The sequence below is a fragment of the Bubalus bubalis genome, chromosome 2, assembly GCF_019923935.1.
Source record: "Bubalus bubalis isolate 160015118507 breed Murrah chromosome 2, NDDB_SH_1, whole genome shotgun sequence".
Lineage (NCBI taxonomy): Eukaryota > Metazoa > Chordata > Mammalia > Artiodactyla > Bovidae > Bubalus > Bubalus bubalis.
The window spans coordinates 31838557-32077405 of NC_059158.1; the positions used below are offsets into that span (position 1 = coordinate 31838557).

General features: G+C 41.6%; 5 protein-coding genes and 1 non-coding gene across 21 annotated transcripts; 2 read left to right on the forward strand and 4 right to left on the reverse strand.

The window, feature by feature from the left end:
- Positions 1–29241: 29241 nt before the first annotated feature.
- On the reverse strand, positions 29242–44441 carry ANKRD66 (ankyrin repeat domain 66). Its single transcript, XM_025268865.3, has 4 exons — positions 44050–44441; positions 40408–40585; positions 38439–38667; positions 29242–31134 (listed from the first exon to the last, which is right to left on the reverse strand). Exons 2-4 carry the CDS (start codon positions 40568–40570, stop codon positions 30933–30935), a joined length of 594 nt encoding a protein of 197 aa, XP_025124650.3. The 5' UTR covers positions 40571–40585; positions 44050–44441; the 3' UTR covers positions 29242–30932.
- Positions 44442–52443: 8002 nt separating this feature from the next.
- On the forward strand, positions 52444–88875 carry PLA2G7 (phospholipase A2 group VII). Of its 9 annotated transcripts, none has more exons than XM_044929312.2 (14): positions 52444–52758; positions 53766–53979; positions 68709–68851; positions 73711–73788; positions 74571–74692; positions 75136–75280; positions 77270–77363; positions 79993–80061; positions 80752–80878; positions 81893–82006; positions 83295–83386; positions 84733–84903; positions 85263–85303; positions 87792–87929. In XM_044929312.2, the coding sequence occupies exons 3-13, from the start codon at positions 68743–68745 to the stop codon at positions 85276–85278; spliced, it is 1137 nt and encodes a 378-aa protein (XP_044785247.2). In that variant the 5' UTR covers positions 52444–52758; positions 53766–53979; positions 68709–68742; the 3' UTR covers positions 85279–85303; positions 87792–87929. The 9 variants fall into 9 exon arrangements, with proteins under 9 accessions (XP_044785247.2, XP_044785210.2, XP_044785214.2 ...); XM_044929275.2 differs by lacking the exon at positions 85263–85303 and adding an exon at positions 88617–88875 and having other exon boundaries at positions 52450–52758; positions 87792–87940; XM_044929279.2 differs by lacking the exon at positions 85263–85303 and adding an exon at positions 88617–88875 and having other exon boundaries at positions 52450–52758; positions 53766–53907; positions 87792–87940.
- Positions 88876–91844: 2969 nt separating this feature from the next.
- TDRD6 (tudor domain containing 6) lies at positions 91845–103386 on the reverse strand. Its single transcript, XM_006076144.4, has 4 exons — positions 97209–103386; positions 96029–96153; positions 94925–95014; positions 91845–92409 (listed from the first exon to the last, which is right to left on the reverse strand). Exons 1-4 carry the CDS (start codon positions 103243–103245, stop codon positions 92380–92382), a joined length of 6282 nt encoding a protein of 2093 aa, XP_006076206.4. The 5' UTR covers positions 103246–103386; the 3' UTR covers positions 91845–92379.
- Positions 103387–111740: 8354 nt separating this feature from the next.
- On the reverse strand, positions 111741–135154 carry SLC25A27 (solute carrier family 25 member 27). 6 transcript variants are annotated; one of them, XM_025268947.3, is made up of 9 exons: positions 134819–135152; positions 132107–132854; positions 130239–130323; positions 129496–129618; positions 126808–126920; positions 123133–123217; positions 119440–119532; positions 118697–118799; positions 111741–113458 (listed from the first exon to the last, which is right to left on the reverse strand). In XM_025268947.3, exons 2-9 carry the CDS (start codon positions 132348–132350, stop codon positions 113387–113389), a joined length of 918 nt encoding a protein of 305 aa, XP_025124732.1. In that variant the 5' UTR covers positions 132351–132854; positions 134819–135152; the 3' UTR covers positions 111741–113386. The 6 variants fall into 6 exon arrangements, 5 of the variants coding, with proteins under 5 accessions (XP_025124732.1, XP_044785268.1, XP_025124724.1 ...); XM_044929333.2 differs by having other exon boundaries at positions 111741–113306; positions 132107–132298; positions 134819–135151; XM_025268939.3 differs by having other exon boundaries at positions 132107–132298; positions 134819–135151.
- Positions 135155–135244: 90 nt separating this feature from the next.
- LOC102405714 (24-hydroxycholesterol 7-alpha-hydroxylase) lies at positions 135245–237241 on the forward strand. Of its 3 annotated transcripts, none has more exons than XM_044929320.2 (12): positions 135245–135713; positions 144706–144841; positions 147178–147352; positions 150431–150580; positions 151495–151588; positions 157778–157885; positions 165732–165822; positions 186161–186294; positions 194191–194286; positions 195142–195230; positions 212304–212391; positions 237071–237229. In XM_044929320.2, the coding sequence occupies exons 1-12, from the start codon at positions 135537–135539 to the stop codon at positions 237185–237187; spliced, it is 1455 nt and encodes a 484-aa protein (XP_044785255.2). In that variant the 5' UTR covers positions 135245–135536; the 3' UTR covers positions 237188–237229. The 3 variants fall into 3 exon arrangements, with proteins under 3 accessions (XP_044785255.2, XP_006076209.3, XP_044785259.2); XM_006076147.4 differs by lacking the exon at positions 237071–237229 and adding an exon at positions 218344–219549 and having other exon boundaries at positions 135250–135713; XM_044929324.2 differs by lacking the exon at positions 135245–135713 and adding an exon at positions 143446–143914 and having other exon boundaries at positions 237071–237241.
- Positions 172021–172126, reverse strand: LOC112583035. The gene has a single exon (XR_003107399.3). It is a non-coding gene; the product is annotated as a U6 spliceosomal RNA (small nuclear RNA).
- Positions 237242–238849: the final 1608 nt, after the last annotated feature.

A 238849-nucleotide genomic window follows, 5' to 3' on the forward strand; every position in this document is an offset into this window, starting at 1 on the left:
TATACAGCCTTGAGGTACTCCAAGGTGGAGATGGAGATGGTGATAGCAGTTAAAACAGAAGCAACAGCAGCAGCAACTGACAAGCATTGACATGTATCAATACATAGTTTTTACTGTGGCCTGGGCCACTATTCATTTAATCTTCAGAATAATTCTATGAAGTAGACACTATCTATCCCCATTTTATAGACTGAGAAACTGTATACATATACAATGGGATGTTACTCAGCCATAAATAGAATTAAATAATGCCATTTGCAGAAACAAGGATGAACCCAGAGAGAGTCATATTAGGTACAGTAAGACAGACAAAGACAAATATCACATGAGATCGCTTATATGGGGAAACTAAAACAATAAAGATACAAGTGAGCTTATTTACAAGACAGAAATAGACTCCCAGACATAGAAAGCAAACTTAATGGTTACCAAAGGGAAAAGGGAAGGAGGGATAAATTAGCAGTTTGGGATTAACAGATACACACTGCTCTCCACATTCAAGTGGGCTTTCCATAGGCTTTCATCGTGATTTCAGCTTTTCCTCCTCTATAGGAGCTAAAGAAGATATTGTCACCCACGTTTTACAGTGTGAGGAAGACAGACAAGAAGCTTACTTCATTTTTTCCCAATTCTCTTCCTATTTATTGAATCCTCATACAGTACTTGAAATTGAAGCACACTCAGCTGAGAGCTCTAAGATTGCCCACTGATTTTAGGAAAAGTCTCTAACTCCTGCTGATTACAAGGGTTATCACTCTCCAAGAGGTCAAGTTGGACCATGACATCTGGCAGGAGAGACTAAATACATGAGAATTGTTGATTAAAGGGAAGATACAAAGAGGGGGAGAAATAAACTGGGAGATTGGGGTTGACAGATACACACTATTATATATAAAATAAATAGCTATTAAGGACCTACTGAACAGCACAGGGAACTCTATTCACTACTCTGGAATGACCTACAGGCAAAAGGAACCTAAAAAAGAGTGAATATATGTATAACTGATTCACTTTGCTTTACAGCTGAAAGGAATAAAACATTGTAAATCAACTATACTCTAATAAATAATTTTTAAAAAATAAAGGGAGGGTACAATTGGGATGGGCTTTTCTCTGAAAGGAACTATGACTCTAAAGAGGAAGAGGTCTACCTATTTTCTACTGTCAAAGGACAAAGCTAAAACAATGTAATGAATTTGATGTTCTTTTAGGGGAAACAATTCATGGGCCGGGGGAGTAGAGGGTCTCACAGGCCTCCCGCGGGATTTGGGGCAAGCGTTTCATAGAGCATTTGAAGACGTGATCAGAAAACAAGGCATAAGTGGCTGGGGTTGCAGATCTGACCTAATTTAGAAAGATCAAGAAGCAAGGAAACCAGTATTGACCCCAGAGTCGGCTTGGCATTTGGGGACTGACCCGAATAGATTTTCTGTTTATCATCGAGCAGAGCATTCACGAGAAAATGAAAGCTTATTTGGCTGATGTGTCGCCCTGGGCAGCAGTGGGTCCGTCCTGAGCCTAGAAATGTATTTCAACACTACTGTCCCTGAAGTCAGGAGATAAAGAAACAGGCTAAAATTTCAGAAAAGACACTTAATTGTTGGAGGCAAAGCCCTTCCTGATCATCTGAGGATTCCTGGATCCTGCTATGTTTCAAGGAGGCAGACAGCATTAGCCACAGAGAATAATTCCAGAGCCGCCAGCTGGAGGGGAAGGCAAGTGTGAACAGATGAAATTCTTCAGAAAGAGATGATGATGGGGAAGGAATGGGTGGGGACTTGCTTGGGGATTTTTCTTTGTCCTGGGAAATCATTCAGTTTTGAGGTCATCTAATGGAAGCAAGATGGTGGTAAGTCGGACGTTTCACTTGATCCAGAGAACAAGAGTCTCAGCCCTCTTAGAAAACAAAGGAGAACTGCCATCTCATTTCCCTTTGAAAACCACAACATTGTTTTTGGTACAGTGAATTCTATGCAAGTGGCCAGCAGGTCCATTCAGACCAATTACATTATCTGCCACTTGAACCGGAATCTGAGTTAGCACCAGGGGAAGGTAAGGGGAAGGTGTCTATGGGAGCATTATGGGAGGTTTCAGGGATAATTGGTCAAAGTCAATCAGGAGGTTTCCTAAATTAGCAACAGGTCTGTTTATGTTCCTAGGTTGAATCAAAATTTTCAAAATAAGTTGATCTCATTATCAGTGGGGAAGATGGCAGTGGCAGCCACTTTTCAAAGCAATGTTCACTAATGAGAACAGCTTTGCACAGACAGGCAAGCAGGAACATCAGTCACTGATGCCCTGTGAATAGATGGGCTAAATCAGGGGTTCCCAACCTCTGGGGCCACAGACTGGTTCGGAACTGGGCTGCAGAGCAGGAGGTGAGCAAAGGGCAAGCGAGCTAAGCTTCAACCTATATTTACAGCCACTCCTCATCTTGTTTTCCCATAACCCTCAGATGAGACTGTCTAGTTGCAGGAAAACAAGCTCAGGGCTCCCACTGAGTCTGCATTATGGTGAGTTGTGTAATTATCTCATTAGATACCACAATGTAATAATAATAGAAACAGAGTGCACAAAAAATGTAATGCACTCAAATCATCCCCAAACCATCCCCTCCCTAGTCTGGAAAAACTGTCTTCCGTGAAATGGGTCCCTGGTGCCAGAAACATTAGGGACTGCTGGGCTACGTGATGGCATACCAGGAAAGGAAGAAAACTAGCTACCCCTTCATTTTCCAGTTGAATTTCTGGGAAGAACAGTTTGTAACCCCCTACAAATTTTCCTACCTTGAACAGCATTTCTTGTTATTCAAATAATAGCAATGATTATGATAACAACCAGATGACGTTTTAGACAGTTATTACCTGGCAGGCATGGTGACAACAAACTGTGGAAAATTCTTAGAGAGATGTGAATACCAGACCACCTGACCTGCCTCTTGAGAAACCTGTATGCAGGTCAGGAAGCAGCAGTTAAAACTGGACATGGAACGACAGACGGGTTCCAATTAGGGAAAGGAGTACGTCAAGGCTGTATATTGTCACCCTACTTATTTAACTTATATGCAGAGTACGTCATGAGAAACGCTGGACTGGATGAAGCACAAGCTGGAATCAAGATTTCTGGGAGAATATCCATAACTTCAGATATGCAGATGACACCACCCTTATGGCAGAAAGTGAAGAAGAACTAAAGAGCCTCTTGATCAAAGTGAAAGAGGAGAGTGAAAAAGTTGGCTTAAAGCTCAACATTCAGAAAACTAAGATCATGGTTTCCAGTCCCATCACTTCATGGCAAATAGATGGGGAAACAGTGGAAACAGTGTCAGACTTTATTTTGGGGGGCTCCAAAATCACTGTGTATAGTGACTGTGGCCATGAAATTAAAAGATGCTTACTACTTGGAAGGAAAGTCATGACCAACCTAGACTGCATCTTAAAAAGCAGAGATATTACTTTGCCAACAAAGCTTTGTCTAGCCAAAGCTCTGGTTTTTCTAGTAGTCATGTATGGATGTGAGAGTTGAACTATAAAGAAAGCTGAGCACTGAAGAACTGATGCTTTTGAGATGTGGTGTTGGAGAAGACTCTTGAGAGTCCCTTGGACTGCAAGGAGATCCAACCAGTCCATCCTAAAGGAAATCAGTCCTGAACATTCATTGGAAGGACTGATGCTGAAGCTGAAATTCCAATACTTTGGCCACCTGATGTGAAGAACTGACTCATTTGAAAAGACGCTGATGCTGAGAAAGATTAAAGACAGGAGGAGAAGGGGATGGCAGAGAATGAAACGGTTGGATGGCATCACCGACTCAGTGGACGTGAGTTTGAGTAAACTCTGGGAGTTGGTGATGGACAGGGAAGCCTGGCACACTGCAGTCCATGGGGTCGCAAAGAGTTGGACATGACTGAGCCACTGAACTGAACTGACTGAGGCATGGTGTAAAATGCTTTCCATAGGCTATTTCATTTCATTCTTGCAATAGACCCATATGGTAAGAATTGTTGCCCTCATTTATAAAAGATTGAGCTCAGAAAGGTTATATATAGTACCCAGAACCTGAAAAACATCAAAAGAGAGAAATCGGCTTAATGATGTGTTTCCCTTTCTAGAGCAGTCTCCATTCTCAGTTGCTTAGTTACCAGCGGATTGTGTTCATTCATTCATTTGTTCATCTGTGCATTCAGCCATAGAGTTATTTTCGGGTGCATCCTCTGTGCTTGGCATTGTGTTAGGCACTGAGGACAGAGTTATGAACCAGACAGGCACTGTCCTTGCCTTCATAGAGCTTAGACAGAGGTGAACATCATGGGGAGGAAAACATTTACCACCATTTCACTAGATCCCCAAATAAAGATGGATCAACAGGTAAGTAGATAAACAAATGGTGATGTATTCACGGATCACAAGAAGATACTGTCACAAGGGATGCTACTGCACAATTGAAAAGGGTTATGTTACACTGCTATATTTAAAATGAATAAACAACAAAGACCTAGTGTATAGCATAGGGATCTCTGCTCAATGTTTTGTGGCAGCCTGAATGGGAGGAGAGTTTGGGGGAGAATGGATACCCATGTACTTATGACCAAGTCCCTTTGCTGTCCACCTGAGACTATCAGCATTGTCAGTTGGCTATACGCCAGTATAAAATTTTTAAAAATAAATAAAATAAAAATTAACTAATTAAAAATAAAAATGATTGTACTGCCAGTACACACAGAAACATGAATAAACCTCCAAAGCATTATGCTAATAGAAAGAAGACAGATAAGAACCATATGTTGTGGAATTCACTTATATAAAATACTGCAAAAGGCAAAACTATAGTCAGAATCCAAATCAACAGTTGCCAGGGACCAGAGACTGGAGGGCAAAAGAAAAGGTTTGGGCTAAAAGAAATGTTCTATATCTTGATTTTGTTGGTGGCTATGCAACTGTGTACATTTGTCAACACTCAAAGAATTATTTGCTAAAACTGGTGAGTTTAATGGCAGGCAAGTTACATCTCAGTAAAGCTGACTTAAAACAATCAGAAACATGGGGTCCACTTCCCACCCCTTTCACTAACATAGTAGGTGACATTGGGTGAAATACCAAATCTATGTTTTCATTTATTCTTTTGTAACATGAGACTCCTGAGACCTGTTCTGCCTCTTCTGTTACTAAAGTGAATGTGTTAGTCACTCAATCGTGTCCAACTCTTTGCAACCCCATGGACTGTAGCCTGCCAGGCTCCTCTGTCCATGGAATTCTCCAGGCAAGAATACTGGAGTGGATTGCATGCCTTCCTCGAGGGGCTCTCCATTCCAGGGATCGAACCTGAGTCTTCTGCATTGCAGGCAGATTTTTTACCATCTGAGGCACCAGGGAAGCCCCTTCTATTACTAAGTAAGAGAATTTCAAATGTGCAGGATAAAAGCTTTACAGGGTATTGAATGTCGTGTGAATATGGAGCTTCATTGTTATTTTTCCCCTCACTGAGGACTATTCAATTCTAGATGCTCAGAGATCTAGAGTGAATTTAATTTGGTAGGCTTCGTAACATTTGGGGTCTTGATCTTCTGATAAGAGGGGCAGCCCCAGAGGGTGTGACAGGGCTTCAGAGTCCCAGGTCAGTATGTTCCAGAGAAGACCCAGCCATCTGTTTTGGATTTGGACCATCAGGCGACTGAGCCAAAGTGACATCTTCTGAAGGTCTTTGCTGATGGCCACACATCGCTACATCATGAACAAATCATGTCCTCTGCCCAGCTGGATAAGAGACACATTCCGAGGGTAGATCCGTGGAGCCTGGTCACAGAACAAAGCAAGGAATAGATGGTTGGCTGTGTGTTCAGAAAAGCTCCTTGATCCTCATCCAGGGATTTATCTCTTTCGTGTGAACTGTTTTTCTGAAGAAGCAGAAACTCTTTCCAACTCTGAATACAATTCTCACACCACCAATTTTTATTTTATTTAGTTTACAGTTTCATAAATCACCAGTATTTACATGATTCACACTGAGAAGGAATATGAGTAGCACAGAAAATCCAGCTTGGCATATGACCCACCCAGCTGGTATTTGATCCAGTTACCAAAATTCTCTTGGTCCCATGCTGGATGCTGAGGGGAAAACAGGAATAATATTGCATGTTCCTTGTTCTCAAGGGCTTTAAATGTAACTTTTTTGAGAGTTCATCTTCCTCATTTAGTGGGTAAAGAAAACAAAAACAGTTAAAACATGTTAAGATGTTCATTTTGAAACATTTAATAAACTATTAAAAAATATGAAAAAGAAAAAATCACCACCAATCATACTCTCGACATATAGTCTGTTTCTTCAAGTTTCTTATTATTTATACATGCATATTTATAATAATATAAAATTTTATCCACTTAAATGTTGGCCACCAGAGCTCTCAGGGAGTCATGGACACCTATTTTGGCTATATTATCCTTCTGTAGAATGTTCATTTGTGCTCAATCCTTCCCCAATAGATATTCACCAACGCAGAGTTTTGCCAAAAACACAGTGGATACTTAGATGCTTCAGCTTTTTAAAGTGTTAGCCACTCAGTTATGTCCAGCTCTTTGTGACCTCATGGACTGTAGCCCACCAGGCTCCTCTGTCCATGGAATTCTCCAGGCAAGAATACTGAAGTGGGTAGCCATTCCCTTCTCCAGGGGATCTTCCTGACCCAGGGATTGAACCCATGTCTCCTTAATTGCAGGCAAATTCTTCACCATCTGAGCCACCAGGGGAGCCTCGAGCTTTTTAAAGGATCATGTCTATTAAGTTTTCCTGTATTCATCATTACTACTTATTCAATACAAAAAGTTGGAAGACACGATACAAAAACACTAACTTCAATCCCACCACCAAAAATAACCACTGCTAGCAGAGAAGGCAATGGCACCCCACTTCAGTACTCTTGCCTGGAAAATCCCATGGAGAGAGGAGCCTGGTGGGCTGCAGTCCATGGGGTCGCTAAGAGTCGGACACGACTGAGCGACTTCATTTTCACTTTTCACTTTCATGCATTGGAGAAGGAAATGGCAACCCACTCCAGTGTTCTTGCCTGGAGAACCCCAGGGACGGGGGAGCCTGGTGGGCTGCCATCTATGGGGTCACACAGAGTCGGACACGACTGAAGTGACTTAGCAGCAGCAGCATCTTGGTATATGTTCCAGATTTTCCGCCATGCTTGTTTTTCTTTATAAGAATGTTAGTTACATGAGGTTTATAGACTGGGCTATAAATGTTTCCTCATGTCAGTAGCTATTCCTCAGCACCATACTTCTCAGTGGCTCCATGAAATTCCATTGAATGGATGGGCCGGATGTAACTAGCCAATCCTGTGCTATGTGAGGAGGTTATTTTCAGTTGATTCCTCTTATCACAGGCTCTGCTGTAGTAAATATCCCTGCACTTGCAATTGTACACACTTTCAGTTTATTGCCCTAGAACAAATTCCAATAAGTAGAATTGCTGAGTCAAAATGTACCGAGTCAGTTCATGTTTTTAAAGGAATATAATGAAAAAGACCTCCAATTTTTCCAAGCTCTGAAACCATGTCACAGAAAGATGAAGGTGGTTTGAACTCCTTTAGCCAAAGACCCTGAGAATGCAGGAGTTAACTCTTTAAGAGGGAAGGGAAGTAATTGTACTATCGTTTGGAGACTTACAAAAGGTAACACAAAAGTGAGGAATATTAAGATCAACAATATGGACAAAGCAATGTCCATTCTTATTCTTTGTTGAATGCTGTGATACATGTACAAATAGATTTACCAAGACAGAGAATATGTTTCCAGTAGTAGGCCTTTCCCATGGGACAATGGCTATGCGCACAATAGACGTGACAGTATCTTAGGGGGCAAAGAAAGTCACCTGTGTTACCTGTATGCTGCAACCAGAACAGACGGTTTTTAGCATCATTAAATCACTTAGTTTTCACTCAAGCCCTCTGATGTATGTTAGTGACCTAACGGGCCTGGCTCCCTGTCAAATTCACATGTTGAAGCTCTAACTTCCAGCCTGGCAGTATTTGAGGATGGAGTCTCTAAAGAAGTCATTAAGGTTAATGACTTAGGGGTAGCGGGAGGGCCCTGATCTTATTAAAAGAGCACCACGGAGCTCACTTTCTCCTCTCCATATGCATGCATTAAGAAAAGGCCAGATGAGGAGATAGCAAGAAGGCAGTCATCTACAAGCCAGGAAGAGAGGACTCATCAGAACCCAAATTTGCCTAACCATGATCTTAGACTTTCTAGCCTCAATGACTGTGAGCAAATGAATTTCTGTTCTTTAAGCCACCTAGTCTGTGGTATTTTGCTATAGCAGCCCAAGCAGGCTAGTACCCCATGAAGACTATCATCATCACCTATGCTATAGATGAGAAAACTTTGAGAAAAATTAATAATGTGTACAAGGTCACACAGTAAGCAGTAACCACCTTTTAAATTCATCTCTCTCTGAGGCCCGTGTTCCATCTGCTTTATCCCTTTGATTCTCTAGTAGGAAAAACTGATGACCGTCCTCCAAGTGTGACTTGAGACACTCAATTCAGTCATTTTAGAATCACGAAAGTGTGCATAGTCGTCTGTCTCCTCCTCTAAAAAGCCAGAGGGAGCGGAAGGTGGCAGGGAGACTCAAGAGGGAGGGGCCATATGTATAACTGTGGCTGATTCACATTTTGATGTATGGCAGAAATTAACACAATATTATAAAGCAATTATCCTCCAATTAAAAATTTTTTAAATAAAACAAACCAAAAAGAACCCAGTGTCCTCTCTCCCAGAGGAGAACCCAAAGTCTCCTCTCTATTTTGTCCCCTTCTTGTAAAAGTCTGAAATCCTAAGAATAATATTTTTAAGCCAAGGAATCTGACATGCAGCCCCCTCTCCAAAGGTATAACCCACATGTAACTTGAGAACTTGTGTCCAATTATCTAAACTCAATAAGAAGACCAACTGTGCTTGACCAGTTTACCCACAAATGCAATTATATGGGCAAACAAATGGTAAACAGGAGGCTTGACTCAATAAGCGGTCATCATTGACGCTAAATGTAATTATTACATCATTGAGAGCTACTTAATTCTTGTAAGGATGTCTTAAAATTCTTTTGAAATTACAGGCATAATGAAAGTTTACTAACAAAAATAATACAAAGAACAAAGTCTGCATTATGTTCTCAGCTTTTTCTTTTTTGATCCTCATTAACACTTGCAAGCCAGGCATGGACTTTCTCAAATGCCTTTGTTGTCAATTAAATATCCATGTGGATGTACACACTCACAAAATATTTCAGACTGTGTGTCCTGATCCTAAAAAAACATGTAGACAACTCACCTACTAACTTTTGCAGCCATCTTTAATCAAAGAAGCCCCCATCAGGACTTCCCTGGTGGTCCAGTTGTTAAGACTCCACACTTCCACTGCAGGGGGAGTGGGTTGCACCCCTGGTCCAGAAACTAGCATCTTGCATGCTGTGCAGCCAGAAAGTTTTAAAAAAGAAGAAGAAGCCTCTACCTCAGTTACCATCCACCTAACTACTCCAAAACAGAAACTCAGGAACTATCCTTGCCTCTTCCCCCTTGTAGCAATCAATTTCAGTAAGTTCTGTGGATTCAGCTTCATAACCAACTCTCAAAACCATCTGCTTCACACTCTTCCTAATAATCCCCACTCCATCACAGGTCAGCATCACCCATCCCTTCGAAACTGGATCAGCTTTCTAAGTAGATCCCCCTCCTCCCACCAATTAATTCACTCAGTCTATGGTGAAAATCTTCAAGAATGTTTAAAGAATGCAGAACAGTAAGACATTACTAGAAGTTATTTTTTTTTAACTTGCCATTCTACAAGTATGCATTCCTCTTGACATATATCTCTATGTGATCTTTTATATTAATGCTGTTTTCATAAAGGGTCTTAAATTCTTAGCACAACCTCAGATTTGTGATGCTTTATGATTTGAGGGCAAGTTGCTAACTTTTTGGAGCTTTGATTTTCTTATCTGTAATATGATGTCACACATTCATGATTAACATCTCAAATTCTAAGGTTCTGTGATGTCTTGACCGGAATGGATGAATTTAACTCAGATGACCATTATATCTACTACTGTGGGCAGGAATCCCTTAGAAGAAATGGAGTAGCCATCATGGTCAACAAAAGAGTCCAAAATGCAGTACTTGGATGCAATCTCAAAAACGACAGAATGATCTCTGTTTGTTTCCAAGGCAAACCATTCAGTATCACGGTAATCCAAGCCTATGCCCCAACCAATAACGCTGAAGAAGATGAAGTTGAACGGTTCTATGAAGACCTACAAGACCTTTTAGAGCTAACACCCAAAAAAGATGTCATTTTCATTATAGGGGACTGGAATGCAGAAGTAGGAAGTCAAAAAACACCCGGGGTAACAGGCAAATTTGGCCTTGGAGTACGGAATGAAGCAGGGCAAAGGCTAACAGAGTTTTGGAAGAGAACGCACTGGTCATAGCAAACACCCTCTTCCAACAACACAAGAGAAGACTCTACACATGGACATCACCAGATGGTCAACACTGAAATCAGATTGATTATATTTTTTGCAGCCAAAGATGGAGAAGCTCTATACAGTCAGCAAAAACAAGACCGGGAGCTGACTGTGGCTTGGATCATGAACTCCTTATTGCCAAATTCAGACATAAATAGAAAAAAGTGGGTAAAACCACTAGACCATTCAGGTATGACCTAAATCAAATCCCTTATGACTGTACAGTGGAAGTGAGAAATAGATTTAAGGGACTAGATCTGATAGAGTGCCTGATGAACTATGGGCAGAGGTTCGTGACATTGAGGAGACAGGAATCAAGACCATCCTCATGGAAAAGAAATGCAAAAAAGAAAAATGGCTGCCTGAGGAGGCCTTACAAATAGCTGTGAAAAAAAGCAAAGCAGAAAAGGAAAGATAAAAGCATCTGAATGCAGAGTTCCAAAGACTAGCAAGGAGAGATAAGAAAGTCTTCCTCAGTGATCAGTGCAAAGAAATAGAGGAAAACAACAGAATGGGAAAGACTAGAGATCTCTTCAAGAAAATTAGAGATACCAAGGGAACATGTCATGCAAAGATGGGCCCGATAAAGAACAGAAATGGTATGGACCTAACAGAAGCAGAAAATATTAAGAAGAGGTGGCAAGAATACACAGAAAAAAATGTACAAAAAAGAGCTTCATGACCAAGATAATCACAATGGTGTGATCACTCACCTAGAGCCAGACATCTTGGAATGCGAAGTCAAGTAGGCCTTAGAAAGCATCACTAGGAACAAAGCTAGTGGAGGTGATGGAATTCCAGTTGAGCTATTTCAAATCTGAAAAATGCTGCTTTTAAAGTGCTGCACTCAATGTGTCAGCACATTTGGAAAACTCAGCAGGGGCCACAGGACTGGAAAAGGTCAGTTTTCATTCCAATCCCAAAGAAAGGCAATGCAAAGAATGCTCACACTACCACACAATTGCACTCATCTCACACGCTAGTAAAGTAATGCTCAAAATTCTCCAAGCCAGGCTTCAGCAGTACGTGAACCATGAACTTCCAGATGTTCAAGCTGGTTTTAGAAAAGTCAGAGGAACCAGAGATCAAATTACCAACATCCACTGGATCACAGACAAAGCAAGAGAGTTCCAGAAAAACATCTATTTCTGCTTTATTGACTATGCCAAAGTCTTTGACTGTGTGGATCACAACAAACTGTGGAAAATTCTGAAAGAGATGGGAATACCAGACCACCTGACCTGCCTCCTGAGAAACCTGTATGCAGGTCAAGAAGCAACAGTTACAACCGGACATGGAACAACAGACTGGTTCCAAATAGGAAAAGGAGTACGTCAAGGCTGTATACTGTCCCCCTGCTTATTTAACTTATATGCAGAGTACATCATGAGAAATGCTGGGCTGGAGGAAGCACAAGCTGGAATCAAGATTGCCAGGAGAAATATCAATAACCTCAGCTATGCAGATGACACCACCCTTATGGCAGAAAGTGAAGAGGAACTAAAAAGCCTCTTGATGAAAGTGAAAGAGGAGAGTTAAAAAGCTGGCTTAAAGCTCAACATTCAGAACACTAAGATCATGGTCTCCAGTCCCATCACTTCATGGCAAATAGATTGGGAAACAGTGGAAACAGTGTCAGACTTTATTTTGGGGGGCTCCAAGATCACGGCAGATGGTGATTGCAGCCATGAAATTAAAAGATGCTTACTCCTTGGAAGGAAAGTTATGACCAAGCTAGATAACATATTGAAAAGCAGAGATATTACTTTGCTAACAAAGGTCTGTCTAGTCAAGGCTATGGTTTTTCCAGTGTCATGTATGGATGTGAGAGTTGGACTATAAAGAAAGTTGCGCGCCGAAGAATTGATGCTTTTGAACTGTGGTGTTGGAGAAGATTCTTGAGAGTCCCTTGGACTGCAAGAAGATCCAACCAGTCCTTCCTAAAGAGATCAGTCCTGGGTGTTCATTGGAAGGACTGATGCTGATGCTGAAACTCCATTACTTTGGCCACCTGATGTGAAGAACTGACTCATTGGAAAAGACCCTGATGCTGGGAAAGATTGAAGAGGGCAGGAGAAGGGGACGACAGAGGATGAGATGGTTGGATGTCAATGGACATGAGTTTGAGTAAGCTCCAGGAGTTGGTGATGGACAGGGAGGCCTGGCATGTTGCATTCCATGGGGTTGCAGAGTAGGACATGGCTGAGCAACTGAATGGAATTGGTATGGAAATAACTTGAAAAAGTACTGAAATATAGGCTACTGCTTTTAGACAGGAGTTTATTGCTGAATAATCAGAACTCAGCATGTGTGTAGATTATCTTAAATATAATTAGAAATTCAAAGAATTGGACACAACTGACGAACTAACACTTTCACTTCTTGCAATGGGAAAAAAGATCAAATGAAATCATAGAAGATCCAGTTTTTCTTCTTGAAATGTATTTATTTGGAATTTTCATAAAATGGAAGAAAGGTGCTCACATAAGTAGCATGTTCACAGTCAACAGCATCATCTGTTTTATTCTTTTTATGGTTATTATCAAAATAAAGCCATTGAGCCAAGCACTCTCCTTATAAAAGTTATCTGAGGCAAAATTCTTTACAAAAGCAGCAAAATATTTTGGAGAATGATGAAGCAGTTTTGAAGGAAGACTCTTGCAACTGTTTAGAGAAATTGATTCAAAGATGCTCATTTATGGGGTTTAGGTAAATTGTAATGGGATTTGGTGATGGAGAGTGGTAATTATGAAGTGGGTAGGGGAAAATTGATAGGGAAAAGGCTGGGGAAAAGAAAGGAGTAGAGGACTTAGTGGAGGGGGCTGGGCAGAGAATGGAGAAATTAATAGTCAAAGGGACCCTGTGGACAGGCAAACATTAGGACCTCAGGTGTCAGGACCTCAGACACCAGAGAGAAGCTGCCAAGGAAACCAGACATCCAAAGGACTTAAAATGTCTCATCAAAGACAAAGCAGACACCCAGGAGGCTGATCAGGGCATTACGAGATGTGAGAGATGACATTTAAAGGGGCTTTAAAAAAAATAATTTTATTTATTTACTTATTTTTTGCTGTTCTGGTCTTCATTGCTGTGTGGCTTTTCCTCTAGTTGCCGCTAGTGGGAGCTACTCTCTAGCTGTAGCGTGCTGGCTTCTCATTGCGGTGGCTTCTCCTGTTATGGGGCACGGGCTCTAGGGCACCGATTTCAGTAGTTGCAGCTCCAGAGCTCAGTAGTTGCGGCTCCAGATCCCAGAGCCCAGGCTCAGTAGTTGTGGCACACAGCCTTAGTTGCTCCTTGGCAGGTGGGATCTTCCTGCATAAGGGATCCAACCCCTGTCTCCTGCATTGGCAGGCGGATTCTTTACTGCTGAGCCACCAGGGAAGCCCACAAGGACTTCTTATATGAGGTTATAGAAGTAGTAGAAAAAACATGGAATTCTTCTATATGGGTTTGAGTGGCTTTGAAAACATGCATTAACATCCCTGAGGCTGAGTTTCTTCAATTAAAAAATGAGGCTAATGATACCTGCCTCTCAGTATTGTTGTAAGAATTCAATAAAGTCATACAGAGAAACCCACATGTGGTAAATACTGCAAAAGCGTCATTAGGGTCCTCCTTCCTCCCCTTCATCGTTATCATGATCATCGTTGTTTTTCTTCTAAGGCTTAAAGACGGAAGTCTTGAAGTAGATGTACCTAGTTAAGGCTTGTATGCCTTCCCGTGCATGAAAACCAGATCAAAACAAACTCTGATAAGGTACAACTCTATGGCTAAGAAATTCCACTCCTAGGTGTTTACCAAAAGAAATGAAACTACATGTAAATAAAATGTTCATTGCAGTTTTATCTTTTTGCAATAAGAACATTTAACATAAGGTCTATCCTTTCCACAAAATTTTAAGTACCCAAAGCAGTACTGTTAACCAAGTGTAATGTTATACAGTTAGATCTCTAGCACTTAATCATCTTGCATAAATGAAATTTAATTTCCACCAAATAGCAACTTCTCATCTCCCAGATCCTGACAACTGCCAATCCACTTTCCACTTTTATGAGTCTGGCTATTTAATATACCACTTCATGTGAGTCGAATCATGCAGGGTTTGTCCTTCCTTGACTAATTTGTTTCACACCAGGTAATATCCTTAGTTTTCATCATGTCGTTGTATATTACAGTATTTCCTTCCTTTCTAAGGCTGGTTAATATTCCACTGTGTGTATCCACTACATTTTCTTTATCTGTTCAACTGTTCCCATATCTTTGTTTATTATGAATAAAACTTCTCTGCAGTTTTAACCATGATGACCTCAAACTGGAAGCATCACAAACGTCCGCCAAGTGGTGAATTACTTTAAAAACTTGTGCTATATTTATCTAGGGTACAAACTATGGATGCAATCAGTAACATACATGCATCTCAAACACACTGTATTGAGTGAAAGAAGCCAGACACTAAGGAATGAACAGTAACTATTTTCTTAGATAAAGTTTAAGAATAGGTCAAAGTAATTCAAGGCAAGCATAAATCATAACAGAGGTTAGGCGGGGAAGGAGATGGTAGAGATTGATTGGAAAGGGGTCTAAGGGGACTATCTTGGGCTCTAGGAATATTCTAATCCTGTTTGGAGTGGACATTTCACAGGTATACACTTTAAACTGCTCCTGTAAGCTTTGTGCATCTGATGTCTGTAAATTTACTTCAATAGGCTTCCCAGGTGGCACAGTTGTAAAGATCCTCCTGCCAATGCAAGAGACACAAGAGACACGAGTTCAGTCCCTGGTTGGAAGATCCCCTGGAGGAGGAAATGGCAACTCACTCCAGGATTCTTGCCTGGAAAATTTCACGGACAGAGGAGCCTGGCAGGCTACAGCCATGGGGTCACAAAGAGCAGGACATGAATGAACACACACACAATATTTTCGTACTTTGGGGGAAAAAGACAAAACAAATCAAAACAAACAAGACCAATATTTGACTGGCCCCAAAAAGCTCACAAAACAAAGCAGGACTACCAAGATATAATGGAGGTCACACACGTAGAGAAAACTTTTCTGGCAAAGAGACAGAAGCAGATAGTGATGAATAAAGCAAGAGCAACTTTCCAGAAGGGCAGGCACATGCATAGCCGTTCAGAAAATAATCAGCTGACGGGGGCCATATAGCAGAGGCTTCCCTCTGTGAGAGCTGAATTGTCAGCAGGCATAATTGAGGTCTCTGAAAGGGTTGATGGCACTCATCCTGAGAATGCGTGTATTTTTCTATGGAAGTGTCTATTAATTTGTCTATTCACCCAATAACTGGGCCCTGTGCTGGGCTGGATGGCATCACCGACTTGATGGATGTGAGTTTGAGTGAACTCTGGGAGTTGGTGATGGACAGAGAGGCCTGGAGTGCGCAATTCATGGGGTCGCAAAGAGTCAGACACAATTGAGCAACTGAACTGAACTGCTGGCCCTCCAAAGTAGGTCCATAATCTGGCTGCTTCTCATGGCCTTTGCAGCATCCATTGTTGCCAAAGCCACCATCCTCTGTAGTCTGATTATGACAACAAGCTCAGTGATGGTGTGTCCCAGCTTCCACCCTGCCCCCTCTGCAGTCTGTTCTCAGCACAGTAGCCAGATACATGTGGCTTACACTCACCAGTGGCTTTCCATGATCCTTTAAACAGAATGCCTGAGTCTCAGCTTGATCCCAAGGTTTCATGAACCAGGTGCTGTCCACCTCTCAAACCACAGCTCCTTCCCTGGGACTCCTCCCCTCCCTGAGCCCTCCTCCTGCTCCCTGTCTATGCTCCAGCCATAGTGGTTCATTACTGTAGCTTCGACATTCTGAGCTTGCCCCAAGCACAGAGTTTTATATTTGCCATTCCCTCCACTCAAAACTCACTTTCACTTTTCCACTCAAAATGATCCTTCTCTGCAGCTTTATTCTGAGTCCTTCTGTGAGGGTGCTTGGGGAGGAAGTTGACATTTAAGTCCCCTTCTTGAGTAAAGCAGGTTGCCCTCCCTAATGTGGGTTGCTGCTGCTGCTGCTGCTGCTGCTGATGCTAAGTTGCTTCAGTCGTGTCCAACTTTGTGTGACCCCATAGACGGTAGCCTACCAGGCTCCCCCATCCCTGGGATTCTCCAGCCAAGAACACTGGAGTGGGTTGCCATTTCCTTCTCTAATGCATGAAAGTGAAAAGTGAAAGTGAAGTCGCTCAGTTGTGTCCGACCCTCAGCGACCCCATGGACTGCAGCCAGGCTCCTCCGTCCATGGGATTTTCCAGGCAAGAGTACTGGAGTGGGGTGCCATTGCCTTCTCCGCTAATGTGGGTTGATTGCATCCAATCAGTGGAAGGCCTGAATAGAACAAGAGGCTGATGCTCTTCCAGGTAAGAGAGGATTCTCATGTCTTGGGACAGAGAGAGAGAGAGAGAGAGAAAGAGAGAAAGAGAGAGAGAAATCTAGAGGCTCAGTTTCTGTGAGTTTTATTTTCGTAAGTACTTAATTTTTCCCACAGCACCTATCACCAGCTGATATGCTGTATGATTCTGAGTTTATTTGTTTATTGCCAACCCCCCTTGTGTAAGTTCATGACAGCAGGAACGTCATTTTATTCTCTGCTGTATTTCTACTGCCCAGCACACAGTAGGTGCTCAGTAAATGCCTAAACAATTGTTCTATTCCAAAGGCTATCCAAGAATACACAAAAGGCTTTCTCTCATAATACCAGACATCTAGAGTGGTGGTCCTCCCACTTCCGTCATTCATGAGAATCCACGGGGGCCTTTTATAGATCTGATTTTGTGCTTTTAAAATACAATTTTGAGAAGTGGTCTGTAAGCTTCACCAGACAACCAAAGGGGTCCAGGGTATGAAACGATCAAGAACTTACCCTGCTCAAGGAAAATGGCTTGAAGGCAGGAATGAGGCCTTCCTCCTCGGTCACAGAGCTTAACACAGTGCGGAAGCTCAGCACGCGTTTTCTGAGCAGAGGGAGGCTGGGGGGCCCCTCAGCGAGCCCCCCAGCTCACAGTGGCTGAGCATAGCCTTCGTGCCTGGTCCTGTGTGAGATACTGCACATGCCTCTGTCCACTGAATTATCACAGGGATAGTCTTTCTAAGACAGTCCACTAGTCTCCTCAGCTCACAGATAAGAAGTTTAGAGACGCAAAGTATCCAAAGTTAAACTCCTCACAGATACATCTGGCAGGGAATCCAAGTTTTCATTCCCTGGGCTACACTGCCCCCAGCGGCTCCTCTCCCCTGGGCTACCCCAGCACTTCCCCAGGTGGTCTTCATACCTGTTTCTGGCCCTGCTCCAATCTGTTTGCACGGCCACTATGTCACTCCCCTCCCCCACCGGGAAGTCCCTCCTAGGCTGCTTGACGCCATCTAAGTGCCGTCCTAACGCCAACTCTGAGTTGCCTCATTTTACCCTCCTGGGACCCCCACCCATCCCCACCCCATGGCTACCCTTTTCACAGCCCATCTTCATCTGTTATTGTTTTGGGTTGTTTAACTTTTTGCCTTCCTAGCTGGACAGGATCTAGTCTGTTTCACTCATTTAAGACAAGCAGCACGTGCAGTGCCTGGGCCATGATTGTCAGTAAGTGATGGATCCAATTTGTGAGTCGTAAAGATATGGCTATCTACTGTGACACATCCATCTATTTGTTATGAAATGCCTAGAAAAGATAAATCTATAGAGAAACGGAATCATGTTTGCTGGGAGGGGGAGTGGGGAGTACAGCCTATGAAGCAGAAAGGATCTCTTTGGTGTAATGAAAATGGTCTATGAGGTTATAAAATTCTTAAAATCATTGAATTTTACACTTACAATGAGAACACTTTTGACATGTTATTATCCATGTCAAACACATGTATAATATTGAGGTATCATGTACATAATACCTCAATAAAACTGTTAAAAAAAAAACAAACTAATGCCTGTCAGCCCTTTGCAAGTCAGTTCCAGAGATTTCTCTGATGGCGGGAAAGATACTCCCAAGTGGTATGTAGCTTAACATTTTTGTAAAAGCAATAATATTCAGACATCAAAGTTCACTGTTTCATAGGGAACCTTAACTTCCCAGTGGAAGATATTTCATTACTTTGGATTCTTCAGGGTCTGTGATCAAGTTTCATGGCAACCAATAAAGAATTTCAGAGTCATGTGGTCATGCGAATTAAATTTTTAGACAGAAATCTTTGTGGCTTAGTTTGGCTGAAAACTAGAATGATGTACAGAAATGGGATGATGATGTAGCAATCAGAAGCTGTTATCTCCAATTTCTGAGCCCTTGGGGCAATATTGCTAAACAGTCCTTTGGTTCCTAGTGGGAAGAAGGTCACTCCTTTCTCTTCTACAGATTTAGCAAGAGTTTGAAGTTTTCTAGGCTAACATGGAGGGACATAGGTGAAAACGGGCGGGCCTGGGACCCCAGTCATATTCTAGGAGGGAGCTGCTTCTTTGCCCTGTTCTGGTTGAATGAGAGGCGGCAAGATATAGCCTGCAGGGGGCTGAAGCTGGACCTAATGGACCTATGAAGTTGCTATACACCATGCTCTGGTTCTCAAACAAAAACCATGGCACTTCTCAGGCCAAAGGTCCTTGGAAAGTTCAAGGCCAGCTGCCCCAAAGCCCCTTGATCTTACGGAATTTAAGACTGCTGGAGTGTGGCAGAGAGAAAGTTCCACTGCTCCAACCCTGGCTTGCCTCTTGCTGAGTTATTGCTCTCCTGCACTAGAAAGATTGGTGTAACTGATGGCCATATAGTTTGTCTGCTGCATTTTACAAGATGGAAGGAAGCTTCAGGAGGAAGAGTGATCCAATGGACAGAAGATGTACTGGAACACAGAAGACCTGAATTCAAAGGCCAGTGTTATAACTAATCACCTGTATGTCACTGGGAAAATCACTTCTCTCTGAGCATCCGATTGTCCATCTGTAAAACGGAGGAGTCTGAGTTAAACGAATTTGAAGGTCCTTTTGACTCTAATACTAAGAATATTGATAACTCTAATTTCCTAACCTTGGTGTCCGGAATATTCACATTTATTCCTACGAGGCAGGCACAGTTTTCACTGCTTATAAACAAGGAAACTAAGGATAAGGCAGGCTAACCGAATGGTTCAAGTTCAAGTGAAAATGTTAATCACCCACTTGAACTTGTGTCTGACTCTGCAACCCCGTGGGCTATAGCCTGCCAAGCTCCTGTGTCCAAGAGATACTCCAAGCAAGAATACTGGAATGGGTTGCCATTTCCTTCTCCAGAGAATCTTCCCAACCCAGGGATCGCACCCAAGTCTCCTGCATTGCAGACAGATTCTTTACCATCTGAGCCATTCAGAGTGCTTAGAAATGGAATTGCTTGAACTTACCCAGATCGTCTACACTGGGTCCTGAACTCCAGTTACACAGCAAAGTGTGAGAGGATGTTCTTCGTTCCCTGGCTTGGGAGCACCATAAACATTTTCAAAGGCCACTCACTGCTATAGAAAAGCTTTAGATTTTTTTCCTCCAACAGTATGAAACTTTTAACAGTTATAACTTTTAACATACACAAAATTAAAAGAACTTTACAGAGACTCTGTCATAACTATTTGTTACTAGCTCTGTTTGCTTTGACACCTATCCAGCCATCTAGCCATCCCTCTGTTCCCCTATCAATCCATCTTATTTTTGGTAGAATCCTTTGTTTTTAATTAACTTTGAGAAAGGTTGCTCCCATTGGGTTTTCTCAGTTCTTTCTCCCTGGTCACATATCATTTAATCATTTCAAGAGCCAATGGAACCAAAATTGTAGAAAACAATGTCTACTCTCTACACCATCTTCCTCTTTCTTACTTCTTTAAAAAAACTTTTTTTGGCCCTGTGGCACTCAGTATTTAATCCCCAACCAGGGATTGAACCTCCACTCCCGATGCAGTGGAAGTGTGGAATCTTAACTACTGGACCATCAGAGAATTCCCATTTTCTTATTTCCACACAACATGCTAGTCTTCAGGCAAAGACAAAAAGATTTCTCTTTTTAAACATTCAGTACTAGAACTCCCATGACAATGTGACCCTGAGCTCCTTTATCCTGCCTTAGTGTGAGTTGCTCAGTCATGTTCTACTCTTTGCAACCCCGTGGACTGTAGCCCACCAGGCTCCTCTGTCAATGGGATTCTCCAGGCAAGAATACTGGAGTGGGTTACCATTGCCTTCTCCAGGGGATCTTCCCAACCCAGGGATCAAAGCCAGGTCTCCTTCATCCTGCCTTACAGATGAAGAAACAGGCTCATAAAAGTTAACAGCTGTCTGACTGTCACTTAGCTGGGGAGCGCTGGAGCTCAAGCCTCTGTAGGGCTAAAGCTTTGACTCTTAGCCCTATGCCCTCATGCCTTTTGACATGGCAATTTCCCCATCATAGGCATTATGCTTTATCTTGAACCAATCTTTGTTAATTTCCGTTAGGGATTTTCTCCATAGGCAATTAACATCTTTTATAGCCAAACAAAACAAAACAAAAACAACTGAGGGTTTATTCACTCTGTTATGACTAGAAATTCAGATACTGTATCTTAGAATAGTAAATTACATGGCCCTTCTCTCATAAAGCTTAACATTTACAGTTTGTGTGTGTGAGTGTGTGTGTGTCCTCCTGTGGATTCTGTAATAGTTGTTGCTTTTAAAAACCAATGCCTTTGAACTCAGTTCACAAGCTTGACTGTTTCTTTTTAATTTCTTTTCCTTTTGCTTGTCCTGCTCTTGAAATAGAAGAGGTTTCATCAGGGTGCACCAGGGTAAGTGTTGGCACTGGTGTGACGTGGGATTGTTCAGATTACTCAGCATGGCTCTCAAGAGCCAAGCTTATCATCCTCAACCTATCAGCTTGGCTCAAGAAGAAGAAGAAAAAGTCGCTCAGTCATGTCCGACTCTTTACAACACTATGAACTGTAGTCTGCCAGGCTCCTTTGTCCATGGGATTCTCCAGGCAAGAATACTGGAGTGGGTTGCCGTGTCCTCTTCCAGGGGATCTTCCTGATCTAGGGAGCGAATCTGGGTCTCCTGAATTGCAGGCAGATTCTTTACCATCTGAGCCAAATTCCCTGGCCAACCCGCTTGAGTGATATTATCCTCTGTGAAATAAACAGGTCATAGAAGAACAAATATGGCACAATTCCATTTATATGAGGTATACAATATAGTCAATCTGCAGATGTGTAGGGAATCTACCAGAGGCAGCAGGAACCAGGGCCCAGTGTGCAGAGGTCCCGTAGTACCATAGACACGTGGCCAGGCTGTGGAGCTGGTTAAGTCCAAGTTCCAGTTCTATCCTTTGCCAGTTGTATGGCCCAGGAAAGTCACCTAACTTCCCTCGACCGCTATGTCCTCTCTTATAACATCTGCCTCACAGAATTATTGACTGGGACACAGTAACATGCCCAGCACACTTGGTAAATATTACCAGGTGTTAGGGAAATTAAATGGAAGTAGTCTTGTTCGGGCTTCAGAGAAAAGAAAGCAGGGCAGGCCTCTGATCTTGTTTCCAACCTCCCTGGACACTGCCCTGACTACGTGCCTGCTGTGAGCGCAAGCCCAGGGCACCATAGATAAAATAGGAGGCAGATCTTGGAATTGTTGAGCCCCTGGAGGGGGTCTGACCAACCGAGCCCCAGGCTTAGCAACATTCCAAGATTTGCAAGAAAAAACAAACAACATTGTAAAAAAAAAAAAGATTAACATAAAACCAGAGCTACAGTTTGCTCCAGTCGTCGACCCACTCCAGTGCTCTTGCCTGGAAAATCCCATGGATGGAGGAGCCTGGGAGGCTGCAGTCCATGGGGTCGCAAAGAGTTGGACACGACGGAGTGACTTCACGTAAAAGCATTGTCAATGACTGAACAGCAAAGGTGTTTGCCATCTGCCTCTAGGAGACTGAACCCAGTGCTGCCATAGCTGTTGACCTTCAACACCCTCTGAGGGAGTTCAGGGTGGAGTGAGGCACTCTGTGCTCCAGGGAATCTGGTGGGACCTGTCTTTAGACAGTTGGATGTTTTTAGGAATAGATTTTATGATCTCAATGCTTGCATCTCCTCATATTTCAGTCAGTTCAGTCGCTCAGTCATGTCCGATTCTTTGCGACCCCATGAATCGCAGCACACCAGGCCTCCCTGTCCATCACCAACTCCCGGAGTTCACTCAGACTCACGTCCATCAAGTCAGTGATGTCATCCAGCCATCTCATCCTCTGTCATCCCCTTCTCCTCCTGCCCCCAATCCCTCCCAGCATCAGAGTCTTTTCCAATGAGTCAACTCTTTGCATGAGGTGGCCAAAGTACTGGAGTTTCAGCTTTAGCATCATTCCTTCCAAAGAAATCCCAGGGCTGATCTCCTTCAGAATGGACTGGTTGGATCTCCTTGCAGTCCAAGGGACTCTCAAGAGTCTTCTCCAACACCACAGTTCAAAAGCATCAATTCTTCGGCGCTCAGCCTTCTTCACAGTCCAACTCTCACATCCATACATGACCACAGGAAAAACCATAGCCTTGACTAGACAGACCTTTGTTGGCAAAGTAATGTCTCTGCTTTTGAATATGCTATCTAGGTTGGTCATAACTTTCCTTCCAAGGAGTAAGCGTCTTTTAATTTCATGGCTGCAGTCACCATCTGCAGTGATTTTGGAGCCCCAAAAAATAAAGTCTGACACTGTTTCCACTGTTTCCCCATCTATTTCCCATGAAGTGATGGGACCAGATGCCATGATCTTCGTTTTCTGAATGTTGAGCTTTAAGCCAACTTTTTCACTCTCCACTTTCACTTTCATCAAGAGGCTCTTTAGTTCTTCTTCACTTCCTGCCATAAAGGTGGTGTCATCTGCATAGCTGAGGTTATTGATATTTCTCCCAGCGATCTTGATTCCAGCTTGTGTTTCTTCCAGCCCAGTATTTCTCATGATGTACTCTGCATATAAGTTAAATAAGCAGGGTGACAATATACAGCCTTGACTTTTCCTACTCCTTTTCCTATTTGGAACCAGTCTGTTGTTCCATGTCCAGTTCTAACTGTTGTTTCCTGACATGCATACAAATTTCCTCATATTTAGAGAAGCACTAAATCCTTTCATGGTGACAACAGATCCTCTTGACTAACAAAAACCTTTTGTAAAATGAGTGCTCCCTGGCATTGAACTCCCCCTTCACCAAAACCTTTATATATTGACTTTCCCCCACTGCCGCTTTGGAGCAGTCTCTCAGAACTATCGGAGATGCTGCCTCCTGGGCTGTGGTCCTCATTTTGCCCCAAATAAAACTTAAGTCACAACTCTCAAGTTGTACATCTTTTTTAAGTCTACACTCCCTAACTGATGATGGTATTAGTTTGCAGCCTGGGATTATTAGTGAGAACACCCACATGGCAATTTTGAAGTCTCACCTGTGGAGTGATTATGCTGCCTGGGACCTATTCCCACTGGGGACTCCAGACTGCTGTTACAGGGGATTTCCTAGTGCTGTTTGACTTGACCCCGGATGCTGTCAGCCCAGTTAGGAGATGTATATGGGTTATGATTGTATATTGAAAGTAAATTAGAAAATTCTCTATTAACTATTGAAAGTGTTTATTTGAGTTTAACTAGTGGTTTCTTTGGGCTTCCCTGGTGGCTCAGATGGTAAAGCGTCTGCCTGCCATGTGGGAGACTTGGGTTCGATCCCTGGGTCGGGAAGATCCCCTGGAGAAGGATATGGCAACCCACTCCAGTACTCTTGCCTGGAAAATTCCATGGACAGAGGAGCTTCGTAGGCTACTGTCCTTATTAATGAATCCTTTGAACCTGAAACCAAAGTTAAAACTTTTGGCAAAACACCAGGCAGTGAGCAGCCCAGCTTGACAGGCAATGGCAGTCTCGAAGGAAAAGAATTCAGATGTGAGATGAGATTATACACTTCAGTTCTGGAGTGGGTTGCCCTTCCCTCCTCCAGGGGATCTTTCTGACCCAGGGATTGAAACCAGGTCTCCTGCTTTGCAGGCGGATTCTTTATCATCTGAGCCACCAGGGAAGCCTGTGTGAGATATGGGATTTGGTTAACATTTTTTGGTAGGGTGTTTTTGTCTTCACCCATGAAGTTTCTCTTTTCAGGGCTTTTAAGTGAACACTGCCTGCCAACAGAGTATACAGGACAGAAACAGAAAAAGTGTTGGCCTGAATTCATAAGGTCAAAGATGAAAGTCAGAATGCTGGTAAGAAAAAACCTTAATAATGTTTTTGGCTGAACTCAAGCTGTTTGGGACTCTTTCTCAAGCAATGCCAAATAATTCATGCTGTAAAAAATAAATTCCACAAACTCCTTTGATATCATAAATACCAAACAATAGCATTTTCAGGAAGACACACCCTGAGTGCTCTGTTCCATGGTACAGTTCTTAGAATCTGTTTATAAATAATGGCTTTTTAAAATAAGATAGAAAAATTTTCCATGGCCAAGAAAAGATGTCCAGGTAATTTAAAGACCCTTAAATGTGGAAAGCATTGTACCAAGTGCTTAACATGAGTTATCTCATTTAATTCTCCCCACAACGCTATGGTATAGACATTCTGTCCTCCCCAAGTTACAATGAAGAAAACTATAGATGTTAAGCAACCTGCCTGAGGTTTCAGCTTGCAAGGTTAGAGTTCCTTCCAGTCCAGGCAGGCTTTCAAGATTTTATGAGCCATCAGCCAGATGGCCTCGAGGCAGAAGGCAGATGGGCACCCCCAGGGTAAAGCATGGGGGTTTCATTCCCTGTGGACTGAAACTCCAAGACAAGATAACAGGACAATAAAGAGAGGAGGCTGGGCCCTGCTCAGACCACATATTTCTTTTCTTGAAGTTAGGAGACCTCCACTACCACACAGGCACAGAAAGGCTCGTTGGAGGGAGGAATTATGTCAAGAGATATTCTACCCAGACACCTTTTCGGTAGAATCCATCTTGGCTAAGGGATGCGTGTGCACACATGGGAAGACCCTGAGATAAACCAAATATGGACTGTGAACCCAGGCAAATGAAAATAGCTGACCAAAGGAAATCTGGAAGAAATGCCACATAAAAGTAATTCAAACTGCCACAAGGGTGCGACTCAGCGACTCTCTCTCTCTCTCACTGAGTCTGCCCACGTGTCTATCCACACATATTGTATTTTCTCCCCTAAAAATTATTTTACTTGTTTTACTACTTTCCGTCTTTGTGGGAATTCTTTTCTGCAAAGCCTAAGGTCCAGGGCCCTTGTCACTGACCACTGATCTAGTGGCTAGGATCTGGTGCTTTCAACCGCTCTGACCCAACCCGATCTCTGACTGGGAACCCAAGCCATTGCAAGCGAGGCCACCGAGATCAGCCTAGGGCCAGTCACTCAGCCTCTCAGAATTTTAGTTTGTGATGTCAACTGGGGATGATGATACCTGCCTTGCAGGTGTGTCATGCAGAGTAGATATAATACATGTAAAGCACTTAGTACAGAATCTGAAAGGCAAAAAAAAAAAAAAAAAGGAATCTGCATGGCAATAGCTTCTTCATTGATGCTTTTGAACTGTGGTGTTGGAGAAGACTCTTGAGAGTCCCTTGGACTGCAAGGAGATCCAACCAGTCCATTCTGAAGGAGATCAGCCCTGGGATTTCTTTGGAAGGAATGATGCTAAAGCTGAAACTCCAGTACTTTGGCCACCTCATGCAAAGAGTTGACTCATTGGAAAAGACTCTGATGCTGGGAGGGATTGGGGGCAGGAGGAGAGGGGGACGACAGAGGATGAGATGGCTGGATGGCATAACTGACTCGATGGACGTGAGTCTGAGTGAACTCCGGGAGCTGGTGATGGACAGGGAGGCCTGGTGTGCTGCGATTCATGGGGTCGCAAAGAGTTGGACACGACTGAGCGACTGAACTGAACTGAACTGACAAGGAAGCTATTTTGGTGTCCTCTTTCTGTTGTTCTTATAAAGTACACAAACTCGAGTAGGACCAGAAATATATTCCTTCTCCTAATGCCTCGATGAGGATAACAATGAAAGGAGGACTCAGTAAGGACACTGGGAGGCCATGGGTTATGGACCCAGTGAAGGACCCAAAGAACACACACCACAGTTTGGTCCAACCAATGGAAGAAGGGCTATTATCTGTGCCATGAAACTAGGCAGGGGGTATTTATGCACTGAACAATGGAGAGCCTCACTCAATCCATAAAAGGCATTCTTCCTGGATCTCTTTGGGGTTCTCAGGGAAAAACTGAGCTCACCCCTATAAGTAATACAATTAGCCATTACATGTACCAGGTAGAGTGCCAGTGCCAGCATCTTACACATCGTCTCATCTGCACAGCAACCCCAGGATGTAAGGATTATTTCGCCTGCTTCCTAGGGGAGGTTACAAACCTAAGCCTGCTTGACTCATATGCCCATGATCTTAAAATACTGTGCTTATGAAGAAAGATTGGTTGTGAGGGAGAAAACAATCAAGTCAATGTACTGTAAGCAAAAGAGGAAATCTCATTATGAAAGTGGTATTTCACAGATTTCCTGAGTAAGAAGCCAGAACTGGAAACTAGAAAGGTTGTGAGCGTGCTCACTCACTGTCTTGCTGTCTGTCTCTGTCCATCTTTTCTTTCTTTTTGTAGAACACTCCTCTACCCTTCCTCAGCCCCATCATAGTATTAGCCACTTCACTCTTCTGAGGTTATATGTTATTTGTCCACGTTCTCATGAAGACTTCACATTCCCAGGGGAAGACTCTTTATTAAAAATTCTTTTTCTTTCTTTCTTCTTTTTTTTGTTAAAGAAGTGAATACATCACTGATAGTTAAGTATTTAGGATGCATTCCTTTAAAAAAAATTTATTTATTTTCGCTGTACCAAGTTTTCGTTGCAGCTGTTGGATCTTTGATCTTTGTTGTGGTATGCAGGATGTTTAGTTGGGCCTGTGGGATCTAGCTTCCTGACGGAAATCGAACCTGAGCCCCCTGCATTGGGAGCATAGAGTCTCAGCTACTGAAAGACAGGGAAGTCCCCTTTTTCTTATTTTATTACCCAGGTGGAATGTGAAAGCTGAAGAGGGGGCCACAGAAATTTCTGAGTCCGGCCTAGTCTTAAGTAGGAATCTATAAAACCCCTGGAGAGTGCTTACCCAACTGTTTAGACACTTCAGGGGGGCCAATTTTACTGTAGGAGTCCTGGCTCTTAAAATGTGCATGCTCAGTTGCTCAGTTGTGTCCAACTCTTTGCCACCCCATGGACAGTAGCCTGCAGATTCTTCTGTCCATAGAATTTACCAGGCAAGAACACTGGAGTGGGTTGCCATTTCCTTCTCCAAGGGATCTTCCTGACCCAGGGATTGAACCACACAGGTCTTGTCTCCTGCATTGCAGGCAGATACTTTACCACTGTGCACCTGGGAGGCACGGGTCTTAAAATACCTTCCCTTTCACTATTCCTGTCTCTATTAATTCTCCTCCACGGAACCCACCTGGGCTGAGGGAGCAGGCCTGGTAGATGGCCCTAGCCCTTACTGTTGCAGGAAAGGGGACCCTTTGCAGGGCCTGAAACTGGGCTCTTGTCTAACACTCAGAAATGAATTGTCCGAGGAGACACATGTGCTGACAAAGCAAAAGATTTTATTGGGAAAGGACCCCTGGGGGAGAGCAGTAGGGTAAGGGAACCCAGGAGAACAGCCCTGCCACATGGCTTGCAGTCTCGGGTTTTATGGTGACAGGATTTGTTTCCAGGTTGTCTTTAGCCAATCACTCTGACTCAAAGTCCTTCCTGGTGGTGCACGCCTTGTTCAGCCAAGATGGATGCCAGAGAGAAGAATTCTGGGAGGTGGTCGGACATGCAGTGTCTCCATTTGACCTTTCCCAAACTCTTCCAGTTGGTGGAGGCTTATTAGTTCCGTATCCCTTACCAAAACATCCTGTCGTAAAACAACTCATGCAAATGGTTACTATGGTGCCTGGCCAGGGTGGGTGGTTTCAATCAGTGTGCTTCCCCTAACATTACCTCCCAGCTTCTTGTCCACAAGCTCCCATCATTAATATTCCTCTGAAAATGAACACCCAGACCAGAGCCAGACTGAATCTGCCACCCTCCAGGTCTGACCTCTGGGCAAGATTTCCATGCCATTTGGTCAGCGCAGCACCTGGTGGCCACTGCCCAGAAGGACAAATTGCCCTAGAGGAAGAGCCATTAGAGAGTCACTCAGGGGCCATAGGCAATGATGAGGGGAGAGGGTGGACATGAAGACCACCCTGCTCCTGAGGATGCTTAGGGAGTAAGGACCCCAGGAAGGTCCTGGCTGGGATAGGAAGGCCAGAACCCGCAGCTTCCTCCCCTCTGGGCCCAGCCTGGTGTCACAGGTCCTGAGTGGGGTCTTTCTGAGAGTGTGACCAGGGCCAAGGGTAGGGGGAAAGTTATGACGAGGGGGCTGTTGAGAAGACTGAGGTTTCTAAATCAGCAGGGGGCTCAGGGAGGGCAATGAGTGCCCAGTGAGGGAGGGGGCTTAGCAGTGGGGGGGGGGGGTCCATCAGTGAGGGGCCCTATGAAAAGATGGGGTTCAATTTAAGTGATGAGGGGGAAAACTATAGGACTTTCTTTTTGTCAACTTTGGGGTCTCAGTGTTGCAGCCTGGGCCCTTTTCCACCCACTTCCACCCCTCACCCCTCTCCCTCCCTCCCTTCCCTCCTTCTCCCTTCTCCCTTGGACAGAGTCTAAGGCAAGTATGTTGTTCATTAACATAGCTTAAGATAAACATTTCCATAAGATTTGAGAAAAGTTAAATTCAGGTGGAACCAGGTGTCCTCATGGCAACAGAGAATCTTAAAAGAAACCTCTTTTTTAATTTGTATAGAGAAGTGGAAAAAATAGAACGTTAGTAATTTGCTTCCTCCTGCTGCTTAAGAGAGAGATAAAAAATGTCTGACACTTGCAGCCTATATCCTCCATTTGGAGACTCCTGTCCTTCCTGCCGGTTACCCTCTCAAAACCAGCAAGCCCAGGGTATCCCCATTCACAATCCCAGAAGAAGATGCATTGGTCCAGCTGGAGCTGCTGCTTGTTGAGGACCAATACAAGGATGGCAAGCAGGAACCACATCTATAAACTGCAGGGATAAGAGAAAGAAAATTGATGCTCCAGAGGGATGAACACTAGACAGGGTGTCCTCCACAGCTACACTGCTTTCCTGTAAGATGCTCAAGCATTCATTTATTTTAGAAAATTCAACCTATATTTGTATAAGCATTGAGGAGCATGTAATTAACACAATGTCAGGTGCCTCAAGATATTGATTTAGGCAGAAAAATTAATCAACTTAGAATGCGGGGTAGTCAATTCAAGGGCACCAGATCAGCTACATAGTGGAGACTCTAAATATTGTCTGTTTCCACTATAGTACTGGTTCATAAGGAAAAAAAATCAAGCCACCTATGCAATTTTAAACACTCTACTAGCCACATTTTTAAAAAACTGAAAGGAGAAAGGCAAAATTCATGTTAGTAATATGTTTTATTTAATCCCAATATTCAAAATATTATATTTCAACCTGCAATTAATATTATTGATGAGCTATTTTACATTTTTTATTCTAAGTCTTAAAATTACCATCTGTACTTCACATTTATAGCATATCTCAATTTGAATGCAGCATTTTCATTGGAAATACCTGATCTATATTTAGATATCCTAAAATATACAGTTGATCAAGTAAAGTTATAGTTACAAGTTCCATGATTTTACGCCAGCTCTCATTATTAAGCAGAACAAAATTAATTTAAGGTTTTTAATTTTTCACTGAGCCAATCTTATAGCCAAATTGTTTCTCCTGTGTAGAAGGGATCTTTGCCCTGCTAGACTGTGGGCTTGTACGCCACCTACACACACACACACACACACACACACAAATATCTGGAAATTCAAAGCTACATCTCTTCACTTCTTTTCTTGGTCTATATGACAACAAGTAATTTTTTTTTTTTTCATAGATTAACTGACCTGAGAATGTTGGAGATTTCTGAGATTTTGTTGTTGCTTTTTTTTTTCCCCATTGAAACAACTAAGTTTCCTTAGCAGAAGTTTTCTTTGCCCCTGAAACTCTGTAATTGCATATAGAGGCTCAGGAGACCTGACAGTGCAAATCACTGATGACAAAATGCAAGCAGCTGATGTTTGTCTTCTCTTGGTAGCTCTTGGAGACAATAGGTACTGGCATGGAGGAACAGCCCATGTATAGCGTGCCCAGGCCAGACTTGAGGATTGAATGACAGATCAGGAGCTACCAGTCAAAGCCATGTGGGTAATTCAGGATCTAGGAGTAAAATCATGCCAGGACAACACATACCTTACAACATCTAGTCCGGCACCACGGAAAGTGTCCCGCCAGGTAACACACCTACAGTCCCTGGGAGGCGGGCCTCTCATGCTCCCCTCTCCTTGGTATTGCTGAGCCTGCTGGGGCCTCCGGTTTTCTTACTCTTTTTTGTATTAGTGTTTTTATTCCAGGAAGGAAGAGACAGCTCCAGCTCCCTCTTCTTGGCGTCCCAGTCTTCATCTCGCTGATCGAGTTGCAGCCCCATCCGCCTGGCGACCTGGCGATATTCCCGGCACTGGGGTTCAGCCCTAGGAGAGGGAAGCCAGCTCTCAATCCCAACCCCTGCATCAGACAGCGTGTCCAGCCTGTGGAGGGGCCTCTCCTCTGCCCTCTGCATGTGGCCTGGGCACCTAGGCCATCCACTCAAGGAGAAATGAGGTCAAGTTCGAGCATTTCCTAGTGTACACTTAGAGAGGTCTCAGACACTAAAGAAACTATCAATACTTTGAGGTGGAGAAGACTGGGGTGCGTGGGTCAAATGTTCATAGAATCAAAGACAACCACTTAGCTTGAAGGCCCTGCTCATTTTTTAAATGCTCACATCAATAGAGGTCAAGGAAGACGGCCCTGTTTGTACGTACGCAGGAAGGCTTCTTGAGGGTCGGAAAGGGAGGGTACCCCATCCCATAGTAAATGTGGACATGCACTCACAGGTCTGTATGATGGGATCCATCTAGAAAAAAGTTGCTCGTGCTTCTTGGGAAGGGTTCATGGACCATCAGGGTAAAAAAAGAAACAAGATAATTGGCCAAAGGTAAACAAAGACCCGGAAGGACTAGCCTATGTAAGTGATTTACATCACCTCCATACTGCGCTCAGCCTTGCTCAGAGCGCCTCACTGCTCTCGGGGTGTGTATCTCCGCCTAGGGTCTGACTTACTGCTCTCCTCATTAGAGAGGATCCCCATACCGTTTCTCTCTGAGTGTGTATCTCTGCCCTGCTTCTGAGTTAGATAAACTAACTGTTTTCCTGTGTGCTCTCCCATACATTGTGAAAGTGAAAGTCACTCGGTGGTGTCCAACTCTTTGTGACCCCATGGACTATACAATCCATGGAGTTCTCCAGGCCAGAATACTGGAGTGGGTAGCCATTCCCTTCTCCATGGATCTTCCCAACCCAGGGATCAAACCCAGGTCTCCCGCTTTGCAGGCGGATTCTTTACCAGCTGAGTCACCAGGGAAGCCCCCCATACACTGTGCTGTGTCTCTCTAGTAGTAAACTTCATACCTTTTTGTACAGCTTTTGCCTCCTTGAAACATTCTTGTTTTCAAACAGGGGCAAGAGCCCAGGGCCACTTTCCTTCTAGCCTCTAGCCCCTGGTGAGTAGTGGCTAGGGCTCTTGGTTTTTATCCAGGTTACCCAGGTTTAATTCCTGGGCAGGGAACTAAGATTTCGCTTCAGGACAGCTCACTGCTCTCCCTCTGAGATCAGAAGACTGTTTTCCTTCATTTATCTATTTTATTTAAAGATTTTTTTTTAATGTGGACCAGGACCATTTTTAAAGTCTTTATTGAATTTGCTATTGTCCATGGGGTCACTAAGAGTGACTCACGACTGAAGCTACTTAGCATACATGCACAGTATTGCTCCTGTTTTAGGTTTTGGTTTGGTTTTGTGGCTGTGAGGCATGTGGGGTCTTAGCTTGAATCGCCTGCAATGGAAGGTGAAGTTTTAACCACTGGACCACCAGAGAAGTCCTATCATTTATTTTTTAATGGCATATTTCACTGATTATAAAAGCTGTGTCTGTTCATTGTAGAAAATTTTAAAGTACAGAAACATGTAGAGAAGAAAATAAAAATTACAGTCACACATATGTTGTATGTATAGATAGATTTATGTAAAGCATAGTTAGATGATATTATATAAATGAGAGATATATATGTATATATAAATCATAGAATAGGTTATAGAAAAATAGATGAACCGATCATCAGACATGCACAGGCAATGGGAAGCATACAAAAAATACTGTTTTGTATATGAGACCAAAGGTGAGCATGTGACTTCTTTAAGGACACTGGTGAAAGCCGGTTTACAGAGATAGTATTTGAGTCAGAATGAGGACAAATGCAATTTGAGAGGATAGATGATCGTATAGCCAGAGCAAACAGTATTTTAAGTGCAAAGCATGATGAAATGCACCATTCATTCAGTGGATAGCAAACCAGCTTGTCCCCCAGCCCCTGTGCCCCCAATAAGATGGAAGTGACCTCTCCATATTCAGACCACACAGTGTCCCTCCTCCAGCCTGCTCTTTTGACCTCTGTCACTGTCTATCTTGCGTTAGTGTTATTTATATAAACAAGTTATCTCTTCTCTGAGACAAAGAGCTTCTTATTGCCCAGCACTGTATTTGCTGCATCGTTACATCCTTTTTAGTATTTAGTTCGATGCCATGCATGTGAAAGTGAAAGTGTTAGTCCCCCAGTCGTGTCCGACTCTTTGAAACCCTATGGATCGTAGCTCGCCAGGCTCCTCTGTCTATGGGATTCTTCAGGCAAGAATACTGGAATGGGTTGCCATTTCCTTCTCTAGGGGATTTTTCCGACCCAGCGATAGAACCTGCGTCTGCTACACTGCAGGCAGATTCCTAACTGTCTAAACCACCAGGGACCCGCTGCCATGCATATAGTTGGGCTCAAAAATAATTGTTTTCTTAAATTTTACTGAAGTAGAGTTGATTTACAATGTATTAATTTCTCCTGAAAGAAATATTTGTTGAATGAGAGATTTAGAACATAAGAGAAGCTGAATCAAGGACTTCTCTGGTGGTCCGGTTTGAGACTAGCCCTTCTGCTGTGGGGGACATGGATTCCATCCTTGATAGGGGAACCAAATCCTGCCTGCTGTGTGGCCAGAAAAAAAAAATATTGAATAAAAACAAAAATACAACATATCAACTTAAAATAACTATATGGGGAAACTAACACTTTTAAAAAGAAGTGAAAAACTGAATTGAAAGTTGATTGTTCCACTAGGATACCTAGAATATTCTGAAAACCGTCAAATCCTGTCTAAGCTTCTTTTGATATTCTTTTATATTTTTTTCTCTTCATCATCCTAGCCCATGACCTCACCTACTTGCAAAATGAATCATTAAAAAATTCCTTATGTGATCTCCTTGCCTGTAGGGTAAGTACGTTCAGTCCAAGCTGCACAGCATCAATGCCACCTCTTCCCCTATAGGAGTAACTTAGCTAGAGCCTCTGTTTCATCTTGCCAGTCCTCTGATGAGTTCACATCCACTTGCTTGCTCACCCATCCAGCCTTATTCTCCATTCCTCTCCACTGTGAAGGCTCTATTCTGCCAGGGCCACTCATCCCTTCTTTGTCTTTCCACTTCCTCACATCCACACACAACCTACGCGCATTTCCAACTTGGTACCTTCACTCCAAATCAGGAATCTTTCTCCCTCCTCCATTAAGCAAGTTTTAGCTAGCTTTTAGGATCCAGATTAATTTCTCCTTAGCCAGAATTCCTTCCCCTAAGCCCCAGCTGTCACAAGTGAAGTTCCTCATAGGAGATGATAAGTAGAAATGACTTACACGTGATGTGCTTGATTGACCTTTGTTGTATTTGTCTGCTCAGCGCTGCCTGCCCACTTTTCCTGGTAATAGCACACACTCCCCATTATATGGAAGAATCGCTCCTCCTCCACTTCAGTTACGCTGCGATCGGGTATCCTAGTCATTCACCCACCGGTTACTACAGAGGGGCTGAGATTATTCAGAGAAATTCAGTAGAGGAGAACCAAGGACAGGCCCCTGAGGAATTCCAGCACCTAAAAGGCATGCAAGAATAGGAACTTAGAAAAATCATGAGAAGAAATGGCCCTCGAGTAGGAGAACCAGAAGAGAGCAGCAGCAGATAAAACAAGGAAGAGCAACCAAATACCAGATTAAGTGGAGGTAAGATGTGCACTGAAAAGACGCCATTAATCTAGCAGCGAGATCTCCGTGAATGAGAGCTGATTCAGTACGATAGGGGAATAAGTCAGAAGAGTGGGTGAAGAAGTAGAGACAATTGCATAGATGACCTTTCAAGTAGCTTAGAAATGTAGGGAAGAAGAAAGGCATAGCTGACACTGGAAAGACCTCTAACTCTTCGTGTGTTTGTTTAATAAAAGCTATCTGAGCATGTTCAGAAGACAAAGAGAAAGGAAGAGGAGGAATAGAGAAAACTTAAAAACACAAAAGATGCAACAAAGAACAAGGAAATGATGATCTTGTAGGAGACATAAAGGTTTGGATAAAGGATCTATATGGAGGGATAACACTTGCCACAGAAGGATGGATGGGAAAGCAAGAAGAAACAGATATTTATAATAAGTTGGTTTGAGAGGTTTGAAAATGTATACCCATGACTTTAACATTCTCTATGAAGCTGAAGGCATACATTCTGAAGGACAGGCTGAGATGTGATAGGGACTTGCAATTGTCAACACTGGAGAAGGACAGGAAGCGATGGCCAGAGGAACTAAGGGTTCATCTGGAGACAGAAGTCTTAGAACTTCTGGTGGTACTGGTTGACTTATTTGTGGTCTTTTCCCTAGCAGAACAAGAACAGGTGTGGAGAAGACAGAGACCAACCCAAGGCTAGGAATTCTGGGTTATATACTACAGAAGGACCAAGGGGTGGGAAGTTAAAAATAATGGAAAGAGAGTGAAAGAAGCAGTGTATCATGGCACAGCAAACAAAAGGAAAGGGCGTTTTGCTCACCATCCAATTCTACAAATATCAGCCTGCTGCAGTCACTGACGCACAGTGCACTCTGTGCTTCAGACAGAAGAGATTGAGGTGATAAGGTACTTCGTTTAGTACTCTGTGCTTCTGCCAGGAAATGAAAGATGATAACAGGATGCTCTGTGCTTTGGATAAGCAGGTTCTTTAGTTAGATGTGTCTCAGGAAGAATTGTAATGAATCCAAAGATTCTTGTATCTTCCCGTACATAGAAAAGCACTATAATCATCAAACCTGTTCTTTGTGATGCGCAGTAATCTTTTACCAAGATGTATCCTTGACTGCACGTATTCCTTTAACCAAAAAAATCATATATAGACTAGCCTTGCCCCTACCTCTTGAGATCAATTTCTCAGAGCTACTGAAAGGCTATCTCCTGAGCTAAAGTCCTCAGTAGGACCTCAAATAAAACTGAACTCACAGGTCTTATGTTGTGCTTTTTTTCTTTTAGCCCACAGTGTCCAGCTGGCAGACAGAAGGAAGATAGTGAAGTCTTCAGGGAGGTGAGAGGATGGAAGGGAAAGAATTTGAATAAGATGAGGTCTGGGACTCAAATACCTGCATGAGGATTCAAAAACTGGGAAAATGAAGACAGGGAGTCATGGTCACAGGGTGGTATGTTACAGTCTTAGAGAGTCCAGGAAACAATGCCGCTGATTTTGAGGTCTAGGACAGATGGAGATTATTGAATGCAGGCGATGACAGCAGGATCAGGGAGAAGAGAGAATCTTAAAGTTAGGACTCAGGGTTCTGCCTCTATTTCCCAAATCACCTTAATGATTATTTTGAATATTTTTAAGGTGGGACACCACTTTTCATGATAAGCAAAGATTTTACTGGTTTAACTTTCAGAAGATAACTGTATTTCTGAGAAGGGCATTTCACTATCACCCTTGTTCCCCAATGAATCTACGGTTAGATTTACTCTTGATTTCATTTTGGTTTTCAAGCAACGTTGTCCTCACTCTGCTGCTTTACTGTCTCAACTATGAATTACTTATTAACCTAACCAGATTATGTTGTTGCTGTTGTTTAGTTGCTAAGTCGTGTCTCACTCTTTGTGACCCCATGAACTGTACCCTGCCAGGCTCTTCTGTCCATGGGATTTCCCAGGCAAGAACACTGGAGTGGCTTGCTATTTCCTTCTCCAGGAGATCTTCCCAGCCCAGGGATCGAACCCACATCTCCTGCATTGCAGGTGGATTCTTGACTACTGAGCCACCAGAGAAGCAGCCAGATTATACGTTCTTCAACTTTACCAACATCCCTATCAAAGCTATAACCTTCATGTACATGAAAGTGAAGTTGCTCAGTCATGTCCGACTCTTCGCAGCCCCATGGGCTGTAGTCCGCCAGGCTCCTCTGTCCATGGGGATTCTCCAGACAAGAATACTGGAGTGGGTTGCCATTCCCATCTCCAGGGAATTGAACCCGGGTTTCCTGCATTGCAGGCAGACTCTTTACCCTCTGAGCCACCAAGGAAACCCGATCATGTACGTAATTGATACTTAATTCTATTTGAATGATTGGCTGAGAGAAAAAAATTAATGGGTGCTGGAAAAGTTCTTAACTTTCGTGAGTGCGTAAGTAGCAGAGTCACAGATAAGTAGGCATTTTAAAAAGTAGAAGGACCCTTATGGATGACAGCAGCCTAATTCACCTGCTTCATTTTAAATATGAGGAAACTGAGGGCCAGGAAGGAGACAGTTTGTCTAAGGTGACACAGCTGGTTTGAAGACTTTTCAAGAATCTGAAGGGGGTCCAAGAATCTTGTACTATCTCTGGTTTTCAAATTTGTGTCCCACGTCTCTTATCTCAGATAGTTTATGTATAGTTTAAGATAACAATTATAATTATTATATATTATTAAAATTATTGTAATAATCATGTAAAGTTATAATAATTACAATGTTGCATAATTTTAAAACAATAGATTTTTCCAGAAAAAATATAATTTTTTAATTAATTAACTGTCTGACATGCCTCTCTAATTTTTATTTTCTGTAAGGTAACAATAACTTTTTAAAAAATGGAAGTATAGTTGATTTACAAAGTTGTGTTAATACCTGGTATACAGCAAGGTGATTCTGTTTTACATATACATATATGAATATATATATTCTTTTTTCAGATATTTTTCTCTTCTAGGTTATTACAGGATATTACAAGATATATTGAATATTGTTTCCTGTGCCATATAATAGGACCTTGTTGTTTATCTAGTTTATATATAGTAATGTCTGCTAATCTCAAACAATAGATTTTGATATTATATTTAATTGTAATCTAAATATTCTAATTTCTACCCCAAACTAGTCATTTCAATGAAATATTAATAAAAACTCAAACAACTATTGGTTGGATTGTGTCACTTCATTTTCATCAACCTGAGACCACTGAATTGGTAAAGACCTTGGTCACTGGTTCCTGTTTCTCTGCCCTTTTAAACTGGGAATACAGTCCATGGCGAAGAAGGCAATGGCACCCCACTCCAGTACTCTTGCCTGGAAAATCCCATGGACGAAGGAGCCTGGTAGGCTGCAATCCATGGGGTCGCTAAGAGTCGGACACGACTGAGCGACTTCATTTTCACTTTTCAGTTTCATGCATTGGAGAAGGAAATGGCAACCCACTCCAGTGTTCTTGCCTGGAGAATCCCAGGGATGGTGGAACCTGATGGGCTGCCATCTATGGGGTCGCACAGAGTCGGACACGACTGAAGCGACTTAGCAGCAGCAGCACAGTCTGTGGGGTCACAAAGAGTCAGACACGACTGAGCATGGAGCACAGTACCAAAGGAAACTTACTTCTCCAGGAACGCCACACAGGCTTTCTGCCCATAGATCTGCGCGAGCCTCTTTGGTGTGTCTCCAAAGAAGTCGGGGGCGTCGATGGCGGCATGCAAAGCATGGAGGGCTTTGAGCACGTTCAGGTGGCCTGATTCAGCTGCGAAATGAGCAGGGGTCCAGCCCACATCAGTTACCAGGCACGGCCGGGCTCCGTGTTCTATCAGGAGCTGTAGCACCTCCATGTGTCCTTAGATGAAGCCAGAAGAAACAGGAGGTTAAGGTGAAAGTGTCTCTGCCAGGCTGAGGCCAGAGCTAGCCTAGGTGGCACAGAAGAGGGGGAGACATTTGCCCTTGAAGCCCCTCCAGTTTCTTAGCATCACCCCTTCCTCTGTTCTCCCTTTTCTTACCAGGGACTCAGGGCCCCACCCTAACCCCTTTGTTCCTGCTCTGGGTCTGAGCCCTCAAAGGATCCCCTTTGCTCCTTTCAGGATGCTCCCCTCTCTTGTCCATTCTTACAGATGCCACCCAGGAATTTGCTTTTTCTCCTAAGTTACTCTATCCACTCCCCAACGCCCCATCTGAGCTGGCACTCATAAGTTTCCCTCTGCTTTCAGCAGTACCAATGCTGATTGCAAAACCAAATATTTTGCAACAACATGGATGGACCTTGAGGGGCATGATCCTAAATGAAATAAGTCAGACAGAGGAAGACAAATATCATATGATCACACTATAGGCAGAAGCTAAAAACAAAAAACTGAGCTCATAGGTACAGAGAACAGAGCGCTGGGGTGTGGGTGGGTGTGAGATGGGTGAAGGTGGTCAAAAGGTACAAACTTCCGGTTATAAATGTCAATAGGATTTAATATATACCATGGTGACTATCATCAATAATACTCCATTGCATACTTGAAAGTTGCCAAGAGGGTAGATCTTAAAAGTTATCACAAGGAAAAAAATACATATGGTGACAGAAGTTAACCAAACTTATCGTGATATTTGACAATTTATACAAAAATGGAATCATTATGTTAGACACTAAAACTGATATAATAATGTATGTTAATTACATCTCAATAAAAAATACTTTAACTCCCAATTACGTGAAAACTAGCACAGATTAAGAGCTCATGCTTTCTAGTCATATGGACGTGGGTTTATACCTGAGAATAAATACTGCTTGCCGACCATAACAACCCAGGTGAGAAACAAACGGCTGAGGTTTAGTTTCCTTATTTGTATAAAATATCACTTATCTCACTGAGCTCTTGAGGAGTACAAATGAAATCACAGACAAAAAGTACATAGCACAGAGACCAGCATTCAGCAAATGTTCCACTGACAGGTGCTTTACTGTAACTCCCATCACTGTGCTTAAATTTCTGCAAAATTCTCCCAACTGATTTCTTTGGCTTGCTTCCTGGAAGCCCAGTCTCCATACAGGAGTCAAAACAAAATTTTAAAAAGCAAAGTTGACTATCACACTTTCCTAACATTCTTTAATGGTATTCTATGGCTGAAGGTCTTCACAGGCCCCTTGGCGGAGTTTCTGCCATGATCCTTCTCCATTTCTATAACCGAGACTAGTTTAGCATGCCCCCAGCCATAAACAAGACAAAGTTCCTGTCCTATGAGCAGGAAAGATGCTCCATTTCTGCTAGAGGTTAAGAGGGCAGAGGGCTAGTATTAATTAGGAGTCCTTACATGCTAGGCAATGCACACTCACTATCTTCCTGAATTTTCACTGCAAAACAGCATTACTGCTCTCATTATACTGATAAATAGACTAAGACTCAGAGATGTTAAATAACTTGCCTAAGGTGCTACAGCTAGTTTAAGTGGTGGTGCCAGGACTGAAATGGTTGTCATTCATGTGTCTGATTTCCAAGAAATGTTCTTTCTACTACCCCACAACGACTGCCTACTGGGAACCTCATGAACAGTGGTCTTGAAAGGAGGGACCTATATATAGGCATTGCCCTCTCACCCTTGATCGCAGCCCAGTGAAGTGGGGTTCGGTCATTCCAGTCCACGTCCTTGTAGTTTGGGTCACAGAGACCTTTCTTCAAAATCTTTTTCACTGAATTGTAGTCCCCTGCAGCCACAGCTTGGTGGAGCTTTGTCATGTCGGACAGTTTGGTCAACTCCATGATCAAGAAAAGTAACTGTGGGAAAAACATGCCACTTAGGAAAGTCTCTACAAGACTTGATTTCTAGTGAGTGATTCCATAGGGTTCCCACTGTTTACTTTCTGTTTTACTTCATACATTTGCATCCAGGGTTACTTCATGTGTGTGCCCTACTGAGGGTGTATTTGGATCTTAGCTACTATGTGGTTAGTGCCTGCCAATGCCCCATCCAAAAACTTTCAACAGTTCCTTTCTACCTATAGGATTATAGGCTAAACTCAAGGGCTGACATTTGCTAATTGGCCTCAAACCACTTCCCAGTACTACTTCCCACTCCTACTCTGAAGTGATAGCAGTTTGACCCTGAGTTAGTTGTGTAACTCTACCTCATCTTTCTCATCTGAAGAGGGAGTGTTATTAGCCAGAGTCTTGTGAGGATACAAGGGCAATTCATGTGAACAGTTTATACTGGATACAGACCAGGTAATTAACTATTGTTAATTCAAGAGATGGTGTGTGTGCCGGATTGCTCAGTTGTGTCTGACTCTTTGCAGCCCTTTGGACAAGAGCCCACCAGTCTTCTCCATCTCAGGGATTTTTCAGCAAGAATTCTGGAGTGGGTAGCCATTTCCTCCTCCAGGGGATCTTCCTGACCCAGGGATCAAACACGCATCTCCTGTATCTCCTGCACTGCAGGCAGATTCTTTACCTCTAGCCACCAGGAAGGTAAACAAACAACTAAAATGGCTAAATTGTTTACAACATTAAGAGATAAACCCACAGTTCTCAAATTACAGTCTGTAGACAGGACTCAGGGAACTTTTCTGGAGATCCATGGGGTCAAAATTCTTTTTTATTATAATATTAAAATGTCATTGGTCTTGTTCACTGTGCTGATGTTTGGCCTGATGATTCAAAAGTAATGATGTAGAAAACTGCTGATGCCTTAGCGTGAAGCAAAGCTGTGTCATCAAATTGAACTAGCAGTCAAGGTTTTCTTCACATGGTACACACAGAGTGTAAAAAACAAAAAACTAACAAACAAAAACAACTAAGTTTTGGAAAGAAATTAAGGCAGTAAAAATTATTTATATCAGGACTTCCTTGGTGGTCCAGTGGTTAAGAATCTGCCTGCCAATGCAGGGGCAGGGGTTCCATCCCTGGTCCAGGAAGATCTCACAGGGTGAATAAGCCTGCAAACTACAACTAGAGAAAAGCCCACATACTACAATGTGCTGCCACTAAGACCCAACACAGCCAAAAGTAAATAAATTTAAAAAAAAGAATAGATACTTGGGTGTCAGCCCATAGTGGTTCTAAATCTCTGAGCATGCAGGACAAAGATACATCTTTTGCAGGAAGTGCATATGCTGAGTAACCAAAGATGACACAGGTTATGTTTTATCTTTTTGGCTTGCATGTTTTAGTAGAAAACCTTGACACTGGAGCATTTGCTCAATGATAAAATGAAATGGCAAACGGAAATACTAGAGGATTTCCAACTTGCAGATGTCACAAAAAGTCACACCATTGTATCTGGGAGCCTCTTTGCCCTTCTCACAAACCTTTAAGCAGGTTTATGCAAAAATCAGCCCCATTTGGTTTGCAACTGATTTCATCCCAAGGATATTCCACAACTTCTCATGGGACAGTTGCAATTCAAGTGTAAGTTTTCAGTGGAATATAAGCAGAAGATTTAAAAAAATAAATGTACAGAGCCAATAAGCACACGAAAAGATGCTCAATATCATTAGTTACTGTGTGTGTGCATGCTAAGTCACTTCAGTCATGTTCAACTCTTTGCTATCCTATGGAATGTAGCCCACAAGATTCCTCTATCCATGGGATTCTCCAGGCAAGAATACTGGAGTGGCTTGCCATGCCCTCCTCCTGGGGATATTCCAACCCAGGGACTGAACCTGTGTCTCAGGCAAGTCCTGCATTGCAGGTGGATTCTTTACTGCTGAGCTAATGGGGAAGCCCCACTAGTCATTAGGTAAATGCAAATCAAAACCACAATGAGACACCACTTCACAGCCATTAGGATAACAAATAATTTAAAAGACAAATAATAACAAGTGTGAGGATGTGGAGAAACTGGGATCGTCATACCCTGTGATGGGAATATAAAATGATGCAGTCACTTTGGAAAGCAGTTGGTAATTCTTCAAAAGATTAAAATGAAACATGGAGTTCTCATATGACCAGAACTCCACTTCTAGGAGTAAACCTAAAAGAAATGAAACCATATGACCACACAAACACTTGTACACAAATGTTTATAGCAGTATTATTCAATACAGAATACTTCAAAAATATGTCTAACAGATGAATATGGGAAAACATGGGAAAATATGTCTAACAGATGAATGCAGAAATAAAATATGGGATACTCATATTTTATTGGAATAGTACTTGACAATTTAAAAATGAGGACTTGATACATGCTATAATTTGCATGAACCTTGAAAACATGCTAAGAGAAAGAAGCTAGTCACAAAAGACCACATGCTGTAAGATTCCATGTGTGTCAAATGTCCAGAGTAGGCAAATCTATAGAGATGGAATGTAGATTATTGGTGACCTAGGACTAGGATGATTTTGGGGTGGAAAGTGAGCTAAGGAGCACAGGATTTCTTTCTGGGGTGATGAAATGCCTTAACATTAGGTAGTGGAGGGTGATACTTTCACAACTTTGAATATATTAAAAACCACTGAACTGTGTACTTGAAAGAGATGAATTTTATGGTGGTGGTGGTGGTGGTTTAATCGCTAAGTCCGACTCTTGAAACCGCATGGACTGTAGCTTGTCCGGCTCCTCTGTCCATGGGATTCTCCAGGAAAGAATACTGGAGTGGGTTGCCATTCCCTTCTCCAGGGGATCTTCCCGACCCAGGAAACCTGAGTCTCCTGCATTGCAGGCAGACTTTTATGGTGTGTGAATTATATCTCAAAAAAGCTGTTTAAAAATCAATGATACTATGAATTAGTGCCTTTCTTACAAAAAGCCAAAAATGTATTTGTAGAAAACAGAAACAATTCACTAAGCTTACCATAACTGAAAATTTAACAAAATTTCCAGCACTAGAATCCTTGTAAATTTGATTGTGCACTTGAATTTCCATCTTTCTCATGACAGGTGTCTCAATGTCAAAAAGTTGTCAGTAAATATAAGTTCTAATAAATATGAATGATCTAAAATAATTTTCAGTACTTTGGCCACCAAAAGAGTTTGACTCATTGGAAAAGACTCTGATGCTGGGAGGGATTGAGGGCAGGAGGAAAAGGGGACGACAGAGGATGAGCTGGCTGGATGGCATCACCGACTCGATGGACGTGAGTCTGAGTGAACTCCGGGAGTTGGTGATGGACAGGGAGGCCTGGCGTGCTGCGATCCACGGGGTCGCAAAGAGTCGGACACGACTGAGCGACTGAACTGAACTGAACTGAAAATAATTTCAGTAAAGATCTGAAGACAGAAGCAATATAAAAATACTCACTGTCTTGTTTGCAATCTGCAGTGCTCAGGCTTGGCAGGAAGTCCTAGCTGCTTGTCTTGTTGTGTTCATACCATGGAAACTGACTCCGCCTGCTTCATTAAAGCCCGCCAATCAAGGTCAGCCTCACTAGGGCCCCCCCTATGGTGGGCGGAGACTGTCCCTCTACCGGCACAGATGCTCTTCAGCCATTCCTGTTTGCTTCTGTAGTTCAACTGAGGTCTTTAACAGGCTGTTTGGAACTCTATTTGATTAGAAACCATGAAAATTAAAAAACAAACAAAAAGATCACCAGTTCTCAAGATACCATGGAGGAGGTAAGCTGCTGGTAGCCAGCTGGAGTAATGAAAGCAATGTGTGCCCCTCATATTCAGCACACTACTACTGTGCTTTTTAAAAAAATAGTATTTACTTAAATTTAATTATTATTTATTTGGCTGCCCTGGGTCTTAGTTGTGGTATGTGGGATCTAGTTCCTTGACCAAGGATTGAACCCAGGCCCCCTGCATTGTACCACCAGGGAAGTCCTTGCTATTGGTTTGTTTGTTTGTTTAATTGTCGGATAATTGCTTTACAATTTTGTGCTGGTTTCTGCCATACAACAATGTGAATCAGCTGTAAGTATACATATATCCCCTCTCTCTTGAGCCACTCTTATCCCACCCTTCTAGGCCATCACAGAGCACCACACTGAATTCACAGAGTTCCCTGTGGTATACAGCTGCTGCTATTGTGTTTTAATTCATCTCTTACCAATTCTCCCACCCCAGTTAAGCTCAACATACAGAATAGGTGCACAGTAACTTCAAGTTTGAGCTGGCCAGTTTGCCACTCTCTTGCATATATACTGCTTACGGGTGACCCCCAGTTCAGAATGCTGTGATTTGATCCTTTTCTACCTCCCTCCAATTTGAAAGAAGATAATAACAAACCTATATAAGTTTTTTTCTTAGTGCTTTAGGGTATATTTACAAGTTTAATCATGTGGAGCAGGTACAATTATGATTCCTACTTTACAGAAGAGCAAACTAAGGCACACAGTAATCAAGTAACTCTCCTAAGGTTATAAACCCAGTCGTTGGACAACTCAGCAGTTTGGCTGCAGTCGCCATGTTCTTATCTATTCTGCCAATGAATATTCAGGACTGATTTCCTTTAGGATTGACTGATTTGATCTCCTTGCTGTCCAAGGGACTCTCCAACACTGCATTTCAAAAGCATCAAAGTCACTTGCCAAGATAAATCAAAGTCACATGCAAAAGCAATTAAGTTTAAGCTTTCTCCACCTGGGAAACAATGCAGTTCCAGTCTCAAATCAATATTGTGAAAGAGACAACACAATGAGGCAGATAGAATGGTGATATGGGAGCTGGGTGTGGCAAGAAGGAAATTAACTCTTTGTTAAATGCCTTTGTGCATCAGACCTTGTTCTAGGAGTTTTATGGATATTATCTCATCAATCCTAATGCCAAGTCTGAAATATAGGTAGTTTCCAAGCAAGGAAACTGAGGCTTAGAGGGCTTAAGCCTACTTAGACCAGGTCTGTCTACTTCCTGTTGGGAGCTGAGTGTGAGAACATTAATCAGACTTAGTACCTAATGGTGTTATTGTCAGAATCTAGATCTCTGGGAAGTTCTGGCGTTCCTTGCACTCAGGCCTGGGAGGGTGAGAGTCAGGCAGGGTTCATTTGTGAATTCTGGATCACAAGTTCCCTTCCTCCTATAACCAGCTTGTAGGAGCTTTCATGGCTGTCCCTAGTGGTGCCGTGGTTAAATAATCTGCCTGCCAATGTAGGAGACTTGGGTTTGATCCCTAGGTTAGGAGGATACCCTGGAGGAGGGGATGGCAACCTACTCCAGGATTCTTGCCTGGGGAATTCCATGGACAGAGGAGCCTGGCAAGCTACAGTCCATGGGGTCACAAGAGAGTCAGCACAACTGAGTGATTAAGCACACACATGTATTCTAGGAGCTTTCATGGGGTCGCTTTGTTAGGGAGCAGGAACTTGGTTGACATCTGGGACCATCCCTAGGATCAGGAGGAGAAGGATGTGCTGGGTCTAGGATTCCAGCTTTTCTGCTGATCAGCACAGGCTGGAAATGTGTGCCAATCTGGGGTGAGATTTATGAAAGCTTGTTCTGGGGAGAGAGGATTTGCAGATTGGTCTTTTCTTTAAGGTGCTATTTTGCCATCGGGTGTCCTTCAGAGACCACCTTCAGAGACACAGCTGCAGGTCTGCTCTCAGCCTCTCCTGGTTCTGCACAACTTGAATGTGGGTGTTTGTAGCTTCATCATATGCTGACTTTTGCATGGACTTCTATAAGGGATTTGTATTACTGTCTTGGTACCAGGTACCCCTTCCACTGAGTAGCCCTTGTCCAGACACTTCATCTTCCCTATCACCTCCTGTAGGCCTGCCTCAGGCTCAGTTCCCTCGAGGAAATCTCTCCCATTTGCTCCTTCAGGCCCAGCGTGTCTAAAGAGGCATTGCATGCTGCCTTGTGGGGTTCCCTAAACCCTGCTCTCACTTTTAGAAACAGTCACTTTATCAAACACTCATCAAATAAACCAGTTTGAGGATGATACATGCTTCTCGTCAGGATCCAGATCAGAAGGACAAGATTCTACAAGCAAAAGCAATGCCCCAGCATGGAGGCCAGAATGACTGTGTATAAAGTAAAAGACCTAAATGAAAAGGAGTTTGAGGCCAGATCCTAGAAGGCCACAAGTGCCACATCAGGACATCTGGACCTTATTTCTCCCTGTGCACAACAGAAACCATTGACAGTTTCTGAATGGGGAAGTAAGATGATTACAAGTCCAACATTTTTAGAGAAGTAATTTTGTCACAAGGTAGTATAATGTCTTCTGGGGTGAGGGCACCCATAGAAGAGGAAGAAAGAGTTAGAAGGCTTTAAAAATGCATATACTTTGAGAAAACGTATTTCTAGGGATTTATCACAAAGAAATCAATAAAAACATATACAAAAATTTAACTTTAAGAATATGCACAGAAGTGCTATTTCAAAAATTACGAATTATAAATAACCTAGTTTTCTAATAAAAAGGTATTAAACCCAGCTTTCCAGATTTTCATTATACAGCAAAATAATATACAACCTTTTTAAATGATACTGTATATGTGTATTTATTAGCTTGCTAAAATGTTAGTGTTATACTGTTGCTGTTTAGTTGCTAAGTCATGTCTGATTCTTTTGTGACCCCATGGACTGTAGCCCACCAGGTTCCTCTGTCCATGGGATTTCCCAGGTAAGAGTACTGGAGTGGGTTGTCTTTTCCTCCGTCAGGGGATCTTCCAACCTATGGAACCCACATCTCCTGCATTGAAAGGCAGATGGCTCTTTACCACTGAGTTACCAGGGAAGACCTAGTATTATACTACTACTACTAAGTCACTTCAGTCGTGTCCGACTCTGTGTGACCCCATAGACGGCAGCCCACCAGGCTCCCCTGTGCCTGGGATTCTCCAGGCAAGAATACTGGAGTGGGTTGCCATTTCCTTCTCCAATGCATGAAAGTGAAAACTGAAAGTGAAGTTGCTCAGTCGTGTCCGACTCTTAGCGACCTCATGGACTGCAGCCTACCAGGCTCCTCCATCCATGGGATTTTCCAGGCAAGAGTACTGGAGTGGGGTGCCATTGCCTTAAATGACCAATAACGTAGTTTATATATATTATTTGTTTTATGACAAAAGCTTAAAAGAATATACATTGAATTTAGATTAGTTGAATGAGCGCCTATAACTCATGCAAACAAAAGAGACATTTTGTAATTGTCAAGGATAGAGCTTTTAAGGACTTGATTAGGGTGGTAGCTGTGGAAATGGGAAGGAGAAATTGAGACACTGTAGGTGCAGAATCAGATAACTTGGCAGCTGGATAAGAGAGTCAAGTGACTATGAATCATAGTGTCACTGAGAGAAACCAGGTGTCTTAGACTTAGTACAAAGCCTCCAACATCTTGACTGAGTTTAGTAGGGGTGTTATCAACTGTTATCAGTTTAGTAGGGGTGTTATCAACTCAGTTACTAAACTGAGTTTAGTAGGGGTGTTATCAATATTTAAAGGGGTGTTAGCAAGCAAAAATGTCCTGGAAACTGGTTTGGCAAGCCAGATCTTAGAGTCCACTTACTGAATGGATACAAACAAGTCAGTTGTAACATCCATAGTTCCAAGAGTCCACAAATCAATCAAGTCTACAGAAGGTATTAAGAAAGTGAAAGTGAAGTCGCTCAGTCCTGTTGGACTCTTTGTGACCCCATGGATGGCAGGCTCTGCGATCCATGGGATTTTCCAGGCAAGAATACTGGAATGGGCTGCCATGGCCTTCTCCAGGGGATCTTCCCAACCCAGGGATCGAACCCAGGTCTCTGGCATTGCAGGCGGATTCTTTATCAGCTGAGCCACAAAGGAAAATATCGAATATGAGGGTTCCCTCATAACCCCAACCTCATTAGGTAATTATTTAACAATCATTTAACCCCTCAGTTAGAGGGGTTAAAAGTCTGTAAATTGCCCTAGGCCTTAGAGCTAGTAAAGGTAGAACTCGATTGGAGCCCAGGTCTGTCTGACACAGCCCTCTTAATTACTACATTTACCTCTGAAAAGATATCTGAAAGATATGCACCACAATGTTAAATAATTACCTAATGAGGTTGGGGTTATGAGGGAACCCTCATATTCGATATTTTCTCCTTTGTTTTGTTTAGATCTCTATCTAAAAATTCCATATTTCTACATTAACATCAATTCCTTCTTTTTTTCACTGCCTCTGGCTAATTTGCTCTCCCAGGTCCAAGCCCATGTAATTCTCCTCTCTGGCCTAGTTTCTAGTCTGGCAAACTTCCCTGGGGAAAGTTCATCACCAGACAGACTGACTCCATGACTAAGAAGTGGATTCCAGTCACCTCAGGGCTCAGAAAACTTCCAACATCCTTGGGCAGATCTCCTGACCATCCCCCAAATTTTCACTCTCCTCGTTTTTTCTTTCACTCACACTGTTGCCATATGTCTTTTCTTTTGTTTTCCATTAACTGTCTTAAAAGTCTACACATATTGTCTTTGTATCCTCACCTCCTTACCTTACTGACCCCCTGCCTTCACTGCTCTATTATACTCAAGTTGATTTAGGGGTTAACAAGACTTTCCTAAATGAGAAATCTCACAGCCCTTGCTTTAGTCCGTTCTGTTTAATCAACCATGTCAAACATACTTTTAAAACTCCTTTCTCTCTTGACTTCTGTAAAGCTTCTCTCTCCCATTTTCTATCCTCACTTTGACCAACCTCTCATTTACATTCACCACCTTCTTTTCTTCCTACCTTCTTCCATGAATGTGATGTTATTGAGAATTTTATCTTCTGCCTCTGCTCTGTTTAAACCCTCCGTGCCAGTTCCATGCATATTCTCAGTACTTTTATCTCCTAATAAACAACTTCTGTCCGGGTCTCTATATTGAGCTTCAGACCAGTATAGCTAACCACTCAGAGGTGTGCTGGCTCTCTAGAGGGGACAAAGATCACATTTTGTAGTGTTTGCTAATTCCTATAACATGAGGTTCTCACTGGGATGATTTCAAGCCATCCAGGTGAAATCACTGCAGACAGAATTGGAAAATGTGCACTCTCTCCAGCAGGGATAAGTTTTAATTTTAAATTTAAGTAATTTAACTTTTTTATTCTTCTACATTTTGTTATCTTCTACGGGACTCAAAGATTTCCAAGTTGCCAATTATACGCTTGCAGTTTTATTGAATCCCATTGTTCCCTCCAGTTTCATTGCTTTAATCAGGATGGGTTAGTTTCCAGGCCAAGGCGCAGCCATCGCCCAGGGACTTCCCTCCTTGGCTTATCTGTATCATGGTCTCTTTTCCGTGGACCCTGTGCAGTAAGGATGCCTTTCACTTCCACCCCTTCCAAGGAGAATTAATAACTCACTTCTCAGAAACCCCACAGTCCTGGACGTACATACATAGGGAACGCTCACTGTGGTGTCATTTCCTTAGCCTCCAGGGCTAGTCATCCTTGAAATGGTACCTAATATACAGTTTGCGCTCAATAAACACTATTTGAAAACACTACTGAGTACATTATTACTATTTATTCCAATATCTTGATTGAAGACACAGTCATCAGAGTTAAGAAGCACTGCTATGTTAATGAGAAAGAGAAGTAAGAATGAAGAGGTAAGAAACGGCAAAACAGCTCAAAACAGAATCAGTTTATAAACAGAAGTGAATTTTTTTCACCACATCAAAACAAAAATAAGGGACATCCCTGGGGGTCTAGCAACCCACTCTAGTATTCTTGCCTGGAGAATCCCAAGGACAAGGATCCTGGAAGGCTATAGTGCATAGGGTCACACAGAGTTGGACACTACTGACTTAGCATGGCACGGCATGGCTAGGGGGTGGTTAAGACTTGGCACTTGCACTGCAGGGGGTGAGGTTCAATCCTGGGTTGGGGAACTAAGATCTTGCATGCCTCATAGCATGGCCAAAAAAATTTTTTTTTAATTCTTTGAGCTCTTATATTAAAAACAAAAACAAAACCCTTATCAAACCCACCTTATAATCTGTATGTCTATGTTGACTTGTCATCCTTTTAGAATCTGAGGCTTCTGTATTCATTTCACTGGACTAGGGTTGCCAGAAAAAGTATAGGAAGCCTAGTTAAATTTGAATTTCAAACAAACAACACATAATTTTGAGTATAAGTAGGTTTCAAATATTGCATGCAATCGACTTAAACTAAAACCTTTTTGTGGTTTGTCTGAAATTCAAATTTAATGGGGTGTCCTATGTTTCATTTACTGAATCTGGCACCCCTACATTGGAAACCTTCTCAGGATGTTAACCTGCTAAATGCTAGCCACTCTAACATCCTCAGAGAGTGTGATCTGATTACAATGAGAGAGGGCATAGAGTTGGCATTGAACAAAGAAATAAACTATTTCATATTAGCCTTCAAGACCTGCTTTCAAAGCCCACCACCTTTTTAGGTGGGATGATGAATCTTCTGATTTTGTCTTCTAAATCTTCACCCAGTCTTAAGGGCAAAGGGAGGAGGTCCTGAGAGACCTCTTGAGTAGGGTATCATGTTCCCTTTTAGATTAATATTCTGGGACAATTTGTATCATAGGAGGTTATTCCAGGAAGTACAGGAAATTGTCACTACGCTGAGATAGGTTAATTTAAATTTGCATCTATTGTTAGATTTAAATTTCATAACTTCTTTAAAGATAATACTGTTAAATACCTGTGTGACTGCTTCTCCCATGCCAGGTTCTGTCCTAAGTATTTCGTGTATATTTCCATTTCATTTTCACAAGGCGCCTCTGACTAATGTATTTTGATTAGCCCCACTTTACCGATGAGGAAGAAAGTGAAAGTGAAGTTGCTCAGTCGTGTCCACCTCTTTGCCACCGGTAGACTGTAGCCCACCAAGCTCCTCCGTCCATGGGATTCTCCAGGCAAGAATACTGGAGTGGGTTGCCATTTCCTTCTCCAACCGATGAGGAAACTGAGAAGCAGAAAGGATAAAGAACATGCTCAAATTCATGGCCACTAATAAGCGACAGAAAGGAACTATAATCCATGCCTTCTTATCCAGTATGTGTGTTCTACATCAACTTAGTCGTGTCCGGCTCTTCCACACTATGGATGGTAGCCTGCCAGGCTCCTCTGTCCATGGGATTTTTCAGACAAGAATACTGGAGTGGGTTGCCATTTCTTTCTCCAGGGGATCGTCCCAATCCAGGGACCGAACCCGTCTTATTCAGAGTCCTCCTTAAATAAAAAAATAAAATAAATTTCATCTACAGACCTGTCAACCTTGCCAAAAATAAAAAAATACAAAGAATTAACTGCTCAGGAATTTCAAATTATTTTCTCTGCGTCTCTCACTGAAGCTTTAAATGAATAGGATTAAATTAGAAAGTGGATTGAGGAGAAAGCATTGGAAAATAAAGGAAGGGATTTCAGTTAAACCCCAAAGAACTGGGATGGCTCCTTTTTACACCGTTTCCCCTAATAAAAGCTCTTACTGATTGCCCTTCACTGTATTTACACGGAGAAATGAAACTAACTCAGGGGCAGGTCTTCCAAGCCGAAGCATCTTCCATATAATTTCTGAGTTGGCTTCCAATGCGGTAATACTACCGAGCGGAAAGCGGGATACGCGGGGCACTGCGGATCGCAGATGGAAAAAGTAGCCAGGGATTCAGTGAAATAAACAAAGCAGGGAGTTAATGAAACTGGGGAAGATCTGATCAGAATCGAGGCTGAGAACAGGAAGTGGAGACGCAACACCTGCCCTCCACACGTGTGGGTAGGTCCTCGCGGGGGCGGGTGGGTAGAGGGATAAGTTTAACCCGGGGTCCAGCTTGCCGACTCCAAGCCTGCGGGTGTGTGGTGTGCGCGGAGCTCGCCCGTCCCAGCGCCCGGATCAGTGGGAGGCCGGCGGTCACACAGCTCCTCCCCCTCCCTCCTCCTGCGGCGCCGGGGCAGGCCAGGGTCGGGGCTACCAGACCGCCCGGAGCTGAACGTGCGCAAAGCGGGCGCGCAGCCCCCCGCCCCAGCGCCCCGCGGCCAGGGTGACGCGGTGACTGCGGGCGACAGAGCCCGCGGTGCAGGCAGCAGGCGGGATCATAAAGCCTTGTCCCGATTCCCGCGAGCAGTTCACCGCGGCGTCCGAGTGAGGAGGGACCCCCGGGCGGGCCGGAGCCCCGTGCGGCCTCGGGCTGGGGGTGGGGTGAGGGTGGGTGGCTGGGATGTTGGGAGATAGGAGGATGGGGTGAATGGAAAAATGGGGGTGCTGGGGAGGCTGGTGCGCTGGGAAGATAGGAATGGGACGATGTGGGTGCTGGAGGTTGGGGGACTGGGACTCAACCCGCACCCACCCCCAAGCCGGAGTTGGACTCGCGGTCCCCGCCACCCTCCTAGCAGCGCTGGGATCCTTGCGGGGAGAGTGATGGAATTTGAATTCAGTTCTCCCAGACCTTTTTCCCCCGGGAAGTAACCTCTAAGAATTTGGTACTGAGAGGGAATCCGGCCGGCCGCGGGATCCCGGAGCACCGGAAGCTTTCTTATCCGTGGGTCACCCGCGTGCTCAAAAGAAACACACACACACACACACACACACCTCCCTCTGGGGAGTGTTGCTCCATACCCTGAATGAGGGAGAGGCTTGTTTTGTTTTTAAAGTCAACGGAACCAGAAAGCAGGGAATATTCTCTTCCCCTTCACCCTCTGGAGCCTCTCGTAGACCTTTCTATCTCTGAAAACGGCAAGGTCAGGCTTTCCTTCAGACCTGTGGTTCCCGGGAAGGTTGCGGAGGTGAGAGGAGGGAGGAGGGAGAGGTGCGTGGCCGCCCTTGAAAGACTTGGCTGATCAGGTTCTAGACGGATTTGTGTTAACAGATCAGTCTTGCAAAAATTACCTTTGACTCCAGTAAGAATGCTGAGCCGGGAGGTTGGTCTCTTTGAGTAGGAGCTGGAAATGCTTCAGAATGTTGATAGTTACGGAAGCCACAGTACGTGGTCTTGGGCTAACACCGAACTCGGGGATCTGGGCTTTAAGTATTGGCCTGGACCGTACGAAGGGGAAGGAGGAAGGGAAGGGGAAGGGGAAGGGAAAGGGATGGCTTTCTGGCCACCAGGAGGCACTGGCAAGCTGCCAGCATTCTCCGATTTCCTCGCAAAGGGCTTTCTGGTGGACCTGCTGAAGCTGGTGAGAGAGCCCCGGACTTGGCCTTTTCTCGCCCTCTCTGCTACTCGTCGCATACCGGCACTGAATGTCACCCCCACCCTCGGCCATTTGTGCAAGAACTCCGGTCACGGCTGAGGTGATGATGCTTTTCATGGAAATGGACCCTTCTTACTCAAGCCATTGAGGGTGAAGGACTAGCAGAGTTGAGGTGGGCAGTGATTACTTTGGTTCAGCCACTCCTTATACGTGGGCTTCCCTGGTGACTCCGTTGGTAAAGAATTCGTGGGCAATGCGGGAGACCTGGGTTGGAACCCTGGGTTGGGAGGATCCCCTGGAGAAGGGAAAGGCTATCCACTCCAGTATTCTGGCCTGGAGAATTCCATGGACTGTATAGTCCATGGGATCTCTAAGAGTTGACTGAGCGACTTTCACTTCACTCCTTTTACAGCTGAGAAATTCTCGCTGAGGTGTGAAAGAGTTTGCCCAGCATCTGGAGGAGTTTCCAGCGCGCAGAGCCCTGGGCAACTGGTTGCTCATTTCTCCTCCACTGTGTATCTGTACCTTTTAAACTTTAGTGCTGAGGAACACGTGTTCCATCACCCAGTTAGCTTTGTGATCCTATACAGTTTACCACCCTCTTTGAGGCTATCCGCGTAGAGCATCAAGGAAAGAGCTAACTAGGTACCTGGGCAACTGGAGTGAGCCCTGAGAATGCCAGCTGGTGTTAGGAATCTGTATTCCTTACCCTGACATCTTAGAAAATGGATATTTCCTGAAAACAAAGATCATCCTGAGGTTATTTAGGATCATCCTGAGGATCAGCCTGAAATTTTTTTCAAGACCCTTTTGATAACTGAGGTCAGACTTTTTGAGACACTGAGAAATTTCCATAAACGTGATGCATTGAAGACAAAGTAATGAGTGAAGAGAAGCTGAAGGGGAACATTTAGCTCTAAAATCATACTGTTCCAGAATTTCTAGGTTTTTTTTTTTTTTTTTTTTTTTTGCTTTCACTAAGAAAGCAATTCTTTTTCTTATTTAGAAAGGCTAATCATATCCATTTGTCAGTATTTTCAGCAGTAAGGAAACTAGTTTAAAAACATAAAAGTGTAAGAACAGTCAGCAGTACCTGCTATGAAACGGTTGTGAACAGGCAGAAAACGTAGGCTTTCCTTTTACCAGAATTTCCAGAATTTTGAGGAAGCTTTATAGTTTGAAGGGACAGGCCGTGGGTTCTTACTGCCTTTCTCTATGAAGCCAAGCACCTGTTCAGAGTCCTGTCCTTTGCTCCACGTTACTGGAATGACTCATAACACACTAATAGACACAGTCTAACAGTCTAGTATATATAAGCTTGTAGTTTAAAAAAAATAAACATAGCAGTTGAGGAGAAAGAAAAACTCTGCTATCTAAATAGGTATCAATTGAGTTAAGTGGGCTAGTTGATTCCTAGTACAAACTTCATTCATTCTTTCATTGACCTCAAGAAATCTTTATTGAGCACCAACAACATGTCAGGTGCAGTGAGTATAGCAGTGCGGTCTCTTTTCTCATGGACTTCACTTTCTAGAACCAAGGAATGAGCAAGGTCAGTTTGGAAAGGACTAGATGTTTTAAAGCAAATGGGGGGAAAAAATGATGTAATAGAGTACTGGCGGGTGTGTGTGTGTGTGTGATGGGCTTCTTGATTGGGTTTTAAAAAGAGACTTTCCTGAGAGATGGCTTTAGGATGAGCCTCCAGAAGATGGACAGGCAGTTCTGGTGGAGAGAACCACAGGCACGCGGGGCTGGAAACTAGCTTGATTTGGTCCAGGCATAGCTGAGGGCAGTGAGTCTGCAGAAGGGGAGGAGGAGGGTGGCAGAGGCATGAGGCTGAATCCAGGCCGGGCAGAGACTGGGAGGCTGAGGTAAGCAGTTTGGACTTTGTTTCAAGTGCAGTGGGTAGCCTTGAGTGGAGGCAAGACTTGGTAGATTTACATTTTTCTCAAGGGTTCCTCTGGGTGCTCTGTGGAGGATGGGTAATAGGAGGAGAAGAGGAGAGGTGATGAAACTATCTCCAGGTATATTTATTATGGAGATTTACCAGGGTGTGGGAGCAGTCTGTGTTTTGGGGCAGAATGGGAAGTCACTTCATGTTTCTGTCGCAAATTTCCCATCTGCATAGTGAGATGACATTGCTATGTCTGGTCCACTCATCTTGCAAAAACAAATAAGCTAATGAATATGTTCTTTAAAGTAAAGCAGTCCTATTTGCAAAGCAGAAATAGAGACACAGACATAGAGAACAGCTGTATGGATACCAAGCAGGTAAGGGGGCGAGTGCGAGGAATTGGGAGATTGGAGTTGACACTATACACTATTGAAACTGTATATAAAATAGATAACTAATGAGCACCTACTGTATAGCACAGGGGTCTCTACTCAATCCACTGTGGCGACCTGAATGGTGAGGAAGTCCAAAAGGGAGACGATATATGTATAAGTGGGCTTCCCTGATGGGTCAGCAGGTAAAAAATCTGCCTGCAGTGCAGGAGACACAGGAGATGCGGCTTCGATCCCTGGGTTAGGAAGATCACCTGAAGGAGAAAGTGGCAACCCACTCCAGTATTCTTCCCATGGACAGGAGCCTGGTGGGCTTTAGCCTGGTGGGTTACCCAGAAGGTTGCAAAGAGTTGGATGGGACTAAGAACAAACACCTGTGTATAAGTATGGCTGATTCATTATGCTGTACAGCAGGAACTAACACAACATTATAAAGCAGCTGTACTCCAATAAAAATTTAAAAATGAAGTAATGTAAGATTTTGTTACTATTCTAATATGCTAATATTATGCTACTTTGAATTCCTTGTGCTTCATTTGCCAACATTTTATATCAGTTTCAATGTCTTTTTCTTTATTCTTTTCCATAAATATAATTTACTAAACATAAAAAAGTATTTTGCTCTGCTCAGGGTGTTGAAAAACCTAAATCAAGAATTACTAATGAAACATGCCATCATAGAAGGCAGGGAAATTAATGCTAACATAATAGCCAGTTTGCTTTTTAAACATATTGCATCAAAAATTTTAATGTGGGATAAAAGGTAGTTTATTAAACTGATATTCGGTATAAACTAAAATTCAGGAATGAGCAATGATGGTCAAAAGGCTCAAACATCCAGTTATAAAATATATAAGCCCTGGGGACATCATATATAGCGTGATGACTATAGTTAAAAATACTGTATTGTATAGCCAGCTTACTTTTTTATTTAATTATTTTGTATTGGAGTATTGTTGCCTTATTTATTTATTTTAGCCAGCTTACTTTTAAAACTTTAATGTGATCAGATAAAATTCAGAATAGAAGCTAGACATGGAAACTTTTTTTTTTTTAATTTAGCTGATTTGTCTTTGTGCTGGATATAGCTGGGTACAGATATGTGTGTGTGCAAAGATCTGTTGACAACTGAAAACCTATACATGCCAGCAGAATTTCTGGAGGGGGCTGGGAACCAGGGCTGAATAGGATTATTTCCCTTAGCGAAGCGTCCTCTCTCAGAGGAAACTCTTGAATTTTCCCTAGTTGATCACAGTTTCTGGGGGCCAGGCAAGAGTTTCAAAGTTGTTTACCGGCTACGGTAGGCCTGACCTTCTCAGCAGCCAGACAGCTGAGAAAATCTGTTTCTCTTCCCTGCCTCATTTTGACATGCAGCGTACTAGAGGAAAAGGTGTCTATTAGAGGGAAATAGAAGCCTTTCCTCATTTACATCTTGTGCAATGCAGTTCTCAGTGACTTAGTGGTTCCCCAGTTAGCTTCCCCTTGCCAGACCTTATTAATTATTGATTGGTTGGCTCATCTGAATATCACCTTGAAGTGGTCAGACTGGTGATTCAAATTGCAGACAAGATGTGACCGTAATTCTAGAATCTGTACGCTTTCTCTCTTGCCTTATTTACTATCAGAGTCCCTTAGGGTTGAGGGTGGTTAGGGCATCTTTAAGGAAGACATTACAGTTTCTCCCAGAGGCCACAGCATTTTCTGTTTAACTTATATAATGCTTTGAAATATTGGATTAGGTGCTCTTCTTTAAAAATTAATAGGTTTTACATACAATGGCACCCCACTCCAGTACTCCTGCCTGGAAAATCCCATGGACAGAGGAACCTGGAAGGCTGCAGTCCATGGGGTCGCTGAGGGTCGGACACGACTGAGCAACTTCACTTTCACTTTTCATTTTCATGCATTGGAGAAGGAAATGGCAACCCACTCCAGTGTTCTTGCCTGGAGAATCTCAGGGATGGGGGAGCCTGGTGGGCTGCCGTCTATGGGGTCTCACAGAGTCAGACACGACTGAAGTGACTTAGCAGTAGCATGGTTTTCTGGCTTTAATTGAAAAAAAAAAAAATGAAGATCTGGTAACTTGAAGAGCTCATTCCCACATGACAGCAACCAACTGGGATACACCTGGACCCTTTCAGCTGGCCCCATCTACCGCAGCTCCCACCACTAGTTTTTCTATTACACAGGGTCTGTTGAGCTCACTTAAGTTACCTAACTGGGAGCCCTAGGGTTAGGGTTATCTAGTCTGGCCTGTCCAATTCACATTCACCCTTATCCAAATGCAGGAATTCCTTCTCCAGTATGCTTGATGGTGTTCCGCAGATGTGCACTTAAACTGCTCCTGTGATAGAGAGAATGTGGTACTTGTCCAAGAGCTCCAGCTAACAGAGTTCTACAGTCTGGGTCCACGCAGGACTCATCCCTTTTCCATGGAACTGTGGCTGTCATGTGCCATCTGGGTTTCCCCCAGCGTAAACATCCCTGTTTCCTTCAACAGCTCCTCATGTGACTTGTTGCCTTGTTCCCTCATCTGTCTGGTTATTGTTGGGTTATTGTCCCTTTAAGTAAACTTTCATTTGTCAAAGCCTTTAAAGCTCTACTAGTTCAATGAGATGTGGTTTAACTGGCACAGAAAGTACCAGAATGCTTCCAATATGGCTGCAAATGGCCCAGAGATCTTAGATAACTTAACTGTGATTTGAAAACCACAGATGGCAGCAAACATATGATATTTGCAAAGTGGAGGCAAATGAGCTCCAGTGTTCTAAATATGAGTAGAATCACGAAATTGGTTCCATAATAGGGAAGTGCTGCTTCTTTTTTTTTTGGCCATATCTCTTTTCTTAGGTTGTGAAATGATTGCACAAGAACTGTATCAGCTTGTGCCCAAGATAAGAGGCTTTAGACTTTTCTGCAGAAGTCACTTGCATATTGCACATTTGGGATAATGTCCATATTAAGTTTTGATCCTATTAGCTAATATGGTAGAAATAAAACAAATTAGTAGAGCAGGTATTGTGTTTTCTCTTTCCTAGTTTCAATAATAATAAGTACTCTTGCTTGGAAAATCCCATGGACGGAGGAGCCTGGTAGGCTGCAGTCCATGGGGTCGTGAAGAGTCGGACATGACTGAGCGACTTCACTTTCATCTTTCCCTTTCATGCATTGGAGAAGGAAATGGCAACCCACTCCAGTGTTCTTGCCTGGAGAATCCTAGGGATGGCGGAGCCTGGCAGGCTGCCGTCTATGGGGTCGCACAGAGTCGGACACGACTGAAGCAACTTAGCAGCAGCAGGAAATGTTTGCTGACACTTTTAAATGGAATCATATATCTTTACTAGGAGAAGGCAATGGCATCCCACTCCAGTATTCTTGCCTGGAAAATCCCATGGACGGAGGAGCCTGGTAGGCTGCAGTCCATGGGGTCGCTAAGAGTTGGACACAACTGAGCGACTTCACTTTCACTTTTCACTTTCATGCATTGGAGGAGGAAATGGCAACCCACTCCAGTGATCTTGCCTGGAGAATCCCAGGGACGGCGGGGCCTTGTGGGCTGCCATCTATGGGTTCGCACAGAGTCGGACATGACTGAAGTGACTTAGCAGCAGCAGCAGCATATCTTTACTAAAGGTGAAAACTCAGAGTCCAACTACACCCAAGGACCTCTACCTTTTTCAGCATCCCAGTATAGGACCAGTTAGCTCCGTTAGAATCCTTTATATGATAGTGAGCTCTCTCTACATATAAGGAATACATCATATATTACTTGATTATGTTAAAAGTTCTTCCTTGTATTTACCAGGCATCTACCTGCCTATAGCCTGTTTCAGAATAGAATAAATATTCTTTATTATTAAAGAATATGGTTTATTATTAAAGAATACGGTTTCACCCGTATCCTTTTATACCAAGGTCTCTCTATCTCAGCATTGTTTGCATTTTGAGCTATAAATGTCTGTGTTGTGGGTCTGTCCTGTGTATTGTAAGATGTTTAGCATCATTCCTGGTCTCTGCCCTCCAGATGCCAGTAATAATCACCTCTCAGTTGTGACAACCAAAAATGTTTCCAGCGGAGAAGGCAATGGCACCCCACTCCAGTACTCTTGCCTGGAAAATCCCATGGATGGAGGGGCCTGGTAGGCTGCAGTCCATGGGGTCGCTAAGAGTCAGACACGACTGAGTGACTTCGCTTTCACTTTTCATTTTCATGCACTGGAGAAGGAAATGGCAACCCACTCCAGTGTTCTTGCCTAGAGAATCCCAGGGATGGGGGAGCCTGGTGGCTGCCATCTATGGGGTCACACAGAGTCGGACACGACTGAAGTGACTTAGCATAGCATTAGCATAGGTTCAGTTCAGTTCAGTCGCTCAGTTGTGTCTGACTCTTTTCGACCCCATGAATCACAGCATGCCAGGCCTCCCTGTCCATCACCAACTCCCGGAGTTCACTCAGACTCACGTCCATCGAGTCAGTGATGCCATCCAGCCATCTCATCCTCTGTCGTCCCCTTCTCCGCCTGCCCCCAATCCCTCCCAGCTTCTGAGTCTTTTCCAGTGAGTCAACTCTTCGCATGAGGTGGCCAAAGTACTGGAGTTTCAGCTTTAGCATCATTCCTTCCAAAGAAATCCCAGGGCTGATCTCCTTCAGAATGGACTGGTTGGATCTCCTTGCAGTCCATGGGACTCTCAAGAGTCTTCTCCAGCACCGCAGTTCAAAAGCATCAATTCTTTGGCACTCAGCTTTCTTCACAGTCCAACTCTCACATCCATACATGGCCACTGGAAAAACCATAGCCTTAACTAGTCGGACCTTTGTTGGCAAAGTGATGTCTCTGCTTTTGAATATGCTATCTAGGTTGGTCATAATTTCCTTCCAAGGAGTAAGAGTCTTTTAATTTCATGGCTGCATTCACCATCTGCAGTGATTTTGGAGCCCCCCAAAATAAAGTCTGACACTGTTTCCACTGTTTCCCCATCTATTTCCCATGAAGTGATGGAACCAGATGCCATGATCTTCGTTTTCTGAATGTTGAGCTTTAAGCCAACCTTTTCACCTTCCTCTTTCACTTTCATCAAGAGGCTCTTTAGTTCCTCTTCACTTTCTGCCATAAGGGTGGTGTCATCTGCATATCTGAGGTTGCTAATATTTCTCCCGGCAATCTTGATTCCAGCTTGTACTTCCTCCAGCCCAGCATTTCTCATGATGTACTCTGCATATAAGTTAAATAAACAAGGTGACAATATACAGCCTTGATGGACTCCTTTTCCTATTTGGAACCAGTCTGTTGTTCCATGTCCTGTTCTAACTGTTGCTTCCTGACCTGCATATAGGTTTCTCAAGAGGCAGGTCAGGTGGTCTGATATTCCCATCTCTTTCAGAATTTTCCACAGTTTATTGTAATCCACACAGTCAAAGGCTTTGGCATAGTCAATAAAGCATAAATAGATGTTTTTCTGGAACTCTATTGCTTTTTTGATGATCCAGAGGATGTTGGCAATTCGATATCTGGTTCCTCTGCCTTTTCTAAAACCAGCTTGAACATCTGCAGACATTGCCAAATGTCCCCTGGGGAATAAAGTTGCCCTGGTTGAGAATTGCTGCTGTAGTCTGATGTTCAAGCTGCCTTTAGCCTGTTTCAGAATGGAGTAAATATTTTTCTTCATTAAACAAGGATATAGTTGCTTAAAATGTCACTTATAGAAAAATAACTGAATGTAATCCCATTTATGGTATTCCTTTACTGTTTGACATCTGTAGGGTTTCCATGTGTTGATTCTTCTAGAGTTAGAATAAATGAAGGGGTATACCATTGTTAGGATTTTACTTACCTGTGTATAAGATTTGTGTGCTGTGCCTATCTCAGAAAAGTAGTGAAAAGATCAAAGGATATGGACAGTTGGAAGTCTTGCCAGATTACCATCCAATAATCAGGATGCCTTTTATACCCCCATTAGAATCACTGGTTTTGCTTTGGTAAATTTGACACTGTTAAGGAATAAATAAGTCCTGGGTTCCCTGCTTTTTGTTTACTAGTTATTGCTGTCTGTCCAGTTACATCTTTCTCAAAGGAAAGATTATATTGGCTGATGTGGTGGTAGTGGATTTTCATACATTGTGATTGTGAAGACTGTGTGTCATTTTGGATTCCCTGTTGTGAATGTCCAAAGTCAATATTAGACTTTTCAGGGTCCTAGTTAGTCCATGTAAATACATTTCTAGCTAAGCTGTATCCCACAGTTGAGAAAAAGGCACTTTTCTGTGAAAAGAGGACTGGGAGAAATGAAAGACTTCTTATGAATGATTCCTCTGTGTTCAGATAGGAGAGCCTTACGGTCATCCTCCCAAAGGTCTCAGAAGATAAAAGAAGCCAGTGTCCCAGCAAACCAGTGACTTAGAGAATTACAGTAGTTCTTTGTTTGGAAAAGCAAGAAGCGCTGTTTTCCTTTTAGCAACATGGGAAGCGTTGGGTCATATTTACCTAAATTGTGTGATACCTCCACAGAAGATGGGTGGCTTCTTATAATAAAATCACAGAAAAGAATAAAACAGCTTACTTTAAGAAAGAAAGCTAGAGAAGTGAATCAGAAACCAGAGGAACATTGTTAAGGACCTCCCCCACCAAGTACATAGAACTATGAGAAATTTAAAAAGATGAAGGGTACTGGACTTTAGTGGGAGCAGCTTCATTCCATTTGGGGGAAAATGGACAAGAACCCGTACATGGGGTTTCATGTGCTTATGGTTGCTTAGTACTCAGCACGTGGTGCTCTGTAGATGTTTGAATGGGTGGATGGTTGAATGGGTGGTCTGGTGGATAGGCTGTTGTGGTTAAGTCAGCACTGTCAGAGGTGAACACACAGTCCTGTGGGCATTGTGGGAAGGGGTGGGGCTTCTAGGCAAGGGCATCATGGGAAGATCCCCAACTAGATTAATTGGAGAATAAGATGAAAAGCAAATGCAGTGATGCATACATATCACATATGGAATTCACTGATGAAGAATTCACGTATCTTTGTAAATCTAAACCAGCACATACACTGAATACTTAGATACACCTGCCTGCTTAGCAAGAGGGTTCAGAGTTATAGTTATTTGTCTTAAAGTAGATGGCTTCCCTGGTAGCTCGGACGGTAAAGAATCTGCCTGCAGTGCTGGAGAGCCGGGTTCAATTTCTGGGTCAGAAAGATCCTCTGGAGAAGGGAATAGCTACCCACTCCAGTATTCTTGCCTATAGAATTCCATGGACAGAGGAGCCTGGTGGGCTACAGTCTATGGGGTCACAAAGAGTCAGACATGACTGAGCACACGCACACACACATACACACACACACGCAGATGGTTTTCCACACTGTTTCTAAGTGTATGGTTTTGTCTCATCTCCTAGGTAAGACAGACCCATGCCTGTGCCCGCTTGCCCATTATGTAGCCCAGGGTTCTCAACTGGAGGCAGTTCCTCCCTGCCGCAGAAGTCACTTGGCAATGTTTGGAGACATTTTTGCTTGTCACAAGTAAAGGGAGGGGGCGCTACCACTGGCATCTGGTGAGTAGAGGTCAGGGATGCTGCTAAACATCCTACGATACACAGAACAGACCTCATTCCCAGGAATTACCTGGTCCCAAGTGTCAATGATGGGCTTCCCGGTGGCTCAGCAATAAAGAATCTGCCTGCAATTCAGGAAACGTGAGTTCGATCCCTGGGTCCGGAAGATCCCCTGGAGGAGGGCATGGCAACCCACTCCAGTATTCTTGCCTGGAGAATCCCATGTACTGAAGAGCCTGGCCGGCTATAGTCTATAGGGTTGCAAAGAGTTGGACGCGACTGAAGCCACTGAGCATGCGCACATGCACACACAAGTGTCAGTGAGGCAGAGGGTGAGAAACCTGCTGGGGCCAGAGCCTGCAGCACTGATGCTGTGTTGACAGCTTGGCAGGACACAGTTACCGGCTTTCGGATCACTGGGGTCTTTCTTAGAAGAATCTAATCTACTTTGCTTCCAGTGGAGCTAATCTTGTTTATGGGGAAGAAGAGAAAAGGGCATTCTGCTGGCTTGATGGTTGACATTTTCTCACCTCATCAACTCTACAAGATAAGGTTGTTTCTTTCATTTCAATGATTAGGTGATTTAGGTTCTGGATAGCCAATGATTGGCCTGGAGTTGATCCTTCCGATTGCAAACTCAGGCCCTTCCCATTGCCCAGGGGAATTTCCTGTCCAGACCTCCACAGGATCCACATTCTTCACTCCTCACCTACTGGGGAGGGCTCACTGCTGCTGCAAATCTGATGACTGGGCGATCAGGGAATGAGATCTTCTGATCTTAAAGTGGCCACCAATTTACTGTGTTGTTCCTGCAAGTTGCTTCCCCTCTCTGGGCCTCAGTTTCTTTGTTTATAAAACAACAGAACTGGACTAATTAGTGTCTCCTAACTTCACCTGAACCAGAGTAGATTACCTCCATCTTCATCTAGATCACAAAACTGGGCACACTTTGTAAAATTTTTAGACATTTTACATTTTTCTCTGTTCAGTGAGGCATGTGGGATGGGATCTTAGTTCCCTGACCAGGGATTGTACCAACTGCGTCCCCTGCAGGGGAGGCCCAGAGGCTTAATCACTGAACCACTGGGGAAGTCCAAAACTGGACACGCTTTTTTTTTTTTTTTTTTGGCTCTTTGTTGCAATGTGTGGTCTCCCTAGTTGTGGCATGCAGGCTTAGTTGCTCCGCAACATGTGGGATCTTAGTCCTGTGACCAGGGATCAAACCCGAGTCCCCTGCGATGGAAGATGGATTCTTAACTGCTGGGCCACCAGGGAAGTCCCTATTTTTTTTTAACAGGGCACTCTCTGAAGCATGTTTCTCTTTTGTTTGTCATCCTACACTTCATCCCCACTCCGTACCCATGCAGGAAAACACGCTTATATTCCACAGACTGGGACTCCCTGAAAAGCCTAGTACAATGACTGGCTCATGGGTCCTAATTTGAAATTTTGAAAAACCTACTCCAGTTTTTGAAACTGAAACTAAAGCATACCTTTCTCCTAAAATTAGTGCTCTAAAGCAAAGTCTCCAATCTAACGTTATCCCTAAATTGGACCTAAAATATCTAAGTGGAAGTGTTAGTCGCTCAGTCATGTCTGAATCTTTGTGACCCCATGGACTGTAAGCCTGCCAGGCTCCTCTGTCCATGGAATTCTCCAGGCAAGAATACTGGAATGGGTTGCCATTCCTTCTCCAGGGGATCTTCCCAACCCAGAGATTAAACCCGGATTCTTTACTGTCTGAGCCACCGGGAAGCCCAGCATATCTAAGAGTGTAGCTTATTTCTGGCAGGAAGCCATCGATTTAGATTTAGTTGCTCAAGGAAAGAGCTAGGGTTTTGTTTCCTTTTTTTTTCCTACTCAAGTTATGCTTGTTCACTGTTGACAGATTAGAAAAGCACATGTGAAAAAGGAAAACGAAAATCACCTGTAATCTTGCCCCTTAAATGTAACCATTGAGAATATTCTGGCTTTATATTCATCTAGACTTTTATTTTTTCTATTTATGTATAAATGCGCGTGTTCAAGTAAAAAGTAGAGCCTATATACTGATTATTTTTTTCTCACATGCCTCAGAGGGCGGGACTTGGTAGCGAAACCTACTAGTCAGTACGAGAGTAAGCCAATCTCTCCAAGCCTCAGTGGGTTTTGTTTGTTTTTATTTTTAAATTTTATAGCTCATTGACAATGTTGTGTTAATTCCTGTTATACAGCAAAGTGATTCAATTATATATTCTTTTTTGTATTCTTTTCCCTTATGGGTTATTGGATATAGTTCCCTGGGCTATACAGTAGGACCTTGTTGTTTATCCATCCTGTATATGGAAGTTTGCAGCTGCTAAGCCTAGACTCCTAATCCTTCCCTCTCCCACCCTGCTTGGCAACCACATGTCTATTCTGTATGCTTGTGAGCCTGTTTCTCTTTCATGGATAAGTTCATTTGTGTCGTATTTTGGATTCCACATATAAGTGATAGCATATGATATTTATCTTTCTCTTTATGATTTACTTTGCTTAATATGATCATCTCTAGGTCCATCCATGTTGCTGCAAATGCAAGCCTCTGTGTTTTATCTGTAAATCGGAGGTAACAATACCCACCTAACTCTACTTCTTATTGTGAGGACTAGACGTTATGTAAATTACCCAGCTATCTAGTGTTGGCCTACAGTAGATGCTAAGTAAAAGATAATTAGTTATGCCTCATATCACCTTCTTTTTATTTCTTAACCAAACCAATAATCAAGATTTGGATTCAGGAGACCTGAGCTGCAATCAAAACATTTCTTTATCTTTAAGAGTTTCTGCCTAATATTAAAGCCAATCAAAACCAAAATTAACAAGGGGAGATGCAAGAAAACCAACCCCAAGTCTCTTCTCAGACACCTAGGACACTTTAATCAGGAGTGTTTGTTCACTCTTCAAGAATCTAATCCTCATCAAGTCTCCTTCCTGGTCCAAGTAGCTCTGATTCAGCTTTTTATAAAATGTAAAACTGATGCAAAATAAATATCAAAATATTTTTTGTTACTTAGTTGGCCTTGGCCACAGCATCAGTGATTCAGTTTCAGAAGGACTTCTCATCCAGAATTGCCTGTTAAACCTCCTGAGAGAGGACTGACTTCTGCTTCCTTACAGTTAGAGAAAAAAATGTTTTACAAGAGAATAGTTGTCCCATTTTTATTTTAAATTCTAAGAAGAAGTAGCATTCCTAGAACAGAGATGGTTCTAACTGAATGGTTTGTGATGTAACTTCTGTGTTTAAGGGAGGAGATGGCTAATAATAATACTTAAGGGTGGGGAGGGGGTGAAACCTTAGAGCAAATAACAGAGAAGTTACATGCAAACCATACTTGATTCAGACCCAGGCAGTTGGGATGCAGGCACTAAAATCCAAGAGGCCAGGCCCCACCCACTTTGTATTGGGAACCTAGAGCTGAAGCGTTGGTGAATGGGTTTCTCAGTTTTCTGATGGCCCAAACCAAAAGGAAGACAGTATCTTTCATCCTCCTTCAGGAAGCATTTAGGAGTGCTTACTATAGCCTGGGCCCTTCGTTAAGAACCAATAATAGAAAGACAAATGGGACCAATTCCTGCTTTGGAGAAGCTCACAGGTTACTGGGGTAAGCAATTCTGCACATTGTACAACAGAGCATTGCAGTAGAGGGCAGATAATACCCCGATGGAGGCATGGCCTGAATGTGCTGGGCAAAGAGGATCCAGCCTTCTGTGCTGCCAGTGGCTCCGCCTCCTGACTGTGCCCAGATGGGTGAGCTCTGCTCGCTGAGCTGGGAGATGTCTTCTCCTTTTGCACCCTGGAGGAACCAGGTCAGAGATCACATCCTTTCCTGGCCCAGGGAAACTTTGGTGATGGTTGGTAATGGCTTTGTGTAGTCAACTGGGAAGATCTCATTGAGAGGGTAACATGGAAGTCAAAACCTAGGAGTGAGGGATCCAGTTATTTGGGTATCAGAGCAAAGAGCCTTCCTGGAAGAGGGACACAGGTTCAGATCCCAAGGAGGAGTAGGGGTGCCTGGATGCCTGGAATGTTTGCTGGGTGGCAAAGGAGGTGTGTGGCTGCAGCGGGTATGTGAGTGAGTGTACAGGAGGGGCTGGGGGCGGGGGTCAGATCTGGAGTCTGTTGGGTACATGCTGTAGAGCCTTTAATGTTACTTTAAGGCCTGTGGCTTGTGCTCTGTGTAATATGAAGTCATCTGGGGGCTTTGAGCAAGAGGAATGGCATTGTCACTCCAGCTGCTATATTGGGAATTGACCATAGGCTTTGCGGGAAACCAGTTAGAAGTTACTGCAAAATTCAAGAAGGAGATAGATGGTGGTGGCTTGGACCATTTCCATCACCCTGAAAAGCTGAGGGGGAAAGTGTACAAGAGGACAGATGAGGCACAGATCCAAGATAGTTTTTTGCTGATAAGATGTTAGCAAAGAGTCTCACTGTAATATAATTTATTATTACCATGAGTCAGACTTTATTTACCGGTTCCACTGACATTTGTTCCACCCTGGCTGCCTGCTAGGTCCCCTGTTAGACACTTGGAACAGCAAGTACAATCTACCCCTTGAGACTCTCAGTGGAGCAGAATTAATAGAGATTCTACCCAAATATAACATCATCAGCACCACAAAAAACCCCAGCTGCTGTTTTTACAAATATGGGGAAACATTAGCCAAAACACTGAGGATTTACTATGTGCTTGACAAGCCCATGTGTATGATTATGATATGTGATTGTTATAATTATTACAGTTGGATGCTCTTCTTTATAACCCGACTAGACCGCTACAAATTAGGAAACTAGTGGCCAACAACCTAATATTCCAGCCTAAAAATGTTATTTCTGGGCTCTGCAATCCAGCATGACCAAGACCCCTAACACCCTAGTGCCTCCCCAAAACCTATCATAGAAAATGCATGTGCCATTTTTTTCCAAACGTCTTCTCCCTTCATAACCCATGGAATCATGTTACTAGTCCCTTAATCTCACTGATCGGTCAGCCTATTTAAGTCCTATTTATTGCATGTCTGTTTTTCCATGTCATTCTTTGCCTTAAAGAAGGTTAAGCTGAAACGGCAGCTCAGCTTCGGAGATGTTACCGTCCAAATTGCATGCGCTTTTCTGCCTCTGCACCTGCCTTGCACTGGTATATCCTTTTGACTGGCAAGACCTGAATCCAGTTGCCTATATTGAATCACCAGGTAAGAGGTATATTTGTTCAAGGGCTTGAACTATCCGCCTGTTTCCAGACTAGAAGTGGCCCCAGGGAAGTTATGTGTGGGGTCATCTAAGAAGATGCTGATGGAGATCCTTAATTCTCCTGAGGGAATGGAGGGGCCTCGTTCTTTCTTCTTCCTACCAACCGAGAGAAAGAAGTGCCTTCTTCTTCAACATCAGGACTGCAAGACAGGGACTTCCCTGGCAGTCCTGTGGTTAAGACTCTGCACTTCCAGTGCAGGGTATATGGATTCAATCCCTGGTTGGGGAAGTAAGATCCCCCATGCGGCATGGCCAAAAGAAAAAAGACTGCAGGACTGCTCAGATGAGGCCTTTTCAGACAAGCTGGAAGCTCAGTTTGCAATCACCGGGGAGAAGGTCCATGCTGCCTTTTTTCTGCATCACTGCTCTGACCCATGCCCTCTGGGTACAGTAACACATCTCTCCTGGAGTACCCTCTGAGGAAACCCCAAACCTGCCCCCAAGATGGTGAAGAAGAGGCAGGTGTCTTGATCAACAGGTGTAGTCCTGGTTGATGGTGGGAAGGTGTTAGAAGATGGTGATTTAGAGTTTGGATCCAGAGGGAGACAACCTTTTCTATCTAATGACAGGGGAAAGCAGGTACCAGCAGGCACTTGGAGTCCCAGATAAGCATGGATGTGCATCCCCGCTCTTTCTTACCTTTTGTGGGGAGCGAAGGAGAGGAGGCGACAGAGGATGAGATGGTTGGATGGCATCACCAACTCAATGGACATGAGTTTGAGCAAACTCTGGGAGATAGTGAAGGACAGGGAAGCCTGGTGTACTGCTGTCCTTGGGGTCGCAAAGAGTCGGACACGACTGAGCGACTGAGCAACAGTGACAAAAGAAAGGAGGCGGAGGCTTTGCCAAGCCCAGGAGTGGTGGCCAGACTGGGACAGCCATCTCTAGACAGGGACATCTATGACCCCTAAAAGGACCTTGATTGCAAAGTGATTCCTTCTGGAGTCTTGAGAATTCTTGCTAATTCCAGAGAGTTGGGCTCAGGAATTTTCTCATCTGCTAGGGTGAGCAGTGTTGGTGATCTCTGAAAGGTACTATGCTCTCTGTACCTACTGACCTGTGCAACTAGGGAGACATGACTTCTCTGGATCTAGTTGTGCAGGGTTGATGGGTGACTCCTGACTGTGACATTTACCAAAGATCTTTCATAACCCACTGCCTTACAAATCTGGCCCTACTTCATAGCTGGGGAAATGAACACAACAGCAGAAGAGAGACTAGGTCTTCTATGTTTGCATAGAAATGGCCTCTTATCTCACAGGTCCATTCATGCAACAATACTTACCAGAAAGGTGGGGCATGAGTCATACCCCATTGGTGACTAACACAGAGGGCTCATCATCGAGTTCAAGGGGCCTGCAGCCTGATTATATTAATTCTCTTATTACCTTATCTGTAGGTTGAAAACAGGTGGCATCTTACGTGATGAGCAGATTCTTTTACATCATGTGCTTTATATTGGTACAGGGTAGGAATTTCAAAACATGTTCCCTATTCCCCCATGTTTGAAAATAACTTGAAAGCTGTTATTGAGCCAGCAGAAATTTGAGGACACTGCTTGATTCATCTGTCATCCCAGCCCATTCATTCTAAATTCTCAAAAAAGAATACATGAATATGTTTTAAATTATTAGAAATAGTTTATTCAATAAAAGATGAAAGTAATGTATGATCATTTGTATCATTCGTACTAAATGAATACATAGAAAATATGGTCATATAGCTAAAAGGTTTATCAGCATGGCTAGAGATGTCCCATTTGTTAATGGAGGACATAAAACCATAAAGAGACGGTCATTTTCCTCACATTTGTACAATCCATCTCCAACCCTAGAAATAGACATTGGGACTATTTGATAAATGAACATCACCAAAAATATATACTAAGATTAATAGCATACCATAGATTCTAATGCTCCTATTAAAATGAAGTTGAAGAAAAATAGGAAGTGACATCTTTAAGTTCTGAACCATGAAACAGTATCCTCTAGAGAGTGGCCATGCAACCTGGCAAGTCTCCTACCTGTCTCTTTTTTTTTCATGAGGTGTGCTGATCGATGGCTAGAGAACGGGAAATCCAGAATCCTATCCATTAGCTATGAGCTGCTGAATCTTTTCTTTTTTAAAAACTTTACTGAAATATAGTTGATTTACATGTTGTATTTAATTTCTCCTATACAGAAAAGTGAATCAGTTATACACACACACACACACACACACACATACACACACATGAGGCCCTCCAGCCACAGGGCCCTGGAGACCTATACTCAAACCCAAGCTTAAAGTTTTCTGAGACCTTCTCAGGGGTCAGGCATCCTGGAACTGGCAGCCTTGCAGTCTCACCTTGACCTGGGCTCCTGAACGCTGGATGAGGCTTTTTGGTAGGGCAGGTTTTAGAGGACCAGGTTACTCTGAGGTGAGTGGAAAGATTCCCAGAGCCTGGGTGGAACTGACATCTCATAAGAGGAACCTTGTGCAACATGGAATCTCCCCATGGCCCTAGAACTGAACACTCAATTCCAGAGGTTGTACCTCCCAGGCAGCTGTGGGTTCTCAGGGGCTCCTCACCAAACTGTGGTTTGAGTCCCTGTGGCCACACCATGGTTCCTGTGGGTCGGGGATACAGGAGAACCCAGGCTGCTCGTCACAGGCCTGCCCTTCTGTCCTCTGGACTTGAAGTCTTGCTATTACATTATGAAAGACCACTCAGCCAACAGTCTTAAATGGGAGAGAAAAAGCCTTTTGTAATTCTAAATAAACCCTAAAATGTTAGCCTTATAGGGAAAGCTTTTTAAAGAATTGTTTCAGAGGAAATGCCTTGGATTTCGTATCTATACAGAGAAAAATGGTATGATCTAGCATGCGTGCCTGCCAAGTTGCTTCAGTCATGTTTGACTCTTTGTGACCCCATGGACTGCAGCCTGCCAGGCTCCTTTGTCTGTGGGATTCTCCAGGCAAGAATACTGGAGTGGGTTGTCTGCCTCCTTCAGGGGATCTTCCTGACCCAGGGATTGAATCCACATCTCTTATGTCTTCTGCATTGGCAGGCAGTTTCTTTACCACTCGCACCACCTGGGAATCCCATGATCTAGTGTAGATCTGCTAAAACTCCTCTTCGGGCTTGAATTTGGGTAACCAGAGTTAGCTAACTCTAGGGAAGGGGCAAATAACCTCAGTTGTCTGCCTTTTATAGGTGGTGGTCATAACACACCTGTAAGTCAAGTCAGGACACGAGTTTGAGTGAGTTCTGGGAGTTGGTGTTGGACAGGGAAGCCTGGCTCACTGCAGTCCACGGGGTTGCAAAGAGTTAGACATGACTGAGTGACTGAACTGAACTGGCCAAGTCAAGCTACCTCGATTTATATGATCACTGATCCTTACAGCTGTCCTGAGGGCTGGCCAAGTGATCGTATCCCCACTTTACAAATGAGGATCAGAGAAGGGGGTAAAGTGCCCAGGGCAGAGCAGCATAGCTTGTAAGATGTACAACTAGAACCCAAGATAGCATCGCTTGGCTCCAGCACCAGGGTCCATTCATTGCAACCACTGCCTTCCTTGGAGCTTCCTCCTACAATTCGAACATGAATTGCTGACTGTGTGTCAGGCCAGGTGGTCTGGTACCTTAGCCCAGTGCTTCTGACAAATGGTACAACTTTTCAGATTCAGGAGAATTGAGGTGAGGCCTAAGAGCCTCATTCCCAATCTTCCATTTGATGCCATGATGCTAGTCCATGGAGCAACTTGAAGTAGCAAGGCCTTATGAATTGAAAGGCTCATCACTGGCAGGTGTTTCACACCACTGTGGAGGATGTAAACGACCTTCTTCTCATGACTCAACACCTTTCTGAGAGATGCCCTATGAAGTCAGATGCCATACATAACATAGTTCGCAGTGTCTACATGGCAGAGGCAGAGTGTGATAGAAAGCATGAAAAGACTGTCCAGCAAAGTAATCACCTCACACAGTCCAGAAGAAGGAATGGAGCAGGCTAGTTGAATCTAGAAAAGTGAGTCAGATGCACTGATATGTGGTCTCACCATGCTGAAATTAAATGTGGACTTGATTGTGGGTTAGAAAGGAAAACAGGTGAGACTTCAGGTGTGTTGAAGGGTTTTGGCACCAGAGAGAGAAAATATTTCAAGAATGGGTGGATAAAAGAATATATGCCACAAAGCATTTAACAGAGAGAGAAGAGACCCAGTGACAGTGTAAAGTTTAGTTCTGGTCATTTTCACAAATATTTATTGCACTCCAATCATTGCGCCAGACTTTGTGTTAAAGATCCGAGGATACAAAGATATGGATGCAGCTCTTATGAGATAGTCTTAGGAGACAGAGTAGTAAAACATAATTTTAGTCTAATGTGATAGGAAGGAAGATAAAAATACATACAGGGAATTTATTTAATACTGAGGGTGAGTCTGGGGAATCAGAGAAGGTTTCAGAGAAGACCTGACATCCAATCAAGATGTTGAAGGTTGAATAGGAGTTTGCCATGGGGATTTCAAATGCAGGGAACAGCATTTACTAAGGCACAGATGCAAGGAACAGCCCACTGTGTTGCTCAGGAGTGCCGGAGCACAGAGAAGGAAGGTAACTTACAGGGAAAAAGAAGAAGAGTAGGAAGCCGTGGACCTTCAGATCACTGAGGGTTTTTCTCACAGTGCCCAGGAACTTGGGGTTTAACTTGTACACCTATGAATCTCTCTGAGTTTCAATCCCCTCAGTAGAGAAAAGAAGCCACCCCACACTGGAAGGCACTGTGGATTTAAATATAACCTTCAAACTGCCTTCCAGAAAGATTCCAATCCATGCTCTCTTCAAGGAAAAACAGCTGGTGGAAAGAAGGCATTGAAGGATTTGAAGACTTGCCTGGTGAGATTCATACTTTAAATCCTTCCAGAAACTGTGTGAAGGATACAGTTGAAGGGGTCAGGATCCAAGGTGAACAGGATGTTCAGGAGAGATGGTGACTGTCTGGTCAAAAGCACTGCAGGTGTAAGCGAGACAGGTGGGCTAGCAGAGCAGAGACATACTGGACCGAGAATGCGAAGCTAAAAACAAATGTTAGAAGTTGGAACTTGGTTGGATGTAGATGGCAGGGGGGAAATAGTTAGGAGAGTAGCATGATTCCTAGGTTTCTGACCTGGGATCCCCAGGCTATGGAATTCTGGAGTTGCAGCCTGTGTCGTTGGAGGGTGAAGTGGGGGAGTTGGGAGACAGTCGTGTAATTTCACTCTGGACCATGGGCTTTGCTGTTCCTGTGGGAAGGTTGTCAGATGCAGATATCCAGTGGGAAGATGTGAGCCCAAATCTGAAATATCAGGTAAAGTTCATGTTTAGGAAAAACAGATTCAGGAAGTGGTCTTTAATATACTCTGGATAGGAGTAGCAGGTAAGGGCAAAGCTAAAAGGATTAGGAGGTGATGATGATCTTAAGCACCTCGGAAGAAGGGGGATGTTGACTGCCATCTTTTTCCTCACCCCGTTCTTCACATACAGAGGGCCTTCAATAACTATTTGTGTATTTTACTAGTTAGTGAAGAAATGAAGGCCAGAAACTATGGGTGGTCACTTGATTCCCTCCAAGTTTCTTGGCATAATCAAGTCTGGGGAGTCATGGATGACAAGCGAAGTAATATTGACCTGTTTTCCAGCATGGGTCAGTAAGATACAAGCTCTGATGGCTGCTGCAAACATTGGTCAATCTAAAATCCCCAGAGGAAATGGATCTTATTCCGTCGGTTGCACAGACTTGATGTTTGATTACACTAATAAGGTAATGTTTTAATACCATTTATCCTTATATTGACTGTGGCTATGGTCCATAAGAAGGTTTTGAAAGCTGACCCTGCTCTCACCTGAGAATGGCTTATTTTGTCATTGGTATGATTTCATGGCAAGCCTTTGGCTGGTGAAGCCATTCCTCAGGTCACTGCTGTCTTCAGATTAACTTATCCATAAACTCAGTTTTCTTCCCTTCTCTAATGTCTGAAACCAGGCTGCTCATACTTTCTTTTCATTCAAAAAGCATATTTTTCTCTTTCTATTCCTTTTGACTATATTCAGTCACCATGGCAACTTATCAAAAAAAAGCTCTCTGGACCTCTTCACGCACAATAGAGGTATTTGGGGCCCCACTAATTAAATATGCAAAACAGCTGTTGGAATAGGTTTGAGAAGCAACTTGACTAAAAGCACATTCATGTCCTTCCTCTACAGGGCACCTTCTTGCGTTTGTATTATCCATCTCAAGATGATGATCACTCTGACACCCTTTGGATTCCAAACAAAGAATATTTTTTGGGTCTTAGTAAATTTCTTGGAACACACTGGCTTATGGGCAAAATTATGGGCTTATTCTTCGGTAAGATTTCTGTTGATCCTGCTTTGTAAGCTCTAGACTATAAGGAAAGCTTGAAAACAGCAAGAGTTTCAGGCAGTTAAAGATCAAAGTAGATTGTCTCCAGTCTAAACATCTCCTAAGATGACAAAGTATTACTTAAAAGACCAGGTGACTATCAGAGAATCAAGGGTTCTTGTTTTGTCTGTTCTAAATATGACAGGGTGGGTGGAGGGAGTGAAGGTATCAGACTTTCAGACAGGCTCCAACATCTTTCTATGGGTGGTCAGATTTTGCCTTCTTCCATTCTCTGTGGGGGCAATAATGTGATGAGAACAGCAATTGGGCTGGTGTGACCTCTCCTTTCTATACCATGTGCTGAAGTGTTTTTTTACAGTTGGGCAAAGAGAGAAAGAAGGCAGAAGCCACCATACCTCTCCATATCCTAAACCAAGGAGTGAAAGCTAATTTCTTATTTATCATAAATGAGGAACTCCACTCTCATTCCCATAACCACCCCCAAGGGGCCAGCCTCTTTCACTAAGACAATCCGATGTGCATTCATCACTTAGTATGTCTGCATTTCATTAATACTGGCTTTTGTCCTTTATCTGTTTCACCAGATACTACTCTTGACCTGGTGTTAACTACATCTTCAAATTTCCCCCTCAAAACTACCTACACCTTTTGGCATTCGTTTTAAATGTCTCCTTGGAGTTTTCTTAATAGCCCACTTTATATGAGAAATGATGAACATAATTACACATCGTTATGATGCTGAATCGGAGAAGGCAATGGCACCCCACTCCAGTACTCTTGCCTGGAAAATCCCATGGACAGAGGAGCCTAGAAGGCTGAAGCCCATGGGGTCGCTGAGGGTCAGATACGACTGAACGACTTCACTTTCACTTTTTCACTTTCATGCATTGGAGAAGGAAATGGCAACCCACTCCAGTGGTCTTGCCTGGAGACTCCCAGGGACGGGGGAGCCTGGTGGGCTGCCGTCTATGGGGTCGCACAGAGTCGGACACGACTGAAGCGACTTAGCAGCAGCAGCAGCAGCAGCAGGATGCTGAATAGTTTATAGGTCACTGTTATAGCAATCATTACATTCGGTTTCTGTGGGCACATCTCCATTGTGTTGATGAGAAAGTGGAACACAAATAATTGATGATAATGATGACCATAATAAGTGAGAAGTGAAGGAAAAGACCACGGCCTCCATTCTGAGCCCTTTACTATGTGACTGGATAGGTGTGCTTTACATATTGTTGTTGTTCAGTCACTAAGTCGTGTCTGACTCTTTGCGACCCCATGGCCTGCAGCACGCCAGGCTTCCCTGTCCTCCACTATTCCTGGATTTTGCCCAAGTTCATGTCAGTTGAGTCAGTGATGCTATCTACATATATTCCCACTTAAATATGATCCCCATGAGAGAGCTATATTTTCCTTCACTTTACTGAAGCAGACTCTGAGGCTCAGAGAGTTCTCTTGACCTGAAGGTCAGTGGCTCCTCAGCGGCAGAACTTCATCCAAAGCCACATCTGAGGGTGAAGTCTAAGGTCTCCCCATCTTTCTCTTGACCTTGATCAAATTAGAGTGGGAGGAGTTTCCCATTTGAAGATTCTGAATCTCAGTTTAATGCTCCTGAGGTTTTACTGGTTGTTTGGTTTCAGAACATTCCCTTTGAAGTTTTGCCAAGATCTGGGATTGATGATAAGGAGCAGCCTTCCTGAATACACCTCTCAGTAGGAAATGTCTCACCTCAAGTTCAGAGCTGACAGTGAGAACTGATAATTCATGATCCTATGGTCTTAAGAAAAAAACAAGTGGTTCATGCCCATGCTTGATGGTATCCAGTAGGAGACTTTTTTTTTACATGAATTTACTATTGATGCATAAAAGAATAAATTCCATGGGTCAGGTTTTTATACTCAGGAGATGTAAGTTAAATTAACCAGCGATATTCAAGTCAGAAAAAGACACTAATTATCATCTCCCACTGCTCTCTAGGTTCAATGACAACTCCTGCAGCCTGGAATGCACCTCTGAGGACTGGGGAAAAATACCCACTAATTATTTTTTCTCATGGTCTTGGAGCATTCAGGTAAAGTGTCAAGAGGCTGAACAATTTTAGCCTTCAGGGATCAATGAATGAATGCATTCCCCCTCAAAAAAAAAACGGGGGGGTGGACGGCAGATTTTGGAGTGTCAGGCTGGTCCTTGTCCTGGGAGGACTTGGAGTTCCTTCAGAATTAGCTGTGATCTACTAATCAGTCCTTAGCCCTGTCTTTTCCTGCCTCCAGCCCATGGAGACCAGCCTCACAACAGAGGAGAGGGGTGGTTGCAATTTGGGTGGTTGTCTTTCTATATAACAGTATTTAAACTCTCAAAATCATTCACTGTATTAGTTCAGGTTCTCCAAGAAATAGACACCATGATTAGATTAGCTGTGAAAGGCATGTATTGGGAAATGCCCATGAAGGATAGAAGGGAAGGAGCAGAGAAGATGGGGAGAGATTTCAGCCTGGGATGCAGGCTGGACAGTTGAGAAGGAGATGGGAAACAGAAGGACTGGGTATGAAGGGTATGAATGTGGTACAGTACTAAGAAAAACTGGGCCAGGCTGATGGAGGGAGAGCTTGACCAAGATTTGCTCATCAGAGTTCTGCATCTCATAGGAAGGGACCTATGGTAAACACACACCATGTCCGGTCACTGGAACGAACCTACAGGAAGTCTTGCTTTACTTGGACCCACTGGGGCAGGAGCTGGGTGGGCTCTTTAGTCAACTATGGTCTCTGGATCATGACAGGTAGCATGTTTTCATGGCTACCACCCCATCTACTTTTTTTCGACATTTTCTCAACTCCCTTCCCATCTTCTGCCTCAGGTTTATAAGAATTTTAGAAAAGGAAAAGTGGCTTTTAGCTGGTAAAAAAAATCAGGTAGCATCTGCAATGAGAAATTTTCACTTGTTTAATTGTAGCCCAACTGGTTATTTGATTCCTATGAGACCAACGATTGGCATCTTAGACTCCGAGGACCACATTCAGTCTGCATCTATGTATACGATTTTATTGAAACACCAGCCACACTCATTTACTTTCCCCATTGTCTCTTCTAGTCTTGTGCTACAGCGGCAGAACTGAGACTGATACAAATAACGTAAGGCCCAAGAGCTGGAAGCAATTACTCTCTGGCTTTTTACAGAAAAGGTTTTGCTGATCCCTGTACTAGATGATTTTCCCTTCCTGAGTTGGCCTTCCATCATCAGGAGGAGAAAACATGATACTCGCCAACCTCCTTTTTGTTCTTTAAGGCCATTTACTCTGGAATACATAAAAGGCAGGAGTTCCCTTTTGATCCAGTGGTTAAGACTTTGCCTTCAAATCCTGGGGGTGCAAGTTCAATCCCTGGTCAGGGAGTTAGGATCCCACACGCCTTGCGACCCAAACAAAACAAAACAAAAAACAGAGGCAATATTATAATGAATTCAATAAAGACTTTAAAAATGGTTCACATAAAAAAAAAAAAAAGAATACATGATAGGAGAAGAAGATTGTGCAGAACCAAGATGTGGAAAGGATTCTAAATGTAGTTGCTTATTAGCACATAACTCTTCAACCATCTCACCCTGTCTAGTCATTTACCTAACAGCTGAATTGTGTTTGGTATTTCCACTGTTTTAGACATGGCTATAAGCACTGAACATCTGTTAACTTACTAAATCCTTATAATAATCCCACCAGGTCCCAGATGTTATAACATCACCCTTCTGCAGGTAAAGAACCAAGGCAGAGAGAAGATAATGTGATTTATCCCAGGTAGACAGCTAGTAAGTGAAGGAGCCAGGATCCAATAACCAGCAGTGGTCAGAGTGTAGGTCCTGTTGTCTTAAGCATCACATTGTACAACCTGCCTATGTTAGTATTTTCTTGTCATGACCTAGTAACTGGGACTTCCCTGGTGGTACAGTGTTAAGACTCTGTGCTTCCAACAGGGACATGAGTTCAATCCCTGGCCAGGGAACTAAAGTCCCCATGCCACTTGGTGTAGCCAAAAAATGAAAAAAACAAAACAAAACAAAACAAAAAAAACAACCAAAAAACCTTATAATTATTCTAAAGCCAAGACTTTATTATCTGTCCCCACCGATGAGGACAGGAATGGGGTAATGTAAGTATTTAAAGTCATATAACTGGAAACAGGCAGAGCCAAGATTTAAACTCAGAACTCTCAAAGGCAGTATTTATAATCACTGCACCAGTGTTTCTCAGCCTTGGTACCCCGGATGCTTTGGACTGGATCATTTCCTGTTGTGGAGGTAGTCCTGTACATCAGAGAATGGTTTTAGCAGTATCTCTACCCTGACTCGATGGACGTGAGTCTGAGTGAACTCCGGGAGTTGGTGATGGACAGAGAGGCCTGGCGTGCTGCGATTCATGGGGTCGCAAAGAGTTGGACACGACTGAGCGACTGATCTGATCTAATCTGATCTACCCACTGGATGGCAGTAATATACCCCCCACTACTCCTGATAATGAAAATACCTCCAGACATTGTCAAATATCCCCAGAGGACTAAAATCAGCCCCCTTTGAGAACCACAGCCCTATGCTTTACCCCAGGGCACTCCTACAGGGGGATAATTACCATCCAATTCCCAGGTTTTATTTGTGGATCCCTTGTAATTGTGACTGGTAGTTGAATGCTTCTCTCATTTTTGTTTTGAAGGATGATTTATTCTGCTATTGGCATTGATCTGGCATCCCACGGGTTTATAGTTGCTGCTGTAGAACACAGGTACGTCACTTGGCATGTGGCTGAGCTCTACCTTTCTTAAAGGTTTATACAAAGTACTATTAGAGGGAATTCCTTGGTGGTGCAGTGGTTGGGACTCATTCTCACTGTCGAGGACCTGTGTTCAATCCCTGGTGGGGAACTAAAATCCTATAAGCTGTGCCACTCAGCAGGATAAAAAAAAAAATACTGATACAATTGTCAACTATGGTTACCCATGACTGAGGAAAAAAAGGAGACTGAATTAGATTGTCATGTGTATAAAAAAAGAGCTAACATTTCTAGAGTTCGTGTTCATATACCATCATTGAGTTCATCACTGTGTTCATTGAGTGCCATGTTCATATACCATCTCATTTAATCTTCTTAACAATCCTTTAAGATGTTACTATCACTGTTTCAAGGGAGGCGGAGTATGAAGCCGAGGAAGGGTAATTTGCCCCAAACTACACAGCTAGTAAGTGGTGGTGCTGGGATCTGATTCGGGAGAGAATGTTCAACTCCAGGGTCTCCCAGAATTACGAAGACAGAGTGCCTTATTTACAGGCAACAATGTCTTTTTCTTAGAGCTCCCTTGGGGGCCTCTTTGATTTAAAAAAAAAATGTAGAGTGGAAGAAGGGAAGTCAGAAAGAGTCAAGGATGGGAGTGAGGAACACGAGTGATACAAGTCATTGATTCTGTTTGTATTGTAGAGATGGTTCTGCATCCTCGACATACTATTTCAAGGACCAGTCTGCTGCAGAAACAGGCAACAAGTCTTGGCTATATCTCAGAACCCTGAAGCGAGGAGAGGAGGAGTTTCCTTTACGAAATGAGCAGGTACGTTGAGGAAGAGAAGAGGTGGCGTGCTGACCAAAAGGTGTAGGCGAAATGATGACATTTGTTCATTTAATTATTTTACATAGGGCAGACTGTGCCCCTAGGTCTCCTTACTTCCCATTCCCAAAAGATATGTCAGAGGATTCCCTGAGTGATCAAATTCCCTTAACGAAATATCTGGATCACAGTAAAAACAAAGACCAACATGAAAATCCTAGGAGATGACTGAATATTCAGAATTCTTTTGTGTTAGAACTAAAGTCTACTTTTCACTGAGGTGATAGAGAATATTATTAAGAGTTCAGGCCTTAGAATGCAACTTTCTTTGTTTAAATCCTGATGCCATTACTCTGCAGGTGCAGTGGGCTTATCTTGGACAAGTTACTTATTCTTTTTGTTTTGTTTCCATGCTTTATCTGTTATGAAATAATGAACATTAACAGTATCTCATATGAGGCTTTGAGGAAGACCAAGTGAATTAAAGCATGTTATTTTCTATCTCTGTGCCAAGCTTTATGGCTTCCCATATGGCTCAATGGTAAAGAATCCACCTGCAATGCAGGAGACCCGGGTTTGATCCCTGGGTTGGAACCCACTCCAGTATTCTTGCCTGGGAAATCCCATGGACGGAGGAGCCTGGTGGGCTACAGTCCTTGGAGTTACAAAAGAGTTGGACACGACTGAGCGACTAAACAACAAGCCAGACTTTATAGTGGGTGATTTTACATGGATTATTGCACTTAATCCCACCTGCATTTCACTGAGGTGGACATTATTATACAATAAATGGAAGCCCAGAGAGGTTAAGCAAATCCTCTGAGGTCACACAGTGGGTAAGCAACAGAGCCAGGATTTAGACTAAGCGATAACCACCTGCAAAGCTGGGGCCTGGGTCATGATGTAGGTTGTGTTCTATAGGCAACCAAATTTTTTCCCTGTGTTTCACCCTCTACACAAATTTTAAGTGTTACAGCTTTTTACTTTGTCATGTCCTTCTTCTAATCATCCTATTAGTTACGGCAACGAGCAAAGGAATGTTCTCAGGCTCTCAGTTTGATTCTGGACATTGATCACGGGAGGCCAGTGACGAATGTACTAGATTTAGAGTTTGATGTGGAACAGCTGAAGGTGAGCTTAAAAAAAAATTCATTTTCCCTTGGCCTGGACGTCTTTGTTGCTCTTATTATTGTCTGTTTTACTGCTGTAATACAAGGTACAACATGATAAAGGGCTGCAAATAAAAAAAGAGTACTGGGAAAGTATTCCAACAGCGAGAAATGCATTAGGTTGAACTATGTGTATAACTGCCACCAGCCACATTTGAGCTATAAAAAAAAAAAGGTAATTTCGTATGTTCAATATAATATAAACAGTGGAAGTATTGTAATTTCTTGGGCAGCTCCTGCATCTTTTTGAGCTTGATCCTGAAACGCTGGTCAAAAGTTTTAGACAAAATGTTGGGGTAGGGCGGAAGAGCATCACAGTGGCTAGTGTGCTTGTAGACTCAGAAGTGTGTGGGGGTGCGGAACACAAGGAAGGGACCAGACTAGGATGATGGTCTGTCCTGTGCACTATGAGTCATTTGTGTCACTCAACTAGCCACTCCTATCTCCATGGCTTTGGACATGTGGTCCCCTTGGTCTGACTCCCCGTCCTCCTGACTTAGACCTGCTAAATCATCAACCTAAGTCAGGCATCTCCTTATCCATGAAGCTTGCCTGGACCCCACTGCCCATCTGGACTGGGCTAGCCATCTATCACACATGCTCCTTGTCCCATCTATCACACATGCTTCTTGTCACCTCCTTACCTCATCTGCATTGTGTATCTGTAACTCCTTCCCCAGTAGACTAGGAACTCGTGGGACATGAACTGCAGTGCCTGGCGCAGAGCAGGTGTTCAATAAATACTCAGAGAATGGACAAAGTCATGAATGTGGAGTGTGAGAGAGGGAGCCATCAGCAATGACATTGATGTTGCAAGTGTGGGTGATGAAGAGAGCCATGAAGTTCACTTCTTTATTTGAGGTTTTTGTTTGTTTTTGTTTTGGTGATGAAACCAAAGACGTTTTTGTACATATATATAGATAAACTTATATTTATGTTTTATAAGTATATATATATATATATATGTGTTTTGTAAGTATTATATATATAACATGTTTTTAAATAGAATTGTTCGTGTGTGTATATATATATATATATATAGAGAGAGAGAGAGAGAGAGAGACGCATGTATGTATACGTACATATGTGTGGGTGTGTGGGTGCATGTGAGTGTGTATATTTCTTTTCTAAGAATCAAGGTACTTGACCATGCCTGTGAAATAATAATCTTGTGATTCACAAAATCTCTGCCTATCCTCTGAACAGCCTGTGAGATACTTATGCATTTATATCACGCTTTTTTCACATAGGACTCTATTGATAGGGATAAAATAGCAGTTATTGGACATTCTTTTGGTGGAGCCACAGTTATTCAGACTCTTAGTGAAGACCAGAGATTCAGGTAAGAGAATAAGGCTGAGAGAGAATGCTAAGTTATTGGAACAGGGGGAAGTGATAACACATGCGATATAGAATGTATCCAGTTCTTAGTGAGGAAGAGATCTTTTGGAGTTCACAAGTCCATTCTTTTGCCTCCATAAAATCCTTCACATGAATTTTCCTAAACAGAAACCTTGACTTTGGCTATTGAAAATTCTCCCCATCTCTGTTTTTCCTCATTATTATTTATCTGTTCAAGGTATTTATCATTTTCATTTGGAAATTTATCTTTATATATACATATTATCTGTGACATAATGATAGTAATAATAATGTTGTCATCTTATACTATTTTCTAGATTCCCCAATTGGCAGGGCATTTAAAAAAAAACTGTTTTACATTTAATTTATTTACAGTAATTCACATTTGCACTATCTAGCTCCAGGTTTTCATACATGAAATTTTTACTGAGAACATACCACCCACCTCCAAACTTTTATTCTTTGTATCTCAGCTTTCATATCCTTTTCTCTCAGAAGTTGACTCCAATTCTATGTTAGATGGGCAGGGCATTTTTAAATTATTATTTTTTCCATCTTTAAGGTTGAGCATGGGCTAAAATTACATTGCTACTGGAGTGGAAGTCAGGACCCCAGTCTTCTACCTTGAAGGAACATTTTCTTTCTTGAAGCGTTTCATCCCAAACTGATGAGATCATGTAGAATCGACCGTGTAAAGTAGACAGGATCATTCGTGAAACTTTAGCTCACATTTCTTAAAAGCTATTTCAACATAAGAAGATTCTCTTCTTTCATCCATTTAGCACATAAAATAGAGTCTCCAAAAGGCCAAGAAACATTGGATAACTTAACTTTAAAAAAAGAAAATGAATTACATTTTCAAATGATATACTCCATATGCTTTTCTTCAACTCTCCCAGGGGAAGTATCTTTACACATAAAGGAAAGGGTCTAACTGTTACTCAGAAAGATATAATGATAATGAGTACATAACGGGGTCCAGAAGAACTAGAAAGACAGGGGCAATAGTGCATAGACTGTATCTTTTCAGACACTCCACAATTTTATAGAATTACTTATTTTAAAATTTATCTTGAAGGATGACAAAAAAATTTTAAACGTTTTTAAGGGTTGTAATTCTCAAATGCCTCCTAAAGAAAATGGTGATTTTATTACAAGTTTGCTGCCTTGCAAAGCTAACGATATCCCCTTCCCACACTGAAGGGTAATACCTCTTCCGCCCAGTGAGATCACCCATAACGAACCAGTGAGGTGTTTGTCTCTGAATCCCTGTGATATTAGAAATCCCTGTATGCGGGCAGCATGTAACCAGCCTTCTTCCATCAGGTGTGGCATTGCTCTGGATGCATGGATGTTTCCCGTGGGTGATGAAGTATATTCCAGAATTCCTCAACCCCTCTTTTTTATCAACTCGGAACGATTCCAATACCCTTCTAATATCATAAGAATGAAAAAATGCTTCTTACCTGATAGAGAACGAAAAATGATTACAATCAGGTGAGTATCAGTAAGTGACATTACCTCATCTGAAACGGAAACCTGAAACTTGGATACACAATCAGTGACTATCACTGAGTAGCTAGTCTAGAATTGTTCAGTTTGTCGTTTAGACTTGGAATAAGGGAGCCTATTAGGTAATCTCAGTTTCCAGGTGCATTTAGACTTCCTCTTTTTAAAATGGACTTTTTTTGATTAGTGTTCGTATATATCGTACATACGCTGATAATTAAAATTTGCATCAGGATGCACGTTACTTCTATCTGAATACAAGAGCAAGCCTACACATTTTTAGGACTGGGGTAGGGGGAAGTATTCCATCATTAGGCTTGGCTTAGAACATTTTTTTTTTTTTTAAGTAAGATGATCTGCTGAGATCTGCAGTGTGTTTACTCGTTTGGTAAGTATATGAATTTATTAATTCCCAAAGCTATAATGGGATCCCTTTGAGGGTTGACAATATACTTACATCGTGGATAAAAAAGAATTCCCATAGGGTTTTGAACTCGTAGTGAGATGTTATAAAAACTGAGCTTCTGCTTCTGTCTGAAACCTGATTTACTTAGAAGGGCAGAGAAGAGGCGCCAGGAAGTAAACACACACCGTAAAGGCAATAAACACTCTGGAGACAGAACGGAGGGCTCTTTTCTAAGTGAAAGTGAAAGTGTTAGTCGCTCAATAGTGTCTGACTCTTGTGACCGCAAGGACTGTAGATCACCAGGCTCCTCTGTCCATGGAATTCTCCAGGCTAGAATACTGGAGAGGGTAGCCGTTCCCTTCTCCAGAGGATCTTCTCAACCCAGGAATCAAACCTGGATCTGCCCTTTGCAGGCAGATTCTTTACAGTCTTTGAGCCACCCAGTAAGGTGCTCATAAAAGGATGCTTAGAAGAAATGGTGGTACAATTGGGTCTTAAAGAATCAAAAGACTTTAGATAGATGGTGAGAAAGGACCCAGATATTTAAGGTAAGGAGGTCAATTTAGCTTATTGGTATATGCAAGTCTATTTAATTCTAAAACAGAAATAGTAGAGAATATTCAACCTTCCTTATTAGGCTATCACTATCTCTGTTTTTTCCCTTCTCTGCTTCCCTGTCCTGACTTCTGTTTACTCTGACTTCTGCAGTCTGTCTTCCTGACCTTGGCAGTGAGCTGAAGCTGGCCCCACTAAGGATACACATGGCCCTGTTGCTATTGGCAGCGTCAGCCCTTCTCTCTGCATCCCTCCCACCTGTGGACTACCCCCATTTCTCCTCCCTTGGGCACCACAACTCCATTCTCTCGCGCTTCTCACATCCTGTAGACGGCTCCCTTCTTTTCTCCTCTACGTGCTCCTTCTCTTCAGGCCCTCTCTCCACTGCGGGTAGCATTCAGGGTTCTGCTTTCAGCTGTCTCGTGGCCCTGACTCTGTTTACCTCCTACTTTTGACTTGAAGTTTGGATTGGGATGTGGGAAACACTGAGCAGAGTTCTGGGCTCTATTTTGAGTAGAGATAACTAAAATAATAGGGGTTTGCTTAAAAGTAGCAAAGTAAAGAGGAAGAATGACATTGGGTGGGGCTGGAAAGGTATTTTTTGTTCTGTTTTTTACATTTTCTTGGCTGCACCACATAACATGCAGGATCTTAGTTCCCAGATCAAACTCGCGCCCCTTGCATTGGAAGCAGGGTGCCTTAACCACTGGACCACCAGGGGAGTCCCTGGAACGGGTGTGTTTTAACCTTTAGATATATGTGTCTGGCCACAAATTGGAAAAGTACAGAATTTGTATTCAACGTATTATCAGTGAAATCTATGGAGGAGCTGAGACTGCAAAGTGAGAAAAGAATTGGTCTGAAAATAGAATCTTGAGGATTTAGGGGATGAACCAGTGAAGAACAGAATAGTTCAGGCAGAGGAGGAAAGATGTGATGTCAAGGAAATAAAGCGGGGGAAAAAATGCAAGAAAATCAAATGTCAAATGCCCAGAGATGATAAAAACTGTGCATTAAAAGTGGCTGTTCTATTTGATGTTTGAAAGTGGCTCAGTTGTGTCTGACTCTTTGCAAGCCCATGGACTCTGCAGTCCATGGAATTCTCCAGGCTGGAATAATGGAGAGGGTATCTTTTCCTTCTCCAGGGGATCTTCCCAGCCCAGGGATTGAACCCATGTCTCCCACATTGCAGGCAGATTCTTTACCAGCTGAGCCACAAGTTCATCGATTTAGCAATATTTATGAAGTGCTTTGCAGTTTAAATAATACAAGGCAAATTTTTGCTTGTCTTTTAATCTACTTAATCCAAAGCTGAAATACAAAGTGTTTTGCTCAACAGCAAATAGAGATCCAGTTAAGTGTGGTGGTAAGGGGGCAGGATTCTGGCTCTGGGTTTAAAGACTGTCAACATAAAAAGCATTCCATCTACTCAAATCAGAAGTGACCTACAAAGCAGGAATCAACTCTTCTAAAACCAAGATGCCAAGCAAGACAGGAATCTTTGTCTTATTTGTCTGGAGGGAAGGATGCTTACATACTCGTGTGTGCATACTAAGTCGCTCAGTCATGTCTGACTCTTTGCAACCTCATGAACTGTAGCCCACCAGGCTCCTCTCCCCATGGGATTCTCCAGGCAAGAATACTGGAGTGGGTTGCCAAGCCCTCCTCCAGGGGATCTTCCAGACCCAGGGACCAAACCCCCGTCTGTCTCCTGCATTGGCAGGCGGGTTCTTTACCACTAGAACCACCTCTCATACCCCTAAATGAACAGTCTTGTGACCCTTGAGTACATATAGGGAGATCAGATTTACAAGTTTTGTTTCCTTAGTTTTTGGCCAACATCTTTCCTGCACCTTAACTATAAAAATAATATTGTCTAACAAAGTGATTTGCGGATAACTCCTTTCTCTTTCAGGGGTTCAGTCCATCAGAATTTTGTTGACTTCACTTTTGCCACTGGCAAAATAATTGGCTACCTATTCACACTGAAAGGAGACATCGATTCCAATGTAGCCATCAGCCTTAGCAACAAAGCTTCCTTAGCGTTCTTACAAAAACATTTAGGTAAGATATGGCATCCTCTTTCCCGACATAGACCGGATGATTCTCAGGACCAAACTATCTATCCTAATTCACGTGCATGTGCTCAGTCATGTCTGACTTTCTGTGACCCTGTGTAGCCTGCCAGGCCCCTCTGTCCATGGGATTCTCCAGGCAAGAATACTGCAGTGGGTTGCCATGCCCTCCTCCAGGGGATCTTCCCAACCCAGAAGACCAAACTTGGGTCTCTTGCATTAGCAGGCGGGTTTTTTTGTTTTTTTTTTTTGTTGTTTTTTTTGTTTTTTTACCACTGAGGCACCTGGGAAGCCCTACCTTAGCCTAAGTCCTATTTTAACGGTTCCCAGTTGGTTTACAACGTAACACTGCAGTCAATCAGTTGGAAAACAGTTGGAAAAGCTGTTTTGTGTACTGTGTCATAGGAAGCAAGCCTGCCTGTTAGAGCTAACAGTATTTCAGTGAAGCCAGTGGGGGGCAGGGGGTGGATTTCCATGCTCAGACAGCACCGGGCCTCAATCCTCTCATTCAGATGTTGCAGCTACCTCGTGTTCACAGAGGGCTTGTCGACTCCTTAATCCTGATGTGGTGTGTGTGGTTTGTGAGGCTAGGATGCCCCCTAGAGGCACTGGGCTGTTTAACGCTCTCAAAAGTTGAATACGTTTATGATGTTTCTATCTTACAGGACTTCAGAAAGATTTTGATCAGTGGGATTCTTTAGTTGAAGGCGAAGATCACAATCTTATTCCAGGGACCAACATTAACACAACCAACCACCAAGCCACTCTGCAGAACTCCACAGGAATAGAGAGACCAAATTTAGATTAAAAGAGCTTTTTAAAAAGTTTTATTTACAAACTTGTCTAAAAGTGTGTGTGTGTGTGTGTATGATTTTAATGTATTTTCTCAAATAGCTCATATTAAAAAATGTAGGCTATACCACAGTAGTGACTGAAGTTTGTATTATTTATTTTCCCTTTAAATTTAGAAAAAGACGGCTACATAGGAAAATCATAGCAGCCTAAATTTTAATTTTACTAAAGTGATCCTTTTTCACAGTAAAAAAACTGATTTTACATTAGTTCAACAGACACATATAATAAAACAGGCACAAGGCCACTGGAAATGTGTTACAGTGACCTAACACTCCTAAAAATATAATAAAAACAGATTTTCTTGCCTCGTTTTTTTTCTGTTATAGGCTACAGAATTGAGTTTTAGCATCATGGTCTGCTATGTAGGATTTGGCAGTGGTTCCATTTGACCCTGGGTCACAGTAAGAAAAAGTAGACCAAGTGGATAATAAAGCCATTGCTTTAACTGTGAATTAGTGCTAGAGTGCAATTTCAATAAGATGACCACACAGGGATGGACACTGGTGACGAAACAAAGGCAGCAGATTAAAGAAAGCTGGCAATTTGCTTGCATTCACTTTGTTTACCTCAGAGATACTCTGTTTACTAAAGAAAGGTGCAAATGAGTGGCCCTCGATGCTAGCCATCACACATAAAGTTACCGATTCACCCATGGGCTGCGAAGGATATAAAGGGAGAGAATATAGGTGTGTGTATGGCTGATATGTTTTGCTGTCCAGTAGAAATTAACACAGCACTGTACTCCAATAATAATTAATTATAACATGAAAACAGGGAAAGTGAAAAAAAAAAAAGATCAAGATTCAACTTTGAAGAAATTCCAGTTTTGCTAACTTAAAAAGAAAAGGCCATAATTTTCACTGCTTCATGTTCCATGAGTGTGATTTAATGGATCTTTTTTATTTTATATGGAGTAGTAAAAGGAGAAAAACACAATAAATGGAGGTAAAAAGATCACTGAAAGATTTGCACACTTCCGCCTCTGGGAGTCATGGAAAATGTGTTTTGTTTCCCAAGCAGTGTAAACACTTCTGCCACTCATCAGTCAAGTATATTTGGGTCTAAGAAGGGTCTTGTTCCTATGAATGCTGCATAACTGACTTTCACGAAAGCCAGTGAGAACAAGGATAATCAGTACTTAGTAAGCAAGCCTGGTTAACTATTCTATGCCTATTCCTTTTGCCTTGTTAATAAGTAACTGCATTTTCTGATTTGGCACTCAGGCTTACCTTAATGTTTTAATGTGCAAAATCACTCATTTTGAGAAATATAATTTCTCCTATAACTGTTCAGAGTAAATATTTTTAAATGAAGAGTTAAAATTCTTTATCATGAAACTGATGGCTTTCTATAATCTGGCCTTCATACATCTTCTCTGACCTTTGCTCCCAGGAATTAATTCACAACTACAACTCCTACATGAATGAGCCAAATTTGTCTATTATCCTAGGAACAAGCAATATATTCATCTACTTCAATTACGCTTAATGTAAAACCCTCTCCTTTTTTACTTATTGAAATTTTACCCAACTCTTAAGGTTTTTAATTCTCACTCTTCTCATCAGGCTTTAGAGTTCTCATAACGTTTCATATACGTTTTTAGAAATGGACAACCATTTCAATAGACCTGATGTTCCATTCAATAGCACCTCTTTAAAATCCTGTTTGTGGCACATGCTGATGCGAAAGGATCCAGTGAAGTTTAAAAAATATAACCTACCATAGTGCATACTGAGCCTCTTTCAGGGAAAAGAAGGAAATATTTATCAAATGCCTACTCCTTTTCTGGCACATTCAATTCAGTTCAGTTCAGTCACTTAGTCGTGTCCGACTCTTTGCGACCCCATGAATCGCAGCACGCCAGGCCTCCCTGTCCATCACCAACTCCCGGAGTTCACTCAGACTCACGTCCATCGAGTCAGTGATGCCATCCAGCCATCTCATCCTCTGTCGTCCCCTTCTCCTCCTGCCGCCAATCCCTCCCAGCATCAGAGTCTTTTCCAATGAGTCAACTCTTCGCATGAGGTGGCCAAAGTACTGGAGTTTCAGCTTTACCATCATTCCTTCCAAAGAAATCCCAGGGCTGATCTCCTTCAGAATGGACTGGTTGGATCTCCTTGCAGTCCAAGGGACTCTCAAGAGTCTTCTCCAACACCACAGTTCAAAAGCATCAATTCTTCGGCACTCAGCCTTCTTCACAGTCCAACTCTCACATCCATACATGACCACAGGAAAAACCATAGCCTTGACTAGACAAACCTTTGTTTGGCAAAGTAATGTCTCTGCTTTTGAATATGCTATCTAGGTTGGTCATAACTTTCCTTCCAAGGAGTAAGCGTCTTTTAATTTCATGGCTGCAGTCACCATACACAGTGATTTTGGAGCCCAAAAAAATAAAGTCTGACACTGTTTCCCCATCTATTTCCCATGGCACATTAAGTTATTTCTTATCTTAAAAACACTGCAAGAAAAGTTTTATTATCCCCATTTTACAGCTAAGGAAGATCAAGGCTGAACAATAATATACTAACCTGCCCAGGTCACATATCTAGTAAGCCGCGTACAGGTAAGATCGATTTCCTGATGTTAGGGTCTGTTTGTGTGCTGCCACCTATGCAAAGCCTTGTTTTAAAAGCATGGGCTTTGAAGTTAGATGGGTCTAGGTTTGCTCAAGCCTCTGAGATTTGCTAGCTCTTTGACAGGCAAATTATTTATCTTCTCTGAAAAGCTTCAACTTTCTCACCTATAAAATATGGGTAATATTAATATGCACCTCAGAATCAAGGATTACATGAAAAAAAGTGCATTGAAAGGACAATGAGGGACTAACAGGAAAGCTATCATTTACTATTACTATGTATCCCCCAGTTGTAGAATTGTGGTTTGTTCCATGACCACAGACTTCCTCTTTTTTTTCCTTCTTTGTACCTTAGGTCCTCAGGAATTGAACCCCTTCCCCCTGCAGTGGAAACTCAGAGTCGTAACCACTGAACTGCCAAGGAAGTCCCAGATGTTTTCTTTTTAATGAAATGAAATTATACTTTTAAGGACAAACTTTATTCAAATTTTGTGTCATATTAGTATACTTCTAAATTCAAACAGAGTATTAGTCAAAACTAGAACAGCAAAGCTTCAGAAACAAAACAAAAATTTTGAAGGAGTTACTGCTAACAAAGCCATCCCCCCAAGTAGCATCATATATTATGCTTGTCAGAAACCTATAATTTTCTATCTTAAACTATTATTCAGAAGAAACCAAAATACTCCTTTTTTTGCAATGTGAGTAATGTGTTAGCAAACTGTTTAGCCAAATAAATCCTCCCAACTGATTAGAAAGATGACACATTTAAACGGAGAGGAAACATCTCAACTCAATATATACAGAAACAGCACTATAAATACACCACACAGGCAGTCTGAGATCTGTTTTGTTTTCAACACAAAGTTTTCAAAAATGACAATATCTTGTATTTACACACTCTCAATTTTCTCAAATATTTTTGTTGGTCTGGTTGAGATGGCACTTATTTCAGAGCAGCTTTGAACTGACTGACCACACTTACAGATCCACAGTTAAATCTGTATCATCTCCAGGCCTCTTTTCTGAAATAAAAAGAGAAAAACCTCAGGTTGAGAAAGAAATGTATAAATAAGAAAAAAAATGGGGAGGGGGGCGCGGTGTAGGGGGGAAGGTGTTGTGGCTTACAGAATCTTAGTTCCCTGACCAAAGATTGAACCCATGTCCCCTGCAGTGGACGCATGGAGTCCTAACCTCTGAACCACCAGGGAGTGCCCAAGAAGATTATTTACATGGGTGCTACCATGACAAAATTCATGTCCTTTAAAAATGGGGAGAGGGAAAAGATGTGTATTCTAATTACTACAGGGAATTATTCCTACAGATATGATTTAAAAAAAAATATTTTAGTCCTCACACTGTATCTCTTATCATACAAAGTTTCTCTAAAAGATTATGAAATTGGCATATTTTATATTTTACTAGGATGATGTTCGGAGAAGGCAATGGCAACCCACTCCAGTACTCTTGCCTGGAAAATCCCATGGACGGAGGACCCTGGTGGGCTGCAGTCCATGGGGTCGCTAAGAGTTGGACACGACCAAGCAACTTCAGTTTCACTTTTCACTTTCATGCACTGGAGAAGGAAATGGCAACCCACTCCAGTGTTCTTGCCTGGAGAATCCCAAGGACAGCGGAGCATGGTGGGCTGCCATCTATGGGGTTGCACAGAGTCGGATATGACTGAAGCAACTTAGCAGCAGCAGCAGGATGATGTTGGCAAATGGTTCTTTGTTCTCTTTCATTAGTGCATACTTTCATATAACACTAAAGTTATCAAGAGCTGATTTCATTCTCCACATGCCTCAATACTGAGAGTCCCTTGGACTGCAAGGAGATCCAACCAGTCCATCCTAAAGGAGATCAGTCCTGGGTGTTCATTGGAAGGACTGATGTTGAAGCTGAAACTCCAATACTTTGGCCACCTGATGCGAAGAGCTGACTCATTTGAAAAGACCCTGATGCTGGGAAAGATTGAGGGCAGGAGGAGAAGGGGATGACAGAGGATGAGATGGTTGGATGGCATCACCGACTCGATGGACATGGGTTTGGGTGAACTCCGGGAGCTGCTGATGGACAGGGAGGCCTGGCGTGCTGCAGTTCATGGGGTCGCAAAGAGTCGGACACAACTGAGCGACTAAACTGAACTGAACTGATGCCTCAATTCTAAGAACCAGTGTGCCTCTTATGAAAAAGACCATGCATTAACCAGGAACATCCAACAAACTGAATCACCATATAAACTAAAAAATCTCCAAAGAAATTCCAAGAGATTATTTAACAAAGATCACTTGAATGTCTGTATCTGATTAAGTAGATGCAAACCCTGACATGACCAGATATTGGAACTATCCAATACAGATTTTGAAGCAAGAAGTTCAACAAACTCTAAACAGGATAAACTCAAGTATCTAGACATAGCCCAGGAAATCACCTATCATATAATCTTAACTGAAAAACACAATTTATGTGTGTATGTATGATGAAATCAACCATGTTCAAAATATACTGCTGATATGTTTATATCCCATATAAACAAAAATTATTAAAATCAAACTGATTAATCTGTCTTTGGATGGATGTATTATAGGTGATTGCTACTTTCTCCTTTTTAACTTTACCGTTTTCTCAGATTTTCTGCATCAAATGTATTTTATCAAGGTCACAAACAACAAACAATTTCCTTTTTTTAATCCCAAAATGAAAATCAAGGAGGAAAACATTAATAAGTAGTTTTCCCAAAAAGATACAGGGCATAAAATCCAGAAACATTGATTGTGTTGTTGCTGTTTTCCATTGCTGTTATTACAAGTGTTTTTTCTTCCATTATTCCTAAACACAAATGCTTAGAAAACAGTTCAAGTTGAAACAGAGCAGGACTCTATGGTCCATGCCCCACTGTGTCCTCAGCCTGCCTTTTGTCTGAAAATCAATTTAATCAGAAAAGTGAGAAAATTCAGAAACAAAGGAAAACAGTCAAAGGAGACCAAATAATAACAATGTAGTCATTAAGCACAGTCAAGGACCTTCTCAAGGGCTGTAGATAATATGCTGAGCCATATCCTGTGAACTGTCTTGCAGATATTGAAATACCAGATAGAGAAATTAACTACATGATGATCAGACTTTAGCCATGACATAACCTGACATAACTGGCCTCAAAGAAATGGAAACAAACTGGCCCTGGAACTGAAGATCAACTGTACCTAAAACAACCAAGATGACTCTGGTCAGACCACTGATGACCAGTTTCAGGATGACTGCCAGAGATGCCTGTGTTGTTTCTACAGGTAGTGCCCTCCTTCTGTCTATAAAAGCTCTTGCCTACTGACAGTCGGGGGAGCCTTTGGACAGACATCCGCCCTCCCCTCATCCCAACCCAGATGCCAGCATCTGAAATAAAGCAAACTTTCCTTTTCACCAACCTGGCCTCTTTAATGGTTTCTAAGCAGTGAGCCACGGACCTGCACCTTTCAGTAACAAGGTTACCTTTCAAAATGAACAACAGCCTCACTAATTACTGCTTAAATATACTCATACCTCAGATGGACTCCTATCCAATTTGGGTATACCATTCCAGACATTCTCAGGGTTTACTACCTCCTCTATGCCATTTGAAAGGTCCAAAACCTGCAAGAGAAAAAAGTAATAAAAACTGGTAATTCCAAACACTGTCACTGATTTATGTTAGTTACACAGTATCCTTTTTCAAATCAAATACTTTAAAAGGCAGTTACAATGATTTTGTTAAACTTTAACATTACATTTCAACTCAATGGTACATCAGTCCCAAAAAACATATTGAGTATCTATGCCTAGACATCAAAGATGGATGTTCTCAAATTCTCATGGTATAAGTCTGCACATTCCTAATCCTTCCCCCTAGAAATTCTTCATTAGCCAGCCAGCGAGGGCAAAGTCCAGGGATCAATATTTAGGAAATGTGGCAAGGGATTCTGACACAGGTGGTTTTTCAAACCACAGGAAAAACACCATTTACTGAAGGTTTCAAGGAGATTTTACACAAGGGAATAATAGAGTCAGATTCTCATTTGACAAACACCACACTGGCAATGTGGAGAAACAACGGATGGAAGACTAGAGGTAAACCAATAGAAGGTTATTAGAGGAAGCTAGTCGGGGTTGGTTCCCTGGTAGCTCAGACGGTTAAGCCTCTGCCTGCAGTGCAGGAGACCCGGGTTCGATCCTTGAGTTGGGAAGATCCCCTGGAGAAGGGAATGGCTATCCACTCCAGTTTCTTGTCTGGAGAATTCCATGGACAGAAGAGCCTGGCAGGCTACATGGGATTGCAAAGAATTGGACAAGACTAAGTAACTAACACCAACAGTTGTGAAATGAGAAACTTAACCAAAATAGTGGCATTAATAAAAAAAGTTTTAACTGAGATAAGAAGTGGAAAGTATGGAACTCAGTGACTGATAGGATTCCAGGGAGATGAAAGAGCCCTGAGTGCTTAAATATAAACTTTTAAAACGGTTTTTGCATTGGATCAATTATCAGGGAGAATGAGCAGGTAACTAATCTGTTCAATGGGATTTTCTAATCTGGTAAAGTTTGGTAAAATTTCCTTAACAATCTGCAAGTACATTTTGAGACAAAGTACTTCACTGCAATTTTACATACCTTTGTGCCCTCTTCAGCTATTTCCAAAATCTCACATTTAGACCACGTGTTTCTGAGACTTGACCACACAACACATTTGGATCCGACAGTAAATCCTTTCAGAGTGTACGTGTTCTCTGGTTGAGCTGCCAGATTGAATACAGCAAGAGTCAAAGCATGTCTCTTAATTTCTTAATGTTAGATATGCAAGCAAAGCATTTCCCTACAATGCATTTAACTACTCCCATATCATTGGTATCATGGCACAGGACAACGTGTTCTGTCTCCCTAAATAACATGATCTCTATTTAGTTTTTAAAACTGCGTGTATGTGGACACAGGGAAAGGGTGAGACACAGAGGAAGGAAGTATACACACCATCACAGCTCTCAGTGTGGCCATTTCTTGGTGGTGGAATCATGATGATTTTCATTCTCCTTAGTCTACTGTTTTCTCTATTTCATACAGTGTAATAATATTGTAATTATGCAACAATCGAGTAAATAAAATTGACATTTAAAAGTCTAACACTGATTTTTTTAAAAAACCTAAAAGATAAGCCATTTTGTGTAACTTTCAAATCTTATTACGTAGGCAAGAAAAGAGCAGCAAAAATAATTTATAAAAAACGTATAAAAAAGTTAATGCTAATAGGTGTTCTCCAATATTTACTTGTGGCTGTTAACTTTCTTGATTAATATAGGCTCCCTAACTCTATTCTTTTAAGTGTTGCAAAATGAACGGCAAAGTATATGTACGAAGAAAACCAGTTGTTTTAAAACTCTGCTAAAATGATCCCCAATGTAAACTCATGCCTACATTAAGTTTGGCAAAGGAGCACTACATATTTTTAAAAATTGACCAAAAAACATAATGTCTTGATCTAGAGATGATTTGTTTACATTTGAAATGGGACTACTTTTTAGAGACATAGATTTTAAGCATTCTATTTTTAAAAGCAAAAATAATTCAGCATTTTACACAGCATATAAAGTATTATTTCACATTAATTTCATCCCTTAATTTCTTCATGTTTAAAATACTCTTCATAAAAATCCAAATCTAATTCTCTTTTCAGGTTTTCAACTCCTCTCAAATTATTTTTTTAATTCAGTAAGAATTATTCTCTTCTCTTTAAGATAAATAACTGTTTTTCCCTAAGCTAAATAAAAGTGTACGGGGGGTCAAAAACTGCACATACCTGGGATATGATCTGGTAAGGTGTAATTGTGTTTCCTTGCATCTTTGTATTCTTCTTCAGAAAACAGAGAGGTCAATGATGACATGGCATCTCTGTCTGTACATTCTGTAAATTCTTCTTTAAAGATACTCATTTCAATCTGCATCTTGGCATCGCAAGTCTGTCTGCGCAGGCGCAGCCTCCGCTCCTCATCAAAGCTTTCCGCACAACTGGATCCTCTCATGTCTTCAGTGCACAGGGCTTCTTGGGCTTTCTGACTAACTGTTAAAGACAAAGGGTTTATTCTGTCCTCCAGACACAGCTGGGCTGTAGGCAGTTCTAGTTCAGGCTGTTTCTCGTCTTCACAATTGAGGGGCAGCTGCCCTGGCAATGGTGGCAGGGTGACCTCTGGGTCACAGCCTTGGGGAAGAGTAATGGTTGGAGGCACCAGGCCCAGATCTTCTTTCTCCTCATCCCCGACCAGGGAATGCTGCAACTCAATGGATTCCAGCTCCAGAAATTCTTTGGACTCATCGTCAGGAGAAAGTGGTACCTCGAGAGAATTCAGTTCCAGGACCTCCTTTGCTTCGGTGGCATGTGGTAAGAATGTGTTAAATCCTGGCATTGGGTACCTATCATCAGACTTTGTTTTGTCACCCAATAGGCCCTTGGCTTTTTCTTCTAGCAACTCGGTGCCAATCTTATTTTTGCCTGGGTTTTCAAAAGCTTCAAAAATGTTATCAGTTTTGGGGTCATAGAATTTACCCGGTTGCGTTTCAAGGATGTTTAAGTCTTTGTTGAGTCTTTCCAAGAGCTCAGCTGTCTGGGATTCAATATGGAGTATTCTCTCTTGTCCAGATTCACTGCTTGATTTCTTAAGTCCAACATCAGGACTGGGGAACCCAAGAGCTCCCTTTATTTCTGCATCATTTTTTTCATACCTCAGATCACTGCTACTCATACCAATCTTAGAATATTTCTTCATTTTCTCACTAATGCTCTCACCTTTGCTTTTCAAGTCAACGATGGCTAAAGGGATATCACAAACGTCCCTTTTGATGTCTAATATTGTTATCTCCAACACATCTTCTGTGACTATTTCGTAAAAGTAGTCACATCCCTCACGAGGGCATGTGCCCTGTGAAATATTAAATCCTGAGAGGCAACATGGAAAGGCTTGCATGGGCACGGCCAAAAGCTCAGAAGGGATGTTCCAGAGTGCTTGTGGGTCCACGGAGTCTTCAATGTTTCCAAAGTCCACAAGCCTGACGGACACAAGATAATCTTCACAAATCCTGGTGACAAGGGCCCTATAATAATGCCCATCTTCTCTGTATCTCACTATGCAAGGATCTCCAATACGAGGGCAGTGGATACGACTTCTCCGATCTGTCACCTGCTCTCCCACAGTCTGTACTTTCACTTCTAAATGCTGAAGTTTCTTGGTATCCGCAAACTGACACCAAAAATATTCAGGTCCGTCGATCACCGTGGCATAAGCTCTTATAGTCTTCATCTTTGGATTATACCAATTAAGAAACATAGAAGTATCTACGTCTGTTTTGCTGACCGATGTGGAACAGGCCCCTTGAACTATTTGCGTAGAAAATCCTAGTTGAGATTTTTCACTGAATGTATATCTGCTCATCATATCTTCGGCTATGATCCCATGTTCATCAGCAAGAGTAACTTCCCATTTGTCTTGAAACTGAACAAATTCGCATCTTATTTGAGTCTCATTTGTCCTTTGGGAAAAGTACTGCATCATTTCCTTATGGTTTAAAATCCCAGGAACCCCACATCCCTTTAAGGAACAGGGAATGCACAGTCCTGGTAATAGCGCATTAACACGGTTAAGTTTGCCTATTTTGTTTGTGTGAACCACAGAGACATTGCCATAATCTATAAACTGCACAGAGAGAAGGTCATTGGGTTGTGGTTCCTTGACCACAGCACGATACCATAAATTGTCTTCTGGGAAAACAGCACATATTACATCTCCTCTTTGCAAAGGTGGACCTGCATAATATTCAGGCCTTGTTCTAGTGTCATTTAACCTGTCTGAAAGACGATCAATTTCAGCCTCATCTTCTGTTAGTTGAACGTAAAAGTCTGAAAGGTCATTTATATGAGAAACATACACAGTTGTTTTAAATCCAGGCATTATGGCCTTCTTAGGGAACTCAGAAATTTTTAGAGGCAAACCTTTGTCACATGAATCTCTTAGTTTTCTCTCTGAAAGAGAGGCTTCTAGTTTTGTGGCTTTCAAAGAGGGCTCCACTGAACTTGCTAATTTCTTGTCTGTTGTTAATGGAGACACTTGATTATTTTTGTTTCCCACAGAGTCCTGGTGTGGAGTGACTAAGTTTGTCTTTGTTGAACTCTGTAAAAATTTGAGTTCCCTACATGCTGAGCTGATCTTAGGTTTGTATGATTCTCCTAAGACTGCCATACTATCTGGTTTGCTCTCTGATTTACTTAAATACTCTGTAGGTGACAACTTCACATCTTCCTTTTTCACTTCAAGAGTTTCAGTTGTAGAGAGGAGTGCTTTGCTTTTTCTTCTCCTTGTCCCACCTTTGTAACCCCAGAGCCCTAACTTCTCGTTAATATTAGCATTAATTTGAATGCTATCATTGTATAGTTCAATAATTAGTCTTCCATCTGGTTCTTTTGCTACGACCAGAGCCTTCAATGACTTATCTAAAACAGTCTCCCGAAACCACGCTGTAACTTCTTCTGGTATATGATCAGGAATATCAGATAACGAACATTTAATGGCTTGCATGGGCAAAAGTAAGACATCATGTGCATCGCTAGGCACTAGGCACAGATCATCACTTGTTACCACATAAACGTTCCCAAAATCAACAAAGAATACTTTATTTGGTTCTTTTTCTAGGATTACCCCCCTACGCCAGTTTCCGTCAGTATACTTGGCAAGACACAATGTGCCGGGGACCAAGTGAGATGTTCTTAAATGCAGCAAAACTTGACTTAATTGTGTAATATGATGGGATAGCTGTTCTAAAATACTTGCATTTCTTCCCAGTTGGCAATAAAATGCCCAAGGGTCATCAACATGTGTTATGTACACTGATTCTTCACTTCCAATTTTCATGTCATGTGTAGAATAGAAGTAAGAATGGAGCTTAACAGAGAACTCTAGAGGTTTCTGAAATTTTACTGGTCTTGCAAGTCTCTTTTGTACCAAAAAATGGCATACACTCCGGAAAGGTGTTAGCAGATCTACCACATTAAACAGTTCATCATGAATGGAAGCCAGAGCAAATACTGTGCACTTTAATTCAAGACTGTTTTCCTGTGCATTATCTATAAATTCAATAAAAGCTTGGATTGCCTTTTCATCCCAAAGAAAAGGATTTTGTCCCATTGGCTGAATTAAATTATAAAGGCTGCACCTAAAAGCCTGAACCTTAGCCTTCAGAAACTCTTCAGTAATTGAATAAATATTCTTCACAGATACCATTTCTTTGTCCCCATAATCTACAAATATGATGTTGACATACTCTGAAGATTGTGCCCCGGTAATTAGAGCTCTGGACCATTTTCCATCTGCTGTTCGTTTTGCCAAACAAGCAGGAGTAGTTCCCTGGTGCGGAGGAGCTGTGTTGCAATAGTCCTGAATATTACACATGAGTGCTTTAAATCTTTGTGTGTTTCTGGTCAGCTGACACCAAAAATAGCCGGGATTTTCAATGCAAGATACTTTGACTTCCACTGTAGTTCCAACTTGTAGCTCTCCTTTACAAGAAGAGCCTGGCTCAATTCCCAAGAAATTCTGTACCAGAGGAGAATAAACAGACACTCTTTTCTCATTGTCCTGCACGAGTCCAGCTGAAACGTTTGTCGTAACTGCTGTGTCAGTCACTACTTCTGGAACAGCTGTAGTTTTACCATCTCTCATGGCTTCTTGTTCTTCCTTCTTGGCAGAAGATATTCTGTTACCGTCTATGGTAAAATGGTTTGAAACATGCCCTGGAGAGTGGACACTTACGGAAATACTGTCCTTTGTTTCAAATTCCTGGTACTTGGCCAATCCAGCTTGAGCCATCACCTTACTTATGTTTTCCTCCCCCGTTCTTGATTCATCAAGAATCTCAATAATATACTGATTATCCTGCTTATCAAGGACATGGATAACTAACTCTTTGTGGAGCACAGTCTTTTTAAAAAAGGAAATTGCCTCTTGGCTCCAGTTTTCTTCCAAAGGCCAAATATCCGCCAGGGCGCACTGCAGGGCCAATACTGGTAGCCGCCTAAACTGAGGGAGTAACATCCTCACGTCATACCGGTCCACGGTTTCCGAATTGCCCCGGTCAACTAAGAACACATCCACATTCTGGTCGTCTAATCGGGTGACCATAGCCCGGAAATAGCCATTTTCTTTCCATTTGACACAGCAAAGATCATCGGCTTCAGGTTTCAAGATGACACCATCCAGCTTACTGGCGGAGGCATAGAAACTGCACATTTTCTTCATCAGTTTGCTGAAGGTGCCACTGTGTTTCCTCAACCTAATCCAAAACTCAGAAGGATTTTTCACAAACTCCACCTGGGCATCATAGAAGGTGTTCATCTTTAACCTGATAGATGGTAAGGTGGGGAGTGAAATCTCTTCATCCATTTCTTCCGCAGAAGATTGACATTGAAAAGCAGTTTCCGGTTCTTCCTCCTCTTCCTCCTCTTCTCTGCCCTGGCTCTGAAGGAACCGGTCAGCCAAGCAACAGGACTGTACTCCGAACACACAGTTAAGATTAATCCCATCTTCGCCATATAAGGTGACGTAATACACATGCTCGAAGGAACAATAAAATTCAATCTTTGCGTTCACTGCCTGGCCCAGAATCAGTGCCTTCAGGTCACCGACCTGTGACCGAGACCAACCTCTCCCACCATCCCAGAGTCCGTACAGTGCGCAAGGGTAGGTCACCACGGGCATCCGAAAATATTCAGGCAGCAAGTAGCGGAGGCTACTACAACTCACTAACTCCTTCCTTCCATAGTCGACGTGAAGCACCTGGGCACAGCGCTGGGGCCGGAAAGTCTCAAGCAAGAGTGCCCTGTACCAAAGTCCATCCAACCCGCAGGATGCGCAAGGAGAGCCCGGCTTGTCTGGGCTCTCCTCTCTCTCCTCCCAGGGGGCAGTGGTGGAGCGCTCGTCCCCAGTCCCCGGGGAACCCCGGTATACCTGAGCCATGCTCTCGGAGAGGCGGTGGATCTCCTGCGAGAGGCTGCGGAGCTGGCAGTGAATGCGGTGGGGATGGCACACCTGGGTTACCACCACGGGCTCCGTCACGCCCAGCTGCAGCTGAGGGTAGAAGTAATCCAGGCCAGGCTGCTCCTGCTTAGGGGGAATTCGCGGGACCACCGGGGCCCTGGGGCCCAGGACAGGCGTGGTGGCCGAGAGGTAGCGCTTAAGCAGGGAGCGGAAGACGCCGTCGGGCACCTGCCGGGCCAGGCCGAGCTCCTGCATCTGCTGGGACAGCTCGGGCACCTCCAGGAGGACCAGGCGGTGGAGCAGCAGCACGTCCAGGACGCGCCCGTGCACTTCCTTGCCCTGCAAGTGGCTAAGGAAGTCCACTGCGCTGGCCGCCCAGTGCTGGGGCTCGCCGCCGCCGCCCGCCGGCACCAGGCCGGCCAGCACGCAGCCCAGCACCTCCGACGGCAGGTGGAAGAACTCGCTGCGCCCGGGAGCCAGCGAGCCCGCCCCGGCCGCGATGGTGCAGCCCTCGTCCAGCAGGAAGACGCGGCTCTCCTGCGCCTGCCGGCTGACCACGCGGCCGCGGTGCCACAGCCTCCCCACCTGCACCAGGCACAACTCTCCAGGCAAGGCCGAGGCACCGCCCAGCATCCAAGGGCCGCGCGCAGCCGCCGCCGCTTCCTGGATCTCCCGGCTCAGCCGCACGTACTCGTCTCGCCGCTCTCCCAGCAGCCCCCACAGCTGCACGGGAATCACCTCGGGCTGCACGTCCACGAAGGACACCCGCAGCACCAGCAAGGCCCCCGGCGTCGGCAGCCCGGGCGTCGAGCACATCTTTGCCGCGCCGCCCGGCCCGGTCCGCGAAACCCCGGCGCCGCTAGGAGGAGAGCCCAGCAGACGCGGGCTCGCCCGACACACGGACAGGGAAGGATACCCGGCCCGGCGCCCACGCCGCAACGCCGCCGCCGTCGCCGCCGGGCCTCACCTGCTCGCGCCGACTGGTAAGACCCGACGGCCGGCCCAACCGCTCGGGGTCGCGCCGCCGCGCAGGCATTTACAGCGCGAGGCCCCTTGGCTTCCGGCCGCGGGCCGCCGGCGGGTCTGCGTGGGCGGGCGGGGCGGAGCCGGGCCAGCCGGGGGGCGGCGGGGACGCAGGCTCGGGGTGCAGAAGGGGCCTCGGGGAGCCGAGACGCCCGTCGCTGCTCCGAGCCCCTTCGAGTCGCTTCGGCCCGGTCCGGGGACCTGGCGAGGCCCAGACCACGCAGGGACGTCCTTCTGGGCCATCTGACCGAGACAAACGGAGCCCGGCGAGCCCTGCACGGTGAGAGCCATTGAAGAACCGCGAAGGAGAAAGGGAGGAGCGAATGGCACGTTCGGGGCGTTGGGCCAGAACTCTCAGAGATCCGGAGCGGACCGTGCGGTGGCGCTGGCGTCCCCGGGGCGGACATTGGCTGTGCGCTCTCAACGACGTAGCCGCGGAGCCTGTCGCTGATAGTCTTGTCTATGAACTTGTTGGATCACCTGGATAGAGTAATAATGAGGGTTACATAGACTGTTAAATGCTTCTTTCCCCACGATTACCCGTGTATTTCTTTGCTGTTTTGTCTGCCCACTTTGCAGGCGTTTGGTCTCCATTTATGCACGGAGCTACTGTAGAACCAGACACCCATACACACTTGTAAAACTGGTAAAAATCTGAATTTGTGGGTTATTCCAATGTCATTTTGCTGGTTTTGATTGTGTACTACAGTTGTTCAAGATTTGGGTAGGACTGGGTGAAAAGTGAATGGAAATTTCCTGGACATTTTTTGCAGCTTTGAAATTAGGTAGTGCTACCCTTTCAACTTTATTCTTTTTCTTCAAAATGGTTTTGGCTATCTAAGGTCTTTGCTTTTTCCAATGTATTTGATTAGGTTGGCCAAAAAATTCATTCAGGTTTTTCCAAATATTACAGAAAAGCTGTAACAAACTTTTTGGCTAATTCAATGGAATACACTTGTGTCATTTCTGGGGGAAAATAATCTTGAGTTTTTTTAATTAGGATTGCATTGAAGATAGTGATCAGTATGAGAAATTACATCTGAGTAATACTGAGTTTTCCGGTCCATGGACATGGTTTCTTTCTCTGTTAATTGAATTATTCTTTACTTTGTCTCAGCACTGTTTTATAATTTTCAGTGAACAAGTCTTGCATGTAATCTGTTAGATTTATACCTGTTTTACATGTTTTTTTATGTTATTGTCAATGATATTGACAAAAAAAAATTTAGCTTCCAATTTTTCACTGTTAGTAAATAGCACTATATTATAGTTTTGTGACTCCTAGGTAAAGAATCCACCTGCCAATGTAGGAGATTCAAGTTTGATCCCTGGGTCAGGAAGATACCCTGGAAGAGGAAATGTCCACCCATTCCAGCATTCTTGTCTGGGAAATTCCATGGACAAAGGAACCTGGCAGGCTACAGTCCATGGGGTCACAGAGAGTCACACACCACTGAGCACACACATGCACGCACATATATTGACCTTATATCTTGTGATTTTCGAAAACTCACTTATTCTAGTAGCTTTTTTTTATATATAGATTTCTTGGGAATGTGCACAATTCTACACAATTATATGGCTATATAATAAATGCAGTTTATCTCCCTAATTTTTATACTCTATTTCTCTCTCTTACCTTATTATAATAACTAAGATATCCAGTACAGTTTTGACTAGACATGGTGAGAATTGATATTTTTTCTTATTCCTGATTTAGGGGAAAAGCCTCTTTTTTACCAGTGTGATATTAGCTGTAGGTTTCACTTACATCCTTTTCATCAAGTTGAGGAGGTTCATTCTGCTCCTAGATTGTTGAGAGCTCCTATCATGAAAGGTTATTGAGTTTTATCAAATACCATTTCACATTCTATTGATATAAATTGTCTGTAAGTTGAATTATATTTATTGATTTTTGAATGTTGAACCAACCTTGTATTCTTGGGATAAATCCCACTTGGAGCTGATGTATTATCCTTTTTATAATGCTGAATTGAATGATAGTATCTTTCACCCCTATATTCATTTTTAAACTTTTTTCAGATTGGTTTTTTTTTCTGTTGCAGTAAAATATTCATAATATAAAACTTACCATTTTAATCATTTGTAAGTGTTCATTGACATGACATTAATTATATTCACATTGTTATGCAACAGTCACCTCTGTCCATCTTCAGAGCTTTTCATCATTCCAGACTGAAACACTGTACTAATTAAATACTGACTTCTGATTCTCCCTCATTCCAGCTCTAGTAACCACTAATCTACCATTTGTTTCTATGAATTTGATTACTCTAGGTATCGCATACAAGTAGAATCATATACTATATGCCCATTTGTGTCTGGCTTATTTCATTCAGTTTCAAGATTTATCCATGTCATAATATGTCTCAAAATTTCCTTATTTTAAAGCTGATTAATATCTCATTGTATGTACATACCACATTTTGTTTATCCATTCATTCATCTGTCAGTGGACATTTAGATTGTTTCCACCTTTTGGTTATGTGAAAATGCTACTATGAACATTGGTATATAAATATTTGTTCAAGTCCCTGCTCTCAATCTGTGAGTTATACCTAGAAGTGGAATTGTTGAGTGAAAAAGTTGGCTTAAAGCTCAACATTCAGAAAATGAAGATCATGGCATCCGGTCCCATCACTTCATGGGAAATAGATGTGGAAACAGTGTCACACTTTATTTTTCTGGGCTCCAAAATCACTGCAGATGGTGACTGCAGCCATGAAATTAAAAGACGCTTACTCCTTGGAAGGAAAGTTATGACCAACCTAGATAGCATATTCAAAAGCAGAGACATTACTTTGCCAACAAAGGTTCGTCTAGTCAAGGCTATGGTTTTTCCTGTGGTCATGTATGGATGTGAGAGTTGGACTGTGAAGAAGCTGAGTGCCAAAGAATTGATGCTTTTGAACTGTGGTGTTAGAGAAGACTCTTGAGAGTCCCTTGGACTGCAAGGAGATCCAACCATCCATTCTGAAGGAGATCAGCCCTGGGATTTCTTTGGGAGGAATGATGGTAAAGCTGAAACTCCAGTACTTTGGCCACCTCATGCGAAGAGTTGACTCATTGGAAAAGACTCTGATGCTGGGAGGGATTGGGGGCAAGAGGAGAAGGGGACGACAGAGGATGAGATGGCTGGATGGCATCACTGACTCGATGGACGTGAGTCTGAGTGAACTCCGGGAGTTGGTGATGGACAGGGAGGCCTGGCATGCTGCGATTCATGGGGTCGCAAAGAGTCGGACATGACTGAGTGACTGATCTGATCTGATCTGATGATAATTCTGTGTTTAATTTTTGAGGCAACCCCATATGATTTTGTATAGCACTTGCATCATTTTCTATTTTCTCTAGCAGTGCACAAGGGTTCCAGTTTCTCCACATCTTTATCAACTCTTAGTGTTTTGTTTTTTTAAAATTGCCATCCTAATGGGTGTAAAGTGGTGCTCATGGATTTTTTCGTGTCTATGTATATAAGAGAAATTGGTCTGTAGTTTTCTTTTTATAAATGGATTTAAGTATTTTGGGCAGTATCTTATGTGTTTTGGACAGTATTTAAGTTATTTTGGACAGGAAGTAAACAAATGAGAAGTCGAGGATGTCCTGAAGGTTTCCTGGTTGTAGTACAAGGTGTGTAGTGCAACAGAGACTCTTGAAGAAGAGTAGATTGTGAAGGACAGGGAGAAAGGATTGGAACAAAAAATACTGATTTAATTATTGTGAATTTTGAGCTCACAAGGACTATGGGCCATCCTGGTAGAGATATAAAGGGAGATGTTGAGAAAAAATAAGTAAAGCTGGAGGAATGAGTAAGGACCAAGGAACACAGATAAAGGTAACTTCTATTCTGGGAGATAGTGAAGGACAGAGAAGCCTGGCATGCTGCAGTTCATGGGGCCACAAAGAGTCAGACACAACCAAGCGACTAAAGAATAACAACTGTCTGCTAAGTCACTTCAGTCGTGTCCGACTCTGTGCAACCCCATAGACGGCAGCCCACCAGGCTCCGCCGTCCCTGGGATTCTCCAGGCAAGAACACTGGAGTGGGTTGCCATTTCCTTCTCCAATGCATGAAAGTGAAAAGTGAAGGTTAAGTCGCTCAGTCATTTCCGACTCTTAGCGACCCCATGGACTGCAGCCTACCAGGCTCCTCCGTCCATGGGATTTTCCAGGCAAGAGTACCGGAGTGGAGTGCCATTGCCTTCTCTGAACAACTGTCTACTGAGTGCCAATTACTGTAGTGTTTAGGAATTACCAGTCCAAGTGTAGTAGATGAAGTCACAGAAATGTGCAGGTCCTCCGAGAGAGAGAAGGCCAGGAACAGAGCACTGAAGAACAAACATTTAAAGATGTGACAGCAAAGAAACAGTCAATACTGATCAGTTCAGTCGCTCAGTTGTGTCTGACTCTTTGTGACCTGATGGACTGCAGCATGCCAGGCTTTCCTGTCCATCACCAACTCCTGACGCTTGCTCAAACTCATGTTTGAGTCAGTGATGCCATCCAACTGTCTCACTGTCTGCCGTCTTCTTCTCCTCCCACCTTCAGTCTTTCCCAGCATCAGGGTCTTTTCCAGTGAGTCAGTTCTTCATATCAGGTGGCCAAAGTATTGGAGCTTCAGCTTCAGCATCAGTCCTTCCAATGAATATTTAGGACTGATTTCCTTTAGGATGGACTGGTTGGATCTCTTGCAGTCCAAGGGACTCTCAAGAGTCTTCTCCAACACCACAATTAAGAAGAATCAATTTTTCAGTGCTTAGCTTTCTTTATGTTCCAACTCTCACATCCATACATGACTACTGAAAAAACTATAGCTTTGACTAGATGGACCTTTATTGGCAAAGTAATGTCTCTCCTTTTTAATATGCTGTCTAGGTTTGTCATAGCTTTTCTTCCAAGGAGCAAGTGTCTTTTAATTTCATGGGTGCAGTCACCATCTGCAGTGATTTTGGAGCCCAAGAAAATAAAGACTGTCAAGAAGTGATGGGACCAGATGCCATGATCTTAGTTTTCTGAATGTTGAGTTTTAAGCAACAAGGTATAAGTGTTCTTTTTGCTAATATAAACATTTCAAATCTGACGTTCTAAATTAAGCTACTTTCTGTTTCAATTCTGAAAAGTAAAGATAAAGCTTTAAAAATTGTCTCTAAATTTGTTATCATTTTAAATTCAAAGATGCACCAGGATGAAATCACACGAGGACAAAACAAAGCCCTTGACAACCCATTAGGCGTTTTAAAGCATTTATTTTAAAAATCAGAATGATGCGCTATATTTACTCACATATATTCCTGTTTGTTACCAGATATTTTCAGCAAACAGACATCTTTAAGCCTCTTCATCTGCTTTTATCAAACCTTCAAAGTGGATCCTGCTGCTGTTGACAATCACAGCAGCCCGCTAAGGGTAAAGTATGGGGAGAGAAAAATAATCACATACTCCTCAGAATTCAGAAATAATAAAACACTTGAATGGGTAAAATGTACATACAAATAGTGACAGAATTTTCATACACACTCTAAAAGGAAGAATAATATAAACATATCACATATTTATTAATTGCTCATCATCCAACCAAATATTTTGTATTATTTAAAACTATCAAGTTCTAGATTTTTGTAGGATAGCTATTAAATGGATGACTACTTCTTTAAAATTACCTGTTTAAAGACACATGATCTTTTGAAAATGCAGTTAAGCACTGCATATGGTTAAGGAATTGCATGAAATCGAGTGTTACTGACCTGATATAATTATCCTTAAGGTAGGAAGAATACAACATATGACTTACACGTGTACATGTTTTTTTCTCTCCACCCACCCCCACCCAATCTCTGAATTCAACAGATTCCTTCTAATTGACTTCAACTCTCTTTGAAGTTTTAAAGAGAAACAGAGATGGTCCTTGCTTGCAAGAGTTCATTCATCGAGGGAAAGCCAACACGTCCATGCAGACAGACAGACATCCGCAGGAGGGGAAGCCATGGGAACAGAGGTGTTGAAGGTCTTCAAGTCTTCAGAGATCATTCTAGATGTTGAAGTAGGACTTCACCAGTGAAAGTGAAGACAAATGGGTAGCAGTGGTGGGGAAGAATGTTAGGCAAAGAGCACAAAATGAACACTGCCTAGGAAGCTGCCAAATGAAGAACATCTTCAGGGGCGATGCATTTGTGAGGAGGTAGAGTGTGGGTGTGCAGTGAAATGCAAATGTTAGAAAAATGGGTTGAAGCCAGGTTGAGAGGGGCTTGGATACACTGTGAAAGATTTTAATTTTTCTTGTGTGTGTGTGAAGGAGTAACTGAAGGTAAGAAGGTGGGATGACATGCCCACTGTTGCCTGAAGGAAGATGTGTCTGCTGCTTGGTGAAGGATTTCCAGCCACATAAAAAGCTTGTATGCTGCTGTAAGTCCTGAATACAACTTTCCTCATCTTAAAACATGAGAAATTAAATAAATCCAGGAAAAAGAAAATCCCAATAATTTAAAAAAATCTTTCCTTTTTTTAACATGACATTAATATAATGACCCTCTTCAAGTATATGTGCAAGATTCAAGAGTTCAACCACTTCATCTTAAAAAGAAATGGACCATCAAGAGAAATGAAGGGACTTGATTATACTACTTTGTCAGAAGTAGAACCCCAAATGTTGGGTTGGCCAAAAAGTTCATTTGGGCTTTTCCACACCACGTTAGGGAGAAACCCAAATGAACTTTTTTGACCAACCCAGTAGGATAAAGGTCTTGAGAATCCAAGTTCAGCCTTTTCTCCACATTTCCTGGCATTCAATAATATATGTGTTTTGGGGAAATCATTTTTAAAAGAGTTCTGGTTTAACTGGGGAGAACAGCATCAAATATTTTCACCCTCAAGTGACCACCAAGTATTAAAAGAAAGATTTTTTTAACCAACGAGTGTTAAATGAAAGATTTTTCCAATGGAGGTCCTGAGGGAATCTGTTTTCATTAAACAGAAAAAGACATGAATAACTATTTCAATTGTACATAAGTGGTTATGCTTAAAAATATAAAGATGACAGAAAATCAGTTTCTCATTTAAAACTTCCTTGAATTTGTTTCCTTCCTTTTTTCTTGGCAAAATGAAAGAAATTTCAGACTAGTCTTTTGATAGTCACAGATCTTCAAGTAAGACAAAATTAATTGATTCATACCATCTGTAAATTTTGTTGAGTACCTAATGGCAAATAAATGTTACTAGCCCTACCACTAGTGGCTTATAATTAAAATAGGATTTGGAGCACTTGATGAAGATATATTATTCCTCACTGAAAGCAAATTTAAGAAATGTTCTCTATTTAGATATATGCTAATTCACTTATAAAGAACAAAGAACTGTATATAATTAAAAATAAGAACATGTATATTTTTTCAATGAGAAAAAAATCATTTGGGAAGGGAAAAAAGTGGAAACTAAGCAAAGGAAACTTAGAGGTTAAGTATTATTGATACTGAGCTGAAGATAAACACCAAGCACAGTTATGTTACAAGAAAGTGAGACTGAAATGTTAAGTCTTTCAGTGTGGACACAAAATTACTGAAGTTATTTCTTTTTATTTACTGTGGGTTATTCTGGAGAGGAACAAGATGATTTCAAGTTGGTAAAATAAAGCAAAGTTCCAAGACACATTAATGAAAATGGTTTCACTGGCAAAGTATGCCTGTGCTGGGATGTATGTGTTATCTACAGGATTTGGTCAGATTTGGGGGGGTCTTCATGTTTTAGCGGAAGTGTTTTGACTCCATTCTAGAATGTATGTCAAAGGCAATTGAAATTCATTTAAAATGTCTATGACAAAAAAAATGCCATAAAGAAAAACCTGTTCTTGGAAGATTCAATAATCCTGGACTGGGATGTTGCAAAAATGACATGAGACATTTACTCAGTACCTAATTAGTGTATAATAACTGTCAGTGGTAACAATAATTCAGTTCAGTCACTCAGTCGTGTCCGACTCTTTGTGACCTCATGAATTGCAGCACGCAATTAGAAGATCTGTATTTTTATCCTGATTCTGCTACTGAATAAATTACGAACATGAACAACTCTACTTCTCCAGGCCTCAGTCTCCCAACATAGAAAATGAGACAGTTAAACCAGACCATCCCAAGGAGTCATTTCAGGTTTAAAAAAAAAATCCAATTATTCCAATCCAGACATCAAGGAATAGTCTCACTATGTAAGTGATGTTTTCACCTCAAGCCCCTCAAAGAAAAAAGTTAAATAAAATTTTCCATGGTCCAGTTTGCATATAATTATTTTGATCTAATATTTACTGGGTTTACAACATTATAAAATACACACAAAAAAACAAAGTTTCCTAAAGTGGTTCCAATACAGATAATTTGAGAACTTAAGTACATATAATTATTTTAAGTATATTTAACAACTCAGTTCATACAGGTTGACAAATAGAATGGAAAAGTATACTGCCTAAAGATTTTAAGAGATTAAACTCCACATTCTGTAAATTCTATTAAAAAAATAAGCCACTACATATCACACTAAAATATATTTTAAAGTACACTTTCCCTCTTAAATGGCAGTGATTATACATTAGGGCAACCACAGAGCACTTATAAACTTTTTTCCATTCAACATCATCCATACCCATGATACATCCTGTTTGGTCAGCTCCAATGTCTCTCTTGGGTCTGAACTTTTGTTGGAGTTTTCCTATTTTGACAGTTACAGCCTTTTCCCATAACTGCAGCTATCCATCCAGAAATGCCCAGAGTCTGAGGCTGGGGGAACAGGTGGTTCACAGGTGAATGTGAAGAAATCTCTCACCTTTCTAAGAAAAGGGATATGATTCAGTGACTGGAGACATAATTGTGTACCACAGGCAGTTTATACGATCACTTTTTAGGCAGGAAGCTTTTCAGACTGAATAAGATTCAGGCTGGAGACAGCTTTCATGTGATTTCTGAGTTCTCCCTCCCTCTCTCTCAGGCCCTTAGTGTTAGGGAAGGAGGGATTAAGAGAGGCTCTATGTCGACTGACTTCATGTTACCTTTGCTTTTAAATGCCACTGAGAGACTGATGATACCAGATGTTTCTTTATTAAAAGGACCTGTCCACCTGAACTTTAATCAGATAAGCCCCGTTTTTCATATATTGAGATTCTTGAGAGCTAGCGAGAAATTCAGGCTGGAATGGGATATATCACAAAGCAGACATTCTTCTCTGTTTTCATTCAGATGTGGTCTCTCTGGCTGTCAGGAAGTCCTTAGCCTATGTGGTAGAGACCTAACCAATGAACACAGATCACAGGGCACTGAGAGAATGAGGCTTCTTTCCTTGAGATCCAAACTTTTTTTTTTTCACTCTCCTGGCAAGAAAAGGTACATCAACCTCCTTCAACACTAGGGAAACTCAAAATGTTTATTCATTCACCTCCCTTTAGTTTATAGAATATGCACTTTAATGACAACAGAAAAGTAAATGATCAGATTTCAGTTGTAAATACTGACACAACACATTAAGTATATTCCTTGGTCCCTATGTATGGATGTATTTTTCCACATTCCTACTGTCCACTTCAGGTCTGAGATGCCGTCTCCCTTCTGGCACTTTCTCCTCTAAGCAGGCTCTACAGCATAGCATCTCAAAGCTTGAATCTTCTCGCGCAAGTTAAGTGGTCAGGATTTGATCCTTCTTTAGAAAACGCTGTGCTGGGGTCTCATTGGGTGGTCTTGTGTGATCCAATCAGATTGCTTGTGAACAAAAAGAGGAGTCAAAGAGAACTTGGGTTTCCAGGTAAATAAATAAAGTGCTGCCCCCTATAAATCACAGTCTCTGTGGAGTAAGGTGTCTTCCTAAAGAGGTAGAAATAATAGGGGGTGTGTGTTGCAGATGCCCGCATTTCAATGATACTGAACACTGTATCTTTAAGGGCTTAAAATGGACTGACTCCACTCATCTCTCTGATTTTTTCATAAGTAAGCCAGAACACCAGTGACCAAGGGGTCTGAAAGATTAACCAAAGAAGTTAGTGCATATTTCAAAGCAATTATAAATCTTCTACACATATGCATACACATCTTTGAATGATGAACTCATTTTGAATCCACTTAGGCTGAAAACAAATATTTTGGCATTTCACCTATCTAGAGCACCTTATCATTTACAAAGCATTTTCAGATCTTAATTTGTCACAGATTTCTCCAAACAATTTATAATGGAAAGGAAAGGTATTGATACCCCTGTTTTACAGATGAGGGCACTAAGGCTTAGCAATCAGATGCCTGCCAGCATGGTGGAGTTGGACCTTGGGCTTCTGACTTCCATTCCAGGGTTCCTTTTACTGACCATTACTGGATAAAAGGCTAGGACTCAGCATGAATTCTAGGCTGGGCTCTTTTCTTCTACATGTAGTTTGTGTAATGTATGGAGCATGACAAGGAAGCCCTGAAGAACTTGAAAGTAGAGATGAAAGATTATCCTTTGAGAATTTGATCATAAAACCAACACCTGGTATATCACATAATGAATATAAAAATGCACATGAAGTGGAGAAAAGGGCTTTCACCTCAGCAAGAACTGGCTATGAAGGTGGCACTGTGCAAAAGGAATTACAAGGGGATGAGGGTTAATCAAGAACAGAAGATAAAAATGCTAAAGACACACATGGAGATCACAGAGGAAACAATGGAAGTAATCATCAGAGGAAGTATGTCTTGGATCCAGTTCTTATCTGGTTTGGTTCCTAAGTTATGGGTAATATTGATCAGAGAGAAACCCTAATCACACTAGAGTATAGAGAAATAAACTTAAGCAATTAGAATGTAAAATGTATTTGCCTAGAGTGTTTATAAAGCAACATTTATGTCATACGTGTTTAGAAATGTTGAGCAAGTTATGCTAGTAGACTGAGGATTCATTAGTGGATTTAGGAGAATACATCTTTGGTCAATTAAGTGTATGAAGACATAGACAAAGAAGCCGTGACAACAACACAGCCCTGTGACAATGAAAGTGAAGTGAGCCAAGGATGTGACTGCAATTGGATCTAGAAGCAGAGGTCTCAGTTAAGAATGGACTAGGCAGTCCTTCCTGATGGCTCTGGTTATCAGACTTCTTCCTCATAGCAACCAAAGTATATGCGAAGGAAATAAATATTAACCAGGGATTAAGCAAAGCGAGGGCATGCTATCTCTAACTAGTGTAAGGAACTGGGATTAAGTTTAGGTGGGTTTTGAAGAGGAGTTAAACAGGGAGAGCCAAATAGCATCTGCAGGATATAAACTGGATATACTGAGCCTCTGCAGAAGGGCATATGGCCAGTACGTTCTTTTACTTGTTTTTTCCTCACTGGCATAGTTGTACCACTGAAAACAATCCAAGTGTATATGATGCCATGTTATCATAATTCTGGAAAAAACTTTTTTTCCTCCATGCTTTTACTGTGGGGCTGAACACACAGGGACTCTTGGGTTGACCTTTTGCAATATTAAGTTTACAGATAAGCTCTTCCTGGTATTATGATTCTGTGTTCAGCAGGCAACCTTCTGATTATGACTTGGCTCCCCTATAGTTTGAATTTAACTATCCAGAGGACTTCAGCATTGAGATCACTGGCCAGATGTATTTCTCAGTGTGGATGAGCCAATGTCCTCTGGTCATCGGTTTCAGTGAGTTTGGCTGAAGGGCAGTTGTATGTGCAAAGGCCGATTTACTTGGAAGTGCTCATGAGTCAACAGGCTTCTACGCTCAGGTCCTGTGGCAAATCAACAAAGCCACGCCACCCTGGTGATCTCGGGTAGTTAGCCAGTCTGTCTCCGGTAACCTCTCTTCATCACCACGCCCTGTCTCTGTTTTAAAACTTCCATAATGAGCTGCAGGACCTTGAGATACTCAGTATACCATCCTAGTTAGGACCATGGGTTTAGTTAGAGTTGAACAAATCTACAGTGGATTCCCAGCTTGGCCATGTACTAGCTACATGAACTTGAGTGAGTTTCTTATACTTTGAGCTGTATTTTTCTCATCTGAAAAATGAGGATCACACTACTTGTAATGTTAGGTTCTTTTAAGACTTAAAAAATTACGTGTGTAAAGAGCTTAGCACAAAGCTTGTCATACATTAGGTATTCATTCTGAGGTCATTTATACTTCCTGAGTCTCATGTTACAAAGACAATGGGTCAGATCAAGTGGTCTCAGTGCTCCTTTATACTGGGCTGCTCTGCATCACCTCTTGGTTTCGTTTTTCATCCCTGGTCTCACCCATCCTCATGGTCTCCCCCACCAGAAACATCAAAGTCTCGTTTCCCTTCTCTCCCTCCTTCCCTTTCTCTGTCTGATCAGTTACTCCGTCCTGTGGAGTCGAACACAAATGTTCTTGAAATCCACCTTCTCTCCATTTCTACCATCATCTCCTGGCTAGACCACCGCCCAAACTTCCCTTCTTGCATGCTAACTTTCACAATAGCTTCGACATTGCTGCCACAGTAGACTTGTCCCCAAGCAAATATTAGCACATGGCTCCTGGGTTCAAACAGGCGCCTGCTACTGCAGTTTCACCTCAACTACTGAATTGGCTCCCCAAGGTCCTTCTCAGCCTGGTGCCTAAATGCTCTTCTTTGTACTCTTCCCATCGCCTGCCCTCTGAGGACCTCCAGTCTAGCCACACAGACTTTTCTACAGTTCACCAGACATTTTGGGGTCGCCCGCGACTTGCTTTATGTTGCTTCCTCATGCTTTTCTTGACAAACACCTACTGATCCTTCAAAGCTCGGATCAGGGATCACCTCTGGGAGGCCTTTTGGGACTTCTCAAAGAGTTCAAGCCATTTTTCTCCACTATACGTGTTTTCATGTTTTGTTCACAGCACTGGCAACCTCTTTAGTAATCTGTGTACTCTGAAGCCAGACTGCCTGGGTTTGAGGCCCTGATGCCAGTAGTTAATAACCACCTAGCCTGGCCAAGTTATTTAGACACTTCACTTTAGTTTTCTCCTCTATAAATGAAATATATGATAGTAACCTTCTAAATAGATTGTTGGGAGAACTCAACGAGTTAAGCCATGAATATGATTAGCACAGCACTGGTCATATAGCAAGTGACTTCATAATCTTAGCTTTATAATCTCTGTAATTTTAACTACTTATGTGTCTATCTTCTCCCATCACATTGTACGCTCCTTGAGAGAAAAAAATACACATCTTATTCCTTCGTGTTACCAGCACTTATAATAGGACCTGGTTTATGCAGGCCAGGTCAAAATCTTCCTTTCCATTAAATATCCATAGATTTGAGATAACTTCAAAGTATAATCAAGACAGTGAAAATAATCTTTTACAGCTTAGGTGTGCTTTTGTATCAGATATTGCCAAGGGCTTTGGCTGTTAGTTTCATGTTAATAGATAGATACCTACTACCCTTGGTGATGTCATTTATCCCCAGCGCGTCAGTTATTATCTCTGTGTAGATGGTGCTCAGGTCTAATGTGCCATCCTCATAATTCTAAGATCCAGGCCAATATATGAAGCTGGTCATCTAGATATCTCTTCTTAGATGTCCTATGAGTATCCAAAACTGAACATATCCAAACTAAACTTGAGATTCCACCATGAAATCTTCTTCCCTGAAAATGATCCCATTTTAGGAAACTACATCATTGGTTGCTCAGGGCAGGAATCTGGGAATGAAGCTCGATTTTTTTTTGCTTTCTCCAACCATTTCCCCATCTCTATCCGGTTGTGTTCTTTTCTATCTCCTTTCTATCCCCACCCCCTTTTTTTTTTTTTTTAATCTATCTTCTTCTGTCCCCACTGTCATATTCTAGTCTGAGTTATCATTATCTGTCATCTGTCACAACTCCTGGTCTTTCCTCAACCCACACAGCAGCTAGAATGATCTTCCTAAAACCACACGTCATCAGGCCAATGCCCCTCGCTCTCATGGACCCTGTGGCCGTTCCCAGTCCCATCCCTGCCTCTCTCTGGCCTCACCCTGGGCTTCTCTCCTCCACATCTCCATGCCTTGGCCAGCTGGCTTTCCTTCAGTTCTCTGAATGCATCATGTCCTTTGTCCACTCCAGCTAGTTCCTACACCCAGAGTGTTCTTTTCTTCCATTTTAACCTAGTTAAGTCCCAGTCACTCTTCAAATCTCAGTGAGAAATCCATTCTCCAATGAGGTTTACTTAACCTCCTAGCGTAGGCGGTCCTTACTTGCTGTCTATTCTGAAAGCACCATGACCCTGCACCCTGCCCCCTCCCAACTCTTCACTCAGGGTTTGTCTCGACCTAGACTGGAAGCTCTAGCACTGGAGCAGGAACTGAGGCTCTTAGGTTCCTCCTAAAGTCAGGCACTGAGACAGGGCTTTGTATGGAACAGGTGCTCAATTCATATGATTATACTATATTGTGTAAAGCATTAATTGAATTTCTAAACCTGTAACTCCTATTGTTTCAAATATGTTCTAACTCACAAAATACTCAAGTACCTTGTTTTTATTGTATTTGTTATGTTATTTAGATAAGTCTAACTCTACATGTTAATTCACTTTAGTAAAAAACAGTATCCAAACCAAATGAAAATGATATGATGTCTTCTTCCTAAGCAGAGCTTTGTGGTGATAGATATTAATGGGTGGTAGTGGTGGTTAAGTCACTTTGTCATGTCTGGCTTGCTACCCCATGGACTGAAGCCTGCCAGGCTCCTCTGTCCATGGGATTCTCCAGGCAAGAATACTAGAGTAGGTCGCCATTTCCTTCTCCAGGGGATCTTCCTGACCCAGGGATTGAACCCGTGTCTCCTATATTGCAGGTGGTCTCCTGCATTGCAGGCGAATTCTTTACTGCTGGACCACAATGGATAATCCAATATTTATGATCAAAGTAACTAATTTTGTTTGAAATAGTGACATTTTCATAACAATGGTCTCTAGTATGAAATCTGTATACCTGTCTCAAACTGCAATATTTTGGCTAAATAGCAAAAGTCTTTACATTCAGAACAATCTATCCACTGGCTTTATAACATCAGACTATCAACCTATTCATTTCTGATGTAACTGAATTATTTTACCTTAATCTACCAAAGGGGTTGGACGTAAAAGAAAACAAAAAGAGAAAAGAAAGAATCATGATTTGGGGGCAGAACCATGCCAGAAGCCAGAAGTGAAAAGGGAAAATATTGATAGACGAAAAGTAATTTAAGTACAATAAAAACAAAAACAAAGGCAAGAAAAACCTAACTTTACCATTCGAAGCCAAGATGGTAAAAACCCTTTATAGAGACTCAGGAATCCTTCTCCTTGAACAGCTTGAATCAAGCAGTCAGTAGATGATTTATACAGAAGGCCCCTAAAAAGGAAAGAAGACAATTTTGTTAAATTTCTTACATGTAAATAGATGTATAAATAAAATTTAAAAAAATAGTCTAGGAAAACTTATTTAACTATCTTCTGCTAGTTTAGAACAAATAATATTTGTGCTTCTGTATACATAGGACACCTCTTTTGAGTTTAAAGATATTTTTCAAGGCTGACTCTTGGGATTCACCCCACCCTTGGTCTGATAACTTAGAATTCACTCCATCTAGTCTCTTCACAGAAAACATACTGTTTTATAGCCAATCAAATTTGGGTAATTTGTGTAACTTGGGTAATTTGTGTAACTTGTGTTACTCACAAGTCATGAGCTTCTGAAAAAATGCCCTGCAAATTCTTAACAAAGTATATTTTCAAAAACTCTATGAAAACAACAAAGTCACAATAAACACCTTGTGTCTAAACAATATGACGGTTAAATTAGCTGATTTCCCCAAATGCACAGTACTTTTCCATCAGACACAAAGCGGGTAATTGCATAAAAACAATTTCCTGGTTGAACACACGTAAACACAAAAATACATTTCCAGCAAGAATAAATAGGAGGAAGAGTCTTTAAAGAACATTGTTATTATAGACATTCAGATACACAGAGACTAAGACTTTCTATCTACCTTCCTTGTTTATCTCGTGGTTGATTCATTATTCGGCTTTTGATGACATCAGCAGGTGTTCCCAGAATAGAAGCTACCAGTCCAGAACATAAGCTGTAGATACAAATAAATGAAATTGAAAGGTAATATGTAGCAGCTTCCAAATTTTAAGGAAGGGGGATTTGATATTTGGAAAGAATGAAATACTAAATCTAGTCCAATAATATTCTTCATACTAATGCTCTTTTAGCATAAAATCAATGATAAATTCATTCATTCAAGAGCTAAAAAAAAATTAAAACAATATCTGGTCAACAGATATACACTGAACATCTGCTGGAGGCAGGCACTCTTCTAGGCAGTGAACAAGACAAATAAGATCCTGTCCTCAAGGTACTTAACTGGGGATAGGCAGAGGAGAAATGAATAATTTCAGGTAAGCTTAGTGCTGTGGAAAAAAAAATTAAATGAGATCACGTGATAGGGATTAATCAGGTGAGAGGCAGTCATGAAAAGGCTCTTGGGTGAGAGCAGATCTTGACATACATGGTTCCTTCTCACCAGCCAGATCAGAGACTAAATAGATGCAGGCAGAGAAGGCTGAGATTTTATTCTCAATGCAAAGGGAAAGGATCTTAAAGTGGGGGGGCAGAAATCACATAATCACTCCTTTTTGAAAAAGGCTTCTGGTCAGTTATTCAAGACAGACAAAATGGATGTGGCCAACCCACTGCAGACTAAATCAAGATTCTTTTAAATGAGTGACTCAACAGTTCAGAGGCCACCAGCAGTTCATTATGTATGTGGGCATGAGAGAGGCAATACAGGAATATGATCGACATCCCATAATCTGAGAAGCCATTAACTGCTGTAAACTTTTCCAGGAGAAACACAGATGACGAGAAGATGGGTGGTCATCCTGAATCAAGCGAAATGAAGGCCTGAGACCCAGGAGTTGGCAGCTGAGTCTAGAGACGGGAATCAGCGGGGTGGGAAGAGTATCGTATCTTGGGCTAATAGAAAGCTAGAAAGGAAAACTGTGGACAACTTTTATCTCTTCCCAGAACATCAAGTGTCTCCCAGAGATAAGGACCGCTGACTTCCGGGCCAAGCAAGGCCTTTGAAGTGTCTGAAGGCTGTGTGGTGGGGAGGTTGAAACTGCATTAGGAATCTTCACACTCTCTTACTTTGAACTGCTGGGGCAGCAAGCACCCAAGTTCTTTTATGACTCTTTCAGATCAGGATTGATCATTCAAAGGAGAAACACACTTCAGGAATACCTGAATTCAAGAGAAAGAACCCATATAACCTATTTACATTTTCCAGCAAGTGACCCGACTGTGTATATAACTTTTCTTGGGTCTCTGTTCACACGACAGGCCTATATGCAAAGATCTTACTGCTTCACCATATATATCCAGGAGGGATATATTTAACATTCTTTCTTTTAACATTTTTAACATTCTTTTAAAATTTAACATTCTTTTAACATTTTTTCCTATTTGTTCAGATCCTCTGAAAGTCAAGATTTAATATCAGAATTCCCCAGGCCAGAATACTGGAGTGGGTAGCCTTTCCCTTCTCCAGGAGATCTTCCCAACCCAGGGACTGAACCGAGGTCTCCCACATTGCAGGCAGATTCTTTACCAGCTAAGCCAAAGGGAAGCCCAAGAATACTGGAGTGGGTAGCCTACCCCTTCTCCAGTGGATCTTCCCAACCCAGGAATCAAACCGGGGTCTCCTGCATTGCAGGCAGATTCTTTACCAACTGAGCTACGAGGGAAGCCCTCATTTTAATATACCTTCATTATTTTTACATAGAAACAGGCAACCAACTACAAAATTCACCTACGTTCCAAAACTGAAGTCTACTAGAAACAGCATGCAAGGCCAGTCAAGAGGTGAGAAAAACAAAGAAGACAGAAAAATATACACAATTTCCCCTTTTTGGCTCAAAAGACTGGAAAGAAACACTACGTGTTCACTTGTCCACTTGCTTCAGAGAGGCTGGGTGCCGGCTCAGCTATACATATGTTTCAAGAGTGGACACTACTTCTACCAGAGTGTTAATATTATTAATAAATTCTACTTTTAAAAGGTAGGCAGCCCTCATTCATTAGTAGTCATTAATTAATGTACTTATTAAAGGATTTTTTTACCTGTATAATAACCACATCAAGGATCCCCTTTGGCAACCGTGGGCCTGTTCGGCACACAGACACCTTGGGAGGCGGCTGCCAGTGGCCTGCCTCATCCTCCTCTTATCAAACTGTTTGCAGGAGGTAGTGTGATCTGGCTAGGCTTCTTTAAATACTAAGAGAGCAAATACTGCATTACGGAGGCCTCAGGTAAGGTGGTTATCTAGAGTCAAAGTGAGAAGACAGAGCCGTAAAAGTTACATCAATTTTGCCTAGATACTTGACAGGAACATGGCTACTTTTTGCTATTGACCTTTGTCGCTCCTTGCCAGTAATACCCGCCAAGTGAAGCCCAGCATGTGTCTTAAGTGATGATAGACAGAGAATGATTGGGTATGTCTTCTGTTCTCTCCAGGAGACCGGATGGCTCTGTGCAAGGCTAGTCTATTAGTCCATAAGCATGGTTTCAGGATGAACAATCCTCTTCTGCATCAACTAAATAACCACGCTCATGTTATGATCCTCATACAGTGTAGGCTAATCTTTTGCCCAGTTTCACCTCTCAACAGCCTCAGGATTTAAAAAGAGGGAAAAGGGGGACTCTTCTGGTTTTCCTGTTCTGTGTAATTTCCTTTCTACTTCCTCCTACATTAATAGACCTCGCCACGTGCCTCCCCATCTCACTAGAACCCTAGCTGCACGTCTTCTACTGCTCCTTCCCTGCCCTAGAACTTCAGCGCACCCACACCATTGCTTTTAGTAGATGTGCTGCTCAAGTGAGCACAGACCCCATTGTTTTTAATTTTGGTAAAATACACATAACATACAGTTTACCCTTAACCATTCTGAAGCACCCGGTTCAGTGCCTGCACTATTTTTACTCCTCTTCTTCGTATCAAACTCCCTTCCCGCGAATGTTGATGGCTCCTATAAATCTCTCGATTGCTCAGCTGCAACCCTCTTTAAACCACAGCGAGCACTCATTCTACCCTGTGATGCAGCGTCCAGAACTTCTAGATCACACAGCACTGTTTGCCTACCCAGCTGTGAGTTCATGGACAGCAGCTTTTGAGCTGCCTCATGGACCACACATACGCCCCCTGATCCCATTTAAAAACCTGATCCAGTGGGTAACTAGTCCCTTTCTTTTAGCACTTACTGTGCAGTGTTTTTATACTTGTTCTGTTTTTCCCCTTGGTAAACTCCCTGGGAAGCAGTGTGGTTTACCTTTTGTATCTACTGCAGGGCCTTGCACAGTGTCTTTAACCCAAACGATGCTCAAATGTACCCACTGAATTGAGTTGGATAATCAACTGTCAGAATCTGACCCTGGGATAGCCCTACAAAAGGGCAAATATTGGGGGAAATTTAACCTGAAATATCCTGCCCCTCTCTTCCACATTTTAACTGTAACACACTTTAAGAAATTGCTCTTTATAAAGGTACTATTGCCTTTCTTTAAGGGTGTTATCACTAGGTTCCCAATCAGAAGAGATGAAAGTTAGAATTTATGCCAAATATGGAAGAAAGAGTGAGATAGGAAAAAATAGAAAGAGACAAGTTAAAACAGTCTTACCTTGATAAGCCATGAGTCACGATATTGTCCTCAAGTGGCGTATTCAATACCAAGTAGTGTTTTACTGTGTCATAAGTGGTTAAATCTGGCAATACACAGAGAAAGTTTAAATGTCATTCACTCAACAATGAACGTCTTCTGTGTCAAGAATGTGCTAAACGTGGGACAAGAATGTATACAAAGAAGAAAGATCCCATTCTTGTTCTCAAGCAGAGAAAAGCAGACCGACAGAGGGAGGGGGAGGAAAAAAGGAAGAGAGACAGACACTCAATTATATCATCTGAACATCTGAATCCAGCTTTGCTCAGAGTCAGCTCAACCCCTGCACTTCTCAGCGCTGGAGCTCACAAATTCCTTTTTTAGCCTAAGCTAGGCTGAATTGAGATTCTATCACTTTAAACAAAAGATCCTGGCCATTATTCTACATGAAGCTTTTTACACTTTTTTTCTAATGGCAATGAAGATCTGTTGAAAGGTTTTAAACAGGGGAGGACTAGATCACAGCCATGGAATTTTATAAAGATTACCTACACCAAAGAATAGGGAAGTGAACTGTAAAGAGCTAAGAATGGGTAGATACATTTGATCATTCACCGGACATCTGAGAGTGTACCATGTGGTGGGCATTATTCTACATACTGGGGAAAGAGCTGTGGACAATCGCCATTCTTTGTTGAAGGAGGAGACAATAAACAAGTAAGTAAATAAGCCACGTGGCATTTCGGGTGGCAGTAACTGCTCTGAAGACAAATCAGACAGGAAAAGGGGACAGCGAGGGTGCGAGGGTGGGGAAGGATGGTGCGTGTGAATTTTAAATAGAACAGCTGGAGATGACCTCAAAATAATATTTGAGTGGAGACCTGCAGGAAGCTTGAGGAAGTAAACTTTGGAAATGTGTATGAGAAAGTGTCCTAGGCAGAACCACAGTAGGTCAAAAAGGCAAAAGTCAGCTTCATATGTTAGAGGAACGGCAAGAACACTGGTTTAACAGGAGCAGAGGAGGCAAGAGACGGAGAAGGGGACTGGGGCAGAGGAGTGGCTGACCTGGGCTAGTATTTACAAGATCACTGTGATAGTCTACTCAGACTATGGGAGACAAGGCACATTAGACACGATACTACTGCAGTTCTTCTAGTAAGAAAGAGTGGTGGCTTGGATACTGGGGTGTGGAGCACTGGTCAGATTCTGAGTGTTTTGAAGACAGAATCAATAGATCAGCCAGCAGACTAAATATGGAGGGAAAGAAAGGAAGCAAAGATGACTACAAGGCTTTGAGCTTGAACAACTGGAAGGACAGAGCTGCCATTTATAGCGATGTGAAAATGAGAATGGACTGATTTAAATGTTTTAAAATAAGATGACAGGCACGGGTGATCCTGATGAGAACAATTTCAGATGCATAGTGGGGCAGAATGGCTGTGCGATGTATGTGTGTATGTGTGTGGGGGAACCAGTTAGGAGATATTTGTAGTGGTCCAGGAGGAGGAGATTAATAGTACTTTGGACCAGGGCGTAGCTCTAGGGATGAAGAGAAATGGATGAACTTGAGATCTCTCTGGGAGACAGAACTGGCTATATTTGGTGACTGGTTGGCTGTAAGGACTAAGTGAAAGCAAAGAGATCAAAATCATGCCTAGGTTTCTGGGTCGTTCAACTAAAAAGCCATCATAAAAATATGATGATATCATATTTTGAGATTGGGAAGAACAGAGAAGGAAGTGATTCAGTAAATGATTTGGTTTGGACACATTGAAAGTAATATATATTTGAGATACCAAATGAAGATGCTAAGTAGATGCTAGAACTTGGAAGAAAACTCTGGGCTGCAAAGATATTGAAGCAATCAATTGAGAAATGATAATCTGAAAGGTTTTCTGAAAACCAGAATATCTACTAATATGATACAGGAGACATCAATGGACTGAAATAGCAAAATATAAAATAGACTTATTTCCTTTAGTGTTTAAGTGGTATGTTACTATAGCTCTCAAAACTGCTATTTATCAGTTTCTTAGAATCATATAATCTTGGTCTTAGAAAGGAGTCTTTCATCCACTGATTCATTCATTAAACATTTGTTGATTATGTAAGAGGGACTGGGAAAGGTAAGAGGGACTGGGAAAATAAAGATGAATTAAATACAGTCCATGCCTTCAGGGGGCTCAGAATCCAGGGGGAGGAGATAGACACATAGAAGAAAGCAATGAAATGAGGTAAAAACAGCAAGAGAGCTAAGCACAGAGAACTACGGGAGCATATAAAGGGCATCCAACACACCATGACCCGGGAGGGCTGGCTGTGGGAGGTGCAAGAAAAGCACATGATGGAGAAGCCACCTTAGCCACGTATTAAAAAATCTGCAGAAGGAACTAAAGAGAAGAGGGAAGAGGACAGACAGCACAGACGCTGAGGCAGTTTGGTGTGTGTAGGCAGTGGAACCTTTCCACTTATGACTCTGCTTCACTATGTGCTCCAGAATCAATGAAGTGCTCAAACCCAGAAGGCACAGGTTGATTTATGCAAGCCTTCTGTGATATGAAATTTCCACTTTATTCTGTGAGTGATGAGAAGCCAGTTAGGGGTTGTAGGGATACCAGTAACGTGTTGAGATCTGTATTTTCGATAAAGCTCTCTGGATATTGGGTCCAAACTTGAGGGCAGTGGAAGAGGTGAGGTAGATGCTGTGGCAGGGGTCTAGTTGTGTTTTGATGGTTACTTCTGTAAAAATGGTCATTGTAAGGATACAAAGGTAGTTACTGGATGGGGGAACCTTTTTCTTTTCAATGAAATATAGTTGACATACAATATTATGTAGGTGTACTACACAGTGATTTGACAGGTGCATACATTATACAAAGGTCACCATGACAACAAGCCTAGTAATCACTGGTCCTCGTAGAAAGGTACTGCGATATACTGGAATAATTCCTTATGCTGTACCTTACATCCCCGTGGCTCATTTTTATAACTGGAAGTTTGCACCTCTTAATCCCTTGCAATTACTTTGGTTCCCTACTCCTCTCCCCTTAAGCAACCACTCATTTGTTCTCTGTATCCATGAGTCTGTTTTCATTTTGTTTTGTTTTTTAGGTCCCACCTTAAGTGAGATCATCTGGTACTTGTCTTTCTCTGACTGACTTATTTCACTTAGCATAAGGCTGGAGGGGGGAACATTTAAGAAATATTTAGAAGACAGAAGAAATCAGTGACTGACTATGGGAAGTGAGAGATGGGAATGAGTGAAGGAAACATTCAGGTTTCCAGCCTGAGGTGTCCAGCTGTACCAGATGGATTATACAGCAAGAGGAGCAGGATTACTGGGGGGAAAGATCTGTAGTCTAGATATAATGACCATCACATGTGGTACATATACCAGTTTGAATCTTAGAGGAAGGTATGGGGTGGGGAGGAACCCTTAGTCATGGTTTGGTATTATCTCCTTACTGCCACAAGTTGCTAGTTTTAGGAAATCCTTTTCATACATCATTGTAGAATAAAGTGAAACCACTCTAGGGAAAATATTCAATTACAACATTACAACATAAAATAAGACTGTTGCCAGTACATATTATAAAAATAATAAGATAAAAATTCTCATTTTCCCCATTGTAGTGCTTATAGTTAAAATGATTTAGGTGATCAGGACTTCTCAGAATTCAATAAAGTTTCCATTACCTCCCATATTCACCAGCGCTGCTCTTTGTATATTGGGTACCCAGCCTGCCCAAAGCCCACGTATTCCTCCTTCGGCTAAGATTTTTGCAAATGCATGATGCACACCACGAAATCTAAAGGGAAATAATAATAAATGTGAAAACTCTAGGCATTCCTGTGTATCAGATGCAACTGCATAAGCTTCATCTATAACTGTTATGAGTTGGAGAACAATAATATCTTAACTATCTAGAATTGTTAAAAATTAAAGCAACCTATGCAGGTCTAATTCCCAAATAAACTTAATAGTTTTTTAGAAAAAAGGCCAATTTTTTATTTAAACATTTTTTATGGAAATCCTTATAAACTGTAACATACATCCTCTTCTCAGATTAAATAGATCAAAACTCTTTTCTTGACATTTTACATCGTCTGTGCACATATTAATTATAGGAGGGAACAGTGTCTATCAGACCTTTAAGTTCATTTTCCTCATATTATGGGAGACCTTCAAATTTTGTAATTTTATCAAATGACAACATTACAAGATTAATTCTCATGTCACTTCACGAAAGAAATAATATTTTAGACCAAAAGTTAGGACGAAGAATTTCAGAAGAGTTCTTAAAACTGAATACTTTTGGCTTTATGAAAATTTATCTTTTCCTTATTTTGCACATTTTTCTATACACAGATGAAAATGGTGCTGGTGAACCAAAGCTGGAGACCTCTGATATAAAATAAAAACCTGGGTTGTATATAGCCAGAAATACCTGGTGTCGAATACCACCTTACCACTTACTAGTTGGGTGGCTTTACTCAGGCATTAAACTCTCTGAGTCTCACCAAAAAGATAATATGTTCTTTTACTGGGCATTCAGAATTGCTATTCTGCTACATAAGAAGTATGCTCAGGAATAATGGTCACCATAGCTAGAATTTATTTATTAATAGAATTTACTTATTAATGCACTTACTAAGCACCAGGCTTGTTATATATATATATATGTATGTGTGTGTGTATATATATATATATGATACATTTTATTCCTAAAAACTCTATGGAGTATGTTATTATTATTCCAATTCTCATCCGAACGAAGAAACTGAGGCTTAGAGAAGTTAAGAACTTGGCTAGGGTTATACAGCTAAAATGTGGTAAAGGCTGGATTTGAATCCCAGGTTGCTTGATCCCAAGGTTCATGTTCTTTACAGCAATTTTTAAAAAACTATTATATCAAAACCAAAATGTCTAACATGAGAGACAAAGAGAAGGAAAAATATTGAGGTAATCAGTGAAAACTCAGACATTTCTGGACCTCAACAGTTCCTTTTCTCCATGTAGCCAACCAAGGCAATATAACTTTGCCCTGCTCCATAGTAATCAGAAGTAGTTCCAAGATGACAAAATGGGTCCTGTGATGTTGTAAACTATATGGTTAAGTCAGAGTGGTACCCTTTTCTCCTCCCTGGTCCACGTTACTTAGGTCCCTGTTGGGAAGGGGGCCTGGACTGCCACAGCCCACCCTCACTTTGCACTGTGTCAGCTGGAGGGGCTGGAGAAGGCAACGGCACCCCACTCCAGTACTCTTGCCTGGAAAATCCCATGGACGGAGGAGCCTGGTGGGCTACAGTTCATGCGGTCGCGAAGAGTCAGATACGACTGAGCGACTTCACTTTCACTTTTCACTTTCATGCATTGGAGAAGGAAATGGCAACCCACTCCAGTGTTCTTGCCTGGAGAATCCCAAGGACGGGGGAGCCTGGTGACCTGCTGTCTATGGGGTCGCACAGGGTCGGACACGACTGAAGCGACTTAGCAGCAGCAGTTGGAGGGGCAGCAGGGCAGAGGGCAGTGGTCGTGGCAAACCACCAAAGGAGACCCCAAACCCTCCTCCACCTCTGGCTCAGCCACACAGCCATAGTGTTCAGAGAAGCAGACCCCTGCATGCTCAGCTCAGGACAGCCTACATTTTCTCTGTTTCCTGGCAGAGGGTTATCTGTCTGTCTGCAAGATCTGCCTCTTTTCCAGAAGAAACTGCCTAAGTGGTATTTGAATAAACTTGAATGCGTTTCTTTTTGAAAAAAGGCAGATTTTGACAACACAGCATAGTGCAACAGGAGGACTTTATATCACAACAGTATAGTAATATTGAAGTTAAAAAAACCCAAAAAACTTCCTTAAACTTGGGAAAAGAGGCAGAGAGAAATCAGACAGGGAAGTAGAACAATTCATAAGGTTTACCTTCCTATTTCCCTTCCTGCATGGAGAAAGGGAAAGAAAACAGGCTTTCTGGCACCTGATGAGCCAGACCTTCTGTCATGGAAACCATCTCAGATAGTGTCTCTTAAAGATGAAGAAACAGAGACTAGAAACGTTAAGGGACTTCCACAAGGCCAAGCCACGATGGCAGAACTGGAATTCACACCAGGGCAACTGTTAATGATCAGATTCTTTCTAGCAAGCACCAGTAGGGGACAAGTCTAGCTGCCTTGGCTGGAAAAGAAGCAGAGTGATGCACGCATGCAGTTTGTCTGGTAAAGAACAGGTACACCATAGCAGGTAAAGAGAAGGCCCCACTCCAGTCTCCTCTTAGGGAGTATCACTTCCAAACTAGGAGTCACAGTGAATGCCTTTACTGAATGTTGGGGCCCAAAAATGCAGAGGTCAAAGGGGAAAGGAAAGGTACCTGTTGGCAGAGGACCTACCGCAGTGGTTTTCCTTCAAGTTTCCTTTTTCCTTCCATTTGCATTTGAACCTTCACTAGGTCAGTGGGGTTGGCTAAAAATTGGCCAACAACACCAGCCATCATCCCTCCAATCACTGATTTCCTAATTATAAAAGGAAATACATTTTTCTAAAGGTTATTATCAATTTCACACTTTTTGTAGGAAACAATACCATGCTGGTACAGCCCCTGCATAAGAGATTTAAGACAAAGTGAAGCAAAAAAATAAACCCACACAAATCACAGAGGAGAGTAGATGGTTTGTTTACTGATGGGAGGGCTCAGGGACCAGGAGTCAAAATTCAAATCCGAAGTTTCAGGCCCCTTTAATGGCCTGAAATTCAAAGGAAGGACAGTTGCCTCAAAGATATAATTTAACTGCAGTTTAATTCTGACCACAGGGGAATAAAAACAGCACTGATATAGTCAGTCTAACAAAGGCTGGTAAGCCAAGTTTTATAGGTTACTGTTTTAGTAGTTTTATGAAATGAAAGGGTTTTCAAAACGTTCTTCTCTTTGAAGAGACTCTGTGCCTGGACTCTTTCTCCTTTCTTTTTATAAAAATGGAAATATAGTGGATGTATGATATTAAAGAAATTATAGGTGTACAATATAGTGATTCACAGTTTGTAAAGATTAGGCTCTATTTATAGTTATTATAAGATACTGGCTATATTCCCTGTGTTGTACAATACAGTGTATTATTTTCAAAGCAAAACTTACCAAAGGGGATAATGCTTATCTTCACTTTTGCCAAACACAACTTCACGGAGATGTTCATAAGTGACCATTCGACCTCCAGAATACACTGTACAAAACAGAGCATGGGAAGGATGAATTCAGCCCTACGTTTAATAAAGTAAGAGGATGCTTTCACATGGCCTAGCTGATCTCCTTAGCTGTGTCCTTTCTCTCATATAACCTAGGCTTCTGACACCTGGCCTTGGTGGTTCTCCAAATGTGCATGCCTTGTAAAGCCTCAGGCCTTCTATGTTGCCTGATCTTTTCTTGAATGGATTATCCCTTCTCGTCATTGCTAACTCCTCCTACTCTTTCAAGACTCCACTCGAAGAACATGTTTTCCAGAAAGTGCCCTCTGACCTGGCCTCCAGTGTTCTAGGCTGTCATTATACCTGTCATGCTTCTATGATCCCCCAGAACTCCCCAGGTGTGTGTCTAATACTGCATTTATCATCTTGATTAGAAACTAACTTGGTGTACTTGTTCATCTTTCCAGCAGACCATGAGCCTTTCAAGGCAGGTTGTGTGTGTTTTCATTACACTATACACCCTGGTACAGAGCTTGGGACACAGCAGGCATTTTCATTCAATAAATACACGCAACTTCACTGGATAATTTACTATGTTAAGGTAATCAATCTCAAACATATGAAATGAATCTTATCTATAAAATCACATATGTGGTCAACAAAATACAAATGAAAAGAAGTCAAACTCAAAATGATAATGGGAGGCAAGAAAAAGCTATTAAAGAAAAGAATAAGAAAGAAAAATCATGAAAATCAATACACAGTATTCAGAAAGAGAGGTTTTCTTGATATTTCAGGAAGTTTGATACAGGATTTTAGGATATTCAAAAACATACAAAGTACCAAAACAATCATCTTTCTGGACAGTTCCTGGTGAATATATTGTAATGTGCTCATCTGGAAAACTGAAGCTTTAAAAATACAAAGCTGGTAAATATTAGTACTGGGCACTTTTCTGATGAAAGGTCCCTACATACTTGAGGAATAATTAAAAATATATATACATATAGAGGAGGAAAATGCCATACCCATCCCTCCTCCTTTTGAAGGCAAGATATGTCCTGTCCACAAGCTAGAAACTCAATAACTTCTATCGTTGTGGGTGCCCCACTGGAAGCAGAGCAGAAAAGTTTCTCATTGGCAGTATTATAATTTCAACTGTTTTCCTTTCAGAGTGACTAAAGGCCCACATAGGTAGCCTGGGAAGTGAGGCAAAAATCACGTGTTGCTTTTACTCTATTGCCAAGGTTGGATTACATAGTCACCCATGCTGTCTTTCAGATCAACCTGGCCTTGGACACAAGGGACAGAGACTGGTAAGATCTGGCATTGCATTCAAATATATTTTCAATTTCAAAGAATATTAAAAAAATAATAATAATTTTGTGTTTAAAAGTTCCTCAAGTTGATAAAAATTGCAGTGATTCATCTTCTTCTTTCTTAAACTTAAAAAACCTTTTCATTAGGAATCCTTTCAAGCATACAGCAAAGTAGAGAAAAATAATACTCTATGTCTATCATGGAGATTTATCAATTACTAACATTTTCACCTTACTTGCTTTTTCTTTTCCTCAATTATTTCAGAGTGCATTAGAAAATTTCATGACATCGTGACAGTTCATCCCTAAATACTTTTGTATGAATTTATAAAGCCCTGAGGCTATAATTCCTTAATAAGCATTGGTGGTTAAGAGATAATATATTCATTTATCACATTAGTAGAAGGAAACTAGCTGGCTTTTCGACACAACTCAACAGGAAAGCAGAGGAGACAAACACAGAAATCATGACAAACTCACCAGCTAGAATCAAGATAAATACCTATGTGTCTGTAAATGGCGGGTGTCACTCCTTGCCAGAGCTTTAGAAAGCCTTCCTCCTGGACAATCCCTAGGGCTGTGCGTACCATGCCCCTATATGGAGCAGACTCTGTTGCACCATCTCCCAACCGAGCAAGGGCAGCTTCTCCTTGTATTTGAAGTCGAGTTTTTGTGAGGTCGAGGGGAAAGGTTGCTGATAACGACGACGACAAGAAAAAACAAAACGAGGGGGAAACTCGTAACATTCAGAAAAGTGAACCAAATTTTTTTTAGAAAATCACAGGACCCAGATTTTAGTCACCACAAGATGGGTGATTCTCAAATTTCAGAATACATCAGAATCAACTAGGGAGACTGTTAAAAATTATATTATTTCCTAGCCCCATGCCTATGGAATTTCAGTAGGCAGATAGGGTTAAGACATCAGCGGATTCTGACACACTCCCAAACTGGAGAATCACTGTCCCAGAGCACCAGAAAGAAAACAAAAAGTGACAAGCCTTGGGTTCTTTCCAGTCATAAATGTCCATCTAAAACCTACTTTTGTCCTCAATTTTTGCTTTCCAGTGGGAATAATTTCAGGTATCTATAGTCTAAGATGTGCCCTGGTCTGCAACCATGATTAAGAGCCAACGTGACTTTTAGAATACTGTACTAATATGGCAGGTTCTTAATAAATGCCAGATGAAGCTGAATTCTGTCATTTCATGGGTGATGCTCCTGTGTCGATGAATCACTGGCCTGACTGTCTGAAAAACAGAAGATGCATCATAGAGTTTATCATTTCTTTTCTACCCAAGGGTGGCAGGCTCAATATTCTTTCAAGTAAGGTACATGTTGAGTGTTTTTTTCCCAGCACTGATGAGTTTTCTGCATGACCTCCTTAACAAAATACCAACTATCCTTGAAATGTTTTTCCTAATGATTATATCTTGACTTAGAGGTAGACCTTTTGCCTTGAAACAAGTGAAGCTAACTGGCTCACATAAGGAAGATCAAGCTCATAAGTTAATATGCACAACGATTCAGACAAGTTCATAAACATTAGTGACACTGCATGTCTTTATAGTGACCACCGCCTGATACAAAACCATAGCTGTGCCTTTTCCACGAGAATAGTCAACGTGCACCACTGGTATTTGGAAGAGTTAATTATCTTGCTGATTGTTTTCCTAAAACACAAGTTGTGTACATACAGAGAATTTAAGCAGTGCTTTACTGACATATGAAGCCTGCAAAATCTTAAGATATAACCACTGCTATATTAGCATAATTATGCCCCTTCAAATAATTTTGACTTTCTTGCTGGTTACTTAAATAATGCTTCAGGTTCTGATCCTAAATTGTTTTGTACTCAAAACTATCTCATATTTTGATTCCCCCGGTTTTCACTCCCCACCCCCACACAATTCTCCACAAGTTTTTAACAGGAGGACGTTTTCTTTACAAAAGCCATTGGTCACAAGGGAAACTGGGTTAAAAAAAAAAAAAAAAAAAAAAACAAGAAACTGGGAATATAGCTAATCATTTAGCAATCTGCTTTAAAATTTTTTAAGTTGATGAACTGTATTTCAGTGAAAACAATGTATAATAATTCTTCAGCTTTGGGGGAACAGAAAGGAAAAAAAATAAGGAGGGTTCAAAGGGCAAGAATGGATGAGCACTAGGAGCAAAAAAAAAGAGATCATGTTTTGGCGCTGCTGGAAATAAAAAGTAAACTTGTTTTAGAACAGGGCAAACTAACACTTACAAATGATAATATATTGGAGCTACTGCTTTTTCTTTCTTTTTTTTTTTTAACGGGCAAGAAGATGAAAGCGTCATGTTAAAATGCACAGGGAAGGCTTCACAGGGGAAACACGGGCACTATACTCATAAAATTCCTGCAAGAAGCATCTCCTGTTCTTGCAAGAGCATCATAACTCCGCTCTAAGTAGCCCCTCTGACTTGCTCATGCAGATGTAATTGTTCATCCTCTCTGCCCTTATAACACCACCTCCATTACAATAAATAGCGTAATGTTAACTGTGTCTCTGCATGTCTCCCCACCAACCTGTAAGAAGGTCAGGGCTGGGTCTTTTTAACTGTATCTCCACAGTCTCCTGCACTGTGGTCATTATAAGAATGTCGTGATCAATCGGTGCCTTGCCTTGGATTTAGCGTTTATATATTAACCTCTCAGACTCTCGCAAGGTATACACAGTGTAGCTGAGTTCAGCTCAAAGAGGTCAACAGGCAGATGCTGAGTGGATGGATGCTCGGTAAGGAATGGGTTAAGAACTTAAGTCCCACAAGTTGAGTCCACAACTTGTACCCAAAACACAAAGATACAGTGAGGCTGGGTAAGAATATAAACAGAGATGTCCTCAATAAAGACGGAAAGTGGACTGTGGTTTTAAAAAGGGCATCCTCACAAAAGGGGAAATGATGCCTATAGGGGAGTAACAGCTCAGGAAGCTTCTAAAAGGACACATTCAGGCGCAACAGCACATCCGACGGAGACAAAATTGGAAGGAAGAAACCTTCGTGACCTCCACTCCCTCCTCCTCCTCCCAAGACTGGCCTTGCCCCCACCCCGCCACACCTGCCCGCAGGACAGGTGTGGACCGACAGGGTTGCATCCACTCGGAAACGAAGCCACCCGCCCGGCCCCCCACCCTCGGGCGGCCCCTGGAGGTCGAGCGGGGGAGGCCCAGGCTGGACGGCCGGGTACCTAGCTCGGCCACGGTGGCCGCGCAGCCCGACAGGAGGAACTTGCTCGCGCGGGGCCATCTCTGGGCGAGCGGCGAGAGCCTCTCCGCATCGTCTGGAGTCGACATTCAGCAGCAGCACGGGACGACGATACGCCCCTTCTGGCCCGCGTCCCGCGCCGCGGCTGGCCTGCCACCCGGCCAGGGCGGCCCCTTCTCAAGCGACACGCTGCGAGGCGGGGATCATTTCTCTAGCTTGGCTCGGCCAGGCGGGCCCAACGAACCCGCAGCCTCCCTGGCAGCCCCAGGCTGGAACAGCCCAGTGGATGGGGAGCGGAAAACAGCTCGAAGCCCCCGAGGCTTCTGGGAAATGTAGTCCGCGTGGCTCCTCCCCCTTCAGCCGAGTTCTCTGATTGGCCGCAAGCCAGCTGCCCTGAACCACTCCCCCGGTCTCCATGGTAGCAGGGCTCCCGCCTCCACCCTCTGCACTCGCCCTAGCTGGAACCAACCCCTGCATTCTGTCTGGGATAGCCAGGACTTGAAAAAGACGTGTACGTGGTAGGAAGAGATGTTGCAAAAGTTACCTAAAAATTGGGGCGGGGAAAAGAGGCTACAGTTAAGAAGTCGAACAAGCTGCAAAAGTCACAGCGGAAAAGTTGGGAGGTCGAGTGAGTGCCCTGTTCCAGGGCGAAGAAGCAAGACTTTTCCCTTCTCTGACTCAGGAAGGTGCTAGACAAAAACATGGAATTCATTTCCCCAACAGTGATTATAATCTTAGGTTGTGTTGCTGTTTTATTATTTCTTCAGTGGAAGAACTTGCGTAGACCCCCGTGCATAAGGGGCTGGATTCCTTGGATTGGAGCTGGATTTGAGTTTGGAAAAACCCCTCTAGAATTTATAGAGAAAGCAAGAATCAAGGTATGTGGCCTGAGCACATAGGGTTTCCGGAAGAGATAATGTATTCTTTTTTATTTTCTTTTGTTACATGTCAAATGCAATGTTAGAACGTGGGGAACCTACCTACTGCCCACAGTTAAAACGATGTAGCCATTTATGAGTAAGTTAACTAACAACAACTGTCTTATGCAAGATTTTTCTAAAGAAATAGGTTTTTATGAGTCGTGAAATACAAGACAGCTTGTCAGTGCCTTTTTGGAAGTAGAAATTAAAAGTGCTAGTTACTTCATCATAGATGAAAAATCTAAAGTGTATATATATTAACTAAATTCAATGATTGGGAAGACAGAAGTATAATATAATTAATTTCGATTTATGAAAACACTTAATAAATTAGTATTCAAATCGATTAACACCAGGCAGTTGTAAAAATGGCTTGCAAACTTGGTCTTTACAAATACAGTGGGCACTGTATTTTCAGCTGGTGCTATTTGATTATGGTGAGGTCTATTTTCACTGCACACTAAGGATATTAGTAATCATTGTTGTACATGTTTTTGTCTTTAAAATCACTTTTAAATATATGTTTCAAAAATAGTATATAGGTTGCTGCTAACTTTTTCCTTTATTTCAAACAATGCTTCAATTAACAGTCTCCTGTGTATGTTCCTGTGTGTTTGTACTGTTTGTAGTTTTTGCACTTACTTGATTGTTTCATCTGAAAGTAAAAGTGAAGCAGCTCAGTCATGCTGGACTCTTTGTGACCCTGTGAGCTATAGCCTACCAGGCTCCTCTGTCCATGGGATTCTCCAGGCAAGATCACTGGAGTGGGATGCCATTTCCTTCTTCAGGGCATCTTCCCGACCCAGGGATTGAACCCAGATCTCCCACACATTGCAGGCAGATGCTTTAACCTCTGAGCCACCAGGGCAGCTCCTCAGAATAAATACCTAAATGTAAGACTACCTAAAAGACATTAAATTGTTTATATTATTGTGTTGCCCCTAGGGATTATGTGTTGCCCCTAGGGATTATGTGGAGAAGGCAATGGCACCCCACTCCAGTACTCTTGCCTGGAAAATCCCATGGACGGAAGGGCCTGGTGGGCTGCAGTCCATGGGGTCGCGAAGAGTCGGACACGACTGAGCGACTTCACTTTCACTTTTCACTTTCATGCATTGGAGAAGGAAATGGCAACCCACTCCAGTGTTCTTGCCTGGAGAATCCCAGGGACGGGGGAGCCTGGTGGGCTGCCATCTATGGGGTCGCACAGAGTTGGACACGACTGAAGCGACTTAGCAGCAGCAGCAGCAGGGATTATGTAAGGATTAAAGAATGATGTAAGAATCCTTTTTCTTTTCCTTTGAGTGTAGGAGAGTTCTGACGCTCATATCCTGGCCCACACTAGGTACCATAATTCTTGCTAGTTTGATAGATGAAAAATACTATCTTTTAAAGAAATACATCTTAGTCTTCTGTAGCCTTCCTTAGATATATGATTTTGATAAATCTTTAGGTATGTTTCTGAAAGCTTGTCTTAGAAGGTCAAGCAAGGTCACAAAGTTTATTCTGTTTTCTTCTAAAAGGTTTATAGCTTTCTATTTTATATTTAGGTCCTAGAGCCACTTAGAGTTAATTTTTTTGTAACGTGTACAGAAGGGGTGAGTTTTACTTTTTTCCCATCTCCATGTCCAGTTGTTTCAGTATCATTTCTTGAAGGACTTTCCTTTCCTCACTTAATTGCCTTTTGTAGCATTTCAAAGATTAATTGACATATATGTGTAGATCTATGTCTAGCCTTTCTATCCTATTCCGTTGATTAAATGCCCACTCCTTTGTTAACACTAATACAGTAAATAAATACAGTAAATAAATAAAAACTAATACAGTTATAGTAAATCTTTAAAACAAGTAGTGAAAATTCTTTGAATATTTTGGCATTGATGTGGCATTCAAGATTCAGTTCAGTTCAGTTCAGTCACTCAGTGGTGTCTGATTCTTTTCGACCCTGTGGACTGCAGTGTGCCAGGCTTCCCTGTCCATCACCAACTCCCGGAGCTTGCTCAAACTCATGTCCATGGAGTCAGTGATGCCATCCAACCGTCTTATCCTCTGTGGTCCCCTTCTCTTCCCGCCTTTAATCTTTCCCAGCATCAGGGTCTTTTCCAATGAGTCAGTTCTTTGCATCAGGTGGCCTAAGTATTGGAATTTCAGCTTCAGCATCAGTCCTTCCAGTGAATATTCAGGACTGATTTCCTGTAGGATTGACTGGTTTGATCTCCTTGAAGTCCAAGGGACTCTCAAGAGTCTTCTCCAACACCACAGTTCAAAGGCATCAATTCTTGGGTGCTCAGCTTTTTTTATGGTCCAACTCTCACATCTGTACATGACTACTGGAAAAACCATAGCTTTGACTAGATGGACCTTTGTCAGCAAAGTAATGTCTCTGCTTTTTAATATGCTGTCTAGGTTTGTCACAGCTTTTCTTCCAAGGAGCAAGCATCTTTTATTTCATGGCTGCAGTCACCATCTGCAGTGATTTTTGAGCCCAAGAAAATAAAGTCTGTCACTGTTTCCTTTGTTTCCCCATCTACTTGCCATGAAGTGATGGGACCGGATGCCATGATCTTCGTTTTTTGAATGTTGAGTTTTAAGCCAGCTTTTTCACTCTCCTCTTTCACTCTCATCAAGAGGCTCTTTAGTTCCTCTTTGCTTTCTGCCATAAGGGTGGTGTCATCTGCATATCTGAGGTTATTGATATTTATCCCGGCAGTCTTGATTCCAACTTGTGCTTCATCTAGTTGGGCATTTCACATGATGTACTCTGCATATAAGTTAAATAAGCAAGGTGACAATATGCAGCCTTGATGTACTCCTTGCCCAATTTGGAACTGGTTGGTGTTCCATGACCAGTTCTAACTGTAATTCAAACAAAACCTTGTGGGCACCAGGATGCAGGGACCCCACAAGAACTGAGCCAGACTTGCCTTTGAGTATTTGGGTGTCTCCTGTGGAGGCATGGGTCAGCAGTGGCCTGCTGCAGGGATAGGGGCTTTGGCTGCAGCAGACGTGGGAGGCTCTGCGTGTGTGTCCCACCATAGAGCCACTGAGCAGACGACCCACAAACTGGAGAACTGTTATATCAAAGAAGTTCTCACACTGTTGTGAAAGTTCTAGGGCCCACAACAGGTTTTCCAACATCTGGGGATCTGGAGAGGGACTGAGAACCCCCAGGGAATTTGACTTTGGAGGCCAGAGGGATTTGATTACCCAACTTCCATAGGACTAGGGAAACATACTCTTGGACGGCATGAACAAAACCTTGTGCATGCCAGGACCAAGGAGAAAGGAGCAGTGACCTCACAAGAGACTGAACCAGCGTCTGTGTGTGTCCAGGAGGCACCAGCAGAGGCGTGAGTTGACAGTGGCCTGCCATGGAGTCAGGGACACTGAATTCTGTAGTCTGGCATAAGTCCTTTTGAAGGAGGTCGCCATTACCACCATTAACCCTACCATAGTTTGGCTTTAGGCCAAACAATTGGGAGGGAACACAGCCCCACCCATCAACAGACAATTGGATTAAAGATTTACTGAGCATGGCCCCGCCCACCAGAGCAAGACCCAGATTCCCCCGCAGCCAGTTTCTCCTATCAGAAAGCTTCCTAAGGCTCTTATCCTTATCCATTAGATGGCAGACAGAATGGAAACTACAATTACAGAAAACTAACCCAACTGATCACTTGGATCACAGCCTTGTCTAACTCAATGAAACTATGAGCCATGCATTACATGTAGGGCCCCCCAGGATGGACGGGTCATGGTGGACAGTTCTTACAAAACGTGGTCTGTTGGGAGAAGGGAATGGTAACCCACTTCAGTATTCTTGCCTTGAGAACCCCATGAACAGTATGAAAATGCATTTAAGATTATTTGCATTTTAATATAAATTTTTGAATTGGCTTGGCAATAATAATAAAAACTGATGGAAATATAATTGGGAAGTTTGTTAAGTCTACAGAAAAATTGAGGGAAAATTGACTTTTTAATGATATTGTCTTCTATAACTGCCATATCTCCCATTTGTTATATAACTTTTTTAGGCATATTCTGTAGTTTCTAATGATGGGAGTCTTGCCTGTGATTGTTAATTATTTTTCTGAAGTATTTTATATTCTTTATGTTGTAGATACCTTGAGGATATTGCAGAAATTGTAGAATGTTTTCACTTTTTGTTCCCCTTGGCTGCACTGCATAGCAGGCATATGGGGATCTTAGTTCCCTGACCAGGGATCAAACCTGCACCCCCTGCCTTAGGAGTGCAGAGTGTTAACCACTGGACACCCAGGGAAGTCCATAAATTGTTTCACTTTTGTTTTCCAGTGATATCACTGGCACATAAAAGATATAATTGTTTTTGTTTTGTATTCTCTTATCTTGCCAAATTCACTGATTAGTTCCAGTAGTTATTTGGTAGATTTCCTAGGATTTTTAGGCATACACAATAGATCCTACAAACAGATAAGTTTATTTCCTGTTTTCTGATCTTTATGCCTTTTATTTCTTTTTCTTACATAAAGAGAAGTGAAGTGAAGTGAAAGTCGCTCAGTCATGTCCAACTCTTTGCGACCCCATGGACTATACAGTCCCTGGAATTCTCCAGGCCAGAATACTGGAGTGGGTAGCCGTTCCCTTCTCCATCATAAAGAGAAACTTCTAATATATTGTTGAATAAAAATGGTGTACATAGATTAGCTTGTCTTTTTCCTAATATTCAGGAAAAAGTGTTCAATGTTTCAGCATTAAATTTCTTATTACCTGTAGGTTTTTCAAATGTGCCTAATTCAGACCTGACCTGGTCCATACCCAGAATTCACAGTTGCTACCAGGGAAATAGTGACCTAGTCACTAAATCAGTTCACTCCTATTCTTGGTGGAGTTTTAGTCCATTTAGATCTTATTGTTTCCCCAACTCTCTGATGCCTTTAAAAATATGATTTTTGTAATCTACCCCTCTTTTCTTTCATCCTACACAGACACAAAAGCATCTGCATTTGTTTTAAAAGCTGCAGAATATTCCCTGAGTCATAGTTCACTTAGTCATCTAATGATTGACATGGTTTGTTTTCCATATTTCACTATTATAAATAATGTAGCAACAAATGTCATTTCTGTGTGTGCCAGTATCTGTGGAGTAAATGATCAGATTCAAAATGTCAGTGTATTTTTTTAATTTAATTTTTATTTTAGATTAGATTATGGGGTTTCCCAGGTGGCGCTAATGGTAAAGAAAGAACCTACCTCCCAGTACAGGAGACTTAAGACACTAGGGTTTGATCCCTGGGTCAGGAAGATCCCCTGGAGGAGGGCATGGCAACCCACTCTAGTATTCTTACCTGGGGAATCCCATGGACAGAGAAGTCTGATGGGCTATAGTCTGTAGGGTCGCAAAGAGTCGAACAAGACTGAAGCAATTAAGTACGCATGCACACATTAGGGTATAGTCGATGTTGTGTTAGTTTCAGATGTACAGCAGAGTTATTCAGTTATACATGTTCATATATTCATTCTTCTTCAAATTCTTTTCCCATATAGGTTATTACAGATTATTAAGAGAACATTGTAACTTAGAGTGAAGTGGGAAACTGTGTTTTGAGCAGAGGAGTAATGTGATCTGATTTAAATTTTAAGCGGTCACTTTGGGCACTCCGTTAAAAATAAAAACATAAAACTAAGAGAAAAAAGGTGATTTGAAGGTTTTGGCAAGAATTCACGCTTGAGACCCTGGTGGCTTGTACCATGGTGATAGCAGTGGAAGTTGGAGAAGTGACTGCATCTCTCTTAAAGGTGGAAGCAGCAGGATTTCCTGGTGAATGGAATGTGGTGTGTGAAAGAATGAAAAGGGTCCGAGGTGACTCTAAAAAGTTAGGCTTGAGAAACTAGAACTTGGACTTACTATCAAGTGAGATGGACAGTATTACCTAAAATGTGGCCAGAGTGCCTGTACATGTTGCCAAAGGTCACTTTCCTGATGGAAACTTAAGAATTCTCATTTGAGCAAACCTTCACCAATGAAAATGATTCATCTTCTTCTAAGTATTCAGTAATAAACCACTGAAGGTAGGGAACGTGGGAAACAATGTAGATGTCTGCATCACTAATGGAAAAATATGAGGCTTCACTGTTTTGGGGTATCAGCTATTAGGCTCATAGTTGCCTAATAGCATCCAACAGTGTGTTCCAGGAATGATCACATGCCATGTCATGCAGATCTGGAAATGACTCATATTGAAATACTATGAGCCTGACGGTACTTTGAGATATTCATAATAACTGTTGTTGTTCAGTCACCAAGTCATGTCCGACACTTTACCACCTCACGAAGTGCAGCATGCCAGGCTTCCCTGTCCTTCACTACCTCCCAGAGTTTGCTCAAACTCGTGTCCATTGAGTCAGTGATGTCAGCCAACCATCTCATCCTCTGTCGCCCCCTTCTCCTCCCGCCCTCAGTCTTTCCCAGCATCAGGGTCTTTTCCAAAGAGTCATCTCTTCGTGTCAGATGGCCAAAGTATTGATGCTTCAGCTTCAGATTCAGTCCTTCCAATGACTATTCAGGGTTGATTTCCTTAAGAATTGACTGGCTTGACCAACCCCTTTCTGTCCAAGGGACTCTTAAGAGTCTTCTCCAGCACCACAATTTGAAAGCATCAATTTACTATAATGGGATATAAAAGTATGGGTGGTGGTTCCAAAAATATACATGTTGAATGTGGTCCGGGAAAGTCAGTGTGGCCACAGGAGGAAATGAGAATGAGGCTTTGAAGGAAGAAGGTTATAAAACTCATGGGTCCAAGGCAAGGGTCACTGTGTGCTAGGCAAGGCCACAGCAGAAAGAACTCTGTCCATCAAGATGCAGAAGATGGAACAGAAAAAGCCCCATGCACAGCATTTGTTGGAGTTTCCTTGGGAAAGCAAGGCAAGACAGGGTAGACAGTTTAGGACTGACGACCCTGAAGAGTTTCTTGGGGCTTTGAGCTCTAGGGTTGGTCTCCAGATGCCCAGTGACTTTTTCTGGGATGATTTAGGGCAGGGATCATACTGGCTTGGTGTGTCAGAGTTAGACCAGGAAGGGGTTGGTGATATAGACTCAAGATGGGTTGACTTCCATATGAAAGGCATGTTCCTGGTTGGCTGAATCCTTTGCTCTCTCTAATTATCAGCTAGCTCTGAGAGGGCCATTTCTACCCAGTAGTGAGGCCACTGGGCTTCCCTGGTGGTTCAGTGTTAAGGAATCTGCCTGCCAGTGCAGGAGAAGCCAGTTCGATCCCTGGGTCGGGAAGATCTCCTGGAGAAAGAAATGGCTACCCACTACAGTATTCTTGCCTGGGGAGTCCCATGGACAGAGGAGCCTGGCAGGCTACATACAGACCATGGGGTTGCGAGAGTTGGACTTGACTTAGCAACTCAACAACAACATTGTGAGGCCTCCAAAGCTGAACATCATGAATAAGAAAACATAGCTCAAGAAGACAAAAGAATCATATCAATTTGGGACTTCTGTAAATTTTGGGTAGAAGCTATAAAATGCTTTTTTGTTAGTGGAATTTGAAAGATTTGTATGGCTTAAAAACAATTAAAATATTCTTAATGTAATGGTTCCTCTTCTCCTCCATTTGTGCTGCCTGTACTTTTCTTTTGAAATATGAGATTGGTTTGTGTTTAAATGAGTTCATTTTGAGTATTCTAAGAAAATAAAAATACATCTTAATCAACCCTTTGTATTTTACCTCTGGTTATTTAAATGTATTCTAGAGAACATTGAAGAGAATTTAAGAGTCGTCATTTGAATAGAAAAATAAAAAATAAAATGTAGCTAATGTAATTGACCCTGTGATGAATGGATGCCAAATAGACACCAAATCTAAAAAAGTACAATTGGAACAGTAAGCTCTTTTGAGGTTAGAGTTGTGGGGAAGATTGTGGTTTATTGCCTCCATTCATAATTGAATAAAATGTTAAATTATAATTAGAGGCCAGTGAAAATAATGATATCTTTTTCTCCCAGTATAATTGTGGACTCCTTGAAGCCAAACTCTGCACTAGAGGATGTTTGTAGGCTCCTAGGAGTGATCTGATAGAAAAGGCGCAACTGATGGTGTATGAGAGAGAAGGTATCCATGAAGAACAAAGAGAGACTATAGACTCCATATCACAAGTGAAGGAGGGTGGGCATTTCCCAGGGGCAGGACCCTCCATCTGTTGACTTGAGGGGAAGCATGGAGAATGAGTACAAATGGGTACAATTCTTTGCCCTGGTGGTGAGAAGCTGAGAGTGCTCATTTTTCCCCAGTGAGTTACAAAGCAGGAACACTCAGAGTGGAGAGGGTTGGGCAGGGTGAACAGGTGAGTCATTTTGGAAAGGGAGAAAGTGAACACTACAGAACTTTCTATTGTAGACATTGTTGAGTGACCAGAGATTGACGGTGAAATCAGTCAGCAGTTTATCTTTTTCTTGAACAAAGTTCAGCCATAGGTTGCTTATAACCCTCCAGGTATCTTGAAAACAGTGTTGGAATTTCGCAGTGTTTAACCTAATTTCTAACAATTATTTCTGAGTATTATTTCCTACTGCCAGAATGGAAGGTGCAAACAAATAAAAATACGATCAAAAGGAAGGTTAAATATTATGACAATAAATTAGGATTTATATAATTAAATTTCACTCCATCCATCAAAATTTATAACTAATTACTAGGAAATGGAAAGGCACTCCAGTATTCTTGCCTGGAAAATTCCATGGACAGAGGAGCCTGGCAGGTTATAGTCCATGGGTTCGCAAAGAGTCGGATGTGACTGAGCACGCATACATTATACGTAATCTTAATAGTTTTTATCTTGACTGTAATTTCAGTATCGGGGTTCTTGAGGAACTCTGTCTTAAGCATAACCCATGTCCAGTAACTTATCTATTAGAAATGCTTACTAATCTGATCTCTACTTATGTGTTTTCTTTCAGTATGGACCAGTATTTACAGTCATTGTTATGGGCACCCGAATGACCTTTGTTACTGAAGAAGAGGGAATTAATGTGTTTCTAAAATCCAAAGAAATAAATTTTGAACTAGCAGTGCAAAATCCCGTCTATCATACAGGTAAACAGTATTTTCAGATAGGCCATTTGAAATGCAACATGGAATCCCAAGGGCAGTTCTAGGTAACAAGCACATCTTCACTCCTCTATCAAAAATGAGGCAGACCCATTATTTTATTCTTTAGAGTAGGGATAGAAAAGAGTTTGTGATGAGTTTGGCCTTTGAAAAACAAATTGTGTGCTTAGTCGCTCAGTTGTGTCAACTCTTTGTGGCCCCATGGACTGTAGCCTGCCAGGCTCCTCTGTTCATGGGTTTTTCCAGGCAAGAATATTGAAGTGGTAGCCATTCCCTTCTCTAGGGAAATCTTCCCATTCCAGGGGTCAAAGGCAGGTCTCCTGCATTGCAGGTGGATTCTTTACCATCTGAACCAAGCCCTAAAAATGAATTATTTGCAGTGTCAAACATTAGGATCTCCACAAGGCATGTGTAAAAGATAAGGTCACCTCATGTTTACTTGGGAAAATATTGGAATTTATATCCTGTTAACAGCCCCCAAGATGTCACTGACTCTATTATGCTGCTGTGCATATGTTTTACAGGCTATTGCTCTTTGTTTGATCTCATGTTGTACCACTTAGTGAGCCCCCCTCCTTTATTTTGGCTGTGCTCCGTCTTTTGTTGCAGGACAGGAGAGCTGCTCTTTGTGCCATCGGCTCCCTAGTTGCAGTGTGTGCCTTTAGTTACCCCGCAGTATGAGGGATCTTAGTTCCCTGACCAGGGATCAAACCCACATGCCCTGCATTGGAAGGCAGATTCTTAACCCCTGGTCCCCCAAGGAAGCCCCAGTAAGCTCTTTACTGTGGCATTTCCTGACATAGTCCACAGGGTTATTAAGGTGAGTGGGGCTTGGCTTCATATAAATGGTGCCCTTTCTTCATCCTCAGAGACTGCTGGACTCAATCCGCATACTTTCAGTGTGACTGTCTGCCTTTATTTCTCCCCCCTGGTTCATTTTACACCTGGTTCTTTTCTCTGCTTTCACAATGCCTCTGCTTGCTTCTAACATCTTTCTCTTGGCTTCCTTTTTTGGCTTCTTCCTTAGGTTCCTTTTCCTATAGCTTCTTTTATGCATTTCTTGCCATTAAGACAAAAGTTTGTTTTCGAGGCTGTTAGATCAATAGCATGATTATTATTTTTTGTTGCTTGCATGAAAAATCACAACATGTTGATTACATTTTTGACTCTTTAATGCTTCTTGACTGTGGCATTCCAGATCAAAGAAATATAAATACTTGGAAGATTCTTGATCTGTAAATTCACATATTCCTTCAGAAAAATATACCAACTTACGTATCAGAGGTATATTGAAATGATCACTTTTTTTTTTTTCAGCTCTGCCCCCCCGGGGGACTTTCGTGTTTAAATATTTCTATTTAACAGATAAAATATCTTAATATTTACTCATGAGCCAGCTTCTCATTCCTTTTAAATATACCCCTACCACGGAGATGATACATAGTCAAGAAATCTACAAATTATTTTTCATTAATTTATGTGAAATGTAACCTACATATAATAGGATGATGAAATATAAAATTAAAAATTAGTTTTTAAAAAACTTATTTCAAAGATAATTAAAGAGGATTAAAGAAAAATATAAAGGAATAATGAGTTCAAAAATTCATACTCTTTAACACCCAGACCAGACCAGGTGTGTCATGAAAGGAGCATGAACACTGAGATAAAGGGAATGGTGGAACAGTGTGGGGACTTCCCTGGTGGTCCAGTGGTTAAGCGTTCACCTTCCAATCCAAGGGATGCAGGTTTGATTCCTGGTCTGGATGCTAATATCCCACATGCCTCATGGCCAAAAAACCAAAACATAAAGCAAAAACAATATTGTAATAAATTCAATAGAGACTAAAAATAATCCACCTTAAAAAAAAAGTCTAAAAAAAAAAGGCAGGGGAAACAGTGGGGCCAAAGCTATTCATGGAGTTAGGAAGATCCTGCTGATGGAGACAATATTTAAGACACTTGAAGGAGAAAAGAAGTCAGAAGGAGAAATGTGTATCTTATAGGTGTGTAAGGGAAGAGAGGGTTGTTGTCAAAAATAGATAACATTCTGAGCAGATAGAACAGCTCATGAAGATGGTGAGATGTAAAAAAAAGTGTGTTTTACCTGAAATATATATTTGGAGGGCGAAGACACTGGAAATACCATTGGAGAGCTGGAAAGAGGGTAGAAGTTCTTGCAAACTTCGTTAAGGCTTTCACCATCTCACAGTCTATGTTGAATCTTCACCTTTGGCTCTAGTTCCTGCTGATCAAGACATATTGACTGTTTACTTCAAGAAGGGGTTGCTTCTTTTGAAAAGTGTTTTCTCTGTTTATAGCATCCATCGCAAAGAATATCTTTTTAAAACTGCACGAGAAACTTTATATCACGGTGAAAGGGAAAATGGGGATTTTCAACCTATACAAATTCACTGGACAATTGACTGAAGAATTACAGGAACAGTTGCAGAATTTAGGTACTCATGGGACCACAGACCTGAACAAGTTTATGAGGTAAATCAATGCCTTGTTATTTTTGTTTTGTTTTCTTTTTTTGGAGTAATAAAGTTTGAAGCCTATATGTTGGACCTGAAATACTATGTGGTGGATTATGAAATCTACCGTACTAAGCAATTAAAACATTCTGTTGATCTTTTAAATTCTAATTAATGGGCAGTTTTCATTTAGTACTTCAATTTGAACTTAAGCAAACGAACCAATAGATCCTAGGCAGCGCTAGTGGTAAAGAACCTGCCTGCCAGTGCAGGAGATGTAAGAGATGGGTTCAATCCCTGGGTTGGGAAGATCCCCTGGAGTGGGGCATGGCAACCCACTCCAGTATTCTTGCCTGGAGATTCCCATGGACAGAGGAGCCTGGCAGGCTACAGTCCATGGGGTCACAAAGAGTTAGACACAACTGAAGCAACTTAGCAGGCATATATAATAATTTCATCTTAGTCATTCCTTACAATTTTGTATGTTCTACATGAGTTTCCTTCATATAACTGTCATGTATCCATCAGAATTTTGATAAAGCGTTCAGTGCAATTTGTGATTGACAAATTGAAGAGGACATTGAGAGGAGAGGGGAGAGGAGAGGATTGCAAAGTAGAGGACAAGGTTCCAGGAGATGTTTGTGAGACTTCACAAGGTGGCTGAGACAAAGCCACCATCGGCCTCAGGAGTGAGCCCAGAGTCCTCTGAGAGCAGAGATGCTGAGACAGTGAGACAGGAAAGGACAGTATGGGGAGCCAGGTAGTGCTCAGTTATGTTCCGGAGCTTTTTGACAAATGTCAGGGCTGAGCATGGGAGCCATGTGAAAAATCTCCACCACATGCAGGGAGATTTGGTAAATTGAAGTTACCAGTGAGGCCCTTTTCCATCTCAGGGGGATGCCCTGATACTGGAGGCAGGATTCAACTGTTCAGGCTCGTAAAGCACAACAACATTTAATATTTTGTTAGAAGTCTAGAAATAGAGACAGAAAAAATAAAAATGAAAACAACCAACCAACCAAACTTTTGACATGCCTAATATATACAACAAAACAAAACAGATTCTTGAATAACTTTGGAACTGTGACAGAAGGAGATCCTGAGAATTTTCTGTAAAGGAGAGATGGCAAACAAAAATGGAAGAAACAGTACTTAGTGTTAGTAATCTAGAACATATTAATAATATTTGATATTCTTTTACATAAGTATTCCACAGTAATTTTATTCATTTGAGGGAAAACTTACAGATAACGTAGACTTCAGAAATATTCACAACCTAAAAGCTGAGAGTTATGTTTTGTTTGGTGGGAATTTTTAGGATTTCAAGCCCTAAAACTTCAACTTCATCTTGGGTTACCCTTAGAGAACTGCTCTGAAAAGGTGAGACCAGGAGCCAGGTCGTGTAGAAGTTTTGCAACAAAGGACAGGTAGTCTGAACATCTATCAGAAGATTTTTATTAATCAAAGAAAACCACATATCTCAGGAATTTAGCACTTTTCTATGTTTGGGAATATACAAGAGTCTGGGCTCACTGAAATCATTCATTTGATAGGCACCTCAGCTCTCTGGGGCTAATATCCCGTGTTTTCATATCTTGAGGCTCCTGGGGTTCACCGCAGGGAGTGCCTGCAGTCTGAGGGCTGCCAGATGGCAGGTATTCTTTTCCTTCCTGAGTTTCCTCAGGGCTCGCCAGCTCACCATCAGTGGTGGCTATAGGTGCCGATGACTATGATATCCTTTGTTTACTGATATGGCAGGAAATATTCCATTTCTCACTACTTCATTTGAATTTTTAGTATGGTTCAAAGTCATAAAATCCTGGGAGATATTAGGAATTTGGTGACTAATATTGCCCTTGATTCTTTGTTTGGGTATTTTTTTGCTGCTGTCTAAAGGTAAGAGCAGTATCTTGGTTATTGTTGTTATTGGCTAAAAATAAATGCTTGTTGAAATTGTATTGAATTTTTCTGTGTATCAGCTTGATGAGGACAGAGTATAGGGACAAAGTAGGTGATTAGTTAATCCCACTAGGGGATTGCAAGTAGAATAAAACATGGGAGGCCCCTGTAAGTTAATGATTACTCAAGAAAACCGATTTACGTAACCATGAAACCAGGCAGGCTTGTTTAGCAGCAAAACCATGCACAGAAGCACAAGACATGCCCCAAAACAATGTAACAAAAGTGGCATGAGACCCTAATCCAGCTCAGTGACCTCAGTAAGTTAGGACACGCTCTCTGTACACATAAAAAACAATAATTTATGGACGTGGCTTGACCATGTAGGGACAAGAAAACTCCCCTGCCCAACCAGCAGGAGGAACTGATGATGGAAGCATGACATCTGCTCAAGAAAAAGAAGATCTTCTCCACTTCCCCATTTTTCCTTTGATTATAAAACTGTAGCCCAGTAAATTCTTGGGTTGTAGCCTCCTCTGACCCACAACTCGTAAGCCTCACAAGCATCCTATCCTAATAAGTCACTCCTTATCTATCACTCTGCCTCTCGATGAATTCTTTCTGTGCTGAAATGTAAAGAACTATGGTACCAGAGCTCTTCAGAGCCCCCCTGAAACACCACCTAAGAGTTTTAAGCTCACATTTATCAGGATTGAACAATACTTGCTTAGAAAGCGTTTGAAAATCTTTAGATAAATAAGACCACAACTTTACCCCCAAGTTATCTCGAGCACAGTAACCAAATATTAAAAGCTCTTAAGAGTGACTTCCCCCCACTAAATTGATCACATATGATTGCGTGCATGCGTGTGTGCTAAGTCTCTTGAGTTGTATCCGACTCTTTGCTATCCCATGGACTGTAGCGCACCAGGCTTCTCTGTCCATGGAATTCTCCAGGCAAGAATACTGGAGTGGGTTGCCATTTCCTCTTCTAGGGGATCTTCCCAACCCAGGGATCGAATTGGCGTCTCTGATGTCTCCTGCAGTGGTAGGCAGGTTCTTTACCACTGCAGCCTTGGCAGCCTCACATTTGATTGTCCACCCCTAGTATACAGCTGTTCAGTAACAGCTTCTTGTATCCCGTGCCTCTCTTCTTTGGTCATTGGCTCTGACATTTTATGTGTTTCTATCTTTGCAGGCACCTGCTTTACCCAGTGACAGTGAACATACTCTTTAAAAAAGGTCTGTTTCCCACAGACGAGAGGAAAATCAGGGAGTTTCATCAGCACTTTCAAGCTTACGATGAAGGTTTCGAATATGGGTCCCAGTTGCCAGAATGGCTCCTCAGGTAGACAGCTGTTTCCTGTATTAATTCCCTTTTCAAGCTCCCCTCAGCCATTAATATTTGTCACTCCTTTCTTTGTTCTAAGTAGATATAATAGCAGTTTACATGGGAGAGATAGAAGCTAATTCTTATGACCAGTTAGGTGTGTGTGTGTGTGAGCTGAGGGAGGAACTGAAGAAAAGTGATGGATTATTTCTTTAGTCTCATTTTGAGGAACAAAAACAAGAGGGGAAGGGGAGAATACGAGAACGAAATGAAGAATCTGTTTTGAGACCTTCTATGTCGTTTCCCTTCTATGCCATTTCCAGCTTACTCTTACCAGTCATTCCTGCATTATCACGTGTGACTTGGGTCAGGATCAGACTTTGTCCATATTCTCCCCTGAGGCAACAGTAGTTGGGGTCAATTGTATTTCTCACGATTGGCTCAGATAAAAGTTTATGAAACAGTTTGATTAGAAAGTAATGTGATTTTTTTTTTTTTTTTTTTTAGTTTCTTGGCAGTTGGTCTACACTGATGACTGGTCAGAAAAGATTAAAAATTTTGCTCTTAGTCAGTTTGCTTTACCTCATTTAACCTAATCACAGGTCGCTGTGCTAGTTTTTCATCCTCCTGAGACTGGCAACAGCCAGAGTAAACTTAGGCTGAGCAAGTCGTCGGCCCTGTTTTCTCATTCAGCACCTGTCCCCTAGGAATGCACGCGTTTCTTTGCGAAAGATACTAAAATATGGCAGCCTTGCCCCCTCAGTTTTCCTTGGGTACTGATAAATCTGAAGGAAGACCTCTCATGAAGCTCCCGCTGAAAAAGAAGACGTTTGGAGAATTAAGATTCCGTAGATAGTGTCCCTTTTCTGCTGTGATCTATTACTTCTGGAGTGCTTTTCAGTTAATTTATACACGTATTCTTTCTCACCTAGAAACTGGTCAAAATCCAAAAAGTGGCTTCTAGCACTTTTTGAGAAAAACATTCCAGATATAAAAACATACAAATCTGCAAAAGATAATTACCCGGTAAGTTTTCCTTAGCTTTTTTTGTGGTTGTTGTTGTTGCTAAAAATCATGAAATGCGTCAGATAGCATTTTGCCATCCACTGTGTTGGATGTTTGCATACGTTATTTTATTATTACATCCTCACAACAGGAAGGGAGGAATTAACCCCATTTTCCATAAACGAAAAACTGACACTACAGATAACAAAATAAAGCAATAGTCTTAGTTTCTTTTTAAATTGATTTATGGTGGCACAGTGGTAAAGAACCCGCCTGCCAATGAGGGAGATGTAAGAGATGCCAGTTCAATCTCTGGGTTGGGAAGATCCCCTGTAAGAGGGCATGGCAACCCACTCCAGTATTCTTACCTGGAGAATCCCGTGAACAGAGGTGCTTGGCAGGCTACGGTCCATAGGGTCACAAAGAGTTGGACGTGATTGAAGTGATTTAGCATACACACATTGATTAGAGAGTTGTTTGTGTCAACAGTCTCAGGTGGGAGTTACAGGTAGTTAGGCAAAGATAATAAAGCTTGACAAAGTTGACGTTTTTTCCCCTGAGGTCACCACCACTCATTGTTTCTCTCTTCAAATGCAGCCAGGTAGTATGATATACAACTTAAAGAGCAAGGCACCAGGAGTCACGCTTCTAAGTGTCCTGGATCTACTGCTCTCCCCATGTTGTCCCTAGATCAATGGTACCAACATCACCTGGGAACCCCTCAGGCAGAAACCCTGGGAGCCAAGCCATCTGTGGTTTAATGCACCTTCCAGATGGTTCTGATGCTTGCTGATGCATGGTTCTCAGTCCTGACCACTCATTAGAATCCCTGGAAGCTTTGGAAAACTACCCGATTCTCCAGACTCACCCTCGGAGGCTGGGCTTCCTTTTGGCCTGGACTGCCTAGACTCAAATCCAGTCACTGCTCTGTGACCTTGGATGTGGTGCCTAATCTCTTGGTCTCAAGTTTTGTCACCTACTTCATAGAGTTGTGGGATCCAGTGAGTTAATATTTGGAAAGCACTTGGAAGAGAGTAAAGACTATGTAAGAATTTATCATTGTTATCATCATTGAAGAAATCACTTCCTATCTTTTAGCACTTAAAGATGATATCAAATATTTTTGTTCGTTTGTTTTTAGTTAACAAGAGCAAGTGTTATTTTAAACAACTCTGCTTAACACTGGAGGGGAAGTTCACTTTAGAAAAAAAAAAGGAATGTGTGAATGTTTGGGGATCTCCCTCTTGAATAGAGGGGATAGAAAGTTAGACTGGGTACCAGGACAGCTGGAGAATTAAATTGTTTAATGCAAACAATCTTTGCTGTATATCTTAAGCTGTCATTATATTCTGCAAGGCATTTCTGAAAAGACAGAAAAGGGGGAAAATCACATTGCCTTTTATTTTCTTAAATTAAAAAAATAATAATACAGTAAAGTACAAAAAAAATATAATCACCATATACACATTATTCAGAATTAAACAGTCAACAGTTAGCCAAAAGGAAAGGAAGTTAGACTGGGATGCCCTTCACTGACAAACTTTGTCTCAGCTAAGAATTCTGTTTTACAAACAGATCTAGATAAACACATTTTTCTTTGCATTATTTTCCAGGATTTAGAGGTAAAACCATATGTGTATAAAAGCTGGACCCAAGTAGATCTGTAATCTAGGAGCCTATAAAACAGGGGTTTTAATGCCCTAGTTAAAACTTCCCAGGATTCCCTTGTGGCTCAGCTGGCAAGAATCCACCTGCAATGTGGGATACCTGTGTTCTATCCCTGGATTGGGAAGATCCCCTGGAGACAGGAAAGGCTACGCACTCCAGTATTCTGGCCTGGAGAATTCCGTGGACTGTATAGTCTATGGGGTAGCAAAGAGTCGGACGTGACTGAACGACTTTCACTTCACTTCTCTTAAAACTCCCCACTGACAGTAATTCTAGAATAGCATTTATTTTTCTTACTCTGAAGAAATGAGATACTTTAATCATAAGTACTTGAACTCCCTCTTAGAATAAAGACAGATTTTGAACTTTGGTGAAGCTTATTCAGTGTTTATGGCTGGAACTGAATTCAGTTTGAACACTCATGAGCTGTGTGACTTCATTTTTTAAAAAAGGCCCTTTCTAAACAAGAGATGCAATCTGCTGGATGACAAAGAGGTTGTGGAGGTGGATCTGGCAACTTCATGGGTCATGGAGGAAACTTTGGAGGTGGTGGACGTAACTTTGGCCGTGGTGGAAACTTTGGTGGAAGAGGAGGCTATGGTGGTGGAGGTGGTGGCAGCAGAGGGAGCTATGGAGGAGGCGATGGTGGATATAGCGGATTTGGAGGGGATGCTGGCAGCTATGGCGGTGGTCCTGGTTATAGTCGTAGAGGAGGCTATGGTGGTGGTGGACCAGGATATGGAAACCAAGGTGGTGGATAGGGTGGTCATGGTGGAGGATATGATGGTATCGATGAAGGAGGACATTTTGGAGGCAACTATGGTGGTGGTGGAAACTATAATGATTTTGGAAATTATAATTGACAACAGCAATCAAATTATGGACCCATGAAAGGGGGCAGTTTTGGTGGAAGAAGCTCAGGCAATCCCTATGGTGGCAGTTAGGGATCTGGTGGTGGAAGTGGTGGATATGGTAGCAGAAAGTTCTAAAAACTCAGAAGCAAAGGACTACAGTTCTTAGCAGGAGAGAGAGCGAGGAGTTGTCAGAAAAGCTGCAGGTTACTTTGAGACAGTTGTCCCAAATGCATTAGAGAAACTGTAAAAATCTGCCACAGAAAGAACGATGATCCATAGTCAGAAAAGTTACTGCAGCTTAAACAGGAAACCATTCTGTTCAGGACTGTTATATCCACAGTTTGCAAAAAGTGCAGCTATTGATTAATGCAATGTAATGTCAATTACGGAGAAGGCAATGGCACCCCACTCCAGTACTCTTGCCTGGAAAATCCCATGGACGATGGAGCCTGGTGGGCTGCAGTCCATGGGGTAACTAAGAGTCGGACACGACTGAGCGACTTCACTTTCACTTTTCACTTTCATGCACTGGAGAAGGAAATGGCAACCCACTCCGGTGTTCTTGCCTGGAGAATCCCAGGGATGGTGGAGCCTGATGGGCTGCTGTCTATGGGGTCGCACAGAGTCGGACATGACTGAAGCGACTTAGTAGCAGCAGCAGCAGCAGCAACAGCAGCAATGTCAATTAGATGTTACATTCCTGAGGTCTTTTATCCGTTGTAGCTTTGTCTTTTTCTTTGCATTACATCAGATATATTGCCCTGTAAATTGTGGTAGTGGTACCAGGAATAAAAAATTAGGGAATATTTAACTTTTCAAAAAAAAAATTTTGTTTCTGTTTTCCTCCAGCAGTGTTCACACAGAGTTTATGTCTTTATACCAACAATCTTTTAAAAAACATGGGCTAAGAAGAAAATAAAAGATTTTGTTGTCTTTTACTGTATAAGTAGATTTCAATGACCTAGGGTTTTTTTGTTTTTTTTGACTGCACAGAGTCTTAGCGGCAGCATGTGGGCTCTAGTTCCCCGACCAGGGATTAAACCCAGGACCTCTGCATTGGGAGCACAGAGTCTTAGCCACTGGACCACCATGGAAGTCCCTCAATGGCCTAGTTAAGCAAAAGACTAGAAGAAGATTTTTTTTTTAATATTATACACACTCTTATCACATCATAATTTTATCATATTTTAACTTGAATGACGTCTCCCGTGTTATTCTGCTGCTGCTAAGTCGCTTCAGTTGTGTCCAACTCTGTGCGACCCCAGAGACGGCAGCCCAATAGGCTCCCCCGTCCCTGGGATTCTCCAGGCAAGAACACTGGAGTGGGTTGCCATTTCCTTCTCCAATGCAGGAAAATGAAAAGTGAAAGTGAAGTTGCTCAGTCGAGTCCGACTCTTCGCGACCCCATGGACTGCAGCCTACCAGGCTCCTCCGTCCATGGGTACGGAGGCAGGCAAGAGTACTGGAGTGCCATCGCCTTCTCCCATGTTATTCTAGATACATATTAAACTAGATACATATTAAACTAATGTTTTTATTTTAAAAGACTGTGCTACAGAATAGCCTATCAAGAGAATGAAATATATCTGTAGGATTTTCAATGAAACATTAACTTTGTACCATAACAACTTGCATTGTAAATCTGATAGAAATCAGAAGTAAATGAAATTTGTACTTAAACTATTTTCAAACCTGCTAATCCATTGTTACAAAAACAATAAGACATCACTGACATGTGTGGGGTGTTTACTGTGTCCCAGCCATACTATTACACATTTCACAAATTCACTACTCATTTATTTTTCACAACAACTTCAATACCTGGAAAACAAGGGATTGTTAAAACCAGAAAGCCAGAGTTAATCACTTTTGAAACATTACATTCTTTGTAAGTAACAGGAACAGCCTCTAGTCATGTGTTTACTTTGATAGTGATGTAATTGGTGTTTTCCATATTATAGAATCTGAAGAAAACCCACTGCATTCTAGCGTAGTGCACTTCTCCAAATCCCAAATCCATGAGTTAAGGATTGAGTCTCTAAGGGGCAGCATAGCCCTAGTGGCTAAGATTGTCCCTAAAGGGCTTTCCTGGTGGCTCAGATAGTAAAGAAAAGAATCTGCCTGCAATGCAGGAAACCTGAGTTCGATCCCTGGGTTGGAAAGATCCCCTGGAGAAGGGAATGGCTACACCCACTCCAGTATTCTTGCCTGGAGAATTCCGTGGACAGAGGAGCCTGGCAGGCTACAGTCCATGGAGTCTCACAAAGAGTCAGACATGACTAAGCAACTTTCACTTTCAAAGGGTAGATAGTCTAGTAGCTAAGATTGTGGGCACTGGAGCCAGGGGCCAGACTCCCAGGATTCAATCCCAGCTCAACCAGTGACAATCTGTATGTCTCTAGCAAAGCTCCCCAACTTAACTGTGCCTTCATTTCCTCAAATGTAAAACAGTGAAAATAACAGATCTACTCCTTAGAGCTGGGGTGAGCATTGAATGCTTTGATCCCTGTGAAGCCCTTAAAACAGTACTTGCCTTCCAAAGCAGTGACTACTATTATTTCTATTGCCTATTTAAGATTCACAGTGCACAAGTAAGTTTAATGGAAATGTTACAATGCCTGAGTTTCTTCATGGTGATGGAGATGACCATTGGCAGAGGCAAATCTGGGAAACCTTCCAATGAAGGAAATGCTTTCATGGAATTTGTGTGATGACCCGAGAACAGCCACAGTAGGTGGCCTTGGATGTAGCCCTGATCTGACCTGGCACCGTCCATGTCAAATGTCAGTTCTCTGCATAGTTTTAGAGTATTGTAATATTTATAATATACTGATTTAGACACAACCAACATGCCCTTCAGTAGGTAAGTGGGTAAATGGATAAACTGTGCTACCTACAGAGAACAGAGTATTAGTGCTAAAAAGAAATGAGCTATCAAGCCATGAAAAGACATGGAGGAACCATAAATGCATATTACTAAGTGAAAGAAGCTAATATGAGAAGGCTATGTACTGTCTGATTCCAATTATGTGACATTTTGGAAAAGGCAAAACTATGAAGAAAGTAGAAAGATCAGTGGTTGTTAGGGACTGGGCAGAGATGAGTAGACAGAGCCTAGGGGATGTTTTAGGGACATGAAAATACTCCGTGTGATATTGTAATGACAATAAATGTCATTATGCATTTGTCCAAAGTCATAGAGTTTACAACACCAAGAATGAATCCTAAGGTAAGCTATACACTTTAGATGATTATGATATATCCATTTAGTTTCATCCTTGGTAAAAAAAAAAAAATGTACAGTTCTGGTAAGTGATGCTGACGACAATGGAGAAGCTACACAGATGTGGGGTAAGGGTTATATGAGAAATTTCTGTACTCTCCTCTCAATTTTATTGTAAACCTATAACTGCTCTAAAAAATAAAGTGTTTAAAAAAATTAAGCCAGGATTTGAACCAATGTGGTAAAAGTATTGAACCTCAGAGTCCCTACTTCCAATCACTAGTCTACCAGTAAGTATGTAAATCCCTTAGCATGTCTGAAATCGCAAACCTAAGAATAGCAAAAATAGTATCTTTCAGATTAAAGAAAAATGTTCTTTTCAGATTAAAGAAAGATGATCTTTATTAATATCAGTCTTGGTCACATAGCTCTGGTTTGACAATATTCTTTTTTTTTTTTAAACAGACAGTAATGCAGGCTGTACTGGACCTCCTAGAGATGGAAGCAAATGAACAAAAGAGTTCTAATTATGGGCTCTTACTACTTTGGGCTTCTCTGTCCAATACTGTCCCTGTAAGTATATTAGTAAAGGAAGGCATGCATTTCTGTCTACTGTACTTTCAGTTTTTCCCTTCATTTTTCTTCCTCTTTTATAATTTATTTATTTGTTCATTTATTTTTGGCTGTGTCAGGTCTTTGCTGCTGTGTGGACTTTTCTCTAGTTGCAGAGAGCGGGAGCTACTCTCTCGTTGCAGGGCGTGGGCTTCTCATTGCAGCGGCTTCTCTTGCTGCAGAGCACAGGCTCTAGCGTGCAGGCTTCAGCAGCTCCCAGACTCTAGAGCACAAGCTCAGGAGTTGTGGTGCATGGGCTTCATTGCTCCACGGCCCGTGGGATCTTCCTGGACCAGGGATGGTACCTGTGTATCCCTGCATTGGCAGGTAGATTCTTTACCACTGAGCCACTAGGGAATTTAAAAAAAAAATTTTTTTTCCACATGTTATGGGGAAGAAAATGACTGTAATGGATTTGGTTGTGAGATAGGAAAATAAAACTAAGTGCCTAAGGAAATCTGTAAAGATCACAAAGGAGGCACAGCAGAGATCTGAAGTGCATTCTGCTCTTTGTTAGGCAGCATGTAAGAGGCTAAGGGAAGACTTTGCACTTAGGGGTCAGATGTGACCACACCTGTGTATGGAGCACTTTCTGTACTTTCCATGTTGGGCAACGTGCTTAATATCAGTGCTACAAAGATGAGTGAGTCTTGACCCCTGCCATTTATTGGGGAGAGAGTAGATAAATGGGTAGTTCAGTTAAAATTGAGCTGAATCCAGGTATCCTAGCCACAGCATAGGATCTTATGGAGGTAACAGACTCTCTGATCCTCTGTTCCCTTATTGGTAAAAAGGGATAGTAAAACTCCTAGTGTGGTCCTAGGTTTGAGCCTTTTAATAATCCATAACCCTCATTTTCTACAAGATTATTGTGAAGATTCAGTGAGATAAACCAGCTGCTACCCAGGCATCAGGAGTTCTTTGTCTTCCCTTGAACCCATTCTCCTTCTGTGTATCCTTCCTGTTGGCATGATGTAGACCTGAAGCCTCCCCATGAGTGGAGCTGGTGACATTAGAACTTACCATACTTTTAAAGAAAGAGGAGTGTGGTTTTTTGTTTTTTTTCTTTTGCAGTCACAGATAAGATTTGTTATAGCAGAAGGATACAAAGCAAAATCAGCAAAGGAAAAAGGGGAGTGGGGGGGATGGAGCCCAGAGAGAACCAGGTACAAGCTTCCAAGAGTCTTCTCCCTGCAGGGTCACACAAGACACACATCATTCCTCTAGCAATTAAGTTGTGACAAACTTTGGGAAGTATTATGAACCAGGGAAGCTCATTAGACACTCGGTGTCCAAGATTTTCTTGGGGGGTTGATCACAAAAGCACCCTCGGCCTAGCATCATCAACATTCCAGACTCTCAGAAGCCTCATTGTTTGCACAAAAATGTAGATGCACAGTTCGGGTGGTGGGGATGAGAGCAGAGATTTTTTAACTGTTTCCTTTTAAAACTGTTATGAATTAGAATAAAGCTACAAGACTTGTCTGACACTTCATGATCGATGCACAACTGTTTCCTGTGTCAGGAAGACTTTATGTTAGCTTAAGTTGCACTTATATAATTTGAGAGTTTAAAGGTTAAACTTTTTATGTGTTTGTTTTCTACTAAACAGGAACTTTTAACCCACGTATAATGTTAAATGTATTCTTTTTTCTTCTAACAAATAGAAATAAGATGTGTTAAATATTATTTGTTTCTCCTTCCTCTGGTAAAAGTTATGGAAGGCTTTCTAAGTATCAATATTTTGGTTTCCTGTAACCCATTATAAAGAAACTGAAAGTTGCTCAGTCATGTCCAACTCTGCGAGCCCATGGAGTACATAGTCCATGGAATTCCCTAGGCCAGAATACTGAAGTGGGTAGCTGTTCCCTTCTCCAGGAGATCTTCCCAACCCAGGGATCAAACACAGGTCTCCCACATTGCAGGTGGATTCTTTACCAGCTAAATCGCAAGAAGGGAAGCCCAAGAATACTGGAGTGGGTAGCCTATCCCTTCTCCAGTGTATCTTCCCAACCCAGGAAGCAAGCAGGGATCTCCTGCATTGCTGGTGGATTCTGTAAAGAGCAGAAATAGAAATTCTGGCTTCTCTGTTCAAGTGTGTGTCAGTCACTAAAATATCTATTTCATCTAGGGTAGGAGAAAGTAAAAACAGTCTACCCTTTCCCTTTCTTTATGTACCTCTAATACTATTCTCTGATTTTTCCTTATGCAATTCTTTTGGAAACTGATTAAGCCAGAGCAAAATTAAAAGGCAGATATCAAAAGCAACTCCCAAAGCAGCAACAAAAGTCAGTCCTGTCACAGGATTAATTTTCAAGATCTCATTAGAAAGGACCCCCTGGAAGAAAGGGACACAAAGCCCCATTGATCTGACCCAGGGGAAGACAGTTTTTTGGAATCTGTTCCTGGCACTGGTGCGAAAGAATTTAAATCAATAATTTCGGAAAGCAAGTGTCTGATGATCAGTGAAAATTCCGTCTTACTGGTTCTTGTTGGCCCTTCCAAGAGGGAACTGGCGTGTAGGCAGAGACCCTGAACTGGCTTTTGAATCAAGTCCAATGCCAAATCACAGCGCCATATGAGAGTGGGCCAATTGTTTAACTGCGAGCCGTAGTGTCCATATCTATAAGATAGGATGAATGTTATCTGCCTCATAGGATATTGTGACCATTATGTTTTTAAGGAGTGGAAAGTGCCTTATAGTTCCTGGCTCAAAAAGCATTCACTTTATTTTCTTATAAAAAGCAACACCATGGTTTCAATCAGTCATTTTGTTCAGTGGCCCACTAATAATGAACTGCTTTGGCTTCCAAAACTTGACCTCTCAGATGCCCTAGGGTGAGAGTAGCTACTGCTGTTCCCAGCTTCTGTAATCTCCCACCGTGGCCTGGAGAGCCTCCAAAAGCCCTGCCAGAGGTGTGGATTATGGGGCCTGTGCTTCCCTGGTGCCTGGATCATATTCTACTCTCTGCTGTGTCTCAAGGGCCATGGAACTCAGAGCTCAGGCATCAGATGGGCTTGGTACAGGGCACCAGGAGGCTCTGTTATGAGACCAAGGTCTTGGTGAACTTCGGTGGACTGGTCCAAGATATTAACCACGATTTATGAAATTATTTCTACAGGAAACCCATTTCCAAAGTCCAAGAAATTCCTGACTACCAAATAAACTTTTCAGGAACATTGTTCCAAACCAATCACAAAGTTGATGTTTTACCTGTTGAATCTGCTTCTCTGAGGCTCTTTCTAAACACTTTCAATGGTGATGGTCCCCCACCCCTCCCCATCCCACACTCAATTCCCACAGCATTTATTGTCTGTACCATCTGCTGCCTGTATATTTAGCTCATTTTTTTCTCTTGTCTCTCTCTCATACTTTCAACAGACGTGAAAGTCCTTTGGGCAGGAAGTATGTCTTCTGTAAGTTTTGTGTTTACCATGGTTGGTAGAAGACTGTCTGGCCAGTTATAGAGATTCCACCAATATTTGTTAAGTGTTTCATTTGTTGGTTGGCTTGTTTTAATTTGGCTGTGCTGGGTCTGAGCTGTGGCACACGGGGTCTTCGGTCTTGGTCACGCCATGTGGAATCCTTAGTTGCAGCGTGCGAACTCTTCGTTGTGGAATGTGAGCTCTAGTTCCCGGACCAGGGATCCATCCTGGGCCCGCGGCATCGAGAGCTCAGAGTCTTAGCCACTGGATAAGCAGGGACACCCCCTAGTAAATCTAGTTCTGAATGGAAGAACAAATGAGGCTGAAAAACACGCTCAGTTCATCTTCTCCCTGATTCAACGGGCAGAGCTTTCCTCCCCATCTCTTCTTTCCTATGTTCGTACCTTTTCAAGATGATGGAAAGGCATTTTGGTGGCTGCTTCTGAAGCTCAGTGAGTCCAATGGTCCTTCTTCTTTTTCCCCAGCCCTCACCATGGATGTGACCCCTTTGACAAAACATGAACTGGTACTTTTGGGAGAAGTTTTGAACTCTTTTGTCAAATGTCAAATCCCAAGGTCACATATTCTTATTGGTTGACTCAGTCATGTGTATAAACTTCTTATGCATCATTGCTCTTCTCTGTCCCTTTCTGTTTAAAAGAGTGATTTTTTTAATTTAAAAGATTTTATGTAGAATATAATATAGATTTTTAGAAGAAAATCTGTTAAGAAAAGGGGCATCAAAGACAGTAACTAACACCACTGTACAACCATTTATTCAGTTTAACTGAATTCCTTGAGTTTGCTTTAAAAATAAGTAATAGCCAATTTTAGTCGATCTCTAAAACTGTAATTAACCACATAAAATTTTAAACCCCTCTTTTGTATAACTGAAAATCTATGCAGTATCACTAAGATATATTTTCCCCCCACTTGAACTCTGAGTCTTTAATTAACAAGCCCTACTGTATAGCATAGGGAACTATATTCAATATCCTATAAAACCCTAATGGAAGAAATATGAAAATATATGTAATATTGTATTAATTTCTGCTGTACAGCAAAGTGATTTAGTTGTATATACATGTATACATGCTTCCCAGGTCGATCAATGTTAAAGAATCCACCTGCCAAGCAGGAGACACAAGAGACACAGGTTCAATCCCTGGGTCTGGAAGATCCCCTGGAGGAGGAAATGGCACCCCCCTCCAGTCTTCTTCCCTGGGAGAATCCCGTGAACAGAGGAGCCTGGTGGGCTACAGTCCATGCAGTCACAAAGAGCCGGACACAGCTGCAGCAACTGACCATGCACGCACCCACGTGTATACATATATGTACAAATATATATAACTAAATCACTTTGCTGTACAGCAGAAATTAATTCAACATTATAAGTCAATTTTACTTCAATACAATAAATTTTTAAAAAAACGGATTGAGTATGGAGTGGCTATTAATTAAATCCAGTAATTCCAGTAATTCAGCACTTCCCCTATAGATAATGTAGAAAGGGCCCATGTCGGGAGAAGGTGAGGAGAGCTCACTGAGCATGTTTCCTCTAAAATGAACTAGTTGATATCTTGGGTAAGTGTGTCCTAATCCGAATACACCACACAGAGTGAGTGGGTCTTGGGCTTGTAGAGGCCTCAATTCTCCGTTCCCTTTGCTTGTGTAAACAGCACCGTGTTTATCCCCACAGTATCAGTCTAGTGTCACAAAGGGGACAGCAATGAGTAGGATGGAATTTGGTTTTGTCCAAGCACTTCCCTGGTGGCTCAGTCAGTAAAGAATCTGCCTGCAATGCAGGAGACCTGAGTTCGACCCCTGGGTTGGGAAGATCCTCTGGAGGAGGGCATGGCAACCCACTCCAGTATTCTTGCTTGGAGAATCCCCATGGACAGAGGAGCCTGGCAGGCTGCAGTCCATGGGCTCGCAAAGAGTTGGACGCGACTGGGCGACTGAACACAGGCACTTCCTTTCAGTTGCTTGCTCTTCCTCTTCTGACCACAGAGGGGAGCATTGGGATCATTTAAAGACGCTTAGCAGTCTCTCAGGACGGACAAAAAAGCTTGAATGACACAAAGTGTTAGACATCTGAGTCTTTTCAGGATTGGTTTTTCTAGATAAATTCTTTCACAATATGTGTTTACAAAAAAAAAAAAAAAAGGATGAAAGGGAAACCCAAGCTTCTTTTAATGATTTGGTATGTGTTCTTTAATGTGTAATCTAAAATAGAAGCAAAAACATCTACCTGAACTAAGGGAAAATTTTTTTGTTTTTTTTTTCAATTAAATTGTAGTTTATTTGGGGCTTCCCAGGTCGCTCAGTGGATGAAAATCTGCCTGCAGTGCAGGAGACGCCAGAGATGTGGGTTCAATCCCTGGTCGGGAAGATCCCCTGGAGGAGGTCTTGGCAACCCACTCCAGTAGTTTATTTACCATATTGTGTATAGTTTTAGGTGTACAGTATAGTGATTCAGTCTTTTTTCAGTTATGCTTCATGATATGTTATTGCAAGATAATGGGTATAATTTCCTGTGCTGTCCAGGGCATCCTGTTTCTTATCTGTCTTAGTAATTTGTATCTGTTAATCCCATACCCCTAATTTGTCCTTCCGCCTTCTCTCTCCCTTTGTTAGCCACAATTTTGTTTTCTATATCTATGAGTATGTTTCTGTTTTTCCTGTACATTCATTTGTATTTTTTTTTAAGATTCTACATATAGGTGATATCATACAGTATTTGCCTTTTTCTGTCTGACTTATTTCATAAGCACAATATTCTCTAGGTCCATCCATGTTGCTGAAAATGGCAGTGTTTCGTTCTTTTTATGGCTGAGTAATATTCTATTGTGTATATGTACTGCTGCTACTGCTGCTGCTGCTGCTAAGTCGCTTTAGTCGTGTCCGACTCTGTGTGACCCCAGGGATGGCAGCCCACCTGTCCCTGTGATTCTCCAGGCAAGGACACTGGAGTGGGTTGCCATTTCCTTCTCCATTGCATGAAAGTGAAAAGTGAAAGTGAAGTCGCGCAGTCGTGTCTGACTCTTAGCGACCCCATGGACTTCAGCCCACCAGGCTCCTCCGTCCATGGGATTTTCCAGGCAGGAGTACTGGAGTGGGGTGCCATTGCCTTCTACATCTTCTTAATCCAATTATCTGGGTGATTGGATTGCTTCTATGTCTTGGCTATAGTAAATGATGCTGCTATCAACATTGGGGTACATGTATTTTTTTGAATTAGTGTTTTCATATTTTCTGGATGTATACCCAGGAATGAAATTTTTGGCTCATATGGTAGTTCTAGTTTTAGTTTTGTAAGGAAGCTCCATACTGTTTTCCATAGTGGCCGCACCAGTTTACATTCCCAGCAGCAGTGTACGAGGGTTTCATTTCCTCCACACCCTCTCCAGCATTTGTTATTTGTAGACTTTGATGACAGTCATTCTGACCAGTGTGAGGGGATGTGTCATGGTGGTTTTGATGTACATTTCTCTAGTAATTAGTAATGTTGATCATCTTGTTCATGCGCTTGTTAGCCATCTGTATGTCTTTGGTGTTTAGCAGTATAATTTTATTGGTTGGTGATATTTTCTTGGTTGTGCTATTTTCTAATACCACAATGAGGAAAGATGTGAATAATTTTGTTTGGCCTAGAGCAAGAACTTGCAAACATACTGTATTCAGTAATACTCTATAAACTTCAAGCATCCTTACTCAATAGGGTGTGAAAGAACCCTATTTTGGGTATTGAGTTTATGATATAGTTTCTGAGGCTTATTTAAAATTACCATGTTTCATTTGCAGAGTATATGATTTGCTAATTTATTTGTATTTCAAAGAGATTGAATCTTTAAAAATGTCTTTGTTTTGGACTAACTTGCTTAAGTGTCATAACTTGTTTCTGAAATTCTAATATGTGCTGGTGTGATATTTTATATTGTATATTGCTGCTGCTAAGTCGCTTCAGTCGTGTCCAACTCTGTGCGACCTCATAGACGGCAGCCCACCAGGCTCCCCCGTCCCTGGGATTCTCCAGGCAAGAATACTGGAGTGGGTTGCCATTTCCTTCTCCAATGATATTGTATATTAGTAAAATAAAAATCCTGATTTCCCCCCCTTTTTTTTTTTTGTAGTGAAGATAGTTTACTCTGTATAAACAATATATTAAAACTGTAATGGCAGAATAATATTGTAAAGTTAATCCCTCGGAGATATATAACATCTCTTTGTTCGTAACATCTAGTTGTTTTCAAAGATACTCTTTACTAACATGTTTTTAAGTTTAACTTCAATATTTTAACTGTTTGTGGCTAATCCTGTATATTCTTTTGTTCACCTTCAAAGAAGGTTATATTTTTTGACACATGTTTTTCTTTTTAAGGTTGCATTTTGGACATTTGCATTTGTCCTCTCTCATCCCAATATCCACAGGACCATTATGGAAGGCATATCATCTGTATTTGGCACAGCAGGTACTAACACTGAATTAAATTGCATAATTGCAGTAACATCTAATAATGTGTGCTTGTCGCACATTCTGGGCAAAGTTAAATGCTCATAATTTAATAGAATTTCAAAATAATCCAAATTGAACATAATTTTATATGTTTCAAAATATAAGTTGATCAGGTAGAATCTTAGAATTTAATTACTGTCAAAGATTTTAGAATTCATCTGGACCAACTCCCTTGTTTCCAAATAATGAAACAGAGAGATTATAATTTGCCCAACTTTCCTGATTAAACTCAAGTGTAATACACAGGGCTTTTCTTCTAATCTCCTGGCCCATTGCCTTAACTGAACTCCAAGTCCATAGTTTTGGAATTCAGGATTTTCCAGATTTTATAAAAGTAATATGGTGCATATTCTTTATGCTACTTAACAGTACTAATGGGATATGGATGATACTTCCAAAGGAACTTTTAAAATGTTATAATTTTTAAAGGTTTTGTGGCTTTGAACTGCAGGTAGAGATTTCTACTTTGCCATTTTAGTTCAGATTTGAGCTCATCAATTGTCATCTGTTTTAAAAAAAACAGACACTTGAATGGAGAAAATTCCAGTCCTTGGTTATTCAGCGTTATTTTACCTGTTTGAAAGTGGATTTACAAAAAAAAAACAAAAACAACTTTAATATGTCAAATTATGTATTCTGATGTGAAAAAGAAACAAAAAATGACATGGTACTCTTAGAAGAACACAAAATAATAATAGGGCAAAGTGATGTGATGACAATTAACAGTTATTCCCTTCTCCCCTTTGTGATTGCTGAAAATATTTTATTTGGATTTTTAAACTTATTTTGATTATTTCCTTTCAAGTTAAGCCAAAAATCAAATTGGCTTGGCCAACATGGATATGGAAGCCGTATTGCCTCTGAGATTTGAGTGTGAATCGGCCACTGCTAGGTCATATTTCATGGACGTGATGAGCATTAGAATCATCGAGTCCCGACAACGCTAACAAGTTAGATTCTGGAATTATTACAGTGGTGGACGTAAGACAAGAAGACTTGCGTTTATGGAGCTTATATCTGCAAAGCTAACAGAAATGTGCGTGCCTGTATGTCTATAGATGACTAAAGGAATGCATCCTTGATCATCACATACTCTCCTTTATCTTACCAGAGTCTTTTCCTGACACAGTGTTCTCCAAAATCCTGGTCTTTCAGAAATAGAAAGGTAGTATGGGTAGTGCTTGGAATAATATAAGAAGTCTACCTGACCCAAAGGCCACAGTAGAAACATAATGTTTATCAAAATTTTTACTGCGTTTGAATCTTGAACTCTAAAACGCAGTTCTAAGGAAGAAAGACAAAATCTTTTGTCTTTTTCTATATTCCTGTTTTAGAACCTGTGCTTCCCTGGTGGCTCAGAGGTTAAAGCATCTGCCTGCAATGCCGGAGACCTGGGTGTGATCCCTGGGTCGGGAAAATCCCCTGGAGAAGGAAATGGCAACCCACTCCGGTATTCTTGCCTGGAGAATCCCATGGATGGAGGAGCTTGGTGGGCTACAGTCCATGGGGTTGCAAAGAGTCAGACATGACTGAGCGACTTCACTTTCACGTCATTCTCCTCTAACAGGCTTCCCAGGGGGTGCTAGTGGTAAAGAACCCTCCTGCCAGTGTAGGAGATGTAAGAGATGCAGGTTTGATCCCTGGTTGGGAAGATCCCCTGGAGCAGGGCATGGCAGTCCACTCCAGTATTCTTGCCTGGAGAATACCCGTGGACAGCCGAGCCTAGTGGGTTACAGTCCATACAGTCACACAGAATTGGACAAGACTAAAGCAACTTAGCATGAACACATTCCCCTCTAACAGAAAAAAAAACAACCAAACTTCAAATAGGTACCAGTGTACTAGCTATATTATGTCAGAGCTTTCAGTTTATAAGACTCTTGTAGAACTGAAATTAGTCTATAATGTATCAAACATTTTTTGCCATGCTTATACAGAATCAGTTCATGTCAATTCATGAATATGATGTAGCAGTTCAAGAATTTAGATAATGGGAGAGGAAGCCACAGATCTTTGGAAGTTGCTATCAGGGGACATACCCATATGCCCAAACAAAGGATTCTGTCAAAGGAGGAACATTAAAAGTGGATGAAATAACCTGACACAGCATGACATTTCTCCCATTTTTATGCTTTTTTTCTATTAGAAGATTGCCTTTTCCTTCTTTGAAGATGTCTTTAGTGAATTTCCAACTCAGAATCTCACTAGCCTCACCACTAGAGCCCATCTCAGACATTTTCCCCAACTTTCTTATACAATAAGTCTTAGGGTAAAGCTGCTATTAAATACTTGGTCCTTTATGTCTGGCTTCTTTCACTTGGTATAATGTTATATTTTGTATGATGATGTTATAGATTAGCTGATTTTCATGTTTCAACCCCCTTGCATTCCTGAGATAAATCTTTAGTCATGGTTTATAATTCACATAAAACATATGATTTTTATATATGTTGCTGGATTCAGTCTGTTACTATTCTGTTGAGGAATTTCGCATCTTTATTAATAAGATATACTGATTTATAGTTTTCTTTCTTGTGATATCTTTGTCTAGTTTTGCTATCAGAATCAGTTCGGTTCAGTCACTCAGTTATGTCTGACTCTTTGCGACCCCATGGACTGCAGCACACCAGGCTTCCCTGTCCATCACCAACTCCCGGAGCTTACTCAAACTCATGTCCATCAAGTTGGTGATGCCGTCCAACCATCTCATCCTCTGTCGTCTCCTTCTCCTCCCGCCTTCAATCTTTCCCAGCATCAGGGTCTTTTCCAATGAGTCAGTCGTTCACATTGGGTGGCCAAAGTATTGGAGTTTCAGCTTCAGCATTAGCCCTTCCAATGAATATTCAGGACAGATTTCCTTTAGGATGGACTGGTTGGATCTCCTTGCAGTCCAAGGGACTCTCAAAGATCTACTCCAACACTACAGTTCAAAAGCATCAATTCTTCGGTGCTCAGCTTTCTTTGTAGTCCAATTCTCACATCCATACATGACTACTGGAAAAACCAGAGCCTTGACTAGATGGACCTTTGTTGGCAAAGTAATGTCTCTGGTTTTTAATATGCTGTCTAGGTTTGTCATAGCTTTTCTTCCAAGGAGTAAGAATCTTTTAATTTCATGGCTGCAATCTGCAGTGATTTTGGAGCCCCCAAAAATAAAGTCTGTCACTGTTTCCGTTGTTTCCCCATCTACTTGCCATGAAGTGATGGGACCAGATGCCATGATCTTACTTTTTTGAATGTTGAGTTTTAAGCCAACTTTTTCACTCTCCTCTTTCACTTGCATCAACAGGCTTTTTGATGCAAAGGCTCCTCACTTTCTGCCATAAGGGGGGTATCATCTGCATATCTGAGGTTATTAATATCTCTCCCGACAATCTTGATTCCAGCTTGTGCTTCTTCCAGCCCAGCGTTTCTCATGATGTACTCTGCTAGTAGTTTTGTGGGTAAAGCATCTGCCTGCAATGCAGGAGACCAGGGTTTGATCCCTGTTTTGATCCCCTGGAGAAAGAAATGGAAACCCACTTCAGTATCCTTGCCTGGAAAATTCCATGGACAAAGAAGCCTGGTGGGCTATAGTCCATGGGGTCTCAAAGAGTTGGCCACAACTGAGTGACTAACACACACACTCTGCAGGGGGACAATATACAGCCTTGATGTACTCCTTTCCCAATTTGAAACCAATGTGTTGTCCCATGTCCAGTTCTAACTGTTGCTTCTTGACCTGCATACAGATTTCTCAGGAGGCAGGTCAAGTGGTCTGGTATTTCCATCTCTTGAAGAATTTTCCACAGTTTGTTGTGATCCACACAGTCAAAGGCTTTGGCATAGTCAATAAAGCAGAAGTAGATGTTTTTCTGGAACTCTCTAGCTTTTTTGATGACAATTTGATTTCTGGTTCCCCTGCCTTTTCTACATCCAGTTTGAACATCTGGAAGTTCACAGTTCACATACTGTCGAAGCCTGGCTTGGAGAATTTTGAGCATTACTTTACTAGCATGTGAGATGAGTATAATTGTGTGGTAGTTTGAACATTCTTTGCATTGCCTTTCTTTGGGATTGGAATGAAAACTGACCTTTTCCAGTCCTGTGGCCACTGCTGAGTTTTCCAAATTTACTGGCATATTGAGTGCAGCACTTGCACAGCAGCATCTTTCAGGATTTGGAATAGCTCAACTGGAATTCTATCACCACCACTAGCTTTGTTCGTAGTGATGCTTCCTAAGGCCCACTTGACTTCACATTCCAGGATGTCTGGCTCTAGGTCAGTGATCACACCATTGTGGTTATCTGGGTCATGAAGCTCTTTTTTATATCGTTCTTCTGTGTATTCTTGCCACTTTTTATTAATATCTTCTGCTTCTGTTAGGTTGATACTATTTCTGTCCTTTAGTGATCCCATCTTTGCATGAAATGTTCCCTTGATATCTCTAATTTTCTTGAAGAGATCTTTACTCTTTCCCATTCTGTTGTCTTCCTCTATTTCTTTGCATTGATCGCTGAGGAAGGCTTTCTTATCTCTCCTTGCTATTCTTTGGAACTCTGCATTCAGATGCTTATATCTTTCCTTTTCTCCTTTGCCTTTAGCTTCTCTTCTTTTCTCAGCTATTTGTAAGTCCTCCTCAGACAACCATTTTGCCTTTTTTCATTTCTTTTTCTTGGGGATGGTCTTGATCCCTGCCTCCTGTACAATGTCAGGAACCTCCGTCCATAGTTCATCAGGCACTGTCTATCAGATCTAATCCCTTAAATCTATTTCTCACTTCCACTGTATAATCATAAGGGATTTGATTTAGGTCATACCTGAATGGTTTAGTGGTTTTCCCTACTTTCTTCAATTTAAGTCTAAATTTGGCAATAAGGAGTTCATGATATGAGCCACAGTCAGCTCCCAGTCTTTTTTTTTGCTGACTGCATAGAGCTTCTCCATCTTTGACTGCAAAGAGTATAATCAGTCTGATTTTGGTATTGACCATCTGGTGATGTCCATGTGTAGAGTCTTCTCTTGTGTTGTTAGAAGAGGGTGTTTGCTATGACCAGTGTGTTCTCTTGGCAAAACTCTATTAGCCTTTGCCCTGCTTCATTCTGTACTCCAAGGCCACATTTGCCTGTTACTCCAGGTGTTTCTTGACTTCCTACTTTTGCATTCCAGTCCCCTGTAATGAAAAGGACATCTTTTTTGGGTGTTAGTTCTAGAAGGTCTTGTAGGTCTTCATAGAACCATTCAACTTCAGTCTCTTCAGCGTTACTGAAGGTTGAGGCATAGCTTGGATTACCATGATATTGACTGGTTTGCCTTGGAAACGAACAGAGATCATTCTGTCGTTTTTGAGATTGCATCCAAGTACTGCATTTCGGACTCTTTTGTTGACCATGTTGGCTACTCCATTTCTTCTAAGGGATCCCTGCCCACAGTAGTAGATATAATGGTCATCTGAGTAAATTCACCTATTCCAGTCCATTTTAGTTCGCTGAGTCCTAGAATGTCGACGTTCACTCTTGCCATCTCCTATTTGACCACTTCCAATTTGCCTTGATTCATGGACATGACATTCCACGTTCCTATGCAATATTGCTCTTTACAGCATTGGACCTTGCTTCTATCACCAGTCACATCTGCAACTGGGTATTATTTTTGCTTTGGCTCCATCCCTTCATTCTTTCTGGAGTTATTTCTCCACTGATCTCCAGTAGCATATTGGGCACCTACCGACCCAGGGAGTTCCCCTTTCAGTATCCTATCATTTTGCCTTTTCATACTGCTCAGTCATGCCTAACTCAGTTAGTTGCTCAGTCATGCCTAACTCTTTGCAACCCCATGGACTGCAGCCCACCAGGCTCCTCTGTCCTTGAGATTCTCCAGGCAAGGATACTGGAGTGGGTTGCCATTTCCCTCTTCAGGGGATCTTCCTGACCCAGGGATTGAACCGAATCTCCTGCACTGCAGGCAGATTCTTTACCAACTGAGCTACAAGGGAAGCTGTATATATATATATATATATATATATATATATATATAGTGAATTGGTTACCACAATAAATTTAGTTAATTCCATCACCACATGTATGTTCTTATGATGAGAACTTTTAAAGACCAACTTAAGTAAGTATCAAATAGATAATACAGTATTGTTAACTATAGTTACCATGCTGTACGTTATATCAGTAGAACAACAAAATTTTAGTGTCATCCTTACACAGGAGCCATGTTAATCTTCTCTGTATCTTTGCAATTTTAGTATATGTGTTGCTGAAGTGAGAACTATATAATTCTTCTTGGAGTTTGTGTCTTCTTAGGAGTTTGTCTATTTCATGTAAGTTATTTAACTTGTTGGCATACAATAGTTCATGGTTTTCCCCATAATCTTCTTTATATATGTAAGTTCTCTAGGAAAATATCTCCCTCATCCATGGTTTTAGTAATTTGTGCCCTCTTTCTTTTTTCATGGTCCGTGTAGCTAAAAGGTTGTCAAATTTTTTTTTTTTTTTCGGAGAGCTAACTGATGGTTTTGTTGATTTGATCTTATTTTTACTATTGATTGTCTATTCTCTATTTCATTATTTCTGTTTCAGTCTTTGTTATTTAACCTTTTGTCTCTCCTTACCGATATTCTCTATTTAGTTCTTTAGACACAATTTCTTTAATTCTTTGAATATATTTAAAATATCAGATTGAACAACTTTCCTTAGTAAGTCCAATATTTGAGTTTCTTCAGGAACAGTTTCTGCTGATTGCTTTTTCCCTGTATGGTCTATGTATGCTTGATACACATCACATTTCATATTTTTGTCATGTGTCTTGCAATTTTTTGTTGAGAACTGGGCATTTGAAATAATATACTATGGTAACCCTGGAAATCAGATTCTCCTCTCTGTTCAGAGTCTTTTTTTTTTTTTTTTTTTTGCCACTTGTTATTTTTCCTTGTTTGTTCACAGAGGTAAACTCTTAAAAATATTTGATGTTGTTAAATGCTATGTGAAAAAGAAAACAGCAGATTAGGGATGATCAGGAGTGCCAGAATTGGAGAAAAGTGAAAGTGGCTCAGTCATGTCTGACTCTTTGCGACCCCATGGACTATACAGTCCGTGGAATTCTCCAGGCCAGAATACTAGAGTGGGTAGCCTTTCCCTTCTCCAGGGGATCTTCCCTACCCAGGGATCGAACCCAGGTCTCCTGCATTGCAGACAGATTCTTTACCAGCTGAGCCACAAGGAAAGTCCAAGAATACTGGAGTGGGTAGCCTATCCCTTCTCCAGTGGATCTTCCCAAACCAGGAATGGAACCCGGGTCTCCTAGATTGCAGGTAGATTCTTTACCAAATGAACTATCAGAGAAGCCCAGAAGGAGGTGGTAGCATTAAATAGTTGGATCAGAGCTGACCGTCCCGGAAAGGTGAAATTTGAGCAAGGACTTACAGATGGTTAGGAGTTAGCACATATCTGGAAGAGAAGCCTGTTAGAGTTAGATATTGCAGGTGCGGCCTCACTGCATTCTCACAAAACTCTTGCAGACATTCACTTTGGGTCCTGTTTAGACTGTGTTTTCAAGCAGTTTTCTTTTCTAATTTAGGATTCCCACTGTGAGCATCTGCCCAAGAGCAGAAGGTCATTCCATCTTAAAAACAAACAATAACAAATAAAAATGCACTTAAATTGTTACCTGGTTGCATTTGACCCTTTTCACCTACTTGTTTTGATTTAGGGTAGCATACACAGCGGAGAAGGCAATGGCACCCCACTCCAGTACTCCTGCCTGGAAAATCCCATGGACGGAGGAGCCTGGTAGGCTGCAGTCCATGGGGTTGCTAAGGGTCGGACATGACTGAGTGACTTCACTTTCACTTTTCACTTTCATGCATTGGAGAAGGAAATGGCAGCCCACTCCAGTGTTCTTGCCTGGAGAATCCCAGGGACGGGGGGGAGCCTGGTGGGCTGCCATCTCTGGGGTCATACAGAGTCGGACACAACTGAAGCGACTTAGCAGCAGCAGCAGCAGCATACACAGCACACTGGTTTGTTTTTTGTGATTTTTTTTTGCCTGTGTGTTTTGTTTTTGTTTCTTGGTGGCCATTCAGCTGTAATGCACATTTAGTTGAGGGGAAAAAATAATAAATTTTTTTCTGTTAATTTAAAGTAAATCAGGTTAATTAACAGAAATACACCTGCATAGAAATAATTCCATAAAACATCAGGAATTGTTTTTTTGTCTTACATAAAAATCATGATTTGTGGATCATAAAAGACACAGTACAAAATTTTCATTGGATTATAATTTTTGTTTGAAAATTTGATTCATGCCTTTCTACCCTGTCACTTAGTGATTATGTGACTTTGGATAAAAGATAAAAGTTACTCAGAGCCAACCAATAATATTTCTTGATACCTCTGAGTCCTGATTTAGCAGCAGTTCTGCCTGGGGACAGACCAACACTATCAAGTGACCAGATGCTGTTAGCTGGCGACACTGACTTGGTGGCCACACTCATCATGTACTGGTGAGAAAGGATTTTCTCTCATATTTATAAACAAGCATAAAAACTAGCAGAGGGATACGTGAGGCTCAGGTCCTATGGTGATGTTCTGGGCAAATTTGATGTCATTTGCATCATTGTAATTAATTCATCAATTTTACCTCATAGCATTGAAACATTTACATTTATTCTTGAGGTCTTCTCTGCAGTCACCTCTTACCCATACTATAACATGTGTGCAATTTTTATCTGCTTGGCTGTGTCCCAGTATCTTCTTGTCTAACCTAGAACAACATTCTTGGAGGATTCCATCATGGTATATCAAAGACCTGAGTCCCTCCAGCTAACTAAAGAAGCTTATTCTCATCACCGCTTTGCAGCCTGCTAGAACTCAGTGGCTGATAGCCAAGGTTGTGTCTATGATAGAGTCTTGGTCTTTATGCCACACATCGACCAAAATATTGAAGAAAGAGATCATGTAGCAGAAGCTAAGGCCACTGCAGTGGAGTTATGAATGGAGAAAGTTTATTTTATTTATTTATTTTTTACATGATTACTAAGTTTAATTCAATAGATACACCCACTCCTGCCTGGTAAACATAACAGGCTCCTCTCAAGGTTACATTGTGATGTGAGTACAGGTTTCTTGTTTTCAGTGACAGCTTTACAAAAAAAGTGTTAGTTGCTCAGTCATGTCCAACTCTTTGTGACCCCAGGAGTCCGCCAGGCTCCTCTGTCTGTGGGATTTTGCAGGCAAGAACTGCTAGCCAGACAACATGAATCTAATATGAACATTTGGAAGGTCTAGCATATCACAGAGGAATTTTTTTACATTTACATCTCACTTTCCTTTGCTAGCCCAGCTTTTAAAAATCCTAGAATAAACTCAGAAAACATTAAATTATGACAGAGCTGTTCACAAACTACTTCTCATCCATCAATCTTGGAGAACATATGTACATTACCTAAGCAAATGTTTATTAATGCAGGAGATTTCATTGGAAACCTGCTCCAAATGTTTAATTTTGTTATCTTCTTTTCTCCTTGGACTTAAAGACCAAGATGGCATCATTTTTGGAGCTCAGAACTCATTACTTGCCAATCCGCTCATACAGGTACAAAGACCAGGGTGAAATTTCACATATAGTATCTGACCCATGAGAGATTTCCCAGGAGGCTGGATTTTCTCCACTATTTTCTGCTTTGAATGCTTGAAGTGTGCCTTGTGACACCAACTCAGGAGATTTTGTGTGAAGTCATTCTGTCCTCATTTATTGCTTGGCTTCAGTAGGTGGAAAGAGATACCTCTGATGGCTGCAGATTATTTACAAGCTTGGAGATAGGTCCTATCTGGCACTTCTCATTTTATTAAGTCTTTCACTATCTCACTCCAGTGTAGCACAGTTAATCTGCTTTGTTTATTCTCTACATTTTTCATTCGGACACAGTTCTTTTCTCTGAGTGTTCCTTTAGAGAAGTATTCAGGCATTTGGAGAACCTTTTTTCCTCTTTAGAAAATGAGATAAAGGTATTCAAGCCAGATCAACTTCTCTCCAGAGAACACAATCCAGAAATTTAGAATTATTATGCAGGATTTATAAAGAAAGGTATTTCTAGATCAAAGTTGATTTTTATCTTTTATTATCTACCCATTGTCATCTTATTTGTCAATATCTCTACCTTTTACTTATTATAAATTAGGTCATGTCCTTTATTCTTTGTAAAAGACCATCATAATTATGAAGCAGTCTTCATTGTATATTCCAGTAAATAGAGAAGTTGATAACCTCTTTTTAATATATGAAAGAAATATTTCTGAAGATAAATAGGATATTGTTTTTTCAGAAGAGAATCTTGTGTGGTTGTCTTGGTATAGTTGCATGAATCTTTTCTTTAAATGATATCATGGGATTTGGTATATTTTTATATGGGTGTGTATAAATAGAAGAAGTGGTGGGATCAATCTTTTGATTCTTGACTCTATCTTCTGTCTTAATAACCTGTTCTAAGCACCACTGCCGTCCTTGGCATCTTTCTCAATTCATTGTTATCGCTGCTTCGTTCATTCCTGGTCTGTAGTTATGAACATCCAACTAAAGCTGCTGATTAGCGTCTACCTCTGAAAGGTTATTGCTTATAATTTTTCAGTGGGTGTCAAGCGGAGTGCTGTGCACCAGTTAGCAATCCCAGGGGAGGACTCTAAACACTTCTGCCCAATGCATCTTGGTATCAGAGTTGTCGAGGATAACACAGTGCTGTCAGGTACTGGCTACAACAATGCTAAACTCACAAAGAGCAGAAAGAGAGCGAGATCAGCTTCAGCAGTGCGTGTGGGTCCCCTGTGGCCAGCGTGTCTCTCCCTGGAGCTAATGAAGAGGAGTTGGCCTCTGCAAACCCCTCTCACACCGCAGTGAAAGGAGCCCTGTCCTCATCCCTCTCGGGGCAGATGTAATGGGGGGTTGGACAGGTGCCTCATCCTGCCCTTGCATCAAGCAGAGACAAAAGAGTGTTTGCTGCCCCTGAAACAAGGAAAGGTATTCCCACACAAGGTGACGAGCCTGGCACAGGCTGTGTGGGCTCTTTGTGTCTCGTTGAGGAACAGTTCCAGGCTTAAGGTCCACCTTTGTATTGGGGTCGAAAAACTGAGCGTGAGACCACCTTTCCCAGCAATAGGAATCTGTGTTTTTGATAATAAGAATTTATCCTAAATCCTTCAAATGCCAAAAAGTCACATCCACTGGAAAAGTCAGAAGAACCAGACCTGGGAGTTCAGGAATGACTGAGGTGTCTGGAATAAGGTGGTGGCTGGAGGGGGAGAATTGCGACTTGCCAGGAGCTGCGACTTGCCAGGCTCCGGCTACAATCCCTAAAGCCCTAATGCCCATTTTCATCATCCATGGGCAATCTCTAGGCTTTTTGTTTGCTTTTTCCAGTCTGTATCCACCACAAACAGCTTAAGCTGTTTTTAAGCCTCCCTTTCCACTTTACTTCTGTTGTTCCTATTAATTTAACTGGTATTTTTCTTATATAAAGCTCTTGGTTTGGGGTAGGACCCTTAGAGAGGAAACTATTAATAACATTAAAAATACATATATATGTATATTTACAAAACAATTTAAATAAAGAAAAACACATATTATGTTCCTATATGGGAAGGTTTAATATCATGAAAATGCCAATTCAAATTAATCTATATTTAATTAATTATAAAAAGAAATCCAGTGGTTTGGAGGGGGAGGAAATTAATGAAGTGACTTAAATATTTTTTGAAGAAGAAATGTGATTAGAAAGACTATTAGAAGCATGAATTAGTAAGGCCATATTTTCCCAACCAGATTTTAAAACGTATTAGAAAGCTGCTGTAATAAGAGTATACAACTGCCACAGGACAAATAATTGACCATCATAGCCCTTGTTTGCTAACCTTTTGCTGCAATAAAGAGCAAATTCAGATTCTTTTCTTCCAAAGCTAAAAAAATATTATTAGAAAAAAGTCATTTTTCTATTTTATTTTACATTCTCGAGGTCAAAGTTTCTAAAACTATCAGCATTTGCAGTGAGTTAATATTCTACAGACCTGCAGTCATTAGAGAGACTATATTTATAGTCAGTTTATAGGGAAGAGCAGTGAACTAAAAAGCATGTAACACTACAGCCTAGCCTAGACTTTATAATCTTTCATCTACTCTCATCTGTTTTTCTTTTGATTTTTTAAGATAAATTTAACTTGTATCTTTCTCACAGAATTTTGTCTCACAGAACATGTATAATAATGGGCATGTACAGTTCATTCTAAAGGAGATCAGTCCTGGGTGTTCTTTGGAAGGACTGATGCTATAGCTGAAACTCCAATACTTTGGCCACCTCATGCGAAGAGTTGACTCATTGGAAAAGACTCTGATGCTGGGAGGGATTGGGGGCAGGAGGAGAAGAGGATGACAGAGGATGAGATGGCGGGATGGCCTCACCAACTCGATGGACATGAGTGTGGGTGGACTCCGGGAGTTGGTGATGGACAGGGAGGCCTGGCGTGCTGCGATTCATGGGGTTGCAAAGAGTCGGACATGACTGAGCGACTGAACTGAACTGAACAGTAATGAACATGCACAATGTAAAGGAAGGAAGCTGGTATTTTATAAGGAATAAAACCCAAAGAGTACCTTTTTTTTCCCCTCTATTGAACAAATATTTAGTGGTTCCAGATCAAGAAGGCAGAGTAGGAAGATCCTGAGCTCAGCTCCTCCTGTGGGCACACCAAGACTACAGCTACATGCGGAACAATTATCTCTGGGAATGACCTGAAGACGAGCACAGCAGATTTTCTGCAGCTTGGAATGTAAACAGAATGCCATGTCAAGGTAGGCAGGAGGGTCAAAGATGCAGTCTAGACAGAACCTGTACCCAGAGCGCGTGACCCACTAGCGGGAGAGACATCACAACTGTGGAGGTGCCCTCTATGGAGTGAGGGCTCCAAGTCCCACCTGGGGACCCCCTTGGTACCTGCACAAGGAAGATGAGCCCCCATAACATTTGGCTTTGAAGACCAGTGGGGTTTACACTTGGAAGAGCTGGAGGGCTGTGGAAAACTGAGACTCTGCTCTTGAAAGGTTCACATGTAAACTCACTTGCTCTGAGTACAAGCACAGAGGCAGGAAAATGTGAAGGGCACCTGGGTCATACCCTGAAGGAGGCTCACTAGTCATTTTGGGAGTGATGCTGGAGGGGTAGGAAGCTGAGACACTTTCTCCAGGGATGAGGGCGTTGGCAGGTGCCATTGAAGGTACCTCTCCTTCACCTAGCTGGCCCAGGACTGGCAAGCAACATTTCTGTCACTCTCCATCAACTAGCTAACACCATGTGCACCACCCCAGATTCTCCTGAGGACCCACCCTGCTCAACTACCCCCTTAGTGGCCCCTGCCCCACCTGGCATGTGACCTAGCTGGCACGGGCAACTGTACAGAGTGGCTCCACCTCTGGGGAGCCATTGCCTGCATACCATGAGCCCATAGCAGTCAACAGAGCCACACAGCCCCAACCAGGGCACAATTGTGATCCAAACACAGCAGGAGGATGCACACAGCACACACAGGGGACACCCCAGAGCACCTGGCTCTGGTGACCAGGAGGAATTGCCCCACAGGACACCTTCTACAGAAGCCTACCCTTTCAACAACAGGAGCTGTAGCTCATCTACCTAATGCATACAAACAGACACACAGGCAAAATGAAAAGAGAAAGGAATTCTTACAAACCAAAGCCAAAGATCAAAACGTCAGAAAAAGAACTAAATGAGATGATAGCAATTTACCTGATAAAGTGTTCAAAATGATAGTCATCAGAACGCTCACCACAGTTAGGAGAGGAAGGGATGGACTCAATGAGGACTCGCAAAGACAGACTATATAAAAAAGACCCAGTCAGAACTGAAGAATTCAATAACCGAAATAGAAAATACAGTAGAGGAAATCAGCAGCAGATTAGTGGATGTAGAAGAACGGATCAGCAATCTGGAAAACAGGTTAGTGGAAACCACCCCATGAGAACAACAAAAAGAAAAAATGAATAAAAACCAATGAGGATTAAGGCTCCCTGGGACAACTACAAGCATACTAACATTTACATTAGAGAGGCCCCAGAGGAGAAGAGAGAAAGGGATGGAAAACCTGTTTGAAGAAATAATGGCTGAAAACTTCCCTCTCCTGGCGAACAAAACAGAAGACAAGTCCAGGAAGCACACAGAGTTCCAAACAAGATGAATCAAAGACACCCACACCAAGACACATTATAATTAAATGTCAAAAGTTAAAGACAGAGAAGAGTCTTAAAAGTTTTGTAGTATTTCTTTTTACATTTATAAGAATAAGTGCAGAAAAGAGTTTATTGCTATCCCCTTCTGGGAGACAAGTCACCAAATAAAATCTTCATCTCACTAAAATTTTCCAAAAATCTATAACCAGTATGTTCTCACTGCCTATAAATAACCAATGTTATAGGGTCATTGGGTATATAAAACCTATTGTAAATGCTATTATCTACTTCAGGACATTTTATCCTTTCTTATTCTTTCTGAGATGTTCTAACCTTTTCCAGTGAATGCAGATTTCTTCTGTGAAGGAAACAGCAATTTTATAAATTTAGGAAAAATATTCCTGGAACAGAAGTATAATTGTTAAAATTCAATATTTGAACATTATGTCTCATATTCCATTTTTTTAAATTCCTGAAATGAAGGATAGGGCATAAGATAGTTGTTTTGTATTACTCTGGAATACTGTAGATTCTTTATTTATTGTTTCTCTTTAACTTTGTCTCTTCTCTAAAACCTGATTTTTTTTCAGGAGCTTAGAAATATGCCAAGAAACCAGTTTTCTACCTCTGCCACCAATTGATATCATTGCTTCATTACTTTTTAAGACAAGTCACAGAAATACTGGGTTTTTTCAAAGGTGTTACATAGTTTCCCCAAATAACAGTATAAAGAAAACACTAACTTTTATTTTTTGATATTGCTTTTTAGAGAAATTATTATAAAATTTGGGGAGCAAATTTCATGACCAAATTTGGTAGGCATCATTGCTTAAGGTTATTACATCAGATCCTTTACTTTCTTCAACCTTTATCTCATGTATTTTTTTTTAATCCTAGTGTGTTCTATGAACTTTTGTACACACTTTGCCTTTAAACAAGCTGTTGAAAGACAACTTCTGTGAAGGAAAACAACCTCACAACACAGAACAGCAGTCAAAACTGGGAATTCTTGCTTTCAAAAGTAAAGAGGTGGTAGAATGTGCAGGGACGCACTCTTTAAATTTCAGTGGAGCTTTGTGTTGTGTTGTTTTAGCTGCTCAACATTCCGGATCTTAGTTCCCAGACCAGGGATCATCAAACCCAGGCCCCCTGCAGTGGACACGCAAAGTCTTAACCTCTGGACCACCAGGGAAATCCCTTAGTGACATCCCTTATGCTTTGCTTCTCTTCATCTTTCTGTGTGTCTTTCATTTGTGGGGAAGCACGGAGCCTCCTCAGTCGGTGTTCAATCCCACCTTCTGATTCAGTCGCCTCAGAATTATGTCTCGAAAGATCTGAGTGACTCAGCAAATGCCTGTCATTCTCCCTTTTTCTCAAAACATGTGTTATTTTCCCCAAATTATTAGTTAAATCTTGATGTAATGGTCCTTCAGGACTATAGGAACAGAATTTTTGTATCTTATGTATTTATTTATTGGGAGAGTGAGCATGTTTGTGTGTGTGAGGGGGAAGGAGCCTGAAATATGAAGGAGACAGAGGAGTCATCTCTCAGAGAAGGACCTGCTTTAGTGATTCCATTTGATTCATATTCCTTTTTTAAGTCTAAGAAATCATATATTTTATAATTAATTTTGGAGTTTAATTTCCTTTCTCTCTGCCTGGCTACATGCTACTCATCCTTCCAGGCCTAGCTGAAACTTTAGCCCTAGGCAAGAAGGGATGAACGCCACTGACACTCGAATTCACTCTTAAGAAACTTACGTTGTAGTTATTTGTAACCAGATATTATTTTGTGTCCTTGTGTTCAAACTCGTTTAATATAATGACGGTGTCTTTCTCATTCGTTTCTCGTCTCTGGGAGGTGATGGGACACAGTGAACAAGTATAAGGGCTTTCAGTGTAGACAGACATGGGTTTGAAGGCCGCCCTGTCACTTTCAAGCTTCTCCTTGAACACATGATCACTTCATAGATGGCAGATTGTGATGAGGAGTAAATGAAGCGGTCCAACATGTTGGTGGCTTTAGATAGTCAAAAATTAGTATGATTCTCTTCCTATCTCTTACAGCACCTATGTTTGGGCTCGGAAGTAACAGATACAAAGCACATTTATACTGAGTGAATAAATGGTTGAAGTAATAGAATTTTAATCTATTCTACATCCTTAACAAATGTAAATCACAGTTACTGCATTCTAACATGCTTGTCATCATGTGTGCAGAATCCTAAAACTATACATAACAGTTTAGAAACGTTCTGCGCTATTTCTGAACTCAAGAATTATCCTTTCTTTTATTTGGTTTCCAATATCCTGTTATTGGTTTGACTTCTATTGCATTTGTGCCGAGAACAAAACAGATGTCTTCTACATTTTACCCTAAATCGCCCATGGTTTCTTCCCTGGCAGTCTTTTATACTGGTCCCGGTCTCCATTAGGCACTAGCCCTTCTGATGATTACCTTGGCTTTCTTCCAAGTGGAGCCTTCTAATTTTAGAGTCAAAACACTGGAAGAACAAACCACAGATGTGCATTGAAATATGCACAGTATGGGTACAGAGCTATTTCTAAGAGTTATAATAAGAAACATCTTTAACCTGAAGATGTTGTTTGGAAACAGCATCTCTCCCTTTCTTTTTCTTTGTCTAGTCTGGGAATCCTACCTTATTTTTCCTACCTCACACTGGGATTTGAGAAACTAAAAATATCTTATTAAAACATTTATTTTCCAAGTGTACTCTGCATCTCTTCTACAATGGCAGGTCATAATAGATTTTAAATATTATTTTCAATTCAGAGCAAGCTTTTGTTTATTATATAATACAAAACATTTTTTGCACTTTATAATTCAATTAGTCTCCTAAGAATATTTCAGAAGAAAAAAAGAAAACAAAACTTTTCTCCAAAAGAAAGTCAGAAACTTGACTATTACTGGAGTCCAAACTTTTTCAAGGCCAGAATTATGGCTGTCTCAAAGTAGGTAAGTCACTTTGGAGTCGCAAAGATCTGATTTTAAACACAAATTCTGACCCTTGGCAGTCATTTATTCTTGATTAAGTAGAGAAATCTTTATTTTCTATATCCTATACCTGCAGTAAAATAAAACACAGAAAATACTAGAGGGATTGTTTAGTGAATTTATCTAATGTAGATGCTCTAGATACATTTTTCAAGAGAAAACTCTTACTTTAAGTAAGATTTAGAATCTGAATTGCAGATTGCGTGCTAAGTCCCTTCAGTCATGTCTGACTCTGTGTGACCCTATGGACTGTAGCCTGCCAGGCTCCTCTGTCCATGGGAATTCTCCAGGCCAGAACACTGGAGTGGGTTGCCCTCCTCCAGGGGATCTTCCCGACCTAGGGATCAAACCTGCATCTCGTATGTCTCCTGCATTGGCAGGCAGGTTCTAAATAGATTTTTAAAGAGAAATGTCATATTTTAAGTAAGATTTAGAATCTGAATCGTAGATTATCACTGATCTATTTGTAATGTCCATTTGGCAAGGGCCCTTCTTGCTGGGGTCACATTGGTTTCCAAGATAAAGGTGAAATTGTTCTGAATCCCCTCCAAGAATTCTAGGAATCTCTGGAAGAAGTGGGGGAGGCGGCCGGAAGTAGAGGCCTGTGCCTCTCAGAGCTTCTCTTGATTTTCAGTCTCTCGTTTCCTAATTTCTCCCCTCCCACAGTCTTTTCCTTTCTGGATGTTCTGCCTCTTTTCTGAATCTCACTGCCTCCTGGACACACCCAGGTCTGTATTTCCCCAAGTGTTAACTTATGGTATGTGTTATCTGACTTTATTAAAATATTGAAAATATGGGACAAGGAAAGGGAAAATTGCACAGTAGTCAGAGCAGCTTAAAAGCGAGTGTATGACGTAAAGTTGAATTTTCTGTTCTTGAAAGTTTCGTCCGGCATTTCTCCCATGGTGAGTCTTCTTCTAGTGCTTGTGCTTATGCCCAGTCACTCAGCTGTGTCCGACTCTTTGCAGCCTCATGGACTGTAGCCCACCAGGCAACTCTGTCCCTGGGATTTCCCAGGCAAGAAGAGCGCTCTTCCCAGGAAGAGCGCATTGCCACTTCCTACTCCAGGGGAATCCTCCTGACCTAGGGATCGAACTGTGTCTCCAGAGCGTTCCTTAGCCTTCTACTAGGTTGCTGGTCACCTGCCAGGTAGCTGGGTCTGCTCTTGTCTTAAAGCCCCTCCAGCCCCGTCTCACTTTCTTGAGACTCCAGCAGCCCCAGTTCCCTTGGGCTTCTTTGGCACAGACATCGATACTCCCTTTGTCTCGTGTTTCCACCACAGGGCTAATGTATAGCCATATTTATTAGACGACTTCATCAGTCTTCTAATATAGGCCATTAGGCAGTGCTTTTCTTTTCCCTTTGTCTTTCTTTTTTTCTTTTTTTGAACTCAAGGAAACTGGCGGGCTACGGTCCATAGTGTCACAAAGAGTCAGACAGGACTGAAGCAACTGAGCGCGCACACGTGCACATTCTGAAAGAATCTCAGATCCCCTCTTACATTTTTAAGTTGATGTTCTCAAGTTTGTTATCCTGCATTTCAGTACCCTCCCTGCTTTTAACTATCTTCGAATATCTTACATCTCACAGAATGGTTTCCTTGTCTGCATGGAAACCAGTTATCCCTGCTCCTCTCTTATGGCCTGGACTGAGTGTATGGCAGGAATACCTTCATGGTTGTAACCCTGGTGGAGCCCGACTCAGCTCCTGGGACTTGTTCAGTGCTCAAAAATCTGTCAAGTTTAGTGGAGTGTATAGAGGCCCCTATGGGGATTAATAGAATCAGGGCTCAAACAAAAACCCTGGTTCCCAGACTCTGCTAAGCAAAAACATTTGCTTCTGACTCCTTGGGAATTCCACATGTACTGACTGAGAAGGTTTCCCAGGCAGCACTCACCCAGCCCTCTCCCTCAGGATGGGCTGACTGTAGAACAAGCCTTATCTAGAGTCAGACAGATGCGTCTGGAGACCCGCATTCCACTCCCAGACACTGGTTCCCAGTACAGTTGGGAGGCAAATGTGAAAGTTGACTTATTCAAACTTACCATGTTGTTGAATTTATTCAGCATACACTGTCAAAATGGAATGCTGAGTTGTTTCAAGTAATTTTCAAAGTGTAAACATTTTACTTAAAACACCATTAATTAAATTGTCTCATTTGATCAAAGGCCCTGGCCATATGTCGGTCCATAAAAAGACCAACTCAGGTGCCTTCAACCTAAATATTAGTTCAGGTATACAACTTACAGTAGGAATGTTTGATGCAGCTATGTTTGGGAAGCTCATAATTCCAGATGAAACATACATGTGCCATCGCCCCTTTCTTAATATTCTTTTTGCACCCTCTGAAATGTATGATTAAATGATTAAAAAACAAAAGCAAAAACAGAAACAGTTCAGCAAGGAAGAGATAAGCGAAGAAAGTCAGGCGGCGTCTCACATCTCTTACTTTCTACTTTCTTTAAAATTTTATTTGTTTGGCTGTGTCTGCTCTTAGTTGTAGCACACGGGATCTTTAGTTGTTACTTGCAGGAATCTTAGTTACGGCATGCGAATCTTAGTTTTGGCATGTGGGATCTAGTTCCCTGACCAAGGATCAAGGCTGGTCCCCTGCATTGGGAGTCCACAGTCTTAGCCATTGTACCACTAGGCAAGTAAGACCCTTACTTTGTACTTTTGATGCCTGTCTTTTATTGCTCTTTCCTTAAGTGAAATGAAAATTTGGACAAGAAATAATGAAATGAATAAACTTGAACTCTTTTCTGACAGGGACTATCTTAGACATTTGGTAGCCATAGGACTTGTAAGAACCAAGGCTGATACCAATCCATTACACTACAGTAATCATCACTGGTTTAGTTTTTTATGCCATCCATTTTATCTTGGTAAGAATAAAATGATAAAAAGAGATAATAAATGGCTAAACTTGATATGCAAAGATAATAGTAATATTGACACTTGATGTCAGAGGCAGTTCTTAAACTACGTTGATGACCTTACATAAAATCACTTTCTGGCCTCTTTAAATCCTTTTTTTTTTTTTTTTAATTCTCTTTGCAGGTAAAGATAAGATTAAAGTGTCTGAGGAGGACTTGAAGAAACTCCCTCTAATTAAATGGTGTATTTTGGAAACCATTCGTTTAAGAGCCCCTGGTGTCATCGCTCGAAAAGTGCTGAAGCCAGTTAAAATTCTGGTGAGCTTTGATTTTGTTTTAAAATAATGAACCTTCTAGAAAAAAAGTGGATACTTTATCCATTTGTTTGTTAGATACTTTCTCAATTTCCCTTAAATACTGAGTGACACAGAAACAGGTTACTAGTAAAAGTTGTACAGCAACATTTTGTTAATATGGGTATTTATCTGTTGGCAAATATTTCAGCTAAAACACAACCCTTTTGTAATCACTTTGGCTATGTGGTTCTGTATCAGAATTAGTATAATCCTATTTCAACAAGCAGGTAGGTTGGAAAATCTCTTCTCTGTTGGACCAACCTATTCCTCAGCTGGAATAGGTTGGGGAATTGAGGGCATGAAGAAGGTCCTTTAGGATAACTGGAAGACTTCAGGCCCCAGTTCACAGTTACAGATACGCAAAGCAGGAACGCCATGGGTAGCTGCAACTGATGTTAGGAATTAAAAACGGAGTGAGGTCCTTTCTATGGGCCAAGCAGAATTTTCTCAAGTGCACCAGAAAAGGTATGTACGTATGGCAGATGTTTAGTTCCATATACAGTGAACCAATCAGGCAGAACAAAATAATCTTTTTTAGATGATTGACTTGGGGCCTGAATTATCCAGATAGGTTGTATTTAGTCAGCCCTCCATTTATATTAGCTTTGTTTATACACAGCTTGAGAGTGCCTGGATTTAAATGAAGAAAATTTTGTGGTAGTAGAACACAAAAGAGACAAAAAATCCAAATTTTATACAAGTTGCTACTTGCTAAATACAAAGGAAATGTAGTTTATTTAACTGATCTTATGCAAATTGTAGCATTGAGTTTTAAAGGGATTTTTAACAGTTTTTGCTTTTAAATAATCAAAGTATTAATTATATTAGGCTATGGATATAAATGAATGTATATTTAAATATGTATAAATCTAAATATATATATAATTTGTATAATAAATATATAAAAATTTATTTATATAATAAAAATATACATATTGATTGGAAATAATCAAACAACTTCATGCAGTTAAGTAGAACAATGTGTTCATCACTCTGAATATTACTATTCAATATACGTGTTATTGAATTTTTATTAAGCCTTATTTATATCCTGGCCAGTAGATAAGTATCTGAATTGCAGAATAGTTAATTGTCTGACAAAGACAAGTGGATGTTTGTTTTTATTGTTATTTTAAGCCTACCGATCCTATACAAATTCTGTTAGATCTATACCTGAATTTTTCTGCTATTTCAGAGTTTAGAGGAGAAAAAGACCATAAAGAGAAGCTAAAAGAAGAAATTAAAAATTGCTTAGAATCTCACAAGTCAGAGATAACCACTGTGAACATTTTGATATTATTGTAATTTTAGAATTTTGTCCTGTAGTATGTTCATTAAAAAATAAATTGAGGTTACACCAAGCTAATTTTCTCACAACTTACTTTTATTTTATTTAATAATAGATCCAAAATAGTTTTTTAATCAATAAAAGACATTTATGTCATTTTGAATTACAGCATAATCTAATATTGAATATATGGACACCAAATAAATTTTTAGATCAGTTCTCTGTTCTTGAATATGTATTTGGTTTCCATTCTTTCACTATTATAAACAGTGTAAAGATGAACATTCCTATAGCTAAATATTTGTGCACATTACTGATTATCTTCTTAGTATAAATGAATGCAACTTGGTTCTTTTAAACATCAAATATTCTCTGAAACAAAGTAGAATATCTTTGCTGAATATATTAACATGTTCCCAGGAGTTTGGACCATAAAAACATTCACAGATGGGATCACCTATGTCTTGACCCATTGGTCAAGTTTCCTTGCTATGAATTCTAGAAGTATTCTCCATTGCTGTTTCCTAATGGAGTCTGAGCAGGATATATATTCTTGCTCTCGTAATTACTTCTTTATATATTTATATATATATATATGAATAAGTGAGAATGGACAGACTTTATCTACTTTCTTTGGTTTGCTCTGTTCCGTCATTCTCTTTATTATGCCACCTTTCCAAAATTCTTAAGCTTCTACTTGTGCTCTCTATTCAAGGTTTCATATTTAGTACCAGGTTAATCTGCAAGAATACCTAGGAAAGAAAGTGAAAGAAAAGAAAGTGAAAGAAAAGAAAGTGAAGTCGCTCAGTCGTGTCCAACTCTTTGCGACCCCACAGACTGTAGCCTACCAGGCTCCTCCATCCATAAAATTTTCCAGGCAAGAGTACTGGAGTGGGTTGCCATTTCCTTCTCCAGGCGATCTTCCCGACCCAGGTATCGAACCCAGGTCTCCTGAATTGCAGGGAGAAGATGCTTTACCTTCTGAGCCACCAGGGAAGCCCCACCTAGGAAAAAACTAACCAAAAAAAGTGCTGGAAAATATGAATAATTAAGGAATATTAGTTATATTCTCAAGGTATTAAAACATGTAACAAAACTATAGTAATTTAAATGGCATGATACTGGTGTCCGACCTGATAGTCAGGTCAATATAACAGACTAGATAAGTAACAAAGACACAAGTCATGCAGAATATATAATATTGGATAGATAAATCTTTTTAAGTCCCTGAAGAAGAATGAGATTAATATATGGTTTGGGATGATTGGTTAACAATGGGTATTTTTTTTTTTTTTTTTTTTTTTAGCTTCTAGAATAACAGTTCTCAAACTTTTTGACCTTATGGCCCCTTTCTACTTTACAAAATTATTAAGAGCCTCAAAGAGCTTTTGTGTATAGGAGTTATATCTATCAATATTTGCTGTATTGGAAAATAAAGCTGAGAAATTATTAAAATGTTTATCTAGTTGTTGTTGTTCAGTCACCAAGTAATTCATTTTAAAAATAAGAAGCCTAATACATGTTAAAATAATAATGTGGTTTTATGAAACATGACTATATTTTTCAAAACACATAAAAAATAGAACAGCATCATTTCAAGTGTTTGCAAAGACAACTGAATTCCCATATATGTGTCTGCTGTCAATCTGTTGTGATATATTGTTTTCTACTGATGGAAATTAAAAAAAATTCAGCTTCCCACAGGCATGTAACCAAAAAAGAAAGGAGTATTTTATTAGCCTTTTTCAGATATCTTTGTTGCTATTTGATTCTACACTAAAACTCAACAGAGATACTTTTTTAAGTTTGTTGCAATCTGAAATTTTATCAATGAATTTTTTTGGTACTTAGTTACATTAAAATACATTGGCCTGTCATGCTTCCCTGGTAGCTCAGTCAGTAAAGATTCCACCTGCAATGCAGGAGACTGCTTACAAGGCAGGAGACCCGAGTTCAATACCTGAGTTGGTAAGATCCCCTGAAGAAGGAAATAGCAACCCACTCTAGTATTCTTGCTTGGAAAATTCCACGGGCACAGAAGTCTGTGGGAGTCCATGGGGTCATAAGAGTTGGACACCACTTAGTGACTGAATGACCTCCACCATCCTATACTTTGAATAAGTCTTTTATTCAGGAATGATTTTTGATCTAGCTGATTCTCTGCAAAGGTCTCGGGACTCCCAGAAGACCTACCCCACCTTTGAAAGCCACTATTGTGAAGAGAGGGCTTCCCTGATAGCTCAGTTGGTAAAGAATCTGCCTGCAATTCAGGAGATCCCAGTTTGATTCCTGGGTCGGGAAGATTCACTGGAGAAGGGATAGGCTACCCACTCCAGTTTTCTTGGGCTTCCCTGGTGGCTCAGCTGGTAAAGAATCTGCCTGCTATGCAGGAGACCCTGGTTCTATTCCTGGGTTGAGAAGATCCCTGGAGAAGGGAAAGGCTACCCACTCCAGTATTCTGGCCTGGAGAATTACATGGACTGTGTAGTCCATGGGCTCACAAAGACTTGGACACAACTGAGCACACAACTTTCACTTCACTTCACATGAATATCATTTTGGAGCTTCTTAGGTTTAGGATTAATCAGTGAAACCACAATGCAGATGAACAGACTGTACCATATCAAAATTTAACATGTCCTATTAAGTATAACCTAAATTAAATGTAAGCCAAAAAATTAAGAATGAATATCAGTATAAGCACAATGCAAGTGTAAATGATTTTAGTATTTAATGAATCACAGATCAATAAGTAAAGCACTAATATTACATAGATTACTGAGGGTAGGACATGACACAAATTTTATGGGAGAAAACAACTTAAAGTGAAAAATACTCAGCTAAGACATAAATTCTTGACCAGCAATAAAAAAGAACCTATTTAAAATGTCAGGTTAGCAGATAAGAGGGCAATGAAATTGATCCTCTCATATCTTGCAGTTAGAAACATATCTTGCTACAAAATTTGAGGGAACAATTAAGCAATATGTATGAATAGCCTTAGATATTCAGAAGACATAGGACATGTATATTCTCATGTCTTCTGAACATCTTTGTTAAAAGGTTTTATATGAACAGTGCTTTGTGAAAGAAGATACTTGTGATAGCATTATTTGTTATAGAAATAATAGTAGAAAATGATTGGTTAAGCATCCATTGGAAAGAAAATTGTTTTATATGAATATATAATATAAAAATAATACTTATGCTATAATATCAAGTGAACAAAGTAAGAGTCAAAAATTATTCAATAGGGACAAAAATAATAATATGTGTATACTGGGTTCATTTATGCATTTGTAAATGATACATATCAGTATATATAAACAATCGACTTCCCAGGTGGCCCTAGTGCTAAAGAACGTGCCTGCCAATGCAGGAAATGCGGATTCCATCCCTGGACTGGAAAAATCTCCTGAGGTAGGAAATGGCAACCCACTCCAGTATTCTTGCCTGGAAAATTCTGTGGACAGAGGAGCCTGGCAGGCTACAGACCATGAGGCCACAGAGAGTCAGACACAACTGAGCGACTAAGCACACACACATATATAAACAATAAACTACATTTAAAAACAACAAAAACCTAAACTGCTGTTATTAGCTAAAAGTACTGGAGGGAAGTCTAGCCAGTTGATAACTGTCTTCTGTTGCCAGAACTCTGGTTGCTTTCTATTTTTTCTATTTTCCTGAATTTTCCTAAGTGTCTAGAGAGCAGTTTTTTATTATACAGAAGAATACACTTTTGTAAAGTACTTTTTTATAAAGTACTTTTTCTTTTTCTTTTTTTTTAAGCAGCTCACACCAGCTAAGCTTCTGGCTCAAGAGCTAGAGAGAAAGAGTGTGCTTTTTGGGGTCGGGCTCCTCTGATGGATGCTTTGCCTTTACAGGACTCTACTCTTCTTGAAGTAGAGTCTGCATTCCTTGCACCACTTTAGATGTTGACATCCTTCTTGATTTACAGCAGAGACTCCTTCTCTTTGCTCATCAAGAAAGCTCATCTCTGGACTAGCAGATGAAGTTCATCTGATCTCACGGCATCCCTATGGTGTGGGCTGGTCAAGATCACTTTGGCTTACCTGACAGGTGCAATTATTGCAACACAGAGAAGTTGTGACTTCCACTTCCTCGTGATCTGTGCCGAGTCCTCTGACTGTTTCGTCTCTCCCTTGATCTTTTTTTTCATCTGCCATGTTGCAAGGACAGGACCGTTTGGACCGGACATGATGATGTCCATTTGCTCAGATGGTTCCTTTGCTACACCTGTTTCTTACATCCTCCTCACTCCCTCATCCACCTACCATTTGCTGCAGCAACAGGAACTTCTTTCTAGTCTCCTCCCTGTTGTTAGTATGACTGCTGTTCCTGAGGTCCTTCTGAAGTCTTCCTCTACCGGCCTGCTTTGTGGGCTGCAGCCGTCAGTGTCTATGACATGATGCTAGGTCAGCAGCCACTAAAGGGAGCTATGAGGGTGGGGAGGGGAAGGTGGCGGCTGCCCGGACTGGACACCTGGCCCAGGGCGGCCCCTAAACATATCAGGGCCCTCCCCAGCTGACTTCAGAACCAGTTGTGATGCTTCTAGCCTCAGTTCCAACAGAGGTAGAGTGAACACACAGGACTGGGATCTCACAGGTCTCTTTCCACTTTAAAGACGGTAAGAGGACAGAAGCAAATGCCTCCATCTCTCCTCATTTTGATCTAACTCTCTAGCAACCCTGGTACCGAAACCACCAGACTCAAGTACTACTCAGCTCCCATGGGAACCAACAGGGGTCTCTTGGGTTAAACAGTGACGGCCCCCTCCCCTCCTCTGTCCACTCCCTGCTTCCATAAAAAGAGATGTTTTTAACTGGAAGATGCTGCTATTCTAAATACGTAGATTTCAGGTAAGTGTTTTGCAAATACCTTGAGAAGACTTCAAAACTCTGCAGGATTAAACAGGTGTGGCTTCTGCCGCTTGGCACAGGGAGTTACTAGTAAAATATCTTCACCTCAGTAGAGGTGATGGCTCTCTAGCCATCTCACACCGTGCGGGAGCTCTTTGTCCTCTGGCTCCTAAAGAAGGTGATATAAAGATGATTATTTTTATAATTTTATTTTATTATTTATTTTTGGCTGCACGGGGTCTTCATCGCTGTGTGCAGGCTTTCTCTAGTTGCAGTGCATTGGCTTCTCATTGTGTAGCGTCTCTTGTCGTGGAGCACTGGTGAGTAGCTGTGGCACATGAGCTTAGTAGTCCCACAGCACATGGGATCTTGGATCAGGGATCAAACCTGTGTCTCCTGCATTGGCAGGCAGCTTCTTTATCACTGGACCACCAGGGAAGTCGTATAAAGATGATTTTGTGAAACAGTGTTTAGTTCTCAGGCTACAGTCCAAAGAGTCGCAAAGAGTCAGCCACGACTGAGTAACTAAGCGTGCACATGTTATATATCAAGAAAACCTATTATAAGGTGAATGGAGAAGGATAATGCAGACTCTGCTGCTTCGAGAAACATAATGTTTATCATCAGTTTCACAACCACCAACACCTCAAACGTGAAACAAACCCAATAAGCACACAGCACTTGCTTTGTCCTGTGTCTTCCTAATCAGTTGTCTTCGACTTCTTTCTGCCCTAACTGCTGCTGCTGCTGGAGTCAAACAGAGAATTCTCTGCCCCTTCCCTGACACTGTCATCAGCACTCCCAATGACAGGATACTCGCTACCCCTGTTCTCAGTGCTAATATGGCCAATGTCCTGTCTCAGAGTTAGTCTTTTCTGCTCCAGAACCTCAGAATCCACTGTGATGTCCATCATCAAGGCCACATGCTGCAAACCCCAATGTGTGCACACATGCTAAGTCACTGCATTTGTGTCTGACTCTTTGCAACCCTATGGACTGCAACCCACCAGGATCCCCTGTCCATGAGATTCTCCAGGCAAGAACACTGGACTGTGTTGCCATGGCCTCCTCTAGGGTATTGACCCAGGGATCAAACCCACGTTTCCTGCATTGTCAGGCAGATTCTTTATCACCAGCTCCACCTGGGAAGCCCAATATCAAACATCAAAAGCTGCATTAGAGTATGTCTTAGTTGCTTAGTTGTGCCCAACTCTTTGCAACCCCAAGAACTGTAGCCCACGAGGCTCCTCTGTCCATGGGGTTCTCCAGGCAAGTATACTGGAGTGGGTTGCCATTCCCTTCTCCAGGGGATCTTCCTGACCCAGAGATCAAACCTGGGTCTCCTGCACTGCAGGTGGATTCTTTACCATCTGAGCCACCAAGGAAGACCTCACATTAGAGCAGACCTAAACTAATAAATATAATACTAAAATTTTCACATTTATCTACTATCTTCCCCCATGTAACCAAAGATATATGTATGTTTAACTAATCATCAGAATTAGACATAAGTAATTGCCTGCATTAGAAAATAGAAGTGAGCCATCCAGGAAAGAGATTGTCTCACCATCATTTATACCATGGATATGTCTTCTCTCAAATATGGTTGTAGGATGAGTTTAAATGACCCACGATCTCATTAAAGCAAACTTCAAAACATGACTTGGAACTGATTTTTCTCTTGTAGAATTACACTGTTCCTTCTGGTGACTTATTGATGTTGTCTCCATTTTGGCTACATCGAAATCCAAAGTATTTTCCTGAACCCGACCTGTTCAAGCCTGTAAGTTGTCTCTTTCCATGTACATTGTCCTTGGATTTCCTCTTTATGCTAAGAACATGAATTCATAAATCAATTAGGGCTATTAGCATTAGGAAGTCGTATTTCTCTCTAGTAACTAAAGCTATGAAGCACAGATTAGATTTGTAACATAAGTGGTATAACATTTACGAATCAGAGAAATTTTTGGAATAAGCTTCACCCACTTTAAAATAAATTTTTATCTGAAACGAACAGGACGTGGCAAAGTAAATATGCTTGATTCTAATAGAAGCCTTATTTCATGTTCTTCAGGGAATTGCTTCTGTTATTGGTTTCCATGGAGTACAAAAAATAAAAATGAAGCAAATTAAAACTGTGTTCTGCTGTTTCTTAGAATTGAGGAATTACAGCGCAAAATAGAATTTTAAGAGGTCATTTAGTCCACTCTCTGCCTTTAGGTGAAATTTTCAAAAATGGCATCCAGATGTATTCATTCTACACACCAAGCTTTCTCCAACTGGGAGGGCTGTCAGTGTTTCCTTGTTAAATTTATTACCAAGAGCAATTTTATGATGGAGCCTGGGGCCTTATTATAAATATTCTTCCTCTTCTGAGGTCAATTCTGTGGTTGATTTACATTATCATTTACATTTGCCACTTAAGAAAATTTCTTTTTTAAACCTTTTTATTTATTAGTTCATGTTCCAAAAACATAATGGTGGCTGATATTAATAACAGGTTGGAAAAAATGACCAACAACCCTGCAACTTTATATGCAAGGATTAGCTGTACAAGATCATTTTTAGCCTAGAGAAATAAAGTTAAGCTTATTTATATAAGACTGATTTGGGGAAAAAAAATGCTTTCTTCCCACAGGAACGTTGGAAAGAGGCAAATTTAGAGAAGCACGCTTTCTTGGACTGCTTCATGGCATTTGGGAGCGGGAAGTACCAGTGTCCTGGAAGGTCAGTGTGACAGCTGGGTCACATTTATCCAAAAAGTCTGCAGAAAGATGAAGGCTCAGAGAGGGAAAGCTTTGGCTTAATCCCTCTTTTCTTTATTATCGAAACTAAAGGAAATCTAGGAGACCACATTCTCTTTGGTTGGCCCATCGTATTGTGTGATGTCTTTCTGGGAATGTCTGCAGTGGTTTCTGATAGGAGACTTCGTGAGAATTAAATATTACAGTTGCAGCTACCAGATGAAAGCTGGGTTTGTGTTTCAAATGCTCAACTTTCCTACAAGGATGATTTGAAGTGCTTTGACTTCTTTTTTAAAGATAAAGATAGTGTGCGTGTGTGCTCAGTTGTGTCCAACCCTTCGCAGCCTATGGACTGTAGCCCACTGGGTTCCTCTGTCCATGAATTTTTCCAGGCAAGAATACTGGAGTAGGTTGCATTTCCTTCTCCAAAGATCTTCCTGCCCCAGGGATTGAACCGAGTCTCCTGCATCTTCTGTATTGGCAGGCAGATTCTTTACTACTGAGCCACCTGGGAAGCCAAAGATAAAGATAGAAGTATCAGTATTTCTTGATATGTCCATAACAGTGTTATGATGGACATTTGCTGGGGTTAGAGAACATCTTTAATTTGGACCATCACAGCAACTTATTAGGTGGTTTTTGTTTATTGAATTAGTTTGGTTCTATAATAACCTGCCTTTGATGTCTTTTAGAGTTAAATTAATATGGTACCCAGGCTGACTATTCAATGTGATGCCCTGTTCTAGTGCAAGTTACTTACTGTTTATTTAAGAACATCTTAAATAATGTTTATTTATTTTGAACATCTCACCTGTAGCAGGCCCTGTACTAAGTGTTAAGAATAGAGCATGGAGAAAGATAGACATGGTCCCTGACCTTTGAAAATGTACAGCCTACATCGAATAAATACCATTTCCTCATTGGAGATGGTTCTGTTGGAGAAATGTAGGTACCTGTTTAGAACAAAATCTCATTCAGTGAACATACAAATCCTTTAAAAATTCTATATTCGAAACATTGTAGTTTTAACTTAAGGCACTCATCTCCATTGTTTGAACATAATTAAACCAATCCATATTTGTGATTATGACTTACTCAACAGCATCCATTCAACTCCTCCTTTGTTATATGTTTTATAATACCAACTTGGTTTTTGTTGTAGTTCAGTCGGTAAAGAATCTGCCTGCAATGCAGGAAACCTGGGTTTGATTGCTGGGTAGGGAAGATTCCCTGGAGAAGGGAATGGCAACCCACTCCAGTATTCTTGCCTGGAGAATCTCATGGACAGACGAGCCTGGCAGGCTAGAGTCCATGGGGTCGCAAGAGTCAGACACAACTTAGTGACTAAACCATCACCACCACCACCAAAATGGTTATAATTAGCCTTGGCTGACCATGGAAATTCTGTCTTCCTTCCTAGAAGTTGTTCTAGAAGCTGAGGGGTAGGTAAGCAGATTGGTGCCTGGTGTTTCCCTGGAGACAACTGTTCATCCTTGGCTTAAATTGGTCAATCAGATTGAAGGGAGACACGATTTTCTTCTATGCATAGGAGAGAGGCCCCCTCTGTCCTCTCCCACTAGAAGTGAACAAGCAAGCAGGTAGCTCCGGTTGTTGCTAAGAGCAAGTTCAAGAGCAATAAGCTTTAGGACACAGAGAAGAAATATGGGAAAATCCTGGTCTGTGAGATGTCACGTGTCACTGAATCAATATTGAGGAGCTACTCTACTTACTGTTGTGATAGATAATAAATATTTTTAACCTTATAAATAATATATATTACATGTAATATATATATGTGATAAATGTTCACTGTTTTTTAAGGCAGTTTGAGTTGGAGGTTTCATTGGTTAGACCTGAAAGCATGCTCACATGCCCACCAAAGAAACTCCAAAGTTGAACATTATAACTAAGTGTCAGATACTGTAAGGGAATAGTATAACAAACAAAAATAATAATAACTACAAAACTCCATGAAGCTCATCCTTCCTCTAATATTAGTTTTACTTTAGAAAAGCAGTTCTTAAACCAATAACATATTTAATATTTTTGTCATCTACTAATATCAATGTTGTAAGTCTTTTAAAAACATTAGCTAATGCTTTTTTTAGTCCCTTTATATATATTCCTAGATGTGCCTAAAGATTTTATCATAAGCATCTTTAAAATTGAGCAACGAGTAGTTTAAACCAAGGACTGAAATGCTTTGCTATGCAGTGTATAGTGTGGGCCAATGATCAAGGATTAGCTGATGACTGTGGTTTCTAAGAGAGGCTATTTATGATCTTACTGTGATATCTTTTGAGGCTGGCAGACATTTGCTTGAGTTTGATAGCAATGGGTCCAATAGTGGGACATTTCAGCTCAATCAATAGTATATTATTTATTCAGAAACAATACATTTTTCAATGCACTAAGCTCATACTGTATGTTCTGCAGTGGGTACTGCAGAAGCTTTGGGCAAGAGTAAGACATATTCTCGGTCCTCAGGAGATGACATCTGGAGAAGGTAAGGAGAATATCATATCGAGTTCACAAATAACTGGAAGGAACACAGGATGAGAGATGGCCAAGCATCATGCTCTGGAGATTCAAGGGAGGGTGTATCTGATCAGGGTGATCTTAGACAGTTTTCTGGGGAGAAAAGCCTTTGAAGAGTTAGATGAACTTCTGGACAGAGGAAGCAGTAAGCAAAGGGTCATTTGGTCAAAGGTATGTGGGTTATGGGTTATGGTTTTACTATTACTGGGGCCAGTAGTGACTAGAAGACAGATTGAAAAAGAACATTGGTCCAATGATGTATTACAAAGATTTGGGTAGAGCAGACTCGAGTGGGGCATGCCTTAGGTTATAAGGCATCTTGTATTCCATCTCAGAGACATGAAGTGGTGGAATCTATCAGATTTGGAAAATGACTAGAAATGGTGATCAGCTGAGAGAGAGGATTTGAGGATTTGAGGCTTTGAATCTACGTGGCTGGAAGACATGGTAGAAATAGAGAAATTAGTAACAGGAGCAGTTTGGAGGACAAGACATTAGGTTTTCCTTCGAAAACTTTTGAGTACAAAGTGTGGCAACATATATATCGTATAACCAAAATCTGTAGGCTGAATATGAATGTTGAATAAATATGACTTAATTTTTAAAAACCAACTTAGTTTATTTAGTTTTCTATTAAGTTTCTGTTTTTAATAGCCGTAATTTTTCTGTTACTTATACAGCCAACCCATAAAACATTAAAAAAAAAAGCAAACAAAAACCAGAAAATTGTTCATGAGGGCGAATGACTTCATTTGGACAGTGTGTGCTAAGAAAGATCTTTGCACTAGAAATATAATCCCACAAAACCTTAGTATAATCCCTAGAAAATGCACCCATTCTTAGTTTGTATGCCTCGAGCCAGTTTATTTTCTCATGTACCAAATACTCAGTGAGTCAGAGAAATTTGCCTGTGAACTAGCTGATGATCAAAGTTTGTCAAGAAAACACTGCGGGTTGCAGCTGTTACCCCTTGGTGTTTAGGCCACCAAACCAGAAGAGCCCTCTCCGAAGTGAACACTGAGTAAGACCTTGATGCTGCCATCAGCCGCCAACCAAAAAGCAGAATGGCAGAACTAGAGTTCCTCCTTGAAAGACAGGAGTTCAGAAAATATATTTAGAGGATGAACCCCTGGCGAGACACGTTTCTGCAGCGGAAGGGAATTCTTCCCAAATAAATCTGCTGGAGAAGTCTAGTGATTGTGCAGAAAAACAAACAGGAAAAAACACGTGAACTACTGGCCTGCACCAGCCATAGCAGCATACGAAATGAAGAATGGGCATTTTCCTAGTGAACTGTGAATTTCGACGGAGGAGTAGGATGGGGGATTTCCAGTGTCAACTGGGTGTCTCTGAGAGTCGATGATCTTAGCAGAAAGGGATGTGCCTGCCATACCCACCCCTTGGAATGCACATCAAAGCCAACAGTCCTGTTTGCCCTTGGTGCCCATCCCTGCAAGAGGATCCCAGTGGGCTGTGTCATTGTGCTAATTGATATGGGTTAAATTCCAGTGTAAAACACTAGCTCTGATCTTTGGCAAGATTACCCTCCCCCCCCTTACAAAGGCATGCTTGGATAAGAAAAGGGTGTAATAAGAGGAAGGCTGCAGTACTTGAGACATGGAAATGAAGCATGGACTTCTCGGGAAGAGAAACTGTGATTTCTACTTTTTGTGTGTATTTGGGTTTTTCATGTATCCTAGGGCAAGCAGTGCTAGGTCACGGATTTATCTTGAATTACTAACAAAAATCGCATTATTATTGGAAAATTAATTCAAACATAGGTCCAGCTGATAGATTAGATTCCTGGGTCAGGAAGTTCCCCTGGAGAAGGGATTGGGAACCCACTTCAGTATTCTTGGGCTTCCCTGGTGGCTCAGACAGTAAAGAATCCACCTGCAATGCAGGAGACCTGGGTTCGATCCCTGGGCTGGGAAGATCCCCTGCAGGAGGGCATGGCAACTCTCTCCAGTATTCTTGCCTGGAGAATCCCCATGGACAGAGGAGCCTGGGGCTACAGTTCATGGGATTGCAAAGAGTCAGACACAACTGAGTGACTGAGCACATTGCTGTTATCTCTTGGGCACCCAGTATTCATACGATTATCCTTCATTCAATAAATAGTCACCAGTTGTATGCTATATGTCTGGGTAAAGTTCCAGGACTTACCTTGGAAAACAAAATGATGGACAAAGTCCCTTTTCTCAAGGAGCTTATAGTCTAACTCAAGACACCTCAAGACACTAGAGAGATTCAAAGACACACAGCATTCCTAAATTGCTTATAATGCAGTTGGAGAGATGAGACATAGCAACATGAAAAACTTACTTAACAGCATAAGATGGCATTAGAGAAATGCCAGGTGATTCATCTATATTGTAAATGCCATAGGAGTTCAGAGGAAGGAGCATTGAAAAAGGCTTTGTGGACTAGATGAGAATAATCAAACTGCACAAAAGAAAGCATACCTGCCTGAAAGAGAGTGGTATCAAATGCTGAGCAGAAAAAAAAGCTAAGTGCTCGTAGGAATGTAATGTGCCTATAAGTTAGTGGTAGCAAGGCAGCTCTATATTTGTGGTTTGTGAAGCTCTGAGTACAGTTGTTTCTATGTGTTTATTATATTAATGATAATGTAATTTGTGTGTGTGTGTTGGGGGTGGGGGACTTCCCTCATAGCTCAGTTGGTAAAGAATCCATCTGCAATGTGGAAGACCTGGGTTTGATCCCTGGGTTGGAAAAATCCCTGGAGAAGGGAAAGGCTACCCACTCTAGTATTCTGGCCTGGAGAATTTCACGGACGGTATAGTCCATGGGGTTGCAACATGACTGAGCGACTTTCACTTTAATGTAATTTTAATAATTGTGCCTCATTCAGTAAAATATCTTTGGGCAATCTTGCATTTGAGACGCACTATAAGTAGCTTTCCCCCTTTTCATGCTTAGAGGATGCTGTTGTCGTTCGATCGCTCAGTCGTGTCCGACTCTTTGCAGCCCCATGAATTGCAGCAGGCCAGGCTTCCCTGTTCTTCACCATCTCCTGGAGCGTGCTCAAACTCATGTCCATTGAATTGGTGATGCTGTCTAACCATCTCAGACTTCCCTGGTGGCTTAGAGGGTAAAGCGTCTGCCTGCAATGTGGGAGACCCAGGTTTGATCCCTGGGTCGGGAAGATCCCCTGGAGAAGGAAATGGCAACCCACTCCAGTACTCTTGCCTGGAAAATCCCATGGACAGGAGGAGGCTGGTAGGCTACAGTCCATGGGGTCCCAAAGAGTTGGACACAACTGAGTGACTTCACTTTTACTTTCACTTTCTAACCATCTTGTTCTCTGTCATCCCCTTCTCCTGACTTTAATCTTTCCCAGCATCAGAAGTGAATGAAAGACCCAGCATCAGGGTCTTTTTCATTGAGTTGGCTCTTCACATCAGGTGGCCAAAATATTGGAGCTTCAGCTTCAGCATCAGTCCTTTCAGTGACTATTCAGGACTGATTTCCTTTAGGATGGACTGGTTTGATCTCTTTGCAGTCCAGGGGACTCTCAAGAGTCTTCTCCAACACCACAGTTCAAAAACATAAATTCTTTGGCTTAGCTTTCTTTATAGTTCAACTCCCCCATCCATACATGACTGCTGGAAAAACCATAGCTTTGACTACATGGACCTTTGTTGGCACAGTAATGTCTCTCTTTTTAATATCCTGTCTAGGTTGGTCATAACTTTTCTTCCAAAGAGCAAGTGTCTTTTAATTTCATGGCTGCAGTCACCATCTGCAGTGATTTTGGAGCCCAAGAAAATAAAGTCTGTCACTGTTTTCATTGTTTCCCCATCTATTTGCCGTGGAGTGATGGGACCGGATGCCAGGATCTTAGTTTTCTGAATGTTGAGTTTTAAGTCAACTTTTTCACTCTCCTCTTTCACTTTCATCAAGAGGCTCTTTAGTTGCTCTTTGCTTTCTGTCATAAGGGTGGTGTCATCTGCATATCTGAGGTTATTGATATTTCTCCCGGCAATCTCGATTCCAGCTTGTGCTTCATCCAGCCCAGCGTTTCTCATGATGTACTCTGCATATAAGTTAAATAAGCAGGGTGATAATCTACAGCCTTGATGCTGATGTACTCCTTTCCCGATTTGGAACCAGTCCGTTGTTCCATATCTGGTTCTAACTGTTGCTTCTTGACCTCTTAGAAGATAGCCAATTGCTTTTGAGGAGAGGGGAACTCCAGTCACTCCGGATTTCATGATAAGTTGCAAATTCAATTCATTCTGGGGAATTTGTTACATAAACAAATGCATCCTCTCCACTCCAGTTGCTAAATGGAACTGAATGAGCTGGATTTACTTACATGCTTGTTTCCATTTTCATTATGGCTGTGCACGTGTCCTGGAGGAGATGGGGAAAGGGCTGGGAGTGGGAAGAGCAGATGTGGTTACCTGCAAGACTGAATGAGGTGGCCAGGTCCCTTATTAACTTCCAGCCACACTTCTCTCTCCTTTCTGCTTTACTGAAGAGAACTGACTCACTCGAAGGGGCACAGAAACCATTGGCAAAATTGCCGTCATTACTTCCCCAAACATTTCATTCTGATACGTCTATGCAGCTAAGATTTAAGTCTGTCAAGAACAGAAGCAGCACACTCCAGAGCGATTTTTGATACTTAAGCCAAAGTGCTTCCAAAATAAAACATGCTCATGTGTGCATTTCTGCTCCAAAAATGCCAGCAAGGACCCTCTTTTCCTTTTGTTTACCAAATAGATTGCCGGCCCCTCCGTGGTGCGCAGAACACCTGCACAGGATTTGTATCTGTTGGAAAGAATGAAAGCCCACTTTGGGCTGGGTGTCTCCCCATCACTTTTTTTTCCCCGTGGGCTTTCTCCCCTCATTAAACTGAAGTGCTGCTCTTTAATAAGTTTGGTCACTCTCATGTTCAGAAAGAAGTTTTAATTCCTAGGAAAAGAGGACTGGAAGTAAAGCTATGATATATCACAATATTGCCCATGGGTTATTTTTTTAATTGAACTTTTACTTTATATTGGCGTATGCTTGATTTACAATGTTGTGTTAATTTCAGGCTTCAGCACAGTGGTTCAGTTATATCCATTCTTTATCTCCCCATCATTGACTATCTCCTTCTTGCTTGCTAATTGCCCTAGTTTTCCTAGATTTTCTAGCATCCTAGATTCATGGGATGCTGGGGTGCTTTTTCCACCCCCAGCTCATAGCAATGAAGCACTGTTCCCTAAACCGATCCTCACATCCTTTCCCTTTGCCCTGCCGCCCCTCCCATAGTGATTGATTTTAGTCTTGCCTTGTGTTTTAAGTGATACAGTTAACTACCAAGTGAAAGTTTCTATTGAGACTTCTGGGTCAGAAATAATCACTCCCTGTAGGATGTGAATAAAGAAGCACTTGGCCCCAGAAACTGTCAGCAGCTATTTTGAAACTGCAAAAGCAGGATGAAGTTGGTACCATAGAGCAGGGCAGCAGAGGCGAACTGGCTCCATGGTTATGTCATTGAACTGTTGGAGTGATCTCTGCCTGAGGCCAGCACCAGCTCTAGATTTTTTAGGTGCATAAAGTGATACAATCCCTTCCATACAGAAACCAGCCTGTTGTGGATTATTCTGTCACTTGTAACCAAAAGCATCCTGTGAGTGAAAGTCACTCGATCATGTCCGACTCTTTGAGACCCCACGGACCATACTGTCATACAGTCCGTGGAATTCTCCAGGCCAGAATGCAGGATTGGGTAGTCTTTCCCTTCTCCAGGGGATCTTCCCAACCCAGGGATTGAACCCAGGTCTCCCACATTGTAGGCAGATTCTCCCACATTGCAGCCACAAGAGAAGCTCCAAAAGCATTCTAAGTAATCTATAATTTCCTTAAGAGCAAAAGCTTTCTTTCAAGATCTGTTTAACTCCATGGCATATCATATTAACATATAGTAACCTCAAGAGTTAGTAGCTTTCTAAATAGCTTGGACTTCTTAGGGGATTGAGTTTCATTTAAGGTGGGTATATCACTGAAGAAAACAAAAACAAATGTCACTGCTTAATTTTTTCCTGGAGGGTCTGAAATTTAAGCTATAGCACAAGATCATTTCTATTTGGTGAGTAGTTTGTCTTAATGAAGTCAGTAGTATTCTTTGCCCTTTCGTTGAATAAGAATGTTTAGAAAGAGGTATCAAATATCTAGCTCACAGCTCCTACATATAAGAGTTTTTCTTCTAGGAGGATCACTGTTAAAATAACCCTGGCTGCAGCTCTGACAACCAGTGGCCTCAGAGACTGTCCTCCCACTAGGATCTGATTCTCATCTCCCCAAAGAAATATAAAACAGTGTCTCAAGTCAAGAAGCTCTGAGGTCCTCTCCTTTCTCTCCCTCCTTTCCCCCATTTAAATATGTCCCATTCCCTTCTCTTCTGTTTTTCACGTTTTCTTCTTTTCCTTCTCTTCCAGTTTACCCTAATCCGATTCTTCTCATTTTATTCTGGATTTATTTCGCCTTATTTAATATCACCATCTGTCTGCTCACTCTTCCAGATTTTGCCCACGCCATCATTCCCAATCAAAAGTTTGGTACCCCAGGCATAATGTTTCCTGTGTAGCTGAGGTATGCTTGGTCATTTTAATTTTATGTGCTAAAACTAAAAGATTTGATAGACTACAGCTTTTTAAAAAATTATTTTATTTATTTTAATTGGAGGCTAATTACTTTACAGTACTGTAGTGGTTTTTGCCATACATCGACAGGAATCAGCCACGGGTGCACATGTGTTTCCCATCCAGAACCCCCCCTCCTACCTCCCTTCCCATCCCATCCCCCAGGGTAAACTACAGCTTTTAACATATTTTCCCCTTTCTGCTTGATCATGTTCCTCTGATAATGATTCTAAAATATGATCCCCATACCACTAGTAGCAACATTACGTGGAAACTTGTAAAAAGTGCAAGTTGGGTGGCCCATCCCTAGATCTACTAAGTCAGAAACATGGAGGGTGGGTCCAGTGACATGGGTTTGAACAGCCTTCCATGTGATTCTGATGCATGCTGAAGTGTGAGAAACACTGGTCTAGATCATTTTGCCTCCTGTCACCAAATGGTTTTCACTTTCCTGTAAGATTTCTTAAAGGGAATGAGGGTGTGGGAAAAGTACTTCCCCTTTAACTTGACTAGCCCTGCTTCAATGAAGGATGCCTGTGAAAGTATGTCTGTACCCTGCCTTCTCTGAATTCCAGGGCAAGATCATTCTATTTTCATAAGCTGCAGCTGGTAGCAACTTGGAATATACTTCAGAGCCCCTGCTCCTGGCAACAGTGGCAGTTTTCCAGCCCATGCTGGCACTGCCCACAATGACTTCTAGTAGGACAAAAAGAGAGATTTTCTTTTAAAAAGGAAGAGAGGGATTCAGTCTCAAAATCAAGACATCTAAAATGAAAATCATGACTTACTGCTAACCCTAGCGTTCCTTTTGTGCTCCTTGTTCCTCTTCTGTGTATCACTGATTTCCTAGACACTTGGCTCCTAGAGTCACCCTTCACCCCTCTCTCTTTTCAATCTGCCGCATCCACTCCCACCTCCTAACCTAGGTCATCTTGACCCAGGAGATGTCATGGTTTTCTTATCCTTCTCCCCCTTTATCTCTTCTTTTAATCTGTCTTACTCACCACAAACAGATGAATTTTCCTTAAATAATCATCTCTAAGTTGTTACTTTCTTGTTAAAGCTGGGCATCACTGCCTACTGGCCAAACCCATTGGCCTAGAACTCCAGACTCTTCAGAATCTGACACAAATACATCTTTCTGAACATCTAGGAATGCCCACCCTAGACAGTCTACTAGCTGTCGCCTGATGACTGTGCCCGTTCCTCCTCTGACTCTTGCTCTCTCCTGGGTCTGGAATGCCCCACTCAACATGTCTACTTATCAAAGCCAGTCCTTCTCTCCAGGACTAGCTCAAGCATCACCTCCATATGGAGTTGATCACTCCGGGCCACAGTGTTCGCTCCAGTCTCCGGACCTCCGTAGCCCTTTTGTCTCCACCTTTATCTTAACACTGTTACCTTCCCCATCTCTCCACGTGCATTACTAGCAATACGATTGTCAAGTCTGGGTTTCGTAGGGCTTTGTGTGCTCAGTGTTTGTGTAGGTCTCCTTGAGCATTTATTTACAAATGGGGAAAACACGCAAGTTCTCAGTATTTAAGGAATTTTCAACATGTTTATATTTTAATGAGCTTTATTTGTAGATGTGTAATGTTGTTCTTGCAAGTGTAAAAAATAAATCTGTTATAAATAATATGCCTCATTACTTTCACTGTTTTGACATTAGAAGTATTAAGAAAACATTTCTAGCATGAGCATAGCTCAACTTGCTTCTGAAGAGCTTTTGTAAAAATATGGATTTATGAAGCTCTCTTTCTTTGTAGTAAAAACCTTTAATGTCACAGGTATGTGTATGTTAGTCCCTAATATGTTAGACATCAAAACAAAATTCAGTAACAGGGTAAAGGCTTGTAAACACAAATTGCTTTTTGCCATTTCAAAAAAAATTAACTTCATTTTAGTGAATAACTGAGGTAGTAATTCTGCTAGAATATCCAAATATTTGGAGAAAATAAGAGTTTTAGCACATATTATTTTATTACCTGTTTTATTAACTCATCTTTTTCTTTAGAATATCAGAATGTTTAGAAATGATAGTAAATATGGTATTAATATTTATATTATTTCAATACCTAATACTAATTTAATAACTGAACTAGTTTACCCCTCAATAACAAAAGAAGAAAAAATTTAAAGCCTCCCTAATGCACACAGTATCAGTTGGTCAAAAACCTAGAATATAGTTTTACCCTAAGGAAATTCAGTTTTATGATTTTTAAGAACATCACAGAGACTAAAATTAGTTCAGAAAATGCTTGCAGGTTCCAGTGGAAAACTATCTTAATGAACTAACAAACATTAGTTCTATTTCTAATCAAAATATACTTAGTGTTTCTAAAATAGTCCAATTTGTGCTCTTAAATAGCATATGAACTATTTCTTGTTTACATATTTGCGTAATAGAGGAAGTATTCGTGGAGGGCCTCTTATGTGTGATAATGTTTAAAGAGCCTTCATTTTCACATAGAAGTATCACTTTTCAGTACAGTTTCTTCACAAGGTCTCTTATACTCTCAGGGTCAAAGTACCCAGCACCAGAACCTGACTCATTCCAGCCCCTCGGCAGCCTGTTCCTCAGTTCCTCCTGCTCTTCCGGCTCCGTCTCTCATCACCGCGCCTTCTGCAGGGAGCTGAGGGCTTTCTTCCCTGCAACAGCCCCACCTCCCCATCAACAGTCCACAGTCTTTATTATCACAGTGCCTCTCCTCCAGGGACTGGAGAGGAGGGGTGCCAGGCACTCTTTCCCCACGGGGCTGAGTTCAGAGAAGTGCTTCGGTCACAGCAAGCTAAACTTAGAAAAGGGCTAAAAACAGACTTCTAAGAAAATGGGATTTGTTTGGATAAAGGAGAGCCTATAAAACTTTTATAATTCACAAATGCAGAATTAACGAGCATTTTTTCTAGTGCCGCTGGGCAGCTGCTAAAGATCGAGGAGTCGCTGCTTATTCTACTGAACGCAAAATGTCAGTGTAGTGATCGTTATCAAGTCATTTCTAGAGAGGGAGCTGAGGACTGAGAAGAATTGGCTGTTTTATGTGAGCAGGAACTTTAATGTTTCTTTTCACACGTGGGTACTCATTGCCATGGGTTTCCTAGGTGGCTCAGTGGTAAAGAATCCACCTGCCAATGCAAGAGCTACTGGAGACACGGGTTCAATCCCTGGGTCCGGAAGATCCCCCAGGGGAGGAAATGGCAGCTCCACTCCAGTATCCTTGCCTGGAAAATTCCATGGACAGAGGAGCCTCACAGGCTGAAGTGCATGGAGTCGCAAAGAATTTGACATGACTGAGCAACTGAGCATGCACGCAAGCGCTCACTGTCAGCCTTTCCCGTTAGATCTGAAGGAGCTCAGGCCTCCATGGAATGCTTTCTTCACGGGACTTTGAAGATAATCACTCTTTTCATTATCCTACTCCTCTGGCTACTTCTTAGATTCCTTTGCTGGTCATCCTCACCTGTCTAACCTCTAAATTTTGGACTGCCTCAGAGCTGTCTCCTGAGATTTCTTATTTTTTTCTGTTTAACCTATCCCCTACGTGACTTCATCCTATCCCTTGGCTTTATATCACTGTCCGAATAGTGAGGACTCTATTTATGTCTCTTGTACCTCCATCCCTGACTGAACCCCCCAAACACCAGGCTCGTCCCTAGTCATCACTCAACATCTCCACTGGATGTCTCCGAGGCACTGGTCAACAGCAAGCTGCAATGAACAGGTCCAAAAGTGAGCTCTGAATGATAACTCCTCAACCTGCTCCTCCTTCACCTTTCCGCATTGCAGTACCCTTGTATTTCCTCAGGCCAAAAACTTGGAATCCCCCTTTATTCCTTTATTAAGTCTTTTTTTTTTTTAACTTCACAATATTGTATTGGTTTTGCCATATATCAACATGAATCCACCACAGGTATACACGTGTTCCCCATCCTGAACCCTCCTCCCTCCTCCCTCCCCGTACCATCCCTCTGGGTCGTCCCAGTGCACCAGCCCCAAGCATCCAGTATCATGCATCGAACCTGGACTGGTGACTCATTTCATATATGATATTATACATATTTCAATGCCATTCTCCCAAATCACCCCACCCTCTCCCTCTCCCACAGAGTCCAAAAGACTGTTCTATACATCAGTGTCTCTTTTGCTGTCTCATATACAGGGTTATTGTTACCATCTTTCTAAATTCCATATATATGTGTTAGTATATTGTATTGGTGTTTTTCTTTCTGGCTTACTTCACTCTGTATAATAGGCTCCAGTTTCATCCACCTCATTAGAACTGATTCAAATGTATTCTTTTTAATGGATGAGTAATACTCCATTGTGTATATGTACCGCAGCTTTCTTATCCATTCTTACGTCTGTCATGCAAACCATCAGCCTATCCTGCAAAGTACATCCAGATACTAACCATGACTCATGACTATTTCCATCATCCTGGCCCATTCAGGTCCAAGTTTTCTGTTGCCTGGAAGATCATAATTGTTTCCAAATCAGTCTTCTTCCATCACCATATATTTTATTCTCAAAGTAGCAGCCAGAATGATTTTTTAAAAACTTAAGTCAAATTTGTTCAAAACTGTCTAATGGCTTTTTGTCTCACAGAAATGAAGTATTTAGCATGCCCACAAAATTAAGATGATAATCAGTCATTCTGCAGAGAATCTGAAGAATAAACATTTGGATATATCTCTTTCTAAAAAAATCATAATGCAAAGAATTTATTATTGATAGTTACATATGTTAATAATCAACAACAATTAAACACCGTTACAGTTTCCAAACAGTGTTTGTGATTTATGCTATCTTCTCATTTCAGAGTTATACATTATGGATATATCTTAAGGGAAGAAGATATGGTGTGCCCATCATGGGCTGCTCCTGTCCCAAGGACAAACATCATGGCCAGAAATGGACAATCTAATTTGTTAGAAGCTTGACAAAAACTTAATTGTGAGGAATTCTAAACCTGCAAATTAGCAAAATTGCTTTTTCTTGGAATTACTGCTTAATTTGATCCAAATCAGTAGATTGAGTTGTTCTATTTCATAAGCATTGACACTCCATTGAAATGAATTATCTTTAGCATTTCTAAGTTGTTGTCAGTCTCTAAGTCGTGTCTGACTCTTTGCAGCCCCGTGGACTGCGGCACACCAGGCTCGTAGGTAGAATTAAATTTACATCACAAGTATTTGTGAAGAACTGATGTATCCAGGTAGGTTCTAACAATACCTGGAGTGCTCCAGATTTCATTTGAAATAGAAATACAGGCAAGATGTTTCAAGAATACCAGTGGGAAATAAATCTAATTATCTGATACAAATAGTAGATCATTCATATTCATTCATCCACTCATGCAATCAACAAACGTTGAGGATTCAATGATAAATAAGACCTGCTTCCTGTTTTTGTGAAGGTTGTAGTCGATAAGGGGAGACAGACATGAGGAAGATTAAGTGTAATAGGGTGGGATTGTAGGATAATGGTGTTAATTGAGGGATGTTAAAAGTGCCACAGAAACATAGAAAAAGATGGAAAGATAAAGAAATTGAATCTGCTTTATGGAGGCATCTCCTTCCATCATCGTTCCTTTTATCAGTCAACACTAGATACTAGCAGAGCTCCATGCCCTGTGCTAAGACCCAAGACTATAATCCCAGGAGAGAGATAACTAATAAACGATCACAATTCATGCAGTAGACGCAGTGGCTAAAGTGTGCCCAGGGAGCCATGGAATGGGCAGGAAGGGCACCTCAGCCCGGGAGCAAGCAGTCAGGGAATGCTTCCAGAGGAAACTGAGCCTCAGGGAAGAGAAGGGCTTGCAAAAGATGGCATTGCCATTCAGAGAACCTCAAGTATTCAGTGTGGCAAGAGCATGGATTTTAAGGAGGAGCTCTGGGGGAGAGGAGGCTGGAGAAATAGGTCGGAGACAGGTCTTCAATGGCTGGCAGTGTTCCCTGCAGCATGTAGAAGGAAATAAGAAGCATTGACAAATGGAATGGGCTTCCCTGGTAGCTCAGCTGGTAAAGAATCTGCCTGCAGTGCAAGAGACCCTGGTTCAATTCCTGGGTCAGGAAGATTCCCTGGAGAAGCGACAGGCTATCCACTCCAATATTCTTGGGCATCCCTGGTGGCTCAGATGGTAAAGAATCTGCCTGCAATGTGGGAGACCTGGGTTCGATCCCTGGGTTGGGAAGATCTCCTGGAGAAGGGCATGGCAACCCATTCTAGTGTTCTTGCCTGTAGAATCCCCATGGACAGAGGAGCCTGGCAGGCTACAGTCCATGGTCTTGCAGATAATCGGACATGACTGAGTGACTAAGTACATGTGTGTAAAATGAGGAAATGGCAATAAATTTCTGTCTTAGAAAGTTCTCTTCAGTAGTAGGGCAAAGGACAGAGTAGAGAGAAGTGATACTGAAAGCAGAGAAGCCAATCTGAAAGCCCAGGTGATTCAGGAATCCAGGACATCAGTAAATGGTGAAGATCTACAGTGGGGAGCAGTGGAGGGACTAGAGTTAGGGGGATAAGGAGAAGGACTGGGGAAGCATTAGGAAGATAAAACAAAAACCTCGGTGTCCAACTGTGCAGGAAGTGTAATGGAGAGTGTTGTTTCTACGATGGCATACAGATTTCTGATGTTGGACTAATCGTACTTATTAGGGGCCATTCCCTCTAAAATGGTCTGCCTCCCCTAAGGAGAGCTCAAAACAACCCACTGGGATGCCAGGAAAAGTGGCAGAATTTCATTTACATTTTTCTCAGTTTTTCAATTTCTGTGTATATATATATGTGTATACAAAGTTGGCAGTAAACTAGTACAATGGTATGTATATACAATTTTTTAAAAAATATTTGTTTGGCTGTGGTAGGTGTTAGTTGTAGCATGTGGGATCTAGGTCCCTGGCCAGGGTTCGAACCTGGGCCACCTGCATGGGGAGCGCAGAGTCTTAGTCACTGGACCACCAGGGAAGTGCTTATAATTTATAAATAAATGGGTCTTCATATATTGTAGGGTATGTACAGTATTTTCTTATCAGAGATGTATGATCAAAAAACTTGGAGCCTGAGTGTAGGATTATAGTAGAGAAAAAAATTGGCAGTTAGGGGAAATTTAAAGTGCCTCCAGAATATCTAGGCAGTAATTCCTACAGGACTGTCCTATGGAACTTTCTGTGATCATAGAAAAGTTCTAAATAGGTGTTGTTCGATATGGTGGCCAGTAACTACTTATGGCCATTAAGCACTTGAAATGTGGTTTATGCCACTAAGGAGCTGAAATTTTTAATTTTGATAAATTTAAATTTATTTAAGTAGCCTCATGTAGCTAATAGCTACTGTATTGAAAAGGACAAATCTAGAACTTAGAGGAGAGACCTGGAATCTCATTCATTAAATGCTTCCACTGGCTAAGCATTGTATACACATTTTAAAACACTGTAATCATCCCAACTCCCTTATGGAGTAGACAGTTTTATAAAAGGAAAGAGTTAAGTTTTTCTTTACTCTGTCCTCTTAATAGTGAAGGTTTATATTGCAAGGAAGAGCACATTTGCTCTGAAATATGAGTAGTTATAGATATTCTTCAGTGTTAGCCACTCAATCGTGTCTGACTCTTTGTGACCCCATGGACTGTAGCCTGTCAGGCTCCTCTGTCCATGGGATTCTCCAGGCAAGAATACTGGAGTGGGTTGCCATGCTTTTCTCCAGGGGATCTTCCCAACCCAGGGATCAAATCTGGGTCTTCTGCATTGCAGGCAGATTCTTTACCATTTGAGCCATCAGGGAAGCCCATACTCTTTACTGGAAGATATGTATGCATCTTTCAATACCAAGCACCAATTTTATTTTCTTTTTCTTTCAGGTGGCTGGCTCTGTTGGAGATTCAAATATGTATTATTTTAATATTTTATTATTATGACTGCAGTCTTCTTGACCCATTGCCAAAACAGGTAAATCTTTTCAGAATTTTGAATAGCATGACTTTCAAATTTGAGATAAAGTCTAACTCCTTCATTTTAATTACTGGGTATGAGCTGACTGATCTCCTCACTTAGGCTCATCTTAACAGTTCGTCTCTGCAGACTGAGAAACACCCCTTTAATTCTAAGTCAATTCTGTGTTCCCCATTATCACAAGACCGGGACCTAACAGTAGTGCTTTCACCACTTGGTGTTAGGAGCTCCCCAATGAATTATCCATTTTAACCCTTTTACATGGCCTTGATGTCAGGCTTGTTTCCCTAGAAAGGCATGTCTGTGTGTCCAAAAGTGAGCCATGAGCCACGAATCATAGCCGTTAGTCCACTTGGAAGCAATGACATAGAAGGAAATTAACCCAACAGTAGAAACAGTGAAACGCAATGTGAAGGCCATGACCTTTCCCCACCTCTGACCTTTGGCTCTCTCAATCATTTAACTCATTTGTGTTTCTGTAGTTCTCTTCTCTTGGACCAATGGCCCTCAAACTGGTGTGAACATCAGAATTAGCTGAGATGGAGGGGGCTTGTTAGAACACAGAATCCTTGGCCCTAGCCCTAGAGCTCCTGATGAGTAGATCTGGCAAAGGGCTTCAGAATTTGTATTTCTGATAAGTTCTGGGTGCTGCTGCTTCCACACTTTGAGGACCACTGTCCTAGGAAACGGGGAAGTCCAATTTAATTCCAGGTGTTTGGATGTCCCTTTGAAAACTCTGGATAAAAGGTGCTATTTAATTTAAACTGAGGCTGAAGCTCAGAAATTAAGAATTGCAATCTCAGGGCTATTCACATAGCATTTTGTGCTATGATTTACTCTTGATATACTAAGGGCTAATATATGGAGGGATAAATAAAACTCCTGGGTGACATTTCAACAGAAATTCTGTAAGTGCATAAATGACACTGAAAATATTATATTGCTCACAAATATGCACATTTCAGCACTTTGCCTTGATTTCTTTTGCACTTCTATTTTGAGTACAAGCAACAGTGATAAAGAGCTCTCAAAATCCAATGATGAAAGGGAAATCAAAACACCCTTCACAAAGGTTTTCAGCTGAGTACAGTTTTGTTGGCAAAATGAAGATCCGGGCCAGGATTTACAGGCACCAAATACTAGTTTCTGATCTTCCAAGTTAAATGTTGCGATATTGTCCAGGACTGACTCAGCATCTAACTATTTTCCCACCAGTCAGAAGACACAGGAATGCCTTTTCACATTAGAAGGATGTCAAACCATGTGACACATAAAACTGGAGATCAGTCATTTTGACCAGATCCTTAGGCAGGGTTTTTTCCAGCACTTTCTTCCCCACTAAGAATTCTAGTATTTTTATACCTTTTTCTTTTTGTTTTAAAATACATCTTATTTCTATTTTGACCCTACTACGAACATTTTTCAAAGAGATGTGACCTCAGTTTGTAAAAAGTACAAGTCTGAGAGAATCCTTGTCTCAAAGGGCATTTCATTTCACAGTTCTTATTTTAGAAAGATCAATTAATATTATTTAATTGTTGGATTTATTTTACTAAGTTGTGAAAGGAGATGATCAAAAAATACAGGCAATGACCTTCCAATTACCAGGCTCTTATAAGCTGCAGCAGGGAAGGGGGAGTCACCAGGGCATGCTCCAGACACTTTGGCATCAAGTGTAGGAAGATCATGGGGCTTGGAAACCAGCTCCCTCAAAGGAATTTTCTTGCCACAGTACCCCAAATCAAATGCTAGCATCTGCAATTTTACTTTTGTAAGAGTTTTATTTTACATCAGTCTAAAGAAAATAATTTAATCTTAATTCTCTCCCAATAAGAACCAAACCAGAAGGAAACTTTGCAAAGCTTTCCAGGATCTGTGATTGGTCAGTTGTGTCCAGATGCTGGCAATGGGAACTATTTCATTCTGAGCACTCACAGGAAGACCCACTTCAGTTCTTTCCCAAAAGCAAACACATTTTTTGCTAACACAGTGAAGTTTTTATTTGGATGATTGGTTTTCTTCTGCTGTGCTTTTGGGAGTAGGGGAATGGATTCTCAGAAAATCTCACAAGATCTATAGATCCCCCTAGTAGAAAAGTACACACTTCTTCATATACACAAAATGATGAACAGATGCAATTTCAGAGTGTCCATGCAAGTTCTGTAACTCATTCTATCAACTGACCTAAGAATCCACTTACTGAGAAACTCTGTGCCCCATTGCATTCAAACTCATGACAAAAAAAAACTCATCATCTAAGTTGGATCACCCTCCTCCTTCCTCACACTCCTCTTTCTCCAACACTCAAAGTTGACAGAACAGGTTGGTTTTCTCATTCAAGCTCCTAAGCTTCAGCAACCTCTTTGCTTAATTTGCAATGAACTGACCTCCCCTCACCCCCACATCCATTCACCCCTTGTTCATAACTAAGATGTAATAGAACCTATCGGAACATTTGGCACCCACAGAATATCCCATTGGACAGTTTTGATCTTCAGTTCAGTTCAGTCGCTCAGTCGTGTCCGACTCTTTGCGACCCCATGAATTGCAGCAAGCCAAGCCTCCCTGTCCATCACCAACTCCCGGAGTTCACTCAAGCCCACATCCATCGAGTCGGTGATGCCATCCAGCCATCTCATCCTCTGTCGTCCCTTTTTCCTCCTGCCCCCAATCCCTCCCAGCATGAGAGTCTTTTCCAATGAGTCAACTCTTCACATGAGGTGGCCAAAGTATTGGAGTTTCAGCTTTCCAATCAGTCTTTCCAAAAAACACCCAGGGCTGTCTCCTTTAGAATGGACTGGTTGGATCTCCTTGCAGTCCAAGGGACTCGCAAGAGTCTTCTCCAACACCACAGTTCAAAAGCATCAATTCTTCCGTGCTCAGCTTTCTTCACAGTCCAACTCTCACATCCATACATGACCACAGGAAAAACCATAGCCTTGACTAGACGGACCTTTGTTAGCAAAGTAATGTCTCTGCTTTTGAATATGCTATCTAGGTTGGTCATAACTTTCCTTCCAAGGAGTAAGCGTCTTTTAATTTCATGGCTGCAATCACCATCTGCAGTGATTTTGGAGCCCCCCAAAATAAAGTCTGACACTGTTTCCACTGTTTCCCCATCTATTTCCCATGAAGTGATGGTACTTGTTTTGATCTTTCAGTTTCAGTTCAGTTCAGTCGCTCAGTCGTGTCCGACTCTTTGCAACCCCATGAATCACAGCACACCAGGCCCCCCTGTCTATCACCAACTCCCGGAGTTCACTCAGACTCACGTCCATCGAGTCAGTGATGCCATCCAGCCATCTCATCCTCTGTCGTCCCCTTCTCCTCCTGCCCCCAATCCCTCCCAGCCTCAGAGTCATTTCCAATGAGTCAACTCTTCGCATGAGGTGGCCAAAGTACTGGAGTTTCAGCTTTAGCATCATTCCTTCCAAAGAAATCCCAGGGCTGATCTCCTTCAGAATGGACTGGTTGGATCTCCTTGCAGTCCGAGGGACTTTCAAGAGTCTTCTCCAACACCACAGTTCAAAAGCATCAATTTGTTGGCACTCAGCTTTCTTCATAGTCCAACTTTCACATCCATACATGACTTACTGGAAAAACCATAGCCTTAACTAGACGGACCTTTGTTGGCAAAGTAATGTCTCTGCTTTTGAATATGCTATCTAGGTTGGTCATAACTTTCCTTCCAAGGAGTAAGCGTCTTTTAATTTCATGGCTGCAGTCACCATCTGCAGTGATTTTGGAGCCCCCCCAAAAATAAAGTCTGACACTGTTTCTACTATTTCCCCATTTATTTCCCATGAAGTGATGGGACCAGAGGCTATGATCTTTGTTTTCTGAATGTTGAGTTTTAAGCCAACTTTTTCACTCTCCTCTTTCACTTTCATCAAGAGGCTTTTGAGTTCCTCTTCACTTTCTGCCATAAGGGTGGTGTCATCTGCATATCTGAGGTTATTGATATTTGTTCTGGCAATCTTGATTCCAGCTTGTGCTTCTTCCAGCCCAGCGTTTCTCATGAGGTACTCTGCATATAAGTTAAATAAGCAGGGTGACAATATACAGCCTTGACATGCTCCTTTTCCTATTTGGAACCAGTCTGTGGTTCCATGTCCAGTTCTAACTGTTGCTTCCTGACCTGCATACAAATTTCTCAAGAGGCAGGTCAGGTGGTCTGGTATTACCATCTCTTTCAGAATTTTCCACAGTTTCTTGTGATCCACACAGTCAAAGGCTTTGGAATAGTCAATAAAGCAGAAATAGATGTTTTTCTGGAACTCTCTTGCTTTTTCGATGATCCAGTGGATGTTGGCAATTTGATCTCTGGTTCCTCTGCCTTTTCTAAAACCAGCTTGAACATCTGGAAGTTCATGGTTCACGTATTGCTGAAGCCTGGCTTGGAGAATTTTGAGCATTACTTTACTAGCGTATGAGATGAGTGCAATTGTGTGGTAGTATGAGCATTCTTTGGCATTGCCTTTCTTTGGGACTGGAATGAAAACTGACCTTTTCCAGTCCTGTGGCCACTGCTGAGTTTTCCAAATTTGCTGGCATATTGAGTGCAGCACTTTCATAGCATCATCTTTCAGGATTTGAAATAGCTCCACTGGAATTCCATCACCTCCACTAGCTTTGTTCGTAGTGATGCTTTCTAGGTCCACTATAATAGTGGTTTGCACCATCAGCACCATGTTGTCTTATGAACATCAGTAACATGTGTCATAGAAGTCTCACTCAGCAATTATAAATGAGGTGTCAGATACTGGGGGCCAGAAATGTATTGAAAGAGCTGTATTTGTGGTATCCTCTTCACCCAGCTAAAGTGAAGGGTGAGTCCCAGGCTCATAGCCTTGGGATATGTGAAACTGTGAAGAAGCTGCTATTAGAATAAGGGATTGGTACTGATGAACCTATTTGCAGGGCAGCAAAGGAGATGCAGACATAGAGATCAGACTTGTGGACACAGCAGGGGAAAAGAGAGGGTGGGACAAATTGAGAGTGTAGCATGGAAATATGTACATTACCATATGTAAAACAGATAGCCAATGGAAGTTTGCTGTATGACCCAGGGAGCTCAAACCAGTGCTCTGTGACAGCTTAGAGGGCAGGGATGGGGTTGGAGGTGTGAAAGAGGCTCAAGACGGAGGGGACATATGTATACCTCTGGCCGATTTATGTTGATGTATGGCAGAAGCCAACACAATATGGCAAAGCAATTATCCTCCAAATAAAAATAAATAAATTTCTAAAAAAGAGTAAGGGATTGCCTCCTTTTCTGTCCCTTGAATAGTAGTGTTAATCACTCAGTCATGTCTGGCTCTTTGCGACCCCATGGACTGTGGCCCGCCAGGCTCCTCTGTCCATGGGATTCTCCATGCAAAAATACTGGAGTGGATTTCTATCCCCACTCCAGAGAATCTTCCCAACCCAGGGATCGAACCTGGGTCTCCTGCATTGCAGGAAGATTCTTTACTGTCTGAGCTACAGGGAAGATCCATCCCTTGAATAGAAGGCTAAAAATGATGCTCGCCATGAAGGCAATGGCACCCCACTCCAGTACTCTTGCCTGGAAAATCCCATGGACGGAGGAGCCTGGTGGGCTGCAGTCCATGGGGTCGCTAAGAGTCGGATAGGACTGAGCGACTTCACTTTCACTTTTCACTTTCACACATTGGAGAAGGAAATGGCAACCCACTCCAGTGTTCTTACCTGGAGAATCCCAGGGATGGGGGAGTCTGGTGGGCTGCCGTCTACAGGGTCACATAGAGTCAGACACAACTGAAGCGACTTAGCAGCAGCAGCAGCATGGAGAACTCATCAAGTAAAACCATCCAGCCTTCCAAACCTAAACTCTGCCTTTCGGGAACAATCACACTGACTAAACCTTAGGTCCACACTGTTGGCTTACATCCCTTAACTTCTATCCTCTTTCTGCATTTCTGCTTTTAGAGTTCTCTCCACTTGGTGGGTGTCCAGCAGCCGGAAGGACGATGCCGGATTCAGTTTAAACAAAGAAAATGATGTCTGCTGGAGGGCCAGGGCCGTCTGGAGGAGTGACTGCCCCCCATCCAGTAGCCCGGTGGCACCTAGACCTGAGTTTGACAAGAACACGTCACTTAATTTTATTTTAGGATTTAGTTCAAGACAATGTCCAGGTGGCATGTGTATTTGGTATTTTAAGTGTAGACGAAGAATCAGACATCACTCTCACTGATACTGAGGCCCCAATACAGGGTAAAACATTTCAGTGATCCAAAAAGAGGTATTCTTCAGAAGTTGGCATTGGTTTCATACATTACTGCAACAGTCCCCAACCTCTTTCGCACCAGACACCGGTTTCATGGAAGACAATTTTTCCACAGATGAGTGTGGGAGGCAGAGTTTTCGGTTTCTCCCACCACTCACCTCCTGCTGTGTGGACTGGTTCCTAACAGGCCAGGGCCCAATACTGATTCGTGATTGGGGATCCCTGCATTATTATATCAAAACTTTAAATAGAAATAATGTCATTTGAATGAAATTTTTCATATGTTAAATTCACTGTGAAGATAACATACTTTAACTTCTATTTTGAAAAAAGGCTAATAGTCTTAGACTTGAAAGAGTATTAAATAATGATTTCTGGAAAGTTGCTATTTTTCTTAATATAATTCTTAACTAGCAATTGGAATTCTTAAACCACTATTAATTTAATTATTTATGAAACATGTCTAATGCTAAATATATGAAGAAAATGATCACTTTCTAAGACCTGTGAAGTCAGGGATCATGTCTGACACTCATTTCTATCCTCCATTCTGCCTAGGACAGCACTTCTCTATAGGGTATATTCAATATATGTATGTTGACTGATTTATTCATTTGTATTTTAATTAAGGTGAAAGCACCCTTTTGATTCAAGGTGTTTATAATTGTAGTTGAAGAGATAATATTTTTCCTAGTTTATAGAAGCTCTAAGTGACGTGTCAAGTCAAATAACCTTTCAATCTACTACTTAAGACTTTCGCCTGAAATATTTACTATGAAATCCAGAAAAGAAATCCTATCATGTTCAGGGGAAATATATGACCCCAATCACAGCGTGATTTGTCCTCTAAGAGTCAATAAAATGCCATCTGCCTCCTTGGTTTCACAATAAATAAGCTTTGCAGTGCATGTGTCCTCTGGATTATTTGCTCCCCTGTGCTAGAATGATCCCGAGGGGTTGAAAACGATTGCTTACTTATCTGTCTCCCACCAATGGGCAGATGACTCGCTAGGAGAAAATTAAGTACTTTGGAATGCATTAACTCTTTGGGACTAATACAGTGATTTTGAAGCTTAGCTAGCAGCTTGCCGCTTAGCTTAGCAGGCTGGAGGTCTGAGGACTGAAGGGAGTGAAGAAGGCAGTTGAAAATCCACAGGAGAGCTGAGAACTGTGGACCACTAGCTGGCGGTTCTTCTAAATATGGCAGGTGTGCTTCCAGGGAAGGTGTGTCCTCTTCCAAACAGCTGGGGCCCACAGCCAAACATGGTATTTGCAAATAATAGACACTTGAGCTAAATCTGCAGACATTTGGGGCTAGTGTTTATCTCCTTATTATTGTTTGGTAAGGTTGAAGTTAGCTGGCAAGTTTATGCACTTTAAAAAAAAAAAAAACTGCCCAGATGTGGGAGATCTATAACCTTTGAAATCAAGCACGGTAAGAGGAATATACTTGGAGGTCCTTATTTCTTTTCTTTTTTTTGTAAATGAATTATTTTAATTGGAGGCTAATTAATTTACAATATTGTAGTGGTTTTTGCCATACATTGACATGAATCTGCCATGGGTGTACATGTGTTCCCCATCCTGAACCCCACTCCCACCTGCCTCCCCATCCCATCCCTCAGGGTCATCCCAGTGCACCAGCCCCGAGCACCCTGTCTCATGCATTAAACCTGGACTGGCGATCTGTTTCACATATGATAATATACATGTTTCAATGCCATTCTCCCAAATCATCCCACCCTCGCCTTCTCCCACAAAGTCCAAAAGTCTGTTCTTTTTCTCTGAGTCTCTTTTGCTGTCTCGCATATAGGTTCATCGTTACCATCTTTCTAAATTCCATATATATGCATTGTTATGCTGATTGGTGTTTTTCTTTCTGACTTACTTTGCTCTGTGTAATAGGCTGCAGTTTCATCCACCTCATTAGAACTGATTCAGATGCATTCTTTTTAATAGCTGAGGAATATTCCATTGTGTATATGTACCTCAGCTTTCTTATCTATTCACCTGCTGATGGACATATAGGTTGCTTCCATGTCCAGGCTATTGTAAACAGTGCTGCGATGAACACTGGGGTACACGTGTTTCTAATTCTGGTTTCCTTGGTGTATATGCCCAGCAGTGGGATTGCTAGGTCATATGGCCATTCTATTTCCATTTTTTTTAAGGAATCTCCACACTGTTCTCCATAGTGGCTGTACTAGTTTGCATTCCCACCAACAATGTAAGAAGGTTCCCTTTTCTCCCCACCCTCTCCAGCATTTATTGTTTGTAGACTTTTTGATAGCAGCCATTCTGACTGGCATGAGATGGTACCTCATTGTGGTTTTGATTTGCATTTCTCTGATAAAGAGTGATGTTGAGCATCTTTTCATGTGTTTGTTAACCATCTGTATGTCTTCTTTAGAGAAATGTCTGTTTAGTTCCTTGGTCCATTTTTTGATTGCATCATTTATTTTTCTGGAATTGAGCTGCTTGTATATTTTTGAGATTAATTCTTTGTCAGTTGCTTCGTTTGCTATCATTTTCTCCCATTCTGAAGGCTGTCTTTTCACCTTGCTTCTAGTTTCCTTCATTGTGCAAAAGCTTTTAAGTTTAATTAGGTCCCATTTGTTTATTTTTGCTTTTGTTTCCATTACTCTAGGAGGTGTGTCATAGAGAATCCTATTTCTTTTTATTTCCCTAGCCTGAGATTTCATATAGGGTTTCCCACATGGCTCAATGGTAAAGAATCTGTCTGCCAATGCAGGAGATGCGGGAGACATGGGTTCGATCCCTGGGTCGGGAAGATCCCCTGGAGGAGAAAATGGCAAGCTACTCCATTATTCTTGCCTGGAAAATTCCAAGGACATAGGAGCCTGGTGGGCTACAGTCCAGGCGGTCACAAAGAGTCAGATGTGACTAAGCCCAGCACACACAACACATATTAATCGAAGGTGTATTTATATATATATATACATAAAGTATATATTTATATGTACTAACTTGAGTTTTCCACAAAGTGGAGCCTAAGACAGATTTGTATGTAGTGCAGAGAGTTAATTTGAGACGTGCTCCCAGGCAGCAAAAGTAAGGGATCAGAAAGAATATGCCACAATCGAGTTATGTTATTAAGGTAGGTGTCCCAGCCCCTATTTCAAAGCAGAAGCCATGAGAGATGAGGGGACCATGTTCAAGGGCATGTGAGGAGTGGCTGGAGCATGGTGGGGTGAGGAGCATGGGATTCTGCATGTAGTTTTGATCACGTTTTAATAGAATGTGAGATCATCTATGTGCAGAACATCCTTGTGGAGGCAGCCATTCAGGCTCATGTGATGATTAATATTAACCCTCCTTTGTCGTGTCCCTGCAAAGGGCTTATAACTTCGTGTTTACTTAGCAGCCTGAAACAGAGAAGAGTTCACGTATTTACTGATGGAATTGCAGAACTAAATGGTAGTGCCACTGGAAACTTGTAATTAAAGCAGGAAATGGGAAAGGAGGGGCCATTAAAACTGAAATTAGCAAGTCACCTGCTGAAACTTATGTGTGAGCTTTTAGATAGAGTATGTACTCATTAAAAGGCATGTCCTTTCAAGATTTTAATGAGGACAAAAAAGGAAATGTCTAAGTCTGTTCAGACTATGTAACAAAATACCATAGAATGGGTGGCTGATAAACCACAGAAATGCATCTCTCACAGTTCTGAAGGTGGGCAAGTTCAAGACCAAGCTGCCAGCATGGTTGAGTTCTACTGAGACCCTCTTCCTGGTAAGGTCAGTAATTTCTCAATGTCCTCACACAGTAGAAGGAGTAAGGGATCTCTTTGAGGTCTCTTGTAAGAATAGCCATTCCCTTCATGAGGGCTCCACCCTATCCTCATGACCTAATCGACTCCAAAAGGCCCCAGCTCCTAATGTCATCAGCTTTGGGAGGATTGAACGTGTGAACTTGGGGAAGGCACAAATATTTAGGCCACAGCAGGAAGTAATCCTCCATAGTTGCTCATCTTTCTAAGTAGAATCTAAAGTATTTTGTTCCAATGGAAGACCCTGGACAGCATTTGGAAATGCAGGTGATTCCTCCTCTTTTGGGCCCTAAATCTCTTAATAGAGCAGCCAGGAGCCTGGGACTGTCTCTGTGAGCATCCACATGGGAGTAGACCATGATACTTGGCTTTCATCAGCATAGCATCTTTTTTTTTTAAAGTTTTTAGAATAAATGTCTCCATATTTCTTCATTAATGTTGGGTTTGGGTAAGTAAAATGAACTTATCAAAGTTTTATTGTTTTAAAATCTTATTTTTTGTTATTTTAATGAATGGCTATGGGTGGTTACTAACAAGTGTACACCTATTTTAAACTATTTTCTTGATGAACTGCCTATTGTTACATTCTAGAAGCCAATCATATGCGCTTCTGTCACTTGAATAATTACTGTGAGGCACTTTGCTAAGCCCATTGCACTCACCCACTTTTATTCTCACAATAATCCCATGTGTCAGGTGGGTTTCTATGATTATCATCCCTGTTTTACAAATGAGAGAAATAGAGTTTGGAGAGACTGAGTGACATACTTGAGGTCACACATCGAGGAAGTGGCAGAGGCAGGAGTTGAACCCAGGGAGTCTGGCTCCAGGGCACAGCTTCTTAACACTAAACAGCGTGGCATCCTTCTCTCTCGCTCTTTTGGAAAAAACATTTTAATCTTTTTTTTTTTTTTAACCTCACAATAAGGCATGTGGGTTCTTAGTTTCCCAACCAGGGATCGAACCCATGTCTCCTACATTGGAAGCTCAGGGTCTTAACCACTGGACCACCAGGGAAGCCCCACTGCATCTTCCTAAAGAGAAAAGTATTCCTCATGAGAGACAACACCATTAACCTTGTCACCATAATCCACATTCTGGGTTCTCTGTTAAGTCTGAGGGACAGCTGGATAATTTGTCACATAGCCTGCACTACAAACGGAAAAGGAAAAGAGCTCTTATTGCTTACCAGTGTCCTTCCTCATCAGCTTCTGTCTCCAGGAGCCTCCAGGCACCACCCTTCCTTGTGAGTATTATACAGTGGACCAGCTTCAGATGAAGTGTAGCATATAAGAGAGATGGCCATTTGTTTGAAGAAAAATATCTGATAAAAATGCATCTTTTTAGTGAGGTCATATAAATACAAATTTTGGGACAAATGTTATAAATTCTAATGATATATTTTAGCAGGCACTGTCTATTAATAGTAATTGACTTTTTTTTTTAACAGTGTTCTACCTTGTTTCTTCACAAAAATAGCCCTGGTAATTAGAGCCCCACTAGGCCATAGGGTAAGGGAGATATGTGGATTTTTCTCCTTCTGGCAGAGACAGCAACTAGATGAAATCTGAACAGTCTTAGTTTAAGCTTTGTCTTCAGGTGACTTAGAAATTGGGGAAGAGTTATTTTGAGAGTACTTAAAGGAAGGGATGTTTACTTCACAAGGCCTATAAACTTTGGTTTGAATTTTGTTGTTATTACTGGAAAGAAACATGTTAGAATCATAATACAGAAGTGGAGAGATCAGTCTAACATCCTGGCTTTGCTGCTTAAGAAACTGAAATCCAAGCTGGAGAAATGTCATGTGCCCTTGTAGGATGTCCAGTGACTAGTGAAGACAACCCTCTGGGTGAGTGGGTGAAATGGTTTAAATGAATGATTCTTTGAAGACCAAAAAAAAAAAAAAAAAAAATGGAACAAATGAGTAAATATCTAACTTCTTTTGGCAGCAAAACTTTTCTTTCTAAAACATATTAGTTTCTAGATCTCCCAGAGAAAAAAAGCAGAGAAATCCAACTCAACATTTAGCTGACTAACACTTTGTTAGTCATGAGGTCACAAAGTACCTGTTCATTAACATATGAGACTAACCATAGCAGAAATAACTGTTAAACTAAGACATACTATTTTCTTCTACTTTTAAAAGTAAAGAAAACAGCAATTCAAAACAGTGGAAAAATCCAGTTGATATCCTAACTGAAAGTCGCTCAGTAGTCATGGCTAACTGTTTTTGGGACCCCATGGAGACTGTAGCCCGCCTGGCTCCTCTGTCCATTGAATTCTCCAGGCAAGAATACTGGAGTGGGTAGCCAGTCCCTTCTCCAGGGTATCTTCCTAATCCTGGGATCAAACCCGGGTCTCCTGCATTGCAGCAGATTCTTTACCACCTGAGCCACCAGGGAAGCCCAAAGCTCCCTGAAATAGGAGATAGGAGGCAACTGTCATATAAGAGAAGAATAATGGTTGTACTGTGAGAAGATACAAGTTCAAGTTCCAGCTTTGTCCTTCAGCTTCATATAATAATCAGCAAATCAGTTCAGACCTCTAAGCTTCAGTTTACTCACAAGTTAAAGGTACACTGCACTTAATTCAGGCAAAACTAATACAATTATGTAAAGTTTAAAAATAAAAAAATAAAAAAAGAAAAAGAATAGATATATCTATACATATAATTGAATTACTTTGCTGTACACCTATACATTGTAAATCAACTACAGTCCAATATAAAATAAAAATTTTTTTTTAATTAAAAAAAAAAAAGAAGACTACATATGGGAGGGACAACTGGGTGTGTGTGTATGTGTGTGTGTATGCACGTGTGCACACACATGCTTAGTCACTCAATCATGAACAACTCTTTGCAACCCCATGGGACAACCAGATATTCACATGCAAAAGAATAAAGTTGGAACCCTATCTCACACTATATAAAAGAATAAACTCAAAATAAATCAAAGATATATGTAACAAGATAAACCGGACATCACCAAAATGAAAAACATCTTTGCTTCAAAGGAAGGGATTCAGAGTAGAATTAGGGATGGTGTCTGGTGCCGAGAAAAAGGGGAAAGTGCTGCTCCTCTGCAATGTTTCAAGCCTGCCTCGGGCATCATTGCTGTCCACAGAATTCCCATAGCCTCCTGTGGCTTCTGTGCCTTGCTCAGCATGGCTAGGGACTTTGCAATCTGTCTTCTCTTCTGCCTGGACTCCCTAGGTCTCAGATCTCCAGCAGACTCAGGTTGACCACCTCACTAAACTCCACCCCACTCCATCAGACTGGGATTGGCCGTCTCACTCCTCGCCAGCCTAGTGGAAGCTCTTTCTATTTAGGAAGAATCTCTCTGCTCCCTGCTTCTCCAAGCCTCACTGTACTGTCTCCAAAACTCAATTCTACTTGTTATTAAAGAGTTGGGCTTGATTGCTCATAAAACTCACAACTGAGCTAAATTTTAAGGACAGAAATGGCTTAAATTTAAAAATTTTCCAGGAAGTGATGAAAAATAGTTATGTTCCATTATTCTGGTACAGCAAAGACTAGAATGAACAGAATAGTTAAATTGCTATATTCAGTTCAGTTCAGTTCAGTCTCTCAGTCGTGTCTGACTCTTTGTGACCCCATGAATTGCAGCACGCCAGGCCTCCCTGTCCATCACCAACTCCCGGAGTTTACCCAGACTCACGTCCATTGACTCAGTGATGCCAGCCAGCCATCTCATTCTCTGTCGTCCCCTTTTCCTCCTGCCCCCAATCCCTCCCAGCATCAGAGTCTTTTCCAATAAGTCAACTGTTCACGTGAGATGGCCAAAGTACTGGAGTTTCAGCTTTAGCATCATTCCTTCCAAAGAACACCCAGGGCTGATCGCCTTTAGAATGGACTGGTTGGATCTCCTTGCAGTCCAAGGGACTCTCAAGAGTCTTCTCCAACACTACAGTTCAAAAGCATCAATTCTTTGAAGCTCAGCTTTCTTCACAGTCCAACTCTCACATCCATACATGACCACTGGAAAAACCATAGCCTTGACTAGATGGACCTTTGTTGGCAAAGTAATGTCTCTGCTTTTGAATATGCTATCTAGGTTAGTCATAACTTTCCTTCCAAGGAGTAAGCATCTTTTAATTTCATGGCTGCAGTCACCATCTGCAGTGATTTTGGAGCCCCCAAAAATAAAGTCTGACACTGTTTCCACTGTTTCCCCATCTATTTCCCATGAAGCGATGGGACCAGATGCCATGATCTTTGTTTTCTGAATGTTGAGCTTTAAGCCAAACTTTTCACTCTCCTCTTTCACTTTCATCAAGAGGCTTTTGAGTTCCTCTTCACTTTCTGCCATAAGGGTGGTGTCATCTGCATATCTGAGGTTATTGATATTTCTCCCGGCAATCTTGATTCCAGCTTGTGCTTCTTCCAGCCCAGCATTTCTCATGATGTACTCTGCATATAAGTTAAATAAGCAGGGTGACAATATACAGCCTTGACGGATTCCTTTTCCTATTTGGAAGCAGTCTGTTGTTCCATGTCCAGTTCTAACTGTTGCTTTCTGACCTGCATATAGGTTTCTCAAGAGGCAGATCAGGTGGTCTGGTATTCCCATTAGAGCATTCTAAAGGTTTATAAATATCTTGATGTAATGATACCATGAGTTGAAGATAATAATGGTGAGTTAATGCCAATAATAATAAGCATACATTGATTGAATCCTTACTTTTGGTGTGGTTTAGGCACTTTTCCAGCCCTACCATCTTTCAGGGAGAACAATTAAGAACGACATCCAGTAAGGAAATATTGATTTTGGCCCTCAGTTCCAAGAAATGTGATAAACTAATTCATAAAATAAGCATCCCAAAATTGTTTACAATACTTTCTTGAGGATGTTGGCTAAGATACCAGAGAGGCTTGTTTTATATTTGCTTACACTGGTGAAAATCGGCAAAAGCGTTTTATTTTTCAATTCACTTACCCAGCAAAAGAAATAGAAGCAGAGTATTTACTTAAGGAAAAGAGCTTTCAAGGCAATGTTTTTCTCTGCAATACTTGACAGATTATCCACTCTCCCTTGGAGAGGGCCCAGGGTGAAGAAGAGAAGGCCTTCCTAGACTGACCAGTAGGGCTTAGGAGAAAAAGCTCTAAGCTGAGTCCAAGCTGCACAGTCATAGCTTCTAAGTCCTTTGTTCTCCTCTGCAGCATGAGAAGGCTGGCCTAGACTAGAGAAGCCACAAGACCCTCCACACTTTCACATGCCTCGCATCCTCTGCTATGCATACACGGTTGTGCGGCATATATATACAATGAAATATCACTCAGCCATAAAGAGGAAGGAAATTGGGTCATTTGTAGCGTCTTGGATGGACTTAGAGTCCGTCATACAGAATAAAGGAAGTCAGAAAGAGAAAAACAAGTATCATATATTAACGCATATATATCAGTTCATTTCAGTTCAATTGCTCAGTCATGTCTGACTCTTTGTGACCCCGTGGACTGCAGCACACCAGGCCTCCCTGTCCATCACCAACTCCCAGAGTTCACTCAAACTCATGTCCATTGAGTCAGTAATGCCATCCAACCATCTCATCCTCTGTCGTTCCCTTCTCCTGCCTTCAATTTTTCCCAGCATCAGGGTCTTTTCCAATGAGTCAATTCTTCGCATCAAGTGGCCAAAGTATTGGAGTTTCAGCTTCAGCATCAGTCCTTCCAATGAATATTCAGGACTGATTTCTTTAATGATTGACTGGTTTGAACGAATATATATATGGAATCTAGAAAAATGGTGCAGATAAATCTATTTGCAGGGCAAGAACAGAGATGCAGACATAGGGAACAGACACTTGGCCATGGGTGGGGGGATGGGATGGATTGGGAGATTAGTATTAATGTGTGTGCACTGCCATGTATAAAACAGGTAGCAAGTGGGAGCTTATTGTGTAGTGCAAGGAGCTCAGCTCAGTGCCCTGTGGTGACCTAGAGGAATGGGATGAGGGGGAGGGTGGGAGGTCCAAGAGGGAGGGGATATTTGTATACATACAGCTGATTCACTTCTTGGTACAGCAGAAACTAACACAACATTGTAAAGCAAATCTACCCCCCCAAAAAATAATAAATAAATATCGCATTCAGTTCAGTTCAGTCGCTCAGTCGTGTCCGACTCTTTGCGACCCCATGAATCGCAGCTTGCCAGGCCTCCCTGTCCATCACTGGTAGGTGTCTATTAAAGGCAGAATTTGTGGGGTAAATAAGTCCCAGCCACAGGCCTTTCTGCATGAAGGAGATGAAGGGGATGAAGGGCAAGGCAGCTAGAAGCAGTGGAAAGAACACTGACTGTAAGCTTAAACATCTCCATCTCGGTTCTGGCTCCTGCGTTTACAAGCTCTCTTACTACTTGACCTCTCTTGGCCACAGTTTCCCAGCCTATAAAACAGGAAAATGATACTAGCTGGCTCATCCTGGTGGTTAAGACAGATCATTGTGAACTCTGTTGTTTATCAAGTATCATTCAGTTTTGAGATACAACCATGATAAAAGTCAGGTCTAGATCAACTTGCCCACCCCTAAGCTTCAATTTTCACTCCAACTCTCAGCACTGCTAGGCCTAGGAAATGTCTAGCTGTCATTTGGGGGAAACTCAATTATATTTTTCTCCAGTAGCTATAAGCACTGCCCTCTGCTTGTCATGTCACACATGTCCTGACCCTTCCTTGCATGTTTAAACAAACAAGGCTCATATGGAGCTCCACATACTTCATATTCTCCTCGACCAGCTTGCTGTGAACAGCTTCTGTTCTTTTCTAAATACATTTTCAAGGTTTCTCTTGTGGAAGAAGCCACAGTGAACTCTGGAGCTGTTTTTTCCCATGAAAATGCTCTTTATGAGGAGGTAAGCATCAAAACCCAACATACAAGACAATAAAGCTTGTCTAGTGAAGCACTGATGCTTTTGAACTGTAGTGTTGGAGAAGACTTGAGAGTCCCTTAGACTGCAAGGAGATCAAACCAGTCCATCCTAAAAGAAATCAGTCCTGAATATTAATTGAAGGACTGATGCTAAAGCTGAAACTTCAATACTTTGGCCACCTGATGCGAAGAACCAACTCATTGGAAAAGACCCTGATGCTGGGAAAGATTGAAGGCAGGAGGAAAGGGAATGGCAGAGGTTGGATGGCATCACTAACTCAATGGACATGAGTTTGAGTAAGCTCCAGGAGTTGGGGATGGACAGGGAAGCCTGGAGTGCTGCAGTCCATAGGGTCACAAAGAGTCAGACATGATGTAGAGACTGAACTGAACTGAGTGCTCAAGATGCATTTCGAACATTTTTTACCCATGTAGCATTAATTCATCCTCTGGTCAAAAGGAAAAATAAGTCCAAAATAAAATAAAAACTAAGGCATTCTCCTCCATAGGTCAGGATCTGAAATATAAATGGATGAAACTTGTAGAAACCACAATCCAGTTTGAAAGACTCTACATGTTGAGATTTTTGCTGAACTTTGTCTATATCATAATACAGCACTCGAGGAAATAGCATCATGAAAAGCCAGAAAATCACAGCTTGACCTCAAGAATGTCCTCATTAGAAGAGAAGTTGAGCTTCTCCCTCCCAAAAGCTCATCTAAGATCATGTATCTATTACAACCCTGTGATAAGTACTAACATTGTCTTCATTTTTCACAAATTTTATTCATTTATTTTTAACTGTATTGGGTCTTCATTGCTGCCGGGGGCTTTCTCTAGTTGCACTGTATGGGCTTCTCTTTGCAGTGGTTTCTCTTGTTGCAGACAACAGGCTCTAGAGTTTGGGCTCTAGAGTTGCGGTGCATGGGCTTAGCTGCTCCGCAGCATGTGGGATCTTTCCAGACCTGTGTCCCCGCATTGGCAGTTGGATTCTTATCCACTGAACCACCAGAGAAGTCCTATCTTCATTTTTCAAAAGAGGAAACTGAGGCACAAAAGAGTTGAGTCATTTTCTAAGTCACACAGGGAGGAGGTGCACAGCCAGAATTTAGCCCGGGCATTCTGGCTCCAAAATCTGTGCTATTGACTTCGCCTTAGCCTGCTCTTCCCTAGAGCACTGTGAATGCTCTCCCCCAAAGAAATGAGTCACACAGAGGTTTCAGATATTGTGTTGAGGCTTTCAAATCCCCACACCTCTCTCTAAGCACTAATTAGTTAATCGTCTCGTCCAGTGCTTTATAAACCCAAACACATCTGAGATTTTTAAAGTCTCATGAAGCAGTGCTGTCTACCAGGAGGATCATTTAGTGCCTTTTAGTTCTTACTTGAAAAATCTGTTTTCCCTAAATCTTTTCACACTTCCTATCATTGCCATCGTTGGGAGGAATAGCATATAATCAGAGGAAGGGGACTTAAACAGTGATGAAAAGCATTCAAGCTGTCTAGCTTGTTAGCCTTGTTATGAAGATGCTTCAGTGATTTCATGCTGAAAACATCTACAGAACTCCATCCACATTCCATGAACCCACAGGATCAATCTCCAGACCTCCTGTGTGGTAGGTGGCAAGTGCTGTACATGCTGAAGAATCTGGATACATTTCCAACGAAACAGCCACCAGTTGGCAATGATTAGCATTTATGACTTGATAGTGTAGTTCGGGGGGCAGGGAGGGGAAGGTAAATTCAACCTTTTACATATTCTTCCAGGCAACTAGTTTCTTTCACCTAGGAAGAAAGGAATGGATTTAAATTAGGCAAATAGGAAATTAAACATCACTTTGATATGAGGTAGAAATGAACCATCTCAATGGATATTGAAAAGTTATTTAAATATAATTGTTACCATTACTAATTTAAATAAATTATTTTACATTAAAAAAAGAACAAAATAGCTCATTGGTAATTTTTATACTGATTACATGTTGAAATGATAATGTTTGGGGTACACTGGGTTAAATAAAATATATTTTAAAAATTAAAAACAGCTATCCATCATACCACCAACACATGTGCACACACACACACACATACAGGTAGAACACATATTACTGGGACTTTCTAAATTATGGGCATCCATCCTTATCATGAGATTATATCAATAAATTGATATTTAGAAAAAGATAGAAAATAATAGATCATCATTAACCTCAGTGGGTGCTGAAATAACTGCTGCTATCAAAATCTAAGAGAGGCCAAAGAATCATGTCACCCCTCAGTGGTGGACACCAAATCACATCTTCCTGAATCCAGAGAACCATCCTGTCATCTGAAGCTGCCCTTCGGTTCAGTTCAGTTGAGTTCAGTCATTCAGCCGTGTCCAACTCTTTGCAACTCCATGAATTACAGCATGCCAGGGCCCCCTATCCATCATCAATTCCTGGAGTTCACACAAACCCATGTCCATCGAGTCGGTGATGCCATCCAACCATGTCATCTTCTGTTGTCCCCTTCTCCTCCTGCCCTCAATCTTTCCCAGCATCAGGGTCTTTTCAAATGAGTCAGCTCTTCGCATCAGGTGGCCAAAGTATTGGAGTTTCAGCTTCAGCATCAGTCCTTCCAATGAACACCCAGGACTGATCTCCTTTAGGATGGACTGGTTGGATCCCCTTGCAATCCAAAGGACTCTCCAGAGTCTTCTCCAACACCACAGTTCAAAAGCATCAATTCTTCGGTGCTCAGCTTTCTTTATAGTCCAACTCTCACATCCATACATGACCACTGGAAAAACCACAGCCTTGACCAGATGGACCTTTGTTGGCAAAGTAATGCCTCTGCTTTTTAATATGCTGTCTAGGTTGGTCATAACTTTCCTTCCAAGGAGTAAGCATCTTTTAATTTCATGGCTGCAATCACCATCTGAAGTGATTTTAGAGCCCCCCAAAATAAAGTCAGCCACTGTTTCCCCGTCTATTTGCCATGAAGTGATGGGACTGGATGCCATGATCTACATTTTCTGAATGTTGAGCTTTAAGCCAACTTTTTCACTTTCTTCTTTCACTTTCATCAAGAGGCTCTTTAGTTCTTCTTCACTTTCTGCCATAAGGGTGGTGTCATCTGCACATCTGAGGTTATTGATATTTCTCCCGGCAATCTTGATTCCAGCTTGTGGCTTCCTCCAGCCCAGTGATTCTCATGATGTACTCAGCATATAAGTTAAATAAGCAGGGTGACAATACACAGCCTTGACGTACTCCTTTTCCTATTTGGAACCAGTCTGTTGTTCCATGTCCAGTTCTAACTGTTGTTTCCTGACCTGCATATAGGCTTCTCAAGAGGCAGGTCAGGTGGTCTGGTATTCCCATCTCTTTCAGAATTTTCCACAGTTTATTGTGATCCACACAGTCAAAGGCTTTGGCATAGTCAATAAAGCAGAAATAGATGTTTTTCTGGAACTCTCTTGTTTTTTCCATGATCCAGCGGATGTTGGCAATTTGATATCTGGTTCCTCTGCCTTTTCTAAAACCAGCTTGAACATCAGGAAGTTCACGGTTCACGTATTGCTGAAGCCTGGCTTGGAGAATTTTGAGCATTATTTTACTAGCGTGTGAGATGAGTGCAATTGTGTGGTAGTTTGAGCATTCTTTGGCATTGCCTTTCTTTGTGATTGGAATGACCTAAGCCCTTTTTATTTTTTTAACGTTCTTTTTTGATGTGGACCATTTTCAAAGTCTCTATTAAATTTGTTATGATATTATTTTTGTTTTATGTTTTGGTGTTTTGGTCACGAGGCATATGGGATCTTAGCTCCCGACTAGGGATTGAACCCACAGCCGCACCCGCTGCATTGAAAAACAAAGTCTTAGCCATGGACCACCAGAGAAGCCCCCTTCACCCTTTTCAGTGCCTTGATTCACATCTTCCTTCACGTTGGAAAAACAAAAGCAGAAACTACAGACTGCTTGCTTTGTGTCTTTTCTCTTCAGACAAGTGTTTCTTTTTTTTTTTTTTTTTTTTTTTCCCCACCTCTGGTTTTACTTTGTTGGGCCATTTCCAATCTCCACAGAGATCTTCAGAAACATTTCCCCAAACTGCGTCCCTTTTCCTCTGTGGAACCCAGCCACATTGCATTTCCCAGTCTTCCTTGCAGTTGGGTGTGGCCATATGACTGAAGTCCTGGCCAATGGAAGGTGGACAAAACTGATATGTCACGTCTAGGCCTATCAAAAGCCATCTGCACGCAGCTCTGTTCTCGTCCTCAATCAGGGTTTCAGTGAATGGTTTGAGGGTCTCAGAGATGGTGGAGGCCTGGACAGATGTCTAGGTCCCTGAAAGACGGCGCAGAGAAGCATGAGCTCCTTTCAGCTCAATGCACATTGAAATGTAGACAGTACATAAACTTTCACAGTGTTAAACCACTAAACTTTGGGGATTGTTAGTTCTGCCAAATAACCAAATGTTATATGTTTACTTAAGAATCAGATAACATAATTTAAATGCTGTGAGTCCTTTGGATCAGATTTAAATACACTTCAACATCACTTTAAAATTATTTCTGTTACCATGCCATGAAGAAAACTAAACTAAGTTTCTTAGTTTGGAGTGCAAGTACCATAAAATGAAATTAAACAAAGTTAATTTAAACCGGATTAAAATACATTTGATTTTTTTATTTTGTCCATCAATAAATGAGATGTGGCAAAATATTTCTCTATACTTTTCAGATTTTTATGTTCTTTTTAAAATTTTATTTATTTATTTTTAATTAATTTATTTATTTTAATTGGAGGCTAATTACTTTATAATATTGTAGTGGTTTTTGCCATACATTGATATGAATCAGCCATGGGTGTACACGTGTCCCCCATCCTGAAGCCCCCTCCCGTCTCCCTCCCCATCCCATCCCTCAGGGTTGTCCCAGTGCACTGGGCCTGAGCACCCTGTCTCATCCATTGAACCTGGACTGGTGATCTATTTCACATATGTTATTTTATATGAGTCTTCAAGAGCTTGTTTATATGGGCCCAATGAACTTGTTTTTGTAATTCTGAACTCCTACTTCCAAAACTAATCTTATATTTAATTTAGCATTGTTGCTAAGCATCCACTTGGTCCAAATTAATAATAACACAAGCATTAGCTTCTAAAGCTGAAAACAAGATGGGGTTGCAGCAGGGGCACTGGAATTATTTCTCTCTGAATTGGAAAAAAACAGAATTTTTGCCTGTGAATCCCCAGAACACTTTTTTTCTTTTTTCCTTCCTTACCATAATGTTCTGGTCTAGTAAAGAAGAGAGTACAAGTGCAAAGTTGTGACTGTTAAGTGCTCAGAGTTTCATTAACTCTTCTCTAATTCTTATGCTTAAAAAAAACCAAACCAAAAAACCCTCATCTGCAGAAGGGAAATGCCTGGCAGTGAAGAAGGATGACGGAGTCAGGATTAGGCTGAGTGCAGGGATGGAAGGTAAAGAAATGACTCTGTGTAGTCATTCCAGGCAAAAACTAACCATCAGTTAGGGCAGGAGGGACCCTTATAGGCACAGGAGCCAAAGCAAAAGAATGAGCAACCTAAGTTTAAGGGTAACAGATGTGTGTATGATCATGGCACCAGTTTAGGGAAAATCTTAGACTGGCTGCGTGTGTTCAGCCCACCCAAGTCTCAAGTCTGAAGCTTTCCTTTACCATTTAGCTCCACCCTGCAAGCTTGATGGGCCCCATGGGGCTCATGAGTGCTATGAGCATAGAGGTGCTGGTGGTGGAGAACAGGGTAGGGGATTCTCCGTACAAGGCAAATCTAACATGGCTGAAGCAAAGACATGGAGCTCAAATGAGGATCTCTCCTGCTGACTGATAAATAGTCATCACGCTGACTGCTGCTCAAGTCTTCACCCTGTGCTGGTGGGAAGACAGCTCATGGGGCTCCTGAGTACAGCAGATGTACAGGTGGGGCAAGGCACAAGGCCCACTCCTCTTTGGTCCTTGGCTGAGGCTAATGCAAGCTGTTGATGGAGAAGAGGCTGGGCTAGTAGTCTTGAAATGCTGACCCGGTTCCTCTTCCAACCCCTTTCAGATCACACTGCCACCTTTTCTCCTTTCCCCTCTGCCCTCACTTATTTATTTCCTCTTCCTCTTTTCTTTCCCTCTGCCAGAGACTCTCTTTCTCACTTTGAGGTTGGGGTGAACAGAGCCTTTCTGTTTCTCAAGTTTCATTTTTCTCCCATTTTATCAATCAAAGCACATCACAGACCCCCGTTGAACATCAATGTGGTGATCAGTTGCCTCTTAGGGAAAGGCCATTATCCTGCCACAGGCTCCTCTTAATTCAGGATGGGTCAGGATGGGACCTGTAGTGAGAGGACCAGACTTCAGTGTCAAAGAGCCAGAGGTGAGGGATTTTGACTGGATGCTCGAAAGATGTATTGAAGTCAGACACAAACTTCAGAAGCTTTTGGCCTCAGTAAGGAAAGTGTAAATTTTGGCAGATTACTAAGATTAGTAAATTGTAATTGATAAAATGCAGTTAATGAATTAGTTATGTGTTTGATCAAGTTAACTTTAAAGATAAAGCACTACGAGTTCATTGTACGCAATGGGAATTTTGAACTTTGGTTTTCTGGGGTTTGGTGGGAATGATAGCAGAATCTAATAACAAAATTGTTGGGGAAAGTTTTATTTAATGAGTAAGGGGTCCCCCAAGGTTACCCAGAGTTTGGTGAATATTATCTGAATGTCAATGGAGAAGTTTCAGTCTGTATTTGAAAGGAATGTTTTTCCTCTTGTTTTGCTGTTTGTGGTTTTGCTATTGTTGTTCCTGTTGTTCTTTCTTTCTCATCCTCCTCTTCTACTTCCTTTTCTCTTCCTTCATCTTTCTCTTTCTCCTGCATTTTTCTTTCCTCCTCCTCACATTGCTCATCACCTCCTCCTCTTTCTTATAATTCTTTTCCTCATCACTAATTACATCACACCTTTTTCAATTCTTGGAGGGTTCAATCAAGTCTCAAGAGGTTCTTTCAAAATGTACTTTTAAAAAATTTTGTGATTTATTTATTTACTTATTTTTGGCTGTGCTGGGTCTTTGTTGCTGAGTGTAGGCTTTCTCTAGTTGCAGAGAGCGGCGGTTACTCTCCAATTATGGTGTGTGGGCTTCTTATTGTGCTGACTTCTCTTGTTGCTGAACACAGGCTCGAGGGAGCTCAGGCTTCAGCAGCTGTGGGCTCAGTAGTTGTGGCTCATGGGTTTAGTTGCCCCACAGTATGTGGGATCTTCCCAGACCAGGGATCGAACCTGTGTCCCCTACATTGGCAGGTGGATGCTTAAGCACTGGACCACCAGGGAAGTCCTCAAAATGTACCTTTTTAATAATAAAAGTGGACACAACTTGTCTCAATTAGTATTCTATTTGGCTGCATATAATAATAAAAAAAAATTCCCAAAACAACAGTGATGTAAGCAGAGAAGGGCACATGATCTCACATTAGGGACGTCTGAGGTCAGCAGGCGAGGACCGGCTCGACACCCTGTAGTGTCATCAACTGACACGTAAAAGGGCAAAAAGACCCCATAAGGTCACACACCAAGTCACTGCAGAACTTGGACAGCTGGGAAACAAGATGAATTTTGAACTTGAACAGTGAAACTGCAAATCATTTCCAAATATGGCTCACTGTGAACTTGCCTTTTTTTTTTTTTTTTTTTCTCTCCTTATCTTCTTCTTTTCCCTGATTTCCTTTAGCTGGTTTTTATCTTTCCTTTGCAGTATCCCCATGTGATGAAATACACCACTTGGTCTTATTCATCAGGAAGACAGGAAGAGTCAGAAATAAAACAGAGGGCACTGCCTGTGAGGTGGTCAGGCACCTACTTATGGCCTTGACAGGATCTTTGGGAGGAAAGAAGATACACTGCCCAGAGGTATAGAAAGGGAGCGTAAGTACAAAGGAAACAGAGAATTTATGTGATCTTGAAATAGGATGAGATGGTTGGATGGTATCACGGACTCAATGGACATGAGTTTGAGCAAGCTCCTGGAGATGGTGAAGGACAGGGAAGCCTGGTATGCTGCAGTCCATGGGGTTGCAAAGAGTCGGACACGACCAAGCCAACTGAACAACAGTAATGAAATAGGACACAAGAGTCCCACTGACTATTTTGCTTTCTCCTCAACTGATAACTGTTGGGTGATATTGATAAAACAAGATGGAAGTGGCTATGGTAGAAAAGGATGTGGGCTTTGATTTCAGATTTCTAGGCTTACATTCAGATACTAGTTATCTACTAATCAAGTGTCTTGGGTAAACTATTTCCATAACCTCTAGTTTCCTCATGTGTTAAATAGAGATAATAGTCTCCATTCCAGAAAGTGATTATCAGAACTAAATGAGGTAGCATACATACATCTTTTTGTCCTTCAATCTTAAATAGAGAGCAACAAAGTGGAACAAAAACCAAAGTGGAACAAAGTGGAACAACAGTCATATGGAAATTCATGTATACAGAAGTAAGTAAATCAGTTAGTAATAATTTGCATTTTAATAATAATTACAATGGTTTAAAACATTTCATCCCCAAAGGAAATGCAATGTCTTATTCAATTTTCAGAAAAATTTAATGTCCAAAGAATTCAAGGAGTGAACTGATGTCTGTTTTTGCATCCAGAACCAGAATGATTTGGGTCACATGGTATGCATGCAGTAAATATTTGTTGAATGAATAAATAATGAATGAATGAAACAGCTTTCATTTATTCTATATATATTTGGCACTGAAATGGTTCCTGGATATATAAATAAGACCCAACTTTTACGAATCTCAGATTCTAAGTTTGGAAGAACCAACAAGATAATTAAGTACTATGAGAAAAAGTAAGCAGAATTAAGTGATAAAAATTGACTCAGTAAAAGTGAGTTCAGTTCAGTCACTCAGTCTTGTCCAACTCTTTGTGACCGCATGGACTGAAGCATGTCAGGCCTCCCTGTCCATCACCAACTCCCGGAGTTTACCCAAACTCATGTCCATTGAGTCCATGATGCCATCCAATCATCTCATCCTCTGTCGTCCCCTTCTCCTCCTGCCTTCAATCCTTCCCAGCATCACAGTCTTTTCAAATGAGTCAGTTCTTCGCATCAAGTGGCCAAAGGATTGGAGTTTGAGATTCAGTGTCTGTCCTTTCAATGAATATTCAGGACTGATTTCCTTTAGGATAGACTGGTTGGATCTCCTTGGTGTTCAAGGGACTCTCAAGATTCTTTTCCAACACCACTGTTCAAAAGCATCAGTTTTCTGGCACTCAGCTTTCTTTATAGTCCAACTCTCACATCCATACATGACTACTGGAGAAATCATAGCCTTGACTAGATGGACCTTTGTTGGCAAAGTAATGTCTCTGTTTTTTAATATGCTGTTTAGGTTGGTCCGAACTTTTCTTCCAAGGAGTAAGCATCTTTTAATTTCATGGCTGCAGTCACCATCTGCAGTGATTTTGGAGCCCCCCAAAATAAAGTCTGCCACTGTTTCTACTGTTTCCCCATCTATTTGC

Coding starts and splice junctions, on each gene's coding strand:
- ANKRD66 (XM_025268865.3), bottom strand. CDS start 40,570: ATGGAGTTGACCAAACTGTCCGACATGACAAAGCTCCACCAAGCTGTG. Junction 38,668..40,407: donor TCACTGGGCTGCGATCAAGG/GTGAGAGGGCAA, acceptor GCTTCATCTAAG/GACACATGGAGGTGCTACAG. Junction 31,135..38,438: donor TGTGTGGCGTTCCTGGAGAA/GTAAGTTTCCTT, acceptor TCCCTCTCCTAG/GGCTGAACCCCAGTGCCGGG.
- PLA2G7 (XM_044929275.2), top strand. CDS start 68,743: ATGTTACCGTCCAAATTGCATGCGCTTTTCTGCCTCTGCACCTGCCTT. Junction 73,789..74,570: donor AGGATTTGAAGACTTGCCTG/GTGAGATTCATA, acceptor CCTGTTTTCCAG/CATGGGTCAGTAAGATACAA. Junction 80,879..81,892: donor TTCCTTTACGAAATGAGCAG/GTACGTTGAGGA, acceptor TCATCCTATTAG/TTACGGCAACGAGCAAAGGA.
- TDRD6 (XM_006076144.4), bottom strand. CDS start 103,245: ATGTGCTCGACGCCCGGGCTGCCGACGCCGGGGGCCTTGCTGGTGCTG. Junction 96,154..97,208: donor CTTACCAGATCATATCCCAG/GTATGTGCAGTT, acceptor TCAATCTGGCAG/CTCAACCAGAGAACACGTAC. Junction 92,410..94,924: donor TGGATAGGAGTCCATCTGAG/GTATGAGTATAT, acceptor TTTTTATTTCAG/AAAAGAGGCCTGGAGATGAT.
- SLC25A27 (XM_025268939.3), bottom strand. CDS start 134,924: ATGTCGACTCCAGACGATGCGGAGAGGCTCTCGCCGCTCGCCCAGAGA. Junction 123,218..126,807: donor AGCGCTGGTGAATATGGGAG/GTAATGGAAACT, acceptor GTGTATTGCCAG/ATTTAACCACTTATGACACA. Junction 113,459..118,696: donor TACCATCTTGGCTTCGAATG/GTAAAGTTAGGT, acceptor TTAATCTTTCAG/ACCCCTTGGTCACTGGTGTT.
- LOC102405714 (XM_044929320.2), top strand. CDS start 135,537: ATGGAATTCATTTCCCCAACAGTGATTATAATCTTAGGTTGTGTTGCT. Junction 194,287..195,141: donor AACCCGACCTGTTCAAGCCT/GTAAGTTGTCTC, acceptor TTCTTCCCACAG/GAACGTTGGAAAGAGGCAAA. Junction 212,392..237,070: donor TTGACCCATTGCCAAAACAG/GTAAATCTTTTC, acceptor TTTCCTTTGCAG/TATCCCCATGTGATGAAATA.